At 41.0% G+C, this 235,248-nt stretch overlaps 6 protein-coding genes and 3 pseudogenes across 8 annotated transcripts; 3 read left to right on the forward strand and 6 right to left on the reverse strand.

Annotated features, from left to right (window-relative positions):
* Window positions 1-79,099: 79,099 nt before the first annotated feature.
* Window positions 79,100-97,578, reverse strand: LOC124101727 (palmitoyltransferase ZDHHC19). The gene is given in 8 exon segments (XM_058583580.1): window positions 79,100-80,011; window positions 80,359-80,444; window positions 85,562-85,667; window positions 86,093-86,183; window positions 86,186-86,264; window positions 87,006-87,127; window positions 87,631-87,819; window positions 97,521-97,578. Coding segments are annotated over 8 exon segments (1,137 nt in total). The 3' UTR covers window positions 79,100-79,605.
* A 17,326-nt stretch (window positions 97,579-114,904) lies between these two features.
* Window positions 114,905-116,549, reverse strand: LOC124101728 (eukaryotic initiation factor 4A-I-like; annotated as a pseudogene).
* Window positions 116,550-119,295: 2,746 nt separating this feature from the next.
* Window positions 119,296-138,880, forward strand: Slc51a (solute carrier family 51 subunit alpha). 2 transcript variants are annotated; one of them, XM_046457868.2, is made up of 9 exons: window positions 119,296-119,522; window positions 120,066-120,160; window positions 133,889-134,043; window positions 134,834-134,907; window positions 135,303-135,461; window positions 136,004-136,115; window positions 136,385-136,531; window positions 137,907-138,012; window positions 138,510-138,880. In XM_046457868.2, the coding sequence occupies exons 1-9, from the start codon at window positions 119,482-119,484 to the stop codon at window positions 138,644-138,646; spliced, it is 1,026 nt and encodes a 341-aa protein (XP_046313824.1). In that variant the 5' UTR covers window positions 119,296-119,481; the 3' UTR covers window positions 138,647-138,880. The 2 variants fall into 2 exon arrangements, with proteins under 2 accessions (XP_046313824.1, XP_046313825.1); XM_046457869.2 differs by lacking the exons at window positions 119,296-119,522; window positions 120,066-120,160 and adding an exon at window positions 122,337-122,476.
* Window positions 138,881-139,282: 402 nt separating this feature from the next.
* Window positions 139,283-191,421, reverse strand: Pcyt1a (phosphate cytidylyltransferase 1A, choline). 2 transcript variants are annotated; one of them, XM_046457873.2, is made up of 9 exons: window positions 191,225-191,421; window positions 169,801-169,927; window positions 159,298-159,397; window positions 149,820-149,936; window positions 149,135-149,286; window positions 147,056-147,134; window positions 146,243-146,385; window positions 144,336-144,524; window positions 139,283-143,475 (listed from the first exon to the last, which is right to left on the reverse strand). In XM_046457873.2, the coding sequence occupies exons 2-9, from the start codon at window positions 169,915-169,917 to the stop codon at window positions 143,269-143,271; spliced, it is 1,104 nt and encodes a 367-aa protein (XP_046313829.1). In that variant the 5' UTR covers window positions 169,918-169,927; window positions 191,225-191,421; the 3' UTR covers window positions 139,283-143,268. The 2 variants fall into 2 exon arrangements, with proteins under 2 accessions (XP_046313829.1, XP_046313828.1); XM_046457872.2 differs by having other exon boundaries at window positions 191,219-191,418.
* Window positions 191,422-193,375: 1,954 nt separating this feature from the next.
* Dynlt2b (dynein light chain Tctex-type 2B) lies at window positions 193,376-208,917 on the reverse strand. Its single transcript, XM_046457796.2, has 5 exons — window positions 208,676-208,917; window positions 205,069-205,202; window positions 199,297-199,366; window positions 195,590-195,653; window positions 193,376-193,530 (listed from the first exon to the last, which is right to left on the reverse strand). The coding sequence occupies exons 1-5, from the start codon at window positions 208,792-208,794 to the stop codon at window positions 193,483-193,485; spliced, it is 435 nt and encodes a 144-aa protein (XP_046313752.1). The 5' UTR covers window positions 208,795-208,917; the 3' UTR covers window positions 193,376-193,482.
* LOC124101711 (large ribosomal subunit protein eL43-like) lies at window positions 199,847-202,795 on the forward strand. Its single transcript, XM_046457835.2, has 2 exons — window positions 199,847-199,878; window positions 202,401-202,795. The coding sequence occupies exons 1-2, from the start codon at window positions 199,847-199,849 to the stop codon at window positions 202,693-202,695; spliced, it is 327 nt and encodes a 108-aa protein (XP_046313791.1). The 3' UTR covers window positions 202,696-202,795.
* A 2,051-nt stretch (window positions 208,918-210,968) lies between the features above and the next one.
* Tm4sf19 (transmembrane 4 L six family member 19) lies at window positions 210,969-218,198 on the reverse strand. Its single transcript, XM_046457797.2, has 5 exons — window positions 217,998-218,198; window positions 216,824-216,901; window positions 214,670-214,839; window positions 213,944-214,127; window positions 210,969-211,396 (listed from the first exon to the last, which is right to left on the reverse strand). The coding sequence occupies exons 1-4, from the start codon at window positions 218,196-218,198 to the stop codon at window positions 213,947-213,949; spliced, it is 630 nt and encodes a 209-aa protein (XP_046313753.1). The 3' UTR covers window positions 210,969-211,396; window positions 213,944-213,946.
* Window positions 218,199-219,564: 1,366 nt separating this feature from the next.
* Window positions 219,565-219,868, forward strand: LOC124101730 (U6 snRNA-associated Sm-like protein LSm5; annotated as a pseudogene).
* Window positions 219,869-227,793: 7,925 nt separating this feature from the next.
* LOC124101731 (CDGSH iron-sulfur domain-containing protein 1-like) lies at window positions 227,794-229,507 on the reverse strand (annotated as a pseudogene).
* Window positions 229,508-235,248: the final 5,741 nt, after the last annotated feature.

Here is a 235,248-nt window from a genome sequence, read left to right on the forward strand (position 1 = left end):
GTGCGATCTGTGAGGCCAATAGGGCCGGGGGCCGCAGGCAACCTGACGTCAGGAAAGTTTTTCGGCTACAGCGAACGAGTCAGGAATGAAAGGAATGGGGCTCTAGCTCCAGCAGAACGCAGCTCCGGGCCGGAAGTTCCCGTGGAGGAGGAAGAAACTAGGGAGCCTCTCATGTAAACCCCGAAGCCTCATGCCCCAAAGGGAAGCGGATCGCCAGAGGGTCCACTGCGGCCAGTGAAGGTCTTAGTGGGGTGGTCTTAGTGGGGTGGGTTCCCTCCTCCCTACTGGGCATCAGGAGTGTGCTGGATGATCATGGTCACGGTTCCTGCTGTCAGCCCAAAGGGAGTTGGCGAGCCGGGAAGGGGGAACTTACCTAAACCAGATCAGTGGTGAGTGCAGGGAGCCAGCGCCCAAAAAGATAGATGAGGGCAAAATGTGTCGGTGTGACGGCGGTGGCGGAGATGGGGCTTGGTTTGTCGAGCACACCGTCTCCCGGGTTTTGGCACCACTGAAAGACACCGCACAAAGACACCGCACTATGAATGAAAGACATCACACGACACAAATCACCGGAGAGGTTCCACTTTATTACAAAAGGCTGTGGGCTTATATAGATCTAAGGAGAGGTGGCAGGGCTTAGGTAAATGACGGGTCACCCGTTTATTGGTACGTTCTCCCAGATGTCAGTTCTGGAGCCCAAGAAGTTAGTTCTTATTGGGGCTAAGGTTGCCCACCAGCGGGATTTGAATATTGGCGCTGGTGGGAAAATTGGCGACGGTGGGAAAGGGAGAGGCAGGAAGAGAAGCTCCTCTGGCGCCATGTTGGGGTTTTTGGGGTGTGGCTGCCATTATACCTTTTCCCAACACCCATAGCCACCTAATGAGTGCTCAGTAAATGTTTATTGAAGAGAGTTCCTTTAGCATCAGTTTGTGCCTGAGCTCAAATGAAGTCAGCTTATTTATTGGGAAATAACTTGTCCACACCAACTGCCCTGGAGTTAAAGATAATCATAAATCTGGGAGCTGCTGGTGATTAGCATTGAATAGATCCCAGCATCTCCATTTTTTTAAATTTATTTTTTAGTTTTAGGTGGACACAATATCTTTATTTTATTTTGACGTGGTCCTGAGGATTGAACCCAGTGCTTACGCATGCTAGGCGAGCACTCTACCACTGAGCCACAACCCCAGCCCCCAGCATCTCCACTTTTAATATTTAAATCAGAGCTTATTCTTAGGGAGAGTTGCAAGTTTCCACAGGGAAGGAAATGAGATATTGACGAGACTTCTTCCATACCTGGGCAATCATCCCAAGTTACTGTCTTTCTGGAGGAACAGTGAGGACTTCAGTTTGGCTTGGTTTCAATCACTTGGCCTGTGTTGACTAATGGTTTCTCTGCAGAGCACCAGGATAAGCTCTGAGCAGGGGCTCTGACACACTAAACATAACTGCTTCTAGAGATTTGTTGACATGTTTCTAAGTGCATAGAAAATGACCAAAAAGGAGAAACATGGCACTAATATGTTGATAAGGAAACTGAATACTGGGTACATGAGAACTCTGCTTTTTTTTCCAAGTTGTTCTAAAAAATAAAATCTATCTGTCTATTTTACAGTAGAATGCATTTTGACACATTGTACACAAATGAAGCACAACTTCTCATTCCTCTGGCTGTCCATCTTGCAGAGTCACTCCAGTAGTGTAATCATACATGCATCTAGGGTAATAATGATTTTAGAAAGGAAAATATTAGGAAAACGAACCAGAAAAGTAAATTGTTAAAAGTTTGGGAGTTGCATAACACAAAAGCTAAAACTCAAGGTAAAAGCATTTGCTGAGATGTTCTGAGGAGGAAAGACTCTGAACAGGGAGACTTAGTCGGAGGTCCTGGAAGAAATAAGATATAGGGATCTTCAAGGTACAATCTGGGCAGGCTGTACTTTGGTCCCCACCATTGGAGCTTCAGGTTCCAAATAGTTCACAGGCACAAAGAAGGCATATTTGAGACCAACTGAACCTAGATTAGAAAAGTTCAACTTAAGTTCTTTAAGTACCTTAGAGATACTGATCTCTAAGTGTCTTGAGCTAAGACTTGATTATCTCTTATGTGTAAAATGGAAATAATATGCTTACCTCAGAGATTTTAACAAGGTCATTAAATCATCTTTTTTCCAGGTTTACCAAAGTGTGACATTTTATTAACTGTCTTCTCTTGCCCAGTGTTTTTCAGTTCTCCTGTACAACCCAGCACAGGCACATTTTCCCCTGTCCAGGCTTATATATATGTTTTTGTGGGGTTTTTTTACCTTTTATTTTTTAATTTTATTTTACATTTGAATCATTGGGGTATAATTTCTCATTTTTCTAATTGTACAGATTGCGGAATCACACAGCTCATAGAGTCACCTATATACATACAACAATCATAATTATATATATGTTTTGTTATTGTTGTTGTTTATTAAATTATTTATTTATTCTAATTTGTTATATATGATGGCAGAATGCAATTCATTTCATATTACAAGGACTCAAAAAAAAGTTAATGGCTGCTTCTCCTCCTCCTCCTCCTCCTTCTCTTCCTCCTCCTTCTTCTTTTTGGATGTTAGGAATTGAACCCAGGGGCGTTTTACCATTGAGCTAAGCCCTTTGTATTTTTTATTTCTGAGATTGGGTCTTGCTGAAGGATATGGAGAAAGAATAAGCACAAGGACATTTTCCCTATCTGCAGCTCTTCTCCCATTCACTTTGTCCAGAGTAAAATTGAAGCTTTTGGCTTTTGTCATTTAAAATCTTCGGCCTCAGTCACAGTAAAGAAACACTAGAGGAACTCGTACCTGAGTGACACCTCACCCCCAACCTCCATGGGTCAGTTGACCCCAGTACAATAAGCCCCAGGAAATTCCCTATTCACATTCCTGTCCCACCTTAATGAATCACCCCACCCTAATATAATGAACACCAGGAACTACCCTCTTGTCCCACCTTAAAGGAAGGAAGTCTATAGACCCACTGCTATTTTAAAAATATTTTTTTATTGATTTTTAAAAAAAATAAATGACAGCAGAATGCATTACATTTCTTATTACACATATAGAGCACAATTTTTCATATCTCTGGTTGTTTATAAAGTATGTTCACACCAATTCATGTCTTCATGCATGTACTCTGGATAATTATGTCCATCCATTCCAGCATCCTTTCGAACCCCCTGCTCCCTCCTTTCCCCTCCCACCCCTGTCCTATCTAGAGTTATCTTTTCCTCCATGCTTCCCCTCCCTGCCCCACTATGAGTCAGTTACCTTATATCAGAGAAAACTTTCAGCATTTGTTTTTTTGGGGATTGGCTAACTTCACTTAACATTATCTTCCCCAACGCCATCTATTTACTTGAAAATGCCATGATTTTATTCTCTTTTATTGCTGAATAATATTCCATTTGTGCATATATGCCACATATTTTTTATCCATTCATCTACCAAAGGGCATCTAGGGTGGTTCCACAGTGTAGCTATTGTGAATTGTGCTGCTATAAACATTGATGTAGCTGTGTTCCTATAGTATGCTGTTTTTAAGTTCTTTGGGTGTAGTCCAAGGCCCACCGCTATTTTCTGCCCCAAAATGAGCTAGGCAGAAGCGCACACCTGTAATCCCAGCAGCTGGGGCAGGGGATCGCAAGTTCAAAGCCAGTCTCAGCAAAGGTGAGGCACTAAGCAACTCAGTGAGACTCTGTCTCTAAGTAAAATTAAAAAAAAGGTCTAGGAATGTGGCTCAGTGGTTGAGTGCCCTTGAGTTTAATCCCCAGTACCAAAAAAAAAAAAAAAAAAAAGAGCCAGGCCAGGGTATGGCCAGTTGACTCTACCATTGAATACTGAATAAAGCTTGCTGATCCAAGGTTTGCTTCCCATTTTATGCCTCTGTCATATGTGTATCATGTGCTAACACTTGCAAAGTTGCTTAGGGCCTCACAAAGTTGCTGAGGCTGGCCTCCAATTTACCATTGACCTGCCACAGCCTCATCGGTCGATGGATTACAGGCACACACAACGTGCCTGTCCTCCTCTCCTGTTTCTCTACATCTTTCCTTTTCTCCACCTCCTCCATCCAGTCCTGTATGGATCTCCACCACGAGGATCATCTCTCTGCCATCTGCTTCTTTTCTCTTCCCTAGATAGGTTCTTCTTCTTTCAATCTCTCTCTTTCACTGATCCTAATAGCGCCCTGAACACCTTTCCACATACTTTTCTGAACACCTTTCAGCACCTTAGGGGTTCTTAAAGCCAGAAACCTCAATGCCATGTGTATTTGCTCCTGTCACCAATTTTGTATCTTAAGATTCATCTCCAGTGGGAGTTCAAAACTCATAAAAAAGGGATCATAGTGTGCTCTGGCACTTCAACCAAAATGTATACTTTACCTACTGTTAGGTCCCTAGGCCAAAGTAATTCCATTTTGAAAATCAGCACCTGCCCACCCAGGCATGATCTTCCCCTTATGTCCACCCCACAAGAGTCTAAAACCACAGGAAAGACGTCAAGTAAAAATCACAGGACCAGGTGCGGTATTTTTTAACTACATAGCTAACTATATAATTAAGAAGTTGTTTTTTTTTTTTTTTTCCAGCAAGCTGCTGCGCCTTGCAGAAGAGCAGTCTGGCAGATATTCTCTGTCAATAAACCTTTGCTTGAACTCACACCTGTGTCTCTTATGGGTATTTGTGCCAGATACTCTGATACCTACTATAAGCAACAAAATCAGAAAAGATAAATGAAGCATTGTCTCTTTCTTTATTTATTTTTCTTTTCTTTCTTTATTTTTTAGTTGTAGGTGGACACACAATATTTTTTTTTCATTTTTTAAAAATGTGATGCTGAGGATCAAACCCAGTGCCTCATTTATGCTAGGCGAGCACTCTACAACTGAGCCACAACCCCAGCCCCATTTTTTTTTTTTTGGTGCCAAGGAATGAATCCAGGGGTACTTAATCACTGAGACATATCCCCAGCCCCTTTTTATGTTTTATTTAGAGACAGGGTCTCATTAAGTTGCTTAGAGCCTGGCTAAATTGCTGAGGCTGGCCTTGAACTTGTGATCCTTCTGCCTCAGCCTCCCAAACCACTGGGATTATAAGAATGTGCCACCATGCCCACCCAGCAGCTGAAGCATTTTCTGAGAAAAATAATATCTGCAGTGTCCCAAAGCATGGTACCATCTGGATTATTGGGAAGATGTGCAAAACATATAGCCTGGGGAAAACCTCAAATGGAAGTTGGGATTATGAGTTTAGTGAGGAGAGACTCCTTCCTCCCATGACAGCAGCCCTTAACTATTGGCAAGATAAGGTATCCTTGGACTTAGTGTCAATTCTGGTGTTTATAAAGTTTTCCATTAGCCAGGAGACTGATAAAATTAATCAAAGGGCCCATATCTCCCTTCCATGCACACCCTTGTTTTCCCACAGTTTCCCATGGCCTTAGATCCATCAGCTCAGTAAAAAGTAACTTAACAAAGGGCCTTAAATTTAGACTCTGGTAACTTTAGCTGGTAAGTCTTCTGTTGTAATGTAAGGAATTCTCATTCATTGCTGGTAGAAATGAAAAATGGTAGAGCCACTCTAGAAGACAGGTTGGCAGAGTATTAATATAAAGTTAAACATAGTAGATCTTACCATACAATCCAGCAGTCACATACCTAGGCATTTACCCAACTGATTTGAAAACTTATTCCATACTAGAATGCAAATTTTAGAGCAGCTTTATTCATAATCTCCCCAAACTGGAAGCAACCAAGATCACATTCAAGAAGTGAAAATATAAACAAACTTTGGTTAGTCATGCAATGGAATTCATCAGTAAAAAGCAATGAGCTATTCATGAAAAGCACTGCTGGGGCTGGGGATGTGGCTCAAGTGGTAGCGCGCTCGCCTGGCATGCGTGTGGCCTGGGTTTGATCCTCAGCACCACATACAAACAAAAGATGTTGTGTCTGCTGAGAACTAAAAAATAAATATTAAAATTCTCTATCTCTCTCTCTGTCTCTCTCTTTCTTTAAATAAAAAAAAGAAAAGCGCTGCTAATAAAAATGCTTAAAAAGCCACAATGATAAATGAAAGAAGGCAGTCTTTCTTTTTCTAAATTTTTTTAGATGTATGGACCTTTATTTTATGCATTTATTTATATGTGGTGCTGAGAATCAAACCCAGTGCCTCACACATGCTAGGCAAGTGCTCTACCACTGAGCCACAGCCTCAGCCCCAGAAGACAGTCTTAAAAAGCTACATACTATAGATTTTGTTTATGTGACATCCTGGAAAAGATGAAATTATAGAGACTTAACTTCATATTGGAGATTTCCAGAGATTTGAAGATGGGGGGAGTTGAATAAATGAATGGTAACATGGTATTTTAGGGCAGTGAAACTATTGTTTATGGTACATGAGACTATGCATTTGTCAAAACCCATAGAACTTTATAGGACAGTCAACTTTAATGTATGCTAGTTAAAAAATTAATTAGGAGGTCAGGGAGTCCCAGAATGGAATGCTGCCTTTGGTAAAATCTGTTACAAACATATGATGATGAACACAGCCTAATTCCATTTTAAGATTGGAAGCCATCTTGTCACAGAGTCATGAGAAGTTCATTTCTGTTTTACTGTAAAATACTAAGGTTTCTATTTGGCTTGACCACAGTTAGATGTTTTAAAAAACTTGCTTGGGATTCTTGCCTGTGCTTTGAACTTATCTGTGCCTGGCTCTCCTTGACCAGATAACAACCCTCCCTGAAATCCCAGCTGCGGCTCACTAACTTTGATGTTGGAATCTGAGTTTATTTCCTACCTTGAGATGTTAAACAATGTAGATCATAAACCTGCTATCTGCCCTTGTATTACGCCTGTCAGAACCCTGTTAGCTGTAAGTTCCCAAGACACCCCCTTTGTAACTTTTTGTGCTATAAAAAACTTTCTTTTCCCAGAGGGTTGATGCTGTCCTCTGGCCCTGTTTTTCTGGGTGAGGCAGCCGCTGGCCCACTCTCTTGTGTACACAATATAAGCTTTCTTTAATTTAGTTTACACTGGAGTCAGTGGTCTTTTTGCATCGTGGTTCAACAATGATATACCTTCACTGAAGGTGGTATAAGAGTGCTCACCTAAGTGACTTTGGAAATGAGTGAAAACCAAGACTAAAGACAAAAGGAACTGTGTAAAAGTACTTTACTATAATCGGTAAAGTTGTTTCCCATGAGAATACAAGTTAATAATTCTGAAACTTTTACATGTGTATAGTGGTTTTGAGCAAATAAAAAGATGGCTGGTAAATTGTGGACGCCGGATGTTTTCACTATTGGAGTAGGAAGTTACAGATAAGCAAGGGAAACAGCTGGAATGAATCATGTCCAGAGTTAAAGCCATCAGTGAAACTTACGTGTTATTTAATATAGATATTGTATTTAGCTGGGCATGGTGGCCTATGCCTGTGATACCAGTGATTTGGGAGGCTGGGGCAGGAGGATTTCAAGTTCTAGGCCAGCTTCAGCAAGGTTCAGTATTTATCTATATCTATATATAATCAAGGATGTGGGTGTGTATACAGATTAGAATATGTGTACAAAAATGGCAGAGAAAGTAAAAAATCTGAAATTGGTTCTTTGAAAAAATAAACAAAACTGATGAATCTTTAAATGGATCAATTTTTTTAAGGAGAGAGAGAGAATTTTTTAATATTTATTTTTCAGTTTTCAGTAGACATAACATTTTTATTTTATTTTTATGTGGTGCTGAGGATCGAACCCAGCGCCCCATACATGCCAGGTGAGCGCATTATAGCTTAAGCCACATCCCCAGCCGGATCAAATTTTAAAAAAGAAAAAAATTCAATGTATGAAGATCAGAAATAAAAGAGAGAACATCAGGGGCTGGGGTAGTGGATCAGCGGTAGAGTGCTCGCCTAGTGTGTGCAAAGCCCTCAGTTCAATCCTCAGCACCACTTAAAAATAAATAAATAAAGGGGAGGGAGTGAAAGGGAGGAGGCAGGGGATTAGCAAGGATGGTGGAATGTGATGACCATCATTATACAAAGTACATGTATAAAGAAAAGAATTGAGTGTCAACCTACTTTATATACAAACAGAGATATGAAAAATTGTGATATATATGTGTAATAAGAATTGTAATGCAAAAAAGTACATGTATAAAGACGTGAATTGGCGTGAATATACTTATATACAAATATATGAAAAATTGTGTTCTATATGTGTAATAAGAATTGTAATGCATTCCTCTGTTGTGTATTTAAAAAAATAAAATCAATATAAAAAATAATAATAAGTAAATAAATAAAAACAAAGGTATTATGTCCAAGTACAACTAAAAAAATTTTTTAAAAAAAGAAGAGAGAACTTCTTACATAAATAAAAAAGATGATAAAGGAATACTACAAACAACTATATATAAACAAATTAGATAACTTAGAGGAAATTTTTAGAATTCCTAGATACTGTATTTAGCTGGGCATGGAGGCCCATGCCTGTGATACCAGCGACTTGGGAGGCTGGGGCAGGAGGATTTCAAGTTCTAGGCCAGTTTCAGCAAGGTATAGTATTTATCCATATCTATATATAATCAAGGATGTGGGTGTGAATACAGATTAGAGAAAAATGGCAGAGAAGGTAAATTACTGAAACTAATGCAAGAAAGAAGATTTGAATAGATTTATAGCAATTGAAGATATGGAATCAGAATTTTGAAACTTCTCATGAAGAAAAGCTGTGGTACAGAAAGATTAATTGGTGACTTCTAACAAACATTTCAAGTAGAATCAGTAACAGTTCTTTACAAATGCTTTCCAAAAAGTGGTGAAGTCGGGCATGGTGGCACATTCCTGTAATACCAGCAACTCAGAGGCTGAGGTAGGAGGCTTGCAGGATAGTCTCAGCAACTTAGTGAGACCCTGTCTCAAAATAGAAAGAGCTGGAGATCTAGCTCAATGGTAAAGAACCCCTGGTTCAATTCGCAGAGCTGAAAAAGGGAAAAAGAAAGAAAGAAGGAAAGAAAGAAAGAAAGAAAGAAAGAAAGAAAGAAAGAAAGACAAGCAAACAAAAACAGGCAGTAAGGATACTTCCCAGCTCATTCTATGACATTTCTATTACTCTAATATTGAAACCAAAGACTTCATTAGAAAGCTACAGTAAAATAAAATAAAATCCTCAAAAATGACTAGCGAAATCGCAGCGAGATGAAATCAACAACACTTAAATAAGGATCTAGCCAGGCAAGGTGGTGCACACCCTGTAATCCCAGCAGCTCCGAAGGCTGAGGCAGGAGAATTGCAAGTTCAAAGCCAGCCTCAGCAACCAAGAGGCGCTAAGCAACTCAGTGAGACCCTGTCTCTAACAAAATACAAAAATTGGCTTGGGGATGTGGCTCAGTGGTTGAATGCCCCTGAGTTCAATTCCTGGCACGCCATCCCACCCCTTGCCCTCCAAACAAAAACAAACAACAAAAAACTGAGCTCCTTGGAGAAATAGCTGATTCTAAAGCTGGGTCAGGGGATATAAAAAATGAACCTGGAACATCTTTTAGTACCAGAGAGGAAGACAGTTCTCAAAGAACAAAACAGTGGGGGTATATCTATGGTCATAAGAGCCACCTGAAGGAACAAAAGCCAAAGCTGGAACAATTTTTTTTTTTTGGTACCGGGTATTGAACTCTGGGGCACTCGGCCACTGAGCCACATCCCCAGCCCTATTTTGTATTTTATTTAGAGACAGGGTCTCACTGAGTTGCTTAGTGCCTCACTAAATTGCTTAAGCTGGCTTTGAACACGTGATCCTTCTGTCTCAGCCTCCCAAGCCCATTTTTTTTTATTTTTATGTGGTGCTGAGGGTTGAATCCAGTGCCTCATGCATGCCAGGCTAGCACTCTTCCTTTGAGCCAAAACCCAGCCCCAAGCTGGAACAATTTGAGCAACAAAATAAATAGAACAATATTGGATTATAAAATAAATGTCTATGAGACCCTACTGGTATAAATAAGTGATTGGCTAAATAAATACATGAGGAAAAAGTAGACACGTTTCCTTTACAGATGAATTCTAAATAACATGAAGATATTGCCCTTTTGAGAGGGTGGAGCATAGCTCCATACCTCTAAAGTGTGAGCTATAACTGGGCATGGGGCATGGTGGTACAAACCTGCAATCCCAGTGACTTGGAGGCTGAGGCAGTGGAACTGGAGTTCAAGGACAGTCTTGGCAACTTAGCGAGACCCTATCTCAAAAAATAAAACAGCTGGGTGCGGTGAGCACGCCTATAATACCAGCAGCTCGGGTGAGACAGGAGAATCGTGAGTTCAAAGCCAGACTCAGCAATGGCGAGGCACTAAGCAACTCAGTGAGGCCCTGTCTCTAAATAAAATACAAAATAGGGCTAGGGATGTGGCTCAGTGGTTGAATGCCCCCGAGTTCAGTTCCCAGTACCCCAAAATTTTAAAAAAGTAAAAATCAACAAAGGGCTGGAGATGTACCTCTGTGGTAGAGTGCTTGCCTAGCATGTGATTCCCAGTAACACACACACACACACACACACACAAATTGCCACATATTGTGACTTCTTTCTAATGAGTACAGTATGAGAAGGGGAGAAAAAAAGAGTAACTTTGCAACTTTAAGGATCAATTGTGATCAAAGTCAATATCAATAGTGATAAATCATGTCAATAGTATATATTCTGAAATGATGGGATAAAATGGTACTTTATCTCCAAGCCCCAAGTTAATCATGAGAAAAACATCAGACAAGTCCCAAATGAAGGAATTTTATACAATAATTGATCAATACCCCTTATAACTTCCAGGCTCAGCAAAAATAAGAAAAGCATAAGAAATTCTTACATTCTAGAAAAGCCTAAGGAAACATGATGACTAATGTAATGTGGTGTCATAGATGAAATCCTAAACAAACATGGAGTGCAGGTAAGGCTGTGGGTTCAATCCCCAGCACCAAACACAACACACACACACCAAACCAAACCAAACCAAACCAAAACAAAAAAAACAAAGACAATCCAGATTAAGTATGGACTTCAGTTAAGAATGCCATAAAAGTATTGGCTTATTAGTTATGGTAAACGTACCATAGTAATATAAGATAGCATTAGGAGGGCTGGGGTTGTGGTTTAGGATCTGAGCACTTGCCTTACACATGTGAGGCACTGGGTTCTCAGCACCACATAAAAATAAATAAACAAAATAAAGATATTGTGTCCATGTATAACCAAAAAGATTTTTTTAAAAAGATAGCATTAGGAGATACTAGGTGTGGGGTAAAAGAGAATCCTGCATTATTATCCATTCAACTTTTCTGGAAGTCAAAAAGTAGTCTAAAAAATGAGGATTAGGAGTGTGGCTTAGTGGTAGACTATGTGCTTATTATGCACTAGGCCTCGAGTTCAATCCTCGGCACCAATAAAACAAAAAAACTACAAAAATGTTCTAAAGTAAAACAATTTATTTTTTAAAAACATATACATATTATACACATACACATATACAGAATTACAGAGAAGGGGAAAAATATCAGAAAGTTAATAGTGAATTTATTTATTTATTTATGTATTGTGGTGCTAGAGATTGAACTCGAGGCCTAGTGCATGCTCTAGCAACTGAGCTATATCCCCAGCCTGAATAATATTTTTTTTAAAAAAAACTTTTTCTATTAAATGTTTCTTACTGATAAATATTACTCTGAACAACAACAACAACAAAACAAAATTTTTAAAGCCATGAACAAAAAAGAAATGATTGTTTTATATTTTTCTTACTTTGCTGAGCTTGGAAGTTATGAGGAGTACTGATCAAATATTTTATGGAATGACCTTCAACCCTGGCCTTATCATTTCTACTGAATTTTGTCCTATAACTATTCTATAATAGGAGGCAGGTTTTTCTGTTCTGCTGCCTAGGATGCAGATAATATATTTGCAAGGCCAGCTAATTCATACTGAACACACATAGTGTGACACACACAGGTGCATTGCTGAGGCTGGCTTTGAACTCATGTGTTGGCAGCAGGTCTACCCTGGCCCCTGGAGCCCTACCTCCACTAGTTTGTTCTACATGCCAGTGTGGCCAGCTCACAAGGCCATGGCGAACTTGCGGTTTTTCTGTTCCTGCTTGTCCGTCTGAGACATATGTGTCCCACGGGAATGCCTTGACCTTTTCTGGTCTGATGGACTTCTTGTTAAGGGAGATTTCGGTACCTGACAATAATAGATGTTGAAACTAAATTTCTCCCCCCTCCCTCCTGCTTTTGGGTAGTTTTCCACTTCTGCTGCTTGGGGATAAAAGAAAGTGTGTTAGCAATAAAGTGTGTGACTCCTGGATGAAGAACCTTGGTGTCCTGTGTGTCTTTTAACCTCGCCATCCCTCGCCGGACTCGGCTCCCTTGGCCGGACGCTGCACTCATGATCCCTTAATTCTCCTAACAACCCAGTGAGGTGATGTGTTGGCCAGCTTTCCATCACTAGAACATGAGATAATCAACTTATAAAGAGAAAAGGTTTATTGCTGCTCACAGTTTTGGAGGCCCCAGTCTGACTGATTGGCTCCATTGTTTGGGGGCTGTGGTGGCATATCTTGGTAGGGGTACATGACAGAGCAAAACCACTCACCCCATGGCTAGGAAGAAAAGAGAATGAGGAACTAGGCCAGGGTCCCTCAATTCCCTTCAAAAGCATGCCCCCAGTGACAAAGACTTCCCATTAGGTGCTACTACTTTTTTTGAGGGGGTGGGTACTGGGGTTTGAACTCAGGGGCACTGGACCACTGAGCCACATCCCCATCCCTATTTTGTATTTTATTTAGAGACAGGATCTTACTGAGCTGCTTAGTGCCTCGCCATTGCTGAGGCTGGCGGCTGGCTTTGAACTCATGATCCTCCTGCCTTAGGCTCCTGAGCTGCTGGGATTACAGGCATATGTCACCACACCTGGCTAGGCCCTCTTTCTTCTTCTTTTAAAAAAATATTTATTTGGGGCTGGGGATGTGGCTCAAGCGGTAGCGCGCTCTCCTGGCATGTGTGCGGCCCGGGTTCGATCCTCAGCACCACATACAAACAAAGATGTTGTGTCTGCAGAAAACTAAAAAATAAATATTAAAAAAAATTCTCTCTCTCTCTCTCTCTCTCACTCTCACTCTCACTCTCACTCTCTCTTTAAAAAAAAAAAAAAAAAAAAATATTTATTTGTAGTTATAGGTAAACACAATATCTTTATTTTATTTTTATGTGGTGCTGAGGATCGAACCCAGTACCTCATGTGTGCTGGATGAGCACTCTACCACTGAGCTACAACCCCAGCCCTAGACCCTACTTCTTAAAGATTCCAGTACTTCTGGTATGGTTAAAGCATCATTCCAGGATTTCATAAATTGACTTCCAGACCACTCATGTATAATCGAATCAAGCCTTTATTGAAGCACACCGGTGGTGACTGACCAGAACATAAAGCTGTTCCCCTGATCAGCCCTGAACAATTGCAAGGGCTCTCCTTTTAAGCCTGAAAACTGCAAAAGGAGTGTTTCGGGGGTCCAGCCAATGCAAGCAAGCCAGGTTACAGAAGCAGGAGAGTGCAGTCAGGCAGAGGGATGCTTAGCCAATCACAATTAGCCCAGTCACCCCAGTTACAGAAATAGAGCCCCATTACCCTACTTACAGAAACAATGCCCCCATTAGGTAGTTCAGTGTTCTTAAAGGTTTCTATAGAAAAAGGAAAAGAACATCTTGCCCGAGTCATGACCCTTCTACTTGGCATGGTTGTTTTACAAAATGGAGTCACAAAACAAAATGGAGTCACCTTTGCTTCTACTATCACACTTCCTATGGACTGGGGACCCAGCCTATATCACATGGGCTTTGGGGGAATATTTAAGATCAAAATTATAGCAGGTGGGTACAAATGCAATCATCTTCTCCATTTTACAGTTGGGAAAACTTGGAGTGGTTAGGTACTTGCCAGACTAGTAAGAGGTAGAGCCAGAATTCAAACCCAAGCCAACTAACTCCAGAGCCCATGATGGCTGGTGCAAGCATGGAACATGGAACCTGGCTGGTGTTGGGCTACATTCAAGGCTCAGGGTGATGGCTGAAGGGAAGCTTGGTAGGTATTGAGGCTCTGCTTGGCAACCTCAAAGCCCAGCCTCTAGGGACTCCTGACTCCCTTAGGACCCAACTAATGTCTAAGGCATGGGGCTGGGGTGGAGGCTTCCCTTTGCTCCTCAGCGGTAAGCCCTCCTCTTCCTAGAACTAGGGGAAATGAGGCTGTGACTTGCGCAATATTCACATTTGTGCAAGATGCCATCTGCCCCTGCTTTGGCACAGTCTGTGAGGTTATAGAGGGGCTATCTCAAAGGGAAGCAGAGGGACACTGGGAGTTAGTCTGACTTCTGTTTTGCCATTCACTAGCCCTTACTCCTTGGGCAAGATACTGAACGTCTTTTAGCCCATTTCTTCATTGATAAGATGATAAAACAACCCACATGGTTGTTCTGAGGATTAACAAAGAAATCTATATAAAATAATTAGCCTGGGGCTGGGGCTGGGGCTCAGTGGTAGGGTGCTTGCCTAGCACACATGAGGCACTGGGTTCAATACTCAGCATCACATTATAAACAAATAAAATAAAGAAACAGAAACAATGCCCCATTAGGTAGTTCCGTATTATGTCCATCTATAACAAAATAAAATAAAATAATTAGCCTATTACTCAGCCTATAGAAGTACTCAATAAATTTGAGCTAGTATAATGATTAATAGGTCATATTTATTTGTATTGCCACCTCAAATCCTCCTTTGGAATGATATAGGGGTAAAAAATAAATATAAAACTCTTAGATAGTCTAGATTTTTCCATGAACCTATATGGCACATTATTTTTCTATTAGACAAAAACAGAGAAAATCAAAATGAAACAAGAGGGGTGCTTGGTAGCGGAAGGGAAGTCCCCTTTTGGGGGAAGAGAACTAGCTAGGCTGAAGAGAACTGCCTCACCCAAGGCCACGCTAGCTGCCTGAAGTACCTATATCCAGGAAAAGGGCCATACCCAGAGAGTTCCATTCAGCTGCAGGATCAATTGAGGCTTTGCTACACAGACACTCCCAGGCCAAAGTCTCCCAGTCCTGTTACTCTCTCTCCAGAGGGCATCTTTTAAAAAACTTTCTATATGCATCTCTCCAACTGGGTCTGTTTCCCAGATGCACTACCCGTGACAGTTGTAAGGTGTGATTATTAAATGACCCTATCTCTGGCATTCTGATGTGTTTATCTTCACAATGGGCATGTATTCTCCTACTTCCCCTGAAGAAGCACTGAGTCCTTAGGGGTTTTTTTTTTGGGGGGGGTTTGTTTGTTTTTGGTACTAGGGGTGCTTTATCACTGAGCCACATCCCCAGTTCTTTTTTTTTTTTTCTCCACTTAATTTTTCTTTTTTTTTTTTTATTGGTTGTTCAAAACATTATAAAGCTCTTGACATATCATATTTCATACATTAGATTCAAGTTGGTTATGAACTCCCAATATTACCCCAAATACAGATTGCAGAATCACATCGGTTATACATCCACATTTTTACATAATGCCCTATTAGTAACTGTTGTATTCTGCTACCTTTCCTATCCTCTACCATCCCCCTTCCCTCCCCTCCCATCTTCTCTCTCTACCCCATCCACTGTAATTCATATCTCTCCTTGTTTATTTTCCCATTCCCCTCACAACCTCTTATATGTAATTTTGTATAACAATGAGGGTCTCCCTCCATTACCATGCAATTTCCCTTTTCTCTCCCTTTCCATCCCACCTCATGTATCTGTTTAATGTTAATCTTTTCTTCCTGCTCTTCCTCCCTGCTCTGTTCTTAGTTGCTCTCATTATATCAAAGAAGACATTTGGTATTTGTTTTTTAGGGATTGGCTAGCTTCACTAAGCATAATCTGCTCTAGTGCCATCCATTTCCCTGCAAATTCTATGATTTTGTCATTTTTTAGTGCTGCGTAATACTCCATGGTGTATAAATGCCACATTTTTTTAATCCATTCATCTATTGAAGGGCATCTGGGTTGGTTCCACAGTCTAGCAATTGTGAATTGTAGGGGTTTTTTTTTTTTTTTTTTTTGGGTTTGTTTGTTTTTGGTACTAGGGGTGCTTTATCACTGAGCCACATCCCCAGTTCTTTTTATTTTATTTTATTTTTATTTATTTTGAGACAGGGTTTCACTAAGTGGCTTGGGGCTATGTTGTTAAGTCTGGCCTTGAACTTTAGATCTCCTGTCTCAACCTCCCTAGTTGCTGGGATAATAGGTATGTACCACTGCACATGGCTGCACTGTGTCCTTGAAGATGCATATAAACCAAATAATTTGTAGAAAATGGTCAAAATCAGAGATTGGGGAAAAATATAAAAATATTACTGATTCTTGCATCATTTCCTAGCCTTATCTCCTATTCCACTCCTACCCAAATGGAAAAATTTTTTTTCACAAGCCACTGAAGAGGACAAGCCAAAACACATATCTCAGAGGTGCTTGGCATTGAACTTGCTTCACATGCAAAAGATCTTCAGTAAAAACTGACTTTTCTTGTTTTCCCTTAACATCTTAAGCAAAAAGGGGAAAACTCACTCTTTACTCTGCATAAGAAAAGCTGCGAAAATCCTCCAGGCTCATCAAGATTTTAAATGTTAGCAATAATGAGTTCCTTAATGGATCTTGGTCTTTGGGGATTTGAACAAAGAAGGAACACATGCGGAGGTGGCAAATTCTAGCTTGCCAGATGACGCTGAAAACACTGCATGAACTAATACCGACTCTCCTGAGTGACTTTCAGGTCACTGATTGAGTTGTCCAGAGGAAAAGAAATGCAGTGTGGTGGTTCAGTTGAGGGGAGGGCAGGGTAGCAATGAATCTAATGGACTATGGAACTCAGAGGTGACTATTCTCAATTTCCAAAGAAGATCCCTGAAGACCCTTGACACAGTTGATAATCCTGTGCACACAAACTGTGAAAATGTCTTTAAACATTCCTTTAATGTCTGGGCAGAGCATAGTCTTGAGACTAGCTATTTACCTGGGTAAATTATTCTCTCTTATTGAGGTGCAGAGTGATAGCAAGTGGAGGAGCAAGCAAGGGGAGCTCTCTTTTCAGTGGAAATGGCCCCACAATCCTCTCATCACCATGACCAGTTTCATCTTTATCTATTTTCAATAGAACCCAATTTTGGGTCTATTGATCAAGCATATTGTGATAATCTATTGTTGGATGCGAAACATTCTGGATTTCCAACAGACATCACGCATGACAAATTGCTGAGTTTTACGCCTAAAACTACTGTAATCGCAAGATCATTCTGCCTTTGTTTTGATATAACTTAGTTTTATTTTCTTCTGTTCCCAGAATCACATACTTGTTCTCTCCTATCTCTCTAGAATATACTCCCCAATTAAGTAAGGCATAATATTGACTATTCTTCTGCATCATATGGTTTATGAACATAGCCTTTCATTTTCATGAATTTGTTATTCTGTGATGCTTCTGCCTAGGTAACTTTTGGCTTGTTGTTTTTAAAACCATTCTAGATTTATGCATATAACCAAATTTATTTCCTACTAGGTTCCTTGAGCGTCAGCACTATGAAGAAAGATTTTTAAGTTCATCTTGTTCCTCCCCCATCCTGTACGGATTCACAAATGGGGTCTCCAGAGAGACCCTTTGAGGAGGAAGAGTTACTGGTAAACCATTTCAGAATATCGCACTCGTTGGTAAGATTAGTAGCATCTACTTTGTCTTGTCATTAGAATTTTCCAGTAATAGCAGCATCTTACATAAATATGGTGAGGCTTGGAACTTAACTGATGGAGCCAATGTTGCCAAATAGAGCCCTGGAAGGATAGGACTGGAGGTCCAGGCTGAAGTAGAAGCCCCGAGGATTTATTGTTGAGACCGATTTGTTTTCACTCAGCACTTAATCCACCATATACACATTGTTTACATTTTTTTTTTGTACCAGGGATTGAATTCAGGTTCACTCAACCACTGAGCCACATCCCAGCCCTACTGAGTTGCTAAGCCCCTCACCTTTGCTGAGGCTGGCTTTGATCCTCCTGTCTCAATCTCCCAAGTGGCTGGGATTGTTTGTAATTTTTAAAAGGAGTAATTTGTTTTCTTTTGGTACCAAGGATTGAACCCAGTGTGCTTAACACCTGAACCACATCCCCAGCACCCCCTACTTTATTAAATTTTTTTTAGTTGTAGATGGACACAATGCCTTTATTTAATTAATTTATTTTTATGTGGTGCTGAGTGAGGATCGAACCCAGGGCCTCATGCATGCTAAACAAGTGCTCTACCTCTGAGCTACAACTCCAGCAACCTCAACCCTTTTTATATATTGTTTTTTAATTTAGAGACAGGGTCTCCCTGAGTTGCTTAGGGCTCTCTAAATTGTTGAAACTGACCTTGAACTTCTGATATTCCTGTCTCAGCCTCCTGAGCTATTGGGATTACAGGAGTGCACCACCACACCCAAGTGGGTAATGCTTTTATTGTAGATAGATAGAATGTTGATACATCTATTCCTTGCACATTATACAACTGTTTAAAGAAATGAGGTAGAATTCTGTGCATTGATAGCAAATCACATCCAGAATAAATTCAGTTAAAAAAGCAAATGGTAAAGTGATTACCTTGGTGATGGGAGACGGGGGTAGTAAGGACAGTGGGAATCAACTGGAAAGGGGCAGGAAGACAATTTTGGGGGAATAGAAATGTTATATATCTGTTTTGAGGGGCAGTTACATGGGCGTATACAATAGTCCAAATTTATCAAATTAAGAACAATGAAATTTATTATATGTAAATTATGGCACTATTTAAAAAAGCAAGCTGCAAAATCCCATGTTTAATATGATTCCATTTGAATTATCAAAAGGAAATACAACCATTTTGTGCTCCTATGTGCTTAAAATTATTTCTGAAAGGACACTTAGGAAATTATAGATAATGATTACTTCTATGGAGTGAACCAGAGTGGGCAAAGGCAAAAATTTTGTTTTTCATTTCATAACCTTTCATAGTATTTGAGATGTTTTCTTTCCCAATATACATACTTGCAAATGTACACACACATACATATTTTTTAAGTGCCATTTTTGTTGCAGTAGGAGTCTGGCTTCTTGGGTAAACAAAGGCCTTTCAGAAACCTCTGCTTAAATCTACACACCAATAGGGTTGGGGCTATAGCTCAGTGGCAGAGCACTTGCCTAGCATGTGTGAGGCCCTGAGTTCAATGCTTAATACCACATAAAAAAATAAATAAAATAAAGGCATGATGTCCATCTACAACTACAAATTTTCTTTTTAATTCTAATTTTAAAAATTTTAAAAAATTTTAAAAATTTTTCGTATTATTTGTGAAGGTACTTCCTTAAGTACCTCTGTGAATTTGAATGTGAGGGCTACTAGATTTGAGTGGTTCTTCTGGAATAGGAATGGTATAGCTATGGCAAGCCAACTGTTTGCATTCAACAACCCAAACATAGCCCAGCTGATTTTACACATCTCAATACCAAGTTTCAGAAGCATTTAGCACACGAATACAGTCCTTATTCTTAAACACCTTGGTTCTACTTGTGAAAAAGTAGAGGATCATTGTAAAATAGGAAAAACGTCTGGACCATATCATATCTCTGTAGCAAAAGGTAAAACAACAAATTAGAATGTGAACAAGAACCAAGACTCAACTCTGCATAGCACTAATGCTCATCAGCTTCATTTCAAAGGAAGTGAGTTTGGAAACCCCCTACAACCCACAGACCCATATAAACTTCTCTTTATATGTGAAAACAATGAGTCAGGAAGCAGAAAATGTAAGATGGTTTCCTTAACAGTATATTCTTTAATAATGATTCAAAACTTTAGCAATCCCTTATTTCCCTTTTTCTTCTTATATAGGCCTACTTCTAGACAGACAGACAAACCCACAGAAGATGCTAAATGAGACCTTATAAAAGTTGAAACAAGCAAGCTTCGTGCAGTAACTGTGGGAGTTTAGAAAGCACAGATATTATAACCTTGTACAGTAGGAAGAACCTACTTTTCTTTTGTCACCTCAAAAAATGAAATAAAAATCTAGGTGGTTTAAGGATGCAAACGTGAAAGGGCAAACTATAAACCTTTTAGGAAAAAAATACAAAAATATATTTATGACTTTCAGATAGAGATAGGATATAATTTTTTTTTGAATTTTTTAATATTTATTTTTTAGTTTTCGGTGGACACAACATCTTTGTTTGTATGTGGTGCTGAGGATCGAACCCGGGCCGCACGCATGCCAGGCGAGCGTGCTACCGCTTGAGCCATATCCCCAGCCCCGATAGGATATAATTTTTAAAAATCATACATAAGGGCTGGAGATGTGGCTCAAGCGATAACGCGCTCGCCTGACATGCGCGGGGCGCTGGCGCTGGGTTCGATCTTCAGCACCATATAAAAAATAAAATAAAGATGTGTCCACTGAAAACTGAAAAATAAATATTAAAAAATATTCTCTCTCTCTTTAAAAAATAAAAATAAAAAAATAAAAAATAAAAATCATACATAAAATTGCAAACCATGAAATAAAATGTTGATAAATTGTATTCTATTAAAATTAAGAACTTACTAAAATATTCCCCCCCAAAAAAAATTCCATGAGGAGGGGCTGAAGGTATAGCTCATGCCTAGCATGAATAAGACCTTGGATTTGACCCTTGCACTGCCCAAAGGAAAAAGCTTCCATGTAGAAGGCAAAAAACACTATGCACATATATTATGACATATATAACCAACAAATTATTTGTGCAAAAATATGAAAACATGTTATAATTATTTAAGTCATTCAAATATATTACATATCCTATTTAGAAATGTATTTTACAATTAAAAAAAAAACAGACAAGGGCTAAGGGTTGTAGCTCAGTGGTAGAGCGTTTGCCTCACATGCATGAGGCACTGAGTTTGATCCTCAGCACCACATAAAAATAAATAAAATAAAAAAAAATACTGAGTCCATCTACAACTAAAATAATAATTGCCGCAGTCTGGCTGGACACAAATCATGAGCCACTGAAGCAGGAACAAACTTTATTTCTGAAATCCACCAGCACACTCCACACACGCTCCCCAGCAATTCTGCCGAAGGCCACGCTGCTCGTCCAGGAACCAGCAACTGGAAATATCCCTCCTCCAGCACTTCCCCAACCAATGGGAACTCTCTGGGAATCCCTGCGAGAGCTCAACTGGAACTCAACAGGGACTCAGAGAGAACTCGCTGGCGTCACCTCTCAACCACTACTTCTGGCAAAAATGCCATGCGTCATCCCAACTCAGCTGTGGCCCTCAACATCTAACAAGCAAAATAAAACAGACAAGCTGGGAGCAGGTAGCACATGCCTGTAATTCCAGTGGCTCAGGAGGCTGAGGAAGGAAGATCGCAGGTTTGAATCTACTAGCCTCAGCAACTTAGCAAGCCCTTAAGCCCTTAGCAACAGAGTGAGACCTATCTCAAAAAAAAAAAACAAAAAAAAAAAACAAAAAAAAAACAAGAAAGGGGCTGGGAATATGGCTCAGTGGTTGAGCCCCCCTGGGTTCAATCCTTGGTACCAAAAACAAACAAACAAAAAACTTAGGGTTCTGTAACTGTAACTGGATCTCTCCAATTTGTTTTGTCATGTTACACACACACATAATAATAGTCCTTTCTTCATGAGGTTTGTGGAGTTTAAATGACAGTACTGGTAAAGCACCCTGCCTGGCACATGGCAAGAACTCAATAAATGATTAATGATTACATCTATAAGTAAGTAATAGCATCAGAGCCAGGCAAGAATCCAATCAGCTCCTTAAATCCTTTGTGATCTCAAACAGGACTGTTCCGAGATCCCTTGATTGAGGTGAGGGTGGCCCTGGCAGAATAAGAAAGGGGCAGGAAGCAGGTACAGAGGGATGGAGCTTTAAGGTGACCACCAGGCTGTTGTGTACTTAACTCACAAGTTATTTCTCCTACAGCTGAATACATTCATGGAACCTTCTCCAAAACAGACTTTATTTTAGGTCACAAAGCAACTCTTAGCAAATACAAAAAATACTGATATAAAATAATAAATTGACAGCCACCCCAAGCAAAAAAACAAAAAAAAAACTATAGAAACTATATAAACACATTGAGATTAAACAATACACTTTTGAATGATGAATGGGTGACAGAAGAAATCAAGAGAGAAATTTAAAAACTCTTAGACTCAAGAGAGAGAGAATTTTTTTTTAATATTCATTTTTTTTTTTAGTTTTTGGCAGACACAACATCTTTGTTTGTATGTAGTACCGAGGATCAAACCCGGGCCGCACGCATGCCAGGCGAGCACACTACCACTTGAGCCACATCCCCAGCCCAAAACTCTTAGACTCAAATGAGAATACTGATACAACATATCAGAACCTCTAGGACACCATGAAGGCAGTTCTAAGAGGAAAGTTCATAGCTATGAATGCCTACATAAGAAAACCAGAAAGATCCCAAATAAACAACCTAATGATACATCTCAAGGCCCTTGAAAAAGAAGAACAAACCACCAGGTATGGTGGCCCACACCTATAATCTCAGCAGCTGGGGAGGCTGAGGCAGGAGGATCACAAGTTCAAGACCAGCTTCTGCAATTTAGTAAGACCCTAAGCAACTTACTGAGATCCTGTCTCAAAGTAAAAAATAAAAAAGGCTGAGGATGTGGCTCAGTGAAAAAGCGTCCCTGAGTTGAATCTCCAATACAAAAAAAAAAGCAACATCAAACCCATTCCAAAATGAGTAAAAGGAAGGAAATATTTAAGATCAGAGCCAAAATCAATGAAACTGAGAATTTAAAAATGAGAAAGGATCAATGAAATGTTTGCAATGAGAATTAAAGGATCAAGGAAACGTCTTCACCTTACAGGCAAAGACAGCCACAGGATGAAAGTGAAAAGATAGACACTGACATACAATGTGAATGGAGGCCCCAAAACAAGCAGGAGTAGCTACTCTCATATCGGACAAAGTAAACTTCAAGCCAAAATTAATTAGAAGAGACAAAGAAGGTCACTTCACACTGGTAAAGGAAACAAGAAGATATAATAATAATAAATATTTATGCCCCAAACATGAGTGCAACTAGTTAAATAAAAGAGATGCTATTCTAACTAAAATATCAAGTGGACCCCAGGACAATAATACTGGGTGATTTCAACACACCTCTCTCACCTGTGACCTATTTATTGGTAGGAGATAGTTTATAAACTCAGGATCTGAAAGATGTTATAGATCAAATGGACTTAACAAACATCGACAGAATATTTCATCCAACAACAGCTGGATATATTTTCTTCTCAGTGGTTTATAGAACCTTCTCAAAATAGATCATGTTTTAGGCCACAAAGCAACTCAGCAAATACAAAAAAAATCCCAAGTTATTTCTTCTATTCTTCCCACTCCCTGGCTCTGAAGCAGGAGCTTTTTATCTCCAAACACCTTCCACAGTAAACCTTCCCTCCCATGAAGACAGCTGCAGGACTCAGCCTGGGGCAGGATGCTGGGGGTGGACACCTGGGAGGAGAAACCATCTCAATGAAGACATTTTTCTCTTTTGTCAGCAAAAATGCTCCTTAGCAGTGGATAGCCAACTTCCGTTTTTCAATAGGAGACACCAACTTAGGAAACTCACTAGGCCCTGACTCAGCTGTACTGAAAACAGGAATTCTTTTTTTGGGGGGGAGGGTATCAGGGATTGAACTCAGGGGCACTCAACTACTGAGCCACATCCCCAGCTCTATTTTGTATTTTATTTAGAGACAGGGTTTCACTGAGTTGCTTAGCGCCTCCCTAAATTGCTGAGGCCGGCTTTGAACTCACGATCCTTCTGTCTCAGCCTCCCGAGCCGCTGGGATTACGGGTGTGCACCACCGCTCCTGACCAGGAGTCTTAGTAAAAGTCTAAGTGCTTGGTGACTGAGGTGGATGGAAAGTGGGGCCCAGTGGAGACTGGAGCAAATGATCTTCTGGTATGATCGAGAGAGCCTCAGCACCATGAACATGCCTGTTTCATCTGATTCTATGTCTTGATTTTTTATTCCAAAAATATAATCTCCATGCGTCTTTAATTCTAAAGCTTTTTGAGGACTTGTTTCTTTGTATCGTGATTTTAGCAGAAGGAAGTTTGGTTCCTCTCCGAAACACTGAGGGGGTTGCCCAAGCAACTCTAGACCAAAGGGCACAGGCCATGCAGTCCTTATGTCCTTAGCTAAAGACATGGTCCCCAGCAGTGGCAGAAGCAATCCTATCCATATTGTCCCACTCTCACAGTCAAGGGTGCAAAGAGCTGGGCAGGATTTAGCAGAACCTGGGAGTAGAGCTACTCGGGATCTGCTGGGCTATAGGTGGGCATGGGCTTGCAGCTAAGACCATAGGAAGCCTGAAGGTGAAGCTCAGCAAATGTCTTCCTCTCTTGTCCTCATGTACTCTGACTGCCACCTTGGCCCCCAGCCCAGACAGGCGCCTGGTCAGAATAAGAGCTGAACAAGTGTGAGAGAGAAGCGGCATGGAAGCCGGGTCTCCCAGGCTGGCATCTGACTGCAAGTCAGCCTGGAGATCCAGAAGGAAACACTCACTTTACCAAAATCCACATGGCAAATGATTGCTGGGCTACTGTAGGGAAGTTCATAAGAAGAAGTCAAGCCACAGAGGCATGGCTTGGTGACTTGCTTGTATGCTATACTTCTGCCAATCTTTAGTCTATTTAAGCCACACAAGCTTTGCCTTCTGTCCCTCAGGGAGAATTTGCTATATCAGGAAAACTTATTGCAACATCATTCTTGGATTAACATGTCTCTTTACTTAGGTCTTTATTTATTTTTCTGCCAGGTGATTAAAGTAGGACCTGCAGAATTATCCTTATACCACAAAGACATGCCCTTGATTTTCAACCAACTGGGCTTAACAAGTCATGCCCCAAAGACAGAACAATAGGTTACACATTAAAACACTGACATTTTTAAGAAGTTCAGGCAAAATCTGGAACTTGCATTAAAACATCTGTATAGCCAAGCATGATGTCCCATGCCTGTAGTTCCAGCTATTTGGATGACTGAGGCAGGATTGTTTAAATCCAGAAAATTTTTTTGGGGGGTGTATGGGTGATTGAACTCAGGGGCACTCAATCACTGAGACACATCCCCAGCCTATTTTATTTAAAGACAAGGTCTCACTAAGTTGTTAAGTGCCTCGCGTGTTGCTGAGGCTGTCTTTGAACTCGCAATCCTCCTCTGGATCTGCTGGGATTACAGGTGTGTGCCACCAGGCAAGCCCAGGAATTTAAGACCAACCTGGGCAACATAGCAAGATTCCACCTCAAAAAAAAAATAATAATAGGGGTGGGGTGGAGAAAAGAGAATAAGTATTTGTAGAATTCTTCCTCACATATTTCCAGTGGATTTTTTTTTCTTAATGGTTAAATTTGGGAGTGGTTTCAATAGAACAATACTCATGGATAAACTAAACCTTAGTTCCACCTTTCCTCTCTTTGAGAGATTGAACAGCTCTGAAGCAGTGTTCAATAGATGTGTAACACAAGCCACAAATATAATTTTAAGGTTTCACTTGAAATTTAAAAACAAAAACCAAGAAGAGACAGGTAAAACTAGATTTTTTTTTTTTTGGTACTATGTATTGAACTCAGAGGTACTGACCACTGAGCCACATCCCCAGCCACATTTTATATTTTATTTAGAGATAGGGTCTCACTAAGTTGCTTTGTGTCTCACCATTGCTGTGGCTGGCTTTGTACTTGTGACCCTCCTGCCTCAGCTTCCCGTGCAGCTGGGATTACAGGCATGTGCCACCATGCCCAATTGGTAAAATTAATTTTAATAAAGTATGTGATTTCACTCAACATATCAAAATATTTTCATTTCAACAGATAATCAACATATTAATGTGATATTTTGTATTCCTTTTGTCATAAAAACATCTTCATAATCAGCCATGTGTTCTACACTTGCCTCACATTTCGAGGGCTCGCAGTGGTTTAGCACAAACTTAGAGCACCAAGTCTGAATTTCCCAGCTCAGCCTTCCAGATCCTTCTTAATGTGACTTTCATTTACTGATGTAGGCATGTTTATCCCTGAGCAGAGAGGAAAGACTTAGAGAGCTTCTCTCCCTTTACATGGAATCCCACAAGAGCCCCGAGATGGAAAGTGATTAGGTTAAAGTTACAAAAATAGTGACAACACCCAGGCTTTCCTGACTTTAGGAACAAATGGAACCATTGGAACCAGTTAAGCATTGTCACCTATTTTTTAAAAAAATATTATTGGGGAGAATCAACAAATGAATGGTTCCTCCTCTGCTTTGCTGAAAATTTTTAGATGATCTCAGCTTCTCAGAACCTGGTGCTCAGGATTAGTCATTCCCACAGCTAGCCCCATGACTGTGTCCAGCAGGCTGTGCTGGCTTTTAGATGGCTACTGGGGAAGCTGCTGCTGGCTCTACAGGTCACAGGGTTTTGTAGGAGTCAGTGGGGGGAAGTTCCATAGAAATGCACCCCCACGTCCTATTCTCAGTAACCTAGGGCAAGGCATTTCAAGAGACAGGGAAATGGAAGTGACATCCAGACCCCAAGTCCTGCAGGAAACAGAAATCAGGGAACACAGGCCCTGGGACCAGGTATCTCCAGCAGGCAGGCGGGCAGAGTATTTATGGATGCAAAGGAACCAAATCCCCTCCACACAGAAATGCCTTCAGTGCCCAGTTCAGAGCTCTATTCCAGTGCTCCTCAAAAATTAATGTTTCCTGATCCCCTAGGGATCTTGTTAAAATGAGGATTCTGTTTCAGTTGGGTAGCCCCATCTTCCTGTCTCCCAGGTGAGAGTTATTGCTGATTCAGGGACCATACTTACTAGCAAGGGTCTATGCTATCTATTCAAAGGTACGTGACCCAAAGGTGAGGAGACCCAGTTGTGCTGGACAGGGCTTAGCTATTTGTCCCCATGGAGAGGTATGGAACTAACAATGATAGTTAACATCACCAAAGTACAACTGGTGCTCTGGACTCCGTACCCTCCTTCAATCTCCACAACAGCCCTATGAGCAGATGCCTACCCTGTCCTATTTACAGATAAGCAAACCAAAGCACAGAGAGGTTAGGTAACTTGCTTAAGTGGGTCGGTCATAAAACTGGTATATGGACCCAGGCCACCTACATTTTTTTTTTTACAGGAGGAAAAGCTTATTTGGGGCTCATGATCTTAGAAGTCTCAGTCCATAAATGGCCGATTCCATTGCTATGGACCAGTGGTGTGACAGAACATCATGGTAGAAGAGTGTGGTAGAGGAAAGTGGCTCAGGACATGGCACCAGGAAGCAGAAAGAACATCACCTGGTTTTCTTCTTCTTCTTCTTTTTTTTTTTTTTGGACTGTGGATTGAACTCAGGGGCACTCAACCACTGATCCACATCCCTAGCCCTTTTATTTAGAGACAGGCTGTTACTGAGTTGCTTAGCACCTCACTTTGGCTGAGGCTGGCTTTGAACTCAGTGATCCTCCTGCCTCAGCCTCCCTAGCCGCTGTGATTACAGGCGTGCACCACCTGGTTTTTAATACACTCCAGAAGTTGCATACTTAAAGGTTATGTAACGTGAGCAGTCTTGAGAGACTCTGAGGCTGGAGAATGTTATCTTGATAGCTGGTTACAACCATGTCTATGATCTATTATCAGAATCCTTCCAAACTGTGATGAGCTCTCCAAAGTTTATTTCAAAATGCTTATAAGCCTTCTTCCCCTCACCATGACATACCTTTTATCTTCAAACAACTTCAAAGTTTGTTTGTATTTATTTATTTTTAAATAAATGTTTAGTTTCTTAGGAGTTCTGAAAGGGTATTATAAGTAACCAGTATGGACTTGAGGAATTTTATCTCTAATTTCCTCACTCTGGCGGACAGGTCCTATTGGGCTTCAAACACTGTTGATCCATCTTCTCTCCTTTAGGGGGCATGGGGCCATGTTAGCCTGTTGGGCCCAAGGTTTTCTTGTTTGTTCTCTTTGATCCACTGCCATCTGTGGTTCCAGGAGGAGCTGAGGGTGTTGAGGCTGAGTTCCACTTTTCAGATCAGGATAACTGGGTTCCAGTCCTGCTCTTTCTCTATTTAGCTATGTGGCCTGGTCAGGTCACAACTGTTCTTTGGGCCTTGGCTTTATCATCTGCATCATGAGATGAGAAAGCTCATCTACACCAAGAGTCTAGCCAGATGTTCTGAAGTGCTAGCATTTTGCATATGTGGGGTGTGTGTGTCTTGGTATTGGGGATTGAATTCAGTGTTGCTTTACCATTGAGCTATATTTTCAGTTCCCCCCTTTTCTTTATTTTGAGATGGGATCCCCCTAAGTTGCTGAGGCCAACCTCAACATTGCAATCCTCCTGCTGGGGCCAGTGGTATGACTGGCTGCTGGGGGTTGCAGGTGTGTTGTTTTTGAGGACTTCTGATCTTTGGCAGGTTTTTCTTAACAGCTTGGGATGTTCTGTGTGATTGGTTGACCATGATGCAGAAAGGGGTGACTGTTTTCCTGTAAAACAAGGAGTCCAAAGAATGGAGAGAAATTGTTTGGCACACAAGTCCTGGTACTGATTCAGAATCCCTCTTGGTGGATATGGTCCCTTCAACTTATCCCCAACATTCACCTTTCTTCATGTGGCCCAGTCACCTTGATATTGTGTAACCTGCTTAATGTCTTCCGTTTGGGATTCCAGCCCCTCAAACCCCTGCCCAGCTCCCTACTGCCCACTCATCCTAGTCCACACTTCCTACCATGGCTCCCTGGCCCCTGGTTCTACTTACCTCTCCAGATGGCTCCTCGCCTCTCAGCTCTCCTTGAGCCTTCCCACCTGCACCCTCCCTGTTGCCTCCCTGAGACCACATGCCTTTTTGTGTGCTGTGCCACTTAAACCCAGAGGTGCCCCTTTCCCTTCCCTGCCTGGCAAACTCCAACTCATTCTCCAAGACCCTCTTTGGAGGCGGGGGCAGCACTTCCCGAAGCAGCTCTTGTGATTCATCTGGGTAAAACAAATCACCCATAATTTGTGCTTCCACTGTGTTGGGGCTGAGCACAGTTTTCAGAGCTACTGTCTTATTAGTTTGGATGAGTTCAGGTACAAGTGAACAGAGCATCTCACTAACAGTGGCTTCAACGATAGAACAGTTAATCACCCCTTAGTCAACTGGGAGTGGACTCTTCAGGGTAGTTCAATGGCTTAACTCTGCCACCAAGGATCCCCTTCCCTATGTCTTCCTGAGTGTGTAGGCTGCACTTTGCCTCCTGGCCTCCAGATAGAGGGTGTAGCTTTAGCGTCACATCCTTGCCCCTTTAGCATCCAAGAAAGAAGAAAGGGTTTGGGGAAAGAGAACTTTTATTCAGCAATGTCTCTTTTGTCAAGAAGGAAAACCTTTTTCAGAAACATCCAGCAGAGATTTGCTTCCATATGATTGGCCAGCACCAGGTCATGGGCCCACCAACCAAGGATAATCATTGACAGAGGGAAATGGGACTGTCATAATTAATTAAACAAATCATGAATCGTCTCTGAGGCTAGGTATATTTCCACCATGAAATCATGATTCTGTTGTATAGAGTTAAGCGGGGAGTGGATTTTGGGTACTAGGGTTTTTTTGTGTGTGTGGGGGGGGGCACTTAACCACTGGGCCACATCCCCAGCACTTTTTTATGTTTTATTTAGAGATAGGGTCTCACTGAGTTGCTTAGCACCTTGCTAAGTTGCTGAGGCTGGCTTTGACTCTTGATCTTCTTGCCTCAGACTGCCAAGTTGCTGGGATTACAGGATGAACCACTGCGCTGGGTACCAGTTTTGACCCAGTTTTCCTTGAACCTTGCTACCTTGAGGCCCATGGACCAACAGACTTGCATCAACTGAGAACTTGCAGAATCTCAGGCCTTACTCTGTACTTATAAATCAGAATCTGCATGTTTTCAAGTTCTCCAGGTGATTCATATGCAGCTAAAAGTCTGAGAAGTACTACCTTAAAAAAATGGAGCCTGAGTCAGTTTTCCGTGCTAGCACTTTATTGGGATTTATAATCCAGGGCCAGGAGAATAAAGGAAAAGGGGAAGTAAGATGGGGAAGAATGTGAAGAGACACAGCTGACTATGGAGTCATGTGCATCTCAGGAAACCTCGCCTATCTGCTGGCTCTCTGCCCCGCACTCCATCTCTCGTTGATAAGGTTCCTCCACCAAAATTAACCCACCATACTCTGGGCCATATCCCCTGGCTCTTTCCAGAGCCAGATCTTACGCCCCTGCTTCACCCAGGCCTGAAGGGTTAGGAGGCAGAGCAGGCAGAGCTGCAGCTTCTGTCACGGGGAGCACGGCAGAGGCCCTGCAGAAGGCTGGCCCTCAACCAGGGCCAGGCCAGGACATCTGGCAGTGTAGGTAACTAGGAAGGCAGCAGAGGTGACTCCAGGAATGCTCCATGCTCAAGCAGCCAAGGACTTGGGAGACCAGTGAGGATGAGGAAATTTGAGATGCTACACCCAATGTACCCTACGTGGTTGGGATGTATCCACAGGGCCCACTGCAGGGCCTGGGCTTCCTTGCTTCTTTGAAGTCAGGGGTTATGTCTTAATCGTCCCCACAGAGAGCTCCGCATACAGTAAGTTCTCGTTACAGCTGCTTGAATAGACAATATGCTTTATCCTCTCTGAAACTAAACTCATGCAGAAATTGTCATTTTGTTGATTCTGGAAGGTGGGGCCTCTAGGAGGTGATGATGTCATGAAGAAGGATTAATGCCTGTCTGGCAGGAATGAGTTCTCAGATTGCAGGAACAGAGTTATCACCAGAGCAGGTGGTGATTGCCACTGAGCCACAGCCCAGCCCTGGGGTCCTCACTCTTGGGGCTCCTTTTCCCTTGGCAGGAGGCCAGCTGGGAATCACTATCAGTCCTCTGTGTTCGCTCAGGAGACTTCCCATCTCTGCACCAAGTGGGTCCAGTGACCATTCCCTTCCCCACCCAGCCCCAACCAGAACAGAACAGCTGGGGGCAGGAGGACATGTGCAAGCAGGGATGCAAGGGGCAGTGGACGTCTCTCAGTTGTGATACAGTCACCCCTTGTGTTTGCCTCATTTGCACACACCTGTTTGTCTGGCTGCTCTCCACAATGAGTTGAAGCAGCATGATACCCTTGCCAGCATTATCCTCTTGAACTTTCCAGCCTCTAAAACCATGAGCCAAACAAATCAAACCTCTTTCCTTCTTAAACTATCCAGTGTCAGCTATTCTTTGATAGCAACAGAAATTTGAGTAAGATGAGGAGTGAACTTCTGAGTGTGGACTCTTATGCCTGCTCTTGGCCTCCTTCCCTGCCCTTGGTATCTGTCCCTGTATTCTATCAGATGCTCTAGTTTTAATTACCCAATCTAACCAGGCACCTTTAAATGTCCACACTCAAGACCTGACTTCTCAAGTACCCGAAGCTAAAGATCTCTTTTGTCCTTTAAAAACAAAACAAAACAAAACAAAAAAACAAAAAACTCCTCCCATCAGTCATAAAATCATGAAAGGTTTTTTACCATCTGGATGTTTCTTAGCTTTTGAATAGTTTTGTCGTGTGTGGCTTTTATGGTGAACCACCTTGAATATTCTTTTGGACACGGGTGTGGTATAAATAATAAATAAATGTATGAATATCTGGAAGTGTGACTGTTTTTATTTAATCTTGGGAGAATGTGATTACCTCTGTGATAAGCCCCTCTGGACAAGAATAAACAGGAAGGCTTGGCTTGTTTATAGAATCTAAAACTACGGAACATTATAGAGAATGAGGCAGCATGGGGGATAGGGGTGGGCCTTGACCTTGATTTTTGGTGCACCTTGAATGCACAGTATGGATTTTGAAGAGGGAAAAATTCAGAGGTGAGGCTTCATCAGAGCCTACAGTGCAGCTGGCTGTGAGATGGAAGGATCCTTCTGTCTGGGCCTCAGTACTGTCAGTGTAAGACAGGGGTTGGGGTTAGATATCCTCAAAGGGGCCTTCAACTTGGCTGGTGTGTGTACTGGGAAAGGGGTCTATGATGTGCTTCCCAACCAAGGGGGAGGGGAAGAGGTGATGGCATCCTGTCCACCTTCTCGCTTCACTACATGGGGCCTTGGCCCTCCCACAAGAGCTGGGACCACTGTCACCTGCCTACCTCAGAAGGATGTTGTTCCCATGCTCTTTTTTTTTTTTTTTTCCTCTTTTCCCCCCTGGTGCAGGGGATCAAGCCCAGGGCTTCGCAGATGCAAAAGGCGGCAAGTGCTCTACCCTTGAGCCACAGCCCAGCCCTGGTGTCCTCATTCTTGGGGCGCTTTTCCCCTTGGCAGAAGGCCCAGCAACAAAGAATCACTGTCTCTCTTTCTCTGTGTTCAGCTCAGGGAACTGCCCTTCTCTGCACCAAGTGGGTTCAGTGACCACTCCCTTCCCCACCCAGCCCCAACCAGAACAGAACAGCTGGGGGCAGGAGGACATGACATATGCAAGCAGGGTGCAAGGGGCAGTGGACATCTCTCAGATGCCTGGGGAGGTGTCTAAGGGGACCCCTGACTGAAGAGAGCTGCAGGGGACTCCACATTTTCCTGAGTCTTTCTCTCTGCTTCTGCCTCACCCTTGGCAGGGCTGGGCTTGCTGAAGTGCAGTGAAGCAAGACGAGAAGGGAAGGGTGGTGAGCAGTGGCTCTCATGGAAGCTCCGCCAGGCCCCACAGGCCTCCCTCACCCCACTTCACTGTGACTTTTCAGGACTGAGTGAAGAACTCCTCACCCTTTGGGTCCAGAAACTTCCCTGCCTTGAGGCTTGGTTGGGAAGCACAGTCCTGTGGCACAGGGGTAGAGCACTTGCTGTCTTTTGCATCTGCGAAGTCCTAGGCTTGATCCCCTGCACCAAATTCCTGGCCTCCAGGAATCAGGCACTTCACCATTGTTCTTGAATGTACTTAAACCCTCAGCAACTTAGTGAGACCCTATCTTAAAATAAAAAATAAAAGGGTTGGGGATGTAGTCCAGTGGTAGAACGGCCCTGGGATCTATCCCCAGTAAAACACACACACACACACACACACACACAGATTGGCAAGGGGGCAACCAGTCAGAACCATCTAGCATTTAGCATGTGCGTTACCAGCAGCAAGGCCAAGCAAAATGGTGATTGTCTGGTTGGAACTTTAAGAGAGGAAGATGCCAAGAGGTTTGTGTAGGGCCAGCACCTGCTGATAGAAATGGTGCAGGGCGCTGGTGTGGGACACACACCTGTAATCCCAGCAGTTCAGGAGGCTGAGGCAGGAGGAATGTGAGTTCAAAGCCAGCCTCAGTAAAAAGCGAGGTACTAAGCAACTCAGTGAGACCCTGTCTCTAAATAAAATATAAAATAGGGCTGGGGATGTGGTAAAATAGGGCTGGGGATGTGGCTCAGTGGCCGAGTGCCCCCGAGTTCAATTCCTAGTACCCAAAAAAAGAAAAAGAAAAAGAAAAAAATAGAAATGGTACAAGGCCTGTTATATCCAGTGTAAACTGTGGCACCGTGGTTGCTGTTCCCTTGGTGTGATTATGTTAACAAAAAGCATGATTACAGAGGCTCTCAAAGTCTCCATGCCAAGTTTTTGTCTTTCTCCTCCCAGTGAAAGTCTGTGCTCCACAGATGAAGAACACTTCTCTCCGAGGTAAGCAATTTAGTGAGACTCTGTTCTAAAATAAAGTATAAATGGCTGGGTGCACTGGCGAGTTCAAAACCAGCCTCAGCAATTCAGTGAGGCCCTAAGAAATTCAGTGAGACCCTGGCTCTAAATACAATACAAAAAAGGGCTGGTGATGGGGCTCAGTGGTTAAACTCCCCTGGCTTCAATACTGTGTACCAAAAAATAAATAAATAGAATAAAATACTAAAAGGGCTGAGGATGTGGCTCAGAGGTTAAGTGCCCCTGGTTCAACCCAGGGTACAAAAAAAAAAAAAAAAAAAAGTGAAAGGAAGGAAACAGTGATGCTAATTACACCTACATGTGAAATGAAGTGTAGGAAGAAAACATAGGAGAAAAAACATTTAGAAATGAACAGATTTGCTGGGCATGATGGTGCTTGCCTGTTATCCCCACAACATGGGAGGATCGCGCATTTGAGGCCAGTCTCAGCAACTTAGTGAGACCCTGTCTCAAAATAAAAATAAAAAGGGCTGGGGATGCATCTCAGTGGTAGAGCCCCCTCGGGTTCAGTCCTTAGTAGCACAAAAATAAGAAAGGAAATGAGTGGGTTATATAAATTTCAAGTGCTCTGTAGAGAAGAAACAATAAAAAATATTATATTTATCATTATTGTGGCAGAAAATTTACACTGATATAAGGAAGAACTTCCTGAATGGGGATTGACTAGAAAGGGGTGCCCAGGCAGGAAGCTCTGCCATCCCTCTGTCCTCATGGGTGACAGACCCCTCAGCGCCTAGAAGAGCTGACACTTGCTTGGAGGCCTGGGTGGTGCAGTTGATCTCTGCCTCACTCTGATGCTCCTGGAACAGATCCATCCTGAAGTCAATTTCCTGTTTCTGACCCTATTATCCTTATGCCTGGCAGCTCAACCTTGAGTACATTGAACAGACACTAAGTAGATTAGAGGTAATTGGCTGGGTTTCCATCCATATTTGGAGAGGTTCTCATTTCCCATGAGGATGGATGGGTAAGGGAAGCTTCTGCCCCAGGGGTCTTGCTTGCTGGAATTGAATCTGCTTTTCCCTTAGTTTGACTTGTATCTGCTAGGTGGAACATTCTAATCCCAATTTGGGAGTATAATTTAGTTTATTTTTGTGGCTTTTGTTTTTTAACTGGGGATTGAACCCAGGGGTACTTCACCACTCAGCTACATCTGCAGCCTTTTTTATTTTGAGAGAGGGTCTTGCAAAATTGCTGAGAGTGTAGTTAAACACTGAGGCTGGCCTCAAACCTGCAATCCTCCTGCTGCAGCCTTCCAAGTTGCTGAGATTATAGGCATGCTTCATCATGTCCAGCTATAGTTTAGCTCTTATTTATGCATATTTGTGTTTCATTTTTACTATCCAAGTCATTTATATTCATTGCAGAAAATTTAGGGTAAAAATAAGCAAAAAGGGAGAAAAATCACCTGTCGGCTCACCTAGCAGAGATAGCTGGTTTATTTTTTTGTCTACTAAAATATAAAATTGTCAAAATAAAATAATATCACAAACTCTGTTTGGGAACATGTTTTTTCATACTACATCAATCCCTTTTCAAGATTACGAGCACGTAGGTCTATGTATATATATTTTTAATAGCACATATCATTCCATTATATGGATCAATCGTTATTTAACTACCCTTGCATGGTTAAACACAACTTCTTCCAACCTTTTTTTTCAATTGATACTGGGAACTGACCACAGAGTACTTTATCACTTTACAAATGAGGTACATTATCAGTTCTCTTTTTTTTTGAGACAAGGTCTCACTAAATCACTAAATTGTTGAGACGAGCCTCAAACTTGCTATCCTCCTGCCCTAGCCTCCCTGTCACTGGGATTACAGACATGCACCACAATCCCCGGCTTTCTTTCAACCTTTTGTGATATAATTAGTGCTGTGACAAACATACCTGTCTTCATCTTTGTCCTTATCTTGACATATTTACTTAGGCCAAATTATAGGAGAAAAATTGCTAGTTTGATTAGAATGCAATTTTTTTAAAAGATGAGATTTTGCTATGTCACCATGTTGGCTTCAAACTCCTGGGCTCAAGCAATCCTTCTACCTCAGCCCCCTGAGTAACTGGGTCTACCACACTTACCACACTTGACAAGATTTTTTTTTTTTTTCAGTACTGGGGATTGAACTCAGGGGTATTCTACCACTGAGGTACATCACCAGCCCTTGTTTTATTTTTTATTTTGAGACAGGGCCTGGCTAAGTTGCCCAGGCCAGCTTCAAACTTGCAGTCATCCTACCTTAGCCTCTCAAGTCTCTGGGGATACAGGCATGTGCCACACAAAGAATATAGTCTTTTTAAACTATGTCTCTTTGAAAGTGATGGAAACTAAAGCCATGAGCCAATCACCATGCTTGCTTCCTGGCAAATTCAGGAGCTGAAGATGGTGAAGTATTGACCTAGATGAGCTCCAGCCTAGGACCTCTGGTTCTGGATCCTTTGTGAAGTTAGAGCTGGGCCAGGCTCTGTGACTCTAGTTCATGTCATGGCTGCCACATCATCTCACTCACCTCTCTTCAGAGTTGAAGCGTCTTGAATGTTTTCATGACCTATTGCCAATAAAAGTACATTTCCCTCTCTTTCCCAAACTATCTCAGGAGCAGCTTCTGCAACTCTTTCTCTTCCTTCTGAAATCATTCCCCTGGGTCCCTGTCTGCTGGGCTGTACAGGTGTCCACCACAGTGCCTGAAACACTTTAATTTATTCAGATGGCTCAGCAAACAGGAGACACCCTTGCAGTGTTTACTTGGTGCTAAGCTCTGGGAAGTACAGAGGTGGGCAAGAAAAAAGGTCCAACTTTTTCTTATAAATAACTAATATAATAAGAGGATATATAGCTAAGAATACAATAACTAAGAAAATTTCAAGCCATGATAAATATATGAAGAAACAGCAAGGTGATAGGAGAATGAATGAGAGTGAATGAATTTGAAGAGATACCTTAGATAACATGGTCCAGCGTGTCCTCTCTGAGCAGGTAGAGGGAAAGGATATTTCATTATATTTGTCCATTGATTCCTCCTTGTGTTTGACAGGGGCTATGACTTTTTACCCATATCCTCAGTGATAGCACAAAGCTTGGCACATAGAGGGTGCTCTGTGGATTGGATTGGAATGGATGGATGGATGAATGGATGGATAGATAGATGGATGGATGGATGGATGGGTAGGTGGGTAGGTGATGATCCCACAATCCTCTGCACTATTTAGAACCATGAGGAACTCTGAGAACAAATCTAGGGAACCACGTTCTTCTCCTGGCCCCCCACCTTGCTACCTAAGAATGAATAAGAGGCCAGAGAGGCTAAGAAGCTTGCTCCATGGCACAATAAGCCTCATGGCAGAGCTGACTGGAGAACCCAGCTCAGCAGTGGGGCACAGAGGTAAAGAGCTGAGGCTTGGATTTGGGTCTGCTCTCTACCCACTGTGAGACCTTGGGCAAGTTACCCAACTCTCAAATCTGGATAATGGAAACAAGAGCACTGACTTTATTGAACCCTCCTGAGGATTAAATTGAGATGAATTAGGCAAAGAGCTTGGCAGTAGGTGAGCTCAGAAAGGGTGGGCAGCTGGCCTGGTTGATTTTGCAGAGTCTGGGCTCCAGGGCCTGCTCCTGGCTAATCAGCCTGGCATTGCCCTCAGGGCTCCCTTCCAAATCCCCTGCTGTGTGGGCAGAGAGGGCCCCAGCAGGGGGCTGGAGGCCCAGGCAGGACTTCAAGAGAGGGAGATGATGGTGTGTGGGCATATTTTCCATGTGGCTCCAAATTTCAACCCACATCCTGACTTCTCCTTATAAATAATTTCTATAAAACAAAATAAAGGCCCTAAGAGAAACTTTAAAGGAAAAATGAGTCTTCAGAATCCCAGTGTTCTAGCCCAAAGATGCTATCTTCTTTCTGTCTAGTCCTTCTTGTTTGTTCAGAGACATGCTAATTTATTTAGTGGTAATCATAGGAATCTATTTCACATTTTGCATTATCACATAACAATTTAATAATAAACGTTCACGCATACCTATGGCCTTCATAAGAACTTTTAACAGCAGCCCAGTCTTCCATCCAGTTGAGATACGGACATTGTTTATTCATTATCCTATTCCCAGACATTTCTTTTGCTTAATTTTGCTGTTAGAGGCAAACATATATATTTGTATTTAGCTTTTTAATTATTTAGGGCTCTGTTACTACCCTGAGTGGGCCAATTTACGTTTTTCCTTCAGAATTATGTGGGCAACTCTGTGAGAGACTTTGCATCTTTGCATCATTGCTAATGTGGCTGCTTCTTGTTAACTTTGTCTGGCACAGTGTGATGTAGTGTTTTTTGTTTTGTTTTGTTTTAAGTTACACTTGGAACAAGTCAGCACAGGCCAAGGTGACACAGAGTTGATTCGGATCATTTTTTTTAATACTTTTATTTTATTTTTATGTGGTGCTTAGGATTAAACCCAGTGCCTCCCATATGCCAGGCGAGTGTTCTACCACTGAGCCCCAGCCCCAGCACATATGGTGTTTATTCCCTGTGGACATTACTCTTTTTTTTGGGGGGGGGGAACCAGGGATTGAACTCAGGGACCTCAACCACTGAGCCACAACCCCAGCCCTATTTTTTGTATTTTATTTAGAGACAGGGTCTCACTGAGTTGCTTATTGCCTCCATGTTGCTGAGGCTGGCTTTGAATCTGAGATCCTCCTGCCTCAGCCTCCTGAGCTGCTGGGATTACAGGCATTCCCCACTCCCGGCAGAAATTGCTCGTTTTCTCTAATATTTATTTTTTAGTTTAGATGGACTCAGTATTGCTGGGAGCCATTAGCTAAGTAGGTATGACAATTTCCTTGCCAGCGTACCCCATGTTGCAGTGACATTGAATGTAGGTGACCTTGTTCAAGGACCAAGGCGGATTAGGGCGTTCCCGGTTTAGGTTCCAGGTTTAAGGTTTAAGATTATTCCTGCTGGGAATAGGGTGTATCCTGCTGCCTGAGTTCCCCTTGAGTTCTCACGGGATTCAGACAGTATATTTTGGGAGACAGAAGCCCAGTGGAGGTGGATTTGGGCAGAGAACGTGGATTTCCCCAGAACGTGTTTGTAGACGGCTGGTGTGAGTTCGGGAATAAAGAGTTGCTGTTTGAATCTACAAGCTGTGTGGTGGCTCGTGATTGTGTGCCCAGCCAGACTGCGGCATTTGTGCCCAGCCAGACTGTGGCACAGTATCTTTATTTTATTTTTATGTGGTGCTGAAGATTGAACCCTAGCAGCAAGCACTCTACCACTGAGCCACAACCCCAGCCCAAGGAAACTACTCTTGAATGTGATGGAGTTCATGCTTCTTTCTCATTATCAGTCTTGATTGGCTATTTATGAACCTAACTCATGTTTGCTGTTGCAAATTTTTCTAGTCTATCTTTTCTTTTTTAAAATTACATTTTGGGCTGGGGATGTGGCTCAAGCGGTAACGCGCTAGCCTGGCATGCAAGGGGCGCTGGGTTCGATCCTCAGCACCACATAAAAATAAAATAAAGATGTTGTGTCCACCGAAAACTGAAAAATAAATATTAAAATTTTTTTTTCTCTCTCTCTCTCCCTCAAAAAAAAATTACAGTTGACCAAGACTAAAAGCTATGCATGTTCCTTTATTATCCTTTTTCAAATTCAACTGTTAAAAAAAATAGTTTTTAAACTATTGGGAAATGAGAATGGAAACTGATTATCAGATAATTTTAAGGAATTATTGTTAATTTTCCTGGGGGTGTAAAGGCAGGGTGAAGATTTTTTTAATATTATCAGTTAAGATGCTTATTGAAATATTTCAAGGAAAACTGATGTCACAGATTTGCTTTTGAAAATTCCAAAACAAAATAAAAGAAGCGGCTTGGGGAGCGTTAAATAAAACCAAATTGGCAAAATGTTAATATTTGTTGAAAACAGAAAGTAGATGTGTGGGTATTTATTTTATTATTCTCTCTACTTTTACTTAGCTTTAAGTTTTTCTGAGATAAATATTTACAGTTACCTTCTCAGGAGACCTTCCAAATTCCCTTTACCTAAAATTCCAACCCCAGCTCTTTACTCTCACTTCTAATGAGAAGTCCTGATTTGGTTTCTCTTGTTCACATTTTGTTATTATTCACCATACTAACCGTGTTCTTATTTTATGTGGGTTTTGGGGCTTAATTTCCCTCCCCAGCTGACACTTAACTTCATCAGGTGGCATTTTTGTCTGTTTTGGTCTCTGTCCTTGCCATCAACAATGTCTGATACTCAAATAATTGCCAAATGAAAACGAAATCATTGTTAACATTTTAAAATTACAAATATTTGTTTTAAGTTTAAATTCAACAGAAGAGAAAAAGATACTGAAGTAGAATGAAGGGATTGCAGCCTATCAGATTATGGCTCTTTGAAAGATCTTCCTAAACTTAAAAATATATATATGTGAAAATTAAGTTTGAGACAGTAGGTGTTTTTTTTTTAATCTTTATTGCTAATAAATTTAAATTTAAATTTCTAGTCAGTGAAGGCAAGCCCTGTGTTTTTAATTTGCACACACACCAAGAACAAAGCAAAAAACCTCACCTGACTTTTGGGATGATTTTCTAGGCAAAACCAACAGGGAAAGGCTGATCTGTACATAATACCCAATATAAATACCCTGACTCAGGGGGAAAGCCACTTACCATGAAGAAATGGTTATAGCTACTATATTTCCTTTGGATATCTTTTTATTACTTTTTAAAAGAATCCCTCGCTTGTCAGACTGGAGACAGATGTGCGTGGGCAGGGTCAGGCAAAAAGCAGAAGGAAAAGGCCTCCTAGCTTCCCTGCTGCCAATCTCTGCCCTCTTCCTCTTCTGCCCTCCAGGACCCCCCTGCCCTTCCAGTTCCTATCTCACCCCAGCTCCTTCCACGATGCCACTCCACTCTGTGGTCAGGTATTTATTTTATTATTCTCTCAAAGGCTCCACCTTTGCGGTAGGTCTGGGTGGAAGTAGCGTTTCTCCATTTTGAAGTCCTCCACATAATTCTGCTGAGCAGGTTTGGGGGCCACTCTGCAAAAGTCTTTTATTCCTATTTTTTTTTTAAACTTTATTTATTTTTATGTGGTGCTGAGGATCGAACCCAGTGCCTCACCCATGCTAGGCAAGCTCTCTACCACTGAGCCATAACCCCAGCCCCCTTTTATTCCTCTTTATATACCCCAGAACTTACCACCATGATGCCCAGCAAATTACTGATACGGAATAAATATGTAACAAATGAATGAACTGAAGAAAACATTTTAAAGTCCCTTCAATGTGTTTTGATTTTCCCAGCCTCTCTGTGAGGCACAGGATAAATGGATGGGAAGTGTAGGGGTTTGCCTGTGATGGCAGATGGAGGGGACAGTGGCTGCTTCCCTTCGCTAAGGCCAATTCTTGGAGGCTCAGGGTGGGGTGCCGGAGGCCAAGGAGGGGAGAAAGGAGAACTCATCTTGTAATTAGAGGGTAGAGAGGAGCAGAGGTGCGAGAGGAAAAGTGGGGAAAGAAAAAAAAGAGGAGGAAGAGAAAAGAAGTGGAGGAGGGTAGAAGTGCTTAAAGGATGGAAATAGAAGACACCAAAATAATGCAAAAGCAAGTCGTGGCACCGCTCAGGTGGACACCGCAACGTGATGCAGAGGACAGGCCAGAGCAGTCACAGGAGGGTTGGAAGGAAGCCAGTGGAGGTGGCGGGAGACAGTGTTAGTTCTAGAGAAAATAGTTGAGAGGAAGTTAGGCCACCAAACCTGTTTCTGGGGAGCAGTTATGTGGGAAGCAAGGATCAGGAAACATCCCCAAGTTGGATGTTTCCCTTGAAGTCAGAGCTCGCTCGGGCCCAATTTCCCTGTGGAAAATACATCCCTCTGCTGGCTGTGGCCTCTGCCCCACAGCCTCCCCGTCCAGGCCTGTGTGTTTGGGCAGCCGCACTGCATTTTTAGAACAATTTTTAACTTGTAAGCCATACCTGCCGAACCAGAATGTCTGGCCAATACCTGTTACATAATATCCTCAGACCTTAGGGTATGAGGGCTCTGGTCCAATGCAGGTGTGGGCTGCACTTGGCCAAGGAGGGCAAAAGGCGAGTGAAATGGGACTCTGTCCTTCCCGGAGAACTGACACCCCCACTTCTTACAAGGAAAAGCTGAGTGGGGCAGCCCCAGTCTGAATCTTCCATCCAGAAGTACTTGGGATATAGCTGTATTTTGTTTTAATGCTTCATGAAGGATGTAGGCTAGATCTAGGAGAGAACCTCACTGTGGAGGATCAGCCAAACAGGAGCATGTTACCCTGGATATGTGAGGTTTTTCTCTGACTGTGGCTGATCAACCTCTGCCCGGAGGTGGGGATGAACTGCAAGATTTCTGGAAGGCCCTGTCCAGCCGATGATTCACAGTGTGCTGGGCAGATCCCAGGCCAGGACACAGTGGCCCCAGTACTTAAGTGCTCAGCTGGGAACAACACCAAACCTCAAAATAGGTTTGCCGAATTAAGAAGAGGAGCTGAGCTTATCACAGTCTTCGTGGCTCCACAGGACAGGCCTGGACAGAGGGAGGCAGGGAAGGAGACCACACTCAGGGGGCTGGAATGCATTCCAGAAACACAGACCCCCAAGCGGGTGGGGATGGAGAGCCAGCAAGTCAGGCGCTGGCAGGGACGATGGGGAGCAGTAATCCCATCTCCTCTTTTTATGGATGAAGATGAGAAGTGATTCACTTGCCCATGGTCATACATAAGAGGGGGTGGGGGGAAGAAGTCTGGCACGTAGGTAGCAAAAATAGTTCAAGGTGAGAAGGTTTTCCATAAACTTCAGAAGGGTGAGTATGGACCAGGGTCTGGAGGAGGCTGCCGGGGTGAGATCAAGAAGACTTTGCAGAGCTCTGAGGCTGAGCCATGCTGCAAACAGACCAGAAAACATCTAAGTGGTGTCGGGAAGACACCATCAAAAAGGCATAGAGATGGGCCTCCTGGGAAGTGGCAGCTGACATCTCCACCGTGAACTTTCTTCCCAGGCTCCTAAGGTTACTCCAGCTCTGGTCTCTTTCCCTTTCCAAGGCCAAGAGCAAGACCCTGCCTGCCCGCCCTGTGCCCATCCAGTCCACAGGCACCATGGAGCCTTTCCCGCCACTCACCATGTTCCTCGATCCCACCCTCCCTCCCTTCCACTCACCTGGCTCAAGGACAAGCTCCATCTCTTTCACTAGCACTGTAGATGCCACGTTGGTCACAATTTACCTCCTAATTATCTTCTCTTTCCCTCTGTCCTCTTTCCACTCTGCTTGCCCCCAACATCAACACCCCCAACATCCACCTGGACACCGGCCACAGCCACCTCACTGGCCCCTCTACCTGCCCCATGTCCTCTTCCACTTAGACAGCAACTAGAGAGGGCTAAAACACAAGCCTGAGCATCTCGATTCCCTTCACGCAGATCATGGCTCTCCAGTGTTCCGAGATAAAGCACCAGCTCCTCAGGCGAGCCTGCGAGTCCTTCCTCTCTCGCTTTTATCTGGGCCCTTTGCTCCACGCTCCCTCCATGTGGCCCTAGAACCCACCAAAGCTTCCTCCCACCTCTGGCTTCCCCAAGCTTGGGCTGCTCTCATGATCCCCAGTCCACGCAGACATCTTCGACTCATCTTTCAAGTCTCAACCGAAATCTGAGTTTTGTTGCTGCTTAGAATGAATATATGCTTTTACTATGGTGAAATACCTATAAAGCATAAAATTTTGCCACCTTAATATATTTCTTTATTTTTTACCTTTATTTTATTTATTTATGGGGTGCTGAGGATCGAACACAGTGCCTCACGCATGTGAGACAAGCCCTGTACCACCGATCCACAACCTCACCCCAACACCTGAATATTTTTAAGTTGATAGCATTAAATATATTCGCAATCATGTGGAGTCATTGCCACTACTGTTAAATCATCTCAAGCAGAAACTTTGTACTCATTACACAGTAACTCCTCATTCTATACCCCCACTCCCCTGTCCCTGGTGACCTCCAATCTGTTTTTAGTCTAGGAATTTGCCTGCTCTGTGTACTCACATAAGTGGAACCATAACAATATCTGTCTTTTGTGTCTGGCTTATTGGCTTATTTCGCTTAGCAGAATGTTTCAAAGGTCATCCATGTTATATAGGAACTTTGTTCCTCTGTAGTGGCTGAATAATATTGCGTGTATATATACCACATTTTATTTACCCATTCACCTATTGAGTTGTTTCCAGCATTTGGCTATTGTGACTGAGGTTGCTATGATCACTGGTGTCCCCAAGTTTCTTCCCTTGGGACACTAGTGATCTCCACAGGCAGGGCTGGCATTTTTCCTGTGCACTGGCCTCTCTTGGCTCTTGTGTCTCAGAAGCCTCCCTCTGCCTGTGGCCATGGGCAGCTGGTGCTTCTCCTTGTGTTACACCCTCCCCTTGAATGTGGGCTAACCGACTTATTTCTAACGACAAGAACATGCCGATCCTGTCCCAGTCAAGCCGCAGAGATGTTGCAGTCACTGCTCCCTAGGTCTGAGATGCTGAGTCAGAGACTCCCCACTAGGCTGTACGCAGATTCCTGCTCCCAAAACCTCAAGATAACAAGGGTTCGTTGCTTTAAGTCTCTAACTTTCTGGGTAACTTATTACACAGCAGAAGATAACCAACATGCATGTTTTCTCCATTGGCCTGGGACCTCTGGGGGGACTGAGACCTACTCTTTTCCAGGTGTGCTGGGGCAGCTCACTTGGACAAAGAAAAGATAAAAGTTTTTTTTTTTTTAAGTATATTTTTAGTTGTAGATGGACACAATACCTTTATTTATTTTTATATGGTGCTGAGAATCGAACCCAGTACCTCACACATAAGGGGCAAGCATTCTACCACTGAGCTACAACCCCAGCCTGAAGATATGTTTTGAGAACGCAAAACAAACAACAAAAACAAAAAGAGTTTTCGTACAATGGATCAAGAATCAGAATTGCATCAGCCTTCTCAATAGCTGCTCTAGAAACCAGAACATAATGGAATAAGACTGTTGTTAATCCTTCAAGGGGGCCAGGCAGTGTGGGTACCCCTGTAATCACCGCAGCTCAGGAGGCTGAGGCAGGAGGATTGTAAATTCGAGGGCAGCCTCAGCAACTTGGTAAGATCCTCTCTCAGAACTAAAAATAAATAAATAGGATTGAGGATGTAGCTCCATGATGGATTACCCCCAGTTTCAACCCCCAGTACTACGAAAGACAGAAAAAAAAAATAAAAACCTCAAGGGGAAAATGACAGATTAACCTAAGGCAATTATGTGTGTGTATGAAATATTTTTAGAAAAGTTCTAAAAAACGTCCCTTCTAGACTGGGGACAGAGTTCAGTGGTTGAGTGCTTGCCGAGTGGACACAAAACCCATTAAATAAATAAATAATGTACCTCCCATTCACTCGTTGGTGGGGAAGCTCCTGGAGGAGGTGCTCAGCCAAAATGAGAGAGTAGACCAAGGAAGAAGAAATGGGACCCAGGGGCTGGGGCTCAGGGGTGGAGCACTCGCCTCACATGTCTGAAGCACTGGGTTCCACCCTCAGCACCACCTAAAAATAATTAAATGAAACAAAGGTATTGTGCCCATCTACAACTGAAAAAAACAATAAAATAAAATAAAAGAATTGGGATCCAGGAACCAAGAGCCCATGATGGGAGGAACACAGGGACACAGGGAAGATGGTGCAGGGCAGCAGCTGGGGCAGAGGCGTGGAGGGCAGCCAGTGCAGAAGGGAGCAGTCAGGAAGGTTCTGGGACAGATCATTTCAGGAAGATGGACTCCAATGTCTTCAATATATTAGATCTGGGGTTGACTTAGTCAACAAATATACAGAGTACTAAACACACAAGAAAAACGGGACAATTATTAACTCTAAAGGATTAATTATTAACATTGAAACCAGATGTGCAGGGAAAAGTCATCGTAGTATTCTACATCAGCTGTGACTGGTTTACAAAGGCAGGAATGTAAACAGGGAACGTTGACCTAAGCAGAATTACAAAATAACTAAGGCAGGAGAAAGTGGGGTGGCAAGTGTTTTGTGTTGGTGGGGACAGGGAGATCAAAAAGGAGCCAAACCTAATTGTCCACAAGGTCAACAATGACCAATCAGCTGAAATAGTCAAAAGTGGTTGCCTCTGACAAGATGAAAAAAAGGATCAGAATTGGTTTTCATAACACGTCTTACAGAACCATTTAATTCATAAAATTACATGCAAATATGACCCTTAAAAATTAAGTTGGGTGGGGTGGTCCATGCCTGTAATCCCAGATACTCAGGAGGCCGAGGCAGGAGGATCTCAAGTTTGAGGCCAGCCTGAGCAACTTAGTGAGACCCTGTCTCAAAATAAAAATAAAATTTAAAAAGGACTGTGAATGTAGCTCAGTGGTAGAATCCCCCTGGGTTCAATCTCCAGAAGGAAGAAGAAGAAAGAGGAAGAGGAGGAGGAAGGAGGGGAAGGGAAGGAAGAAAATATTCTCTTAACATTTATAATTTCTACCGTTTATATCTATGTCAGATTGCTACACTTACAGGTGGATGTGACATATGCGGACACTTGATTGCAAATGACAAAGCCTTAAGCTGGTGAAAGCATACTGTGTCGTATCATAAAGAGGTTCACATATCACAGGCATGATTAGATCTAGGTGTGTGCGCTGTGCCAGCAGAGATCTTTCTGTCTCCACTCTTGGCTCTATCTCCTGTGTTCTCAAGCGCTGCCCTCCCTCTCATGCCATAGGAAACTGGACTCCAAAGGCTCTAGGCTTCTATCTATCTTACCAGAGCAGTGACCTTTTTTTTTTTTTTTTTTTTTTATACCAGGGATTGAACTCAGGGGCACTCGACCACTGAGCCACATCCCCAGCCCCATTTTGTATTTTATTTAGAGACAGGGTTTCACTGAATTGCTTAGCGCCTCGCCATTGCTGAGGCTGGCTTTGAACTTGTGATCCTCCTGTCTTGGCCTTCCAAGCCCCTGGGATTTCAGGCGTGCACCACTGCACCCAGTGAGCACAGTGATCTTAAGGCAAGGAGTCTCTGCCTAGTAGTTGCAACCAAATGCCTCCGAGGGATACTCTTCCATCTGGCCTGGGTCATATGACTATAGCCAACAGGACAGGCACTGTGATTGATGGGACCTGAGTCATAGGCCCACACACGAAACCGTGGGCAATGTAGGAGTGGAGCAGTCACCAAAGGAAAATATGGGTACTGTTCATAAAAAATGAGAGGACAGATGCTACAAACATCTGTCCCCTGTGCTTGAACAGCTGAGATTACTATCATAAGTGCAGGAGCCACTGGTTAGAGACCATTCTCCCAGAGAACACTATGCAATCGGCCCATTCCCTTTGCTTCACAGAAGCTGTTCAGTATTTAAACACATGTTCCTTCTTCCTGTGTCTTTTCATCTTCAGGGGCAAACAATCTTTGATCCCAATTGTCCTTTATATAACAGTTTCCGGACCTCAATTTCTTGGCTTTTTGCTTGGGTGCTGAGCACTGTCCACTGGTACCTATAACTGAAGGAAGCTCCAGCTATGGCCTGAGCAGCCCAGAGGCCAATGAAAGGCTCATCTCATTTCTCCTGCGCAGTGAAGCAGCTTTAAGAGGCACCAGCTTTTTTAGCAACTGCACTGCGTTGTCCAGTCATATCAGGTTGCAGCCAACACCATATGCGTGTGTGCTTGTGCACGTACACACACACGGTACTGGGAATTAAACACAGGGTCTTGAACACTGAGACCCATGTCCAGCCCTTTTTATTTTTTAGACAAGGTCTCACTAAATTTCTAGGACTGACCTTAAATTTGTGATCCTCCTCAGCCTCCCGAATCCCTGCAATTATAGGTGTGCACCGCCACACCTACTGCCAACAGCTTTTATTATGTGAGCTGTCATCAGGCCAAGGATTTCTCCTCTTGAATTCATGCAATTAGTTCTCTGAACCTAAAGGACTTTGCCTTGTGCAATTTCAAAGTATAAAATTTACTCTACTTTTGCAGTTCACAGGGTTTTCAAATATAGATTCTGTCTTCAGTACTATCCCTCTCTCCAGGTTTTACAAAAATCTGTCAGTTTGTAAAATTTTATTTTCATGCAAGACAGTAATAAAACACATCTGGGTCAAGGATAGAATGCTCTGGCCCATTATTCAGGTCCACATGACATGCTGACACTAATCAGGGTTTTCTGAGTGTGATTGCCCAATTGCCTCTGAAGCAACCATATGCATTCATTTTCAAGGACTGGCATCCCCCCAAAGCAGATGATAACAGAAATTTGGAGGCTAGAAATCATAAGTCAAGGTGTTAGCAGGTGCATGCTTCCTTTAAAGTCTCTAGGAAAGAATTTCTTGCTTCTTCCAGTTTGTGTGGGTTGCTGGCAATTCTTGACATTCCTTGGGTTTTAGTTTTATTTCTATATCCCTGTCTTCAACTTTACATGCTCTTTGTTATGGTTTGGATCCTTAATGTCCCCCTCAAATCTCATGTGTTAAGCAATGCAAAAATATTCAGAGTGAAATGATTGGATTATGAGAACTGTGACCTTATTGGTAGATTCATCCATTTGATGGATTAATAATTTGAATGGACTACTGTAGGTTGGTAACTGTAGGTAGGTGGGGTGTGGCTGAAAGAAGTAGGTCACTGGGGGTGTGGCTTTGGACTATATCTTGTCCCTAGCTCTTCTCTCACTTTCTCTGCCTCCCAGCTGCCCTGGGCTGAGCAGTAATCCTCTGTGATGCCCTTCTGCCATGAAATTCTGCCTTACTCAGGACCAGGGCTATGGAATTGGAGGACCATGGACTGAACCTCCGAAACAGTGAGCCCAAGATTTTTGTCCTCTGAGTTGTTCTTGTCAGGTATTTTGGTCACAGCAACGAAATGTTTTCTTTGAGATCCTGTGTCCAATTTTCCTTCCTTTTATAAGGATGCCAGTTATTGTATTTGGGGCTCACTCTATTCCAGTGTGAGTTTATCTCTATTTGTTTATATCTGCAATAACCCTATTTCCAAATAAGGTCACATGCACAGGTACCAGGAGTTAGGACTTGACTATATCTTTTGGGGGACACAATTCACCCTCCTATACAACCAATTTCAGAGCTGGGCGTGGGGGCGTACACCTGTAATCCTAGCAGCTCGAGGATCTAGGAGGATCGAGGAGGATCACCAGTTCAAAGCCAGCCTCAGCAACTTATCTAAGCAACTCAGTGAGACCCTGTCTCTAAATAAAATACAAAATAAGGTTGGGGTTGAGTGCCTCTGAGTTCAACCCCTCGTACTCCCCACCACCTCCCCACCACCCAAAAAAATCCAATATCAGTCTTCACCTTCCTGTTTTTCCTTCTTGGCCTTAGGTTCTAAAGAACTTCCCCACTAGAAGTCTCGATGTAGGGCTGGGGATGTAGCTCGTTGGTAGAGTGCTTGCCTTGCATGCACAAGGCCCTGGCTTCAAACCACTACCAACAACAACAACAAAAAAATAGTCTTGCTGTAATCCAGATGGCCGCGGCAATTCCAAATCAGTCTGGAGCTGGGGTTGCCAGCAGGAGTCTGCCCTCTCCCTTTCTACCGTTTAGAGATTCTCATGGCACTTCCCAGGGGGAGGAGACAGAGAGAGGCAGGTGGAGGCGGGAAGCCAGAGAGTGGCATGGATAAGCGCTTGGACTTTGTAACTCTGTAACTCTGGGCGAGCTTTCTACACCTCATTTACTTACCGTTTTCTTCAGCTGTCAAGTGTGGATAATAAATCTATCATCCTTATTAGTGTTCATGACAACCCACTTGTAACACACTCAGCCCAGTGGTATCCGTGGCTGCTACCTTGGTTGTCCTTACTGTGGCTTCCACTTCTCCCTGAAGCAAGTTTTTCTTTCTTTCTTCCTTCCTTCCTTCCTTCCTTCCTTCCTTCCTTCCTTCCTTCCTTCCTTCCTTTCTTTCTTCAGTTTGTTTTTGTTTTCATTCGTTTGTTTTGTTTTAGTGCTGGGGGTGCAACCCAGGCCTCGTATATGCTATGTGCATGGTCTACCATGAGTTAGTCCCTCAGCCTCCTGGCCCTTTTTATTTTGAGACTGTCTTACTAAATTGCCCAGGTTGGCCTTGAATTTGCTTCCAAGTCACTGGCATACAGGCCCAGGCCTCTCAGCTAGAGGCTACTGTTTTGAATGAAGCTGCAGTAGGGCCAAACAGACCAGGCTGAAAGTCAAAATGGAGTCACTCATGCTAAAAGTTAAACCTACATAAATATAAAATATAAATATAAATATAAAATAAGATATTGTGTCCACCTATAATTAAAAATAATTTAAAAAAAAATTAAACCTAAGCTGGTAGTTGACCTTTTGAGAAATCAATATTATATAGAGAGATAATAGCAAATTTTTGCCGGGCATGGTGGTGCACGCCTGTAATTCCAGTGACTCAGAAGGCTGGGGCATGTGGATCACAAGTTTGAGAATAACCTCAGCAACTTAATAAGAACCTGTCTTAAAATAAAAAATAAAAAGGGTTGGGCATGTTGCTCAGTGGTTAAGCACCCCCAGGTTCAATTCCTGGTACCAAAAAAAAGGGCAAATTTTGCAAACAGGTCAGTTTCAACTGGCATGAAAATTTAATCCTTTCACAATGAAAGTAACCTGATGCTAACCAATTCAGTCATTTTCCTATTGTTCTGGATCTCAGTCCCAGCCTTATAAGAAAAGTAACTTGGAAATAACAAGTCCTTGTTTTGTTTGTTTGTTTCTGCTTTTTTTTTTTTTTTTTTGGTACTTGGGATTGAACCCTGGGGTTCAATCCCTTATTTATTTCGAGGCAGGGTCTCACTAAATTGTTAGGGCCTTGTTAAAAGACTGAGGCTGGCCTTGAACCTGTGATCCTCCTGCCTTAGGACCCCAAGTTGCTGGGATTACAGGCATGCACCACCATACCTGGCAACAGTAGTACTTCTCAGGAAGTTCCAAGGGTTATAAGGATTGAAAGTGACAGACAAGAAACCCTCTAGATCTGTAATTTCTAATTTTTAAGTAATGGAACTTTTTTTTTTCCTTTTCTTTTTCTTTTTGAGATGGGTTCTCCTTATGTTCCCCAGGCTGGTAACAAATTTTCCCACCTCTGCCTCCAGAGTAGCTGTTGAGCTTATTTTTTTAGAAGTCCAAGTGTTTTTTTGCAGGGCATGATGGTGCGTGCCTCTAATTCCAGCTACTCAGGAGGCTGAGGCAGGAGGATCACATGATCAAGGCCACCTCAGCAATTTAGTGAGACTCTGTCTCAAATGCTGGGTTCGATCCTCAGCACCACATACAAATAAAATAAAGATGTTGTGTCCACCGAAAACTAAATAATAAATATTAAAAAATATTCTCTCTCTCTTTAAAATAAATAAATAATAAAAAAATAAAAATAAAAAAGAGCTGGGAATGTAACTCAATGGTAAAGTGTCTCTGGGTTCAATCTCTGGTACCCCAAACAGAACAATAGCTTCCTTTATTTATTTATTTATTTTAGCAATGGGTTTGATGAGTATACTTCAAACTTGGAAAAATCCAGACATTTCCATTTTTCTGTATATAAGCAAAAACAAAATGTATTGTATCGTTTTTATGTGAATGCTTTGGATAAATGAAGAAATGGAGTGGAGTACCACAGATGGTTTGGTAACTTTCATTTGTTACAATACAGTTCATTTTGAGAGTTCTCACTTGTCAAGTCTACAAATCTGGTTTGTCCTTCAGTTCTTTGGATTGCACCATAAAGGTGCCATGCTTAAATTAGGTCATTTCAACTGAATGAAAGCCCTTGCCCCTTCTCACACTGCCGGCAGCTGGACGCTTTGCTGAGGGGGCCCTGAGATGTTTTCAGGAAGCCTCCCAAGCTTTTAGACTTCCTCTGGTTGAAGAAGCCCAGGTCCTGGGGAGTTTCACTTTGAAAGTGGGGCCACCCACAGACTCAGAAGATCAAGGACTTCCCCCAAGCCACCTGTCTCAGGGGCAGGAAAGACCCAGCAGAGTCCCAGGAGCTTCTGTGACCCACAGTTCCTGGGCAAGTCCTCCTCAATTCTGTTTTGCCCCCAGGGCCTATCAGTGGTGAAAGATAAAAAGAGAAGTAAAATAAACACCATAAATAGGGTAAAGGTTTCTGAATAAAGAGGCAGCTGTAAAACAAAACAGACTATAAAAATATAAAGAGATTAAAACCCTTTTGGGGCTAGACCTTGATCTAAACAAGGACTCTCCAAGAACAGGACCTCAGGATGGAGGCTGGGAGTACTTCCCTAAGAAAGCACCCCCTCCTCCCTGCAGGAAGTACTCCTCCTGGCTGGAGTGGCCTGGGCTCCTCTTAAGGGCCTCCTTTTTTAGGGCCGCTCAGTGGACTCACAGGGCTGAACTTTTTCCAAATCAGTGGGCTACACATGTGAATCTTAAAAGAAAAAACAATTTCCCAGTGGTACAGTGGTTCAATTGAGGTGGGGAGGTGTGTGATCAACACTATGAATTAATAATACCCTGGCTGATTCGTGCTGTTTGCCAATTTCCATGGTGTAAATACTCCTCCCTGACTGATTTTAACTTACTAATGCTTTACTAATTGGCTTATAAATTAATTCAGTATTCAGAAATTGGCACACATTTAGAAACTCTGGTTTTTCTATTTTGCTAAGAATTTCCAATACGTACCATGAACACTGAAATTCAGAGCAGATCAAAGTTCAATAAATTTGGCTAAGAGCTGAAGGAAATGAAGTCAGCATACAAAGGAGATACCTGAATTCCCATGGATTTTGTTTTTATTGTTGTTCATTTGTGGTGTTTTTTTTTTTTTTTCTGTAGGTGATTGATGTCAGGGTACTCCACCACTGAGCCACATCCACAACATTTTTATCTATCTATCTATCTGTCTATCTAGTTGAGATATCTCTCTAAATTGCTGAGGCTGTCTCAAACTTGTGATCTTTTTGCCTCAGACTTCCAAATAGCTGGGATTACAGGTGTGCACCACCATGCCTGGCTTCCACTCCATGTTTATTGTGGCACTGTTCATAATCACCAAGATATGGAAACAGTCTAGGTGCCCATCAACAGATGAATGCATAAAGAAAACATGATGCTGTATTAATTACTTGGCATAAAGAAGAATGAGATCTTGCCATTTGCAGGAAAATGTGTGGAACTGGAGGTCATTGCCTTAAGTGCAAAAAACCAGACACAGAAAGACAAATTCTCAAGTTTTCTCTCATATGTGGACATTTAAAAAAGAAGTGGGAAAAAAAGATTACCTGAAAATAGAAGAGGGATTATTATGGACTGTGAAGGGGGTCAAAGGAGGGAGGAGTGAGAGAGGAAGGAGGGAGAGGGCCCAAGGAAGGGTGGACATGATCACTGCAGATGTAAAGTATGTAAGGAAATGTCACAGTGAAACCCATTAATGTGTACAATTAATACATGTTGATAAATTTAAAAAGCATTAAATTATTGATTGTCAAACAATTTACAAAGCAATTTTCTTAAGATCATTTCAGAAAGTTTATAGCAAAAAATATTTCGTGTGGGTTGCAGGAGTGTGTGTGGTCTTTTTGTTTGTTTGTTTCTTTTTTCTGTAATCCTGGGAATGAAGCCCAGGGACACTTTAGCACTGAGTCACATCCCCAGCCCTTTTTGTTTTTTGAGACAGGGTCTTGCTAAGTTGCCCAGGATGCCTTGAACTTGCACTCCTCCTGCCTCGGCCTCCTGAGTAGCTGGGATTAAGGCGTGTGTCACCATGCCCAGTTTACAGGCATGTTCTAGTATGCTTGATATGATATGCAAGAGTCCTAAAAAAGGAAGTATTTCCAGGGCCTACCGAAGAAACATAAAGAGAGTCCCCACTTTGGGGAAGTGAACAAAAGCAGCACCCACTAACTGTTGATGTTCTCTGCAGGATCCGTAGAAGTCCACTGAGCATGTTCACCGGGAAGGAAACTGGAATTCCTAGAGGTAAAGCCACTTGCCCACAGCCAAGTCTCAATTAGAACTAGAGATGTTGGTGTGTGTGTGTGTGTGTGTGTGTGTGTGCGTGCGCGCACGCGCGCGTATGCGTGCATGCACATGTGTTGCATGCATAGTGCTGTGGATGGAATCGAGGACTTCATGCATGCTAAGCATGTGCTCTGTGACTGAACTGTATACCCAGGTCCTCAGCACTGTGGACAGAAGAACTCAGCCTGCTTTAAAACATACCAAAAGGGTCATACTGAAAGCTCACCCTGGAACATTCACGGAGGGGCACCCCTTGCTTCTCCCCTTTCTTGACCATCTGTCGTGCCCTGCAGGTGACCTGGCAGACCACAGTTGATTCCTCCAGAACACAGGGTGCAAGAACAGGGCTGTGATCTAGCAGCTTCCTGATCCCAGTAGAAAGCTTAATTATCTCATTTCCCTGACAGTTCAGCACATCTCTCCAAGACAGGAGGGGCCAGAGGGCAGGAGGGGTGAAGCCAGGAAAGATTTCAGAATGTCTGTTGAAAGTCAGGTCAGGAGATACAGGGAGTCACATGGGATGTGGTTTAGAAGCCAACACTGCTGATCCCCAGGCAGCCACATAGTGGGAGCAGCTCCCCGCAACCCTGGGGAAGCCCTGGGTTATGTAACCCATGAAGTCAAGAGAGCAGTTGAAAGTTCCCATGAAGAAAACTTTTTCTCAAGGAAGAGAGCCATTCCCACATTTCCCATGGCCACCCACACCTCCAGGGGTCTCCTTATAGCTCACTTCAATCATTGGCAAAGCTATCGGACCCTCCTGAGTTAGGGGAAAGTTGAGTCCCTCCCCAATCCCACATTGGGAAAGATTTAAGGATTTCCTGGGAAGCCAGGAAAACTTTCAGAATGTCTTCTGAGGGTCAGGGAAGGAGGTATGAGGAGTCACATGGGATGTAGATCCTTGAGGTGATCAGAAATCTGAGGTCAGCTGCCTCTTTCCATAATTCTGCATAATTAGTTTATGGACCTGCCCTAGGGGTCAGCACTTCCTCAACCAGCCAGAAGTGCCTCAGGAGTGAGCCTGGGGGGAATAAAGCAGATGATTCCCTCTATTAGCAGTCACTCCAGCCCCCCTGCTGGGCCTGCTGGGCTGGGGGGTGGGGGCAGAAGAAGTGCCCCAAAGAGCCCTCAGGATAACCTAGGAGTCCTGGCCTCCCACGTCAGACTCAGGGACTGAGGATTCTGGAGAGGCTCTGTTTTCACACACTCCATGGCATGATCCCTGGGCAGGGTAGCTAGGCACACTGGGGAGGAAGGAAGGGCAGGTTCCCTGTGTACTGGTGAGGGTATCTGCACCCTCTGGTCCCCATGGCAACTTGCTGTGTGTTTGAAGTTGTATGTAGATTATGAACACTCCATCTGGGCTGGGATTGTGGGTCAGAGGAAGAGCGCTTGCCTAAGTATGCTTGAGGCACTGGGTTCGATCCTCAGCACCACATAAAAATAAAATAAAGATATTGTGACCACCTATAACAAAAGAAAGAACACTCCATCTGGTGAGAGCAGATGGAACTGGGCAGAAGCACAGTCAGGACTCTGGGTTTTGGCTATGTGGCTCCCCATTATTAAGAAGACAAATATAAAAGCCAGAGGGGTCAGGTGAGGGGTGTATTTGCACATGTTGTGTGGTATGTGTATGTGATATATGTGTGTGTGTTGTGTGATATGTGACACATGTGGTGTATGTGTGTTGTGGTATGTGGTAATGTGCATGTGGTGTGTGTGAACTGTATGTGACCTATGTAGTGTATGTGTGGTATATTTGTGTGTATGTGTGTGTGTGTGTGTGTGTGTGTCTGGGGCATTTTTGTGCTATATGATATGAAGATTAGAACCTGACTCTATGTGTGACTAGAAGGGGATTTTTCAGGGAAGAGACTAATCAGAGAAAATGGGAAATTGAGGTCAGAATGGATAAGGGAATTGAAAAATAGGGCAATGTGTGAGTAGGCAGAAAAAGACAAGCTCTTTCTCAAGGACCCACAAGAATCCCAGATAGAAGGTCTGAATCAGCAGGGAGAGAAACCCTGCAGCACAGGGAGGGTTCCTCAGGACCTGAGGGCACCCCCACCTGCAGAAGGGAAAAGAAGGAAGTACTTAGTCAGGAATAAACTTGGCTACAAGGAACAGAAAGCTTGATATGCAGTATTAAAAAGACAGTGGCTTGTCTCACATAATAAAATATCTGGAGGTGGGTGGGGCCGGTGCTCAGAAAGTCAGGGCTGGAAGATCTGGGGGTCTCTTGGCCTTTCCCTGTAGAACTGTGGTTGCTGCAGTTTCAAATATCAGGAGACTTTTCACAGCAGGAAGAAAGAGAAGGCAGCTGTCCCAGGAGCACTCCTTCCACTTAGATCCTACTGGCCAGAATTGGCTACTTGGCTTCCCCTAACTGCAAGGTAGGCTGGGAAAGCAGAGCGCAGGGTTGCCATGATCCATAGTGTGGCCTGGCTATTCTTCGGTTGCTCCTAACAAAGACAGGGTGCTATCAATAAGGAAGAAGGGGAAATGGATATTGGGGAGGCGATCAAGCCCTGTAAGGGAGACCGTGGGTGTGAACATTACTGGTGAAGGCTGAATTAAGATAATATTCCAAAGTCGATATGAATAAGCTTCAAGAAAACTGTAAGGCCCCACTTTGGGAATGGTCACCCAAAACCCCAAAGTCAGGGCCCTGGCCCCTTTTTGCAACCCCTCCTGTCTCAATTACTCTTCATAGTAACCTCATGATGACATAGATGCTATTATTTTTCCCACACTACAGATTGTGGGAGACCAACCTTACACGTGACTGGGTTACACGCTCCAGCTGGGTGCTGAGGCGCTCAGACACAGAAATGTGGCAGAGCTTTCCCCACCCTTCTTGGGTGCGAGGGTCGCTATCTCATGCATGGGTGTGTCTTGCTACAGCCCCATGGGTGAAGCTACGCTCACCTGTTCCTTTGTAATATAACCCCTTGCCCTGTTTAGGATAGAATCTTCCATGGAAGTGCCTTGTGTGTGTCCCCTTCTTTTACTGTGCCCTTGGATGTGGCCTACCCAGGTGTCAGTCAACCTGCTGACAGTGGACATCATGAAGATAGACTCAGCCCCTGAAACCTGATCCCCTGCCTCATTTGAATAGCTTCCCTCAATAAAAGGGGTCAGCAGGTGCTCTCGCCTTCTCTCTCTTTCTGCAGACCCTTAAGGTCAGAGGAGCCATCACAGCGACTCCAAAGAAAAAGGTATTTGTGTCTCTTGTGTGGCTATTTTGTGCAGCCCAGTTAGCCCAGTTTAACTAGAGTGACCCCTGAGTCTTTTAGTCTCGAGAACAGAGAAACCCGGCAACAGATGAGAAAGGAGAGTCTCAGCCCAGTCTGGTAGTGTGCACCTGTAGTCCCAGCTACTGGGTAGGTTGAGGCAGGAGGATCCATTGAGTCCCAGGAGTTCAAGGCCAGCCTGGACAACATAGCCAGACCTTCATGTCTCAAAAGAAAAAAGAAGGCAGAGAAGAAGATAAGAAGGAGATAGAAGAAAATAAGATAAAAGGAGAAGAAGAAAATAAGGAGAAAGAATGGGGTAGGCCAAGCAGGGGGAGTTGAATCATACATGGCTCAAGATTATAAAGCTCTCATAATATCTTCTTTAGCTTTGTGGCCCTAATCTCTTTGGCTATTCCTTTTAGGAAGTTATCCCATCCTTCTTCACTCATCTGTGGCCCTCCCACAGGACCAGAACACCAGCAAGGAGGCTTTGAAGTCAGACAGGCCTGTGTGCATATCCACGTTCTTCTACTCAGCAGTGTGAGGCCCTGAGCAAACTCCACGGCACTCTGAGCCTCCTAAACAGGGATAATTCTCAAGAGGTTGTGGGATTAAATAGGAGATAACAGCAGAGTGCCAAGAAATGCAGGTATTTGATAAACCCCAGTGCCTTCCTAGAGAGAGAGCAATCTGGAAGCTCTGCCCCAACTAGCCCTGCTCTTATGAAAACCTATATCACATTGTTTCCCATCTTTTCCTGAGAAAACCCAACTCTACAATCAGGAGTCATGAGTTTTGTTCTCCTTTGTCAATAAAAAATAAATAATTTTTTTTAAAACTGACTTGATATAAAATCTTCACTAGTTTCTTTAATACTTAGTGAGCACCTACCAAGTGCCAGGCACTTTGCTACTCAGAGGCCTGAACCCTGTCCTCTGGGAATTCACAGTTTGACTGCAGAATAGCACATATAGGCACATAACTCTAAGACAAGGCAGGGTAATGAGAGGTGTGCAGCAATACAAATAAGTCCATTTTCTATTGCTAAAACAGAACACCTGAAGCTAGGCACTTTATAAAGAAAAGAAGTTGATTCAGCTCACAGTTCTAGAGCTTCAAGAGCATGGTGCTGGTTTCTGCTTTGTTCTGGAAATGGCTTTCTGCCTACATCACAACATGTCGGGTGATATCATGGTGGAAGCATATATGTGGGGGAGAAATCATATATGAAACAAGAAGCAAAAGGAATTCAAGAGCCAGGCTCATTTTGTATTTTCTATGCTGGGGATCAGTCCCAAGAACTCAGTTATACCTTAAGTCCTGGACTTACTCTTTTGCTCTTGGGAACTAACCAGGGTTCCATAAGAATGATCATAATCCCTTCTGAGGGCAATGTCCCCACTTCTTAAAAGGTTCCACCATCTTTCAACACTACCATACTAGAAACCAATCTTCTAGCACAGAAACTTTCGAGGGACCTACTCCAAACCATAGCAGATTCTTTCAAAGTGCTGAGACTTCAGAGGCACCAGAGGCCATCTGGGCGTGATGTGGTCTTGTCATGCCTTCCATAGGGAGCAGTCCTGCAGGGCTGCTAATGGAAAAATTGTCACCAGGATCAGGTATGGAATTTTTTGTTTGTTTGTTTATGTATGTGCAGGTATGTAATTTGTGAGACCCTTGTTTTAAAAATTATTGAGGCTGGGCACAGTGGCACATGTCTACAATTCCAGTGACTTGGGAGACTGATACAGAAGGATCATCGCAGGTTCAAAGCCAGCCTCATCAACTTAGTGAGGCCCTAAGCAACCTAGCAAGATGTAATCTCAAAATAAAAATAAATAAATAAATAAAAAGGGCTTGGGATATGGCTCAGTGGTAAAGCACCTGTGGGTTCAATCCCCAGTACAAATATATATTGAGAATTCCAGAGACGGCTGGGATTATGGTTCAGGGGTAGGACACTCGCCTAGCACGGGCGGGACCCAGGTTCGATCCTCAGCACCACATGAAAATAAAGGCATTGTGTTGTGTCCATCTACACCTAAAAAATAAATATATTAAAAAAAAATTCCAGAGAGAGCGGACCATGGAACCTCTACAACTGCATAGGTCACATACCCATGTAGCTGGCCCTAGATACTGCTATATTTCCCCAGGTCCTGCAGAGAGGAAATCTGCCCTCTGGGAGATGTGGACACAGGGCAGAGCCCATGGGAGATGGGCCAGTGGGCCTTCTCCAAGCTGCTGACCATGCATCATAGCTCCCTACTCCTGCCTGACGAAAATCATTCCTGTCTGGTGAGAGTCACCGGGAGAGTGACTATAGGTTTCCACAAACCAGGATAGTTGGTGATTTCCCCTGCATGAGAAAAGGCTGCCCAGAATAGTCTCAGGGTTGTTGACAATGATCCGTCCCTGTCCCTCACTATGTCTTCTGTCTCACCATAAACCACCAGGAGAAAGTTCAGAGTTCAGGAAAAGGAATGGGAACCATTTTTGCTAACGATCCCAAAGAAAGGAAGCCCCAGGGACCCTCTGATCTCAGGGACAGATGCATGAATAGGGGCCAATATAGGACAAATAATAAACCATCTTGTATACACAAATATTTATAATAAGCACAGCACAAAGAACGAGTTATCCATGACATCTCTGGGCCAGTTGGGCTCTCCTTGGCTTCCAGCATTTCAAGGCAAATGCCTTGAAAGTTCTAGGTGGAGCATCCCAGGCATCAGCACCCGGAGTTCATCTGAAGGTCGGCCTGGAGGCGCACACAGCTGCAATCGCAGCTCCCCACCTGCTGCTTAGCTGCCCACTTAGGATTTAATTTTACCCTCCCCAGAGCCCAAGAATAGATCTGTGTAAATGCTCTAGTTTGGCGGGAAGGTGGGGGGCTTTCCTGTGCACTGCTTCTGAAAGAAGTCTTGACTGGCGAAACCTAGCCCCAGTCCTCCTTCTGAATCAGCCTCAGAAGCCAGGCTAGAAGGACACACGGCCAGAGCCTCCTTCTCCTGGCAGTGATGAGAGAAGCAAGGAAGACACCATGCGCGGCTGGACACTGCTGTGCTTGCCAGGCGAGGCCTGAATGCAGCCTCTGCAGCCCACAGTTGCAGGACAGGTCACAGCCCTGCCTCCTCAGCTCAAGCTCTGGCACAAGGCCTTCCTGAAAGCCCTTGCTTGGAAATGAGAGAAGCCAGTTCCCAGATCCCTCAGGGAGGTGGAGGGGGTCCTCTCAACTAAAGCTTGTCCCTTGGCTGTCCACAAGCGGTTGGGACTTTGTTTTTGGTTTTTTGCTTGTTTGTGTGGTTTTGGTTTTGTTTTGTTTTGTTTTTATTTACAGTACTGGGGATTGAGTCCAGTGGCACTTTGCTGCATCCCATCTTCATATTTCTTCTTTTGAGGCATATTTCTTATTTTGAGCTGGCTTGCTGAGGGTCTTGCTAACTTGCCAAAGCTGGCCTCCAAATTGCAACCCTCCTCCCTCGGCCTTCCAAAACACATGGATTACAGGCATATGCCACCACACCTGGCCTGCAATGTGTATCCTTACATTTGTTCAGTTATCCATGTTTCTGATTATTCATTAGAAGGATTTCCTAAAAGTTAAGCCACGAGTTCAAAGATGGCCTATTTTAAAGTCAGGGGTGTGTGCTGATGGCCCTATTTTTGTTCACAGGGCCACATCATACCCAGTGCTCTGTGCTCTGTCCCTTCTAGTGTCCAGAAAGCCCCAGACTTTTTCTCCCCTGGTTTTCTCTGCTTTTAAGCCTGCAGGTGTTGGCTAACTAAAAACTCCAATTTAAGGAAAGTAAAACAGGGCCCCTATGTCTTCATGGACTAATTGTAACTCAAATGAAATTTTGCCCCAAAAACTCAGAATCTCAATTGCTGGAAAGACCTACAGATGGCCTCATCCAACACTTACACTATACAGAGCAGGAAAATGAGGGTCAGAGAACAGGAAATGATACGATATTCCCTTTCCTTGATGGACAGACTGAGGAGAAATTGCACTTGGTCTCTCACCCCAGAGAGTGATGGCTGGAGCCACAAATTCTCCAGCTCCCTAGGCCAAGCGTCAGGGTCCAGAATAACTGCGGGGTCGAAAAGGGCCACATCTCTGGACTCAGGCTAAGAGACAGCTGCCTTAGGCTCACATCCTGGTGCCCATGAGGAGCCAGTGAAGTTCCCTCTAGGGTGGCAGATCTGACTTCTCTCCTACAGTCAACCCAGAAAACCAGGTTCCTCTGCCAGTAGCTAGGAGGGGAAGGAGGGCAGGGGGAGTCTGAACTTGGCCCACAAGAGGCAGATGAGACCCAGACTTGCTTGGGGCAAGAAAGAGTGAGGAAAGGACTGGGAAAAGACCCGCCTTGCGAGTGCCTGCAGGGTGCCAGGCCCTGTGCTGGACACCCCACCTGCCTAGCTCCCTCAGGCCTCGGCGCCACTTTGGGAGTGGGGCATTAGCCCCCTTTTGCAGATGAGCCTTGGAAAAGATGAAGAACTTGACCATGGGCAAACTGAGAATGACACAGTCAGGACTCCAGTCAGGCTGATTACCCAAAAATGCAGTGCTCAGTCCCCTCTGTGACAACTCTGCAACACACTCACAATCCATGAAAAAGCCAGGCTCAGTGGCACACGCCTGTAACCCTAGTGAGGCAGGAGGATGTAACAAGTTCAAGGTCGGCCTGAACAACTTGGCAAGACTCTGTCTCAAAATTAAGAATTTAAAAAGGGCTGGAGATGTAGCTCAGTAGCAAAATGCCCTTGGGTTCAATCTCTAGTACCAAACAAACAAACAAAAACCCATGTATCTGGAAACAGATTCCATACATAAAGAACATATGAGAGGGGTGTTTTGTCCTGTGTGTCAGGAGGGATTAGAGTGGCCCTTTCTAGCTCTAAGTCTCTGTGAATCCTGATGCTCTTGTAGGAGGAGAGAACAATCCAGCATCTGGGGACTCCGATAATGACCATAAGAAAGAAGCAGCAGCTGGGGACAATACCCACTCCATGCTGAGCCACTCTAGCTGTGTGAGCTTGGGTGAACCACTTAACTCTTCTGAAGCCAGCACTTCCATGCAAAATGGGAAACTTCCCTCATTTTCTTCCAGCCGTCACCCCATTTCCTTCCTTCTCTCTACAGCAAACTCCTCCAAATGCTATCTGCATTTATTTGCTTCCAATTCCTTTTCTCTGATTCTTTTGTTTTAAATGAACACTTATTATAAATTACTTTTTCTTTCTTTTTGGCACTAGGATTGAACCCAGGGCTTTGTGCACACTAGGCAAGTACTCTTCTACTGACCCACATCCCCAGTCCTTTTTATTTTTTTTATTTTGAGACTGAGTCTTGCTAAGTTACCAGGTTGGCCTCAAACTTATAATCTGCCTACCTCAGCCACATGAGTAGCTGGTATTACAGGTGTATGCCACCATCCCTGGCCATAAATTATTTCTTAAATAAAAATAACATATATGTTATAAAGAACATGAAAAAAAGCTGGGTATGGTGGAACACACCTGTAGTCCCAGTGGCTCTAGAGGCTGAGGCAGGAAGATAGCGAGTTCAAAGCCAGCCTCAGCAAAGCAACTCAGTGAGGCCCTGTCTCTAAATAAAATACAAATAGGGCTGGGGATGTGGCTTAGTGGTTGAGTGCCCCTGAGTTCAATCCCTGGTTCCCCCTCCCCCATATGAATATAATTTTTTAAATATTTATTTTTTAGTTGTAGTTGGACACAACACCTTTATTTCACTTGTTTATTTTTGTATGTGGTGCTGAGGATCGAACCCAGGGTCTGGCACGTGCGAGGCAAGCGCTCTACGGCTGAGCCCCAGCCCCAGCACCAGCCCCCCATATGAATATTGAAACAAGTGTCTGTGAACCTGTCAGTTAGCTTACGAAGTAGAATAGGGCTGGGGGCTGGAAGTGATGGTACATACCTGATGTCTCAGCTACTTGGGAATCTGAGGTAGGAGGATCACAAGATTGAGATCACCCTGGGCCATGTAGTGAAACCTTCACACAAAGTGCGGGGAGCCTAGCTCAGAGGTAGAATACTTGCCTAATATGTGTGAGATCCTGGGTTCAATCCCCAGCACCAAAAACAAAACAAAAAAAAGAAAGAAAGAAAGAAAGAAATAGAAGAATACCAAGGTATCTGAAGTTCCCAATCATATCAGCCTCTTCCACCCAAGTGACCACTATTCCAAATTTAGCCCTGTCATTCCCTTTCTTTTCATTAAACTTTTAAGTGCTCTTCCACTGACCACAGTGTTAAGTGTTTATGTATCCTTAAACTTTCTATTAATGGTTTCATGATATACACATTCTGCTATTTTTTATTTGTAATGGATTGAATGATGTCCCTATAAAAAACAATATGCTGTAGTCTTGACCCCTGGTACTTCAGAACATGACTTAATTTGGAGATAGGGTCTTTGCAGAGGTAATGAAGTCAGAATCAGTTAGAATAACACCAATATGACTGGTGTTCTTATAGAAAGGGGACATTCTAGTACACAGATGCATGTACAGGGAGGAAGCCACATGAAGCCGGGACTTGTGCTGCCACCAGCCAAGGACCCTGTGGAACCAGGGGCAGCTCTCAACACCTTCATCTCATCTTCCAGTCTGTGCAACTGTGAGATAAATTTCTGTGATTTAAGCCACACAATATGTAGCACTTTGCTATCACAGCTACATCCCTGAATATACCATTCGATAACACTCTCTTGAAATTCATTTGTAAATAAACAAAACTAAGGTTTTAAAATGTTCTGTGCCAGTTTCCAGGATATGATACATCACAAATTATCCATTTTATTTTGAAAAACTGTACGGCTTGCTTACAGATTTCTGGCTTTTGTTTTTCACACTGTTAAAGATGCTGCCCAGCTCTCTACTTCCTGTTGCCATGTCCTGAGCTGCTTTCCTGAGGTGCCATGATGTTCTGCCTCACCTTAGGCCAAAGCTATGAAGTCAGCTGTCTGTAGACTAAGACCTCTCAAACTATGAGCTGAAATAAATTTGTCCTCTTCTACTTGAAAAAAAATGCTGCCCTGAAACTTCTGACATATTGCACCCTAGGAGGGGAACTGCCACCCTAGTCAAGAGGGCAAACACAAGTTTTAATTGTATAGCACCAACCAGAGCAATAATATACTTGGCAAGATAAGTCTGTTATCCTAAGGGAGTGAAACTTAACTCTCACTGACAGGCAATGAGAGCTCCCTCTGTCCCACATTTCTGTCAATACTTTGACTTTCTGGTCCTTTAAAATTTTTGTCAATCAGATGGGTGGCTTTAATTTGCATTTTCCTGTTTTCTAAAGAAGTTAAACATCTTTTACATGTTTATTGACAGTACATGTTTTCTCTATTGCAAAACACCTGGTTCCATTTTCTTATTTATTTCTGGGAGTTATTTATATATTCTGGGTTCTAATCCTGCATTGGTTAAATGCCTTGCAAGTATCTCGTCCTTGCAATTACTTTTTGTTTTATTTATAGTGTCCTTTTAAGGACAGAAGCTTTGCTTTTCTTTCTTTTTAAATAGAACAGTTTAAAGTTCACAGCAAAATAGATCAGAAAGTATGGAGAGTTCCCAGATACCTCCTGGTAGAATTGTCTGTACTCCTTAAAGTTCACCCTGACCAGACAACAGGGCTTAGGCAAGACCCTGGCCTGAGACTATGGCCAGAAAGTCATGCAGCATGTACTTCCAGGATGTCAGCACTGGAAGGAGGCGGATGGAGGGAAAGAAGGTCAATGGGATTTGAGAAAAAGTTGAGGAATGACTGACATGCCCTGTGTCTTGATTGTGGTGGTGGTTTCATAAGTATATATATATATATATATATATATATATATATATATATATATTCAAGATTCATCCCCAAAAGTAGCAAATTTTACACTTTCAATGTGTACAGTTCAGTTAATGATATCTAGTTACTGGTATCTAAATAGAATTTCTAAAATTCACAAAACAGTATGGTAACAATTTTTAGTAAATATACATGTTACTAGAATATGAGAAGATGCTTCCCAAAATATTTAAGTGCATAGCTCTGAATTGGAGGATTACAATGGATGTTAATTTTTCTCTTTGTTGTTTTCTATAGTTTTAAAACTTTCCAATATACAGTTGGACATGGTGTGCAGGTCTGTAATCCCAGCTACTCAGGAGACTGAGGCTGGAGGATCACTAGAGTCTAGGATCAAGGCCATTCTGAGTAATAGCAAGATGCTAGCTTAAAAAAAAAAAAATCCAGCTGCTGGGGTTGTGTCTCAGAGGTAGAGAGCTCGCCTAGCATGGGTGAGGCCCTGGATTTGATCCTCAGCACCACATAAATATAAAATAAAGATATTGTGTCCACTTATAACTAAAAAAATATTTTTTTTAAAATTCAAAATATATTTAACTTTGTAATTAGAAAAAAATATTTTAAAATAAGAGCAATTGCTAAGGCATAGGGAGCTTATGAAGATCAGAAACTATAGAACTTAAGGGGCTTGGCATGTGGGGGTGCTCAGCATGGTGGAGTCACAACAACAGGAAGCAAAATGGGGCTGAAGAGGCCAGCACAGGAGCAAACTGCTTGGGTCCCATCTTGGCCCTGCCACTTGTTTGCTGTGAGGCTTTGAGCTAGTTATTTGACTGCTTGGTACCTCCATTTCCCTAATTGTCATGAGGAGATGAGTGAAGAGGCTCCTGCAAGCACAATGAGCCTCGTACAGGTGGCTCTCAGTAGTGTCCCACAGCTCAGCAGACTGGGCATTACAGCTGCTACTCCCTCTCCATCTTAGTTTCAGGATATTAAAAGAGAATAGAGGGCTGGGGTTGTGGCTCAGCGATAGAGTAATCACCTTGCATGTGTGAGGCACTGAGTTCTATCTTCAGCACCACATAAAAATAAATAAAACAAATGGGTATATAAAAAAAGGGAGAGCAGGCCGGGCGCGGTGGCACACATCTGTGATCCCAGCAGCTTGGGAGTGTGAGGCAGGAGAATCACGAATTCAAAGTCAGCCCCAGCAATTTATCAAGGCTTGCTAAGCAACTCCTCAGTGAGACCCTGTCTCTAATAAAATACAAAATAGGGCTGGGGATGTGGCTTAGTGGTTGAATGCCCCTGAGTTCAACCCTTGGTACTCCCCCTCCAAAGAGAGAAAGAGAGAGAGAGAGAGAGAGAGAGAGAGAGAGAGAGAGAGAGAGAGAGAGAGAGAGAGAGAAAAGAGAATAGAATAGTATGGACTTAAGAAAAGCTTTACTTTGTTGACTAATGTCTGAAACAGAAAACCAGTTTCTGGAATTGAAGGGCTTTGAGGTTTCTCTTAATGGATATCAGAAATCTTCCTCTTTCCATCAACCGTAAGCACCATCTGTGGCCTCCTCTGACCCCCACCAGGAAGAGTGCCCCTCCTTCCCTGAGCCTCTGCTATGAAAATCCCAGCTCACTTCTCCTGAAACTGCTTTTCTGGGTCATTACTCTTTCTTCTCTTATTTGCTCCTTTTCCGTAGACCTGTGGAGTAACTACCCACGCCTTGCCCTCGACCCCCAGGTCCAAGTCGATCTTCACTTGTCTTTCTCTTCAAAGGACTGGATAACATCCTGAAATGCCTTGTCTGGTGACCTGAGCAACTTATCTCTTCTCTAAGCCTCAGTTTCCTTATCTGGCTGATTCACCCCTGTCCTTCCCCCTGGCTTGGGGGCTTGCTTTGAGAATGGATGTGAACGTGTCTTGTTACCTGTGCCACCAACCAAATCTCCTCAGTTGGCATCATCAGCAGGAAAGAGGAAACCCTCGCTGACAATCCTGAAGGTGGGCCAACCACTAGGAACAGCCATGCATGCACTTCATTGTGACCTCCTCAAGTATCACTGAATTCTGGGCTCTCTGGCTGTTTAAGATTTGCAATCAAGGTCCCCTCTCTTCCCCTAGAGAGACTCTAGGTTCAAGGCCAAGATCCCCTGTAGTATTCTTCACTCCACCCTTATATGTTTTGTTGACACAAATCCGGGCCTTGAATGGGGCTTGCACATTAGCTGTCTGTTAGTCCCATTTGAACCAGTATTTTTGCCTGTTAACAGTGGTCATGAAACAAACATGGCCATTAAACTTTATGGGTGACTTAATAGAGCAGAGGCAGAGGGACAGATCAGTAGAAGATCATTTCAAAGATGAGAAACACACCCCATGGATTTTAGAAGAGGCTCCAGGAGAGAAGATCTGTGTGGGCTGCTCCAGCAGGAAGGCGCCCTGACCCTGCCTCGTGGGGGTTCTGGGGCTGCACTGAAAACTGCTTCTGTGCTGCGGGGGTGTGATGTCCTTGTCACAACTTTTCTTTGGCTCAACTGCTCCTCACCTATCACCAGATGAGGTGTAAGAGGCCTGATGGAGAGCAGTAACCTCAAGGGAGGAGAAAATTTAGTTCCTCAGAGGCATTCTGGATCCCTGGGGTGGCCCCACCTGGCAAGCCTCTGACTGTCCTTTGTCTCTGTCTGGTTCTCCCCGCTGCTGTGTCCCCTCCCTAAACCCCAGTCTGCTATCTACCCTGCCACAGACATGAGGTCAGCCAGCCTGCTGCAACAGTTTCTGGTCCTAGGACAAGCCCCTGCCTGGAGTGGATCACCTCAAACAGGACAGAGCGGCAGCCTGGGCTCTGTGCCCGCTGGGGACAGCTCTCCCCAGGCCCAGCACTGGGTTGTCAGCAATGCCCAGTGGGTGATGTTGGGCTACCCGCCTCACCTCTTTGGGCCTGTTTCCAGCTCTGGAGTGATGGCATCTCTCCTCTGAGGCCCATTGTGGGTTGTGAGTGGGAAAACAGCATCTCCTGGCTCCCAGCTTGAGTCATTCGGTTCCCGTCAAGGTTCTAACCACATCTGCTTTCTCCTTGGTGTTCACGAAATCAACTGTAAATCATCTTACTCTGCAGAATACTTTCCTCAAGAGCACAGAGCACTGGCAATTGATTAATATATGCAGCCCCTCTTGTTTCTTTGAATTGATCCACTTTTTTTTTTTTTTTTTGGTACCAGGGATTGAATTCAGAGGCGCTTAACCAACAAGCCACATCCCCAGCCCGTTTTTTAACTTTATTTAGAGACAGGGTCTCCCTAAGTTGCTTAGGGCCTTGCTAAATTGCTGAGGCTGGCTTTGAACTTGCAGTCTGCCTGCTTTAGTCTATGGAGCTGCTGGGATTACAGGCGTGTGCCACCACGCCCAGCCTTTATCCCCTTTTTAAACTGTCTCCCAATCCTTCAGTTTTTGGTCAGGTCAAGCCTCTTTAGCTAGTTACTTTCTTTTCTAGAACATTAATATAGAAAGTCCTCTAAAGGAAACTGCCAGACTGTCATAGCATGTTTTGATCTCAAAGCATGGGAAGAAGTGGGCAACCCAAGCCTGTGCCAGCCCAAGGCTACAGGCTTTGGCAAACCAAGATCACAGCCCTCCAGCCCTGGAGCCCAGGAGACAGAGGGACACAGGGAACTAGGGCTTAATGTGAAGTGAGACATCAGCTCGGCCTAGGAACCCCTCATTTGTCACTGTCACAGCCCATAGCTCCTGAGTAGGTACCTGAGATGTAAGCAAAAGGAAAGCTGAAATCAGGTGAGAGGAGAAGCCAGGCTGCTCCTCACTCCAGCTCAGTCCTCTAGGGCTGTATGGGCAGGCAGGGCCTGACTCCATCTCGTGGCCATCTGTCCTGACCAAGACTTGATGACTTGAGGACTGGAGTTATATCTCTCAGAAAAACAGATTAATTAAGAGATGCAATGGGGCCTGCTATAACGATCCCTTAATTGTGCTCCATGCTTTCATCATAGAAAGCACTTGACACAACCAGGCACAGTGGCCCACGCCTATTAATCCCAACTACTTGGGAGGCTGAGGCAGGAGGATCACAAGTTCTACGCCAGCCGCTGCAACTTCTGAGACCCTGTCTCAAAATAAAAAATGAAAAGGGCTAGATACGTCGCTCAGCAGTGGAAGGCTTGCATACATGTGCAAGGGCCTAGGTTCAATTCCCAGTACTGAAAAACAGAAAAGGAAAAAAAAAAAAAAAAAAAGCACTTGACATTCTCAGCACCTCACAGCTACCCTAGGAAGATGAGGAAACTGGAGTTGAGAAAAGCTAAGATATGAATTCCCAAGTTGGTATGGTATGGGAGGCACCATGGGGGTGTTTACTGAGCATTTACTATACTTTACCTTATTTGATCCTTGGAACAACCCTGTGAGGTGTGGTCTTTTTGGACAAGAAAGGAACCTATCCAACATGAGTTGAATTTGTTAAGAAAAAAGGCAGCCCCCAGCTTTTGACATGTGATCAAAACACATTTTCCCAGTGCACAGTGCTATCATTATATTTAGGTAGTGCATGGAGAGCCAGTTAACCCACAATACTCCAGGATTTTTTTTAAATTGTAGATAGACACAATACCTTTATTTTATTTGGTGCTGAGGATTGAACCCAGTGCCTCATACATGCTAACAAGCGCTACACTGAGTTACAACCCTAGCCCTCTCCAAGATTCTTGGACATCAGAAAATATGATTGAATGCCAGTAGTGAAAACAGAAAAGCATTGGCATATAAATGTTATTATTACTGCCAGTAATGGGAAAAGCAATAGCATTTGATAAGAAATTACATTTATTCATTTATTTTGTGTGTGTGTGTGTTTTTTTTTAAACTAGGGATTCATCTCAAGGATGCTTTACCACCGAACCACATCCCCAGCCTTTTCATTATTTTTTTAAATTTTGAAATAGGGTCTTGCTAAGTTACTTAGGGCCTCACTAAGTTGCTGAAGCTGGCTTTGAACTTGCGATCCTCCTGCCTCAGCCTCACGGGCTGCTGGGATTGCAGGTATTCCCCACCATGCCCATCTTTTCATTTATTGTGAATGTCTACCTGAAAAACTGAAGCCAGATGGATGAGTGGACATAATATCTTTTGTCCTCCTGTTGGAGAATTTAAAGAATTTTAAAGAACTTAAGAGAGGGCAGCACATAGTGGGGAGCAGGCTGGGAACAGGAAGAACAAAATTAGTTGATCAAATAGGAAAGCTGGAAAAACAGAAAGCAGGATCCTGGAGCCAGCTCAGCATGAGGGAACGGCAGGACAGATGGGGACCCAAAATTCTAGCCTGTGGGCTGCTTCCTGTAAGAAGAGGAACTCCAGCCTCCACAGAAAGATCCCAGAAGGTGCTATGGCCCTGCCAACCTCTGAGGTGTCCCCGTGACACAGAGGCCTGAGAACAAGGAAGGGAAAAGCAATTCTGCCTGTGAAATTTCCTAGGAAGAGAAATGCGTTTCCAACAGGTGGAAGAGCTGGTCTAAACCCTGCCACCACCAGACTTCTTGGCAGGGCGGGAGGGCCCTCTGACTTGGCTGTGACTGGCAGCTGGAAATTCCTCCTCATTCTCTGGGAGAGCAGGGCAAGGCCTGGCTGCTCCAAACCTGAGGCAGAGGAGGGGGCTCCACCCTGTAGCCACTGGGTACAGTGCTGTCCTGGCTGAGTCCCCCAGGCTCCTGTTCCCCACCTTGGGAGGTCATGGAGAATGAATGGCTGACTCTTACAAGACAGCTCAACACAGCCAGCCTCTGCAACTTCTGAGATCCTGTCTCAAAATAAAAAATGAAAAGGGGGAGAGGGGACGTATTTGACTCCCCTCTCCTCCTGACTGAGCCTTCAGGGCCATAGGGGCTGTGCAGGCAGAGGCTCTGCCCAGAGTCCCCTTTGCTCCTAGTTACAAGCTACAGCTGAAGGGCGGAGGCGGCTTTTCATAATACAAAATGGGACAGAGTTAAGAGGCGGGATTCTAATTTGAGATCACAGCTCGACAGCTGTTCAGGCTGTGGGTGGCGCTTCCTCCTCTTGGTGGATCCCCCAGAGAAAAGGCTGTGGTTGGGCAAGGCCTGCACAGGGGTGGGCAGCCCTGTCCATGCCAATGAAACTGTCCATAAACCCCTAGTCCTGAGTATTCCCTGGTAATATCACAGCTAGAAAGAGCCATAGGCTCCTGGTTCCACACTCTCCTTTCACAGATGAGGAAACACGCCCAGAGGAGGGAAGGGCTTGTCATAGTCACACAGCAAAGTGGGGAAAGAGATGGGTGTAGAAATCAGATGTCCTGATACCCACACCAGCCAGAATCCCCCTAATTAGGAAACTCTTTTCAATCACTATGAACATTTGATGGATTTGCTTGGAGTAGTTTTAAATACATATGTGTGACTTTAAATTAGTACTTATACTATATATAAATGCATTCTTCTTAAAAATTTGCTTCATTGCCTCCTGGACACATGGTTACTCAGTGTTTGTTGAAAGATGAATGAATCCTTACACCTTACACCTTCCAGTACAGGCCCCAGGCTTTTTACCAGCTCTTCCCTAGATGACAGCAATAAGCTGTTAAATGGTCTCCCACCTCCCATTGCCTCTTCTCCCAGGGCCCTCCTTTCCCACCCCCAGTCCTACCACAGCCACTATAGCAGGGGACCTGGGGCAAAGAGGGCAAAGGAGGCTGCTACAGGCTTCCTGTAATTCATGTTCCCTTCTTGGCCAAGACCAGCTTTGGGATGCACTTTGGACTTTACTAACCCAGCCCCAAACCTGGGATAGGTGTGTGACACCCAGACCCCCTCTCCTCTGTGACCTGGCCTTGCATCTGTTCAGCTGTCCCTCATGCTCCTCTCACTCAGTGGCTGTTCGTGCCTTCACTTTTTCTCTCCCTAGTGCAGCGTCCTGGAACCACCAGAGTATCTGCCGGCCTAGAGATGGAGGTATGGCAGCCCTCAGAAGGTGAGGGAATAAATGAGTTCTCCAAGAGCGGGGTATGTCCCCAGGCAGAGGACCTGGGAGGGTTTGTGGTGGTAGGTGAGAGGAAGAGTCAGACAGAGCCTCTAAGAGTCAGGAAGAGTTACAAGGGTGTCTTGTCCCTGAGGTCAAGGGAAAGAGAGTACATGGTCAGCAGTGCCAGTGCACTGGGAATCAAGGAAAAGTGACCTCGTAACAACAAACAAAACACCCAGGTCTGGGGATGTGGCTCTGTAGCTGCAGAGCACATGCTTAGCATGCAGAAGGCCCTGGGTTCAATCTCCAGCACCACAAGACAAAATAAAAGAGAAAAGTGACCTCTATTTCTTGAAGTGACTGCCATTTTTTTTCAGGTGGTTATGTAAAACTCATTCCTGGGACTAACATCTGGGCTTTAGCTGTGACCAGAGGTCTCAGGCTGCATCCTGCTGCGGCTGGATGGGTGAGCTAGAAGGGTGTGGACCCACCACTCAACCTCAGGGACAAGTGCCCAAGATCCCACTGAGCAGAAACAGGGTGGGACAGAAACCAAACAAATTGCTCCTTTAAAGCCACCTGAAATCCAGTTTCAGGAATGTTTGCATTTTGGCTTCTCTTTCCTGCAGCAGGATATTTAAAGAAAACAAATCCTTAAAGGCTTTAACTCCAAAGCAAAGAGCTCTCTGTGTATCTACTTCTGGTCTCTGCCTTGGGAACAAGCCTCCTTTACTCTCTGTTCTGGACTGCACCCAAAGCAACCAGAGCCTCCTGGTGAAGGCATGCCAAGAGCCCACATCCCTGTGGAGAATCCAGAGTGAGGCTTCCACTCCAGGGCACTCGGAGGCAGGGGCTCAGGGGGGCGGGGGGGGGGCTGCAAATTGGGTTGCCAGCTGGGAGTCCAGGGGGGACCTCCGTGCCTCAAACCTAAGCCCAGCCAGTTTCTTCCCCTAGATACTCGGTAGGGAGCTGAGGTCGCCCAGGAAGGCAATTCAGGATTATTCTATCTGGAACTTAAAATAAGGGGCCCCATCTTCAGCCTTGGCCATTCCAAATGATCTACATCCAGAGTCTACAAAAGGACCCCTACTACCAAGGAGTGGAAATAGAGATGAGAGGGGAGTTACTCCTGCCAGGCGCCCCCAGCCCCTATTTGCCATCATCCCACACCCACTGGGTCCCAGTCTGAAATAAAGGAGAGTCCACAAAACATCAATAAGCACTCATCTGATCCTACCAGGGCATGTGAGGGAGACCAGGCGAGGACTGAGGTTCAGTTTGCAGATGAGGTAAGGGAGGCTCTGAGAGGTCAGGGGCTTGTCTGAGGCCACACAGCCAGGAAGTGGCAAGCAGAGCCTACTCTCCACCCCAGGTCTCCTGAGGCCCGCTCTCACTCTCCACAGCATCTCAATGCCCTGGCTGGGAAAGGGCATGCAGGAACATCTATCCACTTTTGTTAATGGCTGACAAGCATCTATCGAGGAACTACTGGGCCCTCCCCAGAGGTAGTTATCCTTGTCTGATGACCTCATGCCTTCCTCATGCCCTGGGGACAGATGAGATTCAACCAAACTCAGGTTCAGGCAGGGGATCCTAATGGGCCACAGAATAAGCCCTGCCCGAGGCTCTATCCATCTCAAGACTCATCCTCAGACCAGTCACTGAGTCAAGGAATCCCCAGGGGATCCTACTACCCCAGGGCAGAAGTAGCTATGAGGACCCTTCCGCAAACCCTGTCTTTGCAGGCTCCTTGGCTATCCAGGGTCATTCTCACAGATGTAACAGCAGCACCTTCTCACACACTTGAAGGAATGCTGGCATGTGGTGAGCATTATCTTGTCCGCTGGAGCCAAGCTGCTAGGCCTCTAGGCCCTTCCTGTATGGGCCAGGCTTCTGGCCCAGTTGTCTTTTCACTATAGGATGTGGAAAGGGCACAAGACTGAGAAAGTGGGACGTCTGGACATAGCCTCAGCCTGGCCTCTCTTTAGCTGTATGACCCCAGAGGAAGTCCTTCTTAACCCTGCTTCCTTGGTTTCTTTCTCCCTTAGAAATAAGGGAGGTGGCTAGATATTCAACAGGGCTCCTTCCAGCTTGGGAATCTCTGATTGGAGCAGCAAAACTGTCCCAACTAGAAAGCAGCTGGGAAAATGGGTGCCTGGCTGGTTGGCAAAAGCCCCAGGCAGAGGCAGACAAAGGTGCCCTGTGCAGGAGTGGCCTCCAGCCTGGTTGAAGGTTCCATGAGTTTCCATACCCGGACCTAGGGGCTTCCAAGAACCACAGTCAGAAGTTATTACTTAAAAGGTGCCAGTTTACTTTGTGTTCCTAGAAGCTGTAGTCCAGGAAAAGTGGGGGGAGGTGAGAGAGACCAAGAAAGGGAGAGAGAGCGTGATCAGGGAAAGTGGAAAGAGGAGGAGAGGGAGAAAGAGGAAAGAAGACAGGAGAGAGGGGAGCGGGTGACAAGAGGTGAGACAGAGACAGGATGCAGAGACGGAGCCCAGGACACGGAGACAGGCTTCAATTATAGGACAGACAGCAGGAGCTGGGGATGCTGTGGCTCTGGGCAGCTGCCTGGCCAACTTGGCTTTTGCCTTCCTTCAGCCCAAGGCGCTCTGCCTCACCACAAAACACAGGCAAGCAGCAGCTTTCTTAAAAGGCAGGCACAGCCATGGTGGGATGGTCATTGTACTGCTCTCTTGAGGAAATCTCAGCCCATGTTCCTGGTTGGCCTGGAGAGAACAGACACAGGATCCTCCCCTAGGAAGCAGCCCCAGCCCCAAGGGAACCCACACCAACTGGGCAGGAGCAGGCTGTCATGGTGACTTACAGCATCCCGAGGCCCTGAACAAATCACTAAGTCCTGCCTTCGATCCCAGGCTACTTCCTGCCTCATGAATCCCTGGGATCTTTCTATGCCGATAATCACCAGCCTGGGCCAGTGCTGGTGTCCAGCTCTTCACACACCAAGAACTCAATCCCCAAACACCACCAAACTGTGACTCCTCATTTCAATTCATGGAGGAAAAACCCAGCAGTCCCGTTTTTCAGAGCCTGCATCTTAACCGCTACTCTACATTGAAATCAAATGTGGTAACCACCCAGAAAGGCAGTGTCCTGGGAAAGGGCCTAAGGTATTTTTGGCTCTGCCACCTACATGCAGCGTGACTTAGGGGAAGTGACTAGTTTGTTCAGTGCTGGTTTCCTCATCTCTAAAACTAGAATAACAACTCTGTAGGGTTAATTTGAGGATTAAGGAGAGAATATGAACCACATGGCACACTTAACCACTTAGGGTCTGGCCCAGGCAATGCTCAATGAAGGTTTTGTCATCTAGGCCAGGGCAAACCTTCAATCCCAGGCTACTTCCCTCCAGCCATGCCCTGCATGCTAAGAACTAAAGGGAAAGGATCCTGGACACATGGAGAATCATCTGGGTGCCCAGCACTGTGCCCAGGGGCCCACAAGGGTAGCCATAGAGGTGCCTGTGCCCTTTGAGGGATGAGAAGTCTGGGCCATGATCCCACACCACAGTAACCTCCTCTGCTCCATGGGTCCCCGCCCTGCCCCACCCTCAGCCACTTGCAGGGACCTTGGGTGGGGCAGTCAGGGCAGAGCAGGGCAGGGCTGAGCAGGAGGCAGCAGGAGGCACTATCAGCACAGTGCAGGGTTAGAGAGGAGTTCAGACTGGTCTTCCTATCAGCAACCAGCCCTGTGCTGAACTTCACTGCCCACCTCTAAGTTTGCCTAGAGAGTGGGGCCCTGTGGTCACTGCCCAAGCCCTTCCCCTGCTAGAATGGCCCTGGAAGCAGGAATGAGAGTGGTCCCCTGGGAACCAGAGAAAGCCATCAGGCTTGATGCCACCAGGTCATCTTGGGCAACCACTTCCCTCTCTAGGTCTCAGAGCCCCATCTGTGAAACTGGGGGTGGCAGACAGCTGAATAGGGTGGCCCTGATTCCCTTCCCTTCCTAAAGTCCCATTGTGGTACCTATGATTACTGATGGATACCCAATGTGGTACCTATAATTACTGATGAACCCAGCCTAATTCCATCTTAAGATTGCGAGCCATCTCGTCACAAAGTCATGAAAAGTTAATTTCTGTTTTACTATAAATTACTGCGATTTCTAAACTTGCTTGGAATACCTGTCCGTGCCTTGAATTCACCCAAGTCTGGCTTCCCCTGACCAGATAACAACCCTCTCTGAAGCCCTAATGGCACCTCATAAATTCTGATGTTGGGATCTAAATTTACTCCCTAAGTGCTGAACCATTTCCTTTGTATTATGCTTGTCAAAATCCTGTTGTAAGATCTTGAGACACTCACCTTTTGCAACTTTTTATACTATAAAACTGCACTCCTAGAGAGCTGGAGGACTGCCTTCTAACCAAAGGATTTCGGGAGAGACAGTCCTGGCTGGTCAGAATTATATGCTTGCTTTAATTTGATTCAAAATTGGAGTTGGTGGTCTTTTCTTTGCGTTGTGATATAACAATTACCTTGAGGATGCCAAGTCTGGGTAAAGGGAAGACAGATTCTCCTGTGGCACATGAATTGGTAGCAGAGCAGGGTGACTGGGTTGAGTCTCATCCTATATGCCCTGACTTCCCAAGAGGCCCATGAGGAAAGGTCTGGAAATGGGAAGGAGCTACTGCTAGGCTCTCCATCCCAGGTTCTAGGAGCTTGTGGGCACCTGGTAGCCCTGCAGGCGTGGGGACCATTCCTTGGCTCTGGCCCAGGGATGGCAGAGTTTCCTGGGTATGTGGACAGTGGGCCTCATAGCTGGGCTCTGATAACACCCCTTGCCTTATCCGTGGGCCAGGGACTGGGTGGGGCATATCTGAGAATCAAGGGCACATTCAGAAGAAACGAAGAGGGGGCAGAAAGGGAAGAGGGTGCAGCCCAGTTGAGGCCTCTCAACTTAGCAAGGAGTCGCAAGACTGGCCCAAGGCTTAGGGTAGGGGGTATGATAGAGGACATCAAAGGAAGGAATGTTCTATGTCCCACTTAAGGCTCAAGAAGAAGTGAGCCTAATCCAAGGGCCTTTCTTAAGGAAATTCTAGGAATCCTAGGCTGGGGGCAGGGGGCAGACACAAAATCTTCATTCCAGAGCAGGAAGTTATTGTCTTTGAAAAGGCCACGCCCTCTTTTGAGAATCTGAGGGAAATTACATCCTTCCCTAGTGGGGAAACTGAGGACCAGATTGTCAAGGAGATGTCTCACATCTAGCTTAGGACTTGAAAGGCCCTTGCCTGAGACCGAGTGAGGCCCTGCATACCTGAAGGCAGGGAGCCAATGAGTGCAGACCTGAACCAGGCAGGATGGCAGGGGGATAGGCAGGATGGCAGGGGGACAGCCAGTGGGGCTGGAGGAGGCAACATGAACTCCCCAGAGACTGGGGCCTGGCCTTCTCAGCCCCCGTGGAGCTGGACTCCCTCCAGCACTCTCCCATCCAGGCAGTATCCATGATGCACATCCAGGCCTTGGCCCAGGCTCCTGGACCGCCTCTCTCCTCCCTCACCCAGATCCAGTTTATCTGGAGGGCTCTCCTTTGGGAATGAGCTTGGGAGCCTCTGGCTTCCCCACTCGGCCTTTCCCCTGGTGGTCAGCAGGGTTGAGCCATCCCTTCTGCACACACAGGTTCACAGGCACTAAAACCTGGGCACAGGGACTCAAAAAGACTTCCCCCTCCTTCTCTGCCATGTGCCCATGAACTTGGGCTTCCCAGACAGAGGAAGTGAGCAGGAATAAGATTTGAGAAAAGCCTTAAGCCCCAAAGGGACTTGAGCCCAGGGGGATAGATACTGGGACAAGGAAAGGGGATGAGAAGAGTTGGAGTTCCAGCCAGGGCAGGCGGGTGGGGCTGGGCCTGGGCTTCCAGGGACTGGTGGGGGAGGGAAGGAAGAAGGAAGAGCAGTCCTGTGGTGGGACTCTGTGGTCTGGTGAGTTGGAGACACATCCTGTATCTATCGTAGGTCACCCACCTCCTAAGACTGATCAGGGAGGATAAGGGGCTGGGTGAACAAACCCCCGAGGATGAGCTTATACCAACACACACGCACGCACACACACACACACACACACACACCCTAGGGGACGTGCATCTGACCCCTTGGGTGACATCCTTTTGTTTCCACCTTCATTACATAAGATGGTTTCACCCGGATACAAGGATAGAAGGAAGCAGTATGGTTTGTGGCTGTCCTGATGCTTCATGTGGCAAGATGATATGGGGTCCTTGATACAAATTCAGAGCACCCCACAACCACCACCACTACTCTAGAAATTCTGAGATGGTCGGTTGCCCTACGTGGTGGAGAAAATAACCATGGATCATTCCAGCTGCATACATTGCTTGCCTGCTGTGCACCAGATGAAACACCTCACCTCCTCCTCCAACAACCTACTATGAAGGTGATATTATTCCCAGTCCCAAGGTCACACTCTGGAGACTGACACGCTGTTTGATGTGCCCCCTGCCCCAAACTCTGGTCTGCAGACTCATAGGACTCATAGGACTCATAGGACTCATAGGACCTGAGTTGACCCCAGAGACAGGACCAGAACCAGCACCTGATGCACTCCAGCAGGAGGAAGGAACCAGGGTGGGACACAGTTGCAGAAGAGATGCTGGATGAATGTCCCCATTCTCTCACATCTCAGGACGAGGCAGCCAGGAGGGGGCTCCAGAGTGCCACAGGCTGGCTCACCTCCCACAAGAGGGCTGGGCCAGACCTGTTTTTCAAATTCCTGAGCAGCGGGCACCCCCTGCAGTCAGACAGGGGTGCTGCAGGGCAGGGTCTGTTCATCCCCAGCATTGACATCCAGGCTGGGGGTTTTCTCTGCTCTCATCTCCAGCCCTTGCCAGGAAGCCAGCCAGGTCAGTCACTGTGATTATTACTGTTGCCACATTTTAAGGATGAGAGAAATGCTAAGTGTCTTGCCCAAGGTCAAAGAGCCAGACAGTGTTGGTTCCTGAGATTGGGTCTCCAGAGACCTAGGATCTTCCCTTCGAGGAGGGATTTTTTTTCCAGCTCCTCAGAATCTCCCTACACCCCCAGGATACACACTTCTCTGAACCTAGAACAGACAATGCAGAGCAGCTGCAGGAAACAGCAAAAAATATTTATGAGAATTTAACAGGCACGGGGGTCTTGGCATTCCCAAAGGAAGTGAATGAGGGTTCAGGCACGAAAGACCTCCATGTGGGGCTCACGAAATGAAGTTCAGGTGCACGTCCTTGGATCACTGGGTGTGAAGGGGTGAAGGGGAGGCCAAGCCTCTCCTGGGGGCTTCCCACTGCAGCATTGGGCTGATGGGAAGCTAAACACAGAGTCAATACATGGGGGCTCTCCCTGACCTCCACCCCATAGCTCACAGTCAAGCCCTGGGCCCCTGGAGACAGGACAAAGGAGAGGGCTGGCAGCACAAGTCACTACAAGGAACTTTGAGGGGCACTGTGGGTTACCCACCCCACTGCGCTCCTAATGCTCCACTCCGTTTGTTTCACATGGGGACTTCAAGTAAAAATTTCCATTTAAAAAATTTCTCCTTTAAAACATGATACACTACAGAACTGGTCTCAGTCCTCATTAATAGCTGAGGAAATTGAGGCCCAGAAAGGTAAGGGACTGGCCCAAGGCCAACTAAAAAGTTAGCGGTGCAGTCTTTTCTCTCTATCTATCCAGGGACACCTGGGTGTGCTGTAAAGTCTTGTGACCTGGACCCCACACCCTCCAGGTCCATAATCCTGCTTCTTAAACTCTAAGTGCTTCAGTTTCAGGGCCAGCCCATCTTCAGGGGCTTCCCCCAACACATGTGCAACCCCCAGACACCCCTCTCCCAGTGCACTCCTGCTACTCCTCACCTCCTGTAAAGCTGCAGCCTTGCCACTCCCTGGGGGGCCCTGCCCATGTGTGTAGAAACCCAGAGTTTGAGATGTGGGCCCAGGGAACTCTGTAGGATGGTGTGGGGAGGAGTATCTTGGCAAGCACAGAGCGTGCAGGGAATCCCACTCGGTTACTTCCTCTCTCTGCAGCCAGACAGCTTCTGACAAGTACCTGTGGAGTGACAGGCCAAATGCAAGGAGTCACTACCCACCTTGGCCTGGTCTCCCTGGCCACCCTCATCCCTCAGCTGGGAAAGCACAGAGCCCAGGGCTCTCACACAGGAACCTCATCCAGGCTGCAGTTCCCCTCTACCCCATTTCTTGGGGCAAGAAATTAGAAAGGCAAGAGGAGAAAAGTTCCCAGAAGGTCCCAGAGTGCCCTGGAGAAAACCGCAAAAGAAAGGACAGTGGATGACAGGGTCTGGGAGCTGGGGTCAGGGACCAGGGAAGAAGACCCAGCTTCACCCCACCCCACCGGCCTCAGGGTCCACCACTTGAGCCTCTTGTTTACCAACTCACTTGGATCCCAACGGTGCACAAATGGTCATATACCAGTTGCTGGCACAGCCCTGGTAGAAGAAGTTGTCCCCCTGAAGGAATTGTCCCTGGAGGGAGATGGGGATGGGAAGAGGAGCTCAGAACCAGCAGGACCAGGTAAGGCCATCTCCCAGTGACCCTCCCTAAGTTGGTTGACTAAGCTAGGGCTCAACCCAGGCCTGGAGCAAGACTCCAAGGGCAGGGAAGCTCAAGAGTGACCCAGGGCCTCCTGCCTTCTTGGGCTTCTAGGAGGAGTGACCTCCCTTGCCCCACTTGTGAGCAGCTCTCCCCAGACAGTGCTGACCCAGCACCCACCTCTCCTGCCTTCCCAGGGCTCCTCATCCCTTGTGCCTCCCTGTGCAGGATCCTGGCTCTGTCTCCATTGGCCACACCTTTCCTCTCACCCGTCCTTCCAGATGCTTTTTAGGATCTTCCTTGTGCTCCTCAACTGCTCCAAAGACAGTGTCACCACCCCACTCCCACTTCACTTCCCCACTTCTCATTTTTTTTTTAAAAAATGTGCCTTCATTGAATTTCACTCTCTGGGAGGGAAGGGGCAGAGGGGAGGCCCAATTATAGTTTCCTAGTGAAAAATCACATGGTCAGGGCTGGGCTGTAGCTCAACAGCAGAGTGCTTACCTAGCATGCATGAGGCACTAGGTTTGATCCTCAGCATCACATAAAAAGAAAATAAATAAATTAAAGGCATTCTGTCCATCTACAACTATAAAAAAAAATTTTTAAAAATCACATGGACTATGTAATGTTTTGAACAGCCAACAATAAAAAATTAAAAAAAAAAAAAATCACATGGCCCAGGGAAATCTGGGCTGAAGGCCTTCAGTACACAAAGCAGGAAAAGTCAAGCTCAAAGGTCAAGTCCTCCCTTTGACACTGACTGGCTTCTCCTCTACTTTATTCCACTTTTCCCTTCCCCCCACTCCATTCATAAGCCTTGCCCCCTCCTCCTCCCAGACCAGATTGAGTCTCAACTTCAAGAGATTTAGCTAGCAAAAGTTCTGTCATAATGGAAAGTGGCCCAGCAGCACCTCTGTCCACCCCAACTCTCCATTGACCCTTGCATGAAGACTTTGATCTTCAACACTATTCTCCACTATGAGGAACTAGGATTCCACATCAGGACAGCTCTGGAATATTCCACCATGTCCAAAAAACAACATGAACTATTGTGTTCTACGTGTTCTGCCTCCTTTAATGTGTTCACAGCACTTAAGAAACTAGCATCGTGCCAGGTGCAGTGGCGCACACCTGGAATCCTAGTGACTTGGGAAGTTGAGGCAGGAGGATCAAAAGTTCAAGGCCAGCCTCAGCAACTTAGCAAGACCCTCAGTAACTTAGTGAGACCCTATCTCAAAACAAAATATAAGAGGGATTGGGGATGTAGCTTAAATGATAAAGTACCCCTGGGTTCAATCCCTAGTACCAAAAAAAATAATAATAATAATAATTAATTAATGGCAAAGTGTTAAAAAACTTTACAGAATTTTTAAATTTACTGAAAGAATTTTTGATTAGATGGATATAAAGTATAGAAAATGTTGATTGATTGTACATAGTGTATATAAAAATGCTTAAAGGAATAATAATTAGTAAATTTTGTTTTTTAGTTATAGATGGACATAATCTCTTTATTTATTTTTATGTGGTACTGAGGATCAAACCCAGTGCCTTGCATGTGTGAGGCAAGCGCTTTACCACTGAGCCCCAGCCCCAGCCCCAGATAATTAGTAAATTTTTAAGAACTGAGCAGAAAATCTGAATACTTTCCTTTCCCCACATGGAACCCTATTAGACATGAATAGAATCCAACAGCTCTGAAGCACCAGGACCAGCCTCCCTTACTGGCTCCACTCCTGGGGCTCCTTCTCCAATTCTGTGTCTCAAAAGCCACCATACCCCCACAGGACCGAAATCAAGTGGAATTTTCTTCTTGCCCCATTTTCTGCCCAACTTCCTGCTGCCTCTCCTTCTTCCCCTTATCCTGGGGGATCAGGGCACCAGGCTTCTCTCTGATCCTTTCTCTCTTTTCTTCTATCCCCAAATGTTGATTCTTTTGTTTGTAGGTTCACTCATTTATTCAGATTTTTTTTCTTTGTGCGCTGGGGATTGAAGAACTCAGGCCCAGTTCATGCTAAGCACAAGCTCTACCACTGAGATGCGCCCTCAGCCAGAAATATTTCAGGGCATCAAGAATGCCTCAGTCAAATCGGGCATGGTGGCACACTTATGTAATCCCAACGACTCGGGAGACTCAGGCGGGAGGATTACAAGTTCAAGAGCATACTCTTTCAGAGAATAAGGCACAGAGGGTACAACAAGTGGAGTGGAGGCCTGGGACATTAAGAGTGGGGATTGCTTGGCTTTTAAGATGAAGCACAAACATGTGTAAATGACCATGGGAAGGAATGGTAGTAAGAGTAATAGCAGCACACAGGGCACTTTATGTTATCAGCCACTGTTCTGTTTCTTACGTGAATTGACCCATGCTTCACTCTTTTACAGATAGAAAACTGAGCAACCAGGTGGCTAAGTAGCATACCCAAGGTCTCCCTGCTGGTATGTTGAAGAGCTGTGATTTGGACTTATGTGGTCTGGCTCTAGAGTCCTTGCCACCAACCACCAAGCAAGTGACTCCAGGAGGAGTTGCAGTCAGGGAATGGAGTATGGTGGGAGTGAAAGTTGGAGCATGGGATCAGTGCCTGAGATGGGTGCTGCAGGTAATGGAAAGGAGCCCTGTCTGGTGAATCCCAGTGCAGACCACATTTAGGTCCCTTGAGACTGAGGATCCTGGACTTGGAGAGCCTCATTCTGAGCAGAGGAGGAAGGGCGATGGCCTATGGCCTGACCTGGGGCTGGAAGAACCACAGGATGGAGGGAGGGAAAAGGCTGCCAGGCAAACTCAATGATGATACTAGAAGCTGGAGAGAAGAAAGGCAGACCACAGGGCTGAGGAATAAGGGCCAAGCACAGGAGTCACAGGGGGGAGAGAACCACATATGGCAGTGGTGGGGTGGTGACTAAAAGGATGGGAGGTGATGAGCAGAGAGGCTCCTCTGTCTGTTCACTGTCTCGGGGTCTGAAGCTTCCCCTCCCCCACTGATGCTGCCCACCAGTCTTCTTGAAAGAGCCTTTAGTCAAGTGATTGCCATACTAAAGGAATCCCATGGTAAAGATGCCCACTCCTATCATTCCTATTCAACACTAAAAAGAAAAAGCAATAAAGACACACAGATTGGAAAGAAGGTAATGAAACTGTTCTTCACAGATGACATAATTTTCTACGTAGAATGAACAACAACTACAAAATGCTTCGGGAGAACTCAGTGGTCAAGCACCCCTGATTCAACCCCCAGTCCTGGAAAAACAACACTAAGAACTCCTGCTCTTGGGAAAATGCTATGAAGAAAATGGAATGACAAGGAACAGATTGCAAGAAGAGATTTACAAAACCTAGATCTGAATCTGATGTAGAAAACTCTTAAAACTCAATAAGAAAACAACCCTTTTTTTTGTTGTTGTTTTAATGGGCAAAAGACATGAAAATATGCCCAACATCATTACTCAATAGGAAAACTCAACCTGGAGCCTTAATGAGATACCACGACTCATTTATTAGGTTACGATTAAAAGACGAAAGAAAATAACAACAAATGACAGGGTCAAATGTTGGTGAGGATGTGGAGCAACTGGAATTCTCATACATTGCTGGTAGAAACTAGAAATTGTATAGTGGTTTTAGAAGACAAATTTTACAATTTCCTATAAAGTTCCACAAACGGTTACCTTATGACTCAGCAATGACCCCTAAGAATTTACCCAACAGAACTGAAAACTTATGTTCAATGCCTATATACCAATGTTTGTAGCAAATGTATTTGTAACTGCCCAAAACTACCTGGACACCATGGCCCACACCTGTAATCCCAGAAGTTTGGGAGGCTAAGGCAGGAGGATTTCAAGTTCAAAGCCAGTCTCAGCAACTCAGTGATGCCCTAAGCAACTTAGCGAGAACCTGTCTTAAGATTAAAAAAAGAAAAAATTTCCATAAAGAAAACACAAAGGGGGAGGGGATCTGGGAATGTAGCTCAATGGTTAAGCATCCCTGGGTTCAATCCCTGGTACAAAAAACCCAAAAACAAACAAAAAATACTGCCAAAAGCTACATACAATGTAAAAATCCTTCCATTGGTGAATGTATAAATAACCTGTAGGGCATCCATACAATATTACATAACAATAAAAGGAAATGAACTACTGATATGAGCAATAACATGAATGAATCTCAAATGCATTGTGCTAAATGAATGAAGCCAGGCTAAAAAGACAACAACTCCATTTTTACATGATTCTGGAAAAAGAAAAACCAGGACATAGGGAGAGAAACTGACAACAAAAGATGATGAAAGGATTTTCTGGGGTAATAAAACTGGTCTAACTTTAGTCATAGTGGAGAATGCAGGACAGTATCCATTTGTCAAAATCCCTAACTATAGACTAAAAAGGGTAATTTTTACCATTTCCTCAATAAGCGACTTAAAAAAAAAAATCCCAAGATGGTTCCCAGGTTTCCCCTTCACCAAAACTAAATTCCACGCTTGACTTTGTGGGTCTTTTTAATCTTGACCCCCCACACACACACACGGGGTCAACTTCATTGCCCTTGGGCTTGAATTAGAGCCTTTTTCTCATCGTTCTGTTAACATCCTACTTTCGGGTTTCTGTGCCTTTTTGCACAGGTGCCTCTCATCAGGCAATGCCCCCCTGTCCTCTGCCTCTCCACAGTGATACCTAGGACATAAAGAGCTGCATGTCCTCCTCTACAACCGTGGGCCTCGCCAAACTCTCAGTTTCTTCCAGTATGCTACAACACTCTGGTATGACCCCCTCTCAGAGTGTTCCTGGGTGTCGGCCGGTTGCTTATCAACACAAGTGCAGGATGTACTTACCTCTACACACATCCCTCAAAAAACACTCAGCCTGGCACACAGTAGGCTCTCCACTCAATGTGCCCAGGAGGGAGAAGGAACACTGAGCTCCAGGGGGAGGAGAGATTTGAGCTGCATCTTAAGGGATGGGTCCAGAAGGACTCAAGAAGCAAGGGCAGTGGAGAAAGCACAGAAAGTGCTGGAGCCGCAGATGTGCAAGAACATTCTGCCCTGCTTACCTGGCCCTCTTAGGGGCGCCTGGCGGCGCTCACCCACGCAGCTTGGATCAGCAGGAGCAGGATGAGCGGCAGCAGGAGGCTGGTGGAAGGTAGAGCTAGGATGAAGCTTGGCTAAGAAGCCAAGCCACCAAAGCGTTATTCTTTGGCCCCGCCCCTCTACTTGACCACGCCCCAAAACCCCGTCCTAGTTAGCCCCGCCCACCCACTCTTCCACCCTGGACTGAACGCTTGGTCCAGTCAGCAAAGCGAAACCTCACTCCACCGCGCTGTTGTCCCGCCTGTTCCTTCTCAACCTTCATTGCCCCACTCCCTGGCTCCGCTAGATTCTTAACTCCACAGTCCATCCTACCCCATCCATCTCCCTGACCCACTCGCCTTCAACCTGTCCTTCACAGGTCCTCCCAAGTGGCTCCTCCCTCTAGCCCCACCCACGTCAGCCCCACCATCGGTTACCCTGCCCCTTGGCTGTCGGTCCCTCCAGTCCCAAGCCTGTGCTCTTCCCACTGCGGGCCCTTGGTACGGTGTGGATACGCCATGGCTTTGTCCAGGGAGAAGGGTCCGTGTCTCGTGCGCAGGAGGAATATCAGGCAGGTAGCCAGCAGGACACTCAGGTAGAGGCAAGGGATATGAGCAGTGGCAAGAAGATGCGGAAGTTGTGATGACCGATGCAATTATTGACCCACTTGCAGTGGTGGTCAAAGTCCTAGGGGAGAGGAGGAAGGCCTCAAGGGTCTATCTGGCCTAGCCCATCAGCCCCAAATCTTGAGGCCTCCCCCAACCTAGCCCCTAGACCTCCTGCTCTTGGCCCTATGCACGGGCTCCCATATCCAGGGCGAAACTAGCATTTCCATGGTTAGAGCACAGTTAGGACGCCATGGCTCATCAGGTCACCTGTCCTGAGTGAAGTCTTTAGAGATAAGACCTGCCTGGTGTCACTTCAAGCAAGGTATAGGGTAAGTCTGAGCCTCTATTTTCTCAGATACTGAATAAGGATGTGAAGAACTTGCTTGCCCAGCCAGCCTTCTGCACTTGTAAGTCTACTCAGGGTGTGCACGTGAGAAAAGAGCACTCAGAACCCAGGAAACCCTCCAGCTTGGACACCCAGAGGTGGACAGGCATCAGTCAGCCTAAAGGTCTGGGTATCTAGTATCTGTAAGCCAGAGGATGAGACAGGTGCTGCCTTTCCTCCCCCTGACTCCACCAGGCTCAGCACAGATGAGATGCCCTTTGCCTATCAGCACCTGTGCAAGCAAGGCCAGCCTCTCAGGACACATACAGACACAGAGGCGATACAGATGTAAGTGACCTAGAGTGGCTGAGAGCCACTTTTAGCAGTCTGGGAAGATGGTCTCATACCCACCCTTGGCCCACATATGATGTGAGGTTCCCAGTCCTGGCTAGGTGCCTGGGGAAGGGAGAGTGAACAGGAAGGAGGAGTACTCACCTCCACACAGATGTTGCATAAGGGGCAGTGGAAGGTCCAGGGAAGGCAGTGGAAGGAACAATGTGGGCACCAGGGCATTTGAAAGGCCACATATGCTGCCTCAGGGTCCTGCTTGAAGGCGCCTGGCATGGGAAGAGGTTTGGGCAATGGCAGGAGGCCCTTCCACCACTCTGATGCTTGGGGCTGCCCCATAGTATCACTGGGCAACAAGAAGGGTGGGGAGGAGGTGGGCAGGGGAATCCCGGTCCCTTGAGCAAGCTGACCACTCAGATGGGCGGCAGTCAGAGAGAAGGGCTGTCCAGCCACAGGAGCTCTACATGGAGCTCCCCCCTTTGGAATCGGGTGTGAAATGGGAAGGAGGAAGGGTGAACTGCGTGGTTTGGAAGAGCCTGCTGCCTCTCTTGCCAGCCTGCTCAGTCCTCCCCACTAAAGCAACTGGAAAACCTCCAGGATTCTGTTTCTTCTCACCTCAGGGGCTTGGGAAATGAAGTGCCAGGGCCTAAGTAATGATGACATGGAGAGAGGGATCCTGAGTTCATAGGTGGGGTTAGCACTTTAGAAATCACCTCTGAAGGCATCAGCCCTTGGGGTGCCACCTCCTTCTCTCAGGGGTCTGAAGTCTTACCTCGATGCAAGATACCAGGATCTGAGAAATTGAGAGAAATCATACTGCAGATGGTTAGGACAAAGAGAAGTCCCATTACCTCGGGAAAAGCCCACTCCCCATTCTGGGCCAGCCACCTGCAACTGAAACCAGAGCCAGGCTCAGTTCTAGTCTGGGGCAACCCAGAGCTCCCTGTGAGGTCTGGCTCACCTGAGGTCAGACTTACATACCTTAAGGACAGCTCTAAATATCCAGGCTAGAGACAGACCATGAAGACTCCACCAAATGTCACCAGCATTATCAGTCACCCAAAGTTCCCTAAATGCATCAGGCTCTCTACACCTCTGTGCTTGCATATCGGGTTTCCCCTAACTCTATATCCTCCTTCCCCTGCTGACCCTGTCTATCCACTTCCCTGCCTCTGCACTATCATTGTCTATTTTCCCTTCTATCTCTTTGTTAAGAAAACTGACAGCTTGCATGGGACACTCATGGGAAGGAGAAAAGGCCACTGAAAGTGACCAGCAGCATTGCATTAAAGCTGAAAGAGGATTGGGAGAAACCAGGAATATCTGAGCAGAGTTGGAGTTGGTGCATGACATACTATGAGAAAGGCATGGCTAGGCCTCCTGTTCTCAGAGAAATGAGGGCCACCAGATCCCTCTTCTGTTTTGGCACCCAGACTGCTGTGACTACAGCAGAGAAGGGAAGAAATGTCAAGTGTGACATCACAGAGGTTCAGGAATGGGGGCTTTGGCTGCTTCCAGTGACTTCTCAGAGATACCTTCCCTACCCCCACATACGCACATATTGTAAACTGGGACATCTGCTCTTACAGTGTTGGCTTTTTTTGGAGCTTGTGATGATGTGGATGTGGTTTGTCCCCCAAAGGTTCATAGGCTGGAGGCTTGGTCCTCAGTGTGGCAGTGTTGAGGTGGTAGAACCTGCAAGAGATGGGCCTAGTGGGAGGTAATTCGGCCACTGGGGATGAGGCCCTTGAAGGAAGTAATGGACTTCTCATGGGCCCCATTTGCTCCTGTGAGAGCGGGTTGTTATAAAAAGAGCAAGACTTGTCCCTCCCCAGTTTCCTGGCCATGAAATCTTTACCCCTTGCATATCCTCCCACCATGATGTCATTCACCATGTTGTGATGACCCTCACTAAAGTTCAGCTGCAGGGGCTGCCAAATCTTGGACTCTGAAATAAATAAACCTCATTTCTTTATAGAGTACCCATCATCAGGTATTTTGTTAGAGCAACAGAAAGCAGGCTAATACAAAAACCATATAATATGGTCTCTGGATAAATGGCATGGGGAGAAATTTGGTGGTTCTTATCACCCTTTCAGGCCCAGTCCTAATTGGAGCCAACAGTGCTCATTGCTTATCCTAGCTCCACTTCTTCCTTTTTGTTGTAACAGAGCTCCAGTTTGTTGGAGGAGGTAGCAATCTACCAACTAAATATCTTCCCAGTTTCCCTCATTTCCAGGGTGGGCTTTATGACAATTCTGGTTAAAGAGACATGTGCAAAGGTCTATGGAGGATTTCTAGGAAAGATTTTGCCTTTTCAATAAAAGGGAAGATGATGCAGTTGGCAGAGCTCTGCCCCTCTTCTGTCTGTCTTGAGGCTAGACCTGCTGGCAGGGGTGCCACCTGGGACCCTTTAGGCAATCAGTCATGAGAAGTCACAAGTCATGCTACCCAGACACAACTTGAGAAATGGTTGAGTCCTTGTCATCAACTGCTTCCCCCAGAGCTTCATATTATGAGAAAATAACTGGGTTTCTATTACACTGACATGTGTCATTGTATTGGCCACTGGCACATGAAACCCTCTGCTTTAGCAGATTCTTCCCACCATAAGTCTTGGTGAGGGGCAGAAACCATTTTCCCATCCAATTGGAGCTGAAAATGGCCAAAAACTTGTGGCTTCTTTTATAATGATTACAGAGGTCTGTGATCCGGGTGACATCAATTTCACTCTAGAACTGCTTCCACCAACTGACTGAGGCTGACATGTAGCAATAGCACTGATGCCCAGTGATCATATGTAGTGCCCCCTCTTTTTTGGGCTGGGGATTGAACCTAGGGGCACTGAGCTACATGTCCAGCCATTTTTATTTTGAAACAGGGTCTCACTAAGTTGCTGAGGCTGGCTTTGAATTTTTTATCTTCCTGCCTAGCCTCCAAAGCTGCTGGGATTACATGTGTGTGCCACTATGCCTGGCCAAGGAAATGAAATTGATTAAAAATAGATAAATGGCATAACTCAGTGGCAGAGTATTCCCTAGCATGTGCAAAGCCCTGGGTTTAACAGTATAGGGAGAAAGAGAAGAAGGAGGAGGAGGAGGAGAAGGAAAACAAGAGGGGAGGGGGAAAGGGATGGGAAGGGGAGGTAAGGGGTGGAGGAATAGGAGGAGGAGGGGAGGAGGAGGGGGGAGGAGGAGGAGGAAGAGGAGGAGGAGGAGGAGGGGAGAAGGAAGAGGAGGAGGGGAGAAGGAAGAGAAGGAGGAAAAGTAAAAGATTCCGGTCAGCTGAGCACAGTGGCATGTGCCTGTAGTCCCAGCTTCTCAGGAAGATGGCAAGAAGATCACTTGAACCAGCTGGCAAGAAGATCACTTGAACCAGGATATCAGAGCCAACCTGGAGGGCTGGGGTTGTAGCTCAGTGGTGAGCGCTTGCCTAGCATGTGTGAGGCCCTGGGTTCGATTCTCTGCACTGTATATAAATAAAGTCCATTGACAACTTTAAAAATATTAAAAAAAAAAAAAGAGTATCAGAGCCAACCTGGACAACATAGGGAGACCCAATCTCTAAAAAAAAAAAAATTCCCTGGTCAACACAAAATTATTACTATATTGTCTTGTTCCTATAAATAAGAAAACATGTTTTCTTAATGATTCTCAAATCAAGAGGTTAAAGTCCATGGAATAAGAATTGTAATGTGACTGATAACAATTGATAAGGAAAAAATTATATATATATATGAAATTGAAGCCACTGAACTACCTCCTCAGCCCTTTTTATTTTGAGACAGGGTCTCATTTAGTTGCTGAGTCCAGCCTCGTCCCTGCTGCCATTCTCTTGCCTCAGCTGCCCAGTCTCTGGGATCACAGTCGTGTGGTACCACGTCCAGCTCAATAAGATTATATTTTAAATTCTAAATTTTAAAGCTTTTGATATTTTCATTTGTCATAATTTAATATAACTGTATATATTAATGCACATTTAAAATACCCACATACTGAAATATGTTAAAATGAATTAATTTTTAAAAGTTGTATGTATAGTAGGAGGAGAGAATTAGTATACTGGAAGAGGAATAATCCTTGAATAACAATTTGATTTTAACATGATGCAGCAACATGTTGTTATTTGGCTGGTCTGGTGGCACACTTTTATAATCCCAGTGGAGGGTAAGACAAGAGGATGGCAGTCTCAGCAACTGAATGAGACCCTGTCTCAAAATAAAAAATAAAATGGGTTTTAGATGTAGCTCAGTGGTAAGCACCCCTGGGTTCAGTCTCCAGTACAAAAAAAAAATTATGATTTGCTTTCTCCCTATTATATCCCATGGCAGAGAGTCATTACCTCACCAACCCTATTTAATGGGACCTATGCTTTTTTGCCGGGTTTTTGTTTTTTTTTTTTGGAAATTTTATGACCATAGACAATTATAAGCATAGTAATAGAACAATAGGAGATTCCTTGAGTCTAAAGAAACTGAAAACACTGAATGTTATATGACCTTGGTGTGCCTTGTAGATGGATTAATCCAGCAAATGGATTAATTCACCCATGAGATCAAAGCCCTAATCATTGGGCCAGTCTTGATTACTCTCCAGTGGACATTGTGAGCAGTTCTTAGCATCAGGCATCTGGACTCTTATCCGATGGCACTTTTTGATGTTGCTGTTTCTCATACCGGGCCCCAAATTCAGAATAATAAAACTGACCTCATGTCTTTTTGCCTTGTAGATAGCACCAAAGACTCCCTCCCACCCCTCCTGATCTATGACAAAGCCCTTTCAAGTACCTGGCACACTTAACAAATACTTATTGAATGGAAAAATGAATAAATATGCTAACACTTATTTAACCAAGCTCTACTAATAGGTGTTTAGGTTGATTCATCTTTTTCAGAGTTAAAATACTATAATAAGAATTCCTATGAATCTATTTGTACCTGTGTTTCTAATTATTTCCTCAGAGTAGCTCCCTAGTGATTGGATTTTGGATCAATAAATGTGAACATTTAAAACATCTCAATAATTTGCAAGATGCGTTGCAGAAAAATTTTCAATTGGACTTATTCTGATGTCAGGGGAACCTCTATCATCCTTGCACCGGGTCCTCCCACTCCTCATCAGGGCCTTACAAAGGGTAACCACGTGCTCTACCACTGACCTCCATCTTGCTTCAGCCCATTGAAGCAAGTTTAACACAAGATTTTGATGCACGCTTGTAATCAGTTTGTACAGAAAGTGGGGGGCAGATGGTATTAATACCACTTTCTGGTCTTCCTCTACTCACTGCCCCACCTCAGTCCTCTCTGCTGATGCTCCCTCCTCTTCCTAACCTCCAAATATTGGAGTACCCAGGGCTCTTATCCATTCTACTCCACTAACTAGATGTTCTCATTCTGTCCACACCCTAACTACTTATCCATGCACTTTTAGCTTCCACGTTAATGTCTGTGGCCTTGATTTCACTTCAAATCTCCAGACTCATGCTTCCAACTACTCAGACTGCTTCTATACTTGATTCCCAGCAGGTACCTCCCACTTAACCTTTCCAGAGTCAGTCCCTCGATTCCTTGCTCCCCAAATCCCCTTCTCCAATAGTATTCTTCATCTCAGTAATTAAGACCAAAATTCACTCTTATTCAGATCAAAACCCTGGAATCAGGTTTTGTTGGTCATATCTTTATTGCTGTGACCAAAATATCTGACAAGAAATACTTAGAGGAAAAATGTATTTGAGGTTTCGTTCACAGTCAGCCAATCCCACTGATTCCATTGATCTGGGCCTGAGGTAAGGCAGAACATCAGGATGGAAGGATGTGACAGAGGAAAACTGTTCAGTTCATGGCAGCCAGGAAGAAGTGGGAGTGGGGAGAGAGAGAGAGAAAGACAGAAAAGGGAGGAAGGGGGCCAGGGAGAGACATATTTCCCAAGGCTGTACCCCCAATGACTCATCTCCTCTAGCCATTTCCCACTTGCCTACAGTTATCACCTAGTGGTCCATTCAACTATCAATGGATTAATCCAGCAAATGGATTAATTCACCTATGAGGTCAGAGCCCTCATCATTGCCCCCTAAACTCACCTTTGAACCTCGCCGCATTGGGGATTATGCTCCCCAAACATGAACATTTTAAGGAACATTCCAGACCTAAACCACAACACAGGCTGAGGCAGGGGAGGATTGTTTGCCTGAGAAACGTAAGTGAGACCCTGTCTCAATAACAAAAACATAAGCAAACAAAATCCTTTACAGTCACCAGGTTCCTGTCTTCATCTCACATCCAATATCTGATCCATGGCTCCACTTTCAAAATACAATCTATCAGGGCCAGGCACCATCCTGTCTTGTCTGGAATTTTAATAACCTCCTAACTGATCTGTGTTGCTTCCACCCTTGACTCTTAGTAGAGTGTGCTCCAAATATTAGCCAGTGCTTCTTTTAAAACTGAAATCAGGACTTCAGCTCAGAACCCTCCAAAGGCTTCCTGTTTCCCTCAGAGTAAAGCCCAAGGTCCTAACCAGGACCTTCAAGGCCTATTGACCTGGCCCCACTAAATTTCACACCTCATTTCCTAACATACTCACCCTTGTTCACGCCACACCGGCCAGGCCCAGAGGTCTCTGTGATGTCGCCTCAAGTACACTCACATAGTCTAGCCCTGGGTCCCTTTCTGTTCCCTTTTCCTGAATTTTCCACCACAAATATTCACAGCACTTGCTCTTCACTTCAAGTTCTTTGTTCAAGTGGTACCTTCTGCCATGGAGGGAAACAAGCTCATCAGTCTTTTCTGTCAAACTGGAGAAACTCCATTCTAACTTCCTCACTTCCTGACTGCCAATTTCATTCAGTGGCTGCCTATCTTTTTAAAATCTGTACTTCCCAGCCTTCACTTTCTCCTAAGTGTACATGCCAAGAGGCATTCAACCCGAACACTTTCCCACTGCATGAGAACAAAGTGAGGGTTAGGGTTAGGGAGAGATAGAGGGGCTTAGGCAGCCAGGGCAAGATGGCTAGGAGGGCAAGGAGGTCGGGGACAGGGCTAGAACAAAGGAGCATGGAGAGGGGTCTTCTGATGAGATCATCTCCTGCTTGACAAAAGTGCTCGCTGACACACACAGGGGATCCAGTCAGGCAGACACTTCCATGCTTGTGCTCCTAAGTGTTTTTCAATAGAAAAACAAAAACAGATTCTTGGACAGAGGGGGCACCAATCAATAATAGTGGACAGAAGAGGAGGTAAGGGAAGGAGGAAATCCATCCAGAGACCATAAAGAGAACAGGCCAACATTCCCCACTGGATTCCCAGCTCTGGGGCCCTTTGTTTTTGGAGAAGTCTATCTTTGTATCTCTCTTCTCTCTCTTCAATAAACTTTCTTCTTGCTTTCTATCTCTGTGTCCTGTTCAATTCTTTGCTGAAAGGAGACAACAAACCCAGCACCCATAGACCAAAAGGCATTCAACCCAACAGGACTTTCCCACCAGAAGGCAACAAAGGCAGGTAGGGACAACTTGAGGTGTATTTCTTTAAATAACCCAGTAGGAGACAGTGCAGTCAGTCCCAACCAAGGAGACCTGGCTAAGTGTCCCTTTCTTTAGTGGCTATTTACGCCAAAGACTTTGTGGTCAGTTTGGACCAATGGACAGCAGCCAATCACCCTTGTGTCAGGGATAAAGCTGATCAGACTGCCTGCACCTGATTTCAATTTTGACTGCTTGTGCATCCTTTGAGTAGACGTAAAATTCTTGCCTTGCCAACAAAGCTGATTCGTCTCTGAATGTTTATTTCAGCTCCTGGTGAAGCCAGAATTAGACAGGCAGATAGGCAAGGGTCAGATATAAAAAATGAAATGACTGAAATGTTAATTTCTTTAGAGCTCCACCCTTATCAAGAACTTGCCCCTGCTCCAACCTGTTGCTAAGGTAACCTATCCTAGGAATTGCCCCTCCCCATAGGGAGTTATAAAGTTGTTAATTATAAAGTTGTTATAAAGAATTAAGGAAAAAACAGATATTTTGGGTTTTGTTGGGGTCTTTGCCTTACTCTGAGTTCTGATGTGAATTTCTCTTTCCAAGGCTGCTAATGAAAATTAAAAAAAAAAAAAAGTAGGGCTGAAGATGTGGCTCAGTGGTCAAGTGCCCCTAAGTTCAATACCCACCCCCCAAAAAAAACCCAAAAAATAATATAAACAATGATACTGCTGGAAAAATATAAACAACGATGCTGGAAAGTTGTTGGTAGTACTGTGGACTAGTAAAACCACTCTGGAAAACAATATGGAGATTCCTCAATAAACTGGGGATGGACCCAGCTATCCCACTCCTTGGTATTTTCCCAAAATTAAAATCAGCATACTGTCATGGTACAGCCACTTCGTGTTTATAGCAGAACAATTCACAATAGCTAAGTCTCAGATGCCTGTCAATAGATAAATGGATTAAGAAATCGTGATTATATATGTATGAAAAGAAAAAAAAACCCCAACACATCCACATTGAAATGTGAGCAGGCAAAAATATAAAACAGGCAATTCACAACACAAAACAACAAAGTGACTTATACATATATAAAACATTAAATTTCATAAGTAATGAAATATATATTATATGGAAGAACCAATCAATTGTAAATTAATAAAACAAGGAAGCGAAAATCTATTAGAGTAGAGAGAGGAGAAGAGAAGAGGCGAGGGGAGAAGGGGAAGGATGAAAGATGAATCATGAACTGGAATAAATTTCCACACATGAATGAGTTTGTTGGGAGGAACCCAACTACTGTATATAATTAATAAAATAAAAAGCGCTGGGCTGGGGATGTAGCTCAAGTGGTAGCGTGCTCACCTAGCAAGCGTGAGGCACTGGGTTCGATTCTCAGCACCACATAAAAACAAAATAAAGATATTGTGTCCACCTAAAACTAAAAAATAAATATTAAAAAAATTTAAAAATAAATAAAAAATAAAAAGCACTAATAAAAATAAAGTAAAATAAAGTACCATTTGCATAATTTGCAAGATGCTTTCCAGAAAGCTTGTACAAATTTTTTTCCCTGTTATGAGAATACATAAATACTAATACTGTAATTGAATATTAGTACAAAGTATTTTTTCCAGTTTTAGAGGTGACAAATTATATCTTGATCTTTTGATTTAAATTACTGTTATTTATGAAATTTAATATTTTATATGCCTAAAAGTCACTTTGTTGTTTTGTTTTTTGAGTTACCTGTTTACATTTTTTGCCTGCTCACATTTCAGCACGGATGTGTTGGGGTTTTCTTATCATGGTAAACGTACCTAACATAGAATTTACCACTTTAACGATTTATTAAATGTCTGGTTCTGCAGCATAAAGTACCTTCCCCTTGTTAGGTAACCATCACCACCATCCACCTCCAGAATTTTTTCATCACCCCAAACAGAAACTCTGCCCATTCATCATCTCCTCCTTCCCTCTACCCGTATGGCTCTACTTCCTGTCTCTATAAGTGTCACTATTCTAGGGATCTCAGATAAATGGGTAGATCATACAAGCTATTTGGATTCAGTTTATCTCACTTAGCATAATAATATTTTCCAGATTTATCCATATTGGAGCATATGTTAGAATTAATTTCTTTTTAAGGCCAAATAATAGTCCATTGTATGTCACATTTTGTTTATCCATTCATCTGCCAATGAACATTTTGGTAGCTTCTACTTTTGGGTACTATAAATAATGCTGCTGTCTATGTTTATTACAAATATCTGTTCAAGTCCTTGCTTTTAATGCTTCTGAATATATCTGCATGACTGGAATTGCTGGATCATATGGTAATCACATGTGTTTAATTCTTTAAGGAATTCCCACAGTGTTTCCCTCAGTAGCTGTACCATTTTAAATTACTATCAACTATGCATGAGGGATCTAATTTCTCCGCATCCTCGATAACACTTTTTGTTTGCTGGAGGTTTGTTTGTTTTATTTTTATTATTATTTTACATAAAAATTTTGTTCAATAAAAATAACAGGTAATATAAAACAGGCATTGATATTAAGAGAAAAACTGACTAGAAGAATTTGGGATGGGGGTTCTGGGGATTGAACTCAGGAACAATTGACCACTGAGCCACATCCTCAGCCCTATTTTATATTTTTTTATTTAAAGGGAGGGTCTCACTGAGTTGCTTAGTGCCTTGCTTTTGCTGAGGCTGGCTTTGAACTCAAGATCCTCCTGCCTCAGCCTCCTGAGCTCCTGGGATCACAAGCGTGCACTATGGCTCCCTGCTAGAAGAAATTTTATCTTAAACAATTTACAATAACCTATTTGTAGTTGCATTTGACTGAGCTCTGTTGTGAAGAATGCAGGTCATGCACAGGTCTGGATGAATAATTTATACATTTTTCAAGTATTCACTGAATACTACCTTATATACACATATACATTAAATTTGTGAAAGATTTAATTGATGATCCCAGATACACTTCATTTTTGTTGCTCTTTTGGAAAAGGCCATCTAAAGAGAAAGAGTATGTGTTTCTGGCTCATGAATCATGCACTGACAACTGTTGGATACCAAGTCTCCTCCACCCCTCTTCAGACATTGATGACATGGGTTTTGGACATGTTTGGAAAGTACTTGTTTGGAAAGTACTTGTTTGGAAAGTTCTCTGGGTAACATGGCATACCGGTACTCCTAGTGCTCTTCGAATACTGGTTTGAGCAGTAGATCTGCGTGAGGGCCATACTGCAGGCCTCGCAGCGAGGCAGAACTGAGGCGGGCGGAGACCGAGTGGGCACGAACTGGCCAAGGACCGGTGAAGCCTCGTGGACGCGCGTGCGTTCCAAGCCGGGGCAACGGACCCAACTCCACTACTGTTATTTGGTTTTATCATAGCTGTCCTAATGGGTGTGAAGTGGTAGCTCGTTGTGGGTTTTTGTTATTGTTGTTTTGTTTGTTTTTAAATTGTTCTAATTAGTTATCATGGTAGTTTTAATTAACATAAGTGTTGGGTTTCTCTTTTTTATTTGCAGGATCACTTTTCTAAAAAGAATGAGATTATGGCATTTGCCAGTAAATGGATGGTAATGGAGAATACCGTATTGTCCTCAGTGAAATAAGTCAAACTCAGAAACTCAATGGTCTCTGTAGGCCGAAGCTAGAGTAAGGAAAGGGAGGGAAGGATAGGATAACAAAGAACCAATCAAATATAAATTAATAGGCATTAATATTTTCGTGTGTTCATTGCAAACATGTTCTCAGTTTTGTTTGCCTTTTAATTTTGTGTAAAATTTTTAATTAAAATTTTTATTTCATATGATCAAACCTATTAATCATTTTATTGGCATCATCTAAGTTTACTTGCATTTCCCTCTCCTTCAAGCTGATAAGTATTAGGTGTATTGTTTCCTTTTTCTTTCAATTCTTTAGTCTATCTGAAATTAATGTCGGGTAAGATGAGATAACAGTCTAATCCATGTGTGTTCCCCATGGTTACAATCAATGGTTCCAACATCACTTATCAAGTAGATTTCATTTCCCTGATTCATGACCAACACTTAAACAGACACCAAGTTCTTCATATACACTCAGATCTGCAGAGTGGACCCTGTGAGGTGCCTCCCAGATTCCCTCCAGGAATGAAGAACTTACCCACCCAGCTGCTGGAGTGTGGGTGGGAGACAGCCCCAAATCTGGGTCTTGCCTCCCCTCCTTCCAGGGACAGATTGCATCCAAGAAGTGGTCACTACAGGCATACAGGCCCAGCCACTTTGCCTCAAAGCAGGGCAATTTGAACCATGTGACCTTTGGGTTTGCTGAGCTTTTGTTGGGCCCCTCCCCCTTTGCTCAGTCTTGCATCTTCCCTTTCCTGTCCATGGATGTTTTGTGTTTTTTTTTTTTTTTAATATTTTGTTTTTAGTTGTAGTTGGACACAACACCTTTATTTATTTATTTATGTGGTGTTGAGGGTCGAATCCAGCGCCTCACACATGCTAGGCAAGAGCTCTACCGCTGAGCCACAACCCCAGCTCGTATTCATGGATGTGTATTCCCAAATCATTCTCTGTAAACATCCTGCATGTTGATTTCTAGAGTTTGTATGTGGACGTTTTGTTTCATTAAAGTATTGATCTTAGTACCACATTTTTTTTGTAGTTCTCAAATATAATAAGTTTTTTGAATTATTAGTTAGCTGAATCCAGAGTGTTATGATGATGTGTAATAAAACACCATAGAAGGACTGGCAGTGGAGCTCAGTGGTAAAGCACTTGCCTAACATGCATGAGGAAAGGCTCTCGGTTGGATTCCCAGTACCACAATAAAACACACACACACACACACACATCATAACACAAAAATATTCACTAATGAACTCACCTAAGAGCCTCCACTCAAACATTTTTTGTTTAAAAACTAGCATCTTGAGCCAGGCATTGAGGTATAGGCCTGTAATCCCAACTACTCAGTGGCTCAAGCAGGAAGACCACAAGTTCAAGGCCAGCCTGGGCAACACAGTGAAACTCCATCTCAAAAAACAAAGCAAAACAACAACACACTAGCATCTTCCTTTCCTATCAATCTCTGCTGTAATGTAAAACATGTTTACAATGACAATTTATTACAAAGTGAAATTAAAGTTCTTGCAAGAAGCAATATTTTATGATGTCAATAGAACCTGACACTAGACTTGTGTTTAAATTACTTAACAGCCTAGAACTATTAAGAATCTAGTCTAAAACAGCTAAAAATTGAAAAGAGGGAAAATCAACAAGCTTGACAACTTAGTAGGCTCTTCTAAAGAGGACTAAGAGTCCACTGGCAAATTCTACCAAAACTTTAAATAGATACCACTCTTTCTCAAACTTTACCAAGAAGTAGAAGACCAAGATTACCCTAATACTAAAGCCAGACAAAGATATTACAGGGAAAAACTAAGACTAATATCCTTTATGAGAATATGTAAAAATCTTTAAAAAAAACCTAATGATCCAAATTGAGCAGCATATTAAAAAGATTATATATCATTGCCAGTGGGATTTATCCCAGGAACACAAGAATGATTCAACATGTAAAAATGGAGTTTAGGGCTGGGGATATAGCTCAGTTGGGAGAGTGTTTGCCTCGCATGCACAAGGCCCTAGGGTCAATACCCAGCAACACACACACACACACATACACACACACACGGAATATAGCCAGGGTGAACACCTATAATTCTAGCAACTCAGGAGGCTGAGATAGGAGGATCGAAAATTCAAGGCCAGTCTCAGCAACTTAGTGAAGCCCTTAGCAATTTAACGAGACTCAGACTTAATAAAAAATAAAAAAGACTGGGGATTAAACTCAGAGGTAAAGTGTCCCTGGGTTAAATCCCCAGTTACACTCTCCCCCAAAATGGTGTACAGGTGATAGTCTGAGATATCACCAGACTAGGAATTAGAGAGATGGCCAAGACTGACTCCAAAGTCATGCAAAATCTCACCTTGGTAGGCACATGCTCCTGCAATGAATGCAAGATACATTTCAGACTTTATCAGAGGATTGCAAGAATTGATGATATTAGTGGTCACATCAGTGATTGGAGAAAAATACTACAGACCTCGTGAGTCAGGCTGGGGTGGAAGAGCTTGAAAATAGAAATTAGATATTTACCACATGAAACGTTAAAGGTTGCTAGTAGTTTACATTGAAACCTGGAACACCATTTTCCTAAGCTAAGAATGGTTTCTTGCAGCTAACTACTACATATAGATGAATTTTATATTATAATGTGCATTCTTATCACATAGTTATAGAGTGATTCCCCAACCCCAGTTTCTTGAATATAGTGTTGATAAAACCAACCTAATTCTATCCTAAGATGGGGAGCCATCTCATCACAAAGTTGTAAAAAGTTCATTTCTGTTTTATGAAGATATTTATCTGGCCTGACCATGCTCTGAGGGCTAATCTTGTTCAATTCCAAACTCACTCATGCCTGGCTCTCCTTGACCAGATAACAACACTCCCTAAAACTCAACAGCACTTCATAAATTCTGATGTTGGAATCTCAATTTACTCTCTACCTTGAAATGCTAAGCCATGGAGCTCATTAACCTGCTATCTGCCTTTGTATTATGCTTGCCAGAATCCTGTTAGCTGTTAAGTTCCCAAGACATCCCCCACTTTGTAACTTTTTGTGCTGTAAAACCTTTTTCCTGGAGAGCTGGGGGGCTGTTCTGTAGCCTGGCTTTGGGTGAGACAGTTGCTGTGTACACAATATAAGCTTGCTTTAATTTGATTTAAAATTGGAGGTCGTGGTCTTTTCTTTGTGTTGTGGTTCAACGTTTGGTGGCCCCAGCAAAATCAGACCACCAATATTCTGAAGCTGGACCCTCACTCTGGGACTCCAGGCTGGAGTGCCACCCCAGGGGGTGCGCACCTTGAGATGTTCCAAGGCCCCTGGTTGTGCCTTCGGCTCATCAAATCGCTGGAGTGAACTGACACAGTAAAACAACTAGCAAGTATCCAGTGGAGGAGCCTCCATAGGTAAGTGGTGCCCCCATAACATCTGGTATTGGGTTTAAGAGAGATCTCTTTTGGGGACAGTGAGGTGCCTGGTGAGGCACATACACACTCTGTCTTGGACAGTAGCGAATTGTTTCACTGTCCTCTGGTATTGGTCTGGTGAGGAATTTTTTCTGGGGACAATAAGATGTCTGGCCAGACAAATACACACTCCTGTGTAGGACAGTAGCAAAGTGTCACACTGTCCTCTGCTCTGATAGGGACAGAGAGATGTCTGCAGAGGCATATACACACTCCTGTTTGGAGGATTAGCAAGAGGTTGCACTGCTCCCTGGGTTTTGGCACCTGGCTCTTGTTCCCCTGTGTCTCATTCTGTGTTCTATGTTTTTTTCCTGCCTTTTTGTTGTGTATCTTCTCTGGTATAAACTTAAGTAACTGAACAACAAAATGGATAATAAGGCAAGTAATCCTGACACTCCTTTGAGCTGTGTTTTAAGGAACTTTGACAAACTTTACCCCCCTTCAGGATTAGGAAGACAGTGTTATCTTTCCTCCCCACAGTTGGCCGCCTTGAGCACACCCACTGCAGGAGGGAGATGCCAGCTGGGGATCTGGGAAATGAATATCTCCCGAATTAACAAGTGAAATAACATGCCATCAGGGCGCCCTGGGAACCTCTACTGAAATGTAACTCTTAAAAAATTCCTTTAAAACCCCTTGTCCCTCCTGATCAAGAGGGTCATAGCCTTTGGGACAGGAGTCCCCTGTGTTTCTCCTTTGCTAGCAAAGCAATAAACCTTCTTTTTCCTTTTTCTCAAAACTGTGTCTTCATTAGTAAATTGGCATTAATTGCCTTTAAGGACAGGGACCGAACTTTTGGTTACAAATTTTGGCACCCCAGGTGGGACCGCAGAGCAGACCCTGCTCCGCTTTCTTGGGAAGGCCTGGCACTCCAAGCCACTGTACCTGCTGCCAAGGATGTAAGGTGAACTTTTTGATAGGTGACTACTGGAAAGTTAGGAGATGTGCCTGAGGTCAAACTGAACCAGAGGAGCTATTCCTGTAAGTGAGGGGAGGGATTGAGGGACTCCCAGCAGCTGCTGAAACCCCTTTTGCTTCAGGGAACTCCCACCTTCCTTCCCTGCACTGTAAAAATGGCTCCACCTTCATCTACTTTGAAAAAAAGGAATCTGAGTGCAGTAAAGTCACTACACCGAGATCCTTGATTTTACACATCTGGTTCCCCTTTGTGGGAGCATCTGGTCCCCTCATGGGGACATCTTTGGTACCACTGGTGTAGGAGACACAGGTAAGTGGGAGTTGGGAAATTGGGGAGATTTTCCCCCATCTGGTCTGCTTTAAAGGTTCCCATCTGTTGGTCATGGTTTGGGGATCCTCTCTGTTTGCTTGTCATTGTGTTTTGTTTGTATCTGTTTCTGGCCCTTAAGACCTGAGCAATAGTGTGTTGATCTTATAGATTGTTTCTTGGAAATGATCTTGTCTGAATGGGTCACCTACTGATGTAAACGTGTCTAAAAAGATGATGTTTAACTGTAACAATCTGGTCTTTGAATGGTTTTCTGAAGTATTATGCAGTCTTGCAGTTGAAAGTTGGTTTGTCAGAAATAAGATAATTAATAAGGAGTCTTAACAGTCAAAAACTAAGTTGGATGCAAAAAGTGCTGCCTGTAATCTAATGTGTGAGCATAGGAGGACTCTCAGGAGGACCCCCACCCCCATCCATTCCCTCCTGGATGCTTCCCTCCCTTCCTTTGACGATCAGAACTGCTAGCAATTCAGATTGTAGGACTAAAAGAAAAATATGGGATAATTAGTAAGAAAACATCCAGGTTCCCTTTGTTCCCACAGAGCCTTCATAAGCCTGATTAAAGTCTCCCATTACTGTTTCTGTGATCAGATGTACTCAATGTATTTTATTTTGAGATATTTCAGAACTTATGCCAGATGTTTGACCTCACCTGGAAAGATGTTATGCTATTACTTAGCCAACCTTTAGTCTCAAATGCCCCAGGTATGCTTCTCCTGCTTCTCTGTAGGGAGCCAAGAGGTCAATTTTTCCCTTGAATACAAGTGCTAGTTTTTCTGTTCTCACCCCTTACCTTAGACCTCTTAGAAATATCTGAACAGCCTATTACCAAAAGGTTTACTCCCCCTGAGTTATGAACAGGTCTTGGAGCAAGATTTAACCTGTCACAGAGAGAGGAAGAATAACTCTAAAAATGGTCACACAAGGAAACAGACCTGCTCAACAGCCAGTGGCTTATCTCAGTAAGGAGCTTAACATTGTAGCTTTGTTCTCAAAAGTAATAGAAAGTAAGGTACAATAACTTTCTGACATCCAAATCTGTCCAATTACCAACTAGGAAAAAAAAGTGGTTAAAACGCCTTAGGCATGAGGTTTCCGCTCAAAATAGCAGTTTCCCCCAGCTCCTTCCAAACCTAAGCCAGGACTTACACTGAGATGCAAATTGAAGAAGCCTTCAAGCTCAGGAGACTTATCTCAGGCCCAAGGAAAAAGAAGTAAAAATGTCTTTTACCTGAACTCAAACTAAACTAAACCAAAAAGTAAATTGTGTAGTACTTTACTAAAATAGTTACCTGCTGTGTCATTTTTTCTAGGACTCGTTTTTCTTAGATTCCATATTCTTTGATTTTCGTCCTATGCACCTAGGTTAATGTTTTTCTGATCAGTTCTATTTTTTTATTCAATTACAGAGTTTTTAAACATCTGTAACATTGCAATGGAGATTCACCTGCGAAAAGCTACAAGGCCTTTACTTTTGTATGTATGCACACTGTGCATTGTGTTGTCTGACCATGTGTGTGTGTGTGTGTGTGTCCATATGTCATGTACATGATATCAAGATTGGCAGATAGAAAATGAGCGCTCATAAAAATTTTTTTAAAAAAATGGATCCAAATACTTTTAATTCACATGATTTAAAATGGTTCAATTTAAATTGTGTAAACAGATAAAAGTAAAAATGTCTTTAAAATTAAACTCTATTCACAAATCTTTCTAGATGATCAAAGAACTAATAAAATGTTGATGTCTATAAAATGTCTAATATCCCTTGATTCTAAAAAGTTTGTTCAACAGAAAATTGGCTAATACTGTTTAATACGCTTATCTGATATCTTGGTAAAAACAAGTAAAGTAGATTTGACATGGAATTACTCATAAATGTCTTTCAACATCTGATTAATTTACAAGGTTAAAATACCAACTGTTAAATATACCATCAAGTACGCTTACCTCCTTGAGTTCCCTTGGGTAATATTATTGATGTTTTCATAAATTGGTAGATTAAAAAGGGTTTAAAGTTGCTTTGTCATCACTGGAAAATGTTACTAAGAATTTAAATTTCCAACAGGTATAATTCTGTATACTTGAAAATTGTGTTTTCATGAAATGGTAAACAGATGTGATTCTAAATACAAAGGCCCAAAGGTTTAAAATGTTCTGATTAAGAGTACTGTAAATAACATAAAGTATTTCTTTTTATTAAAATAAAATAATCTGCCCAAATTCAGAAACTTACAAGGATTGTTTCAGAATGTGAATAGAAAAGGGAGTTGACAGACAAGAAGGAGGAATTAGAAGGTTCTAGGTACAGAAACTATATTCAATAGAGGGAAAAGAAAGTGCTTCTGGATAAGAAAGTCTTTATATTATGAAATAAATAAGAGGGTTTAACTAAGTGATAAAAAGATCTGTGTAAGTTAGTTATGTATGTATGTGAAACAATCAGTCAAAATTATTCAAGGTTTTTTTCCCTAAAGTTAAATGTTAATGTATTGATATAAACCAAAGTTTAATCTATGTGTTAAGAAGACAAGGATTTCTTAAAACATTAATTTACCCATAACATTGTGTTTATCAAGCTTTGTTTTTTGAGCAAATAGTCTTGAAAAAATTAAAGATTATACAACTGTGGTTAAAATAACTTTTATTTTGAAATGTATAATATGTTATTTCATTAAAAGCTAAACTTGATTAATATAAAACATCAATGTAATTGTGGTGCTATTACTCTTCTTTGTATATTAAATGTGTCCATATCTTTTAGATACCCAAGTCTTTAAGGTAGAAGCTTTAAAAGAACATTATATCAAGCTGGTGTTCTCCACACTCAAGTTGTATGGTAATTTTAGGCTTATAAGAATAACATATTGGATATTTATTTATATCATTTAATGTTCTATAACTAGACCTGTTATCAATAAAACATATAAAGTTTTATGTTATTTTTTACACTGGCATAAAATTTAAATGTATTTTTAAGTTAATGAAAGCCTTTGTAAAGGTTAATATTGTAAAACACAAAAGCATTTTGCTACTTTTCCACAAAAGGTTAAAAGTTCTCAGCCTTTCTTTAATTTGTGTTTTAAATGTACTATCATATTATGTTAGCTAATATTCATGTGCACTCAAACAACAATATATGTAAACTTTGTAAAAGGGTATTTAAGAAGCAAAGATCAGTTTCAAAACCAGAACACTTTACTTAAGATGTATTTATAAAGATTTATGAAGAGCCCCACCTTACCTGAGATAAGGCTCTGCCCCCCACATTAGTACATGTCAGAATGACTCCAAAGTAGGCCAGACTTCAGTTCATTTAAAGTTATGTTCAAAGGATTTATTTTTGTTGTTAAGATTACTAGGATCTCTGGCTGGGGATGTGGCTAAAGCAGTAGTGCGCTCGCCTGGCATGCGTGCGGCCTGGGTTCGATCCTCAGCACCACATACAAACAAAGATGTTGTGTCCGCCGAAAACTAAAAAATAATTATATATATTAAAAAAGACTACTAGGATCTCAAACAGGGGATATAATATATAACTCAGCCAAAATTCAAGATAATTATTACACAAACTAAATATGTTTTTACTCATGTTGATTTTATTTTGTATTTTCCTTATAAACTGTCTAAAGTTTGACTGTTAATGTTTTGCAGAGGTAGTGCAACCTGGGTTAATTTAAGATAATAAGCCATCACCTACAGGACAGATAAGATAGTTCAAACCCCAATTTTAAAAAAAGGGTAAATGACTGTAAAGTTATAGACATTAAAGTTAAAGCCCAGTACTTCTTTTTTAATACTTATTTTTTAGTTGTAGTTAGACACAATACTTTTATTTTATTTATTTTTATGTGGTGCTGAGTATCAAACCCAGGACTTTGCAGGTGCTAGATGATACTCTACCACTGAGCCACAGCCACAGCCCAAAGCCCAGTACTCTTAGTTTAAGACTGGCGAGACTGATTTGCTAGGTGTTTAAGATCAAGACTTAAAATTAAATTTAAATTAAAAGGGCCAAGAAAACCAATATATGGCTCTTGCTCTCCGAGTCAGCCTGAATCCAGGGAACAGGGAACTTCTCTAAAGAGCTTTGTAACTCTGGACTACATAACCTCCCAATCAGGGAGATTAATGATACCACTGGAAAATAGAAAGCCAAACAGTACACTTGCTATGATGAGGAGGGTCACTGGAGAAGGGAGACATCCCTGATGCTTCCAAGGAAAGTCACATGGTCAGCAACACCTGGACCCATCCTAGTGCAAATGGTACTAGCAGAACTAAAAAGCTGCTCTCAAGTTCCCTTAAGAGTGGTTTCCATGGGTAGCTGACTCTTAACAATAAATAAGAACAAAAGTCAGTTTGACGTGCTTCATCTTAAACACCTAGCAAAAACAGTTAAAAACAAAATAGTCATTTATTCCTGGACATTAAAATATATATAGTAGTTAAATGTAACTTAAGATATACACTTGTATTAGCCCCCAAAATAAGCAAGACTGGAGGTTACAAAGAGAGTTTCTTAGGAAGAAATGTCTAATAACTATCAAGTGAAACTGCAAAGTCAGAAGTTTTTAGTAGTTTAAGGTCTACAGATCTTCCTGACCTCCTACTCAAGTAGAATTAATAATTGCTAACATGGTTATCTAGCCCAAGTAGCAGAAATTAAGGGCTCTCTACTAGACACAGAGGTCATCCAGTAAAAATTTTCCAAGATCAATTGACATTAAGTAGCTTAACTACATCTTATGGGGATGGACATCTGTAACATATTCAATGTTGTGTTTGCATTCCTGATAATTCTGGGGATGTGGGGCTGGGGATGTGGCTCAAGCGGTAGCGCGCTCGCCTGGCGTGCGGCCCGGGTTCGATCCTCAGTACCACATACAAACAAAGATGTTGTGTCCGCCGAAAAACTAAAAAATAAATATTAAATATTCTCTCTCTCTCTCTCTCTCTCTCTCTCTCTCTCTCTCTCTCTCTCTCTCTCTCTCTCTCCCCCTCACTCTCTCTTTAAAAAAAAAAAAAATTCTGGGGATGTTAAAGATTTACATTCCCAAATGAAGGCCTTGTCCACTCTGGCCTCATTTTGGGGTCAACTTCTCAGCCCTCACATCTCCTAATGAAAAATTATTAATTTATATTATTTTCATGATAAATATTGACATGTTCCAGATGCTACAATATTTATTTTGTACTCATGTCTTTTTGTTTCTCTCTCATAGAAGCACCCCTCCTCAGATGACTTTACAACCTGTTCTTCCCTAACCAGACTTCAATCTGACCTGACTTCTAAAAGGGAACTCCTAAGGTGTTTTCCCACCTCACATCACCCCCTCTCAGCTCCAAAGCAGCCATAATGAGCATCATCCCTTTTTCTTACAGCAGTAAAAAGTTCCTATAATTAAAAAGGGGGAAATGAAGCCAGAGGTAGACAGTCAGTATAGAAAGGTAAATCAAGTCAGGTCAGATCAAGGAGGCCAGTTTTGAGTGGGTCTGGAAAGTTGGAGACTATCCCCAGAGTGATTTAAATTCCTTCAGCAACCTTTCTCCATTCTATCAAAGATTTGAAAGGGACACATAAGACAATAGGGGAATGATAAAACCAACCTAATTCTATCCTAAGATAGAAAGTTATAAAAAGTTTATTTCTATTTTAGTAAGATATTTATCTGGCCTGACCATACTCTGATGGCTAATCTTGTTCAATTCCAAACTCACCCATGCCTGGCTTTCTTTGACCAGATAACAACCCTCCCTAAAACCTCAACAGCACCTCATAAATTCTGATGTTAGAATCTCAATCTACTCCCAACCTTGAAATATTAAGCCATGTAGATCATTAACCTGCTATTTGCCTTTGTATTATGCTTGCCAGAATCCTGTTGAGTTCCCAAGATCCCTCCCACTTTGTAACTTTTTGTGCTATGAAACTTTTTTCCTACAGAGCTGGGGTCTATTCTCTAGCCTGGTTTTGGGTGAGACAATCACTGGGTGAGACAGTTGCTGGCCAGCCCTCTCTGTGAACACAATATAAGCTTGCTTTAATTTGATATAAAATTGGAGTTCGTGGTCTTTTCTTTGTGTTGTGGTTCAATAGTGTCCTGGTCAGTCATGCTACTAGTTATTAGATACTAAAACTTGGAATAATGTCAGTTATGTAGGATACTACATAAATAGTGAAGGAAAACATCAACATGATCATTTGATGCAGAAAATTTGACAAATCTTAATCCCTTTCCATGATTAAAAAAGAAACACACATACACACACAAAATGAAGATAAAAGGAAACTTCCTCAACCTAATAAAGGGCATTTATGAAAAATCAAACATTGTGTTTATTAAAAGTTACACCCATAGAAATTAGGAAAGAAAAAGAAACTTAGAAGAATCTACTTTAGAAAAAAGAAGCAAAACTATTTATTAGCAGATGGTAAAAACTTGCATATAGAAAATCTTAAGACAGTTATAGCAGTGAATTCCTGTAACACCTTGGGAGGCTACCTGGGAGGCTGAGACAGGAGGATCAAAAGTTGGAGGCCAGCTTAATCAATGTAGTAAGACCATGTCTCAAAATAAGAAATGGCTGGGGATATAGCTCAGCGGTAGAGTACTTGCCTACCATGCATAAGGCCCTAGGTTTGATTTGATCCACAGTAACTAACACACAAACACACACACACATGTAAAAGAAAATCCTAAATACACACACATGCACACATACAAAGTAGAACTACTAATGAATGAGTTCAGCAAAGCAGCAGGATTCAAAATCAAACACAAAACTCAGTTATATTTCTATACACTAGAAATAATACAAAAAAGAAATTAAGAAAACAATACTATTTACAATAGCAATGAAAAAGAATTAACTACTTAGGAATAAATTTAACCAAGGAAGTGTGAGACTTGTACACAAAAAATTATAAAACACTTAACAGAAAATAAAGAATTAAGTTAAGAAAAAGATATTCCCAGTTCATGAATTAGAAGAGGTGGTATAAAGATGGTACTCCTCCCCAGGCTGATCTACAGATTCAATGCAATATTCCAACTCAGCAATGGAGAAATTGATCCTAAAATTTATATGTAAATACAAATGACTCTGAATAGCCCAAAAGACTTGAAAAAGAAGAACAAAGTTGGTGGACTCACACTTTCTAATTTCAAAATTTACTACAAATCTACAGTGGTAAGAACTGTGGTACTGGCATGAGGATAGACATGTCGCTCAATGGAATAAATTCAGAGTCCAGAAAAATAAATTATTTTCAAAAAGATTGCCAACCACTTCCAGGCATGGTGGTGAACACCTGTAATCCCAATGACTCCAGAGACCGAGGCAGAAGGATCTCAAGTTCAAGACCAGCCTGGGCAACTTACCAAGACCCTGTGTCAAAATAAAAAGTAAAAAGGGCTGGGGGTATAGTTCAGTGGTAGATCGCCTCTGAGTTCAATCATCAGTACAGAAAAAAGAAAAAGTTTGCGAACCATTCAAGAGGGGAAAGAAAAGTCTTACCAACAGTGTTGGACAACTGAATATCCACATGCAAAATAATGAATTTGGATCACTAAATCACATGATATACAAAAATTAAAATGGATGCAATACCTAAGTGTAAGACCTACGTCAATGAAACTAAAACTCTTAGAAGAAAACATACAGCCAAAGCTTCATGACGTTAGATTTTGAAGTGATTTCTTGGATATGACAACAAAGGGATAGCTACAAAAGAAAAACATAGACAGATTAGATTTCATAAAAAAAATTTTTAAACCTATGCCTCAGGGCTGGGGATATAGCTCAGTTGGTAGAGTGCTTGCTTCACATGCACAAGGCCCTGGGTTCAATCACCAGTACACGTCCCCCTCTCCACAAAAAAATCTATGCCTCAAAGATGTAGATGTAGCTCAGTAGTGGAGCACTTAACTAGCATGTGCAGGACCACAGCACTGGAGATAAAGTTGTGCCTCAGAAGATGTGATTTTGAATTCAATTTGCAAATACTTTATTGAGGATTTTTGCATCTATATTCATCCAAGATATTGGTCTATCATTTTCATTTTCTTATTCTTTTTCTTTTTAATCTTCTTATCAGGTTTTGGTAGCAAAGTAATACTGGCTTCATAGAGTGAGTTTGAAAGAGTTCCTTCTTCTATTTTGTGGAATAGTTTGAGGTACATTTGGTATTATTTCTTCTTTAAAAGTGATAAAATTCAGCAGTGAATTCATCTGGTTCTGAACTTTTCATTGTTGAGAGACATTTTATTACTGCTTCAATCTCATTGTTAGTTATTGATCCATTTGGATTTTTATATCTTCTTGGTTCCATTTTGGTAGGACATAGGTGTATAGAAATTTGTCCATTTCTTCTAGATTTTCCAACTTATTGGTATACAATTCTTCAAAATATTCCCTAATGATCATCTATATTTCAGTGGTATCTGTTGTAATAACTCCTTTTTCATCTTCATTTTATTTATTCAGATCTTTGTTTTCTTTTGGTTAGTTTGACTCAGGGTTTTTCTATTTTGGTTATCTTTTCAAAGAACCAACTCTTTATTTCAAGAGTTCTTTGCTTTTTTCTTTTAGTCTCCATTTCATTTATTTCTGATCTGACCTTTATTATTTCTTTCTTTCTACTGATTTTGGATTTGGTTTGTTCTTGTTTTTCTAAAGCCTTGGGATGCATCATCAGGATCATTATGTTATTATTTAATATCTCTGTTTTTCTGACATAGCCACTCACAGTTATAAACTTCCTTCTTATATGTACTTTCTCTGTTTCCCACTGGTAGCTTTGTGATTCTAGGAATTTTTAAATTAAACCTCTGATTTCTTCAATTACCCACTACTCATTGAAAAGTGTATTGCTCAATCTCCATGAGTTTGTATAATTTCTGCAGTTTGTCTTGCTGTTGATTTCTAATTTTTTTCTCTTATGTTCTGATAAAATGCAAGAAGTTATTTTGATTTTTTTTGTTAAGACTTGCTTTATGGCCTAAAATATGATTTAGTTTTTAGAAAGTTCTGTGTATTGATTAAAATAATATGCATTCTATAGTTGTCACATAGAATATTCTGTAGATGTCTATTAGGTCCATTTGATCTAGTATAATTTAACTTTAATTTTTTGTTGTTGTTGTTGTTGTTGGGTTTTGTTTGCCTGGATGATCTATCTATTGTTGAAAGTGAGCTATTAAAATTTTCCACTATTACTGTATTGGGCCTTATCTCTCCGTTTGTGTCTAGTAGTGTTTATTTTATAAAATTTGGTACTCTGACATTTGGTGCATACATATTTGCAATTTTTATATCTTCTTGATGGATTAGACCCTTTATCAATATAATGACTTTCTTTGTTCTGATTTGGGCTTGGAGTCTCTTTTGTCAGATATGAACATAGCTACTCCTGTTTTCTTGTGGATTCCATTTGATTAGAATATCATTCTCCATCATTTCATTTTCAATCTGTATAAATCCTTGCTTGGGGAGCAAGTCTCTTGCAGACAACAAAGAGTTGGGTCTTGTTTTTAAAGCTAATCAGCTAGTCTGCATTGTTTAATTGAATTCAGACCATTTACATTCAAGACTATTATTGAAAAACATATACTAGTTCCTATCATTATACTGTTCTTTTGGTTGTTTTGAATAACCTGTGTTCTTTCCCCACCCCTTTATTCATCTTAGAGGTTTGATGGTTTGCTGAGATAATAATGTTTGATTCTTTCTGGCTTCTCATTTGTTAATCTACTGTTCTAGCGAGATTTATTCTTTTCTGTGCTTTTGTGGTCATGTTTTCTTGCTTCCTTATCTGGGTGTAGAATTCTTTTGAGCATTTTCTGAAATGCTGGTTCAGTGGCCATGAACTCTTTTAGCTTATGTTTATCTTAGAGGTTTCTTTGTGAGTTTGAGGTTTACTGGGGTACTTTACCACTGAACTACATCCCCAGCCCCTTTTTACTTTGAGACAGGGTCTCTTTAAAAATTGCAGGGTTGGCCTTGAACTTGCAAACCTCCTGCCTCAATCTCTCAAATTGCTGAGATTATAGACACGTGCCACAAAGTCCTATTTGTCTTAGAGTCTTTATTTCTTCTCTGATTCTGAAGAATAGCTTTTCTGTACATAGCAATCTAGTTAGGCAGTCATTTTCTTTCAGGGCTTGAAATACTTCAATCCATATCCTCCTGGCCTTTAGAATTTCTATGGAGAAATCTTCTGTAATTCTGATGGGTTTGCCATTATAGTAACTTGATGCTTCTCTCGTGCAGCTTTTAATATTCTCTGTTCTATACTTTTGGCAGTTTAATATGTCACAGAGTTGTTTTCTAGTCATGACTATTTGAGGTTCTAAATGCTTCAAATACCTGGATGTCCATATCATTCCCAATGAATTTTTCTGCTATTAATTCATGGAATATAATTATTTTTGTTGTTGTTTTGTTTGTTTGTTTTTAGTAGTACTGGAGATTGAACACAAGGTTTCACACATGCTAAGTAAGTACTCTACTACTGAACTGCATCCCCAACCCTATTTGTTTTAAGACAGATCTGTCTAAATTGCTTAGGTTGGCCTCAAACTTGTGACCCTCCTACCTCAACCTCCTGAGTAACTGGGATTACAAGCATTGCCTGGCTACTGAATAGGTTTTCTTTGCCATTCACCTGTAATCTACTCCCTCCTCTAAATCTTTATGTTGAATGGCTTTCAGTGTTGTTTCAGGGATCTCGTATATCCTGATCCCAGTGTCTTGTTTTTATTATTATTATTATTATTAATTGTCAAAATGTGATAATTTGTCCACCTTGTCTGTAAGCCTTGATACTCTTTCTTATGCTTGATCTGGTCTGTTGCTGAGGCTTTCAATTGAGGTGTTGTTATTGTTTTTAAATTTGACTTATTGAGCTTTAATTTCCAAGATTTCTATTTGATTCTTTTTCAGAATCTCTATCTTATTAGTAAATTGCTCTTTCATATCCTGCATTGTCTTTCTTAGTTCATTCAGCTATTTATTTGTATCTCCTTTGAACTCATTGATCAGTTTAACAATCAATCTTTTAAATTCTTTGTCCAGAATTTCATCCACTTCAATATATGTGGAATCAGTTTTTAGAGTTATTTACTTTTGGAGGAATTATGTTGCTATTTTTTTTTTCTCATGTGGGAATTTATGCATCTCTTGGGATGGAACTTTCTTCTACTTTTATGTGAGGGCCTTCTTAGTAAGTAGCCTTTCTCTTGAAAATGCGTCCAGGGAAATAGGTTTGCATCTAGTGTTGAGTTTAATTCCAAACAGAGTTCTTAGTTTCCATGTGGTTTCTTTGGCAAAATATTTGCAAATTTTGACACAGTGCATGCTGTGTCAGAGCCTAAGTGACCCACTCTCTCTATATAGGTCTTGCAAGATGGGAGACTCTCTCTTGAAGTTCAGACAGGGGTGTTGTAGACAGCTGCATGCATGGTGTGTGCCCTCTGTGGTTACTCCTCTAGATTTGTCAGCAATGTGTTTCAAGGGACCCATTAAGAAATGACAAGATAATCCAAGGAAAGGGAGAAAATATTTGCAAATCATGTATCTGATAAGGGACTGGAATTCAAATTATACAAAGAATTCTTACAACTCAAAAATAAAAAGATAAACAGCCCAATTTTAAATAGGTAAGATATTCCAATAGACATTTAAAACAATTTGAGATACCACTTCATACCCACTAGGATGGCTTTAATAAAATATATATTTTTTTGATACCAGGGATTTAACTCAGGGGCACTTGACCGCTGAGCCTCATACCCAGCCCTATTTTTTTGTACTTTACTTAGAGAAAGGGTCTCACTGAGTTGTTTAGTGCCTTGCAGTTTCTGAGGCTGGCTTTGAATTTGCAATCCTCCTGCCTCAGCCTCCTGAGCTGCTGGGATTACAAGCGTGTGCCACTGCACCTGGTTTATAATAAAGTAAAATTTAAGAAGGAAAACAGCAAGTATTGACAAGGATATGGGAAAACTGAACTATATCACATTATTCCTGGGCATGTAAAATGGTTTAGTTGTTGTTGGACACTTAGTTTCTTAAAATGTTAAACAGAGTTGCCATATAAACCTAGCAATTCCATATGTTCACACAAATACTTGTACATGATCCTATAGCAGCAGCTAGCAGGTCAAAACTGCAAGAGAAGAACCTGATTGGCCCACTCAATTTGTCTTCTCTCACTAAGTGTTAGGTGTGGATGGGCCTTGAATCAGGACACGATCCTGGGCTAATCTGAGGGCCACTTTGTATCATTACATAATAGCCAGAAAGTGGAAACAAATGTCTGTCAATGAATAGACAAAACAAAATATATATGGTATACTCACCCAAGGGAATATTATTCAGCCATAAGAAGGACTGAAGGATTGCTGTACACAACAACTTGAATGAGCCTTGCAACATTGTTAAATGAAAGTAGCCAGACACAAAAGGCCCATATTATATTAGTTCCACTTTTTCTTTAGCTTCAGAAAGTGACATTTATTCAAAGGAAAAATGAAAAGTGTCCATCCCTTGGCTCCCTCCCCTTCTCCATCTGCTCCTAGCCCTTCAGGATTGAACCTTCACCTGGAATAGGTAACAGCCCTCTCAGATGAGGACAGTAATACTGAGTGGCATCTCCTCGGTAGAGGTGTTGTGAAAGGTCTTGATATCTTGAAGGGTCCTCTTGCTGTCTTCTGTCACCATGTTAATAGCCACACCCTTGCAGTCAAAAGGTCTTCTACAGTGGACTCTGTGGCTTCAGTTTTACCTTTTTTTTGGGGGGGGGGATTGTTACTGGGGATTGACCCAGAGGCACTTGACAACTGAGACACATCCCCAGCCCTTTTTATATTTTATTTTGAGACAGGATCTCACAGAGTTGCTTAGGGCTTCGCTAAGTTGCTGAAGCTGGCTTTGAACTTGCAATCCTCCTGCCTCAGTCTCCCAAGCAGCTGGGATTACAGGTATGTGCCACCACGCCCCATATGCAATTTCTCTCTTAATGTTGATGACCATGGCTGCCTGGGAGATGGTCAGGGTTCCATGCTAGTCAAATGGTGTGTCCAGCTTCCTCTCTCTCATTCCACATAGAATTGGCAGATACATCCCCAGGGCCAAACCTTCCTTCTTGACAAGAACATGAATGAGTTTTCTCCTGAACTTCCTGGTTATCTTCAGCAATCATAGGGCATTGTGACTGACAAGAAAACCACCTGGGTAGTGATTTCAAGCTTTTGAAATATGTCATAGATCTGGTCCTTAAATCCATGGCTTAATTTCCTCAATTTCATCCAGTACAAACATCTTGATGTATTTGGGAGACAAGTATCTCCAGTTAAGCATGTCAAACATTTGGTCAAGTGTACCCACGAGGATGCAGGGAGTATCCATCTGCAGCTTCAGCACCTCAGCACACATGTTGGTACCCTCAATGCAAGGATGACAGGGGGCATCCATGTGATCTTCTAATGCCACCACCGCCTTCTGTGTCTGCTAAGCCAACTCTTAAGCAGGTGTCAGGACAAAGGCTTGGTTGGCCTTCAGATTCAACTCACTCTGTTACAGAAATGATTTGGCAAATGTGCCATTTTTCTGATTCCAAATTGGGTCTGAGCAATCACATCAGTACCCTTGCTATGAGGAAGAATTGTTCAGTGCTGCCTGGCAGAGGCCTTCTCAAAACCTTACATATAGATGCCATGGATCAAAACCTTAGGTGTAGATGCCATGGTAGAGGGTCTCCAAGAGGTTCATATCATTGAAGTTGTTGACAATCTCATTGCAGTTCTTCCTGATAATGCCTTTGGGCTCCATTCCCTACAGGTCATTGTCTCTGGATTAAGAATCCTGACTCATAACCATGATCTTTAAAAGTTCTGTATAGTTTCATTTATATGAAATGCCCAGAATAGCCAAATCCATAGAGACAGAAAACAGATTAGTGGCTGCAGGGAGACAAGTGGGGGTGGGGGGTTGGAGATATGGGATTTCTTTTTAGGGTGATGGAAACCTTCAGCAATTGGATTAATACTGATAATAGCACAATCTTGCACAAATTTATTTATTTATTTATTGATTGATTGATTGATTGCAGTGTGCCCAGGGCCTCATGCATGTTGGGCAAGTAAATGCTGTGCCACTGGGCTGCACATACACTGAGCTCAACCCCAACATTGGGAATATACTAAAAACTATTAGGATGTACATTTTTTTTAAAAGAGAGAGAGAGAGAGGGAGAGAATTTTTTAAAGTTTTATTTTTTAGTTTTCGGCGGACACAACATCTTTGTTTGTATGTGGTGCTGAGGATCAAACCCGGGCCGCACGCATGCCAGGCGAGCGCGTTACTGCTTGAGCCACATCCCCAGCCCTGGAATGTACATTTTTAAATAACTAAAATGGTGAATTTTGTTTGAAGTGAATTATATCTCAATAAGAAAAATTTTAAGAGGGAAAATGGCCTTTAAAGATCAAGTAATTGAGGAGCCCTGCAGAACACTGAAGAAATCCTGGTGGGTTTCTGTTATTGTTGTTGTTGTGTTGTTTTGCTTTGTTTTCTAGTTGACTCTTCTTCAGAGAAAGCCTGTGTTTGACAGCTAGCAGGTCAAAACTGCAAGAAAAGAACCTGATTGGCCCATTCAGTTTGTCTTCTCTCACTAAATCTTAGATGTGGATGGGCCTTGAGTTAGGGCACGACCCTGGGCTAATCTGAGGGCCACTTTGTATGGATAATGGCCACTTGGGGACTTTGGGAAGGGCAGAAGCACCCATCAGAGCTGAAGCCCTCCTCTAACGGACACCCTGCCATTTCTGCCTTCCTCATCCAGTGTCTGTCCTGAAGTGTCTCTGGTCCGGCAGCCAGCACTGAGTCTCAGTCAGCCACTGTCCCTTCCTGCCTCCTCCTGCTCTCTAACCCCACTTCCCTCCCTTAGGAGATCCTTCTACACTTGAGGAAGTTTGGGGGAAGTCCTCAGTACCCTGTTATCTGCTCCAAGGAAATCTAAAGTTCAGGCATTTAAACTCAAGGCCTCTCACTGAGTTAAGAGATCAGTGACCCAGGGAACATTCTTGTGGAATGGTTTGAGGAGGCTGAGTCAGCTTGTTCTTTGTTAGGGTGGGGCTGAGGTCATTAACCTTCTTCAAACAGTGTCCTTGTCTTCTTTTTCCTGCTCTTACCTCCACCTCAGGAGATGACAGGGCCCCTGAGACTCCTGAATCACTACCCTATCTTGTCCCAAGCATTGTACTTCAGGAGGAGGGTAAAACTAGAAGACTCTGCTTGACCCTCAAGAGATAATTTGAGGTGTTTGGGACAGGGGTAGGAAGTCTCCTTGGTATCATGTCCATAATTACTTCCTGTGGTTGCATCTGTCTTCCCCAACGGACTCCTTTAACCCCCTTATGGGCCATTTTCTCATGATCTAGAATCTTCCCCTGAACCTCTGTCTCCACACCTGTGGCTCTCTAACCTGGTTTCTTCCCCTCTCTTGACCTCAGCTTCCTTATCTGTAAAATGGGACTAGAGATAGCATTTACTTTATAAGAGTGGTTGTAAGGTTTAGATAAGGCGCATGCTACATTTCCCACAGCATGGGGCAAGCCATGCATGCTCAGAAGACATTGGCTGCTGCTGTTCTAATGTTATTATTGTATCCATTATACAACTAAAATCCAAGGAGCACTTATTATGTGTCAGGCTTCATGCCAGAAACCTAGTGGGTGCATAACATTGTTTGGTCTCAAAGGGATTTAAATCTATTTGGAGAAAGAAGAGAAACCATCAATCAGTAAAATAGTTGATAAACATATAATCTGGCCATTTTTCAAAGCCAGAAATGCTCAGAAATCTTAATTTGCAACTTGCTGTACTGCGGTTTGAATCCAGGGCACTCTAACACTGAGCTATGTCCCCAGCCCTTTTTATTTTGAGACTCACTAAGTTGCCAAGTCTGGCCTTGAACTAGAAACACCAGGCTGCACTTCTGATGGTTGTTGTTGTTTTTTTTTAGTTGTAGTTGGACACAATACCTTTATTTTATTTATTTATTTTATATGGTGCTGAGGATCGAACCCAGTGCCTCACACATTCCAAATGAGTGCTCTACCACTGAGCCACAACCCTAGCCCCACTTCTTATGTTTAAATGCAGCCCCCCACCCTTGCCTGCATATTCAGGCCCAGCTGTTTGGCTGGATAAACCCATCATCAACAATGCCAGGGACCTAGCCTGAAGAAATCTTTATGGTTTCTTCACACTTTTCCAGACAGTCCTCCTCTTCCCATGCCAGGCCAACAGCATCTGACACAGCTATTGGCTTAGTGAGCTCTGTCCCTAAGTTTCCCATCTTCAGGTGACCAGGAGATTTTCAGGGACGAGTAAGGATTTTGTCCCCAACTTGGGCCTGGGCAGGAGGACTTTTGTCTTGGGACCAGCCAGTTCTAAAAGCTCTTTAAGGGAGGATGTAGGATGGGGGTTGGGAGGTGAGCAAGAGGTAGCTAAAGGCATCAGTCTGAGGAAGGGAGGAGAGACCACACCTAAGGATAGGGAGGAGTCCAGGAACTCAGCCAGTTAGAGGATCAAATTCCTCCAGGGTGGACTTAGATAGGAGGTTGGCACTAGGAGCTGAGAGACTCAGAAGGCAAGAACCGATTCCACCTGCCCTCCACCCTGGTTCTTGGAGAAAGCCTGCACCGCAGTGCCAGGCAGGAGTCACCCCTCTCTGTGCCCCCAACCTGTGGGCCCTGCCTGTCCTTCCACTCCTTCAGTGACTACAGAAGAGTGGAAGAGAAAAGGGATGATGGAGCCAGACAGGACTCAGATAAAACTTGACCCTAGGTAAGTGAAGCTGGCAGACCCTGGGCGGGGAGCCAGCTGCTAATCAGCAGTATTTCCTGTTGCTCTGACCTGTCCCTCTCTCCGTCCCAGAGCCCTTTGATTCCCTGCATAAAGAACTAAAATGCTCTGACTGTCCCTGGGTCCTCAGAGAAATTGTGGGACCACTTCAGGGACTTTCCCCCACAACCTGGGCAGAGAAAGATCTCAGAGGTGGGAGCTTGCACCGAGCCCTGACCAACAGGGGACCCATCCTGGTGCTAAGAATCCATCCTTTCTCTGGGACCCTGCTCTTTCTTCTTGGGTTGCTGCCCTCTTGGGTGTTAAAAGAATTGTGGGCTCCTTGGGCATTGCAGCCAGACCTGCACGTAGCTAATTGGCAGTTCCCCTCTCCAAGAAACAGGACCTTGAGGGGGAAATGAACAAACCCCCTGTGGGGAGGGGCGCAGGAGAAGTATCAGGTAAATAGGGTTACATGCTGCTTGTGAAGGTCACACATCCTTCTCTAGACCCAGTGGTTCCAAACATAAGCTGGTGTCTCTCTAGGTACACAGAAGATCTTCTGGAGGTGCTGAGAACCAACTATGGCATCCCTTCAGACTGCTTCTCCCACCCCCCCACTGCAGCCCAGCTCCTGAGAGGTGAGTCAGGGCCCTCCCCAGAAGGCACTGAAGAGAGGAGATACACATCCCTGAGGGAAGTCGGGACAGATGGGGGAGCGAAAGAGAAGAGGTCCTGAGCCGGCCAGCCTGATCAACTTTGGGGAATGACTGGCATGGTATTCATAGTAACTAACATCCTGGAGAAGGGCAATTCCCTGAGGAGTCAGCAGGCCCAAAGTGGGGCATGACAACCTAGCCCAGGAGACAAACCTGAGGTGGGCCCTCCACAGATCCTAGCCTCAAGGCATATTCAAATTGTGGACACTGGAACATGGAGCATTTTCTAGATTCCAGGGCTTTCAAGGGCCTCAAGATGGTGCCCAAATGATCCAAGTACCCTAGAGGCAGGCTGCATAACATCCTCTCAGAAAAGAGTATATAGCACTTAGAGGGGAAGCTACTTTGAGTAATGACCTCAACTTAAATGAATCTATAAAAGTGTTCTCACAGGCCAGGTGCAGTGGTGCACGCCTGTAATCCCAGTCACTCAAGAGGCTGAAGCAGGATGATCACAAGTTTGAAGCCAGTCTTGGCAAATTAGTGAGACCCTGTCTCAAAAATAAATAAAAAGGGCTAGGATGCAGCTCCATGGGATAGCACCCCTGGGGTCGATTTCCACTATGAAAGAAAGAAAAGAGAGTTCTCAAAGTATTGGCCATTTAGATGGGTATTGCTCAATTGCTTTTGAAAGTGAAAGGCAGGGGCTAGGGCTGTAGCTCAGTGGTAGAGTGCTCTCCTAGCGTGTGTGAGGCCCTGGGTTCAATCCTCAGCACCACATAAAAATAAATAAACAAAAATAATAGCACATGGTGGGCTGGGATTGTGGCTTAGCAGTAGATCGCTCACCTAGCATGGGCAGGACCCAGGTTCAATTCTCAGCACCAGATAAAAATAAAAGCATTGTGTTGAGTCCATCTACACCTAAAACCTAAACATTTAAAAAAAAAGAGTTTAAAAAATAATAATAATAGCACATGGAGTAAAAAAAAGAAAGAAAGAAAGAAAGTGAAATGCATGGAATATGACTTGGTTCATTCCCTAGACACAAAAAAAACACTGAGAATCAAATGGCTCTGCATCTTTCTAACAAATGTGACTTACACACACACATCTTGTTTTGTTATCTTGCTGCATGATAAACCACCTCTAAGATGTTGAATAGGAATCATGTCGCTGTGGTACACTTAATGCTTTCCTGAGCCTCCTTCCAGATGTTGACACTGTGCAGAATAGACTTCCTGAGCAACAGGGTGCTTGCTGTCAGTGTGCTTGGGGAGGTAGATGTGGGCATGTCCCTGAGCTATGCACAACTCTTCTTCAGATGCTCTGAACCAGAGTGTTGCCAACTGCCAAAGTGTCCAAAGATGCCTGGTGGTTCTCAGTGGTTAGTGCCAACAGTTGGCAGCTACAATCATTTTTCAGGAAGCTTCTGTTTTAAGAGTGCAGCAGGAGACACAAATTTTCCTCATGTGAGACCTCAGGCCAGCAGACATTTGGCAATATCTGGAGACAGTTTTGACTGCCACACCAGAGAATACCATCCGGTAGGTAGATGCCAGGGAGGCTGTCACACCTACCTCCTAACAGTGCAGAGGACAGCCCTCCACAACAAAGAATTATCTAGGCCAAAGCCTCAGTTGAGAAATCTCGCTTAACATAACAAAATAGTTCTTACACTGCTTTGCTAAAAAAACTGTAAACAGAAACACCAAAGATGATCAACACAGGTTGACCATTCTGGTCTGGGAGCTGAGCAAGCTGCCTTGATCCAGGTGGAACAGGTGGGATCTGAGATGTGAAGAGCAGGCACTGGGCATTCCTGGAGCAGGGATGGGGACAGAATGAATTGGCAGGCTTCCCAGATACTGCAGGGAACTACATCTGGCAGAATTCAAGGTTACTGGTGGAGGAGGAGAAGACAATTGAGAGGGTCGGGCAGGTAAGGTGGGGCCTGATGAGCATCAGACCCAGGAGTTGTACTTTATTCTGTGGGCAGATGCAGTTGGTGAGGGCTGTGGTGTTGGGAGGGGATGGATGAAACAGTGATTTAGGACCGTTAATCAGTAATCAGGATGAACTGTGGGGGAAGAGCCTTGAGCAGCAGGGATATAAATGAGAGGTTACTGTCCTCAATTAGTGTGATAGAAGAGTCTGAGTCACAGAAGTGTTGGGAAAGGAAAGGGAGGGTTGGGGAATGCAGAAGGAGCAGGTGATCTGGTAAATATTTAGACAGGTAAATGTAGGTTCAAGGCAATGGCAGTGAAAGAAAAGGAGAACCAGAGGCTGGAGAATATGGTAAATAAACCCTTTCCTCGCTCCTTTGGTAAACGCTGTTGTTTCTTAAATAGTTTGTTTGTTTGTTTTGTTTTTGTTTTTATACTGGGGATTGAATCTAGGGGTGGTTAACCACTGAGTCACTCCCCTAGTCCCCTTTTAAAATATTTTGTTTAGAGTCAGGGTCTCCCTGAGTTGCTTAGAACCTTGATAAATTCCTGAGACTGGCTTTGAACTCATGATCCTCCTGCCTCAGCCTCCTAAGCTGCTGGAATCACAGGTGTGCATCACCATGTCCTGCTCTTAGATAGTTATATAAGAAAAAGTATTCCAGAAGAACTATTAAATCTTTCAATAATTGGCTTTTCAAACGCTAATGATGTGATTGTGATTATAATCCTTACTGTTTTTTTTTAATGGATTGATTTGAAAATTTATATGAAAGAGTCGAGAAAGCCAAGACAATTTGGAAAAGTGTATGGAGGAAAGCCACCCTACCAGAGATTAAGGGTTATAATAAAGCTGTAGTAATTAAAGCAATAAGGCAATAATGGCAAAGGGCCAGAGATAAAGCAAAGCAACAGAATGGAGGTCCGGAAATCAGCTATTCCTCCTTAGATGGTCACCATATGAGTGGATGCTCCCTTGGGCCAGATAGACTTTTAAGAAGAGGTGCTCGGCAATAGCCCAAAGGAAACTAGCTCTAGAGTAGCTTCAATTCAGATAGATTAAGTACTTAAGTGTAAAATGCAAACATTTTTACAAAAATAATATAGAAAGACATTTTTTATGATTGACAATAGAGAATAATTTCTTAAAACAAGAAAGCACAAATGATCATGAAGATCGACTACATGAAGATAAAAAAAAAAACTATTTAACTAAAAGTGCTGTTGAAAGTCAAACCACAGAATGGGGAAGATAAAATGCTTTCAAACCTCTAATGGACAAAGGATTCGCATAGTCAGTATGAGGAAAGTTAGCCAATCAAAATTGGATAAAATAGCACATGCCTGTAATCCCAGCAATTTGGGAGGCCATAAGAAACCTATCAAGACCCTGTCTCTAAATAACATAAAAAAGTACTGGGGATGTGGCTCAGTGGTTAAGCGCCTCTGGTTCCAATCCCTAGTACCAATAATAATAATAACAACAACAACAACATGTAGGCCCTTTAATCAGATGCTGGGTTTTTGTTATTGTTGTTGTTGTTTTATACCAGGGATCAAACCCAGGGTGCTTAACCATTGAGCAACATCCCCAGCTCTATTTAATTTTTTATTTTGAGACAGGGTCTCGCTAAGTTGCTGAGACTGGTTTTGAACTTGGCAGTCCTCCTGCCTCAGCCTCCTGAGCCACTGGGATTATAGGCATGTGCCACCACCCCCAGGAAATCAGATACTTTTAAAAGCTACTTTTTATCGAGTAACTACTGTATACCACATACTTTGCTAAGTGATTTAATGAGAAAATAATTCATCTGTCCATAGAGTAAACAGTTAAGTGGCACTTTACTTTGAATTCAACTATCTCTGACTCTAAAACCTGTAATCTTAACCTCCAGAAAGAAAATGTGAAAAAACAGAAATAAGTTTTTAGTAGGAAGCTGGGATTATGAGTGACTATTCTTTCAAAATTTTATGTAATGTTATTATATTGTTTACATTATTTAAAAAGTCTTCTTCAGGGCTGGAGATGTGACTCAGTGGGTAGACCATTTGCTCGACATGTGTGATCCCCAGCAATAAATAAATAAATAAATAATTACTATTTCAGAAACAGTGGGAAATTTGACAATTGCTAAAGATATGTTCAAAATGATTAATTGGACAAGCATATGCCAGTGTCTTCCTTGGAATATTAATTACAAGGAGTGTTTCATGAAAATAGAGTTCTATAGAAAATTGTTTTGGAGAAGATGCATTCTATACTTTCCTTTTGGAAATTCACATTATAAATTAGCAAATTAGAAACTTAAGTATGCTCTGCAGAAAAAGAAAAACATGTTAAATTCTGTTCAATGCATTTCTAAAAATCCTTTAGCCATAGAACAATTTTTGCCCCCAAGTAGCTATTAAAACACATTTTGAGAAGAACTGGGTTAGATCAGAAAAGTAAGGGAGAGATCAATCTTCTAAAGGATAAATGAGCTAATGGATGCTAAGGAACTTCTCTGTTTTTCTTCACTTTTGCACTGTGGAAGTGGATACAAAAACCTGTAAATACTGCAAGTATGAAAAGAACAGAGGACCAAAGCGGCAGTTATAAGAAACTGCAAATCATTTTTTCTGTTGGCAGTCACTATTCTACCCTTACTTTATAAACTTGAACTTTGGGTCGCAGTTTATTTTCCCTCCCCTAACTATGTACACATGTACCCAAAGTCTGTGTGTTATGGTTAAGAGTATGGACTTGACATCAGGAACCTCAGGTTTAAATCTCATCTTCACTTCTAGGCAGTGTCTCATGTGCAAAGTGCTTGACTCTCTAAGTCTAGTTTCCTGAAAAAGCCTATAAAATGGGGATGGTGATAGGAGTTCCTACAGGGTTCTTTCTTTCAACAAATAGTTATAGAATAGTTACTGTTGCAGGAACTAGGAGACAGAACACAGAGCAAGCCTGACAGACAAAGCCTCTGCCTCCAAGTGGAGGCAGATGAAAACAAGAAAACAGCTATGCAAATGACCTTACTGTGATGTGCAGCCAAATCACACAGGACTGTCAGCGCAGGCTGCTGCCCCTGAGCGCTGGAGCAGGAGCCAAGAGCTCAGTGATACAGAGCTCAGGGAGAAAAGCAGAGGCCAAGGAGAAAGTCCTAGAGGCAGGAATGGCTCAGAGTGGTTGGTGGGAAGTTGAAAGAGTGGCAGCAAGATCCCAAGCCTTGACACCCAGGGAGGAGCTGAGCTGCAGTGATTTTTTTTTTTTAATTAACGCATAATACTTGTACACATTTGTGAGATACAGTGTGATGTTTCAAGACGTGTGTGCAATGTGTATCGATCAAATCAGGGTAATTAGCATTTCCATCTTCATATGATTTCCTTATTTTTGGAGACCTCAAGCTCATCTACTCAACTCCTTCATAAAATATATACCAGGTTTTTGTGAGCTGTAGTCATTTGACACTGAACTTGTTTGTCCCTCCTAACAGGTGTTGCGGTACTCGCTATCTACATTCCCTCTGTGGCCAGGTCCCCGCTTCCTTCCTAGCCTCTAGTAATCACTATTCTACTTTGATTTTTACATTTCTAGCTTCCACATGTGTCGGGCTTGTACCATTTAACATGTCTTCCTTGAAGTCTGGAGAACACAGGTTATGGGAGAGGGTGAGGACTAAGAAGAAGATCCCGGGTTGAGGTCAGGAGAGGAACCAGGAGGAGGGGGACCCTGGTTCGTGACGGCTGGGAAAAGCTTTGGCGTGGATGGCTTGTGGAAGGCCACTTCTAGCTCAGCAGAGGACAGGAGCTGAGTGGGAGAGGGGCAGAGAGCCCAGTGGCAGAGACTCCCAATAATTCAAACATAGATTTTTAGAGATCTACTGAAGTAACTTTTGCTTTTTCCTCTCTGGACTTTATTATTTTTTTTTAACCAAACATTTCTACTATGAAAATAATCTGGCTTCAGTAAATTTGAAAAAACAAAAAGAAAAAAAAATCAATTGTCTAACCGAGTCAGGCATTGAGAATATCTTTGTGTGATTTCCCTTTTCTAAGCTTTTATTTAACATTTGTAGAAACCCTACTACACCTACAATTTTATGTCCTGTTTTTATAAGCATGGCATCATATGAATTTTTTCACATTATTATATATTTGGAAAAAAGTGTTTTTTTTCCTTCTTTTTTTTGGTACCAGAGATTGAACCCAAGGGCGCTTGACTACTGAGCCATATTCTCAGCCCCTTTTTCATATTTTATTTAGAGACAGGGTCTCACTAAGTTGCTGAGGCTGGCTTTGAACTCATGATCCACCTGCCTCAGCCTCCTGAATTCCTGGGATTACAGGCATGTACAACAGTGCCCAGCCACATATGTTCTTTTCTTAAAAAGCTTATTTTTGTTCTAAAATGCATATTCATTGCCAATAATCCCAGCTACTCAGGAGATTAAGGCAGGAAGATTACAAGTTTGAAACCAATCTGGACAGGCAAACTTAGGGACCCCTTGTCTCAAAATAGAAAATAAAAAGGGATGGGGATGTAGCTTGGAATGCCCCAGGTTCAATCCCTAGTACAAATAAAATATGAATAAAATATGCAATATAAAAATAATTGAAATATACAAAAGAAAAAACAGAAAATTGGAAGATAAAAATCACCTACAGTGTTATCACTCCAAAACAACAATTGCTAAATGTTTTTTAAAGTATCATAGGTATTTTTCTGTGCAGTGACTTTTTAAATTTTTATTGTATCCTTTGATACAATGTTCATGTAACACATGAACATGTAACACATGAACATGGTTGAAAAGTCATGTAGTACAAAACAACTACTAATAAAAATCAGCAAGCTCCTGACCTATTCATTCTCATTTCTTTTTCCTCAAAGACAACTGCTTCTAACTTTTAGCTGATGAGTCCTCTGCTCCTGTTACCATTGGGATGTCCAGTCGAAATTCAGTTCCTTGGTGGCCGGAACAAAGAATTAAGCAAGATACACAAAAGTAACAGATATAGATTTATTGGAGGTGGACATAATACTCTGTTAGGAAGAGTGGAGTAGATAGAGACAGACAGACAGAGAAACAGACAGATGTCAAGGCCCCAGTATCTGGAAATTAGGGTCTTATATCCTGAACTGTGGGGTTTTCTCTTCCCTGTACAGACCTGATTGAAGACCTTACCCCATTGGCTCCCATTGGTTATCTCATGATACCTGATTAGAATATTTTCCAATCCACCCCCTCCATTTGTTACATTAGAAAACTTAATTAGAATACTGCCCTCTTTACCCCCATTGGTCATTTTAAAATTTAAACCTGTGTCAGGAGCTGTCATGGTGATTAGACCTCAGAGGGGATTTATGGTAAACAGGGCCAGAACTTTTCTTGTCCTGTAGTGATTTCTTTCTAATACCCTCTCTCCGCCATCTTAGTGTCCCTGAACTCCTACCTAACATTTCCTTCAAATCACCAATATTTGTATACCATCCTTTCCTGGGGTTTTAATTTTGAACAACATCAGTGGCTGCCTCCATGAGGATTCATTTCACTTAGCACCAACCTTTTTCCATTTTCTCCACATAAGAATGTCAATAATTTTAGTTGGATATGGATAGCTTCATATAATATATCTATAGTTTATTTCTTGTTCTGTCAAGTATGAATGGTATTTGTTGACTTTTTATTTATTTATTTATTTTGGTACAAGAGATTGAACATAGGGCACTAGGCCACTGAACCATATCCCCAGCCCTTTTTTAATTTTATTTAGAGATAGGGTCTCACTGAGTTGCTTAATGCCTTGCCATTGCTGAGCTGCTGGGATTACAGGTATGTGCCACCAGGCCCGGTTGTTGACTTTGTTTTGTAAGATAAAGTATTAATTTCCCACTCTTTAGCTGTTTTGTATTCCTCTCTCCCCAACCAAATCCTTTAAGCATAGTTGTAATTTTACTTCTCCTTTGTTGATGTTTTTTTTTTTTCCACTCATAGCTTACAGATAGTAAAGGGCAATGATCAGAAGTATGTAGCTGATGAATTTTTACCCATGAAAATCTATGTAACAACTACCAGAAAAATATTAAAAACATCTTCAGCATCCAGAAGTATCTCTGTTCTTCTCCTAGTTGATATTCCTCCAAAACCCCACAGTCTAATGTTAATCATCTCTATAGATCAATTTTCTCATTCTTCAACTTCCTATAAAAATAATTGGACAGGGGCTGGGGCTGGGGTAGAGCGCTCGCTTAGCACATACGAGGCCCTGGGTTCGATCCTCAGCACCATATAAAAATAAATAAAATAAAGGTATTGTGTCCAACTACAACTAAAACATAAATATTTTAAAAATATAATTGGACAATATGTACTCTGACTTCCTTAACTCATGTTTTTAAGATTAATTTGTTTTGTTGAGTGTTTCAGCAATTTGTTTCTTTTTATTGCCACATAATGTTCCATTGTGAAAATATATTGCCATGCAGTTATCTGTATTTTTATTGAAAAACATTGCTTCCAGTTGGGACCATTATGAATAATGTTGCTCTGAACATCTTTGTGGTGGTTATAAGTCCTCTATTCTATTGAATATGTATCCAGGAATAGAATTGCTAAGTCCAAGGTATGACTGGTTTTAATAGATACTACCAAACTGTGTGGGCACCTTTGTCATAAATCAGGTGACCAAAAATGTGCAGATCTGTTAATATATTTTTTAAAAATATTATTACAGGGCTGGGATGGTGGCTCAGTGGTAGAGCACTTGCCTTATATGTGTGAGGCACTGGGTTCAATTCTCAGCACCGCATATAAATGAATGAATAAAATAAAGGTCCATAAACTACTAAAAAATATTTTTTAAGAAAGGAAAATGCAGTCATAATGAAGAAAATAATTTGAGCTAGGGTTGTGGCTCAGTGGCAAAGTGCTTGCCTAGCATGTGTGAGGCACTAGGTTTGATTCTCAGCATCGCATACAAATAAATAAATAAAGGTCCATCAACAACTAAAAAAAATTTAAAAAATATTATTACACACTTTGCAAAGATTTTTATGGTGTGCACACATTTTCTTATGGACTGAATAATATTTTATTGGGCAGTTTACTCAAAAATTACAATATTGTTGGATATTTAGGTTGTTTCTGATTTAAGACTATTAATAATATTATAAACATTATCCTGTAATAGACTAAAAATATATCATTACTATTTTGCTTTTCTCTAGCTACTCAGCAGGTTCAATATTTTCACATTGCCCTGAAGTGTATCAATATCATTTTTCAGTTTCTCAGCAAAAGCCTCCTGTTTTTGTTATCAATTTTGTTTATATAATAATTATCTTAAACTTGATTGCACATTTATTAAAAACATTTTCCTTCAGCTGAGCATGGTAGTCCACATTTGTAATCCCAGCTATTCAAGAAGTGGAGGCAGGAGGATGGCAAATTTCAGACCAACCTGAGCAACTTGGCAAGACCCTGTCTCAAAATAAAAATGCTTGGGGATGTAGCTCAGTAATAAAGTGCCCCTAAGTTCAATTCCCCATCCTACAAAAAAAAAAAAAAAAGTCCTCCAGTTTGTTGCTTTTTTTTATCCCCCATCTCAGAGTTTTACGTTTTTGCATTGAATTTGACCATCATTCTATTTGTGATTTCTTGGATTTCTGTAATGCTTAGGATGATCTTCCCTTCTTCAAAGTTTTAATGAAAATAAAATTCTATTCTTTTTCTATTTTCCCTATTTAATTTTAAAGACTTATCTCCTTACCCATCCAGAATTATTTTGATGTATGGTAGGCTTTATGTGTATGTTCATGATCATTTTATTCACACACACACATAGTTGCATAACTGAAGAATTATGTAAAAAAATTCTCTGTTGTGCTGGGTGCAGTGGTGCATGCCTGTAATTCCAGGAGCTTGGGAGGCTGAGACAGGAGGATTGTGAGTTCAAAGCCAGCCTCAGCAAAAGCAAGGCGCTAGGCAACTCAATGAGACCCTGTCTCTAAAATACAAAATAGGGCTGGGGATGTGGCTCAGTGGCCGAGTGCCCCCGAGTTCAATTCCCCGCCCCAAAATAAAGAAAAATCCTGTCATCGTTGTGTTTCAAAGGTTTCAAAAAAAAGGGGGTGGGGTGGGGCTATAGCTCAGGGGCAGAGCACTTGCCTGGGTTTTATTCTTAGCACCACACAAAAATAAACAAATAAAATAAAGGCATTGTGTACAACTACACAAAAATTTAAAAAACAAATTCAAGAAAAGCCAGAATAAAAAGGACTGGGAATGTGGCTTAGTGGTTAAGTGCTTAGTGGGTTCAATCCCTGGTACTGGGGGGAAAAAGTTTCAAGGAAGATGCACCTCTGTGTTTATTGCAGCTCTATTCATAAGAACCCAGATTTGGAATCAATCTAGTGTCCACCAATAGATGAATAGATAAAGGAAATGTGGTGTCTTTACACAATAAAATCATGTCAGCAACAACATGGACAAACATGGAGAACATTATATTAACGGAAATAAGTCGGGCACAGAAAGAGAAAAGATCTCAAATGTGAAATCTGAAAAATTTGAACTAATAATTGGGCAGAGAGTGGAGTATTAGAGAGATATTGGTCAAATTATACAAAATTTCAGATATGAGGAATAAATTCAAGAGATCTGTTGTATAACATGGTGATTATAAATAATAAAAATGTATTATATTCTTGAAAATTGCTGAGAATAAATTTTAAATGTTCTCACCATAACAGAATACAAATATGTGAGGTGTTGAATGAATTAGATTGATTTCACCATTCCACAATGCAAAGATTTATAAAAATATTATGTTGTATACCATATATTACAAATTTTGTCCATTAAAATTAGTTAAAAATTTCAAGGACAAAAAGTCAAAGTCTTTCTTTCTTTTTTGGATGGTGCTGTGCAAAGAACCCAGGGCCTTGAGCTAAGCAAGAACTTTACCACTGATTTTACATCCCCAGTCAAATCCCCTTTTAACAAAAAAAAAAAAATACACTGATGCTACTTTTTTTTTTTTTTTTTTTTTGGTGCATGGGGATTTGAACCCAGGGCCTCATGAAAAAAATAAAATACTTGGGAATCAACCTAACAAAAGGGGTGAAAGACTTATACAATGAAAACTACAGAACCCTAAAGAGAGAAATAGAAGAAGATCTTAGAAGATGGAAAAATATACCCTGTTCATGGATAGGCAGAACTAACATCATCAAAATGGCAATATTACCAAAAGTTCTCTATAGGTTTAATGCAATGCCAATCAAAATCCCAACGGCATTTCTTGTAGAAATAGAGAAAGCAATCATGAAATTCATATGGAAAAATAAAAGACCCAGAATAGCAAAAACAATGCTAAGCAGGAAGTGTGAATCAGGCGGTATAGCGATACCAGACTTCAAACTATACTACAGAGCAATAGTAACAAAAACAGCATGGTACTGGTACCAAAACAGGCGGGTGGACCAATGGTACAGAATAGAGGACACAGAAACCAATCCACAAAACTACAACTATCTTATATTTGATAAAGGGGCTAAAAGCATGCAATGGAGGAAGGATAGCATCTTCAACAAATGGTGCTTGGAAAACTGGAAATCCATATGCAACAAAATGAAACTGAATCCCTTTCTCTCACCATGCACAAAAGTTAACTCAAAATGGATCAAGGAGCTTGATATCAAATCAGAGACACGCCGTCTGATAGAAGAAAAAGTTGGCTACGATCTACATACTGTGGGGTCGGGCTCCAAATTCCTCAATAGGACACCCATAGCACAAGAGTTAATAACTAGAATCAACAAATGGGACTTACTCAAACTAAAAAGTTTTTTCTCAGCAAAAGAAACAATAAGAGAGGTAAATAGGGAGCCTACACCCTGGGAACAAATCTTTACTCCTCACACTTCAGATAGAGCCCTAATATCCAGAGTATACAAAGAACTCAAAAAATTAGACAATAAGATAACAAATAACCCAATCAACAAATGGGCCAAGGACCTGAACAGACATTTCTCAGAGGAGGACATACAATAAATCAACAAGTACATGAAAAAATGCTCACCATCTCTAGCAGTCAGAGAAATGCAAATCAAAACCACCCTAAGATACCATCTCACTCCAGTAAGATTGGCAGCCATTATGAAGTCAAACAACAACAAGTGCTGGCGAGGATGTGGGGAAAAGGGTACACTTGCTGGTGGGACTGCAAATTGGTGCAGCCAATTTGGAAAGCAGTATGGAGATTTCTTGGAAAGCTGGGAATGGAACCACCATTTGACCCAGCTATTCCCCTTCTCGGTCTATTCCCTAAAGACCTAAAAAGAGCATGCTACAGGGACACTGCTACATCGATGTTCATAGCAGCACAATTCACAATAGCAAGACTGTGGAACCAACCTAGATGCCCTTCAATAGACGAATGGATTTAAAAAAAATGTGGCATTTATACACAATGGAGTATTACTCTGCATTAAAAAATGACAAAATCATAGAATTTGCAGGGAAATGGATGGCATTAGAGCAGATTATGCTAAGTGAAGCTAGCCGATCCCTAAAAAACAAATGCCAAATGTCTTCTTTGATATATAAGGAGAGTAACTAAGAACAGAGTAGGGACGAAGAGCATGAGAAGAAGATTAACATTAAACAGGGATGAGAGGTGGGAGGGAAAGGGAGAGAGAAGGGAAATTGCATGGAAATGGAAGGAGACCCTCAGGGTTATACAAAAGTACATACAAGAGGAAGTGAGGGGAAAGGGAAAAATAATACAAGGGGGAGAAATGAATGACAGTAGAGAGGGTAGAGAGAGAAGAGGGGAGGGGAGGGGAGGGGAGGGGGGATAGTAGAGGATAGGAAAGGCAGCAGAATACAACAGACACTAGTATGGCAATATGTAAATCAATGGATGTGTAACTGATGTGATTCTGCAATCTGTATATGGGGTAAAAATGGGGGTTCATAACCCACTTGAATTAAAGTGTGAAATATGATATATCAAGAACTATGATATATCAAGAACAACCAACAATAAAAATTAAAAAAATATTTATTTTTAGTTGTAGTTGGACACAATACCTTTATTTCACTTATTTTATTTTTATGTGGTGCTGAGGATCGAACCCAGGGTCTCGCACATGCAAGGCGAACGCTCTACCACTGAGCCCCAGCCCCAGCCCCAAATCCCTTCTTAATAAAGGAGCAAAACCAGTGTTAATGTTAACTCACAGCGACTATTGGAGCAGTATTCAGTCTTCAGCTTGTCACCAGAGGAGATCTGAGGAGTTCCTGAGAGGGGGACCTCAACTCAGGATGAGTGGGGTTCTTGACATTGCAGAAATGAATTTAAGGATGTGTCAGAGGCATAGACAGTTTAATTTAGGAAAGCAGAGACACATTCAAGGAAGAATGGGGGCCATTTTGAGAGCAAGAAGCAGCAACCCCTTGGTCTGAGGTAATTATATTTATAGAGAGACAGTACCAAGGGGCTGAACTAGAGGTAGAATCAGGGCAGCTATGCATTTTATGTCAGTTTTCCCTGCGATTATATTGCTCTAACAATGTTTTACTTTTAGTGTCCAAGGACATGGACTGGGTTGCTCACAGTTGCTTGTTTTGCATTCCAAGGGTTCATGGTCAGATCTTACACTTAGTGGTTAGTGGGTGCTTCTCTTTTGAGACTCAGTGTATCTTTTTTCTCCATATCCCCAAATTCCTCTCTCAAACTCACTGGAATCTACCTTCCCCTTCTACTTTAGCATCGGGCCCTGTGGAAATTACCCTCCTGGCCATCATGACCTCTCTTGCCCTGGGTTCAATTGCCATCTTCCTGGAGGATGCTGTCTATCTGTACAAGAACACCCATTGCCCCATCAAGAGAAGGACTCTACTCTGGAGCAGCTCTGCACCCACAGTGAGGGCCCTTTAGCTGCCATTTGGGAGGGACTGGAAAGGAGAAAGGGATCATTTTGAGAATTTCTTTAAATGAACACTTCCTGTCAGCAGAGAGTTGCCTGCCACTACCTGTGGGGAGGGGGATATAATCTGAGCTCCCCTGACTGGGAAAGCCAATAGACAATTCTTTTTTTTTTGTTACTGGGGCTTTAATCAAGGTCACTTTATCATTAACTACATCCCCAGTCCTTTTTATTTTATTTTTAGCTTTGAGAGAGTGTCTTGCTAAGTTGAGAGAGTATCTTGCTAAGTGTGTGTGTGTGTGTGTGTGTGTGTGTGTATGTGTGTGTGTGTATATATATATATATATATTTTTTTTTTTTTCAAATGAGGGATTGAACTCAGGGGCACTCAACCACTGAGCCACATCCCCAGCACTATTTTGTATTTTATTTAGAGACAGGGTCTCACTCAGTTGCTTAGCACCTTGCTTTTGCTGAGGTTGGCTTTGAACTCTCTATCCTCCTGCTTCAGCCTCCCAAGCCACTGGGATTATAGGCGTGCGCCACTGTACCCAGTTATATTGGTCCTTATTTTTCCAGCTGAAACTTTGTTGATGGGATGGAACCAAGGGCCTTGTAAATGCTAGGCATACTCACTGCTGAGCATACCCTCAAGCCCCCCCAGCAGCAATTTTTAAGGACTGGCACCTCAAATGTATATATGTCTTGCTTCCTTGAGGCCTTGTCACAATAGGTTGGAGATATGTCCCTCCCTGCCCTAACCTGTTCTTGCTCCTCTGCAAACAGGTAGTGTCTGTGTTCTGTTGCTTTGGTCTCTGGATCCCTCGTTCCCTCATGCTTGTGGAGATGGCCATAACCTCGTGAGTGTTCAGCCCCACCTCCACCTCTGGTTAGGCATTTCCATCTCCCCAGGACTTCAGAGTCCATTTCTTTAATGCCAGTTATGAATCCAGCCCTTCCCAATCTATGCTAATTCAAGGCTCAACTTTCTGGTCTATTTAGGGAGTGCCTTATTTTGGCAATTCCTCAGTCACCTCTTTTCTCCCCTGGTCCCCAGATTCCCACCTTCCCAGTCCTCTTGACTCTGTCCTTTCTCTCACTCCTCTTGGGTCACAAATCCAGAATGTCAGCCTCTATGGTCTTCCCCTCAGTAAGCACCAACTCTCCCCACAACCTTTCTCTCTTTAGCAGTGAGGGATGTCCCCTCTGCTGTCCCCACCATACCACTTGCAATCCCAATCTCCCCCAATCCCAGGTTTTATGCTGTGTGCTTTTACCTGCTCATGCTGGTCATGGTAGAAGGCTTTGGTGGTAAGGAGGCAGTATTGAGAGCTCTGAAGGACACCCCAATGAGGGTTCATACAGGCCCCTGCTGCTGTTGCTGCCCCTGCTGTCCTCCACTCTTGCTCACCAGGTAAGGCAGAAGGGAGAGGCATCCTGAAACAGGTGAGCATCCTCTTTCTACATTCCCTCAAGAGCTTCTTTTGGCTCTGTAGCTCTCCTTCAAGGTTCTTAAAGTTAGTCTTGTATAGGACAAAGCCAGTGATAAAGGGGTGGGCATCCCACATCCAGGACCCACAATGGGCATCCATTCCCCAGAAAAAGGAAGAAGGAAGGCTCCTAAACTTCAGCCCACTTCCCCACAAACTTTAACCATAGAGAGAGAACTGGACTTTGGGCCATTTACTTGCCCCCTTCTGCCCATTTTGATTACTAGTTTGAGGTAAACACTGCGTTTTGATCATTCTTGCTCAAAAAGCAGAATTCTAGCCTACAGATAAATGGGAGGCAAGGAGAGTTCCCAGTGCTCTCAATCCTGGCTTCTTCCTGTATCCCCATCCATTTTAGTATCTGTGTCATCTGTCTAGCTTCAGCCCCAGAGCCCAGTGAGGAAGTTGGCAGGTCTTGAGGTGCATAGTTTGTGGGTTCATCTTCCTAACCCTCTTCCCTCCTCAGAAAGAAGCTTCAGCTGCTAATATTGGGCCCTTTCCAATATGCCTTCTTCAAGATAACACTGAGCCTGGTGGGACTGTTCCTCATCCCTGATGGCATCTATGACCCAGCAGATGTAAGCCAGGAGTAAGGGGTAGCAAAGTCCAAGACTCATTTAGTACTCTTGAGCTCTAGAAATAGCTGGAGCCAGCATCCCCTGACACAGGGCCTCAGGGTCAGGATGGCTGTGGAAAAGTAGAGGCTCAGGGGATCTGAGAGGGAGAGATGAGACTGGAATAGGCCAAGGCTTTGGGCTTTTTAACAACTTTCCTGACATGGGAGGGGAGAAATAAAAGGAGAAAAGAGCTTGCCTCCCCCACTGACTACTTTCTGGTCTGCCAACAGATTTCTGAGAAGAGCACAGCTTTATGGATCAACACTTTACTTGGTGTGTCCACCTTGATGGCTCTCTGGGCCCTGGGCATCCTTTTCCGTCAAGCTAAGCTGCACCTGGGTGAACAGAACATGGGAGCCAAATTTGTTCTTTTCCAGGTAACTATGCCTTGGGGAGGGAAAAATATTTGAGGCTGGCTTTGAACTCTCGATCCTCCTGTCTACAGATGATTGGGGTTAGGAGGTAAGACTATAGGCTAAAAGCAGCACTGAGGATCTTTCTCTTAAACTGTGGGTTCCCTGTGGGATCCTCTTAAACTGTGGTCTTTCCCCTCCTTTTTTATTTTAATACCTTTTAATACCTTTATTTTATTTATTTTTATGTGGTGCTGAGGATCAAACCCAGTGCCTCACATATGCTAGGCAAGTGCTCTACCATTGAGCCATAACCCCAGCCCCTCCCCTCCTTATTTTATACCTTTCTGTGCTGTAGTAGTCTCTTAGGGTCACTATAACAAAATACCACAAACAGGTGGTTTAAAACAACAGAAATGTATTGTCTCAGGGTTCTGGAGGCCAGAAGTCCAAAATCAATGTGTCAGCAGAGCCACACTCCTCTGAAACCTGTCAGGGAGAACCTTGCACCTGTCCTCCTCTTCTCTGATGGTGGCCAGCAGCTGCATCACTCCAGTTTCTGCCCCCACCATCACATGATGCTCTCTCTTCATGTGTCTAGTGCCTCTTCTGTTTTTATGACACCAGTCCTATTAGATTAGGGGCCCACCCTATTCCTTATGACCTCCTCTTACCTAATCACCCTTTCATGTCACACTCTGGGGTACTAAGATCAGTACTTCAACATATCTTTTGGGCAGACACAATTCAACCTATAATACATGTATTATTGAACCCTTAAATTTTTTTTCTACCAATTACTTCCTAAAGTCTTATAATCTGTCAATGCCACTAACAGTAGCATTATTACAGCTATAACTATCAATTACTCCACACCATGTATATTACATGTAACTTTTCAGAGTAATCCCAGAGCTCATTAACATTTCTGTTTTACAAAGCAGGGCACTGAGACCCATAGGTGTGATGAGGTTTGCTCAGGGGCAAATGAGGGATGGAGCTAGACTCCAGGTCTAACTCCCAAGCCCACATTTCTTCTTTTCATCACACTGCCTCTTCATTTTAAAACCTCTTCTGAAAATTCTCTGAAAGACACATTTGTTCACCTCTTCTGGTTTTTTTTTTTTTTTTTTTTACCCCCAAGTGTCCATCAGTTATTAAGATAAGGAAATAAGTTCTTGTTTCTTGTGAGCAACTCTTATTAAAATATTGGATAGAAGGTGAGATTGTAACTTGCTAAAGATTAAAATTCCATAAATATTTCATCAAGTGTGAATCTCAACCCTCTTAGCTATACAGATCTAATGGTGGGCCAAAACCATAATGGAAGGACAAGTCCTAGCTTCAGCAACCTGTCTGGCAAGCCCCTTCCACCCATCCCCTCTCTTCTGTTTTGTAGATGCTTCTCATCATGACTGCCCTGCAGCCTGCCATTTTCTCCATATTGGCCAATGGTGGACAGATTGCTTGTTCACCTCCATTTTCCTCTAAAACCAGGTCTCAAGGTAAGCATATAAGGGCTCCTATCCCATTGTGATATGGATGAGATAGGAGAAGGTTAGGAAAGAGAAGATCTTGGACAAGAGGTTAGGCCAGCCTGACTTCTCAGAAAAGAAGTCTCCAATAAATCTGGGCAGAGGCTTTGACTAACCTCATTAATCACACAGAGAACTGCAGTTCCACAGCTTGAGGCCAGCCCTGATGGCTAACCCAGGAAGTCATGGGTTTAACTCCTAACTCCTGGGAGAGGAATGAGAGTGAGTTGAATGTAGGTCATACTGATTAACACATAAGTATGAGCATTAGATCACAGAAGGTAGAGAGCCAAGTTTGATTCTAGTTCTACCATTAATCTACTTTGTTGCTTATGACAGTATCTCTATGTCCTGGTGTGGGGATAAATGGGAGAAACTTGCTTAACTCAGACACCAGACTGTGAGTGGGATATCTACCACCTTTAAAACTTAGCATAACCAATGTTATATTTCATCTCACACTGCAGTGATGAATTGCCACCTCCTTATACTGGAGACTTTCCTGATGACTGTGTTGACGCGAATGTACTACCGAAGAAAAGACCACAAGGTTGGGTATGAAACTTTCTCGTCTCCAGACCAGGACTTGAACCTCAAAGCCTGAGGAGAATGGCTTGGACAATGATGGGGAGAGATGCTGTACGCATTTGGAGAACATGAGATTTCTTCGCTGTCCCTCACCTTCACCAAATGGGAAAGAATCTCATTGTCAGCACAAGCTAATGGATTACATTTGACTATAGAGATGAAGGCAAATTATGCAGTAGAATGAAACTGTTTTGGATATTGCCCAGGGAAGGTATTTTAAGTTTTTTAATAAATAGGATACAATCTGAAACTCTGTAACTACTAGGCACACAGCCTCTGTGGATGCCACTAATTACTAACCCTGAAAATTGTATGCTGAAAGTTCACTCTGAATTTTTCCAAAGCAGAAGAGAGGAGGAAGAATATACAGTTGTTGTTTGATATAATAACAGGAGAAAACCTTGGCTGGGCAATATAACCCCACATCTCAAAGAAGCCAGGCTTCCAGTGAATGGTTGGAAGGTTTTCTTTCAGTTTTTTGTGCCAATTAGCAAAAGTAATCACCTGATAATATTGTCAGGAAGCTTGATTTTGAGGAGAGAGATTAGGACTCAAAAGCAAAAGAACTGAGAATACAAGTAAAACCCCCAAATACATAAAACATCACACACAAATATATCAGGTCAAAAACCCAGGAAATGGAACACTCATGTAAAACCACATTGCCTTTATTTGGCTATATGACAAAAGCCAAAATAACTGAACAAGTTAATAATAGACAAGAAGATGATATACTGAACCCCGACTGAGGAAAACCTCTCTGCAGACTCACACTGGTAATGGCGCGGATATTCATGCCAAGACTGATAGTTCTTTCCAAGATTTTTTTTGAGGATTCTTAACACAAAACTTCCAACCAATCAATTCTCAGTGTTCAAAATTGTCAGCGCCTCCCAAAAGAGGGTAGAAGGCCCACTTCAAATGTAAAGGGACACAATCTGAGTCATCTTAATGTTAAACCTGGAGCTTTTCTTTCTACCCTAATCTGAATACTAACATAAAACTTTGGCAGATAGAAAAATCCCTTTTAAGAAAATTAACACTTAAAGAGTATAATCCCAAGAACATATTCTATTTATTTGGAAAAATAGAAGCTAGGGACTACTTTTTATCCCTTGACAATCTATGAGAGAAAACAGAACAGTTATTATGACTGTGAAAAATATAACCTTTAAAAATACTCATATTGGTAAGCTTAAAAAAAAATACCACTCATTTTTAAAACACTGTTAAGGGAGGTTTTATTGTTTATTTGATTTTTTAAAATCTGGATTGGCTCAACTTTTAAAAAAATATTTTTATTAGTTATTGATGGACCTTTATTTATTTATTTGTTTATATGTGGTGCTGAGAATCTAACCCAGTGCCTTACACATGGTAGACAAGTGCTCTACCACTGAGCCACAACCCCAGCCCCACTGGTTCAAATTTTGGTGAGTATATGCGAGCAAAAGATCTGGAAGGTATGGCTTTTAGAGAATTAAAGAAAAGCAGCAAAAAATTTGGAACGATTTTAGGTAAGGGATGTGAAACAGGATTAAAAAGGCAATGAACTCCAGAAAGTAATCTACCCACAAGTGAAGTAACCCAGAAACAAAGTCCTGTGGGAACCACTGTAGAGGGTCATCCTAGGGAGTGCCTGAATAGCTGTGTGGCCACAAGTAACTCAGATGCTGCCTAAATTATCAGCAATCAAAAAGAGTTTAAAAAGTTTCTCAATCTCCCTCATATTTTCTTTTTTTTTTTTTACTACTTCTTCTTCTTCAGGATTTTCAATTCTTACATCCCCAACCTTCTTACTCAAGCCTCTGCAGAGTAAGGGTCTTTGGCTTTAGCTATCAGAAGCAGCTGCAGCAGTACAAATGTCCATTTATGTTCCTTTAGTTTTCACCTCTATTCTAAGCTTAGCATGTGAAAATAGCAAACTTTCTGTTCAAGACCCTCAATGTAACTGCTGAAATGGCTCCTCCTTCATCCCTTCATCATCAGCTAAAGGGCTTGTCTTCAGCCTCCTTTTATCTTGTAGACAGGCTTTTGAGGCCAATCATCTTTTGAGGCTGTCTCATCTTTGCCACATTTAGTTCATCAGGGCTCACTGCTTTCTTGTGTGGAATTTGGGGAAATAGCTCCACAGACTCAAGCATTCATATTTGAAGAACTACAGATCATAGGCATAACCTCATTTAACTGGAACAAATGCAGAACAGTGCACCATTCCAACAGCATCCTTCTCCAGCACCTAGGATCACATTTACCCCAAAGTATCTAACATGCCACATCTTAAAATTTTTGTTTTCAGTCCAATTATTGGAATATGCTAGTGTCTAGAGACTAAGGTAGTAAAGGGGCAAAGGAGCCTTCTAATATATGCACAAGCTGGCTTAGCAGTGACACAGACATGTCAGCCCAGAGGCCCTATTCTATGCCAAATGCAGTCCACTGAGAGCAAGGATCACTCAAGCTTTGGGGTTCAGACAATATTCCTGAGAGAACTTCAGGAAGGAAAATCACATCATGGACATTTATCTCCCCTTCCATTCCTGTATACTTGCGGAACATGTGCACTGAGAGGACAAGTAGGTGGGTGTCAGCAGGGACTTCACAGTCCTTCACACTACCTTTCTATACCAGGGAGAATAAGGCAGAGCAAAAACGGTGGAATTCCCAGAGGGAAGACCAAAGCAGAAGTTAAAATATGACATCATATAAAGCTGCGAAATGTGAGAAAACATTAACTTCACTGTTCAAAGAAAGGATTCTAGGTCAAGGCTTGTGTGAATCAGATTTGATAATAAAAAATAGCACTTCATGAAAAGAGTTATAAATGTAGTTTCCATGGGCCATCAGGACAAGAGTTGGCTTCTCTTTGTCCCTCTCCTCTGCCATGTCCCACAGGTCTGGGTGATCTGAATTTATATGTCTAGGTTCCTACTGTGTAGGCAGGCAATGATCTTAGCCTCTGACCCTCAGGCAGAAGAGCAGTCTTGACCAGAAAGGGTTTAGAGAGGGGACTATGAGATGCTCACAGTCCTAGCAGAAGAGCAAGAAAGAGAAAATGTGGTTTTCTTTGTTGAAAACACTAAAACTCCACCCCCACAAGGGGTATTTTATGAGTGACAGGGGTGAGGTCTGGACATAAACAATTTTCCCCTTAATCCAGCTAGGATTACTGATGATTGATGGTCTGCTAGGTCAGGTAGCTGAGGAGAGAGATAGGATGCTAGGGGATTAAAAAAAAAAATTGATCATGTTTTACAGCAAGTGTTATATATCAGCATTCTCTATTTGAAATTCAAGTGCTGAATTTCCACTGAGCAACCAAGCAGGAAAGATGGGGCAATAACCACCAGGCCCAGGTGGGAAAGAAGAGAACCAACCACCCTCTTATAAAGCAAACCCATGCTGGCAGCTTTCTGGAGGAGTGGTGAAGAGAAGTCCCTGCCAGTTGCAGCCCTCAGAGAAAAAGAAACACTCCATGGAGTATTGGTTCTAGTTAAGAACATTCTTAAGAGGGGCAGAGATCAAGATTAAGCTGTTGCTTTAGAAAAGCAGGTGTTTCCTTTTGCCTCTATGTTCTGTGCAAATCTAAGTATTTGACATGGAGTAAACAACATGGATTTACAAATCAAGTTCAAACTGCAGACATTTACAAAGCATCCTTTGTAAAAAAAAAAAAAAAAAAAAGCTAACAGCATTGAAAATTGAAAAAGGAGTAGCAAGGCCAGAAATTTACTCCCAGCAGGAAATGAATTTAAACTGATATACAGAATTGAGTTTTGTCCCATTCCTCTCTCTAATCACAGTAACCCTCAAAGTTCCTGCCTTTAAAGGAAAGTTGCAGGAAAGAAACTGACAAGAACTCCCAAATTACTTGGCAACAGATTTTCTGAGAAGATGAACAGCAGAAAAACTGTAGTTGATACAACGTGGCTGGTTCCATCCCCATCAGTGTCTTCATGGACCCCATTGGGTCCAACAAGAAACTCCTCAGGGAGTAACAAAAGTTAGGCTCAGATCTCCTTCTTCCCTCAGCCATGCTGACATATGTGCCAGCAGTGCCTTTAGGGGATTTTTGTGACTAGCTCAATTTTTGCTCTTTTTTTGTAAGGAAACCAAAATTACAATATTCCTCCTAACCCCCAAACTGCCCATCAGCATGGCTCACTGCTTGAAGGATTTGGCAAGCCACTTTGCTTCAGAACAGGAGGCAGACACTACAGTGTATCAAGAAGAAAAGGCCTCTGGGTATTACACCACTACCTTCTTCTGCCCACTCCTCAGGGGCAAAAAATTAGTTCTACTTACTATATTTGAGAGACTAATTTTTTAAAAAATTAATAAAAATGACAATTTCCCTGTCAAGATCACATGAACATAAACAGTAAAACAGAGTCCTTGGGGAGAGTAGATGGATGCAAAACAGGCTTCTAAGATGTAGTCAACCTCCTCCTTGGTGTGGGTGATTGATGTCTCTTAGGAAATGGGCTATTTTGGTTCCCCCATTACCAGTTCCTCTTGCCCCAAATGTCTTTCCTTTGTAGCTGTCCTTAGGATTAGTGTTGGGATCACAATGTGGAATTCAAGAGAGAGCTTCTGAAGGTGATGGGACAGAGGGGAGAGGAAAGGAGGAATGAAAAGTTAGTCTTCTTCATCCTCACTGATATCATAGGCTGCAGCCTTGTGCCTAGAGAGATTTGCTGGGGAGGAAGACGGGGATGTCTTGCCAGAGAAGGGCCATCTGAAGGAGGGAGAGGGGGACCGTTCACGAGTAGGGCTGCTGCTCGGACTCTGCTTTGGGCTGATGGCCTGTAGCATCCGACCTTTTCCCTCTTTCAGCATATGTTTCTGGGGAGACCAAAAGGAAGAGTTAGAAGATATTTATGAATCCTACTAAATCACCACTGGAAAATCTGAGACTTCGAATTATCATGAGTGCTCCCTGCATTTGTGGGGGTGGGTGGGTACTGAGGATTGAACCCTGGGCCTCATGCATGCTAAGTGTAAAGTGCTCTACCACTGAGCAACACCTAGCCCCTGCAATGTTAAACATGACTGAACAAACAAGAGGAGGGACATAGATACAATTCTAAGCAACTTCTTCCCTAAAGTGGCCTATGCTATTCTATTAATTTAAAAGTTTCCATGAGCTTTCCAACGTCACCAAATCCTTGCCTTCTATGTCAAAAGGTTCTTCAAAGGTTACTTAGTTTATAGTCCCATTCTAGAAAATCCCATTTCCTTCCCAAATACTCACATAGTCAGATCTTTCCTGATGTCTAACCTAGCATCACTTGCTGAATCTTTTGCTTGGTTTGAAAAGATTCTGCTGTTCCTCAGAGACAGAAGGCCCACTTCACCCAGGATCCCATAGCATTTTTTATAGTGAAGGCAGCTTTCTTTTTACTGTTCTTTATTCTTTCCTTTCCTTACACTTAAAACTTTAATGTAGAAGAGTAAGCTGGGCAAGGAGACTTGCTTGTCTTGTCACCAGATTTCAAGACTGAAGGCTGATAAAATTATTTGGGAAAATGTGTAACTTCTTTCTGTAAAGATTTTGAAGAACTATTCGTGGGATAGTTGAAACCCAGATAAAGGGAAACAGATTAGATATGTTCTTAATGTTGAGGTCCCTTTCTGTTCAAGGAATCTTTCCACATTGAAATTCCCTGAATTTCCCCAAATCGTCCAGTGGGAAAGAACCATACCAGTGCTCCTTCTGGACCAAACATTTCCAGGAAACTTCCAATGAATTCTCGGGACTTCTCCTCCCATTTCTGGATAAGGTCAATGCTTTTTTCCTCCACCTTCTGAACAAATTCTTTTGACTTTTCCTCCACATCTTTCACTTTCTTCTTTACTTTGTCAACACGCTCCTGCAAGTGGTATTTCTTCTCCTAGGCAAAGAAATAACTATTTTGAGAAATAATACTCATCCTGACCTTCCCTACCAGAAGAAAAAAAAATAATGGCTCCTATATGCTTTTCAATCTTTAGAATTTACCCTATACTTCTTTAGCACAATAACAGAAAAGATATACTCCTAAGTTTCCAGGACTAAACAAAGAACTAAACTAAATATACATGCAAGGCCCAGTAACAAACAGGCATGTAGCCAAAAGAAGTCAGGTTTTTTTTTTTAAAAAAGACGTAACCAAAACTTACACAGGCTGCAAAACGATCATTGCACAAAATTGCCAAGAATAAGCCAATTATAATCGATTGGAAGTGGAAGTACTAGATCTTTACTTAATGTATTATTTTTCCATCACTGGCTTATTCTGTGATTTTAGATGAGTTGTGTGTTTCATCTTTTAGTATTTAGAGGTCCATTTGCTCATTTGCAAAATGAAGCTGATACTCTTTGGTCCTACCAACTTTCCTAAAGACAAGGGAAAGTGGTATAAATCCTTTGGTAGAAGGGGAGGAATATTGAGTCACATAAAATTGTATCCTCCTAATTTATAGATCATAAAGAAGAAAGAGAAGTGAAGAGATGTAGCTCAGTGGTAGAGCATGTGCTTAGGTACACAGGCCCTGGTTTAATAAGAAGAAAAACGAGAAGAAAGAGGAGAAGAAAGATAGTATGTTTAGGGTTGTTAATGGGTGTTTTGTTTGTTTTGTTTTGTGGTATTGGCAATGGAACCCAGAGCCTCACATATGCTAGGCAAGTGCTCTACCAATGAGCTACATCCATCGCCCCATAGGATTTTAACACTTTGAGTTGTGGGAAAATAAAGATTCTATAGCAGATTAATTAATAAGTAGCTAGGGTCCAGTTATGCAGATAAATTATGTTCAGTTGAAACCATTTCACCTCTTATAGCATAATTCACAGAGCTGGGAGCAGGTGAGGAAGCATGGTCAACTGATAATACAGAAAATATAGTTAGTAGCTTTCTTCTTTTTAAATCAACTTAACTGAGACATAATTTATATACAAAATACATGGTGTTTCTGAAGGGCAAAAAAGATAAACTTAAGCTTTCATAAGTTAAAATTTAAGAGTCGGGCATGGTAGCACATGCCTGTAATCCCAACAGTTTGGGAAGCTAAAGCAGGAGGAGCTTGAGTTCAAATCCAGCCTCAGCAATAGTGAGGCACTAAGCAACCCAGTGAGACCCTGTCTCTAAATAAAATTCAAAATAGGGTTGGGGATGTGATACAGTGGTAGAGAGCCCCTAAAGTTCAATCCCTTGTACAAAAACAAAACAAAACTTGGGTCCATGTGGGAAAATTACATGCAGAATGTTGTATGTCACTATCTACACAGGGAGAAGATCTATAGTTTTCATTAGATTTTCAAAAGAACATCCAATCAAAAAATAAAAAGGTGAAGAGCAACTATTTTAAATGTATTAATATAAAGAGTGTACTATGTGTTACATATTTTTATTTAGTTTGCTGTATGTCCTTACATCAGTATGTTGATATTGAGCCATTAAGGCAGAAGCTGCTTCTTTCTTAGTTTGTGAAAAGGTTAGCATGATGTTTTCTGTAAAATGGCATTCATTAGCTTTGGATTGTGACAATTACAGAAGACTGAAAAGCAAGTTCAGCTTAGATGAAGTCGGAGACAACATGTGTCCTATAGAGCCATGAGGTTGAAACTCACATTGATAAAGCTGACGTTGAGCTCCTTTGCTGTATAGCCCCTCTGTAGGTTCCGTCGAGCATATACATCATAGTCTCGGACAATTCGGGTGATGATGTCTGATGTGGAGATACCTTCTGTCCTCTGTGTTGGAGCAAACATGCCTAACTCAAGAACACATACAGACAAACACTATGAAGTTCCGGTATGCTCAGAAAGAGGACTAGATGGAAATTGGAAGCAACACTTCTGTCCTTTCCTCAAAAAAGCAGACTCCATTATTACTAAGTGAAATCTAGAGATACTGGCATATAGATGAGGGACTGAATTAAGAGCCAAGCATAAGAAAAGGAGGAGTTACATGGTCCTAAAATTAAGAAAATTATGGGACTACTTGAACTTGAGATTAAAATTCAGAAATTTAGAGCGAGAATTGATGAATGTCAGTGCTATGTTCACCTTTATCTTTTATCCAAAGTGTGACTTGAAAGAGGATGTTGAATTTCTTTTGTTTTTTGGTACCAGGGATTGAACCCAGGATCACTTAACCAATGAGCCATATCCCCAGCCCTTTTTTGTACTTCATTTAAAGACAGGGTCTCACTGAGTTGCTTAGGGCCTTGCTAAACTGCTGAGGCTGGCTTTGAACTCAAAATCCTCCCACCTCATCCTCCCAAGCTGCTGGGATTATAGGCATGCACTACCACGCCTGGCTAGGATGTTGAATTTCTTAGTGTGCAAACTTTCCTCTGAAAAGTAGTGATGTGGCTGAATCTCTGAAGACTGAATCTGCTCAAGAACCCATAAAGTGAGGATGTACATCAGCTTACTCACCTGCTTCTTTAATGTGCTTATAAACATCATCACTCCCAGCAGAAGAATAAGGGATATCATCATGGGCTACAAAATCAATCTGAAAATAAGGAACCATCATTTAAAATCCAGAGTAGTTACTATTCAGAGATACCCTATAAATGTTCCTAGGCTTAGAAAAAGGACAATAAGCAGAGGCCAGGCCTCAGATGGGCTTTTTCTTTATTATCTTTTTTTTTTTTTTTTTGCTGATAAATTCTACAATCCATTCACAAACTGCTTAACCTATTTATGGATTATAAATAAAAAAATTAGCCAGTTTCTTTTCTAGTTGCTTTCCATGTCCTACTAGAAGTGTCACCTCTCTCTGTACACCAATCACCATACTATAGTCAGTGGGGAGGAGGATTTTTTGGTGAGCTAGTTAATGGGTAGAGTTTTAGAAAAAAGAAAATTTTCCTATCCTCCTGAGTCTACAAGGATTGTCAAATAAGGGTTTCTAATAGAGGTCACTTCTTTGTCAACTGGCTTCTCTCTCAGTTCATGAAAAATGAAGAAATATAAAAATAGCAACCAAGAGCCTTTTACTGGAATAAATATACTTGTACTACTGAGAAATGCAAAACCCAGAGCTATAAAAGAACTTTTAGGTCTCAGGATCTATCATTTTACTACTGTCAATACCCTTTGCAAGAGTGGAAAAAAATTAATGACAATGGGATCAATAATCCTTTTGAGACCCGTGCTAAACTTCACTTATTTATTCCTTCCTGAATAGGCCTGAATAATGTAATTACCATGCCGCTATACTCAACTCCCAGAAGCCACTACCGTGTGAAGCATGTTCATCAGGACTCTCAGCTAACATCTCAATTACCCATGAACAACTTGTAAGGAGTCCAGAGGCAGCAAAGTAAAGGATGGAGGGCAAAAAACCCCTCATGATTGAGATACACTAAAAAGGAGAAAATGGAAGTTGGAAGTTTCCCTAACCCCATACTTCCACCTGGGCTTGCTCATCATCTTTGTTGCCACTGGCTGTTAGGTTTTAATACAGGAAAACGAGAGAACTATAAAAGGTCTGTCTTAATCCCATCTATTTCTAATAAATACCTCTTGCCCCAGACCTACCCAAGTATTGCTTTAGGAGCACTTTAGATACTTTTGTTCTTTCCTGTTTCACTGAATAATTCACCTGCTACATTATGCATACTCCTGTAGAGAACTGACAATATATTTTCTGGTTCCTCCAGGTTGAGGGCCTCCAATCTAGCCTGATAAATCCTTCTAATCTTTTACAGCCATCCTTTTGTAGGAAACTTGTTGCTTTAATACAGGATAATGTAAAAGGAGGTATGGCATTTTATAACTCATTACATGAGATAAAATGAGAAACATCCCTGATTTTTGATCTCACACAATTTCTAGCTCAAAATCAAAGACCTGAAACTAAATTTAAGTGAACCTGAGAGAAGTCTATGTAAATCTGTCTTATTTCCTGGAATGTGAACCTCTTGAGAGCTTAGCTGGGGCTATAGATATTTTGAAGAGTTTGGTATGCTATAAGGGCAGATACACCCACAGTGGTGGTAGATGAGGACATCACATAACTGAAGAGTGCAATTACAGCCCTACTAATGGTGTAACCTTGAGCAGGTTTATTTGGTTTCTCAGGACCTTGTTTCTTTCTTTTTGTATTTTTATTATTTTTTAGTTACAGGTGTACACAACAGCTTTATTTTTTATTTTATGTGGTGCTGAGGATTGAACCCAATGCCTCATGCATGCTAGGCAAACGATCTACCTCCGAGCCACAACCCCAACCCAGGACCTTGTTTCTTATATATAAAGGGGAAATAATAACTACCCTACAAGACTGTTGTGGGGAACAAAATGGAATATAATGATTATAAAAGTGCTTATAAATCATCAAGCCCCATATAAATGTCAGGGATGAATACTTTTGTTAGTCATATTACTAACAATGTAAAACTTACACAGAAGGTGTAAGTAAAATAGGGCCAGTGGAAAACTAGCGCAAGTGCCTTGAAAGTGGAGGGCATTCTGGGACAAGGAATGGAAATGTGCCCCATTTCTTACCCGGTGTTCTGCCAGGAACTCAGGTGTCAGGGTCCAAGGGGCATTCCTTACTACCTCATCCACATAGCGACAGTGCTGCACTGCATCATAGCGCTCATTTTCATTCATCACGGTGAAGCCTTTAAAGTTGTGTGTTAGCTCATCACTGCAGACTGGGTCACAGCATCATAAAGTTGTAAGCCAAGGTTCCCTTTGCTTAACCCTCCTAAGCCACCAACCTCTCCCACCTTTTCCCACTTCCTAGCACTGCAACCATCTGGGTAGCAGTGCTTTTCCTAATATCATGCTCATGCTTTGGAGAAGAGGGTACAACCTGTGTATTTCTGCATCAATCAAGTTCTTAAATATGTCTCCCTGTTTTATTTGTATAAGACCAGACTGGCCCACTATTGTACTTCATTGATTAAAAGAAATGATAAGCTGAAATCTAGAGCAAATGCTGTTCTTAAGTAGGCAACTGAGGTCAGTATTGCTCCCATGACTACAGAAACTCAACTAAAAACAGTGAGATAAATACTGGACATCTCAAGTTGATGAGAGTCTCACAGATTTCATGTTTTAGAGAGGCTGTATTATATTCTTTATTTAAAAACTGAAAAAAGGTCTAATGTACATAAAAGAAAGCAAATAAGATTACTATGATTTTCTGAACAGCATCTAAAGTGATCATCAAGTGTTTTCTTACCTCCCACAATGAGGTATGTATTAGGGAAAAGGTTCTTTGCTTGCATCAGAGCCCGGGCGTGACCAGAGTGAAATAAGTCGAATATTCCATCTGCATAGACTCTCACAGGCCGCTCACCTGAATCCAAATAAAAGAATCATCACAAAAATACATTTACTCAATATCTCCTATTTGATGAATGAAATTGGTATTCTGTGACCATTCCTCTCTGCATAACCCTCTCTTTTAAGTGTTCTCTGAGTATTCACCCTGATTTGGCGGGTAAATTGGAGGTGTGAGAAATAACATCAATGAATCCTTTCTTAAACCAACTCAGATGCTCCTCTTGCCCACTTCAAGTGTTTCCCCAGTCTTCTGGCATCTCAATTCCCTAAGACTTAACCTTAAGTCTTTGATAAACCCAGGATGTTATACTAGTCATGTGGTTCAGAAGGTGTTGAATCAGTCTGAGGATAACTAGCAAGAGTTAACCATTCTTTACCAAGTAGCTGTTGATCAGGTAAACCTTACAATCCTTGATTTGTAACCGTTGTTTCCAGCATGTTAGTAAGAGCAACGCCTGTCATTCTCAAATTCCCCCCCCCCCATTACAAATTAGATGAGGGCAGTACTACTGGAAAAATTAACCAGATGTCCTTCTTTAGGCAAAAAAAAACCCTGGGTTTCCATTTATTGTCTTTTTTGAATCAGCTACTTGATTATTTAACATAAAACAGAACAGACAGAAAAAGATTTTAGAAGAGTAACAAACGGTCAAATTAAGACTACCAAACTTCATAGTCTAAATTGCAACAGTTTGTTCCACCTAAAAGTCATTTTCTAAAGGCCTTCTATTGTTTATAACTAATACTCTGCAAAGAGTAACATTATTCTAGGGTAAAAAGAACACAAGGGCCGGGCACAGTGGCACCTGCCTATAATCCCAGAGTCTTGGGAGGCTGAGGCAGGAGTGTCAGGTGGATGCCGGTGACTTAGGAAACAAAGCACCAAGCAGCCAGTGCCCACAAAAGAACCACCAATCAGGCACTGATGGAACCTCCTCTTCTGGCCAATCCTGGATCTTAGCCAGCTCCGCTGACCAACCCCAGTAGGACAAGGGACTCTAAAAGCCCCTTTTCCTGTACCAAGCCCTCCTCTTCTGCCCTAAGCCCATAAAAATTCCAGTCCTGTCCAGCCCCAAGCATGCTTCTTCTCAGACCCTCTTCTTACCTGCTCTGTCAGTATAAGATAGTTCCTCCTGGAAGCGAAATCTCAAAAGCCTCAATCACAGGCCTTTTTAAATCTGCCTCCTTTTGGCCGCTGTGGTTGCCTGACCTTACAAGGAGGATCATGAGTTCAAAGCCAGCCTCAGCAAAAGCAAGGCACTAAGCAACTCAGTGAGATCCTGTCTCTAAATAAAATACGAAATAAGGCTGGAATGCGGCTCAGTGGTCGAGTACCCCTGAGTTCAATCCCTGGTACCAAAAAAAAAAAAAAAAAAGAACACAAGGGTGGAAAGATTTAGACTTCTAAAGAATTCTATCTCTGTTCTGTCTCTTAAACAAAACCTGCTTTCTATGCTTACATTGGCATTTCTCAGATGTTTAATCCCCCAACAATGGGGGAACAAGGACAGGACCCAATCCTGATTTCCAAGACTGGTATTAGGTGTGGGTGGGATCATCACCGAGGTAAGCTCCTCTGTACCTCACATCTGAAGACAGCCTTTTCTGTCTCTTTCTTTCTTTTTGGAGGACGATACCGGGCACCTGTCAGCTAGTTAAATGCAAGCTGTGGTTTTGGTGACTCCTAATTACTTGTCCTGCGGGTCAGGCATATTGGGTTCTTCCAAAGCCATTCTCGCTGTCCTATCCAGACATGGGGAGTGTCTGGCATCAGTAGACAGCCATCCTAAATATGTTTTGCCTTTGGTTATGCACAGATGAACAAAGGGGTGAAACAACTATGAGATTCTAGACAAGGCTACTCCCCAGTGAATCTCAAAGTTTCTCCTCCAGCCTCCTCTTCTTACAGCCCAAGGGGTATCCTACTGTGACCGGTCAATCATGGTACTGAGCAAACGCCCCAGTAACACATGTATTCTCCTGGGCTCCTTACTCTAGATCACTCCCCTCCCCTTACTGATCAGACCCAGCCATTGAGAAAAGAGCCATTTTACGTGGAGTGGTTTGTAAGGTATAGCCTGGGTTCCCTTTGTTCGCATATTAAGCCTTTATAAACCTGTAGGGATTCTCCCCATTGTTATTTCTGTGCTCCTGTGTGCCTCCCTAGCTTCTTTGGCTGCAAAAAGGGAGATTCAAATCCACACCCTTTTCAATTTACCCTTGGCTTAGATTCCTCAGGGGAAAAGATGTTAAGCATCTAACAACCATTAGATGTCCTCCTTAACCTCTGAATATTCTTCTAGCCCACAAAGCAGAGGAACATACCCCACTGTAGGTCAGGGTTTTTTGTTGTTTTTTTTTTTTAAATTTTTTCCTCGTGGGTCATCACATTTGGAAGTTTAACAGTGGCAGGAGGGAATCAGTCATGGCCGCTAAGTCTGAACCCCCCAAGGTCTTTGACATACACCAAGCAGAGACCCTTGTTTATTCTTGCTGGTGAGACAGCAATAAATCCAGCAGAACCAGGTAGTGAGAGTGGGTTTTTCTGACCTTCAGAAGCTCATTTAGAGAGATGTCCCTAATAAAACGGACGGACAGTTTTCTGTGGCATTGGCACATGAGTTCTGTTTTATGTCACTCAGATGGGAGCTTCATTCTCAACAGTTATGCCAGGTTCACCACTAGCCTGCACACTAAAACACTGGGATAAGTTTGATCCACAAACGCTCAAGAAAAAGTGCCTCATTTTCTTCCGCTGTCAGGCCTGGAAGATGATCTAATCATAGCTAGAAAAAGGAGATGTCGTATAATTTTCTGCATCCAAACCTGGCCTGATTACCAACTGGGGGAATGTCCAAAGAAACATAAACTCTAGCACCACAACTTAAGGGATTGATTTTACAAAACAGAAAAAAATTGGTTAAAGTGCCCTCCCTATATATTAGGTTTTGCCTTTTAAGTTTTTTGGCTTTCTGTCAGATGTCTCTCTCTCCAAGAATTGCATCTGAAATGTAAGCTACAGAGGCAATTATCCAAAACCAGTTTAGAGACCAAAAAGATGTCACTTTTAAATTCAAGTCACTGTGGGACCTAAATGGCTATCTTATCTGTTCTTGCACTCTACCGTCCTGTACCAAGTTCCTCCCTAAACACTACAGCACAGGGATGAAAATGGAATGATCTCATATATAAGTCTTCTTTACCTTTAGGATATATAATTTTTTAAGCACTCTACCACTGAGCTACAATCCCAGCCCTGGCCTTCCCTAAAGTTATATCATAATGTAAAAGTTTAATAGGCTCTATTTTAATTTCTAACAGGTTAAATCTAATAGAGGCTTTAATAAACATCTGTAGCATTGTCTCCTATCTGAAAATCTACCTGCAAAAAGCTACAAGATCTTTGTTTCCTGCCTGTGTTATGTATGTGTGCACACCTCTGTATTGTATTGTTGTGTCTACATATGTGATTGTGTCTATATACATGTACATGGTATCAAAATTGACATATAGACATGTGAGTACTCATAAATTAAAATTTACATGAGAAATGGATCTAAATATCTTTTAGTTCATAGGATTTAAAAAAAGGAAGTTCAATTTAAATTAGGTAAACAGAGTAAAGATGTCTTTAAAATGACTAACTTACAAGTTTTTCTAGATGATTAAGACAATTAACAGAGTGTTCGTTTCTATAAATATCTAGAATGTAATATACATTGCTTCTATGAATTTTCTTCAACAGGGAAGAGATGGCCATTACTGTTAACTACTCTTGTCTGATATCTTGGTTTCTACAGTTAAAAATAAGTAAATTAGATTTAGCATAAATGGGATTAATCTTCATAAATGTATTTGAGAGATGAGATATCTGATCAATTTACAAAGTTAAAATGCTAAAACATCAATTGCTAAATATACCATCATCAAGTACTCTTAACTTCTTTAATTCCATAAAGTAATATTTAAATGTTAAATGTGTTTTCATAAATTGGCAAATGGGAAAAGGCTTAAGATTTCTTTGTTTTCACTAAAAACAAGATTACTAAGAGTTAAGATTCTATCAATTTGTAATTCTATCAGTTGTAATTTTATATACAAAGTACAAGAGATTTCAGTTGTATTTCAATTAAAGTACTGTAAAAAAAGCAAATGTATTTCATCTTATTAAAATGGAGTCATTTATCTAAATTCAGAAATTTCATGAGGATTGTTTCAGAATGTAAATTTAATAAGGGGTCAACAACTAGGAGAGAGAGATAAGAAAGTTCTAGGTATAGAAATATATTTTAATATGGAAAGTAGAAGAAAAAAAGAAATGTTTCTGAATGAGAAAGTCTTTGTATGGTAAAGTAAAAAGTTGTAGAATGTCTAAGTAAGTTGAACAAGGTTTGTGGAGGGTAAATCTCAAAGAGTTTATGTATGACTAAGTTGGCTATAATTAGCACAATCAGTTAAAAGTTAATTTGAGTTTTTTCCTAAGGTCAAATATTAATGTACTGTTATAAACAGTGTTTATGTGTTAAAGTAACAAGGATTTGTTAAAACATTAATCTGTTCTAATCCAACAAAATAATTTCTTTTGTCTGTTAAGTTTTATTATTTAGTGAAACTATCTTAAAGGAATTGGGATTTGTAAAACTCTGGTTAAACAACTTTAATTTTAGAATATTACACTACAGATTCTAAATTGATCTTTAAAAGTTAAACTTGGTTAATGTAAGAACATCAGTATAATTGTGAAACTGTTACTAGTCTCTTTGTATACTAATGTAGTCATATCTTCCAAGTATACAAATCTTTAAAATATAAGGCTTAGAAGAGCATTTTACAAAGCTGGTGCTCTTCAAACTAAAGTTTGAAGTAAAGGTTTGGGATTATAAAAACGATGTTTCTTGGTTCATAATATTATACAAACTAAATATTTTTTTACTCTTGTTAATTTCATTTTGTATTTTCCTTGTAAACTTTATAACTACTGTCTGTGCTTTGCAGACGTACAACTTCTAATATAACAGCCCAAGTTAATTTGAGATAACAGGCCATCACCCATAGAACAGACAGGATATAAGGCTAACTGACCCCAATTTAATGGAAGGGATAAATAACTGTAAAGTTATAGAATTTAGTTAAAACCCAGTACTCCTACTTTAAGACTGGTAAAACTGGTTTGCTAGATGTTTAAAACCAAAACTTGGAGACTAAAGTTAAGGAAGTAAAAGGACCAAAAAAGAAAATAGCCAATATTTGGCTCTTGCCTTCTGAGGTCAGCTTGAACCCAGGGAATGAAGGACTTCTCCATGGGGCTTTGCAACTCTAGGCCACATGACTTCCCGATGGATGGGGTCAAGGGGACCCCACAGAAGAGAAGGCCAACTAGTGCAAATGCTGCAAAAAGGAGGGTCACTGGAGAAGGAAACATCCCTGATGTTTCCAAGGGAAACCACTACATGGTCAGCAAGACCTTGAACTATCTTGGCAGATGGTACTAGAGAAGGTAAGAGGCTTCTCCCAAGTTCCCAAGAGTAAACCCCAAAGGAAACTCAGATGACTCTTAACAATATATAGGAACAACGTCAATTTGACCAGCTTGGTCTTAAATACCTGACAAGAGAGTTATAACCAAAGTACAGTCATACCTGGACATTTAAAAGGAAAGACAATAGTTCTACAACTAAAAAAAAGAACTATTGTCTTTCCTTTTTTTTTTTTTTTAGTTGTAGTTGGACACAATATCTTTATGTTATTTATCTTTATGTGGTGTTGAGGATCAAACCCAGGGCCTCACATGTGCTAGGCAAGTGCTCTTTGGCTGAGCCACAACCCCAGTTCCAAGACAATAGTTCTTTTAAAGTAACTTAAGATGTACACTTGTGTCAGACCCATCAAAAGTAAGTAAAGCTGGAAGCTATAAAAGAGAAATTCTTAGGAGTGCTTGATAATTATCTAAAGAGACTATCAGAGTCAGAAGCTTTTTTTAGTCAATTTAAAACCTACCAATCTTCCCAGGCAGACTTAATCTGTGTTTGCTAGTATGATTATCTAGCCCTAAGTGACAGAAATAAAGGGATTTCTACTGAACACAAAGGTTATACCAACAGAAAGGTATTTTTCAAAAGATGACATTAGATATCTTAATTATATCTTGTGGTGGCATCTGTGATATTATAAAAACTAAGTTGCCGGGTACGTAGCCCACACCTAGTCTGAGGCAGGAGGATCACCAGTTCAAAGCCAGTCTCAGCAAAAGTGAGGCGCTAAGCAACTCAGTGGGACCCTATCTCTAAATAAAATACAAAATATGGCTGGGGATGTGGCTCAGTGGTCCAGTGCCCCCAAGTTCAATATTCAGTTCCAAAAAAAAAGAAAGAAAGAAAGACTAAGTGGTGTGATTTACATTCCTAAATTTACATTCCCAAATAGAGCCTATGTCCTTACCAGTCTTGTCATGAGAACAACTTCTTAGGCTCTTGCACCTGCTGGTGGAAAAACTACTGGTTTCTATCATCATCATCATCATCATCATATTCATTGCTTTTGTATCAATCTTATTCCAGTACTCATGTCTTCTTGTTTCTCACATACAGCACCCACTTCCCAGATAATTTTACGACCTGTTCTTTTCAAGCCATACTTTCACCATGGACCCTTCAACCAACCCGAAACATATCTAAAAGGGAAACCTGAACTGTTTGCCCCATGTCACCCCCTCTCAGCCTGAAGCAGCCAGAGCCATCAGTGCCCAATTTCTCTTACAGCGGTAAGAGTTCCCTTAATCAGAGGGGAAAATGAGACAAGGGTAAAGGACAGGTAGTCAATGTAGATAATAAATGATTTGGTTGGAAAGATGGAGGCTAATTATCAAAGAAAAGGAAATGGGATGCTAACACCTCTGTATAACACTTCCCCACTCAACGTTTTGGGTTGGGTGGAGGGAAGGATCGCACTTTCCAACACAAACAACTGCCCCTTGGGGTTACTCTTTCCAGCCTTTGGGCAGGTATGCAGGAAAGAAAGGGGTCTATAACAAAGCTATATACGCCCACTCCCATGGACATCAGCTCTGGGTCTCTTTCTGCAGAGAAGTCTATCTCTGTTCTGTCTCTTAAATAAAACTTGCTTTCACTGCTTGTTCTGGCATTTCTTGGGTGTTTAATCTTCAACACTGAGGGAACAAGGACTTGATCCTGATTTCCAAGACTGGTATCATTATCACATCTGAATATGAACCCTGAACTCTCTGTTGGCATTTTGAAATTTGACCTGCCACTATTACACCATGTTACATAGAGCCTGTGGTTATCCTCGTTTTTATTTACCCTGTCCCCATTTGCCTGCCTATTACTCAAGTAATGGATGCCAAACTCAAACATCACTTCTTGAATCAGAAGGGATATGGTCAACATGAGCTATATCTAAATACTTTTGCAAAAGAAAAGAATTCTCTGGAACTAGCCTCTTTTTTTATGGACCCCCCTGCAAAACCATAATCCATACAGCCAATCCATACAGGCATCTTGGACTGGTACTGTTCATAATTGTTTCTATTTGAATTTCACTACTCCTCAGTTATAACAGAGAACAAAGAAGCAAAACTAAAAAGTAATCACAAATATTATATATATGTAAGGGGACAAATAGATGATGGTGGTGGGAACATAAGGTTAAGAGAATAATTCTATAAAATGAATTCACTGTACTGACTCTCCACATGCTTTCTTTGCCAAAAAGCAATCTGCCTGCAGCCCTGCCTGGCCTGGGGGGGACAGGAAATGTCACATTTTTCAACAAACTGAGGCGGGGGTGGAAAGCCTGGCAGTCAGTATAGGTAATGAATGATGGGGGTTGAGAAGATGAGAGCTGGTTATCAAAGAAAAGACAATAGGCTGCTAACACCTAGCCTCTGGAACATACTTCCCAGCACAAGGAGTTACTAGGGATTACCCTCTGTGCTGCTCCTTTCTGTCCTTTAGAGAAGAAAAAGAGAAGATGGGGGAATTCTGGGATCTATAAAAAAATAAGATACACCCACTCCCACAGGCACCCAGATCTGGACCTCTGTCTACTTCTGTCTCTTTCTTAAATAAAATTTGCTTTCTATGCTTGCCTTGGTGTTTGTCAGGTGTTTAATCTTCAATACCAGGGGACAAGGGCCCAATCCTGATCTCCAAGACTGGAATCGTATGTACACAGGAAATATTTGTAGCATATAATGGCCTCTTATTCCCTGGTCTATGTCCAGCTCTGCATTTACAGAGTAGAGAGGGCATTTACCATAGTTATTAGAAGAAATAGAAAAGAATTAGAAAAAAGAAATAATTTACAGAAAAGTAAGGATAGCTGCCTAATCGACTCTATTCATAAAAAGTGCTCATGGAAGTTTCTATTTATGAAGATCCCTAAAACCAATTGCCTCAAATACGAAGAATATCCAGACCACATATTAATAATTTATGTGGTTGGGCTGGGGCTCTAGTCCCATGGCAGAGCACTTGCCTAGAATGTGTGAGGCATTGGGTTCAATCCTTAGCACAACATAAAAACAAATAAAACAAAGGCATGCTGTCCATCTTCAACTACCAAAAAAAAATTATTAAAACAAAATTTATGTGGCTAAAAATTATTAAACACTGATATAAATTAAGCCTACAAATAAAGAGTATGAGCTTTGAAAATAATAAAGCAAGTCTTTCCAGGAGTGGTGGTGGACACCTGTAATCCCAGTGACTCAGAAGGCAGAGACAGGAGGATTGCAAGTTTGAAACTAGCCTCAGTAATTTAGCAAGGTGCTCAGCAACTTAGTGGGACCCTGTCTTAAAACAAAAAATTTTAAAAAGGACTGAGGATATGGTTCAGTGGTAAAGCCCCCTGGATTCAAGCCCCAGTACCAAAAAGGGGGTGGGGGGGACTGGAAAATGATAATACCACTAAGAATAAAATTAAGTGATAAATATCTCCCAACTTGGGAGATATTTATCACTTAATTTTATTTATTATTAGACAAGATCATGGGGCTGTGGGTGTAGCTCAGTAGGCAGAGCATTTGCCTAGCATGTGCAAAGCTGTGGATTCGAGTCTCAGGACCACAAATTATCCCAATTCAAACTAATAACTTTTTGTTCATGCTTCATTATATTTCACAGCTGTGACAACAGGCCAAGAAACAAGTGCATAAAAATAAGGAAAATAATAAGATTTTATAGCATGGAGTTACCCTCCCAAATTGAACACTGAGGCAAATGGGAGGAATCCTTCCACTAGTAGCCTTTAGAAGTAAACTTAGGGAAGTATATAGAAAGTAGGTATGTATTTGATAAATACAACAGAATGTTAAAAACTACAGTAAAACAACAAAATAATTAGTATCTACTTACAAGGAGTTCCTTTGCTGGCTTCTTCCATAGTTACCCTGACATAGGGCTTACTAAAGTCGACTTCAATTTCATCAGAAAAAGGAGCTGGCTGCCGTAAGCCCTTAAGAGGAGAATTAAGGAAAAAAAAAAGTTAAAATTCAATGGTACACATTGAAATACTAAAAAATTACAGCTTTAAAGAACAATTAGGCCAGGTATGGTGGCACATGTCTATTCCAGTGACTCAAGAGGCCCTAACAGCAGGAAGATCACAAGTTCCAAGCTAGCCTTGGTAACTTAACAAGACCCTGTCTCAAAATAAAAAAGATACAAAGGGCTGGGTTGTAGCTCAGTGGTAAAGTGCTCTGGATTCAATGCCTAGTACTGAAAAAAAAATCAGTTATTCAATGTAATGTAACAAAAATTCCTCTAAAACTTTATAACATAAAGAAGAAGCAGGGTGCGTTATTTCAAAGTGACAAATGAAAACTGCAACCTTTTATGAAGTGGGTACATCATGGCATGAAAAATAAATGCCTTGCTGGTGATTTCAGGGTAAAACTGAGTGATCCAACTGGGAACCTAAGCACAACCCCAATTATCTGGGTCTAAAATGATGGCTCTTGCTCCTTTGCAGCAAGATAGAACAGGCAACCCTGTACCGTGTGACAAAACTACCAAGGTCCTGAGTGATTTTCATACTACTTCAGCTAGACACCTGGAAAGGCAAACAGCTCCTGGGTGTTATATTTAGTATAATTATCACTGTATAATGCTTTGTACTATAATTATGTTTTAATGTTCATAACAGCTCTTAAGGCAAGTAATGCTACAGTAGAATTCTTAATTTAAAGATGAGGGAAACAGGGCTGGGGTTGTGGCTCAGTGACAGAGCACTTTGCCTAGCATGTGTGAGGTACTGGGTTCGATTCCCAGCACCATGTAAAAAACAAATAAATAAATAAAATAAAGGAATTGTGTCCTTCTATAACTAAAAAAATATTTAAAATAAATTAATAAAGATGAGGGAAACAAAGTTCAGAGAAGTTTGTATGAACTGTATGCAGTTACCCAGAGGAAAAATTAAATTAAGAATGCAAGTATAGCTGGGCAGGGTGGCACACATCTATAATCCCAGTGGCTTGGGAGGCTAAAGTAGGAAGATTGCAGGTTTGAAGCCAGGGTCTCAGCAACTTAGAGAAGCTATAAGCAACCTATTGAGACCCTATCTCAAAATAAAAAATAAAAAAGGCTGGGGATGTAGCTCAGTGGTTAGGCACCCCTGGGTTCAATCCCTAATACCAAGTAAGTATGCTCATTTCTCTGTATGTGACTTTGTTTGAGAATTTTTGTTAAATTTATTCCTAAGATTTTATTCCATTTGATACTACAGTGATGGAATTATTTATTTTATTTTTAGACTGTTTCTTGCTAGTATATAGAAATATAGTTGATTTGTATGTATTTGTGTAATTGTATCAATTAGTCTATTTCTATGTCCTGTGATGCTGCTAACCTCAATTATTAGTTTTAGTAGTCGTTGTTGTTTATAGATTCCTTAGGATTTTCTAATCTGAGAACAGGTTGTCTATAAATAAAGATAGTTTTACTTACTCCTTTCTAATCTGGATATGTTTTCTTTCTTTCTTTTTTCTTTTTATGGTGCTGGGGATCAAACCCAGGACCTCATGCATGCTAGACAAATACTGTACTGAGTCACATCTCCAGCCCTATTTTCTTCTTTTTATTACCCTCATTGCAGTTAGAGTAAGTACAACATTGAGTAGATATGGAAAGGGCAAATATTCTTGCCTTGTTCCTAGTATCAGGGGGAAAGCATGCAAATTTCAATATTAAATATGATGCTAATTACAGGTTTTTTATAAATGTTCTTCATTAGGATGAGAAATCTCCCTTCTTTGTACAGTTTCTTGGAGAGTTTTTATAATGAACAAGTGCTGGATTTTGTTAATTATCTTTTCTTCACCTATTGTAGTAATCATAGTTTTCCTTTATTTATTAATTATGGTATATTATATGAATTGACTTCAGAATATTAAACCAATCTTGCATTTCTAAGCTAAATCCCTGTTAGTCATGCTGAATAAACTTTCTATATGTTCCTGGATTCAATTTGCTAATAATATGATTAAGAATTTTTGCATCTAAGTTTGTGAGAAATTTTTAACTTTAGTTTTCTTATGATGTTTTTCTCTGGCTTTGATATCTGGTCTCACACAATGAGCTGGAAATTATTCTGTTTTCTTCTATGTTCTGAAAGTATCTGTGTAGGATTGGTATTATTTCTTCCTTAAATGCCTGATAGAATTCACAAATGAAGCCATCTGGGCCTGAACTTGTTTTCGTGGGAAGGTGTGTTTTGTTTTCCTTTTGTAGTGCTGGGGCCTGAATCTGGAGTCTCCAGCTCTACCAAGGAGCTATGCCCCCTAGTCCATGGTGGAAAATTTTTAATGACCAATTCAATGTTCTTACTTGATATAGCTCTGTTAACATTTTCTATTTCATCTTAGCTCATTTTGGTAATTTGTCTCTTTCTAGGAATTTATCTATTTCATCTAAATTATAAAATATTTTAGCATATAGTTGTTCATAACGTTCCCTTACAATCCTTTTAATTCTATAGAACTGTAGTGATGTATACTTAGAATTTTAAATTCTTAACAGATCATATCATGATTGAACTAAATTCAAAGGCTGGAAAGATATTAGAGAAAACAGTTTATCTTCTAGAAAAAAGTTAATACACAAAAAATGATCAATAGTAACTTGTTTCTGAAATTCACAAAATAATTCACAAAATAATACACATTTTATGATTCCTTCTATAAGAAGGTTAAAATAGGGAAAACTAATCTTTGGTGGTAAACAAATAAATTTGGCAGAAAAGGGTGCTGACCAGTAGGGGGTGTAAATAAGTCTTTGGGGAGGATATAAATTAGTGGTTACTTGGGCTGAGATGGCTAGGAGAAATGGTGCATAATGCTAATGGCCATGGGGGTTTTCTTTGGAGTGATAAAGATATTCTAAAATAGATTATGATGATGTTTCCAAAATTTCATTGATATAAAACCACCTAATTATATACACTTTAAGTGTATACATGAATTATAATGGTATATGAATTATAACTCAATATAGCATATACGTGGAAAAATAGAAAAATTATGCTTATAAACAACAGTGCAGGTGGATAAAAGATCAGTCCTACTGTGTCTCTAAAAGTTAATATTAATGGTGTGTTTGAACAGATTGTTTAATATTTGGGGAATTTTTGTGGGCTAGTTGTTATACAGGTAACTTGAAAACAAGTCACAAAGTCTGTAATCCCAGGGGCTCGGGAGGCTGAAGCAGAAGGATCACCAAGTTCAAAGCCAGCCTCTGCAACTTAATGAGGCCCTGAACAACTCAACAAGACATTATCTCAAAATAAATAAGAAAAAGGGCTGGGGATGTGGCTCAGTGGTAAAGCACCCCCTGGGTTCGATCTCAGGGACCAAAAAATAAAATAAAGAAAGAAAAAACACATGTTGTCACTTAAGAAAGAGGTAAGTTTATAAAAACTGAATATTTGAACTAAGGAAAATAAGAATGTGGTACCATCATCAGGAATAAAGTTTTTTTTTTTTAAAAAAGGAGTTGATTTCTAAATAACAAATTCATTTTGAGATTGAGATAATACTTAATCAAAGAAATATCAAAAAGACAGGTGTTGACACTAATAAAGATAAGTAGTAAAGATGAAAAAATAAGATAAAATCTTTAAGAGAGGGCAGAGGATTAGCAATGATGGTGGAATGTGATGGACATCATTATCCAAAGTACATGTATGAAGACACTATTTGGTGTAAACATACTTTATATACAACCAGAGATATGAAAAATTGTGCTTTATATGTGTAATATGAATTGTAATGCATTCCGCTGCCATTTATCTTTAAAAAATCAATTTAAAAAGGTAGCTAAATAGCTATAATCTAAAGCAGTGTACTACTGAATAATCTTTGCCCTAAAATTTTCTCATTACATAAATAAGCACTATTGGGTAAGACATATTGTCTAATAAATATACATAATAGAATTCTAAAAAAAAAATCTTTAAGAGAAAAAAATGTAAAAAACTAATAGGTGAAGAAAAAAATTGTTAAGTGTTCATACTAGAGGGTTGGGAGAGCCAGAAGTTGTCAGAGGAGCTCAAGGAGAACTCTAATAAAAGGAATGTCAAAGAGACCAATGAATAATTTCAAAGACAGGGATTACTCTAATTGTTAAATATTCCAAGGAGATTAAAGTCTTTAAATTTGGAGATTCAAATAGTTATTAGTAACCTTCTAGAATATAACTAGTGAAAGAACACTGGAAACAATAGATTAGTTAAAATCACTCATTAAAGATATGTGGCTATAAAGGGAATGAGAAAAACAGAGAGGATACCTAATAAGGGCAGAAGAATCAACTGGAAGTTTTTTAAAAAGTTGAAATCTATACATGTCAAACATGAAGCAGAAGAAACCAAGTGATTGAAAATACCAGAGGGGGTAAAAATGGATACTTTAGGAAGCAGGAATCTAGAAGAATGGCAGGGAATGGCCACAAGGACAGCAGGGAGAAGGTGTTAACCCAAGAAATACAAAGCATTTTTCCTTTTTTTTTTTTAATTCTGTGGTGCTGGGGATCGAACCCCAGGCCTTGTACATGCAAGCCAAGCACTCTACCAACTGTTATATCTCCAGCCCACGAAGGATTACATTTTTCTAAAAGCAGAAGAAAGAAAAGACAATAAAAGGACAATGTTGGATGAGAGAAAGGAAGATGTAGAAACTTTTGTCTGATACTCTCATTTTTCTCAGTGCAGTAAAGCGGGGAATGAAGTAACCTGTGATGAACAGGGAAGCTAGAATAAGATTGAAAGCTTGAAGAAAGAAGACGAATAGCTATTGTGAGCAATGTACAAAGCATCAGCAAATGATTAGCGGAACTACTGAGCACTATCTTTATCCAAGATCAAGCTAGAAACTTTAACCTTTAGAAGGCCAAGTTAATAGTTCCAGGAAGAAAAATTAAAAATTAACAGAAACTACAAAAGATCTAGGATTAGGTCCTGATGAATGGAAGGGAGAATAGGGAAGGGAAAAATTAAAGAGACAAAAGAGGTATAGACAATTCTTCAGAAAATATATACAAATGACCAGCAAGTACAAGAAAGGAAGCTTAACAACATGACTCATCAGGAAAATCCAAAACAAAACCACAATGAGATACCACTTCACACCTACCAGGATGTTATGCTATAAGCACAAAGAGAGACAAAACAGTATTGCCAAGGAGGAAAAATACCTTCATACTTTGCAACTATGAATGTAAAATGGTGCACAGGTTTGGAAAACAGTGCAAGATATTTAATGCAGAATTACCACATGACCCAGTATACACCTAAGAGAGCTGAAAACATATATTTAATTTGTACATGAAAAAGTTCATAGCAGCATTATTCACAATAGCTAGGAAAAAGAAACACTCCAAATGTTCATCAACTAATGAATGTCTAAACACAATGGTGTTTCCATACAATAGAATACCATTCGCCTATAAAAGAGAATCAATCAAGTCTTGACATACATTACCACCTGAATGCACCTTATAAACACTATGCTAAATGAAGCCAGACACATAATATATGCTTTCATTCATAATATAAGCGATTAGCTTCTAAATGCTACATAAAGTTTCAAAATCTGTGCATCTAAAAACCATAGTTTATAATGACAATTAACATCCCCCCAAATTATGAATGATCTCTGAATACAATATTGCTTCCATAACAACTTTTTCCTGACTATGTTCACACACAATATTTCACTATTCTCAAAATTCCAATTAAAGAGAGGGATTCTGGTGTTCTATAAATAGGGAATAGAACACAAATAACATGAGCCTAGAACTTGGTTATTGTAGGGGTTCTGTGTTTGGGATTGGGGATCTTGATAACTTCATGGCTATGGCAAGCCTGGTGCTTGGGAAATTTTCTGTGCAAAGGTATAGGATGCCCGGTTGTTATGGTAATGCCCTCCATACTAGAGTCTTATCAGCTTCGACCTTAATCTTAGGCACATAACTCCTGGGAATAAAGGAACTTGCTTACTTGATAACTACAATGTTTCACACCAAGCTCCAGGATCTGCCCGCCTAACAGTAACTTCAGACAATGGACTTTCTTGAGAACTGCAGGAAGCTCCTAACATTGTATATTATAACTAGGAAATGTAACTGGAAAATAAGCAACCTTAATGATCCTCTAAACAATAATGTAGTCATGGTACTAATGACCTAATGTAACCTACTGGTATAAATAAACGTGGTTGCTTGGACAAGGAGCCACTCTGCCACCTTCCCTGCCTCTGCACCTTGTCTCTGGGTCTACTCTTTATTATTATTATCCTTTATACTTGGTATTGATATGCCACTACTCTTTCTACTCTCCAAGGATTGTTTAACATTTTTTAGCAAAAAGTTTCCAAATCCACAGAGACACATTTCCCTTTCACCCAGACATTCTGCACAAATAGTGACAGGTCTTTCTGGGATCCAAATGTATTTTAGCAATGACAGGGAAAAGTCAAGAGGAAGAACATGTGTATTGAGAAACTGGGGATAAAAGTGGAACAGAAAGATTCCATCTCCTGGGTATCTGTTTATAAAAGGAAAGAAGCAGAGTGCTGTGGCAAATGCCTGTAATCCCAGAAACTCGGGAGGCTGAGGTGGGATGATTGCAATTAACCCACCTCAGCAACTTTTCAAGGCCCTAAACAACTTAGTGAGACACTATCTCAAAATAAAAAATAAAAGGGGGCTAGGGATATAGCTCAGTGGTAAAGCACTCCTGAACCAATCCCCAGTACCAAAAGAAAAGAAACACAATAATTTTCCAACACGTAGTGCCATTTCAGTGAATATAAACAATAAGCTCATCTATCTGAATACCATTTGATAAATACTCATAAGCCTGTATCTGATTAAACTCTCTTCCTTCTAAAACTGCTATTTTCTCCCCAGTCTTATCTTAGTGAGAAGCACCTCATTTACATAATCTACCTAAGACTGAAACCTAAGAGTCATCTTTAACACTTCTCAATTTCTGCAGTCCCATAACATCAAAGAATTGTCTAAATTGCTTCTCAAGGACTTTCAAAATCTCTCTCATAATTGAGGCCTGCATCATCTCCAACCTGGATTATTATAACAATCTAACAAATAGTTGGTCTAGCTTCTATCTATCCCTATTTATTTTTTTAAAGTAGTTGGACACAATATCTTTATTTTGTTTATTTATTTTTATGTGGTGCTGAGATCAAACCCAGGGCCTCACATGTGCTAGACGAGCGCTCTACCGCTGAGTCACAATCCCAGCCCCATATCCCTGTTTAAACCATCTTTTCCAAAGCTTAAATGTCTTGACATGCCAAAATGCAGTGCTTCCTGAGGTAACCCAGTCACTTTTCAGATAACTCCCATTCCTAAAAAGGTTTTTACTGTGCTTTAAGTTAAAATCTGTGTCGCTGCATTTTCCAATCAGTCAACTTCCTTTTGCCTAGACTTTCAATCAACATAAATTAAGAACCTCTATGTGCCAGTTGCTATGCATTGGAGTTACTGTTCAGCTAACGGACAAAGAGGAGAAAGATACAGCAACAGATAACAAACAGTATCACAGTGCCAAATAGAAGTAAATTAAAGTTACCAATAGCTGTCTAGAGGATCCCAAGGGGTGGGCTCAGTGGTTTCGGAAAAGTTTCAAGGGCAGAGGGGTAGGAGGGAAATGGAGGGGGCAGGAGGATTAGCAAGGATGGTGGAATGTGATAGACATCATCGTCCAAAGTATATGTATGAAGACACAAATTGGTGTCAACATACTTTATATACAACCAGAGATATAAAAAATTGTGCTGTATACATGTAATAAGAATTATAATGCATTCCGCTGTCATTTTTTAAAAATCAATTTAAAAAAAAGAGATCGTTTCTATACTTGTATAAATAAGAATACAAGAAATGTACATAAGAGAGTACAAATTCAGAAGTGTGAAGTAATAGTATGTTAAGCAAACGACAAATAATATTACTGGAGAAATATATTTGGTTGCAATGAGGTTGTTGTAATTACTTAGCTATAAGCTTTGAATTCAAGAGAATTCAAAGATAGAAAGGGAACAGTGGAGATAACAGACACTGGAGATAACAGTGGAGATAGCAGATACTATTCCTCACTAGGATTGGTCCAGCCAGTCTTGATGAGTTAGTCTTTGACCGTTAGTCCATTCTAAAAAGCTAGTGTATACTAGTGAGGAATGTGGAATAGGTAGCAAGTCACTGAACTGCTTTTACAAGAACATATGAAACAAAGTAATCTAAAGCACTGAAATTCCTCAGATTCTAGCAAGCAATTTAAATCCTCTCAGAGCTCATTCCACTAAAAAGACTGGACTCATTTGTTCTCTTCCTGAGTATGATAACTGGCTGAGAATAGCACCCATTTAGTTTTATCTTATCCCTACTCCAAGTGATAGTGCTGAACTAGTGCCCACTACCATCTCTGAATTCTGAACAAACTTTCTGAATTCTCTAACAAACTTTCAGAAATTAACAATGTCCTATTTTATTGAGTTATTTTCTGAGCTTACTTGCTTTGTAAGGCAGAATAATGGCCTCCTAAAGATGTCCACATCCTGCTGGGCTTGGTGGTGCATACCTGTAATCCTAGCGGCGTGGGAAGGCTGAGGCAAGAGGATTGAGAGTTCAAAGCTAGCCTCAGCAAAAGCGAGACGCTGAGCAATTCAGTGAATCCTTGTCTCTAAATTAAATACACAAAAGGGCTGGGGAGGTGTCTCAGTGGTTCAGTTGCCCCTGAGTTCAATCTCTGGTATCTGCCCCCCACCAAAAAACAAAAAGATGTCCACATCCTATTCCTTGGACTATGACTATGTTACCTTACATGGCAAAATGGATTAGCAAATGTGATCAGATTAAGGATTTTGAGACAGGAAGATTATTCTGATTAATTTAGATGTACACAGTGTAATTATAAAATAATCTTTATAAGAGAAAAGAGGAGGTAGGGAGAATCAGAATCAGAAAAGGAGATGCAATGACAGGAGCAGAAAAAGCCAGAGTGATATAATTGCTGTCCAGCACCATGTGCTAGGCAATGTAGGCAGACGCTAGAAGCTAAAAAAAAACAAGGAATTCTTCCCTAGAACCTCCAACCTTACCAACACAGACTTCTGATCTATATATAAATGTATTATACATTTATACTATTTTGTTGTAATTTGCTACAGCAGCAATGGGAAACTAATACACTTGTCCCTGACAATATCATCAATATCAGGCCCAGAGGATATGCCTCCTATTTGTAGAGTCCAGTCGTTCTTATTGCTCAAGATAAAGTACTGGTTTTGAACAACTATTAATTGTCACAGAGAAGAAATGTTTTTTTTTCCTTAGGGATACAAAGCTCCAGAACTAACCAGTAGAAGCTGCAGTTTGATAAATGGCTAGTGCTTAATACAGGTAAAGAAAACACAGAAATACATAATCATGTCACTAAAATTTTGAAACTCAGATTTCATAATAAAATTGTGTGTGCCTCAGTAATAATTTCAATTGTGTGTGAGTGATCCCTGTGTGTGTATGTGTATATAAAAGTATTCTTTGACATGCTTTTTTTGGGGAGGTGGGTGGGGGGTTCCAGAGATTGAACCCAGGAGTGCTCAACCACTGAGCCACATCCTCAGCCCTTTTTATTTTTTATTTTGAGACTCTGTCTAAGTTGCTTAGGGCCTCATTAACTTGCTGAGGCTGGCCTTGAACTTGAGATCCCCCTACCTCAGCCTCCTGAGTTGCTGGGATTACTTACAGGCATGCACCACCATGCCCAACTTGACATTCTTTTTAGGGGAAGTCTTAAGAAGGATATAAAGTTAAGAAAGGACAGGCAGTTTGGAATGGGGACTTTTATTTAAGGTTTGGCAGTAGATAAAAACTATAATAACTGTCCCAGAGTAAAGGAACATCAAGTGGGCAGTAATGGAAAAAGATTTTCATCTAAGATACAACAAGTAAGACTGGAGGAATGATACAGGGAAAAAAGATAATAAGACACAGAACACTAGACACCACTAAGATCAAGTCATTACCAGGAGCCCCAATTTTCATATTTTGTTAGTATGGATGTGATCTGTAGCCTAATACAACACAGAGCCTCCAAATTTTCTTAACATTCTTTTTCCAATTCCAGTGTAGAGTTCTTATAACTGAGCTGTGAGTCATAATTTGGTAAGAAAACATAAATTTCTAAAAACTGTGAAAACATCCCTACTGTTCACTTACTTTTCTTTCTTCCCATTATTTAAGTAGATGTGTAACACTAATATTGCCAATGTTATATATCAGTTTATACCTTCTCCCTGCAAGGTTAAGTGTTCACAAAGAAATCTCTTCTTTACTTACAACTGTACAGCACGGCACTTTTGAAGGTATCCCATCTTCCTCTGTTGCCCCATTAGGTCCAGGTGCCTCTTTCCTCCTCTTCCTTGAATTGACTTTGGCTGAACTCTGTGCATCCATCTTCTTTTAACTGGTAATAGAAAGTGGAAAAATGTTTGTAACCAGTATTTCATAGATGCTAATACACTCAGCAAAGCATTGCAAACATTTCACCAAGATGAGCCAAGAACATCTGGCAAAAACAACAAAGCCTCACAAAATAGGCTCTGGGAGAAACAGTGAAACGCTTCTGTGTGAAGCAATTAATCTCCTGACCTCAGAAGTTGTACCTGCTACCAATGCAACCTCTACACTTCTAATTTTATATCTTGACTATATGCAAAAGATTAGGATAACCTGGCTAAAAAAGACACCTATCTAGGTTGCTTATCTGGCATCTAAAATGCTTGGGACCAAAAGTATCAGATTTCAGATTCTTGAGATTTAGAATATCTGCACAGGGTTAAGCATCCATAATGTGAAAATCTGAAATCCAAAATGCTTGGGAATCTGAAACTTTTTGAAAAAAAAAATTATATATATATATAATTTTTTTTTCCAACCTATATAGATTGAATACCCCTTTTATCATTTCTGGATCAATTGGAGGCATGGCAGGTGCAAGGCAATGTGAAAGGTATGACTGGTAAAGACAGAGGAAAAAAAGACTTTTATTTATTTATTTGTTTATTTGTATGTACATCTTCATTCATTTATTTTTTGCAATATTGAGGATTGAATATATAGGGGTATATTACCACTGAGCTATAACCCCAGATCTTTTTTGTTTTATTTTGAGGCAGAATTTCTTTAAGTTGCTGAAGCTGGCCTTGAACTTATGATCCTCATGCCTCAACCACTTTGGTTACTGAGATCACAAGTGTTTGCCACCACCCCTGGTGAGAAAAGAGACTTCTTAAAAGGATAGCTATTACCAAGTCCTGGTTTAACATATAAGCATGGATTTCTTAACTCAAAATGCTTTGAAAGCCAGGCATGGTGGTGCACACCTATAATCCCAATGGCTCAGGAGGCCGAGACAGGAGGATCGAGAGTTCAAAGCCAGCCTCAGCAAAAGTGAGGCACTAAACAACTCAGCAAAACCCTGTCTCTAAATAAAATACAAAATGTTCCTGGGGATGTGACTCAATAATCAAGTGCCCATGAGTTCAATCCCTGGTACCAAAAAAAAATGCTTTGTAGACCATTCTACTAGCATTTAGCTCTATGGAAACTGAAGTAATAGTGTACTTTAAATGTTATTTCCCTTCCTTTTTCAGACCTATATTCCCTTCCTCTTTCAGGGTCTTAGTACCTTAAGCTTGCTCAGAGTCTCCAGCTATTAAAAGTCTACCCAGGTTTCTCTTCACCCAAAGGAAACTCATTTTTAGTGTCTCACTTTACAAAGAGTTTTAGCAACTAGTTTATCATAGGAAAGTTCTGAATATTTGCTATTTCCTATTTAAATGGCTTGTGCAACATCTCCTGCAGGGATATTTATATATTTCTCAGGTAATACAATTTGCTCAATAAGTTAATTTATTGATAATGATAAAATGTAAAAATATCAGCCAAATATTTGTGATAGGAAAAGTTCTGTGATTAACTGTCATCTCTAAGAAAAGTGAAAAATCATCAGGGTAGAAGTAAAAGGATAGCTACACAATGAGGACATATTTTGCCTCACTGCCTCCTATAAGACCTCCTGAATGAGCCATTTATCTAAACAAATTGTGCTTTACTTTCTTTCCTCCTGCTAAATTCCAAGTGGTGATGTGATAAGATCTACAAGAAACCTGGCCTGGTTCTTAAGAGACTAAAGGTGACACCCCATGAGTCATGGGTAAGTATTAGACTGACAAACATATAGCTGAGTCTAAAGTGAAAAATAAACACCACCCAGAAACTGTCTTTCATTACAAATGTGAATTAATATTTAATACTAAGTTCTTCCAGTTATAACAATCAGAGCTTTTCTTTACTGCTGCTATTAATTATTCTTTCAAAACATCCAGAGGTCAGTACTCTCAAGTCATTGGTCTAAAAGGCCTGCTAAGAATGTCTAATCAATCCAATCAGTGGCACATGATTGGATTGATTAGACATTCATTTTCTCTATCACATGAGAAAAATGGAACTTGGCATCAGACAAATCAATATTATCGGGCAGTCAATAATGTGAGCACTTAACTGTGAGCAAGGTACTCTTAACATAATTTTTAAAGTACAAACTAAATCCAGAGAACATTATGCTAAGTGAAATAAGCCATGTACAGAAAGAGAAATACTGCATAAACCTCACTTATATGTGGAATATAAAAAGTGACCATAATAAATTAACAATAGATATATTATTACCCACTGTATATTTCAAAATTGCTCAAAGAGTAGATTTTAAATGCTTTTACCACACATACAAAAGAAGATTAACTATGTGAAGTGATCAATTTGTAAATTAACTTGATTTTATCGTTCCACAGTAAACATATATCAAAACATCATAGTGAGGGCTGGGAATGTAGCTAGTTTTAGAGTACTTGCGGAGTACATGTGAAGCCCTAGGTTATATCCACATACCAAACACACAGAGACACACACAAAATTGCAGTGTATCCCATAAACATATGGTTATTATTGCCAATTAAAAATACAATAAAGTGAAAGTACCAAGTATTTTCTCAAGGAAAATTTAATCACTGTAAGAAAATCACATGCAGAGCCCCACCTTAATATAAATATTTGATATAAAAATATTCTTTAGCATTCCAAAACCAGTAGGTGAACCCTTTGCTGAGGAACAAGATATTTACATAGTTTCAAAGTATCTCCCCATAGATTACTTATTAATTACAAAGGGAAAGTGTTACTTTGGTAGTAGAAAAAAATTTCAGCAAAAACATCACCAATAATGTCTCCTGATATAAGGCACTGAGGACATATTACCTACCAAAAATGTGTAAACTACATCAATTCACAAGAAAACAAGCAAACAAACGCCAATTAAAAGATATTCTACAAGGAATCTGTAATCTTCAAAAAATGTCAACCATGGGGAAAAAAAAAGGCTAAAAGACTATTCCAATTTAAGAATAAAGAGACAACTGAATATAATGCATGATTCCAGGTTGGAGAGGAAATTGTATAAAGGATAGTTATTAGGACAATCAATAAAATCTGAATACGGATTATGTATCAGATAACAACATGCATCTATGTTTACATTTCAGAATTTGATAATTATACTGCTATCTAGAAGACTGTCATTGTTTTTAGGATACACATACTGAAGTATCTTGGGATAAAGTATCATGATTTCTACAGCTTGCTCTAGGTGAAAGAAAAACAAAGAAGGAAAAGAATTAGGAGGAAAAGGGCAAGGGGAAGAACATATATTTAAAAGTAAAGAAAATATGGGAAAATCATCAATTTTTAATCTAAATGAGATTTATAGGAGTAGATTTTAATATTCTTGCAACTGTTCTATAGGCTTTACTATTTTTTACCTTTTTTTTCAAAATAAAAAGAAGAGGAGAGGGAGAAAGAGAAGAAAAACGTGTATATTATATATACAATGAGCTGAGGATGTAGCTCACTGGAAAAAGATGGTACAGTATAAATACATGAATCTAGGTACAGCATAAAGGAATTTAATATTCTTGCAACTTTTCTATAGGCTCTACTTTTTTTCAAAATAAAACATTTAATTTTTGTTTGTTTTTTTTTCTCATTTTTGTTTGAGATGGAGTTTCACTATTTGTCTGGGCTAATGGAGAACTCCTGGGCACAAGCAATCCTACATCTCAGTTGCCACAGCAACTGGCAAAAAAAAAAAAAAAAAGTTTAATTTTAAAAGTGTTCTACAACAATTTCCTGCACAGAAAGGACCTCATATGAAATTGACATTTAGGGTTTCTAGAAACACATGATTGATACACACACACACACACACGTATGTTTAGTAATTTAAGACTCTTACAAAGAAAATAATAATAGCAATAGTTATAATAAAGCTATCCTTTTTTTAATATTTACCATGGGCTAGGCACTGTGCCATGCATTTAATATATATATTACCTTCTTGACCCCTATAATCTAAGAAGTGGGTATTATTAGTACAATGTACAAATGAGAAAATTAAGGATCAGGGAAGTTAAGCAAACCCACCCAAAAGACCAGACAGCTAATAAGTAGGAAAGCCAGACTTTAAATTCAGCCTTGTCTAATTCTAAAACTTGTACTTTTCTGTCTTTCAGAGATACAAATTTTTTTGTGTGTATAAGCCAGTCAGCCTAACTGAACGCTGGAATAAAAAGTCATGATTACTTAAAAGTAAAAAGGTCCTAAGGCAAACTAAATAAAACTGATATAGCTACTGGCCTGATTCAGAGACTGCCAATCAGGCAGCCATACAGATCAACAGACCTTTCCTACTGGATGGTCTTGCTAAGGTTTCCTGATAAACTTAAGCGATAAAGAATTCTTTTACCTCTGCTCCTCCCCCTTCTATATTACAAAAAGGTAATCTTTTAAAGACCTGTATATTTCTCATTTGTCAAAACGGAGTTTTAAGGGTGCTATAATAAATCAGGGGTCAATGTCATATTCACTATTATTTCCCATAACTTCAAATTAAAATCCCTAATCCTTACTAAAAAAAAAAAAAAAAAAATTAAAAAAATCTAAAAACACATTTACAGGAGCTTCTCAGAAGTCTTTGCTCTGTTTTTTCTTTTTCTTTTTTGGGGGGAGTGGTGACTAGAGTAGCTTTAGGCTTTAATGAAGTATAACTGACATACTTTAAAGTGTATTTATGAGTTTTAACACATTTACACACATGTGAAATTATCAAAAGTAAGAAAATGAACATATCTACCACCCTCAAATTTTCTCATACCACATTATAATCTTTATGATCGTTTCTTCCCTACTCGAACTTTTCTGCTTTTTTTCTTTGACAACACATTAAATATGCAACACACAAAATTTGCTTTGTTTTTAAATGTTTATTTCTTAAAGTACTATATCATCTTGTCATATGATTGAATTTAACTAGCCAAACATACCAGATATTATCATACTAAAAACAACAAAAAAAGGCTTTTTATTCCAAGAGTTAAAATTATCAATGTGGCTATCAAAGATATTTTAAAGCCTAGCAATATCTAAGGTCTCTAAGTGGGTCTCTAGATCTTGTGACACTGGCTCTATTTCACGAGTTTTTAAAAAAAGACACAAAGAATATAACTCAAAGCATACTTTAACATACCACAAATGGGATTTGAGTCAAGAAAAAAAAAAAAAAGACTGGTGACTACCTATTTAAAGTAAGCTGGGTGCAGTGGCGCATACCTATAATCCCAGCAGTTTAGGAGGCTAAGGCAGGAGGATTACGAGTTCAAAGCCAGCCTCAGCAAAATCCAGATGCTAAGCAACTCAGTGAGACCCTGTTTCTACAAAAATACAAAATAGGGCTGGGGGTGTGGCTCAGTGGTTGAGTGCCTGAGTTCAATCCCCAGTATCAAAACACAAAAGCTAAAGTAAAATTCACAAGCATAGAAAAAAAATTAAGGCAGCCATTATTACTATTAACATATATAAATTATATAGCCCTTTGGTATATAATAATAATATTCTATCTGTATTTCAGCTGGTCACATACATTTTTTAACAAAAATCTCTCTCCATCCTATATAAATCTCTCTCATCAAATGGCTAAGGAAGAGAGTGTTTCTTAGTACTTTTTTTACCTATGTTGCATTTTGAGAAATGTAAAAATCTTTAACCTCACCCTGTCAGTATAGTGCAGTGATTAAGAAATCCAAATCTAAAATCAGATTACCTAAGTACGAATCCTATTCTCTACCACTTGGCACTTAGACAAATTCCTTAATCTCTCCAAGTCTTATAAGTATTATCTATCAAATAATGTTTAAGTGGGATAATCCAAGTAAAGCCCTAGCTCAGTACCTGGCATAGTAATTGCTTATAAATATTAGCTGCTATTATTACTCAGTAGTAGTTGTTGTCATCATGTGCTGTAAGCTTACCTTCTATGTATCCCTACATCAAAAGAGATGTTAGGTTTTCCTCCTATGATTACTGTTTTAGTCTGTTTTTCATTATAACAATAAAATACCTGAAAAAAAAGCTTTTTTATAAAGAAAAGAGGTTTATTTATCATACAGTCTGAAAGCCCAAGATCAGTTGGCTCCTTGTGCTCAATCTCTGGTGAAGGCCTAGTGGCAGATGTCATCATAATGGTGGGAACATATTCAAGAGGAAGAGATTACATGACCACACAGGAAGCCAGGGAGAGGGGAGGGGTCAAGTTTATTCTTTTTATAACAACCCTCTTGAGAAAACTAACTCAGGATCCCACTGGAACTACCTTAATCCCTTTAAGGGAAGCCCCCTCCCCCCCTCCCACATAATCTCCATTACACTCCATTTCTTAAAGATCCCATATGTAAACCAGCTGTGGTGGCACACAACTGTAATCCCAGTGACTCAGGAGGCTGAGGGAGGAGGATCACCAATTTGGGGCCAGTCTTAGCAACTTAGTGAGATAACTTAAGGAGACACTGTCTCAAAATAAAAAATAAAAAAAGCTAGGAATGTAAAGTGGTAAAGTTCCCCCGGGTACCCCCAGTACCCCCCAAAAAACAAGAGCATATAAACCAAAGCATTCCATGCCTGCTCCCAACTATAAAGTTTCATATCTATCTCACAATGCAAAATACACTCATTCCACGCCATGGTACCAAAGTCTTAAGTAGTTCCAGCATCATTTAAAAGTCCAAGTTCAAAGTCTCATCGGAGGCTCAAGGCAACCATTTACAGTTGTGAGCCCCTATAAAATTAAAAACAAGTTACAGACTTCTAAAATAAAATGGTGGAATAAGGATAAAATGAATACGTCTATTCCAAACAGAAGATAGAGGCAGTAGAAAGAAGTAATCAGCTCAAATCAAAATCAAAACCAAAGCTCCAAGATACTGTGCACACTGTGGCAAGGGGTGGATCCCCAAATCATTAAGCAGCTATACCTCATGGCTTTGCTGGTCACAGAACACACAGTTACTCTTTGGGGCTGGTTCTACATGCTGCCTAGCAGGCACTGCATGGTGCTGGTAGCTTTACCTTTCTGGTCCCCACTGTGGCCAAAGGAAGGAAGGAAAGAAGTTAGTTTACTTAGATCATGATTTGGGGACTCAAGGCCCACATTTGGTTAGTGACAGCCTTTTTGCTAGCAGTATCTTGGGGTGGGCAGAGAATATCACATAGCTAGAAACAAGGAACATGCATGTCTGTTTTGGTTTCTCTCTTGCTTCTTATAAAGCTACCAGTATTCAATCATGGAGCTCCACCCTGATGATCTTATCTAGTCCTAATCTCAACCACCTCTAAACACTATAGCTGGATTAAGTTTACATCCTCTTAATACCTCACAATGGGGATTAAATTTCAACACGTGAACTCTTGGGAAGCACACTCAAACAATATCCAAACCATAGTACTACAATTATAAAAAGTATACTTTCATTAGGTGCAGTGGCACACACCTGTAATCCCAAATTGCTAGGACTGACTTTGAACTTGTGATCCTCCTGCCTCAGCCTCCCAAGCCCCTGGAATTACATGCCTGGCTAATGCTCACCACCTTTTGAGATAGGTATATTATTTTTATCACTACATTATAGATAAGGAAACTGAGGGACAGAAGGTCACACAGCTATCGAAGGTCCAGGCAGGAATGAAATTCAATCAGTGGGCTTCAGAAAACACTAATGTATAATTATCCACACTATACTACATTATACTAGAGATACCTGATAACTCTCTCTAAATATCTGAATGTTTGTCATGTTGGTTAGGGCAGTAAGAGTCTAGACAACAGAAAATCGCCTTATTGGAAGATGCAGACAGAAGACTTTAACTAAACACAATAACAACATCTTATAAGGAATAGGAGTTTTATGAAAAGGGACTGGGTTACCCCAGGAGGCCCTGCATTTTGGCATGCCAAGACACTCAGGCAAAGGTGTTCACTAGAGATAGCTTTCTGCTACAGAAAATGCCCAAGACAAGGAAAAATATGTAGGAAAATTTTCTCACTTTCTTGATAAGACTTTAACAAACTAACACCTGTAGTAACATACAGTGATGCCAATTCACGCCTAATTCAGTATGAGTATCCACCCGGTCCTATAAACCTACAGTTGTACTGCTTGATTTTATAAGCAAATGTTTGAATAGAAAATATTTTACAATGATCTGTTGAAAGAACCTACTGATAGAGTCTGAGTCAGTACTAAATCTGAGAAATTATAGAAAACAAAAAACGTTAAGAACTGGACAAATGTCTTAGAAGTTAAAGGAGAACTCCTGAAACTATAGCTGAACCATTGTAGAAAATGTTCTGTTCTCTCAACATGATCACAAGTTCAAAGCCAGTCCTAGCAATTTAGTAAGGCCCTAAGCAGCTTAGTGAGAACCCTATCTCTAAATAAAATACAAAAAAAGAGCTAGGGATGTGGCTTAGTGGTTGAGTTTAATTAAACTCTGGGTTTAATCCCTGGTAACAAAAACAAACAAACATTAAGAGAATTTCAGTAATTTTAAAGTGTTTGGGCATACAGGTGCTATATAAGTGCTAATAGTAGAGGTAGTAATGTTTCTTCATCATAATTTAACATCAGACTCCAGAAGAGTTCTTGCTAGAATAGTGATTTTTAAAATTTTTTAGATAATTATATCATCATGACAGATGGACAAGAAAGAAAACAGCGATGTGCTTCAAACCTGAAAAGTGGGTGGGCATAGTTATCACCAGTATTTCTAAAAGCTATCAGATATACTACTTCAGATTTTTTTTTAATTACACAAGGCCTTGGATTCGATCTCCAGCACAAAAAGAATAAAATAAAATAAAAAGAGTACAACATTTAAACATTTTCAGGAATAGGAAGGTTACTATCTCATAAGGAATTCATTTTGATAAATGAACTAATATTGTGTCAGTGCAACAACTAAAAAAAAAGTTAATTCTTCTCAATTAGATAAAATCTGCTTTCTAAGGTGGGAGGCTTCAACTTAAAGGGCTAGTACTGTCCCTTTATTTCTTCAATAAAGAAAAAGTATACTTTATTGTAGCTTTTCAAATACATGAAAACATAACTCATGTTCCTTAAGTCTCCCCTTTCCATGGCTAAACATTTCCTATAACTGCTCCTCAAAATTCCCTCACCATCTCTCAACCACTTCCAAACACATAGTATGCCCATATTCCCAGAAGTGAAATCAATGATTTCTCATTGGCCTAAAGGAGGCTCAACAAAGTAGAACAAGACTTTCTCTTCTGAATATAACATGTCAAAACCTGAAGTATGGGCTGGTAATATGGCTCAGTGGTAGAGCACTGAATGTATGAGGCCCTGGGTTTGATCTCCAGCACCACAAAACAGCAACAACAACAAACAAGCAAAAGAAAAACTAAAATAATTTCAAATTATGAGGAATGACTGGCTTTAGATTGAGATCATTCAAACTTCTTTAAGAGCAAAACTTTGTTACTTCAACAATTTAGATGGAAATACTTCTAAAAATTTTCCATGCTCTCCTTTCATTAGCTATTAACTTTTCTTGACAACTCTGGAACTCTGGCCTGACCAAGTTCTGTAAAGCTGGGTTTTAAAACTATGTTATGCTTTCTGTCATTTCTGTGATTCTTCAACCATCATTTTCCAATGCTGCTAATTTCCAATATGTAGATCATTTTTTTATGATCTTGGTAACCAAAACAAAATTCTTGTAATTATGTGAGCTCTGTCAGAGAGATTCTCTGAAACAGGGATCGTGGCTATGTTTCCAGTCCCATTATTCCTTGTAAATAATGAGTGCTAAAATGTTTGTTGAATGAACAAATAATATGCACACTAAGTATAAATATTTATTCTACAATAATACTCTTTAAAAAAAGGAGGAAGAATCTGTAAACAATTAAGTGCTAGGACTTTGTGTCATCTATTTTGACCTACCCACTAAATGGAGGCCATAGTGAGGTATTTATTCCTGGACACCCATCAATGAAGTTCAAGATTACAGTAGCATTCTGAGAAATCACTGGTGTTTAAGTATATTGTTATTTAAAACCTCTAAGCCTTTTTCATATGAACTTCCCAAGCTAGACTTCCACTATCCTGGATCTATATACTTATTTGCCTGAAGATTATACATTTATTCCTTTTTTAAAGTTGATTTTGTTGGTCACAATACTGTGAAGTTAATATTGGTTGGTCTGTTTGTTCTAATCTGTTGAGATAATTTCAAATCTTGAATGACATCTATTATATTAGCTATTTATCACAAGTTATAGAAACTATAAATATGAAAAAATAAACATGGCTTTTATGTCTATATCCAAGGTACTCCTGAAAATGCTGATCAAGACAGACATATGTTCCCATATTCCAATATGACATATCACTAGAAGCCTCTCTCTTCATTGAGATCCACCCTTAATATTCTTTATGTAAAATACAAAGAAAGAGATTATCTCCAGAAAATAGAATACAGATTGTATTTAGAATTCTTAATAGTTATGGTATTCAATAGGATATAAATCCATTTCACAATGCAAACATCCACTCCACATTTCTACATGACAGCCCCAAAGATTATAATGATAATAGTGATTATAATAATTATAACTAGCTAGGAACAATGGTGCAGGCCTGCAATCCCAGGTATTCAGGAGGCCAAGGCAGGAAAATTGCAAGTTCCAGGCCAGTCTGGGCAACATAACAAGATCCTGTCTCAGAATAAAAAATACAAAGGGTTGGGGATGTAGCTCAGTGGTAGAGTATATGTGATTTCAATCCCTGGTACTGCAAAATAATACTGGTTGTTGTTATTATTTTATGTAAATATACCTATATTTATATTAATTAAAATAATAATTTATTATTATTATAGTTATATAACTAACACTCAGAGTACTTCCTATGTCAATAAGTTTTAAATAACTTAATTAACTTAATTCTCACAACTTAATTCTCAAAACTGGCCTCCCTTCTTAAATAACTTAATTCTCACAACAATCCTACAAGGTAGATAATGCTATTATCTTTATTTTATACATGAGGAAACTGAAGCACAGCTAGATTAAATGACTTGACTGAAATCATTCACACACCTACCACACAGCAAAAATGGATTTTTTTTCTATATTCCAATAAAACTTTACTTGTAAAACAAAGGTGGCCAGCCCAGTACTTGAACTCAGAAATTTTGACCAGAGAGTCTGTGCTCTTAACTACAACACTCTACGGCCCATTATATAATACAATCACAGATTCACTTAGTCATGATCACTTATTGCACGTTGACCAGGACACACTATGTTAGAGAGGAATTTAATTTCACTTTTCATAAAACTGGCCTCCCTTCTAAGCATATCACTGGCAGAGTACTTAGGCACTCCAGGGGATTGTTTTGGTTTAATCCAGAGTAGAAAAGTGGAGATGCCGCTTACACCAGGAATCACAACATATGAACTGAGATTTAATTCCAGGTCCCCCTGGTTCCTTAACTGTAGGTTAAGGTAAATCCCTTAATGCTAGGAATTTCTTCATGTGACTAAGAAAGGTTCTGGTAAAATGTACTTACCTTCTGAAATATGGTAAGAATCAAATGAGAAATTAGACTATAAACTCTTATAATAACCCTAATCTGAAAAGACCACCTTGTCATCTGGAAACTCATCTGTTCAGTGTGGCTTCATCCTCAGCCCTAATGGCAGAATGTGCCAAACCTAAACCAATGACCACATCACACTCCCTGACCACAGAAAACCAGGGTGTGAGGGTGGCGGGGGAAGGGCTGTGGTAAGTGACCTAAGTAAATCCAATCAGAGCAAATCTCAGGAAATGCCTGGACAAAGATTATCAGTTCTTTCTTTGTGTATTTAAACCTGGGGATGTGGCTCTAGGAACCATTCTGTAACTACCTAATGACCCTTCTGTAACTAGAAGGAAAGCCTTTCTGGAGTCAAGCAACACAAAGAAAACAGAGCTGCTGATGATAAACCAGATCAAGAACTGTTTGATTATGCCAATCAATATATTCTCCTCTTGCTTAAACCTATTAAGCTGTTTGTTTGTTTTTACCACTTGGAACAAAAAAAATCATAATTCAAACATGCAGTACCTAGTAATGAGCCCTAGTGTACAGTAACTGCCCATTGTTTAACTGAATCAATGTAGTAACAGAAAGCTGCTATGAATTTTTGAAAAAGTATTTTGCTTCATCTGTTTCCACTATTTCTTATCTGTTTATTCTATTTGTTATCTGCTTACATATACTACTATTTTTTGGGGTTTTTTTTTTTGTGTGTGTGTGTGTGTTTTTTTTTTTTAGTTGTTGATAGACCTTTATTTTATTTATTTATACATGGTGCTGAGAATCAAACTCAGTGCCGCACATGTGCCAGGCCAAGTGCACTACTACTGAGCCCCAGCCCCAGCCCCAGTCCCAGCCCCAGCCCTATTACTTTTATTTTTCTAGACAGGCTCTCTACCTCTGAGTTATATCCCTAGCCCTAGTTCTTCTATTTTTCTAAAGATAACTTTTGTGTTTTATTTTATACTTTACATTATACTTTTCAAATTGAAGTCTTAAGACTTTTAATTTTGAATATATGTTTTATATATTCTTTAAGTTTAAAAATATATCTAATGCTTTCTGGGTTTTAGTATAAACATTTCTATATCTTAGGATATGCTGAAGAGGAAGAAAACACCATATCATATACATTTTATATCAATAACCCTAAAAGAATTCAGAAATTAAAAAGATTAATCCTCATACCTTTCCTCTAGACTAGTAATGCTTAAAATTTGACTTTTTAGGTCTCTCAAGGTTTTTTTTTTTTCCCTTTTCTCAATGGCCCTCTTAGATCAACCATCGGTTCACTCATATCTACTAACTTTTATGTACCACCACAGCTTGTGAAATTATTTAATAATAATTTAAAATAATGTAAAAATTACTAAAATAATGTAAAAATTTAATAATTATTTAAAATAATGTAAAAATTACTCTCCAGTTTCCTTCATGTTCCAATAGATGCCACCTAGACACATCAACTTTGCTACTGACCCAGTATAGAGAAAAGGTACTTGAGAGGATAAGGATATTCTAGGTATAATTAGCACATCATAATATTTTTTAATTTTAATATACTTTCATTTTAATTAGTTTAATATGGTCAGATCCAGGGCTGGGGCTGTAGCTCAGTGGCAGAAGCTCAGTGGCAGAGCTCTTGCCTAGCATGCATGAGGCACTGGATTGGATCCTCAGCACCACATAAAAATAAACAAATAAGGGCTCAGTGAACTGGGTTCAATTCTCAGCACCGCATGTAAATAAATAAATAAAATAAAGATCCATAGGCAACTAAAAATAAAATATTTAAAAATAAATAAAATAAACAAAAAAAGGCATTCTGTCCATCTGCAACTATAAAAAAACTTTTTTTAAAATATGGTAAGATCCATGGGGCTGGGGATGTGGCTCAAGCGGTAGTGAGCTCGCCTGGCATGAGTGCGGCCCGGGTTCAATCCTCAGCACCACATACAAACAAAGATGTTGTGTCTACTGAAAACTAAAAAATAAATACTAAAAAAAAAAAAATATATATATATATATATATATATATATATATATATATATATATATATATATATGGTAAGATCCATATATAGGAGGGAAGTCCACTATAAGAATGTGAAATATTCCATGGACAGATGTGCAACCTGAAAGTTTAGCAATATCTGGGATGTAGATATAATCTTATATACAGATATCTAAAATATAATGTTAACACATTACAATGCATAAAACCCCAGCCATTATCTATGTTGGCCAATTAGAAAGAACCATAGTAAAAAGTGGTCAGGACAAGTGCAATAGCTTGTGTTTACACCACAGTTAAATGCATCTGTTGAAATCTGATATCTCAACAAATAATACAAAGCATTAAATCTTTGTTGGAACAGTTAAATTACTTCTTAGAGGCAAAGTTGTCGATTCAAAACACAGAGATGCTTTGGGAAAGCACAAGAAAAAACAGTAAAGAAAAGTGAGAAAAGAAATGACACTGTTCATCTAAAACAAAACTCACACAATCCAGCACAGCATGAGATTGAAGACTACTTAGAAAGCAAATTTCCACTCAGCAAAGGTAACTCACTGGCTGAGGAGGATTTGCAATGCTTTATGCAGAGGTTCTCTCAGTTCCTGCAATGCTTTCTCCAAAATGGACCAAGCAGTCCTCTCTATTGAGCTTTCTGGGTCAGCAGGGCTAAACACTGAAGAAATGTGATGGTCAAAGCCTGTGCTGGTGAAGACTTCACAAATTTCTTTGTCCAGAGATTTTAGCTTTTCTTCAATTTCAGATTTGACTTTTAAAAATACTTCTGGGTCCATGGGGCTGGGGCTATAGCTCAGTGGCAGAGCACTTGCCTAGCATGAGTGAGGCACTAGGTTCGATCTTCAGCAGCACATAAAAATAAACAAACAAAATAGCGGCATTCTGTCCATCTACAACTACAAAAAATAATTTTTTTTAAATACTTCTGGGTCCAGAGATTGTGAAACTTTATCTAGTTGAGCCCCTTGGGGTGAGAGAAGATGTTGTTCTTAAAGCTTCTCCTGAGAGAGTCCCAAGTAGGTGAAAACCACACACTTTGTTTCATAGTGAAATTCTAGAGACATGGTAGTAGAGGACACCATTGGGTTGGCCAACAGAGTTTCCAAGAGGTCTACTTACAGATGTGTAAAACCTGTAATCCCAGCTGCTTGAGAGGCCAGCCTGGGTAGCTTAGGGAGATCCTGTCTGGCCCTGGCTCCTGTCTCAGAAGAGATGAAAGAGATGGCGGCTGCAGTTGCTTCCCACAGGATCCCCAAGAGGTAGTTAATGCTTGGACTCATGGCCCTAATCAACCACCAACACTATGTTGGAGGGTGCATATCATAATGTCTTAACAGCTTTTTAAGTCATTATACTGAAATTTAACAGTACCTAAAATAACATCATCTTTACAACATTCACAATTGCCCAGTAACCATTTAAATATTTCCAACAAATAGGAACAACATTTCTCAGACTGTTTATGATAACTGCACCTTTTGTAATCAACCAATACCATTCAAGGAAAGATGCAGTGATAGCCCTGGAAAAGGAGGTGACTATAAATTTCTATATTCAAGAGGAAAAGAATATGTATACACACAGAGACTGCCTTAATATCTTTCTTTGTCCAGTGGGAGACAGGATTGGAAAATGATGGCACCTTTTCAGAGCCAATACAGGTCATCTAATGCCCTGCAGATGGATCCTGGCTTTCAGTCATAGCACCCACATAAATTAAATGGGGATGAATCAGAAAGAAAAGCAGTCAGTGGGCTAGGGTTGTGGCTCAGAGGTAGAATACTTGTCTAGCATGCGTGAGGCACTGGGTTTGGTCCTCAGCACCACATAAAAATATTGTGTCCACCTATAACTAAAAAATAAATATAAAAAAAGAAAAAGAAAAGCAGTCAGACATAAATAGAGAATCTCCTTCATGAGCTCTACAAAGGTAGGCCAAAATTTCCTTTTTCCTTACAGAAAGATTTGTCAAAAGATGTATAACAAGAGAAGGCTGAAGGGGGCGCTGACAGCCAGAATGCAGCATTTGTAAGGCATCATCCAACACTGCTACCCATTCAGTCTCTAGATAAGTCACTGTATCTTAGTCACTGAAATTCTCCATGTGAGAACAGATTCTAAATATGGACATTACATGCTCACCTGCCTTCCACCACCACCCTCATGCAGCCTATGAGTACTTCAGGGTCTCCAAAGTTCTCTCAGGATTCAAAATGCAGTGTACTGATTTTTTTTTTACTCAGATTCATAAAATCTGGCATAATTTCTGCTGACTCATCTCCTAGTACACACTGCTCCCCTTGTTCTTCTTTGTTCTAATAAATGCCTGCTTGGATGCATTAACTTTGCTAGAGAAGTGGAAAATATGTTTGTGGAGAGAACAGAATAGTAGTGAGAAGACACCAAGGACAGATCTAGTCAAGTATTTTTTCAATATCAATTCTTGAAGAAGATGAAATCTGGGGGCTAATGTGCACATGTCTTTTTTTTAAATAATTTTTTGATAGTTGTAGATAGATGGCATGCTTTTATTTTACTTATTTTTATATGGTGCTAAGAATCAAACCCAGTACCTCACACATGCTAGGCAAGCACTCTGCACTGAGCTACAGCCCCAGCCCCATGTCTGTCTTAATGATGACACTTTTATGGACTCCAACCTAATCCCCTTCATTCTAATTCCTTTTAGACATGGCAAGCAGCCCAGGGCAAAACAGAAGGTCAACTCAGTTTCCTAAACTATGTAACTACCTCAATGATAGCAAGTTGTAATTATAGGCTCCTATGTTTCAAAAATCTGATTCAAACTTAGCATTCTGTTCCTATTTCCCCCATTTCTGGACTTAACCTTATTTTCTTCAGTGAAACTCCATACTCAGCATTTTTCTGCTGGCATACCAATGCCCAGTTCCAAGGCTAAGTAAGCAAGCTTATTTCTTATGTGGGATATTTACCTACTTCTACCATGGTGGCGCTTAAAAAGGCAAGTTCTATAAATTCCAAGAGGTACATCTAATACTCTTGGCATTCATTAATCATGTCATGCTGTATGTTCAGACCTTTCAGCAGGTAACAGTACAATGGTATCACCCCCCCTATAGGAAGTCCTTTGAAGCTTGAAGGAGGATATGGCTAACCCAAAATAGGAAGGAATGGGTTTCAAGAACCAGCAGAACTCCTGGATCAGGGGTTAGCAAACTATATTTGGCAGGCCAAAGATGGCCCATTGCCGGTTTTTGAAATTTTTACTGAAATTTTACTGGAAAACAGCAGGCTCATTCACTGATATATTGTCCCTGGCTGCTTCTGTGCTACAACAGAACTAAGTAACTGCAACGAGACTATATGACCTGCAATATCTAAAACGTTTGCTATCCAGCCCTTTACCAAAGAAATCTGCAACTCCCATTCTAGATGAAGACAGAATGAGTTTTAATAATTTGGTGACAAATTTTCCTAGATCTGTGTAATCTAAAGTGGAAATGGTGGTAATAATGGGTTTATTTCAAGAAATAATTTTCTGATTTAGGACTACTGTAGTTTAGGTAACTAGCCTGTATATATCATCACACTATATAGAATAAATCAAAAGAATGCTTGATTGGAGAACTTCTAAATAAAAAAAAAATTCACCTAAATAAAAAAGGTGAATTTCACATCACCTACACTAACAGATTAGTTTTAAGCTAAAGTTCAATATTACTGTTCAATATCTGAGGCCCATAAATTGCTACATCTAAGATTTGAGCTTTGAACTTGATCTCTTCACTCTAATTTCTCCAGAGAAACACTTATTCAACAAACATAGAACGATCACTATTCTGTGCAAGACCCTGGTTTAGCCATACAACAAAATAAAATTTATGCTTGGAACTGGCCACATATTTTAGGAAAGAGACTATCCTAGAAATACCAAGGGACATTTGTACCAGTTCTTAATAGTTCAACAATCTTATCCTGCCACTATTCTATCAGAAGATTTAGTGAGTAAAACCTGTGTGCTCTTCCTAGAGCAGATTAGGAAACGTATGTCTCTAAGGCAGTGTCTATGATAGAATTCAGGAAGTCTGTGAATTTGGATCCAAAAAAGTTACATATCTATTTTCACTAACTTCTGATCAAATCACCATTTCTTTCAGTTATGAACAATAAGCATAAGCCACAAATGTTAATAATAAACTTAGTAGATAAACAGACTGCCACCAATAGAAATCATGGATAATTTCTTTTTTAAAAAATTTAGTTGTAGATGGACACAATACCTTTTCTTTTTATTTGTTTTTTATGTGGCACTGAGGATTGAATCCAGTGCCTCACAAGTGCTCTACCATTGAGCTATAACCCCAGCCCAATTTCTTATACTTGCTACAAATTCTCTTTAAACAGTATTTATACCCAAAACCATTTTTAAATTACTGTAGTTATAAGACCTACTGATAGACAATAAGCATTATTTACTGTATTAATAAAAAACACATATAGTGCTATATCATACACTTAAAAATATTTTGATACCTATTTCAATTGGCTTTTCTCATAATTCTATGAGTTTTTGTTTTGTTTTATTTTGTTTTGTTGCATATAAAAACATCATTCCAAGCCAGGTATAGTGGCCCTTGACCGTAATTCCAGCTGCTCAGGAGGCAGAGGAAGGAGGACCATGAGTTCAAGAATAGCCTGGGCAACACAGCAAGATCCCATTTCAAAAGATTCCACAGGTTTCACCATACTGCCAAAGGAGTCATGACAAAAAAGATTAAGACCCCTGTTCTAGGACCAAAAAGTAAGCAACATAATCACATCTATATTAGTTACATCTGATGGAACTCCACAAATTTAAAAAAAAAAAAAAACTCTTTTCTGTTAAGAGTCACACACTTATTATGTTCTCTAGTATAGAGCAAAGACCAATGTCACTATTTTTAGCAGCCCTCACTTCAAACTGGTTTGCAAATACTTGCGCATGTGATACAACAGCCTAGTAGATCCATGGGTTCCCTTAGCTCATTGGCAGTCATCCTAGTTCAAACACAAAAAGTCTCAAATTAACACAACTTTCAACTTCAACTTGTGATTACAAAAAGAAAGGAGGAAAAAGACTGTTTTTAAAAAAGTACCTACCTACAAATCTGGTTTGGAGATAATATAATTTATAATTCAATTATTTAGGAAAACTAAAACAAGAGAAATTGCAATAAAACTTTTCATACTCCCAAAATGAGTCAATATTGACATCAGATAAAGTAACCTGGGACTTCTGAATCCAAGGCTCTATTGGAATAAACCATTCTCCTTAAAGGATCACATATCCAAAGAGGAACTCCCCAAGAAAAATAAAACCCCACCTATTTAAGCAAAGAGAAATTGTATGCTGAGGGGAAAACAAAGTCCATTTTCTCATAAATCAAGCTATCATATTGGGGGTTTTTTATTTTTATATTTTGTTATTGTTGTAGATGGAAAGAATGCTTTTATTTTACTTATTTATTTTTATGTGGTACTGCTGAGGATTGAACCCAGTGCCTCACATGTGCTACGCAAGCACTCTCCCACTGAGTTACATCCCCAGCCCTACCATATTGGTTTTCCGAAGAGAGAGCACAAAGCAGAATAGGTCAAAAAGAATCATTCCATTCAGGCAACACAAAGGATCTCAAAGAGAGTAATGCAGTCCCTAAGCCTAAGTGTTGTTAACAATACTCAGTTAATTTCATCCACATCACAAACAGCCCTCTTGAAAGATAATGAGTAGAAAATGTTTCAGTGGAACTGAAACATCATTTGAATTACCTACAGTATAACACCATTCCCAGTATGTTAGGCTTAGCCTCCAGTACATAAATCATCAAATTGGATAGCTAAATGCATTAAAGAGCCTCCCATATGGCACTCTAGTCACCACTGCTGACACTACTCATCCTTTTGTCTACCTTTTTTCCCATGATGTTCATCATCTGTTTGCCATCATTACTGCACCAAATCCCATTCTCAATTTCTTTTTACTAGCAACTCTATGTACTTGCAGAATCACTAAATATCAAGATTGAATAAGATTTGAAGGTCATACCTCCCTACCTCCATTTTATTCTTGGCAGAATGTTTTTCATCCCTATTTTCAGTTTCCTTCCCAAGCCTTACTTCTACCCTCAAAACTTCCCTTTCCTCAATGTCTATTCCTAGCAGTTTCTCTTACCACAAACATCTAAATATTCACTGCTTCAATAAATGTCACTGTCCTTATTTCAATAAAACTTCTAGTTCCCAACTAAGATCCCAAATTTCAGCCTTTAGTCATAACTAGTCATCTCAATTACATTCAGGAAACCTCCAGACAGTTCAATCAAATAAAGCGTGTGTCCCAACCACAGATCCCATTTTCCAAACTGCATCTCTGTACTTTCAAACAAGCCCCTAATCATAGAATTATTATAGAATTATTACATTTTAGTTCTGAAGAAAACTTAGAAATAACCTGATTCAACGTTTCTCAAACGTTTTACTACACTTTACTTCACACATTTTTGTTTTGTTTTTTTTTGTATTGGGGATTGAACCCAGGGACTGGGTTCACATCCCCAGCCCTATTTTGTATTTTATTTAGAGACAAGATCTCTCTGAATTGCTTAGCGCCTCACCATTGCCGAGGCTGGTTTTGAACTCAAGATCCTCTGGCCAGAACTGCTGGGATTACAGGCCTGCACCCCGCCCCGTTTACTTCAAACACTTTATGATGTAGAAAATACATTTTACATCATAATCTCATATACACTTAAGTGAAACACATTTCATGAAATGATATCCTTACTATGTAAATATACTTAAAATTTCTCTTATTCCATTTAAAAAAAATTTTTTTAGCTGTAGATGAACACAACATCTTTATTTTTAGTTGTTTATTTTTATGTGGTGCTGGGGTTCGAACCCAGAGTCTCACGCATGCAAGGCAAGTGCTCTACCACTGAGCTACAGCCCCAGCCCCTATTCCAATGAATTCACAGCCCGTTAACTGGATGGAACTCACAGTTTGGGAGACATTAATGTATATCTAAACTTCCCATTCACTGATGAAGAAACTAACAGTGGTGAGATAGGTTTCCCAACCACAAAAAGTTTGGTCATAAAATTAAACTCAGGTGTGTCTGATAAGTCCCAGACGAGTGTGCTTTCCACTAACGACCTCTGTCTGGTCACAGTCTTTCGGTCACACGCTATATCAACTGTGCCACAACCCTACAATACCATCCCCAATTACTGGTCTCACCCTCTTCTCCAAGTCAATCCCTCAAAGTGACTGCTCCTTGTTCAGGGTGCCCTCGCAGTTGCTGCTTCATGTTCCCTTCGGTCAGTCACTATCAGTCACTATCCATAGATCAGAGTCTCCTTGAGAGTCACTGCCCGGTGGTCACGGTCCCCTTGCAGTCACTGCCTGGTGTTCTTCGAGGTCAGAGTCCTTCGCATTCACTGCTCCTAGGTCACAGACTCCTCGCAAAGAGTAACCCTGAGTCATAGTCCCCTCGCTGTCACTATCCCTCGGCCACGGTAGCCTCACAGCCCGTTTCACACACCCCTCGCTTTCACTGACCCACTCCCCAGTCAGTCTCTCGCAGTCCCAGACCCCCAGTCTCTCCTCTCAAACAGAGCCGCAAACATATGCACACAGAGGGTTCTCACCAGCACCTCACGCTCCCCCGTGCCTGTTCCGTCGGATTTCTTCCAGGCTCACAGTCACCGACAAGGGAAGTTGAGAAGGTTGCGGGGAGACGCCCGTGGAAGGCAGCTGACGGAACAGCAGGACGGAAGTCCCGCCTCCTGCTCTTTCTCTTGTCAATCCGATCACGACTTCTCCCCGAAACCCTGACCGCTGACACAGTAGTTCCGCTTTCACGGAGGCCCTCGGGGGTGAAGTGACGGAGCAAAAACACCTGAGGCAGGAGATAAGAGTGGCTAAGTAAGGGTCAGCCTCCACCGGAAGCCGCGTGTGTGTGTAGTGAAGATGCCCCCTCCTACTAGGATGTGGATGTGCACATCCTACTGTAACACTAACACTCTCTGCAGTCGGTCAAGAAGCCTTACTCAAGGGCTCCTTGCTGTCCCTTCCCTTCCTACTGGAAGACAGGCTGGCACCCTAGCGTCCACATACTGGTAGCCCGGACGATGCGCCTTTTACCACATACTGGTGGCCCAGACTCTGCGCCCTTTACCACCTTGGTAAAGGAGAATTTGTCCGCTGACAAGTCCTCCTCTCCTTTCTTCCTATTATTTTTGACCAGGTTGATTCACTAAAACATGAGCCTTAGGAATCAGCCGAAAGCTCTTGGAGTGGAGTGAATGCAAGGAGAGCACTGATAGGAAAACACGCAGCAGGGTGTTTGGTGAAGAGAAGCATTTTCCTTTTGTGAAAAAAATAAATAAATAAATAAAACGAACCTTCGGTCTGAGGTTGTGGCTCAGTGGTAGAGACCTCCTCTGGCATGAGTGAGGCACTGGGTTCAAGCCTCAGCACCATATGAAAATAAATAATAAAATAAAGGTATTGTGTCCGCCTACAACTAAAAATAAAAAATAAAAAAACTTTGTGGAGTGGGATGGGAGAGATTCGTTTTGATTCTGTAGATCAAGACAAATGAATGCATAATGTTATGGAAGAAATATGTAAAGGAACTTTTTAATGTATTTACTGATTTTTTTTTCTTTAGTCTACATGCTTGACTTTAAAGTGGCTGAGAAGAGTGTGACTAGACTCGAGCCTCCATGGAGAAAAGGGATTTAAAACTGACCCTATCCCTTTTGAATTTCAAGTAGGTACTTGAAAATGGCTGATAAACTAAAATACCCCAAATAAGGACAGCTAGCTGGAGAAGACTCCAGGGCTTCTAAGGTGAGCATCACTACAAAGATTGTTTAGCCAAGGACAGTGGTACACTCCTATAATCCTAGCGACTTAGGAGGGCTGAGACAGGAGGATGGCAAATTCAAGGCCCCCTTAGCAATTTAGCAAGACCCTGACTCAAAACAAAAAATAAAAATGACTGGGGATGTAGCTCAGTGTTAAAGCACCCCTGGGTTCAATCCTAATACCAAAAAGAAAAAAATAGGTGTTTGGACAGTAACCAACATAGGAAGCTTAGTCAGTGAGCCTTAAGGGAGTCTGACATTTCTTATACCCTGACACTGGACAAACCCTGGAGATATAAGCATGTGTTTAATTGGTTGTGTAAATCAGAATGTCAATATTTGAGCAAAAACACTGGGTGAGAGAGATAAATGCAACAATTAAAAATACAGAGAGGCTGGGGTTGTGGCTCAGTGGTAGAGCACTTGCCTAAGTGTCAGGCACTGGGTTCTATTCTTAGCACCACATATAAATAAATGAATAAAATAAAAGTCCACAACATCTAAAAAAAATTTAAAAATATAGGGAAAGCTCAGTGCACAAATAAATTAATCTCTGTATTTTTATAGTAGTAAAAAAAATAGAAATTAATAGTCGGTCACTACAAAAAATGGCAAAAAACAACAGTAGTATAACCTACTGGAATGAATGTAGCTATTATGCTTCTGAAAATCATAATGAAAATAAAATGACATAAAAACTATTCATGACATTATGAGAAGTTAAAAAAAATCAGAGTGTAACATTTTATATCTGTTTTTTAAAAAAACCTGCAAATTAAAAAAAAAAAAAAACACTGGTAGAAAATATAAAATATTTACAGTGGGTTATCTTTGAAAAACAAAAATGGGTTTTTTTTTCATTGCTTTCCAAATGTAATAAGAACATTATACAAAATCAAAACATTAAAAATATAAAGCCTAAAATACAACAGATCAAGTTGACAAACTAACAGCTTATCTTTATTTTGTCAAGATACTTAACAGAATAAAAAAAATGTCAGATTTCTTCATGGTCATCTTTTGCCAGCTTTTTCAAAGATTCAATAGTAGAAACACCCAAATGCTGCTACAACACAGAATAAACTGTCCTAAAAAAGAAATCAGAAAACAGAGAAATTCAGAATGATAGTGCTAATAAGGAAATAAGGGCAGCACATGCAATTGAAATTAACACATATCAGATCTCTGTCCATTTTCAGTCTCAATTCTTCCCTTCAATTAAAAAAATGGACTGGGTACAGTGGCACACACCTGTAATCCCAGCGGCTCAGGAGGCTGAGGAGGAGGATCATGAGTTCAAAGCCAGCCTCAGCAACTTAGTGAGGTCCTAAGCAACTCAGTGAGAACCCTGACTCTACATAAAATATAAAAATGGACTGGGGATGTGGCTCACTGATTAAGCCCCCCAGGTTCAATCCCCAGTATCCCCTCCCCCCCCAAAAAAAGTTTCCAAGTTTCTAAAGTATACCTATAAAGTTTCTTGCCTCTGAGTAACTACAAAATTGCTTACTAAAAGGATATGATGGGAAAGAATTAGATTTGAATGAAGAATTAAATGTGAACTAATGAACTTTAGGTAATGATTAATTATTTTGCATAATGAATAATTATACCCAAAGTAAAATAATGTATGAAATGCTTTTAAGTTCTTGGAGCACATGTGTTACCTAACTCAAGAAACTATAGTATACTATCCCTGATAATAAGAATATCAGCACTTTAACATAAATTCTAGATAAGGAAATGGTCTCTGGGTGTTTCTCCTTAACTGATAAAAATTCACTTGTTTATCTTCTTAGAATGCTTTCCAAAGCCCAGTTCAACTCATTAAAACATTTTTTAGGTACTTATTACAGGAGTTCCTCCTGCCTTAGCAATGTCTGATCCACCAACTTCACTTGCAGCCTGGTAGTGATGGGAGAAAAATAATCTAAACTCAAGTACCTGGGTATTAAACAAAATCAAAATTCTTTTGAATATCTTCAAGCTGTATTCTACAACAGTGCTGTCTGTGGTAAAGGACCTATTAATTTCCTGTCCCTCATGGACTGACATTTTTCTAAAAACCTGGTAATCAGCAGAAGCATGTAAGGAATTTTTTAAAAAATTCAGATTCACTGATCCATTGTCTGGCTTATTTGATCAGAATCCACTTGAGCAGGGCCCTGGCATCTATATTTTAAACTAGTTCCCCAAATTATTCTTAGGCAGTCACAGCCAGTCTTTAGGAACATCTACTTCCTGATAGTCTAAATACAGTCTCAGGAAATAAAACTCCTCACTCCTATTTATTCAGTCCAGTTTCTGTTCTACTCTAACTCTGACTGATCCAATCCTCTGATGCTCCAATCCTGGGAGCATCAGAGGATTGGATCATTTCTGGAAGCAGGTGAAAAATAAACACTTATGCCAATAACTCACCAATGTTTAAAGAAACCTCTTTTTTAAGATTGCTCATTTTTTCTGTTTTAAGAAATAGTTTTAAGGGCTGGGGTTGTGGCTCAGTGTTACAGCTCTTGCCTAGCAAGTGTGAGGCACTGTGTTCAATTCTCAGCACCAAATAAAAATAAATAAATGAAATAAACGTATTGTTTCCACCCAAAACTAAAAAAAAAAAAATAATAATGGTTTTAAGATAAACCAATTTTATAACTGAAAGAAAAATCATCTTTGCTTGTAGAATTCCCACCATTCAAATTTCTTTTTAGCTTAGCAAAGTGGACTTGTTCAAATAAACATATATAATTAAAATCTTTAGTTATCATTTATTACTTCAATAAGGATGGTCAGAATTGGGTTTCAGAATACAAGGGTGTATAAGTCAGGTAGCTAAAAATAATATAATTTTTACAACCTATTCCCCCCACCTGTCTTTTCCATGTTGGGGATTGAATCCAGGGCCTCACATAAGCACTGCACAAGCAGCTGTCATTGAGCTGTATACATATAAGTCTCCTTGCCTATAAGCAGCATGATAGGTTTCTACTTTACTAAAACAAAAACTAACAATAAAATCATCTCATCTAAAAGAAGCTTAAGACAAATGTCTAAAATTAAAATGTTCTCTGATCCTAATGAATGTAATTAATTTGATTTGGAATGCCCAACTGATCCTGGAAAGGAAAAGAGGTTTCCAAATAGACTTACATTCATGAAAACATCGTAAGTGTAGTTGTCAGTGTCAGCATCCCAGAAACATCGAGCAGCCATACTAAAAAAAATCAAAGAACAAAAAATTATCAACACTATAACAAGGATCTGAACTACACCTATTTGCCAAAAGCAAAAGCTTTCTTTCATACTCTTTTTTTTTTTTTAATTGTGCTGAGGATTGAACCCAGGGTCTCACACATGCTAGACATGAGCTCTACCACTAAGCTTACATCCCCAGCCCTTCACACATTGTTCTGAATCAGGGCTTCCCAACCTTTTCACAGGTTAGTGCACAAAGAAAATTGTATTTGTACAGCAAAGTATGCTGCATACCTTGAAGAGACATGATTCATAGGTGAGGCTGCTTGCAGCTATGGCTGACCAGCCCAGGGGCTTTAGCAACTGACTGCCTGACAATTGCAGGGGTTGATATCTTGAAGTCTTTGGTACTCTGGGTGGGGCTCTGCTATTGATTATATCAACTAAAATACTTGTGTGTAACTTTTAATGGTCTTAATTCCTGCACGTATGGGAGAAGGAGGTCTGTGAAGGGCCCAACAGATTAGTTAGCTCAACCTGATGATTTTATAGAGTTCCATAAAAGAAAGAGGCAAACTGAAATAGAATTCAGTCTTCCAGGGGCTGGGGATGTGGCGGTAGCGCGCTCGCCTGGCATGCGTGCAGCCCAGGTTCGATCCTCAGCACCATATACAAAGATGTTGTGTCCGCCGAAAACTAAAAAATAAAATATTAAAAATTCTCTCTCTCTTTCTTAAAAAAAAAAAAAAAAGAATTCAGTCTTCCAACTAAATCTAGTATTATCTCTACAGAATGCTATGCTTCCTCTAAATTATCAAATTGGCCATTTTATCCCCCTCCCCCAAATTCTTAGATAAGAAAAAAATGTTAGTCAAAATAAAAATCAATGGTTCACATTGGTAATCCCAGCAGCTCAGGAGGCTAAGGCAAGAGGATTGTGAGTTCAAAGCCAGCCTCAACAAAAGAGAGACGCTAAGCAACTCAGTGAGACCCTGTCTCTAAATAAAATACAAAATAGGGCTGGGGATGTGGCTCAGTGGTCAAGTGCCCCTGAGTTCAATCCCTGGAAAAAAAATGTAAACAAATGCCCATTAGGACCGGATTGGTAAATGAAATGATGGTATTTCCTGGCAATGAAATTCTGTGTAGTCGCTAAAGAGATGTTCTGCAAAAAATATTCACAATATAATGATATGTGAAAAAAGTAATTACAGATGTTTTACATTTTTATGAAATGTATGAATTTGATTCATCATCATTAACATTTACTAAGTGCTTACTTTGTGCCAGTCACTATACTCACTCATCTTAGTGCTTTCAGGCATTTGCGAGGCAGTTACTGGGGACTAACTCCCCTGTCAAGGGAAGGAATCAGAAGATCGAGCTCTATTAATAACACTGACACTAGCCAGATATATATTTTGGGGCAAATTGTGCTGAAGTGGCATCCATAAAATAAGGTCACTAGTATTTACAGTACCTTCCAGATCTAATATTCTATGGTAAAATTTCTCGGTGATAATATCTATAAGATATTTTTTATTTTGTTTTTTTAGAAAGAGAGAGAGAGAATTTTTTTAATATTTATTTTTTAGTTTTCGGCGGACATAACATCTTTGTTTGTATGTGGTGCTGAGGATTGAACCCCGACCGCACGCATGCCAGGCGAGCGTGCTACCGCTTGAGCCACATCCCTAGCCCTATAAGATATTTTTTTTTCTTTTTTTCTTTTTTTTTTTAATTTTTAATATTTATTTTTTAGTTATTGGCGGACACAACATCTTTGTTTGTATGTGGTGCTGAGGATCGAACCCGGGCCGCACGCATGGCAGGCGAGCGCGCTACCACTTGAGCCACATCCCCAGCCCCCCTATAAGATATTTTTTAAATTTTTTTTTAGTTGTAGATGGACACACAATATCTTGATTTATTTTTATGTGGTGCTGAGGATCAAACCCAGTGCCTCACACATGTGAGGCAAGCACTTTTACCACTGAGTACAACCCCGGCCCACAAGTATTTTTTAATTCATTTAATTCCAATACCTTCTTACAAAATATGTAATAATGTACTTTCTTAGAAAATCCTGCATTTGACACTATTTATAAAGGAAGATGGAGGATTAATACTTAAGCATAGGAAAATACATGCAACAGATTTTGGAATTAATAATACAGAAATGAGAGTTTGAGATCATGAAAATGCATGAGCTCGGAAAGACTGTGGAACCAACCTAGATGCCCTTCAATAGATGAATGGATAAAAAAAATGTGGCATTTATACACAATGGAGTATTACTCTGCATTAAAAAATGACAAAATCATAGAATTTACAGGGAAATGGATGGCATTAGAGCAGATTATGCTAAGTGAAGCTAGCCAATCCCTAAAAAACAAATGCCAAATGTCTTCTTTGATATAAGGAGAGTAACTAAGAACAGAGTAGGGTCGAAGAGCATGAGAAGAAGATTAACATTAAACAGGGATGAGAGGTGGGAGGGAAAGGGAGAGAGAAGGGAAATTGCATGGAAATGGAAGGAGACCCTAAGAGTTATACAAAAGTACATACAAGAGGAAGTGAGGGGAAAGGGAAAAATAATACAAGGGGGACAAATGAATGTCAGTAGAGGGGGCAGAGAGAGAAGAGAAGAGGGGAGGGGAGGGGGGATAGTAGAGGATAGGAAAGGCAGCAGAACACAACAGACACTAGTATGGCAATATGTAAATCAATGGATGTGTAACTGATGTGATTCTGCAATCTGTATATGGGGTAAAAATGGGAGCTCATAACCCACTTGAATCAAAGTGTGAAATATGATATATCAAGAACTATGTAATGTTTTGAACAACCAACAATAAAAAATTAAAAAAAAAAAAAAGAAAAAAGAAAATGCATGAGCTCACTATAAAAGCACCAAGAATATAAGGCCAAGAACTGAACCTTGGGGCTGGGGATGTGGCTCAAGCGGTAGGGCGCTCGCCTGGCATGCTTGCAGCCCGGGTTCGATCCTCAGCACCACATACAAACAAACATGTTGTGTCTGCCGAAAACTAAAAAATAAATAAATAAATATTAAAATTCTCTCTCTCTCTGTCCCTCTCTCTCTTTAAAAAAAAAAAAAAAAAAAAAGAACTGAACCTTGTAGAGAGCTCGCAACTGGGATATAAGGGAGAAAGGAGCCAGTGAAGAAAAGAAAATATGCAGTCAGAGAAACAAGTTAGATAACTGACACCAGGGCCAAAAAAAAAAATGGAGTGACTTTTAAGAAACAGAAGCCAAGAACAAGAGCTAGTAGATTGGCTAATAAGGAGATCATCTCAATTAAATATTTATGAAAGTAAAAATGTCAAAATGTTGGCAATGAGGAATATGGTAGGAAATATGTATCCATAATCCCATGTTGTATATGGAAGCATGTATACATAAACCCTAAAAGATTTACTAGCCTATAGCTACTATGAAGAATGAGTTACCCTATGGAGCTCATCTAGACTGGACCTTACTCTCTAGTTCCAGGACCTCTTTAGTTCACAGATGCATTTTGTTACACTGCCCTTTCTTCTCATTCTTGCAAACATACAATCTAACTGAATTTTCAAGAGGAAGAATACCTCATAAGAAACAGAAGAATAAAAACAAGAAGGAAAAAATCAACTACTCACAATACTCCTTCACCTCTTTGTTCTCCAATCACTACTTGTACCACCATTTTATATCGGTCAAATCCCATTTCTAAAAAGAAAAAATAAGAAAGTTATCTATAAGCAAATCTGTGGAAAATTACTTATTTAAGGCAAATTTGTCCAGAATGGACCTAAATGTTCAGTTCACAAGTACTTAATGAGTATAATGTAAAGCTTGTGAGTCAGAGGGACCTGAAGATAGATCTTAACTATAAAATTAACCAAGACCATAACCTTAGAGAACTTATGTAATTTTTCAGTTTAAGTTCCTCTCATCTGTTAAGTGGGAATAATACTACCTACCTCCAGGATACCTATAAAGTTAGGTGAGATAAGGTATAAAAATACATAAAGCATCTAGAATAGTATTAGCACATAATGGTCTCTCAATAAAGCTTAGCTTCCTTTTTTTACCCTACTCTAAGTCAGGTACTAAGCTAGGCCTTCAAGTTACAGAGATAAATAAAATACTTTACTAATAATAGTAAAGAACTTGAAGGCAGACAGAAAAATAACATGAAAATACAATATGCCATTAACTTCAGGAGTAGCAGGTATAAGGTACATAAAGAGCACGCAGCTGGGAAGAGATAACCGGAAAAGACTTCATGGGCAGTGTGATAATAAATGAGATGAGTCTTGAAGGATGAGTGAGAATTGACCAAGTCAACAATCTTTCTCCACTTTTTGAAGAGGGAATAGCTTATGCAAAGGCATGAGAAGCCAGGTTCTCTAGCAAACTGTAAGCTGTTCAGTAAGGTAGGAAAGAAAAGCAATAAGAAGATTTGGGGTATATTGGAGTAACCAGCACAACCCTCAACTTCCTGCCCCATCAACTGTACTGCTAAAGAAATAAAACCCTGAAAATTCTCACTAATGCCAAATCTGGACAGAAGAAAACTGAAGGGCACCTCTATCTTCCTACTCTTCTGAGCAGGGGATAGAAGAATTTTTTAAAAAGAAGAAGAAAGAAAGAAAAGAAAAGAAGGGAGGGAAATGGGCAACAAACAGGCCAACTCTCTTTGGTGAAAATAAAGTCTCCAGGATTATATATTAAGTTGGGCAAACAACCTGAATACAAATAACCTCCTATTTCAGAATATTAAACAAAAATCTTAGAATATAAAGCCCAAGTTTTTTGTTTGTTTTATGTTGTTTTTGTTTTTCATACTAGGAATTGAACCCAGGGGCACTCTACCTCTGAGCTACATTTCCCAGCCCTTTGAATTTTTTTATTTTGAGACAGTGTCTTCCTAAGTTGCCCAGGCTAGCCTTGAACTTTCAATCCTCCTGCCTCAGCCTCCTGAGTCTCTAGGATTACAGATACGCACCACCACTCCTGGCAGGCCAAGTTTTTCTTTAAAAATGTTGCACATTCAGATGAGCTTTCTCCTTTCTCTACTGAATTCCTTATGCTATAGAAATATGGCTAGGATATCAAATCACAGTTCTAAGAGAAAAATAAAATATTCTCATATGCTAGAAAGAGAACTTGAAAAAAAACACCCACACCATATCTGAGCAATTATGATATATAGGCAGAACAAAAAAAGAAACTGAATAGCAATATGTAATGACACAATGGTAAAAACAAAAGAATAACACACTGTGAAAGACACTGTATAAGAGGTTAAAAAATTCAACCTAGTAGATAATATAAATAAGAACGAAGAGAAATTCCTCATAATTGATTTACATAAAACAATGCAAGTTTACACATTCAATGAAATAAGAACTCAATCACATTATAAAACAATGAAAAGAGATGAAAGGGAACATAACATCCTAGGAAAGAAACAATTCTTATACAACCAATATTCAAATAATGTCTTTGTAGAACTAATAAATTCAAAGTAGCAAAAGAGCCAGGCACAGTGGGGCATGCCTGTAATCCCAGAGATTTGGGAGGTTGATGCAGGAAGACTGTAAATTCAATGCCAGCATCAGCAACTTTGCAAGGCCTTTAGCAATTTAGTAAGACTTTCTCAAAAAATACTGGTGCAATGGCACTTGCCTGTAATCCCAGCAGCCTGGAGGCTGAGACAGAAAGACCACAAGTTCAAATCCAGCCACAGCAACATAGTGAGGGCCTCAGCAACTTAGCGAGGTCTGTCTTGAAAAATAAAAAGGGCTGGGTATGTGGCTCAGTGATCAAGAACCCCTGGATTTGATCTCTAGTATCAAAAACAACAACAAGTCAAAATGGAAATAAAGACACAAATGAAAACTAAATTACTGCCTTAACATAATCACAAGTAAAGATGACAGTGAAAAAGGAAGAAATTATGCCAGAGGAATAAAGCTAATAGACATGGAAAGCAAAGATGAGTCAACATAAGAACACTTGGTATCCTGAACAAGAGAATATAAATAATGGAACATAAAATGTATTCAGAGATAAAAGAAAATTCTTCCAATATGGAAAAAATGAAATCTGCCAACTACCAACCCAGACCCTAGAGCCTAAAAACTAAGGATAGGCATCTTTAAGCAGACAACATCAAATTGGCTTCAGATTTATCCACAGACAATTAACCCTTATGTTTAATTGTCCCAGATGTGGAACACCTATAAAAACTTACAGTAGGGCTGGGGACATAGCTCAGTTGGTAGAGTGCTTGCCTCGCATGCACGAGGCCCTGGGTTCAATCCTCAGCACAACATAAAAACAAACAAACAACAGCAAAAAAAAAAAAAAAAAAAAAACTTATAGTATGTAATATACAATATAATTATATAATATATAGTATAATTAATGAGAACATAATTATGCTATAATTATAACATTAATATAATAATATATATAAGCTTCAGATTATGATTTCTAACCTACTTTAATATACCTGTGCCAATTTTGCTGAAATATTCACAGAATTGAAAACTTGGAACATAATGGGTTAACATTCATTGCCAGAAGGCAATGAAGAAAAGTACACTAGAGTCAAGAAAATAAATTATTACCCCCAAAATATTCATACAGGCTACAGAGTAACTTGGTAGAGTACTTGCCTAGCATGCTTAAGGCCCTTGGTTCAATCCCCAGCATTGCAAAATTAATAAATAAATCCGCTCTTCAGTCTCAGGCCTAAGTCATGGCAACAGGCTAAACACACTAAGAAAGTCAAAATCGTCAGTAAATATGGGACCCGCTACGGTGCCTCCCTCTGGAAAATGGTGAAGAAAACTGAAATCAACCAGCACGCCAAGTACACATGTTCCTTCTGTGGCAAAACCAAGATGAAGAGACAGGCTATGGGGATCTGGCACTGTGGTTCCTGCATGAAAACAGTGGCTGGTGGTGCCTGGACCTACAACACCACTTCTGCCGTCACAGTCAAGTCTGCAATCAGAAGGCTGAAGGAATTGAAAGACCAGTAGAAAGTTCTACCATATAGCAAAATTGTGGTTTGTTTTTAATTGTATTAACTGGATGTTCTGATGTGAATTGCATTAATATTGCCCTTTCAAAAGATTTATAAATTGAGGGCTGGGGATGTGGCTCAAGCGGTAGCGCGCTTGCCTGGCATGCATGCGGCCTGGGTTCGATCCTCAGCATCACATACAAACAAAGATGTTGTGTCCTCCGAGAACTAAAAAATAAATATTAAAATTCTCTCTCTCTCTCTCTCTCAAAAAGAAAAAAAAAAAAAGATTTGTAAATTGAAGCTCTTCTAATTTGAATTGGAAAATTTTGCTGAGATGCATTATTGTAATTCAGGTCTTTTTTCTTCAATAGTCAGATGATAATGGCATGAAACCTTATGGCTTAGGTATATACTTAACTTTTTTTTTTTCTTAAATCACTGTTCAACTACTCAGAGATACATTGACACTGTACAAAATTTGTTTCAAAGGTAAAATGTGCTAAAATATACAAAGGATATATAAACAAATAAATAAACAAACAAACAAATAAATAAATAAATCCTACAAAGCATATTCTAGTTTAAAGACAAAAGGCAGATATCTCAAACATAAAAAAGTACAAGAAATATACAGCATTTATGAGACCTTCTTGAAAAAAAAAACTGACAAAATCTCATCAGGTAAATTTGAACCAAAATAAAGAACCTGGCAATGAAAGTATGAAAAAAGGACTAAATAGTGAACAATCATTCCATATAAATATAGAATCAATACTATACGACTATGGGAAATAGATCTTCAGTATCCCTGTTACTAAAGGATCTATATGTATATACCCAGAAAAGAGGTTGCTATGATGTTTGCCTAAGTGTAGGTGGTGACACTTGGGTATTTCCCCCCTCCCACTTTCTCTCTCCCCAGATTGTGGATAAACCCAACATATGCTAAGCATATGCTCTACACCAGCCCCGCACCATGGGGTGATTTTTCTTTTATTTACTATTCTATAGTGTTTAAATTTTTATAATGAGCATATATCTTGTTTTTACTATAATTTTAACTGAATTTTCATTAAAAAGTCAGAAAACAAAAATGCTAATATATTAATAGTAGTGAATTCTGAGTGAAAGAAATATATAGGATTACTATTTTCTTCTTTGTGCTTTTCTATATATTTGGGGCAAGGAATACTGGGAATTAAACCCAGGGCCTCACACAGGCTAGGGAAGCATTCTACCACTGAAAACTGTATTACCTGCCCTTTTAATTTTTTATTTTGACATAGGATCTCACACAGTTGCGTAGGGCTGGCCTCAAACTTGTGATCCTCCTGCCTCAACCTTGCTAGCAGCTGGGATTACAGGCATGTGCCACCATACCTGGCTATATTTTTTCATTTCTAAAAGTTAAAACAAACCCAGGAAAAGAAGAAAATACACCAAAATAGTAAATGAGAATTACTTTTGGATAATAAAATTTCATGTAATTTTCTAAAACTTTAAGTATACTTTTCTGTATGGTCCAGAATTGTTATAATGAACATAAATTACTTTTACAAAGACATCCCTTCCCTCCAAAAAACAGTATCTTTTAAAAAGAGCAGATAGATATTGTGAATTGTGCTGCTATAAACATTAAGGTGGCTCTGTCCCTGTAATATGCTGTTTTTAAGTTTGTGATGGACATTATTAACTAAAGTACATGTATGAAGACACAATTGGTGTGAATATACTTTGTATACAACGGGAGATGTAAAAAATTGTGCTCTATATGTGTAATAAGAATTGTAATGCATTCCACTGTCATATATAAATAAAAAAATTAATTTAAAAAAGAGCATCTAGAAATAAAGAACTTTTTAGATGATATAGCATTAATAGTAACAGCATAATAATGTTTTTGTTAACATTATGAACAAAAGAAAGACAAAGAGGACAAGGTGGGAAAAGGACAAAATACACTCTGCAGATGTAGGTTTTGGCAGGAGTGGAAGGTTGAGTAATATAAGTGGTAAAGGATTCAGCTGAAGAAATGGACTGAGGACAGCCTGGGAGGGTACTGAATGCCAGACTAAGAAATTGATAGCTTAATGGGGAAAAAAAAAACAACAGGAATTATGGGAGAAAGTCACCCTTAATTCCTGGCCTTTTTGAATTCTTAAATTTCTAGGACAGTGGTTCCCTACAATGTTTTATTTCACATCTCTACTCTTTCCCACCATCTGCAAAAGTCACCAAATAATTATAGAAGACTAGATACTGAAGAAAAAATTGTCTTTAATAGAATCCACAGCTTATATCCCTTGTTTAAAGATGGGAAAGAAAACAAATGGGTAAAACTGAGTGCTTGAAGATAATACGTCACTTCCAGTTATTACACTCTTACCTTTTAATTTATCTTTAATATTTTCTGATAAATGTTTTGTGAGCTGAGGCATTTCTTCTGGAATATATTCAGCATTTGCCAGTTCCTCCTTGAGCACAGTGTGGATACAGTCTTTAACCACAGAGGGTCTGAACCTAAATGAAAAATTTGAGAACATCTAATAGGTAACTCCAAAATCCCAACTTGCCTTCACACTTCAACTTCCCCAGGTTGTTTTTTTCTTTTTGTCCTGCTTTCTCATATTTTTTCATTACAAAAGTAATAGAAACAAATTAATATAACAAGTCATATCCCAAATTTCTCTCTATAGCCTAGACTATCCCTGAACCTCAGATCAACAAATATTCCAATGTCTAATAAGCAATTTTTTTTTTCCGGTGATGCTGGATATTGAACCCAGGGCCTGGTGCATGCGAAGCAAGCACTCTACCAACTGAGCTATATTCCCAGCCCAGAAATTCAAATTAAATTCATTCAGTATTGAGTTTCTCCTCTCCATAGACTATGTCTCTTATGGTTTTTCCCATCTCAGTCAATCGGAACTCTATTCTTCCAGTCTTGTTGGTGAGAAAATCTTACCTATTCTACCTTCAAAATAATCTAAAATTCAATCACTCTTACCACCCCATCACCACCATCTTGTTCCAAACTACTATTTCCATTATCTTTTGCCTGGATAATTCACTCAGTAAAGGCCAGTGTCTTCACTCTAACCTATAAGGTATCACGTGATCTACCACAACAAATTTTCTGACTTTGTTTTCTAGAACTTTTTGCATACTTCTGTACTCAGGCCACACTGGCCTTCCTTATGTTCTTTTTTTTTTTTAACATTTAAAGAATTATTTAGTTGTAGATCAACACAATACATTTATTTATTTTTATGTGGTGCTGAGGATCAAACCCAGTGTCTCACATGTACTAGGCAAGTGCTCTACCACTGAGCCACAGTCCCCACCCCCTTCCCTACGTTCTTTTAACCACACCAGGCATACAAAGCTTTGTGCCTCTATAATTGCCATTATCTCTGCCCAAAGTTTAATTCCTCCCTATACAAGCATGTCTAGCTCCCATACTTCTTTTTATTTTTAGTTGTATATGTACAAAAATAACTTTATTTTATTTATATGCGGTGCTGAGAATCAAACCCAGGGCCTCACACATGCTAGGCAAGGCTCTACTACTGAGCCACAACCCCAGCCTTCCGTCACTTCCTTTTTTTTTTTTTCTCCCTCCCTTATTTCTTACAAGTCTTTATTCAAAAGTCACCCTTCCTAGCTACACTCAACAAACTTCAAAGCACCCTCTGTCCCTTCCTGGCATTTGTTACGGTTACCCTCTGATATATTATATACTTTACTTTTGTATTTCTTATTTATTGTCCTTCAATTCCACTAGACATAAGATCCATGAGAGTAGAGATTATTTGTCTGTTTTGTTCAGTTATACTCCCTTTTCCTGTAACAATGCCCAGCACATAATAGATACTAAATAAATGGGAGGGGGTTGGTTTTTGTTGTTGTTGTTTTGTTTCTTTTGTTTATTTAGGGTATGGGATTGAACTCAGGGACACTAGACCACAGAGCCACATCCCCAGCCCTATTTTGTATTTTATTTAGAGACAGGGTCTCACTGAGTTGCTTAGCATTTCACTTTTGCTGAGGCTGGCTTTGAACTCAAGATCCTCCTGCCATAGTCTTCTGAGCCACTGGGATTACAGGCCTGCACACTGTGCCCTGCTGATTTTGTTTGTTTGTTTTGTTTGGTACTGGAGATTTGAACCCAGAGGTGCTCTACCACTGAGCTATATCCCCTCCCCTTTTTAAATTTTTTATTTTTAGACAGGGTCTTAATTAAGTTGCTGAGGCTGGCATTGAACTTGTGATTCTAAAGTTTGTCTCAGATTCCCAAATCACTGGGATTACAGTCATGTACCACCACACCTGGCTTAAATGGATAGTTTTTGGAAAAAAAAAAAAAGATTATTGGATAAATGAAGACAGGGAAAAGAAAAAAAGAAAAAAGGCCTCCTTTAATTTCACCAGCCTAATAATACTATTAGCAAGTTGCTTGAGTTTATTATATATTAAAACACTAGGTCCTTTTTAGAACTGTATATTCCATCAGTTTATCTATCAAGTGCCAAGTTATCAAAATGTTTAAAGTTTTCAGCTTATTATAAGGTTTAATATTCAGTAGCACTAGTGTCCCCTCATTACTTTTTAATATATTTCCTTTGCTTTCTTGCCTTCTCATTTGCACAGAATCATCATCAAATTTCCAAGATTTGGGGGCTAGAAGTGTTGCTCAGAGGTAGAATGCCTGCTAAGCATGAAGGAGGACAGGGCTTCAGTCCCCAGTGAACATGTGTACACACACACAAGATTTGCTCTGTCCAAAATGTGGTTGTCTTCTTAACAAACACACTGTATTTGGCTCCTCCCTTCAGCTTTTTTTTTTTTTTTTTTTTTTTTTGTGGTGCTGGGGATTAAACCCAGGGCCTTGTGCATGCACTCTACCAACTGAGCTATATCCCCAGCAGGCTTTTTTAATTCTTGATAAAATGTTAAGGTTTTCTTCAGACAAGTCACACATAAACTCATAGGATTATTCCTACATAATACATATTTTTTATTAATCCTGTTCTGCACTGTTTTACAACCAACAGAAACCCCTCTTAATGCCATTCTATGCATGTAGAATACTAGAATAACTGAAAACACTGTCCATTTTACCCAATAAAAAATTACTACATAAATTTTGGAAAAAAAAATTTAGTTGTCAATGGACATTTATTTTATTTATTTATATGTGGTGCTGAGAATAGAATCCAGTGCCTCACACGTGCTGGGCAAGCACTCTACCACTGAGGTACAAACCCAGCCCCTACATGAATTTTTTTCAATCACATGTAACCAAAGTTCCTGGTTTCCAACACTACATTCGCTAAGAATGAAATTTGGCAATATGGTTTCCAACAACAGAAAAAGGGCTTGCGAAATTGTTTAAAAATATGTTTCTCGTGAAGAGGATAGAGATTAGTGATTAGCCATGGATCCTGCAGACTTAGCTGACTGCCCTCTTCCGGCAAGCTAATACTGTCTAAGAGCATCTGGACAGTACATAGGAAGGACTTTGTACACCGATCGGGTGCCAGGAGTAAGTGCATTCTGGCACAGGTGTGCACACGGGAACCCTCAAAACACCAATAAACCGCGTTCCTCGTAAGCCGCTGGTGTTTTGCCTCTCTTGGTCCATCTCCTTTTCCCTTGCGTGTGTCCTGGATCCCCTAGGTGTCAACCATTCCGGCTGCGCCAGCCTAACTGTTTGCAGGAGACCTAACTCTGCAAAGGTGGAGCCAGTCCTCTGCTGTCCCCTGCAGCCAGAGAAGAGTTGGAACGCCAGAACAGCAGCGTCCCCGCGACCCACAGCTCCTTCCCGCCCCTCCGGTCCTCTCCGGCCCCCACCCTGCCCCTCCCTTCCCAACCCTGTGGGCCCGGGTCTCGGCCCCCGCGCCCCTTTCCGGCCGTTAGGCTCCCAGACGACCTCTGCTTGGCGGACCCAGCCCTCTCGAGGTCGCCCCTGCCACAGCCCATCCGCTACCCGCCTTTGCTGGAAAATGGGCCTCAGAATGTAGGTGTTCTCCGCCTCCCCTGAGTTCTTCTCAGTGTCAAGCAATCCGTCGCCCACGGGCCGAGAAAGGGACGGGTGGGCGGATGTGGTCATGATAAGGGATTCTCGGCCCGGGCGTAAGTCACTACCAGGCCCAGATCGCTTGCTGCTGCCGCGTGGGGCCGAGGGACGGTCGCCAGGACTACAGGGTTGCTCCACGTCCCCACGTGACCAGGCCGCTAGCTCCAGCCCAGCGGCTGGTCCTTCACTGCGCCTGCGCACCCGCTGCAGCCAGGAACTGGCGGAGCGTCTCTGTCCGGCGCTTTAACGTGCCCAGTCGTTTACCAACAAAGACACAATCTTAGGAAATACACAAGGAACCTGACGTTCATAGAGGTTAGGAATCATAACCAAGGATACTCAGCTAGGAGAGCAGCCAGGCTCTGATTAGAATCAAGAGTCGCCAGGAGCTGGGCGCTGAGGCAGGAGGATGGCGAGTTCAAAACCAGCCTCAGCGACTTAAAGAGACCTTGTCTCAAAATGAAAAATAAAAAGGGCTGGAGATGTGGCTCGTTAAGCACCCCTGGGTTCAATCCCTGGTGCAAAAAAAAAAAAAAAGTCTTCAAACCGCAGTCTTTGGACAAAACCCATCCTTCCTCCCATCCTTCCTTCTGTTTTTGTTCTTATGAGCTAACAACAGGAATTATATATGTAGAGATTTTTAATCATATATGTAGAGAGTCATGAAAAATATAGGGATTTAAAACGTCAGTACCCATAAAGTTTTATTGGAATGCGTTTACATCTTGTCTATTGCTACTTTTGTCCCATAAAGGCAGAATTGAGTAGTGCATCAAAGACCATATTGCCTTCAAAACCTAAAATATTATCTTGCCCCTTATAGAAAAAGTGCAAAGCACCACTCGAAACCATAATCACCAGCCTGCAGTTCTTAGCCAGCTTGCATTTCTTACCTACGTTACTGCAAAAGTCAGAAAAGAGCAGATTTTAGGATGTATTTCTTACCATTTTTTTTTCATTCTTTGCTTTTAAGCACCAGTTTTTATTCCTGTTTTAGAATGCTGTAGGTCTTGGCCTCTGCCCATTATCAATCCAGACTTCCTTTGGTAACCTTTAACCTTGACAATGTTAACAAGTTCCAAAACTTGCTTCTATACAATGCAAAAAGGGTAGGGCCAAATAAAACTGTCTTTGCAAATTCCAGTACAGACAACTAATTTTACTATTCCAGGATTTGGTTTACAAAGTGCCTTATTGAAATTGTTGCTTAGATTGGTCTCCCTGATTCCAATAACTCTCACCAACTTCACCTTCCCATTCCACCCTTTACACTATCTCAGAGTGTCACTGCTTGGCTTGAAATTGTTTGATGGCTTTTAATGGCTATCTCCCGTGCATATATACTTCTTTGCTTGGGCATAAGACCCTTCATGATCTGACTGGTTTATTGAGCCTTCCTTCTGCTGACCAATGTCAACACTGCTCTAATCCATGATTGTAGTTCCCCAGGAAGCTTGCTGTGCCTCATCCATTGCCGGGAGCAATGGACTAAGCTAATTATTACTAAAACAAAGTGTCATTTTCTATAACTACACTACATTAATGCCATCTAATCTTCAGACTCACTGAAGGATCTCCAGTTGTCCCAGTTGTTTCTGTAGAATTCAGTTCATGAGCATGTGTTACATGGAGTTGTCTTATTTTTTTATTCTTTGAACCACATCACTGGGCATTATGTCTATGAGAAATGCCCTTTGATCTCCAAATACCTGAGTCCAGACAGAGAGCTGAGAACACCTATTCCAAAGATGAGTCTACTTTCTCTGAGCAAGAATATGAACAAGGAAACATCCTCTCCATTCCAGGATGATATTCATAAAGGCATATGCAAGGTAAGAGACAGATTTTCATCTTAAAATGTTTACTTAGTGCCTGATGAATAGATCTGTATCAGCCCCTCTACCTAACACCCTGGTTAGACATCAAGCCAGGATGTAGCTCTGTTTGTGAAAGAGGGGAAAAAAAGATGCTGCAGTCATATTCGAATGATGAGGTGGTCCTGGGTTGTGTATACAAGGAAGGGGATGCAGACCTTCTGGAATCCCACAGAGGACAGCCAACAGCCAGGTGTGAAGGGGCAGTTGGCCCATGGTAGAATGAAGGCAGAACTCCTCTCATTTCTTCATTTCCTCTCCAAGGCTCCTCTCCCCCACCCCCACCCCCACCCCATTCCAGGGCCCTGAATTGAACTGTGAAAAGAGAACGTAAGTGAACTATCAGGGCCACACAGTGGGATTGCACTTCAGAATTGCAGAAGTAGGTGTTGGAGTTGTAGCTCAGTGGTAGAGTACTTGCCTAGCGTGAGAGACACTGGATTTGATCCTCAGCACTGAGGATTTGATCCTCAGCACCACATAAAAATAAATAAATAAAATAAAGGTATTGTGTCCATCTACAACTGAAAAAAAGAAAAAAAAAAGAATCACAGAAGTATCCATTAGCTCCACCTCCTCCAAATTCCCATCTTTGATCTTGATCTCAGAAGCTCTGGGAGTGTCAGCACCCAGATGTAGGAAGATCCACCCTGCATATGCACAACTGAAGAAGAGGATGATTGGCTCAGCCAAGGCAGAGGTTGAAGACATTGTCCTTTGAAGCTCTATCAGGTTGTACAAATAACATCAGTCTGAAGTTCCTGAAAGGATGCAGGCAAGAAGGAATCAACCATCCACTGTGAATTGTGTTGATGTTAAGGTCTCTCACCTTGGGGCCCTGCTGAGCCACCCAAGTAGGGCTAAGACAGGATGGGAATTATGAATCTGATGTGGCTGTGAGGATGCATGCATCTCTGTGTGTGTGCTTAATATGTCTAAAATTCAATATATATATATATATATATATTTTTTTTTTTTTTTGCAGTACTGAGAATTGAACCCAGGACTTTGTACATACTAAGCACATACTCTACCACCATCACCAGCCCTTAATCATCTTTAAAATCTCCATTAATTGGGGCTGGGGTTGTGGCTCAGCAGTAAAGTGCTTGCCTAGGACGTGTGAGGCCCTGGGTTCAATCCTCAGCACCAAATATAAATAAATAAAATAAAGGTATTTTTTTAAAAATCTCCATTAATTGTATGAAGGTATTAGTACACAATGGATCAGGCACATTCCAGCCACAACCCTGAAACTAAATCAGCCAACAGAGAAATGTGAGACTAACACAGCAGGACTCCTTGGATGTCATATGGGATATGATGTGGTGTCTGGTTTTCAGGACTCTCTGCCTGCTCAAGAGCAGTGCCTCCTTTTGTCCTTGACAATTCTGTCTGTCCATCTGTACCATCCAAGGCAGGCCTCCCGTCCCCACCCAGAGAGGAGAGGGTAAAAGGGTGTTTTGAGGGATCTGACTCCTACAAGCTCTGCTAGTTTGACTGTTGCATAACAGGACCATGCTCCTGAGCCCTGGGAACAGAGGAACCACTGAGTTCTGGAGGCCTCTGGTGCTTCCATCTCTCTTCATTGACCTGGGACAATGTGGGAATGGAGCAGGATCAATCCTAAAGTGGGAGAGCAGGAGGTCCTGTGACTTCTAGTTTCTCATAAAAGCAACTATGATCTCACAGTTCTCACCACACCAGCCTTGGTCTCCCCTGCCTGCCTCTGAGCAAGTCATTCCCTCTGCTGAGGCAACCCTCCCTCCCCTTTTTACTGGGCCAACTTGAAAGAATCATCTCAGATTCAACCAAGGCCTTCCTTGATCTCTCCCTGAAGTTCCTACCCATCTCTCTTGCATCCTGAGTTGAACTCTGATGTAGTCTTTGCCATATAATGTTCAAATTATTGATAAACTTGTTTCCCTAACCTGATCATGAGCTCTTCAGGAGCAGGGCAGGGTCCAAGGGCAAGGACCATACCTTGGTCACCTTTAGATCAGATTTGTACCATGTGTGGCAGTGCCAAGCACATAGTGGGTACTCAATATATACTCTCTGTAGAACTCTACTCAACACTATAATGAAAAGGAGTCTGCTAGTGCCGCCATAACCTCAGCACCATAGAGTGGGTGGCTTAAATGACAGAAATGTCTCTTCTGAAAGTTCTGAAGCCTAGAAGTTTCAAGATCTAGATGATAGCAGATTTGATTTCTATGAAGGCCTCTCTCTCTGGATTGCAGATGAATGCCTTCTTGCTGTCCTATATGGCTTTTTTCTCTTTTTTATTTTTTATTTTTTTAGTTATACATGGACACAATATCTTTATTTTGTTTATTTATTTTTATGTGGTACTAAGGATCAAGCCCAGTGCCTCACATGTGTGAGGCAAGCACTCTGCCACTGAGCCACAACCCCAGCCCCTCATATGGCCTTTTTCTTTGTGTTCACACAAAGAGAGAGAGAAAGAGATCTCTTCCTCTTATAAGGACACCAGTCCTCTTGGAACAGGGTCCCACTTTTTTGGGGGGTGAGTACTGGGGCTTGACTCAGGGGCACTCAACCACTGAGCCAGTCCCCAGCCCTATTTTTGTATTTTATTTGGAGACAGGATCTCACTGAGTTGCTTAGTGCCTCACTTTTTGCTGAGGTTGGCTTTGAACTCAAGATTCTCCTGCCTCAGCCTCCTGAGCCAAGCAGCTGGGATTACAGGTGGGTGCCACCACTCCCTGCTAGAGTTCTACTTTTATGATCATTTAACCTTAATTATCATGTCAAAAGCCCATCTCCAATGTAGTCACTTTGGGGATAAAGACTTCAACTTAGGAATTTGGGGGAAATAATTCAGTCAATAACAACTGATGAACTTGAGTTTAGAAAATAAAAGGTCAGGTGCTGACTGCACCTTAACCTAACTTGTGTGCTTTTGGGTAAATAAGTTTGTTATTCTCTGGGAGCCTTGACTACTCTATCTGCAACATGTGGCCAAATTTTATGGGGTTGTTGAGAGGCTGAAATTATATCATGCTGGAGGCATTTTATGGTCAATATAACATCACAACATATACATTATGTGTTTCTATCCAACAGTAATGACTTAATTATTCCTTCCTTTACGGTATCATCTTAAAGTATACTATGGGATTTTAAATGCATTATATCATTCTTCCTATATGCAAGGATTATTGTTGATATCATTATTACAGGAATACTTAAAAAGGAAGTTTGTTTATAATTCATACCTACTACTCTCAGAAAAGAGTCAGGGCAGCTTATGATAAAATCACCAGTGCATGAAAGAGTGTTACCTGTCACTTCTCACACAGGCTGCAAAACAGGCCAAGGAAGCTGTTGATGAAATGAATGACCACCAGGAGAAGCTGGAAGAGGCTGATGCACAGAAGTGTGGAGAAGAAGGACACGTGCCAAACGACAGCTTTAGAGGGCTCCCGACAGACAGAGTTCCAGAGAGAATGGTCATATAAATAATTCCTACCCAAAAAATAAAAATAAAGGGGTCAGGAGTAGGGGAATAAGTATATCCAAAAAAGCAATCACAATAGAAATCTGAGGCCTTGCCTGGCTCAGGTCACAGAACTGGATTTGCTAAGGTGACTTTTACTACTGCACTTAAATTTCTGAGTATCAGAGTAAGGAGATGCTAGAATGTGTGAACAAAATGAGGTTTTGTTTGTTTGTTTACCAGGGATTGAACCGAGGGGTACTTAGTCACTGAGCCACATTCGCAGCCCTTTTTTATATTTTATTTAAAGACAAGGTCTTGCTGAGTTGCTTAGGGCCCCGCTAAATTTCTGAGGCTAGCTTTTAACTTGTGATCCTCCTGCCTCAGCCTCTCAAGCTGCTGTGATTACAGGCATGCACCACTATGCCCAGTCAAAACTGAATTTGTAACTATAGTCCATTCCATCTCTGTGTTATTCTCCCTCCCTCCCTCTCTCCCACCCCCCCACCTCTATCTATCTATCTATCTATCTATCTCTCAGAAAAGACTTCAAATCCACAACTCTATTTACCTGTTATGCATGTCTTTGAATGGGTAGCCATATTTCCAAGCTTGTGTCTGATTGAAGAATGAGACGTCAAACATGCAAAAAGGACCATCTTTCAGGGCTACTCCAGAAGTGATAAAGCAAATCAAGGCTCCAAGCAAAGCCAGGCCACTTGAAAACAGAGCAGTGAGCAACTGTAGAGGGAGGGAGCAAATAGAGTTGACACAGCAGCATGGCTAGGTGGTTTTAGGGGTGAACTGGACAAGTCTAACTTATCTGGTGTTTGGTCTTTCTCCCATCCTATCACAGGGGGATAATTCTACCCATGACACTTCCTTTAGAAGCATGACCAAGATGAGGTGGATGGTGAGGGGTCCCTGGGTAGAGCCAGGAAGAGAGAGGGGAGAAAGGCCCAAAAAAGAAAAACATAGTCACTTGGATTTGGGTCTCCCTGACTCCACTGGCTATTTGGAGCCTTTCGTATTGGCATAAAAACCTTTGTACACAGAACTGGGTATGGAGGCACCTGCCTAAAATCCCAGCTACTCAGGAGGCTGAGGGCAGGAGAATTGAAAGTTTCAGGTTAGCCTCAGCAAATTAGTGAGACCCTGTCTCAAAATTTAAAAATAAAAAGGCTGAGGATGTAGCTCAGTGATAGAGAGCCCCTGGATTCAGTTCTCAGTACTGAACATTTTGTACACAGACTATAGTCATTTGGCCTCTGGGTTAAAGGGGCAGACTGGTCATTGCATGCCCACTTCTTGTAACAGTGGTCTACTTTATGCTTTGAATAAAACAGTGGTCCACTTTATGCTGATCTGCCACTGCAACTTATTTTTAAAGCAAACATGTTTTTTTCTCTTCCTCTCTCACTTCTTCTCCCTAATCTCTCTCCCTTTCTCATCTCAGGGGAAACAGGATTATATTTCTTCCCCATCCTAGACAGAGATATCTGTCCTTGAGTCCTCACCTATCATAGGAATATAAGTAATCCAGACTTTGGGAATGTCATCAGCAGATCTCAGAAATGACTACCTCCCAAATTAACAAGTGAATTACAACTCCAACAGAGAACATGTAGAATGTGGTCTTCGAATCACCTCTTCAAAAGCCATCCCCCCCACAATTCCTGCTGATGGGCAGAATCACAGCCTCTGGACAGGAGTTCCCTGTGTTTCTCCTGTGCTAAAAGAGCAATAAGACTTCTTTTTCCTTTTTCTCAAAACCATGTCCTTATTATTGGATTGGCATCAGAGACAAGGACTGAGCTTTCCGTAACAGTACTTACAAACTCAGGATGAATTAGTCTGATGTAAACAGTGGGCAAGTTTTCTCAAAGTGTGGTCTCTGAATTTGTTTGCAATCAAAATCTGGGGATGGGGGTTCAGTAGTCTGTGTTTTAACAGGCCCAGCAGAAGGTTTTTCTTTCTTTTTTTTTTTTCCCCAGTGCTGGGGATGGAAGCAAGGGCCTCCTGCATGCCAGGCAAGCACTCTACCACTGAGCTACATCCCCAGGTCCCCAGCAGAGAATTTTGATGTAAATTCAAGGTTAAGAACTACTTGCCTATTGCAAAGCCAGATATGACTGAGAACATGATGAATAAAATGCCTAGGTCTTTATATTTATTTCTTTAACATATAACTGAATCAGTGGGATCCCAATATGTAGACTGCAGGTATCAAGAGCAGGGTGCAAGATTATAGGCCTCTGTATTAGAACCTAGTGATTTGATAATCTCTGGACAACCTTCCAGTTCTAAGAAAATAACACATAGTTAGATGAGATGTACACCTACCACTGTAGCACTCAAGTGTTCTACCACTAAGCTACATCCCCATCCCTCTAAGAAAATATTAATTAAGATAGCCAGGAAACTTTCTGTCAAAGACACATGATTACAATGTATAGAACTCATGTCCATATTGTTCAATAAGCTAAAGAAAATTACAGTTTCTCACATTGCTACCTACATTTGTGGTTCATTAAGCACTTACGACTCAATTTTACAGATGAGGACCTGGGGCTGGAAGGGTCAGACAACTGTACCCAAGAGCTTAGAATTATGAAGGACCTGATTTAAAGCTTCAAGACTGAAATTGCCCCTTGACTACTCTGCTTCCAGAGTAAGAGAATGTGGGAACATTCCAGGTATCAGAAGAATGAAATCCAGTGCTTACACTTAGACAGGGTACACTTTTACTGAAACAGCAATATCTCCATCCCATCACAGAGATGAGTGTAGCTGCAGTGAGTACCTGGAGAGAGGAAAAGAATGTTAAGAAGAGACTGGGTAATTTACATCTCTGCTTCGAGCTGCTGCCTACAGCCATTGAAATTGACCATACAATTGAGGGCTGGCCACTTCACAACAACTCAATTGTCCTATTGGCTGATTGTCCAGACCCAGTTTGGGATGACTGTCCTGATCTTATGTTATGTGAATACTAATGTTCACAACAGCTTGCCCGGATCCAAGCTAAAATCCAGCAACCCTTAACAAGTCCTCGCATCCCTTGTAGTGTCTATGGGCCCTGAGACCAGCTTTTTGAAACAAGTTTGTTGTACTTTTTTTTCCCAAGAATCAAAACATTCCTCCCCCTCTAAGATAGAGACCACACATAGGGAAAAAGGGCTAACAAACACCTGGGCCTTAACTCATGGCCTGACAGCCATTAAAAGATAGTACAAGTTTTTCCCTCTGCTCTCCCACATTTATCCCCCACCAAAAAACAAAACAACAACAACAAAACAATCTTATCAGCTTCAGAGACCAAGTACATCATTAGGGCCAGGAAGCTCTTGCCATGACTCCCCAAGGACAAACGACATAAAGGATAAAAACTGTTGTGAAGCCACCAGAACAAATTCCCAGGGCCCTTAACTTGTAACTGGCCATGATTTGTGTTCTCTTCTATTTTCCACCAATGTGTTCTCTGAACAGCTATTTCAGTTCATCCTTATCACAAGACAGAATGGGATACAGAATGTGGCATCCTCAGAATCATAGTGCCCACATAGGAAAATAAAAATGCACCTTTGAAATGTACTTAAAGACAATGAAGTTTCCTAAACCTTCTCTCCCCCCTTGCAAACAGCCCTTTCACCTGAATAAAACTCTTTCCCTTTGTTCTGAGGCCAGCCTGACACTCTACTGTAGGGGCTGTCTCCCTTCTCTTAAGAGAAGCCCTAATTGGAAAAAAGAGAGAGAGAGAGAGAGAAGCCCTAATAAAAGCTTTGAATATATGTTATCTCACTGACTTGTGTTCCTGTGTTTGTCATCACCACCACCTTCCAGTTCCACCCCTGGGGGATGTTTAGGGAATTCACACTCAGGGAACCGCACACACTTACCATGAGACCTCCTCCCCAAAGCCCAGAGCCCAGCATGGCATGCCTGCCAATGAGACCCCTCAGCAGATAGGTCACATCCCAATTAGGAAAGAGGAGTGCCACATTGGCCCCAGCAGCAAACAGGGCTGCAGTCCCCAGGCTCAGCCCCAGGATGCGGGAACAGGTTCTCGAGCATGCCATCGTGCAGGAAGGGGACAGCATCCTGAAACTGATGGAAAGAGAATCACAATGGAGCACAAGTTAGAGGAACCCTCAGAGAATGTAGTGAGGCGAAGAAAATAGAGTGCCAGGGTCAGTCAAGGAGAGATGAGAAATTTCCTTAAACACTCTCTCCTTTATAATTCTTTCCTAATGAATAGGATTTAATTGCTCCATTTTCTGCCAACTCCTACTTACACACAGACACACATTCCACGTTCCATCATATTTTTTCTACTTGGTAAAGAAAAATGCATTTTTAAAAGTGTCACCATACCTTGTCTTAGTACTTTTTTTTTTTTTTTTTTGTACTGGGGATTGAACCCAGAGGCATTTTACCACTAGGCCACATCCCCAGCCTTTTTAAAATTTTTTATTATATTTATAATCCTTCTTAGACTCCCAAGTTGCTAGGATTACAGGCATGTGCCACCACACCCAGCTTGTCTTAGCACTTTTGTTCAATATTGTAGAAGAAATCCAATCTAGTACAATAAGAAAATAATAGAAGCAAAATCTGTACCAATAGGATGGGGCCGGGTTTGTAGCTCAGTGGTAGAGTGCTCGCCTACCATACATGAGGCATTGGGTTCAATCCTCAGCACCACATAAATGTAAAATAAAGATATTGTGTCCTATTTTAAAACTAAAAAATAAATATTTAAAAAATATTCACCAATAGGAAAGAAAGAAATAGCATTGCCATTATTCACAAATAATATGATCACACATACAGAAAAATCCCAAGCAAGCTACCAAAAACTAGTTCCTAGAACCAATGGGGAATTTATCAAGGTCATAAAATAAAAGATTAATATTCTATTGTATTTCTATACACAAGCAAGGACATATTGAAATTTAAAAAGTTATAATAACAATAGCATTAAACATAAGTACTTTATAAGTTTAACAAAATATCTGCAAGATACATATACTCAGAATTGCCAAGAAAAATTAAGGAATACCTAAATAAATGGAGGAATATACCATGTTCATGGATTCAAAGACTCAATATCATTGACAAGTTAATTTTCACTAAATTGATGCTTAGATTCAAACAGGCAAAATCCTAGTAGAATTTTGTTATGGAAATTGACAAGCTATAACTGGGTTTGTAGCTCAGTGGTTGAGTGCTTGCCTCACATGTGTGAGGCACTGGATTTGAACCTCAGCACCACATAAAATAAATAAATACATAAAACAAAGATATTTTTAAAAAATAACAAAAGAAATCGACAAGCTAAACCCAAATTAGATAACAATACAAAGGACTTAGGTTAACTGATACAATTTTTAAAAAGAACAAATTTGGAGAACTCATACAATGTGATTTCAAGACTTAGCATGTGATTTCAAGACTTAACATGGCATGGCCAATTATGGCTTAGCAAAGCCAGTTAATACTATTACTAGCCTGTGACAGTGGCTTCCCCTAGAGCTTGTAGACAAGGGTATTATAGGATCAGAAATTAACATTGTAATGAAGAATGATAAGAAATTGTTGTTATGTTCTTAGATTTGATGACTTTGTCAATATGGTGCTGGAAAATATCACTGAGTTTGAAATTACACCAGAAGGAAGAAGGATAACTAAACCAGATCAGATTTTGCTAAATGTAACAATGCTCATTCCTGGAGGAAAAGGACCTGAAGTAACAAACACATTTTCTTGACTTATGCTAGATTTTATTTTGTTTTAGAATGGCAACAAAACAGAATTTAAAATTTTTTTAAATCTTTTAAATTTTAGTTTCTCTAAAGCTAAGTTTCCCATTAAAGGGATATAATTTTTAAATTATATATACCACTTTTTAAATTAAATCATGATTGCCTTGGGAAAAGAAAAAGGAGTGTTTGTTTGTTTGGTATTGGGGACTGACCCAAGGGTGCTTTGCCACTGAGCTACATCACAAGCTTTTTTTATTTTTTATTTTAGGACAGGGTCTCACTAAGTTGCTTAGGACCTCACTAAATTGCTGAGGCTGGCCTCCAATTTGCAATACTTCTGCCTCAGCTTGCCAAGCCACTGGGATAATAGGTGTGCATCACTACATCTGGGAGGAGTTCATTTTTTGAAAACCAAAAACTTAAGGTGGTTTTTGTTAACTGTTAGGAAAAAAAAAGACTTATTATAAAGCTAAAATAATTAAAATAGTAAATTCATGACATAAAGAAAGGTATATAGATTACTGGGACAGACTAAAGAGTTCAGAACTAGACCTCCACGGTATTATAAATGATTTTTTGAAAGGATGATAAAACAGTGGGAAAAGGATAGTCTCTTCAACAAATGGTGCTGGATCAATACATAAACAAACAAACAAAAAAATCCTGTATCTAAGATATTTAGATAAGGGATGTGGCTCAGTGGTTAAGCGTCCCTGGGTTCAATCCTGGGTACCTTCCTCTCATCTCTTCCCCCCACCCCACCCCACCCCACCCCCCCAAAAAAAGGAAGAAAGAAAGAAAGGAAAGGAAAAGCTGGGTGTGGTGGCAGGTTCCTGTAGTCCCAGCTACTTGGGAAACTGAAGCAGGAGATTGCTTGAACCCAGAGTTTGAGGCCCCCATCTCAAACACACACACACAGAACTACTATGCAACCACTGGAATTGTTACAATTAAAAAGTTTGGCTCCACAAGTGTCAGTGAGGGAGTGAAGAACTAGAATTCTCATACATTGCTGATAAAAATGCAAATATATCACTTTGGAAAATAGCTTGACAGTTTCTTATAAAGTTAAACGCTTACTTATCGAATAAGCCAGTAATTCTACTTCTTCATGTTTACCCAAGAGAGGATGTGAGGGTGATCTGGCTGCTACATCTATCACCCCATTCACTGCCAGGGTTGATTCTGCTGATTCTGGCTGGCTGGGCGGTGTCCCCTTCCTCCCTCACCACTCCGTGTGCATCCTTCTCGAAGAACCATTCTTTGGTCAAAGGTATATGAGTAGCTGCACTCCCCTGCTACAGACTCCAAACAAGCTCTCAAGAGAAATGAAAGAACATGTCCATATAAACAACAGTACTTGAATGTCCACATCAGCTTTATGCATAGTAACTAAAAATCAAAAATATGCAAACAACCCACATGTCCATCAACAGATGGACAAATGGAGAAACAAGATGTGGTACATTCATACTATGGAATATCATTCATTCAGGAAAAGAAAGTTCTGTATCCATGCTGCAACATGTATGGAACTTGAAAACATGCTGAATGAAATAAGCCTACAAGAAACATAATGTATGACTCTACATATATATGAAATATCCAGAATTATCAAATTCATAAAGACAAAAGTAGATTAGAGGTAACTAGGGTCTGGGGAGAAGGAGTGTGAATTATTTTTTAATAGTTAGAATTTAGCAGTTTATTGTTGGGTTAAAAAAAGTCTTGGAAATAGCTAATAATGATGTTGAACAACATTGCAAAGGTAATTAAATTGTGTCACTTAAAATGACAAATTTTAATGTTATATATTTTACCATGATAAAAAAAATCACTTTAAAATAGCCCAAATATGCATCAATAGATGAATAGAAAAATTTTGTTGTATCCATACAGTGGAGTGCTAGTACTAGGTGATAAGAATGAATAAACTATTGCTACACAGGAGCATCATGTTAAGTGAAAAGAACCAGAGACAAAAGACTACTCATGATATGACTCTATTTATGTGAAATTCTAACAATGGCAAAACTAGTAACAGAAAGCAGATCAGGGGTTGCCTGGAGCCAAGAGGATTAATATAGGAGTGTAAAGAAACTTTTTTCCCACCAATTTTGGGGATTGAACCCAGGGTGCTCTATCCTGAGCCACATTCCTAGCCCTTAGTGTGATAGGGTCTCATTAAGTTGCTGAGACTGGCCTCAAACTTGTAATCTTCCTGCCTCAGCCTCTGGAGTATGGGGATTACAGCCATGCACCACTATACCTGGAGAAAATACATATATTTAGGATATAGATTTAGAGGCTTGCTCTTCTCTCTCTCTCTCTCTCTCTCTCTCTCTCTCTCTATATATATATATATATATATATATATATATATATACACACACACACACATATATATATATATATACACACACACACACACACACACACATATATATATATATATATATAGGTATATAGATATAGAGATATATAGATCTCTCTCTCTCTCTCTCTCTCTCTCTATATATATATATATATATATATATATATATATGCACACACATCTTTATATATATATTTTTTTCTAATTACATAGGATTAAACATAATGTATAAAATATATTTGTACTTGTAGCTTGAATGGGGGTAATTAAACAACAAGACTGGGACCACCACAGGAACAGAAGATTAATATATTTGATACCTTAGCTGGAAAAACACTGAAACCTTAACCCTCTGATCTTTCATTCCTTATTAATTAGGATTTTTTTTTAATCTTTTCTTCTTCTCTCCTATATTCTTCAATAACTTTAGCACAGGGACCAAGATGACCATGAGACCAGGGTTCACCATAAAACCGAGAATATTGGTATATAGCATTTCCAAGAAAAAAAAACAAATAACTACTGATCCATATCTTCCACAAGGAAGAAATTCCTTGAAAAAATGTCACACTCAGGACCAGTGAGAAACACCATATCCTGATAAAAAGCTAGCCCCTTCTTTTGTTCAAGGAATAGTTTTGTCCCCTCTCAATCAGTGCTGACGCCCCAGTTAAAGCCTTGCCTGTATATGCTTACAGCACTCAGCTTGGTCTTGTTGCTATCCTTTCCACACAGAAAGCTCCCATCTCTTGTAGCAACACTGATGTAAATATAACCAATTCACGCCCCCTTCTGTACTAGGATTTGAATCCACGGGCTGCCATGGGGCTATATCCCCAATCTTTTTTATTTTTATTTTAAGTTGCCCAGGCTGGCCTCAAACTAGCAAACCTCCTGTCTCAGTCTCCTGAATTGCAGGGATTACAGGTGAGCCCCACCACACCTGGCTAAATATAACCAATTTTTAAAAGTAGGTCATTACCAATAATACTCCTCAAGCCCCAATTGTGCCCTCTCCAATCCTTCCTAGGAATAACTGTCCTAAACTTTTTTTTCACTACTTTTTAAAGTCAATTTTACAATTTATAATCTCATTTTTTAAAAATTGTAATTAGCCTAATGTTTTCTTTTTGTCCAAACTACAGTTTACGTAAAAAGCCTGGTGCCAGGCAACCATTAAGCAGGCCATTGTGTTTGGGGTATGCTGTGCTCCCTTCTCTGCCACCCTAATCCCCACAGTCCTTGGTGACCTTTGCTCCCCCTAATCTGAGACTCATCTCTTACCCTTCACCCCAAACAGGGAATTTCCTGCTGTAACTTTCCGCTTTGGTCCTGATGAGCTACCTTTCCTGCCCGCCCCTCCATGGGATATTAGCTTCTAATGGATGTCTCTCACAGTGAGTGGATAATTTTGTCCCCTATGAAAGGAAATTTAAGTCTTGGCAGAGGGGAGAGGCACACTGGGGGAGCAGGGGAGAGATATAAAGAAACAGTAGTCCCTACCCTAGGAGTACAAGGGGCCTGGAGGGAAGGGTAGGGGGCAGGAGTTAGGAAGATGGTGTCTCTTCCCCTCAGCCCCTCCAGCTGGCCATTGGCTGGAAGTCCTGGAGTCAGTTCCCTTGCACCAGCTGCCACCTCCTCAGTTACTGTCAGAGTGTGTCCTAGTCCTAGTGTTTCCTTCAGATCTGGGAAGCCTCCCTCCCCAGACTGTCCTGTCATTGAGTACAGAGCTCTCCATGAGTTTCCATGTTAAAGAAAATTAACCATTGAGGGTATTAACAAGTAATGACATTAATCGGTTGCCCTGATCAATGACTGACTTTGTCGGGGGCCTCAGTAAGGATTGGTGCACAGTTGGCCTTTCAGTCATGCGCTGTGGACCCCAAGCCCAGGAGGTGCTTTTAGTCAAGAGTACCTTCAGCACTTTCTAACCACACCAGCTCTGAATGAGGCCCATCTAGACATCGAGTACCAAAATCACCCTGAGAACTCCTCCTGTGGCAAATTTTCCTATTAGGAAAGTCATAAGGGGGAAACTAAAAATGATGGATACCCAAAGGGAAAATTAAAGACAAGGAGTGTGGCCTTTTGAATGAGTGGAATTCAGAGATCCTTGGCTGGCCTGTCCATCTGATAATAAAGTACCCGCTGTGCCTATTCCACGGGTGTAACTTAGTTTAAATTTCACTTCCTCTCCCTGACTAGACTCTTAGAAATCACATTCTGAGAAATCCTTCCAAAACTGTGAGCAGGATATTGGCAAAAAAGTTGGCTAATTTTTGAAAAAAAGATTTTGTATGGTAAAGGAAGAACTTTCCAGGATGGAGAAAGGGAAGATAGAACAAAACTGAAGATGGAAACAAATTGTAGAATTGTCTGAGCAAGTCACAGAAGGTTCTTGAAGGATAAATATTAGGAAATATCTGTATGATTAAGTATAATTCAGAAGTTGTGGAATTCAGAGACCCCCGGCAAGGTCAGAGACCCCAAGGTCAAAGTTTAACATACTGATGTGAAACCAGAATGTAATTTTCTATGTTCAAAGCCACAAGGTTTTCACCTTTTAGCAACACTTGCAAGGAACTGGCTTAAGAGCTAAAGATTTTGTGTTTTATCTAGACAAAGAGACAGGGTCTCACTGAGTTGTTTAGGGCCTTGCTAAGTTGTTAAGGCTGGCTTTGAACTTTTGATTCTCCTGCTTCAGCCTCCTGTAATCCACTGGGATTACAGGAGTATGCCACTGCACCCAGCCCAAGCTTGGCTAATTTTTGATATCTGTAGAGACAAACAGGATCACAAGGTAAAACCTTAAAACCAGGCTGTCAGGGAGGCCCTTGCTCGAACCTAAGATTCCAGCTGGGTGAACAAATCATAGGCCCATGTTTGGGCAACAACTAAGTGATCAGCTAAATCACACGGAGGAAGAGACTGCAAATTCTGTGTGTCTGTTTCCCTCACTCCTATCTAGCTAGCCCTTTCATTCATTCATCAGTCTGGTATTTATCAAGTGACCACTACCTGCAGACACTGTGGTAGGGGCCAGGGAGGTAATGGTGGAAAATGTGCAGTCCGTTTTCTTGAGAAAACAAAGTTTAGTAGGGACTCTGACAGGACAAAAAGCAATGAGAATGAAGTGTGAAAAGGGCCAAGTAAAGGTGTGTGACATAAAAGTAATGGAAGTACACAAAGGAACATCTAACCCTAGCAGAGGCAAAGCCTCCCAGAGAAGAGCTGTTCATACTAAAACTGACTGACAATGAAGCATTAGACAGGAAAGTTATCCTAGCATTTGCAAAGGCCTGGAGTTGAGGCAGGAGAAGTGAAGTGAATTGTCCTGACTGGTACAGCTGCTCAGTGGCAGAGGGAGGGCTCACTAAGTTGGATGTTTGTGCTGGTCGTAACTGCTAGGCCCTGCTGTTCCCTGGCCTTCACCTTACAGGACCCTTCAATCTCTGCTTACCTGAATCTGCTGGCAAGAATCAGGATGGGAGAAAAAGAACCCGAGAAGGATGGCCTCTTTGAAGTAGACCTTTGATCCTGCAGCCCCAGCTAGGACTCTGCAGGGGCAGATCTGGAGTTTCTTTTTTCAAGACTCTTCCTAGGAAGGCCAGGGAAGCTCTGTATATATATGTAGAGGTCACCCAGGCATGTGTGTATGTGTGTGCCCCCACTCCACTGCCCACAGGCCTCCGTTGAAGGAACTTCCTGTCCCTGGAGAGCCCTCTCTTCGTGAGCCATCCTCAGCTCATTTTCATGTGACTCCAAGGAAGGAAATCGGAGGCATGGCCTCATGAGCTCAACTGTCTTAATGAGTCACTGGATGCACCCATGGGAAATACCTCACCCTCCTGTCTTCCCCAAGTACAACACTTCTCCACACACCAGCTGCTCCTGCCTCCTGTTTTACTCCTCACAGATTTGGGGCTTATGGAAGAGTAACACTCAGCAGATCAGCACAGCCTTTGCCTTATTGCTGCCCTTAATTTGCCCTCAGCCCACGGGGTGCCTGGACTAGCCTTCTAACTTTTTTGGTTCAAGGCAGAGACCACTATCCCTTCCTTTCATATCACAGTCATACCAAAGTGCTAGGAACTTTGCGCTGCTCTAAATGGAACCCACAATTTGCTTTTGACAAACTCCTGAGACAGTCTCCCCTGATTTCTTCACTCAGAGTTAGCACTTCTTTCTCTATGTTCCCATTACATTCTCTGTGTGTGTGTGCATGCGTGCAAGCGTGTGTATTAGCAATTAATTCAAGGGTGCTCCCCCACTGAACTACATACCTACCTCCTTTTTATTTTTTATTTATTTATTTAATTATTTATTTTTTATATTGCTGGGAATTGAACCCAGGGCCTTGTGCATGAAAATATTTCTTTTTTATTTTGAAATAAGGTCTGAGTTACCCAGGCCAGCCTGAAACTTGGGATCCTCATGTCTCAGCCTCCCAAATAGCTTGGACTAGAGGTGTAAGCCACCATCCCCATTTCTGCCTTTTAAAATTTTTTTTTAAAAAATATATATATATATATATATATATATATATATATATATATATATATTGAAAGACCTTTATTTTATTTATTTACATGGGGTCCTGAGAATTGAACCCAGTGCCTTACTCATGTCAGGCAAGTACACTACCCCTGAGCCACAGCCCCAGCCCCTCAAATTATTTTGTAAAATTCTGGGAATTGAACTCAGGGCGCTTTAGCACTGAGCTACATTCCTAACTCTTTTTACATTTTATTTTGAGACAGGGTCTTGCTAAGGTGCTGGGGAGGTCTCTCTAAGTTGCTGAGGCTGGTCTTGAACTTGGGATCCTCCAGTCTTAGCCTCCCAAGATGCTGAGATTACAGGTGTGTGCCAAAACACCTGGCTTGCTCATTTTTATAAGTTATCTTTTTCTTATTGCTTTGTAGAAGTACATTGTAACTCCAGGCATAAGACTTTTGTCAGTTGGATATATTGTAAATGTTTTCTTACAGTCTATGCTTTGACTTTTCACTCTCCTAATGATGTCTTTTGAAAAAAAACAAGCTAGTGACTTTAATAAGTTCCACTTATCGATTTTTTTCTTTTATGGTCAACACTTTTTGTGTCATGTTTAAAAAAATCTTTGTCTGCTTCCCATTGCATTTTTATTTGCCTGTATTTTTTACATGCCTCTTGTACCATAAATCTGAGGTTCTCATTGAGGGTGAAGTCTATGTTACCTGCTCTATTTTCCCTAAACCTAGTATAGTTTATGGAACATGGTTGGAGTTTAAGAACCATTTGATTTAAGAATGAATTCATGTACTGGATAAAGAACACACAGATGGGCACGGTTGTGCATCTTTTTCTTTCTTTCTTTCTTTTTTTTTTTTTTGTATAAACTAATGTGTACCATGATGATGTTTCAATGAGTAAGGTAAATGCCATTAATGTGAAAGCTGAAGTTTGCAATATACCATATCTAGAACCCAGGACAGGTGAATTAGAAGAGGTAGTCATTCTAGTTACATGATTAGGTGACATCATGACAAGCTGGTTTGTAGCATCAAAGAGGTCCGTTTAAGTTTCTTTTTTGTTGACAATCAGAGGTTCCATGTTGTCTCCAGTCTCTTCATGTTTTGTGTGAGAGCCATCACAGAATGAGAAATTTTTGGACTTCCAGCAATGGCAGTACACAATTTTATCTCCCAGCTCCTTTGATGGAATCTCAAAAGCATGCACTACACTATCTTGGGGTTGTCTTTCTGGATGTAAAGGTTCACCATTAATTTATTTGGACAATCTTTAACACAGAATGTTTTGTAAGTGGCTAACCAGTTGCAGCTGTCCCAATAGCAATGACAACTGATGTAATCCCTGGTGCCATCATTCACAAGTGAGTCAAGGCACAGGATGCATCCTCAGGGCACAATGGGGTTTTCTCATGAGCTGCTTCCTATGTGAGAATTTATCATATTTTATTTATTTATTTATGTATCAGGGATTGAACCAAGGGGCGTTTAACCTTTGAGTCACATCCCGAATTCATTTTTTAAAAAATTTTGAGTCAGGGTCTCACTAAGTTGCTCAGGGCCTTGCTAAGTTGCTGAGGCTGGCTTTGAACTTGTGATCCTCCTGCCTTAGCCTCCCAAGCCTCTGGGATTACAGGTGTCTGCCACCAACCCTGCTCTGTGCAAGAATTTTTATGTACACATGTATACATGTCTCAAGTTAAATCTGGTAAACAACTTTTGAAAAGTTCATTAAATAGGATCCAAACTGGCTGTGGCTGTGTGTACCTGCAGTCCCAGCTACTCAGATTCCCTGAGCCCAGGAGTTTGAGACCAGCATGGACAATATAGCAAGACCTTGACTCAAAACATATAAAATAAATAAAATAAAATAACATAAAATAAAAAAATAGTCTGTTATGATTTGATATGAGGTGTCTTCCAAAATTTCCTATGTCAATACAGGAATAATCAGAAGTGAAATGGTTAAATTATGAGAGCTGTAACCTAATTAGTCCATCCTAGTTTGAATAGACTAACTGGTAGTAACTTTAGGCAGGTGGGATGTAGCTGTAGCAGGTGAGTCACTGGGGGCTGCCCTGGAAGGGTTAACCTTCTCTTCGGCCCCTTCCCCTGGCTTGTTCTCTCTACTTCCTCCCTGCCATGATCTAAGTAGCGCTCTCAACCTTATACCAGGCCCAGAGCAATGGAGCCAGTCAACCATGGACTGAACCTCTGAAACTGTGAGCCATGATACACCTTTCCTCCTCTAAGATGTTCTTGTCAAATATTTTGGTCACAGTGATGAAAAACTAACACAGAGCTAGTTTTTTCATTTTCATTAAAAGAATAATAATTTAGAACTTAAATGAATTCTTTTTTTTTTTTTTTGGTAGCAGGGATTGAACCCAGAAGCTCTTAACTACCAAGCCATATCCAGTCCCTACATTGAATATTTTTTACATTTTATTTAGAGACAGGGTCCCTCTTAGGGCCTCGCTAAATTGCTGAGCCTGGCTTTGAACTCTCAATCTTCCCGCCTCAGTCTCTCCAGTTGCTGGGATTACAGGTGTGTGCCACTGTACCTAGTTCTTATATTTTCCCCCCAAATTGAATTTTTTTAATATATATATTTTTTAGTTGTAAATGAACACACAGTATCTTTATTTTTATGTGGTGCTGAGGATTGAACCTAGTGCCTCACACATGCAAGGCAAGCGCTTTACCACTGAGCTATTGCCTCAGCCCCCACATTGAATTTTGATAGAAGATACCAGGTTGAGGATTCACAAGGCTTTACAAAAAACTTATTAACCTCACAAAACACACAAACTATTATATTGGACCCTTATCATAGTCCTAAAACAAGCAAAATAAGTTTTATATTAGCGTCATGATGTAGATAAAAAGACAGTCCACAGGTTAGGGATGTGGCTCAGCGATAGTGTTTGCCTAGCATGCATGAGGCCCCAGCACCACATTAAAAAAAAAAAAAAAAAAAAAGACAGTCCAGAGGAATTTGACCTGCTCAAAGTAACAGTGAGTGAAGTAAAGCTTGAGGAAAATCCTAAATCACTTTAGTCCACACTCTAAACAGTCCCACATGTTGGTGCTTGAGACTTTTTCCCCCCAACATCCCAGATTCCATATCTGAAGGTATTTCTTCTTGGAGGCAATATTGTGATGCTTTGGCACCTGAGAGACCTGGGTCTTAACACCTGCTATAAATACCTATTGCTGCCAAGCATGGGGGTGCATGCATGTAATCCCAGCAGCTCAGAAGGCTGAGGCAGGAGGATGTCAAGTTCAAAGACAGCCTCAGCAAATCAGCAAGGCCTTATATAACTCAGTGAGACCCTGTCTCTAAATAAAACACAAAAATGGCTGGGGATGTGGCTTGGTATTTAAGTGCCCCCAGGTTCAATACCCAGTACAAAACAAAACAACAACAAAAAACCCTGTTAACTGTGTGAACTTGGTAGTAATAATCTGAGCCTCAGTGTCTCATTTATAAAATAATGCCTCTCTCACAAATTTATTTTGAGAATTAAATACAATACAAAATGCCTAGGATGAGCTAATTCTCTCCTATTCTTAGATCTCAGATCATCAAAAGGAATTTCATATGCAGTGTCTGTTAGAACATCTCATATTTAGGTAATTAGAATAATCAAATGGCTAATTGCCAGATATCACCCAAATATTTAGACAATATCCCCTTTTTTTAACAGCTGACTTTCTTGTATGGATATTAGTAAAGTGGTGCTTATGAAACATGGGATAGTTAGAATTTGGCTTTCACCCCTTAAAGTGCCAAACTTTATGGGTGGTGGGGAGTACTGGTGATGGTGCCTTAGAATCAATTTGTGACAATTAATTCAATGATTAATCTTATGAACAAGATACTTTGAACCCAGGGGCACTTAACTACTAAGCCACATCCCCAGCCCTTTTTATATTTTATTTTGAGACAGAGTTTCATCAAGTTGCTTAAGGCCTCAGTAAGTTCATGAGCCTGTCTTTTTGTACTTGTGATCTCCTATCTCAGCCTCTCAAGATGCTGGGATTACAGGCGTGCACTGCCATGCCTGGCAAGACACTTTTTTGAGAAACTGTGATAAACAGGCTTAGGAAGTAAGGCCACCACTAGGACAATTTCCTTTCTTCCCGGTGGTAAGGCTTATGGGAATAGAGGCCTGGTCACTGCCATGAAAGCATGAATGTGTTCTCTTAGATTTTGGTTGAATTGGAGACTAGTCGTTATTCTGTTGGTGATATATGTAGGAAAGAGCAAATGGGAATTTGAGGGTACAAATAACAAACAGGGCCAGGCGGGGAGTGGGTGGGGGTGTTAAGTAATGATATAAAAAGCTTCCCATGACTGAAAGGCTTGGAAAAGCAGCATAAACAGATATTCCATTCTATAGGGTTTGGAGGTGCAATTTGAGTAAGAAATAAAGGAAGTTGAGAAAATGGAATTCACGCAGAAGGAAAAGGGAAAATATGATATAGCTAAACAATCAGGCCAGCTGTTTTCCAGTCCCCTCCAGATATGAGTAACTGACTAATCCTCCTTGTGGGTGGGCTCAAATTTCAACTGACAATTAGAAAGCACATTCCCTTAATTGGAGGGAGAGAAAAAAGGAAGCAAAAAGGTGTTGAAAGAGCTGCCATTTATACCAGTCCACTTAAGAGGAAGTTTGGTGTTTTTTCCTTTCTTCACTACAATAAAAATATTACAAACTTCAACCCACTCAAATTAGGTTTCCAATTTTAACTTTGCACTGAAACTGTTCTTGGTCTTCAGTGACTTTGTGTATCTAATGGACATGTCACTGTCCTTTTTACTACACCCCTAGGCAGTTTCCTGGCACTCTCCTGGCTCTGCCACCCCACTGGAATGTCTTCTCACTGGCTACACCTCCAGAGGGTCTCTGATTGAGGGTGTTCCCCAGGGCTGGGCTCTGGGCCCTCTTCTTTAATAACTTTCTCCCTAGGTGACCTCATAGTATTAAACTCCATCAATCCTGCTAACAAATTCTCAGATTTATAACTCTAGTCCATCACTCCTTAAAGCTTTGGATACCCATGTCCAACTTCCTATGTGATATCTTCACTTGCCATCAGTTAACATAAGTTTTCTTCCCAAACTTGTTTGACTCACCCATGGTCAACACCTCAATAACGATTTCTACCTACCTACCTGCTAGAAATGTGTCATTCTTGATTTCTTTTTCCTTCATATTCAATCCAACAGCAAGCCCTTTAATTTCTACTTTCAAAAGGCATCTCTTGGGCTGGGGATGTGGCTCAAGCGGTAGCGCGCTCGCCTGGCATGCACGGGGCGCTGGGTTCGATCCTCAGTACCACATAAAAATAAAAAGATGTTGTGTCCACCGAAAACTAAAAAATATTAAAAAATTCTAAAAAAAAAAAAAGGCATCTCTGAGGGACTAGGGTTGTGGCTCAGTGGTAGAATGCTTGCCTGACATGTGTGAGGCACTGGGTTTGATTCTCAGCATCACATATAAATAAATAAAAGTTCATTGACAACTAAAAATAAAAATTAAAAAATACACCTCTGAAATACACATTTCATCTCAAATTATACTTTCCAGTCCATTGCTCCTCTACAACAGGCGACCTCTGCTTTCCATCTTCATCACTGCAAGTTTCTCTACTCTTTTGCTTTCTTCCAATCCACTCTCCACAATTGCTCCTCAATATACTCAAAACAATATCCAAGCTCCTAATCAGGACTTAAGGCTCTGCATGGTCTGATTTTTACTCATCCTATGCCACACATGTGCTTTTGCTCACTACATGCTACTTAGTCTTCTCTCAACATCTCAAATACCCACGCTCCTAATTCATGACCTTTGAACTTTTTCTTCCTATTCTTAGCACAGATCCCTTTATTTTCATCCTTCAGGTCTCAGTCTGAAAGTTAACTCCCTAACATCCAATTTAAGTAGAATTCTCTACTGGCTCCTTTTCTAGCTTTTTCCCATAATATTTTAATCAAATCTGTATTTCTCATTGATGTCAACTGTATTTCTGCCTAGGAAGTTTGCTCCTTGAGGGTAGGAGCTGTTTTGCACAACACTATGTCCCATTTTTTGGCACATGGTTAAAAAGCCAGAGATGGGGTCAAGGAAATGTTCTACGAAAGGAGGCAAAATTGATTGCTGCAGAGATTGGACCCAAGAATGTTCTACCACTGATCTCCATCCCCATTCCTTTTTATTTTGAGACAGGGTCTTGCTAAGTTGCTAAGGCTGGCTTCAAACTTAGAATCCTCCTGCCTCAGCCTCCTGAGCAGCTGGGATTACAGGCGTGTGCCACCTTCTGTGGGAGCAACCCCAATTTCTATCTATTACAGAAAAAAATTGTTACCTCTTGACTCTTCTACAATTTGGTAACCATTTTTCCTTCACTTATCCATAATTAGTTGTTATTGCTGGACTGAAAGATTAGATGTTTGAATTGCTCAATTCTATCGAATATAGAATCACACTTTGCTAACAATGCTAGCTAACCCACTCAATGTATTCATCAGTTCAACCACTTATGGAGTGTTTACCACAAATGTTCAATATGTTACTAAGAATAGATTTTAAAGACCTAGTAAATATGACACTTAACCGTGGGACTATGATTTAACCTTTTTCAATAAATACTGAGTCTTAAACATGAGAATATGAGGGCAAGCTTTTGAATTACATGAAAGTAGTACTCAAAGAGTCTTACCACACAAAAAATGATACAAAAAAATACTGAAAAGTTTTTGCTTTTATTTCCAAGATCAAATATTACAACAGGACATTTACATGTATTTATAAAAAAATGCAGCAGTTGAATTTATAGATCAGAGGTTTCCTTGAGTTTGGTCCCTCTCTCAGCACAGTGAGCTGATGTCTTCAAAAGACTTATCGTCCCACTCCCCTCCCTCCCCCACCCAGATGTCCCACCCACCCTCCCCAATTCAAGTTGCAGTATTAATATAAAGCAATTGGGTACAACACAGCAAGAATATTCACAATTTGGTACAGCCAAAACCAGAGGATCACCAACTGTGAGAAAGATTCTCACTTTAGAAAGTGTTTACCTTAGATTATATTCATCTATAGATCCATCACACCCAGTTATCTAAGACTTCCCTGGTTTCAGAGCAAGTGGAAGTTCCATTGAGTTTTAGCCAGCAGTTACAGCTCTGCCCTACCTAGCGGCATGTTTTTCTCCTTTTAAGTTCAGATTTTTACCACCTCCATGTGTCTTCAAATTTAAGGCTTTCCCTAGCACCTTTATTATCACTTACTAGATATATAGGAGGATCTCTATTGGGTCCTGAACAACAACAAAAAATAGTGGATGATCTAGTTACCCCTTCCTCACTGGTCCCAAAGCCTTCTTTCACTTTTGGGAAGATCTGCAGAAACAAATGATATCTCTGAGCACCACTGAATTCAAGGCCCCTCAAACTGTGCACTTTAGGGAGTGCATGGCAGAAACACTACAGTAAGAGCAGTGTTTCTGTCCATTCATCTTGGATTCAATAACGAGGTTATATTGTAGATTAAATTTAGAGCCTGTCCTGCAATAAGAATGCAAATCTCAGTAAGACCACCACTTTATCGAGAATAAGCTCAGTACACAAACATCCCAGGGAATCTCTAAATACTGTTATGAACTGCTTGAGCAAACACTTTTAAAGCACATACCTCAAGATGACTTCACTCAAGTCCCCAACCCACCCTCATCCCTACCCCAAAACAAATTTCATTCCTTGACTGACTTCTCTGAATAAGATGGGAAGTAAAGTTTAGAAAATGACATGGAAGATGTTTAAAAAACACAATTAGTGAAGAAATGACAGAATTGGACATCTCAGGTGTATGGTACTAAACACATTGTTCAAACTGAACTCATACAAAGCATGCACGGAGACCACACTCTTGAAAAGTTAACATGGAACAATAAATCGATACCTGTGAGAAAAAGGAGTGCCTTAATGATTAAGGGGTAGGGCAAGAACACCAGATGCTTAGAATTAACAATCAAAAGAAAAATCATTCTGGGGAGGAAAAAGATTCTTAGAGGAGTGAAAAGTTGTGTATAACAAGATTCATGCCAAAGCTTGGATGGATGCCCCCCAAGTCTATGTTTCCTATTAGCATCCATTGGTACTCATTTCCCCACATCTGAGGCTAGAGGATTATCTCACAGCTTTACGGCTTCCCAGAAGGTGTTTTAGATAGTCTGCAAACCGAAGAGAAAGCAGCAAGTCCCAAGTTCCCAAATGGGTAAGATAAGCAGCCTCTACAAGTTTGCTACTCGTTAACTGAAAAGTGGAGGCAACATACTTTCCTTCTAATTAATTAGCAGGTAACAGATTTTCTGGAGGCAATGGCCACTCTATGTGAGGATTAATAAACAGGGCAATTGGTTACCGAAAAGTTAGTAAGAGCATATGATTAGTGTCATAAACCAATGTGTATTTGGAATTATGTTGTCTGATATCTTC

Source organism: Marmota monax, unplaced genomic scaffold (genome assembly GCF_021218885.2).
Source record: "Marmota monax isolate L192 unplaced genomic scaffold, Marmota_monax_Labrador192_F-V1.1 WCK01_AAM20220418_F8-fsc00052, whole genome shotgun sequence".
Classification (NCBI taxonomy): Eukaryota; Metazoa; Chordata; class Mammalia; order Rodentia; family Sciuridae; genus Marmota; species Marmota monax.

Coding starts and splice junctions, on each gene's coding strand:
- Slc51a (XM_046457868.2), top strand. CDS start 119,482: ATGATGGAGCCAGACAGGACTCAGATAAAACTTGACCCTAG. Junction 119,523..120,065: donor CAGATAAAACTTGACCCTAG/GTAAGTGAAGCT, acceptor GTGTCTCTCTAG/GTACACAGAAGATCTTCTGG. Junction 136,116..136,384: donor GCATCTATGACCCAGCAGAT/GTAAGCCAGGAG, acceptor GTCTGCCAACAG/ATTTCTGAGAAGAGCACAGC.
- Pcyt1a (XM_046457873.2), bottom strand. CDS start 169,917: ATGGATGCACAGAGTTCAGCCAAAGTCAATTCAAGGAAGAGGAGGAAA. Junction 149,937..159,297: donor AGCCAGCAAAGGAACTCCTT/GTAAGTAGATAC, acceptor ATTTGGATTCAG/GTGAGCGGCCTGTGAGAGTC. Junction 143,476..144,335: donor TTGGTCCAGAAGGAGCACTG/GTATGGTTCTTT, acceptor TGGTCTCCCCAG/AAACATATGCTGAAAGAGGG.
- LOC124101711 (XM_046457835.2), top strand. CDS start 199,847: ATGCCATTAACTTCAGGAGTAGCAGGTATAAG. Junction 199,879..202,400: donor TCAGGAGTAGCAGGTATAAG/GTACATAAAGAG, acceptor CTTCAGTCTCAG/GCCTAAGTCATGGCAACAGG.
- Dynlt2b (XM_046457796.2), bottom strand. CDS start 208,794: ATGACCACATCCGCCCACCCGTCCCTTTCTCGGCCCGTGGGCGACGGA. Junction 199,367..205,068: donor TATTAAAGATAAATTAAAAG/GTAAGAGTGTAA, acceptor TTTTCTTTTTAG/AAATGGGATTTGACCGATAT. Junction 193,531..195,589: donor CTTACGATGTTTTCATGAAT/GTAAGTCTATTT, acceptor TTTCTTTTTTAG/GACAGTTTATTCTGTGTTGT.
- Tm4sf19 (XM_046457797.2), bottom strand. CDS start 218,198: ATGCTGTCCCCTTCCTGCACGATGGCATGCTCGAGAACCTGTTCCCGC. Junction 216,902..217,997: donor TTTGGGGAGGAGGTCTCATG/GTAAGTGTGTGC, acceptor TCCTCTCTCCAG/GTACTCACTGCAGCTACACT. Junction 214,128..214,669: donor TTCAAAGACATGCATAACAG/GTAAATAGAGTT, acceptor TTTTTTGGGTAG/GAATTATTTATATGACCATT.